The 237,418-nt window shown below is 45.4% G+C and overlaps 6 protein-coding genes and 3 long non-coding RNA genes across 17 annotated transcripts; 3 read left to right on the forward strand and 6 right to left on the reverse strand.

Annotated features, from left to right (window-relative positions):
• Positions 1-5,081: 5,081 nt before the first annotated feature.
• On the reverse strand, positions 5,082-7,679 carry LOC120407438 (myogenesis-regulating glycosidase-like). The gene has a single exon (XM_039543075.1). The coding sequence runs from the start codon at positions 7,329-7,331 to the stop codon at positions 5,235-5,237; it is 2,097 nt and encodes a 698-aa protein (XP_039399009.1). The 5' UTR covers positions 7,332-7,679; the 3' UTR covers positions 5,082-5,234.
• Positions 7,680-28,555: 20,876 nt separating this feature from the next.
• LOC120408479 lies at positions 28,556-49,489 on the forward strand. 4 transcript variants are annotated; one of them, XM_039545481.1, is made up of 7 exons: positions 28,556-29,093; positions 39,972-40,439; positions 45,878-46,018; positions 46,367-46,432; positions 47,069-47,159; positions 48,052-48,130; positions 48,894-49,489. In XM_039545481.1, the coding sequence occupies exons 1-7, from the start codon at positions 28,943-28,945 to the stop codon at positions 48,900-48,902; spliced, it is 1,005 nt and encodes a 334-aa protein (XP_039401415.1). In that variant the 5' UTR covers positions 28,556-28,942; the 3' UTR covers positions 48,903-49,489. The 4 variants fall into 4 exon arrangements, with proteins under 4 accessions (XP_039401415.1, XP_039401413.1, XP_039401414.1 ...); XM_039545479.1 differs by having other exon boundaries at positions 48,052-49,489; XM_039545480.1 differs by lacking the exon at positions 46,367-46,432 and having other exon boundaries at positions 48,052-49,489.
• A 90-nt stretch (positions 49,490-49,579) lies between these two features.
• On the reverse strand, positions 49,580-60,828 carry NUDT2 (nudix hydrolase 2). Of its 2 annotated transcripts, none has more exons than XM_039545485.1 (3): positions 60,787-60,828; positions 56,507-56,656; positions 49,580-51,193 (listed from the first exon to the last, which is right to left on the reverse strand). In XM_039545485.1, exons 2-3 carry the CDS (start codon positions 56,640-56,642, stop codon positions 50,880-50,882), a joined length of 450 nt encoding a protein of 149 aa, XP_039401419.1. In that variant the 5' UTR covers positions 56,643-56,656; positions 60,787-60,828; the 3' UTR covers positions 49,580-50,879. The 2 variants fall into 2 exon arrangements, with proteins under 2 accessions (XP_039401419.1, XP_039401420.1); XM_039545486.1 differs by lacking the exon at positions 60,787-60,828 and adding an exon at positions 59,490-60,354.
• Positions 60,829-61,019: 191 nt separating this feature from the next.
• KIF24 (kinesin family member 24) lies at positions 61,020-107,809 on the forward strand. 3 transcript variants are annotated; one of them, XM_039545712.1, is made up of 13 exons: positions 61,021-61,171; positions 68,938-69,577; positions 76,015-76,204; positions 77,985-78,082; positions 79,555-79,770; positions 82,162-82,249; positions 84,800-84,921; positions 88,183-88,288; positions 90,903-90,974; positions 91,617-91,726; positions 92,571-95,054; positions 98,205-98,298; positions 104,320-107,809. In XM_039545712.1, the coding sequence occupies exons 2-13, from the start codon at positions 68,952-68,954 to the stop codon at positions 104,458-104,460; spliced, it is 4,347 nt and encodes a 1,448-aa protein (XP_039401646.1). In that variant the 5' UTR covers positions 61,021-61,171; positions 68,938-68,951; the 3' UTR covers positions 104,461-107,809. The 3 variants fall into 3 exon arrangements, with proteins under 3 accessions (XP_039401648.1, XP_039401646.1, XP_039401647.1); XM_039545713.1 differs by lacking the exon at positions 61,021-61,171 and adding an exon at positions 61,343-61,466; XM_039545714.1 differs by lacking the exon at positions 98,205-98,298 and having other exon boundaries at positions 61,020-61,171.
• Positions 63,278-84,895, reverse strand: LOC120408599. Its single transcript, XR_005600814.1, has 3 exons — positions 84,773-84,895; positions 82,951-83,059; positions 63,278-63,325 (listed from the first exon to the last, which is right to left on the reverse strand). It is a non-coding gene; the product is annotated as an uncharacterized LOC120408599 (long non-coding RNA).
• Positions 107,810-112,279: 4,470 nt separating the features above from the next.
• On the reverse strand, positions 112,280-172,803 carry UBAP1 (ubiquitin associated protein 1). The gene is made up of 8 exons (XM_039545186.1): positions 172,637-172,803; positions 139,374-139,414; positions 130,334-130,458; positions 124,721-125,623; positions 119,418-119,453; positions 118,644-118,844; positions 115,537-115,638; positions 112,280-113,543 (listed from the first exon to the last, which is right to left on the reverse strand). Exons 2-8 carry the CDS (start codon positions 139,405-139,407, stop codon positions 113,403-113,405), a joined length of 1,542 nt encoding a protein of 513 aa, XP_039401120.1. The 5' UTR covers positions 139,408-139,414; positions 172,637-172,803; the 3' UTR covers positions 112,280-113,402.
• A 2,684-nt stretch (positions 172,804-175,487) lies between these two features.
• On the reverse strand, positions 175,488-183,773 carry LOC120407720. Its single transcript, XR_005600207.1, has 5 exons — positions 183,234-183,773; positions 181,531-181,643; positions 177,869-178,023; positions 176,407-176,745; positions 175,488-175,597 (listed from the first exon to the last, which is right to left on the reverse strand). It is a non-coding gene; the product is annotated as an uncharacterized LOC120407720 (long non-coding RNA).
• Positions 183,774-184,477: 704 nt separating this feature from the next.
• On the forward strand, positions 184,478-217,681 carry DCAF12 (DDB1 and CUL4 associated factor 12). 2 transcript variants are annotated; one of them, XM_039543634.1, is made up of 9 exons: positions 184,478-184,742; positions 186,408-186,662; positions 198,011-198,217; positions 200,150-200,210; positions 206,143-206,336; positions 207,347-207,412; positions 208,483-208,645; positions 210,950-211,134; positions 212,530-217,681. In XM_039543634.1, the coding sequence occupies exons 1-9, from the start codon at positions 184,662-184,664 to the stop codon at positions 212,686-212,688; spliced, it is 1,371 nt and encodes a 456-aa protein (XP_039399568.1). In that variant the 5' UTR covers positions 184,478-184,661; the 3' UTR covers positions 212,689-217,681. The 2 variants fall into 2 exon arrangements, with proteins under 2 accessions (XP_039399568.1, XP_039399570.1); XM_039543636.1 differs by lacking the exon at positions 184,478-184,742 and adding an exon at positions 185,778-185,920.
• On the reverse strand, positions 186,447-236,731 carry LOC120407719. 2 transcript variants are annotated; one of them, XR_005600205.1, is made up of 6 exons: positions 236,464-236,731; positions 208,342-208,707; positions 203,480-203,649; positions 201,004-201,542; positions 188,861-188,956; positions 186,447-186,563 (listed from the first exon to the last, which is right to left on the reverse strand). It is a non-coding gene; the product is annotated as an uncharacterized LOC120407719 (long non-coding RNA). The 2 variants fall into 2 exon arrangements; XR_005600206.1 differs by lacking the exon at positions 236,464-236,731 and adding an exon at positions 210,886-211,008.
• Positions 236,732-237,418: the final 687 nt, after the last annotated feature.

The raw sequence follows: 237,418 nt of genomic DNA on the forward strand, positions 1-237,418 counted from the left end.
GGTTATGAAGACCGCTTGTGCTGTTTTCTCAGATTAATGCTAAGTTACTTTTATTAAAGAAACTCTTTCGACCTGCGACTCTGTGCTTGCGAGAGGGGAAGTATTGCCTCTCAGAGGTGCCCAGGGGGTAGAGTGAAATTTTCCCAGGCGGGGGCCTAAGCCGGTTTGGGTTATGTTGTTGAAAAGGAACCCCCTGAGATACTGAACCTGGCCCTTCTGCTGGCAGACGGGTTACACAGGTTTGCACATAAACCACTTTCATGTGACTGAAACAACCCCCTAGTCCTGCCCCCCAACCCCCCACCCCTTTAGCACGGCCGAGCACAGCTGATACACCTGGTGTTCCCTGCACTTCAACAGCCTGTCCTGAGAAACACCACTGCTGGGAAAGCCTCTGCTCCCAGACGCAGCTGCCTGCAACCAAGGGGTTAAGAGGAGTCTCTCTCCTCATTCCCCGATCAGGCAGTGCTGGTTGGAGCCGCTTCTTTGTCCAGTAGGTATCAAAAGCACAGGAACTGTATTTAGCCCTGAGCCTCGCTCTGTGATGTAGAATTGCTTTTCTTTCATGGTCTCAGATAAAAGGCCTCGCTCGGTATTTTTCCCCCCTGCTGCGTGTGCAATTGGCTCAGGGTTGTTTTTAATCGCTGCCCAGAAAAAAATGTTTTGCCCTTGGCTCTCTGCTGCCCTTTCCAACCCTGACACTCAACCCGGCGGTGTTTGTACAAAGCCAGCCAGTGGGGGCTGGTCCACGGCTCCTAGACAAAAAGAACAGGAGGACTTGTGGCACCTTAGAGACTAACAAATTTATTTCAGCATGAGCTTTCGCGGGCTACAGCTCACTTCATCGGACGCATAGACTGGAACACACAGACAGGAGATATTTATACATACCGAGAACATGAAAAGGTGGAAGTAGCCATACCAACAGGAAGAGTCTAATCAATTGAGGTGAGCTATCATCAGGACAGGCCCAACAAAGAAAATAACAGAACGCCACTTTCCATCACCTACAGCCCTCAACTAAACCTCTCCAGCACATCATGAAAGATCTACAACCTATCCTTAAAGATGATCCCTCACTCTCACAGATCATGGGAGACAGGCCAGTCCTCGCTTATAGACAGCCTCCCAACCTGAAGCAAATACTCACCAGCAACCACACACCATACAACATAAACACTAACCCAAGAACCTATCCTTGCAACAAAGCCTGATGCCAGCTCTGTCCAGATATCTATTCAAGTGACACCATCATAGGACCTAATCACATCAGCCACACCATCAGGGGCTCGTTCACCTGCACATCTACCAACGTGATATATGCCATCATGTGCCAGCAATGCCCCTCTGCCATGTACATTGGCCAAACCGGACAGTCTCTACGCAAAAGAATAAATGGACACAAATCTGACATGAGGAATCACAACATTCAAAAACCAGTGGGAGAACACTTCATCCTCTCTAACCACTCAGTGACAGACTTGAAGGTGGCAATTTTGCAACAAAAAAACTTCAAAAACAGACTCCAAAGAGAGACTACTGAACTCGAATTAATATGCAAATTAGATACAATTAACGTAGGTTTAAACAGAGACTGGGAATGGTTGGGTCATTACACTAATTGAATCTATTTCCCTATGTTAAGTTCTCTTCACACCTTCTTATGGGTCATCTCGATTATCACTTCAAAAGTTTTTTTTTCTCCTGCTGATGATAGCTCATCTCAATTGATTAGACTCTTCCTGTTGGTATGGCTACTTCCACCTTTTCATGTTCTCTGTGTGTATAAATATCTCCTGTCTGTGTGTTCCATTCTATGCATCCGAAGACGTGAGCTGTAGCCCACGAAAGCTTATGCTGAAATAAATTTGTTAGTCTCAAATAAGGTGCCACAAGTCCTCCTGTTCTTTTTGCGGATACAAAATGCAGCTGTTGCTTATTATTGTCTGTAACAAAAGTATAAATGCTTGTTGTAATTGTTTACCTATTGAGAGACCTGTCTAGGAAGGGGAGACCCTATGTCCTAGTGCACTCTCTCCCTGTTGCAGCTGCTAAACAGAATAAAGTATCTGACTCTGCTGCACCCAAACAAAAAGCGAGAACTGAGTTTTTCTCCGACAAGACTAACGCGGCTGCTACTCTGGCTCCTAGACACTACCGCATCCACATCCTCATCCCTAGCTGGCCCTTTCACCAATGATTGGGGTTCCAGGACTGCTTCCCCGCTGGCTGTGGCAGAGCAATGAATGCAAAGCTTGAGTAAGGACAGGCAGAAGCACCTTAAAAGTGGGGGGCGGCTCAGGTGCCCAAACTGTGGCTCCGCCTCCCCATGCTGTCCCTCTGGCCCCTTCCCTGCCCATTCCCCCTGCGGCCCTGCCCTCGCACCGCCCTTCCCCCCAAACTGCAGTAGCAGTGGCCGGGAGCCCCTGGCCCTTTAAATCACTGCTACTCCAGAGCTTCAGCAGCGGGGCTCGGGCAGCAGTTTAAAGGGCCCAGGACTCAGGCCGCTGCGAGGAGCCTCCCGCCCTTTAAATCGCCAGCCTGGGGAAGCCGCTCTGGTCGGGCACGGCACCCCAGCTCTTGCCGGTACGCCAGACAGGTCCGGCTTACTTTCACCTCTGGCTGTGCGGTTCATCTTTTGTGTTACGAGAGGAAGGCTGGTTCAGTGGTTAGAGTGCTAGCCTGGGCTGTGGGACACCCAGCTTAGATAGTCTGGAATTAATCCATCTGCAGGATTTATATGGCCACCATCACCTTGCAACCTGTAATGCATTTATTCACACACAGCCCCCTGCCCCATGAGGAAGGGCTGTGCTACTATCTCCATTTTAGGGGGGGAAACTGAGGCACAAAGTGATTAAGGGACTTGCCCAAGGTCACGCAGGGGCGGCTCTGTGACGGATCAGGGAATCAAACCAAGATCTTCCAAGCCCCTAGCTAATGCCCCATCCACCAAGCCCATCCTTCCTCTCCTTGTGTGACTGATAATAGCCCTGCCCTGTCTCACAGTCTGGGGGACGTGTGAGGCTGAAGACACTAGAGACTGTGAGGTGCTCAGACACTGTGGTGAGAGGGCCAGATACCTACCCTAGATAGACCCTGCTGTTTGTTTACCTTGTGCGTTCAAAAACCTGCATCACTTTTGTAGCAAGAAATTCTACTTACTATTTTTTCAGGAATAACAAAACTGAAGCATAAAACAGAGAAGGGGCATTGCCCTGTGAGTTTATCTCACGAAAGCTCATGCTAAAATAAATTTGTTAGTCTTTAAGGTGCCACAAGTACTCCTGTTTTTTTATAGTCTATGTGTAAACCTTACAGGCAGAAGCTCCAAAGGAGAAAGAGCTCTCTACTCCCTCTGGTGGTGAAAAGGGAAAAGTGCTGCCCTACAAAGGCTACCTACCTCCAATTCCTCAAGTGACACTTATTTGGGAGCTCACCAGAACTACACGTAAACTTGGATTTTGGGGGGTAGACACCTCCCAGAGAGGCTGGGAGAGTGGCTAGAGTTTTTAGCCTTGTGGTAAGGAATAGATTTCTAAGCAAGCAGGGCTTTGCTGATGGGTTCTAAGGTTCTTGACTCTCCTCCCATGGCGGCTTAGGTGAGAGATGTTGTAGATCAGGGGTCGGCAATCTCTGGCATGCGGCTCGCCAGGATAAGCACCCTGGTGGGCTGGGTCAGTTTGTTTACCTGCTGCGTCGGCAGGTTCAGCCGATCACGGCTCCCGCTGGCCGCGGTTCGCCGTCCCAGGCCAATGGGGGCTGTGGGAAGCGGTGCGGGCCAAGGGATATGCTGGCTGCGGCTTCCTGCCACCCCCATTGACCTGGGACAGCGAACCGCGGCCAGTGGGAGCTGCAGTCGGCCGGACCTGCCGACGCAGCAGGTAAACAAACTGGCCCGGCCCGCCAGGGTGCTTATCCTGGCGAGCCGCATGCCAGAGATTGCCGACCCATGTTGTCGATGGAAGACTTTGCTGCATGAACCAGCTATTGCAAAAGGCAGTAGCAGAACTAAATGGACTCCAGGGAGGTCCTGCTTACACAGCACCTTAATAAAACTGACTCACTAAACTGGATTAAGTGCGGGGAGGACAGGTGAGAAGCTCCGTAGCTGCTGGAGACAGATCTTCTAAGAGATGCTTGGCCTACTGCTACTCGCTGAGCCAAACCATGGGGCTTGGTAGATGGGGGATGTGGTCTGGTTGTTTCCTGTAGGCTATTCTCAGTGGTGAATGGAAAGGTAGTTAAATGAGTATTGCCAAAGTTATTGGAAAGGGGGGTGGTACTTTTTAATAACAATAATTCCTGGCTCTTAGGAGTTCTGATCATTATCCCCCTTTTACAGATGGAGAACCTGAGGCAAAAGGAAGAGAAGTGACTTGTCAGGGTCACCCAGCAGGACAATGGCTCGCCCAGGAATAGAATCTCGGTCTCCTGAGTTCCAATCCAGTGCGCTATCCCATAATAGTAAAAGCTCTTATTCCACAAAGTACTTAAGCAAGGTTTAGGGATTTAATCTTTGAAGTCAATGGGATTTAAGCATGTGCTTAAGTGCTTTGCTGATTTGGGGCCAAAGGTATGCTAGCTTAGTTTTACTATCTATAACAGTCACTAATATTTCCCAGTGGAGGGAAATTATTGCCACAATGTTACTGAGCGCCAGCATTAATTTTTGCTTGTTCTGATAAATCAGTCTGCAGCCAATTGTTACCACCCTTTGCTGCTGCATCCAACACCATCGCATGTGGTGGTGGCAAGAACTTGAAGGCTCTGCAGGAGTGTCACCGGTTCACTTTTAAAGGACTACGCTGCTCTGAGGAATCCCTCAGCCAATGACAAAGCGATTTTTAAATACAATAAAGATATGGGATCAACAGAGTCAGTGTGGAATAAAGGAAGCCATCTAATGTACCCTTTAAAAAAAGAGCGTCAATGTCATATAGGCCTGGGGAAAAAACCCTAGTAGACTCTGTGTTTCTTTACATGTTATATCGATAAATAATACCACAGCCAAGACATTAAGCTTTGGAACTGGACCTTTTAAAGGATGAAATATATACAAAGCTATTTTAATTGTCCTGTTTATTAACACACAAAAATGGTTCTGTGCAATTGGAATCATGATCATTATTTAGAACGTCACAGAGAGGCATGTTTATCTCAGGAACTCAGAGCTACCTAGTTTTTTCAATCCATCACCTGTTCACAAAGCTTAAAACTGATGGCTACATTTATTATGATACCCAAAGGAAATAAGCAACTTCGTCCAAGTCAACGGGATAGTCTGTTAACAGGACTGGGGTCTTCTCAAACAGCTCCCCTTTGTAACTGCGCCATTTGCCGGCCGGGAGATACACATCTCGCTCTTGCTTGCCCAGCTCCAGGACAGGGGCCACCATGAGGGTGTCCCCAATGAGGAACTGGGAGTCGATCTTGTGAGCGAATTCATCACGGGGAGAAATCCACCAGATGGGCCGTATGATGGGGTCTCCCGTGTCGGTGACCTCTCCAGCCAGCTCCAACAGGAGAGGGGCAACCAGGGACTCATGAAGCTCTGTGAACTTCTGTGCAATCTCAATCACTTCCTTGTCATAGAGCCAGGGGGGTATGGAGAACTGCATGGAGGGCATGAAGGCCGAAAGCTCCAGCCACCGGATGTACAGCTCCTGGTCCGGGATTTCAACAGCACCTTCTGTCTTGTTTGGCAGAAAGTTTCCTCCAATCATGTCAGGTAGTATGAAAGGGTATCCCAGCATGCTAATGGTGAGCACGGTAGGGATCAGGGACTTGAGGCCAAGCTCATATCCCCAAACCGAGTCGCGGTCAATGATGCGGAAGAAGCATGAGATGTTTTGGGACTGGTAGCCGACCCTGACTTCGGCGAGCTCGTAGAACGGAATGGCCATTTCCGTGTACCGTCTGGACCAGATGCTGGGATCCGACAAGGGCCTGAAGGTGCTGAACTGCTTTGGAAGGTAGCTCACCTCACCAGCATCAAATTTAAAGGACGCTATGCCGTACTTCGACCGCAGTTGTTTCAGGTGGCTCTGAAACCACTCCCTGGTTGTGGGATTGGTAAAATCCAATATGGCGCCAATGCCATTCCACCACTTCACCATCGCGGGGAGTTTCCCTGTCGGCTCCTTGATAAAGAGCTGCCGCTCTATCCCCACTCCAAAATTGGAGGAATTGTAGTTTATAAAGGGATGAGTCCACAGGGTAACTTTAAATCCCTCGTTTTTCAGCGTTTTGAACATTTCTGTCACATTAGGGAACTTTACCGGATCAAAGTCGAAATCGCCATAAGTCTGTGTGTAGGTGTCGTCGATTTCAATATGGCTGCAATTAAACCGGTACTTTTTAATCTTTTCTGCAAAACGCAACAGCTTATCCTGGTCAATATCGTTTTTGTACAGAGCCCATGTAGACCAGATGGGGTACCGGAAGGCGTTTTCTGCTGGAATCTTAGAAGGCTTGTTAAAGTACCTGCGCACCATGTATTTGTGAATGGAGGTCACATCCGAGCCGACGCAGACATGGTAGCTCAGCTCCGGGAAAGGCTGCTGCCCAAGGGGAGGTTTGTAGGGAGAATCCTTATACCTGGCTTGAAAGAAGAGCGACCGTTCACTGGCGTTAAACCCCAGGTGGAAGGGCACCGAGTTGTTGATCTTTATAGCCGCCGCTTTTGAGGACAGCCAGTACCTTTCCAAGATGCCTCCAAAGCTGCCCCTGAAGGAATACACGTCACTTGTCACAAAGGGCATGGGCTCCTGGTACCCTGGGAGTCTGATTGGCCAGTGCTGGACGCTCATTTCACAGCCCCCGTACCAGTGAGCGTCCTCCCAAAACATGGTGTGCTCGACCACCGTGTCCACCACAAACTCCTCCCAGCGGACGCAGTAGCACATCACCGTGTCCTTGGGCTTGACTGTCTGAATGAAGAAATTCAGCTTCCCTCTGTCCGACCTGGTGCAGGTTAAAATTTCCCCTTCTTTCGAGCAGGACTCCAGGTCGAGGGTGCCCGACTGGAAGGCCAGTCTGAAGACCACCTCCCCATTGTGGTTTTTGATGATGAACCCATCCTTCCTCAGGTCCATCAATTCCGTCTTTAGCCGCTCCGCCTTCCTGAGAGACGCCGTGTAGTAGCACCACGCCACCACCGCCGCAATGAACAAGATGAGCCCGACGACTACTGCACCGATCATTGGCTTCAGCTCCTTGGACGGCTTCGGCTTCCCCGGGGTGAAGCTGTCAGGAAGGTGTGTTCCCATGGCATTCCCCTTTTCAGAGCTCCTGTTCTTTCTTAAACGATGAAAGGACTGATTTTCCATGAGCCCCTGAAGCCAAACCTTGTGGCCAGGAGCTTTGTTTCTTACTGTGTTGTTCTTCTCTGGCTCGTCAAGGAGAAATATGAACAGGAGAATCAGTCAGTCGTAGTATCTCCTCCAAACCCATTCAGTCCTGCGGCACTGATCCCTGACACAGCACGGGGGTGAAACGTTACAATCATCAACTAAATGAATCCAGCTAATGGACCAAATCATCCCTGTTGTAGCTTCGGTGAAGACTCCCTGTCTGTGCTGCTTTCACTTGCAGCTTTTCTCCAGTCTGGTACATTCTGTTCCCTGGCAGCTGAGCGAGGGTTATTATAATACCACTCTCTCAGCCGTGGGTATGCCAAGGTTCCCGTGAGCTCTTGGCTGCAATGTGGCTCAGCTCACCCAAGCTGGGAGGAGGGGAGGAGACAAAGCTAGAGGGCCGGGGAGAAGCAGACAGGGCTCTATGGAGAAACACGGGTAGGTAGCAGAGACTGCAGGCTGGCAGCTCCACAATGATCTCGGGCTTCTTGTCTTTTGGTCAAGTAGATTCCTGGGTGTATTTTCCCCACCCTGCTGTAGTAAATGTGAGCATGCTGGCAGCTGGGCATCCACTTCCCTGGACCAGTTACAAAGAAGTGATGCATCATTTCTGAGGGGACCTAGTAATCACAGCCATCTAATGGCAAGGAGATTAATTGTCTGTCTGCACATTGCTCCCTGAATGCCATTAAGCTGCTAAAATAGGAAGGAGCAAGCTCCCGCAAGAGAGCTATTTATAGCCTCACCGTGTAGGCCCTGATTCAGCAAAGCACTTAAGCAGGTTGGTTGTAGGACACAAACAGGTCCGGTCCATCCGTCTGAGGGTTCGCCGAGGGCAGATTCACGTTGCTGATTGGCTGAATCACAGGCGGCGCCAGAACATTCATCCACGTATGGCACTGAGTGGCGTATGGCTCTATCGGCGCCAGCGGGCGTCTCCTTCTCCGTCCGCGCTGGAGGCAGGGCTCCACTCGTCCACACTAGCACAGCTCCACTAGCTGCAGGGGAGTGGCTCCCGCTTTACCTCAGGGTAAGTGAGAGAAGGTGCAGGCTCACTGGGGTAGAGGGGAGTGTGCGTCCCATTGTCAGTGGAAAGAGGGTTTAACAGAAACCTCGAAGGAGAGCAGTGTGGGAGGGAAGATTTCTGGGGAAAGCGTACTTGGGAATTTAACTGGGATTGCCGTAATAGAGGGAACGTGTTCATCATACAAAATGTCGGGCTGGAAGGGCCCTTGAGAGGTCATCTAGGCCTGCCCCCTGCACTGAGACAGGACCAAGTAAACCTAAACCAGCGGTTCTCGAACTTTTTGGGCTAAGGACCCATTTGTAAATGTTTATGGCCTTTCGCAATCCAGTAACTCGTCTGGCGGTGGAGGCTCTTGGGTGGTTTGGGTCGGATCCTGTCTCCTGCAGGGGTTGGAGCCTGCACGGCACTCACCCCACAGTGAGTGGCGGCTCCGGCAGCTTCTGTGCTGGGGGGCTGGCTGGGCTTGGCTCTCCGCTCCAGACATTGCAACCTCCGGGGCTGCAGCGCCCCTCAGGTTTGGCTACACATGCCCTGACTGGACCACATTTTGTGAGAGGACTTGTGACCTGGCTCACGGGGAGGCAGGGCCAGTCACTCAAATTTGGCCTACCCAGACTCCCGTCGTCATGACACCTGGGCTAAACCTGAGTAGCGCTGGGACCCCAGAGGTTGCAGTGCCTGGAGCAGGGAGGTGAGCCCAGCCACTCCCATGAGACAGGAGCCACGGGAGCTGCCATGTAACCCTTTGAACCATTCTGGATACCCAATTTTGGGTCCCGATCCACGGGTTGAGAAACCCTGGCCTAGACCAACCCTGACAGGGGTTTGTCCAACCAGTTCTTAAAAACCTCCAATGCTGGAGATTCCACAACCTCCCTTGGAAGCCTGATCCAGAGTTTAGCTACCCTTAGAGTTGGAAAGATTTCCTAATATCTGTCCTACATCTCCCTTGCTGCAGATTAAGCCCTTTCCTTCTTGTCCTGCCTTCAGTGGACACGGAGAACAACTGGTCTCTTTATAACAGCCCTCAACATATTTGAAGACTGTGAGGTCTCCTCTCACTGTTCTTTCTCAAGACTAAACGTGATACCCAAGCTCAGACGTCTACACCATAATTAAACAGACCCTTAGCTCAAGCCTGCAAGCCCAAGTCAACTGGGGCGGGCCAGCAGCGGAGGTCTAATTGCAGTGTGGACATACTCAATGAGGCACAGAGAAGGGAAGGGACTTAGCAAAGGACACCCAGCTGGTCACTGCGGTGCAGGTCAGCTAGGAATAGACCCCCGGTTTCCTAAATCCCAGTCCAATGCTCTGACCACCAACCCACACCCTTACTTTGATCTGCTGGAATTCTCTCAGTCAGGTGAGAGGATCTGAGAAATCAGTGGGGGTTAGGAACCTAAACACCTTTGAGGATCTGAACCTGAGTGGTTAACTTTCACTGATCTGTGTAAAAACAAATGAGTTTTAGAAATCAGGTCTATCTATCGGTTTTTAAATGTTTTGTCAAATTTCTCAATAAAGGAACAAAACAAAACAAGACCTATCAGCACAGTTTGCGAAGGTCTGGTTAAGAAGAAAGTCCTCAGAAACATCTTGTGGGTGATGGTGGGAAAAGACAATAAGCTTGACCATCTTAGCTACGCAACAAGTGTCTCAAAGTGTTTTTCCGTCGTTCTTAATGACATCAGCAGCTCAACTGAGTAATACTAAGCTGCTTGAAGGTCCATTAAAAATGCCATAAATCAGTCATTTCAATATCCATCAGAACGGCTTCGAAGCGACCTAAATGATCTGCTGTGGTTTTAATAAGATCTCAGAAAATAAAAGATATTTTGGCTGGTCTTTGTACAGCCTTGGCTTTGCTGCCCCGAGGCCTGAAATGGAAAAAAGATCAGCACTGAGAAAAAAATAATTTCTTCTGTCTAACTGACGTGGCCCTGGAGGTAGCTGGAAATGATGAGCGAGTGAGTTGTATTCCAGTAGCATCCGAGAGCTCTAGCCATAGTCCAGCACCCCCATTGTTCTCGGTGCTTAGGGTGACCAGAGGTCCCAATTTTATAGGGACAGTCCCGATTTTTGGGTCTTTTTTCTTGTATGGGCTCCTATTACCCCCCACGCCCTGTCCTGATTTTTCACATTTGCTGTCTGGTCACCCTATCGGTGCTGCACAAATACAAGGACCAAAAGAGGCCCTGCTCCAAAGAGTTTACAAGCGATGCATTTTCTATACGTTGAAAGTAATAAACAAGAGAAAATGGGGAGTAAGAAATAAACCCACAGGCTCAGGAGTTTTAGCACCAATCAGAGCAAGTGGGGGGACAGTGTGCCTGGGCCTGGCCAATAGGAAAGACGAAAAACCCATCAACATTCCTCCCCTTCCAACTTCCTTGAGCCTAGTGCTTCTGTTTTGCTGTTGAAAAATTCCAAAACTGGAAATTTTTATGAAAATGTTTTGGATTTTTTTTCCCCAGAAAAGTTTCTATTTTTTCCCCCACTGAAACAGGAAAACGAAACAAAAAATAGTCTTTTCTTTACTTTATTTTTTCAGTTCATCTTTTTGTAAAAAAAAGCACTTTCCCCCCCGTTTTTGGTGGCAAAGTGGAAAAGGGGTGAGAAATGGGCGGCAGAAAGGAAAAGGGGGAAAAAGAAGAATTTTTTAAACTAGTTTTCAATAAAACTTTGAGTGAAAACTTGTCCCCCTTTCAAAACCTGCGGAACAAACAAATGTTTCACAATTTTCAATTATATTTTTTCCCTTCTGCTTTTCAATCATCTCTTCTCACCCCCCCCCCCCCAGCCTTACGGTGCCCTCCCTCCTGGTGGGGGCAGGGGGCAAGGCACAGGCTCCTTGGGGCAGCAGGCCCCATTCTCCCTGGGGCACAATGTCACAGAAGCGCCTGCTGCATAGGGCTCCACACTGCCCCCTGCAGTTCTCAGTAGCACAATTTAGTCATCAAGGCGATGGTGGGAGCTGTAGCGGGAGAGGTTCTCGAACCAGCAGCAGGATCTCTTGGAAAAGGAGGAAGGTGGAAGGCAAGAGGGAGAAGCGGGCAGGGGAGTAGAGAGAAAGAGACAATGTGCCTGATTTGCCAGGTGCAACTTCACTGATGTGAACGGAGTCACTGGTTCTCCTGATTTTGCATGAGAAATGTCTGTACTGCGAGTCTGCCTAGCGCCATCCTCCACCCTCAAACCTGAGTTCTCCCGATGGGCCTTTGTTCTTCAGGGCTGGCATTGGAAAGAGCAGCCTCAGCCCTGGGAGTTTGCCCTATTTCTGTGTCCTTGAAACCTTCTGAAAGGCTTTCTATGCCAGCAGGGAAAGGGGCGGGGCGGGGGGCAGCTGCTGGAGAGCTCTGCTGGGGACAGAAAATGGGCCCATCCTTCTTCCACCCTGACAGCACCAACTATGGCATGTGACAGCCCTGACAATCTCCCCGCAGCAGCTGTGCCCATCCGTCAGCGGGGATCCAGACGCCAGCGCTCTCCGAGCTGCTGCTGTCCTGGTGTCATGGGTGGGACATCTCGGCTGGCTGGCAGATTTTTGCAGCAGCTGCCGGAATCCATCATCCAGTTCCAGGGCAGTAGAGGCAGGAGGGTGGAGGGGAGAAGGAGAGATGCTGAAGCTGGCGAGTTGGTCTCATCCATGCTGAAGGGGCGAGTGCTTCAGGTGCTCTGCAGAAAGGTGATGGGGGTTGGGGCGATGAGGCGCAGAGCACAGACATAGCACCTTTCAAACCAACAGTCTTGGACAGCAGCAGCATAAATACCAACTATGCATGCACCCTTCCATTCAGAATCCCAAAGGCCCTTGCAAACCTTAACCAGTTAAAGAATGGTGATGGTGAGAGGCCACTGGTTCCAATCCGACCCCGGCTAGCCATGACCAAACAGGCAGTTGCTCTGATGGCTACTTGGCGCAAGTGAAATATGTTTGGTGGGTTGTAGTCTGCCTTCCAGTCGAGAGGTGTCCAAAGCAACAAACCCGTCCTTCTGGGCTCACAGGCCGGCCTGGATCTTTCAGGCTTCTTCATAACCAGATTAGATACCGAGTGCTGACTGGATAGATGGAAACATTCCACTAGGAGGTGCTATAGATGGCTGTAAGAAAACTATTGGAGTGTTGGACTCTATAACAATTAATTTACCAGTTATTACAACAGCTAGTAATCATTTATTAGCCATTTATCAACTAGTGCTAGATGGAACCTTAATATAAAGTATGGCTGAAAGCATATATACTTTTCCACAGCGGGCTGGCATATCAGGTAGCTATGGCTGGCACGTTACGAGATTTATTATTGAAGGGATTTGAAAGCATGTTTCTTCACCAGTCTCTTTCCTGTGTGTATAGCTGACAGGATAAAATAGGTATCGGCGATCACCATGGATAGGGGGAAAAGCCAAGTTTATCACAAGGGATGCTGCCAGGCTACAAAGACCACGCACTTCACCTGAGCAAGAGATATATCATAGGGTGGATACAGATGGTGCAGTGACATTCTCAAGGACTCTCTATGAACTATACGGATGGAGAATAAGGACGCCTGCTTCTCTGTCGATAACAATACGTAGCACTTATGGAGAGCTCTGCCGTTTCAAAGCAGTGTGTGAGCATTAACTAACCATTCCCCGCTGTGTCCCCAGGCAGCTACTAAGTAGCAGGGTTGTCTTTAAAGGAGCTGGTCCTTTCCTACCAGAACGCTGTGAGATCTCTTGTTCCTCTCAGACCTCTCTAAGAAAACTCAGTGCCGGAGACATGTGCCTGATCAACAGCACTAGAGATTCATACCTGTGTCTGTCCGGAACAGGGATAACATGGGCAGTGGCTGTGCAAGCGTCCACTACCTCCGTATCAATGTGCTTCACTGCTGTCTTACAGTGATTGCTGCTATACCCAGAGGGGAAATGGGAATTCAGGCTCCCTGGACCATGCCGTCCTTGGTCTCTCTGCCCGGACTCTCAGCCAGGTGCAAATGGCCATTTGTGATGTGGATACTTAGACTGAAACCATTATTTGCTGTAATGAGCCGTAAAACCAGTGTCCCTGTTGAGTCTGTGGTTTTTAGTGTCCAGCAGAGTTATGAATTGAAATTCCCGGGCTCATCTTTTGAAGGTGTTGTGCAGATTTCCTTTGGGGATGAATAAAAGCAGCAAAGAGTCCTGTGGCACCTTATAGACGTATTGGAGCATGAGCTTTCATGGGTGAATACCCACTTCGTTGGATGCATGCTGCTTTTACAGATCCAGACTAACACGGCTACCCCTCTGATATTTGAGGATGAGGACTCAGATGTCAGCTATGGAGTGATCGCTTTGTGGAAAGCGTTCACCCATGGATGATGTGTGGTTGTTTTTTATCATTTTATTGAGTGAATTCATTTGAGAGCTTAGCAATTGTCTGGTTTCACACATGAGGTACACCACATGTTGTGACAGGCCTGTGTGGGACCCCTGGATCTTGAAAGGCATGTGGTGGTGATAGTGATCATTGTAGCAGCAGAGATGTGTCTCTGGGGTTTGCATCTGTTGTTCCAGCAGGATCTGCTGCTGCTTTGAGTTGGTGTGTCCTGCAAACAAAGTCAGCAAATACAGAGAAAATCCCAGAACCTAGGACTCTTGTGGCAGCGCTGACAAACATCCATCCATAAGGCTAGGGTGACCAGACAGCAAATGTGAAAAATCAGGACGGGGGTGGAGGGTAATAGGCAGGGGCCGCTCTAGCCATTTCGCCGCCCCAAGCACGGCAGCACGCCGCGGGGGGCGCTCTGCCGGTCGCCGGTCCCGCGGCTCCGGTGGACCTCCCGCAGACGTGCCTGCGGAGGGTCCGCTGGTCCCACGGCTTCGGTGGAGCATCCACAGGCACGTCTGCGGGAGGTCCACCGGTGCCGCGGGACCAGCGGACCCTCTGCAGGCATGTCTGCGGGAGATCCACCGGAGCCGCCTGCCGCCCTCCCGGCGACCGGCAGAGCGCCCCCCATGGCATGCCGCCCCAAGCACGCGCTTGGCCTGCTGGGGCCTGGAGCCGCCCCTGGTAATAGGAGCCTATATAAGAAAAAGACCCCAAAATCGGGAGTGTCCTGATAAAATCGGGACATCTGGTCACCAGTGATGAGCTGCCAAAATATTAACAACCAGTTCCCTCCTCCTCACCCGATGAGGGGGTCGTGCTGCCCCCCAGGACCCCTGCCCCATCCACCCCCCGTCCCTGTCCCCTAACTGCCCCCTGCTGCCCCATCCAACCCCTCCTCTTATTCCTGATGGCCCCCCGGGACCCCTGCCCCATCCAACCACCCCTTCTCTCTGTCCCAACTGCCCCTGGAACCCCTGCCCCTGACTGCCTCATCCAACCCCTGGTCCTTCCTGACTGCCCCCCCAGGACTCTTGCCCCCATTCAATTCCCCTGTTCCCTGCTCTCTGACCGCCCCGAGTCCCGACCCTAATCCACCCCCCCGCCCTCTATCCAACACCCCTCCCTGCTCCCTGCCCCCTTACTGTGCTGCCTGGCGATGGGGGCCGTGCCCCCCAGAGTCAGGGCCGGGCGCCGCGGGCGCTGGGCCGGAGTTGGGGGCTGGGCCAGAGCCGCTGCCAGCCCAGATCCATCGGGGCCGGCCCGGTTGGGGCCGGCCTGGAGCCACTGGCCAGGCCAGAGGCCAGGCTGGAGTCGGGGACCGGGGGCTGGCCCGGAGCCGTGCTGCCCGGCCGGCCGGAGTCAGGGCCGGGGCCGCCAGGAGACGCGCGGCGCCTAGAGCCCTCCTTGTGCCTCCCGCCCCAGCTCTCCTGCAGGAAGTTGCTGCTTCCTTCTCAGCCCTCCCAGGCTTCCCGCGCTAACAGCTGATTCGGGAGCCTTCAGGGGAGGAAGCAGAGGCAGAGCTGGAGCCAGGTGAGCTTGGGCCGGGGGCAGGGCAGGGAGCTGCTGGAGCTTTTGTTAAATTTAAAAGCCCTTTACAACCGGTTCTAAAAGGGCTTCTAAATTTAACAACCGGTTCCCGCGAACTGGTGGGAACCGGCTCCAGCTCACCACTGCTGGTCACCCTGCATAAGGCCATAGCCTGCTCTGGACATCAGTGAGCATCTCACAACAGTAGGCAGCTTCACCTTGGATCGAGGGCACAACAATTAATGATTCTGCGCTGAAGCCGTCGAGGTTCCATTGTTGCCGTCTCTCTAACATCCCGTAGATGGCAGCACGAGGCAAGCATTTCCACTCTGAAGTGATTTGATTTCATACTCTCTTATGGCCTGGGAGATATTGCCTGGGGCGGTAGAGGCCAATGGATAGTTTTGTGTAAGGGGCTACAGACAATGACTGGCTGAACAGACATGAAGGGAAATCTGGGGGGGAAATTCCAGGCACCGTCTCACTTTGAATTGTGAATGTGGCTTGATGTAGATAGAAGGATCCCACGGCGTGATCTGATTGCAGGATCGGGGCCTGGGTTTGGCAATAATTAAATGGCGGGGAGAGGGGAAATCAAGCAGTGCCAGTTCTCTAGAGATATCACATAAAAGAAACCAAACGTCTCACTCCTAAAAGAATTGTTACCTGCCCACATGTGTAGCCAGCCCCACGCTGGCACCTGGGCAGTCTGGTTACCTCTTCAGCCATGCAAGCCAGTAATCAGCATTGAGGGAAACCAGACTGCACAGAATGGCTTATTCGAAGAACAATGTTCATCAGCGTGTGTGTCAGGACCCTGAAATCAGACCGGGAGATGGAGCAGGGGGAACACTGGGACTGGCTGGACCAGGAGACGGGGACAATGAGCTAGTGGGGAATAGGTGTAGCGGGGAGGCGAGACAGAGCTGACCAAGATCCAGGGTATGGGGGAGAACTGGGAATGGCTGGGCAGGATCTGGACAAGGAGCCAGGGATGGCGAGTAGGAGACTGAGATTGTACGAGGAGCCTGGGAAGAGAGACTGGGACTGGGCGCCGGTGGGGAGAGTAGGAGAGAGACAGATCAACCGAGGATCTGGGAGGGGGAACTGGGACTGGCTGGGCAAGAAACCTGGGATTGGGTGTGGGAAGGGGGAGAGGCTGCGACTCAGCGATCTGGGAGGGGGAGACTAGGACTCCTCACCCTATATACAGTGGTTATTGTTGGGCTTCCAAATGAGAGTGAACACATATGAGGAAAATAAGAAAAATAGCAGTTGTGTATTGAAAGCTAAATTCAACTGCACAAGCTGAGTCCCGCACGCCCAGCACAACACCCCTCCGGGGTGCTGAAACCAACAGTCACAGGAGTGCGGATACCTATGTTCCATCCTCAGCCCTGCCACTCATTCTCTGTGTTACCTTGGGCAAACCACTTAACCCCTCAGAGCCTCAGTATTCCCAGCTATAAAAGGGGTTTTAAAATAACTGTTTCCTTTACAGGGGCGTTGCAAGGTACAATGAATAAAAAATGCTTTGAGAGCCTTGGCTGAAAGGTAGTACATCATCACAGACTCATAGAACATTAGCATTGGAAGAGACCTCAGGAGGTATCTAGTCCAATCCCCTGCTCAAACCAGGACCAACACCAACTAAATCATCCCAGCCAGGGCTTTGTCAAGCTAGGCCTTAAAAACCTCTAAGAATGGAGATTCCACTGCCTCCCTAGGTAACCCATTCCAGTGCTTCACCACCCTCCTAGTGAAATAGATTTTCCTAATATCCGACCTACCCCTCCCTCACTACAACTTGAGAGCATTGTTCCTTGTTCTGTCATCTGCCACCACTGAGAACAGCCAAGCTCCATCCTCTTTGGAAACCCCCTTCATGTAGTTGAAGGCTGCTATCAAATCCCCACCCCCCCCCCTTCTCTTCTGCAGACTAAATAACCCCAGTTCCCTCAGTCTCTCCTTGTAAGTCATGTGCCCCAGCCCCCTGATCATTTTCATTGCCCTCCACTGGACTCTCTCCAATTTGTCCACATCCCTTCTGTACTGGGGGAACCAAAATTGCACTCAATACTCCAGATGTGGCCTCACCAGTGCCGAATAGAGGGGAATAATCACTTCCCTCGATCTGCTGGCAATGCTCCTACTAATTCAGTCCAATATGCTGTTAGCCTTCTTAGCAACAAGGGCGCACTGCTGACTCATATCCAGCTTCTCGTCCACTGTAATCCCCAGGTCCTTTTCTGCAGAACTGCAGCTTAGCCAGTCGGTCCCCAGGCTGTAGCAGTGCATGGGATTCTTCCATCCTAAGTGCAGGGCTCTGCACTTGTCCTTGTTGTACCTCATCAGCAGGGCCAGCTCCAGACCCCAGCGTGCCAAGCGCGTGCTTGGGGCGGCATGCTGCGGGGGGCGCTCTGCCTGTCGCCGGGAGGGCGGCAGGCGGCTCCGGTGGACCTCCTGCAGACATGCCTGTCTGCAGGAGGTCCACCGGAGCCGTGGGACTGACGACCGCCAGAGTGCCCCCCCGCAGCATGCCGCCATGCTTGGGGCGGCGAAATTTCTAGAGCCACCCCTGCTCATCAGATTTCTTTTGGCCCAATCGTCTAATTTGTCTAGGTCATTCTGGACCCGATCCCTACCCTCCAGTGTATCTACCTCTGCCCCTAGCTTAGGCTCTCTGATACTGCACGTTTAGTGGACCTCTATTATGTTCTGGCCTGTGATGTGTCTGTAATAAATACATAATGGGCCAACTTCATCCTTCATGCAACTCCATTGACTTCATAGATTGTTGTCATCGGTGCTGTAACTCCAGTGAAGTCAATGGAGACTGAGATTTAGCCCTAGGTTTTCTGCTTTCCAAGAGAGTTCAGTGCACTTGATCTTGTATAGCAGCTGAGAATAAGACCCGCAAAGGAATGTTAAAAGACTGGGTTTGTGCCCTTCCTTATGGTGGGTTAAAAAGTGTAGCTGGCCCTTTAAAGGAGCATGTAGGCCAGTCACAGCCAGGTCCTTGTACCTAGGACAGGGGCATTCTGGGAAATGTAGTTTAGCGGGACTGATGGGCGGGGCAGACCGTGGAATTGAACATAAGAACATAAGATTGCTTCTATTGTCCCTTCAGTTTGGTGGTGGAATTTTAACAAGACATTTCTCTGTGATCCCATTCCGCCGGCACTTGACTGGGAGGAATTAGTCCAGTCTGGTGATACTAACCCCCAGGATCCCATGGGTAAGCAGGATTGCCAAGAACCTTTGTCCTTGGTCACTGGGTCACATTTGATTCCTAGGTCAGGCACACAGGAAAAATTGCATAGCATGCAGTAGCAACCTGCATGGAACTTGAAGGGAGGAGAGGCGTGAGTCAGACACTGTTGCCAGGATTAATGCCCCAAACATTGGAACAGCAGATAAAGGAGTGTGATCAGTACTGTGGCTCCAGACAAAATGAGCCCATAGAGAAATACTTTGGGTTTTTTTACCTAAACCCAAGAAGCAGGACAGGGAGTAGATACTCATGTTACAGAGCTGAGAACTCTGGCATCCACGTATAACTTTGGCGCTACTAAAGATTCCCTAATTAAAAACAAGATCATTTGTGAGACGCGTGATTCCAGCTGACAGCAAAGAGCTGTTTTTCTCAACCGTCTAACCCCTAGACTAGAGAAATGTCTCCAGATAGCAAGGGCAGCTGAACTGTCCAGGGAATAGGGTGACCAGATGTCCTGATTTTATAGGAACTGTCCCGATTTGTGGGTCTTTTTCTTATATAGGCTCCTATCACCCCCACCCCCATCCCGATTTTTCACACTTGCTGTCTGGTCACCCTACCAGGGAAAGGATGAAAACAATCAGAGTAGCTAGTGCAGAACAGGTAGACAGGCCCAAAGTAAAGGAACCCAGGAGCAGAGCAGGGAGTGGAGAACCCCAGGTGCAAAACCCGTCAGCCAGTTCATACAGAGGGCACTCTCTCCTAGGGCTCAGTCTAAGGGTATGTCTACACTACGAAATTAAGTCAATTTTATAAAAGTCGATTTTTAGAAATCGATTTTATACAGTCGCTTGTGTATGTCCCCACTAAGCGCATTAAGTCGGCGGAGTGCGTCCTCACTACCGAGGCTAGCATCGACTTACGGAGCGGTGCACTGTGGGTAGCTGTCCCACAGTTCCCACAGTCTCCGCCGCCCATTGGAATTCTGGGTTAAGCTCTCATTGCCTGATGGGGCAAAAACATTGTTGCGGGTGGTTTTGCGTACATGTCATCAGTCGCCCCTCCCTCCGTGAAAGCAACATCTGTCAATCGTTTTGCACCTTTTTTCCTGGGTTACCCATGCAGATGCCATACCATGGCAAGCATGGAGCCCGCTCAGCTCACCGTCACGCACTTTAAAAGCTCACTGGCGCTGTTTGCTGACTAGGTCAGACCTCAGCACAACCAACATTCCCATTGTTATTGCTGCTTGCTGTGTGCTCCATAATATCTGAGAGAGTAAGGGGGAGACATTTATGGTGGGGTGGGAGGTTGAGGCAAATCGCTTGGCAGCCAATTTCGAACAGCCAGACACCAGGGCGATTAGAAGAGCACAGGTAGGTGTGCTGTGCATCAGAGAGGCTTTGAAAACCAGTTTCATAGACTCATAGACTTTAAGTTCAGAAGTGACCATTAATGACTCCCCGGCTACGGTGTGACAGTTGTGTGTGTTTCTCCTTGATACAAACCCGCCCCCTTTGTTGATTTTAATTCCCTGTAAGCCAACCACCCTCCCCCTTTGAAATAAAGTAACTATTGTTTTGAAACCATGCATTCTTTCTTTATTAATTTAAAAAAAAAATTGATTACGGACAAGGCAGCCCGGGTGAGGTGGGGGAGGAGGGAAGGACACAGCCACATTGCTTATTGTAGCCACACTAAAAATCAAACTGTTTGAATGACAGCCTTCTGTTGCTTGGGCCATCCTCTGGAATGGAGTGACTGGGTGCCCAGAGCCTCCCCACCCCTGCGTTCTTGGGCGTCTGGATGAGGAGGCTATGGAACATGAGGAGGAGGGTAGGCGGTTATACAGTGGATGCAGTGGGGGTCTGTGCTCTTGCTGGCTTTCCTCAGCATCGCGTCCTGCCTCCGCTCTTCGTGCTCACTTAATTCTTTCCTGGCCTTTGCCACTGAAGGCCTCCATGCATTAAGCTGTGCCCTATCAGTGTGGGAGGACTGCATGAGCTCGGAAAACGTGTCATCGTGAGTGCGTTTTTTTTTGCCTTCTAATCTGCGATAACCTCAGGGACGGAGATGATAGGGGGAGCGTAGAAACATTCTACGCTCTTATGATTCTGGGGGGACTGCATGGTCATCCGTGCTGCTGAGTTTGCCACGCTGACTAAACAGGAAATTAAATTCAAAAGTTCCCAGAGCTTTTCCTGTGTACCTGGCTAGTGCATCGGAGTTCAAAGTGCTGTCCAGAGCGGTCACATTGGAGCACTCTGGGATAGCTCCCGGAGGCCAGTACTGTCGATTTGCGTCCACACTACCCCAAATTTGACCCAGCAAGGTCGATTTTAGCACTAATCCCCTGGTCGGGGAGGGGGGAGTACAGAAGTCAATTTTAAGAGCCCTTTAAGTCAACGGAACGCGATGTGTTGTGTGGACGCATTCATTTTAAAAGCGACCTAACGTGGCTAAATTCGACCTAACCCCGTAGTGTAGATCAGGCCCAAGAGTGGGAGAATTGTGGATTCCACCACAAGAGAGGTAAAGGCACAAGGCCTGTCACCTGAGAGCATGCACGCAGAGATGAGACATAGGTGCAGACAGCCCTATGGCCTGAGGGTACGTCTACACTACGAAATTAGGTTGATTTAATAGAAGTCGATTTTTTAGACATGGATTTGATACAGTCGATTGTGTGTGTCCCCACTTAAGACCATTAAGTCGGCGGAGTGTGTCCACAGTACTGAGACTAGCGTCAACTTTCGGAGCATTGCACTGTGGGTATCTATCCCACAATTCCCGCAGTCTCCGCCGCCCATTGGAATTCTGGGTTGAGTTCCCAATGCCTGATGGGCATAGGCGTGCGCAGCACATTTCATTAGGGTGTGCACCCAGGGAATTTTATTTATTCTTTTTTAAAGGTGAACCATCATAAAGGTTGGGGTGCAGGAAGGAGTGCAGGGTGAGTGGGGGGGTGCAGTGTGCAGGAAGGGGCTCAGGGCAAGGCATTGTGGAAGAGAAGGGGTGCAGGGCATATGAGGGGGCTCAGGGAAGGGGGTTGAGGGTGCAGGAGGGGTCTGGGGTGCAGGCAGGGGGCTTAGGGCAGGGAGTTGGGGTGCAGGAGGGGTACGGGATGCCGGCAGGGGGCTCAGGCCAGGGGGTTGGGGTGCAGGAGGGGTGCGAGGTGCAGGTAGGTGTCTCAGGGCAGGGAGTTGGGGGGCGGGGTGCAGGAGGGATTCGGGCTCCAGCCCAGAACCGCTTACCTGCAGTGGCGCGCTCCCTGCCTGCCTGCCTTGGCCCCAAGCTGCCCTGCTCACCACGTCCCTGTGCCACCCCTGGGTCGTGGGTCGTGGTGCCGCATGCTGGCCGCTTCTGAGACTGGCGCTGGGCCTATGCTGATGGGGCAAAAACATTGTCATGGGTGGTTCTGGGTACATGTGATCAGGCCCCTGTCCCTCCCTCCGTGAAAGCAATGGCAAAAAATCGTTTCTCACCTTTTTTCCTGGGTTACCACGGCAAGCATGGAGCATGCTCAGCTCACTGTCACCGTACGTCTTCTAGGTGCTGCTGGCAGACGCGGTACTGCAGTGCTACACAGCAGCATCCCCTTGCCTTTGCAAGTTAGCAAAGACGGTTAGCAGCCGTATTGTGCCGTCTGCTGCTGTCTCCTGGTTCCTCCTGGCCAGCCTCGGTGAGGTCGGTCGGGGGCTCCTGGGCAGACATGAGTGCTCCTGGCCAGCCTCGGTGAGGTCAGTCCGGGGCGCCTGGACATAAATGGGAGTGACTCCAGGTCATTCCCTTCTTTAAGTTTCGTCTAATGGAGATTCAGTCCTGCCTGGAATATCAGGCAAGCCCACCAAAGAACCAGAGAGGCAAACAGCAGCTCCGGGTCAGAGCCCCAGACATGCCGCATCTATGATGAGCTGCTTGCCATTTTAGGGGGTGCCCCTACAACTACCCCACCCCTGTGCTTCCATCCCCCCATTTGTGTGATGAATTAATAAAGAATGCATGAATTTGAAACAACAATGACTTGATTGCCTCTGCAAGCGGAGCTCCACGGGGGAGGGGAGGGCGGTTGGCTTACAGGGAAGTAGAGTGAACCAAGGGGGCAGGTTTTCATCAAGGAGAAACAAACAGAACTTTCACACTGTAGCCTGGCCAGTCATGAAACTGGTTTTCAAAGCTTCTCTGATGCACAGCGCACTCTTCCACTGCCCTGGTGTCTGGCTGCGCTTAATCATTTAGCCTTTTAGAACAGAGTTTGGCTAGCACGGATTCGTCTCCCCGTACAGTGATCAGATCCAGTATCCAGGGGCGGCTCTAGAGCCCAGCGGGGCAAGCACCCGCCTGGGGCGGCCATTTCCCAGGGGGGCGGCAGGCTCGGCCGGTGGACCTGCCGCAGTCATGCCTGCGGGAGGTCCACCGGAGCCCCGGGACGACCGGACCTGCCGCAGGCATGACTGCGGACGGTTCGCTGGTCCCGCGGCTCGGCTGGACCTCCCGCAGGCATGACTGCGGCAGCTCAACCGGAGCCGCCGGACCAGCGAACCGCCCGCAGCTGCGGGAGGTCCAGCTGAGCCGCGCGACCAGCGGACCCTCCGCAGTCATGCCCGCTGCAGGTCCGCTGCTCCCGCGGCTCGGGGGCGCCTCCCGGGCATGATTGCTTGGGGCGGCCAAATTTGTAGAGCCGCCCCTGCCAGTATCTCCCGTTTGGTCCATGCTGGAGCTCTTTTGCGATTCTGGGACCCTGTGGTCACCTGTGCTGATCAGCTCACCACGCTGGACAAACAGGAAATGAAATTCAAACGTTTGTGGTGCTTTTCCTGTCTACCTTGCCAGTGCATCTGAGTTGAGAGCGCTGTCCAGAGCGGTCACAATGGAACACTCTGGGGTAGCTCCCGGAGGCCAATACCGTCGAATTGCGTCTACACTACCCGAAATTCAACCAAGCAGGGTCGATTTCAGCGCTAATCCCCTTGTTGGGGAGGAGTACGGAAATCGATTTTAAGAGCCCTTTAAGTCGACAAAAATGGCTTCGTCGTGTGGACGGGTGCAGGGTTAAATTGATCTAACACTGCTAAATTCTACCTAAACTCATAGTGTAGACCAGGGCTGAGACTAGGCACTTGGTGGACCCCTGATGTAAAGCAGTATTATGGCCTTTGCCGTGTGTATTGTCCCATAGTCCCAGCTGAGAATGGCCCCAGCAGTGGCGGGGAAGGGGCAGATATACCTGTATATCCCTGTGAAAGGCTGGGGCATCTGTCTAGCTCAGTGGCTTTCAACCTCTTTTCATTTGCGTTTGCATTTTGCTAAAAAAAAATTGAATGGAGATGTGGGACCCCTTTGGAAATCGTAGATCTCATCTGCAGACACCCAGGTCAAAAGCCACTGTTCTATGGTAACAACAACCTTTCACGCACCCCTTAGACACAGTCAGATCCCGCAGACCACAGGTTGGAAACCACTGGTCTAGCTAAAGTACTTATATCCCACCCGCTCCCGTTACCATCGCATCTGAACACCTCACAGTCTTTAATGCATTTATCCTCGCAGCCCCAACTCTTTGAGGCAGGGAAGTGCTGCTACCTGCTTTTACAGATGGGAAACTGAGGCACCAAAAAAGTGACTTCCCCAAGGTGACCCAAAACAGCTGTGGCAGAGAAAGATTTTAACTCAGATCTCTGGCTAGTCCCCTAATCACTGGACCAGACTTCCCCTGAATGAGCCTGTAGTAAGATGAGGCCCTGAAACATAAATCCTTGGTATCAGAGGCCCAGTATGAGGCCTGAGGCCTGAACCAAAGTAACGGTCAGGACTTTGCTAACATAAAGCAACGTTAAGCTGTGAGCCAGAGGCAGGCCCTGCTCACAAAAATTGGCAAGAAGGCGGCTGCTAATTGGACATATGCACATATCTAAAGGGTATCGAGCACTAATAGGCTAAACATGGACCAGGATGGCACCAGAACAGGCCGGTACAAACACATTCCACAGAGATAATGCGGAACAGGCTGACCCATCCTAAAAGACAGGCTCAAAAGGATACTATGACGGATAGACTTGTTTGTCCAAACCAACGTGTACCAGGAGCGAGGCAGCACTCCAACACGCAGAGGGGTTGTACCTTGCTACGCAGAGGGGTTGCACCGCAATACGTCAGGAGTGATGTGTAATTTGTTTGTACCTGTGTATAAGAATGCACACCCGAGGAGTTGTCTTTGTCCAGCCTAGGGGGCAGTGGAGTGTCCTGCCACTGACTGAGCTGTGTCCATTGTCAGGGAGCACATCTGTACTAGCAGAACTGTAGACATCTGATCTGGGGAGCTAGAGACTGTGTTTCGTTTGGCAATAAACCTGGCCGGGTGTCTTCGTACCTTATTGGAGTCTGTGGTCATTGGGGGTTCTCTCGGGGTCTGCTGTGTCAGTGATCTGCGCAGAGCCGGGGCAGCACCCAGAGGGAGCACACGCACCCAGCCAACTTTTATCAACATTGGATAGAGCAGAGCACCACACCGGTGGCGTCTGACAACATTGATGACCCCGACGGCTGATCTGGTGGGTAAGTGAGCTGTCGACTGTAGGAATCGCAATCTAACATGACAGAAAACCACAAGCTAGGGAACCCCCTTATCCCCTCCCTGCAAATCCCCACAGAGTTTAAAAAATATAGTGGGGAAGAAACATGTAATGTAATTTGTAAGGCTAGGGCAGAGACTGTAGCTTTAAAATGTAAAATATTGCAAACTATAACCATGGCTGTTAAATGGTTAAAATGGCATGCCACAAAATTGGCAGGGCAAGTAACAGTAACAAAGAAAGTGTTAAAAGAATCAAAAGAAGCTACACAGCCCTGGAATGTAGGGTGGCAAGCAGCCCAGAGACAATCAATCAGCACAGGAACAGAATAAAACATTGGAAACAGCTGCAAGGAACCTACAAAAAATACGTGTGAAAATACATCCTTTTTCGTAGGGCCTGTCCAGTTTGGCCGATGTACATAGCAGAGGGGCACTGCTGGCACATGATGGCATATAGCACATTGGTGGATGTGCAGGTGAATGAACCAGTGATGTTGTGGCTGATCTGGTTAGGTCCTGTGATGGTGTCGCTGGTGTAGATATGTGGGCAGGGTTGGCATCGAGGTTTGTTGCATGTAACTCTAACTCAGGAACCAATCCATGCAACAAACCGCGATGCAAACTCACAGAAGCTGGCAAGAAGAGGGCTGCTAGAAATATGTATTAATCACTAATAAAATGAACACGGGCCAAGAGGGCACCAGAACAGCTGGGTACAAACACATCCTGCACATCCCACACAGATAAAGAACAGGTAGCCCTAGCCTAAAGACAGTATAAAAGGACAGTATGATGGATGGACAATATGAAAGAACAATACGATGGATAAACAGTATGTTGGATGGATAGTTTGTTCAAACCAACCTGTGTCAAGAGAAAGGCAACCCCCTAATAGAGGGGCTGTACCTCAGTATGTTCAATGATGCGTAACCTGTTTATACCTGTGTATAAAAATACATCCCTAAGTGGACGTCTTTGTCCGGCCTAGAGGGCAGTGGAAAGTCCCGCCACTGACTGAGCTGTGTCCATTGCCGGGGGCACAAACTCGTAGTATGTCCGGAGAGTCTATAGGAAACTATTACTGTGCTTCGTTTGCCAATCAACCCGGGTGCCTTCGTACCTTATCAGAGTCTGTGGTCCTTGGGGGTTCTCTCGGGGTCTGCTGTGTCAGCGATCTGTGCAGAGCCAGGGCAGCACCCAGAGGGAACACGCACGCAGCCGACTGATATCAACATTGAACAGAGCAGAGCACCACACCAGTAGCGTCTGACGACAACATATATACCCATATACGCTACAAATATATACACCATATCCATATTATTCATATATATTAATTATTTGAGAGTGCCTCTAAGGTTCAATCATAATACTACATTCCTCAGTCATGGTCCTGGACCTAACATTCCCCGGCCCACTATAAGGGACTACAATCAATTAGAAAATAAAATCTGTCCGTCAGTCATATGAGAAGGGACTAAAGACAGATGGGGCATGAGTGTATGGATGGTAAAATAAAGTAACCACATAACAGTCTTTAGGCCACTGGGTTATCTTTAGTCCATGCATTATGCTTTTCCAGGACGATGATTAAACATCCTCCCCATAAAAAGACAAAAAGTGGGGGAATGTAGTAAGATGAGGCCCTGAAACATAAACCCTTGGAATCAGAGGCCCGGTATGAGGCCTGAGGCCTGGACCAAAGTAATGGTCAAGACTTTGCTAACATAAAGCAAAGTTAAGCTGTGAGCCAGAGGCAGGCCCTGCTCACAAAAATTGGCAAGAAGGCTGCTAATTGGACGTATGCACATACCTAAAGGGTATCGAGCACTAATAGGATAAACATGGACCAGGATGGCACCAGAACAGGCCGGTACAAACACATTCCACAGAGATAATGCGGGACAGGCTGACCCATCCTAAAAGACAGGCTCAAAAGGATACTATGATGGATAGACTTGTTTGTCCAAACCAACGTGTACTAGGAGCGAGGAGCACTCCAACACGCAGAGGGGTTGTACCTTGCTACGCAGAGGGGTTGCACCTCAGGGCCGGCTTTAGGAAGTGCGAGGCCCAATTCGAACAGTTTCGACGGGCCCCGGCAGGGATGACTAAAAAAAAAAAACCATGTAAAAAACCATGTGGGGCTTGTACTCACTGGGTGGTGCTTCAAGTCTTCGGCGGCACTTCGGCAGCGGGTCCTTCACTCGCTCCAGGTCTTCGGCGCCAGGTCCTTCAGCAGGGCCGCCCAGAGAGGGGGGCAAGTGGGGCAATTTGCCCCAGGCCCCACAGGGGCCCCCACGAGAATACAGTATTCTAGAGTATTGCAACTTTTTCTTATGGAAGGGGCCCCCAAAATTGCTTTGCCCCAGGCCCCCGGAATCCTCTGGGTGGCCTGTCCTTCAGTGCCACCGAAGTGCCGCCGAAGACTCGGACTGCCACCATGTGAGTAAAAATTAAAAAGGCGCCTCTAGCCAGGGAAGGGATTCTCACTGGGCGCGAGGCCCTCTTAGGCGCGGGGCCCGATTCAAGGGAATTGGTGGAATAGGCCTAAAGCCGGCCCTATGCACCTCAATAGGTCAGGAGTGATGTGTAATTTGTTTGTACCTGTGTATAAGAATGCACACCCGAGGAGTTGTCTTTGTGCAACCTAGGGGGCAGTGGAGTGTCCCGCCCTGACTGAGCTGTGTCCATTGTCAGGGAGCACATCTGTACTAGCAGAACTGTAGACATCTGATCCAGGGAGCTGGAGACTGTGCTTCGTTTGACAATCAACCTGGCCCGGGTGCCTTCGTATCTTATTAGATTCTGTGGTCACTGGGGGTTCTCTCGGGGTCTGCTGTGTCAGCGATCTGCACGGAGCCAGGGCAGCACCCAGAGGGAACACGCACGCAGCCGACTGTTATCAACATTGGATAGAGCAGAGCACCACACCGGTGGCGTCTGACAACGGAGCCCTGCTACCTCCACCATCTTTCTGTTGATCTCTGGCCAAACTTATGGGAAATCTGCTGTGGTTCCATTTGCCAACAACCACTTTTGTAAAATGCTGTAACTTGGCACTTACAAAGGTCACCTGCGATCGATCATCCCAGGCTCTGCAGAAACATCTCTCTTTAGAGCAGGGGTAGGCAACCTATGGCATGCATGCCGAAGGCGGCACGCGAGCTGATTTTCACTGGCACTCGCACTGCCTGGGTCCTGGCCACCGGTCCGGGGGGCTCTGCATTTTAATTTAATTTTAAATGAAACATCTTAAACATTTTAAAAGCCTTATTTACTTTACATACAACAATAGTTTAGTTATATATTATAGACTTATAGAAAGAGACCTTCTAAAAACGTTAAAATGTATGACTGGCACGTGAAACCTTAAATGAGAGTGAATTTATGAAGATTCGGCACAGCACTTCTGAAAGGTTGCCAACCCCTGCTTTAGAGACAGCAAACTCAAGCAGCCAGTGCCAGAGCCACAGTAACCTCAGTGTGCAGCGTTCAGTAACTGCCCTGAGTACGTTCCCGGCTGCTCCTTTCCCTTTCCACTCCTAAACCTCTCTCTGGCTCCTTGGCCAGCCCAGCCTCTTTAGTATTCTCGCCTTGTTGCCCACTAAGCAACTGCAGCTGCTAAGGTGCTGAACTTTAGGGCCTCTGACTGCTTTGCTGGTGTGTTTCCCCTGGCCTGGATTGTTATACAAACTTCCCATAAGGGATCTGCCATTCCAGCTGGGTGTGGGAGCAGGAGTCCCTGACTGGAGCAGCAGGATTCTCTGGAAAGCAGGAGCGGAGCAGAGCGTGTCTGGAAACTGGTTCTTTGCCAGTCCTACAGTGCTAAAACAGAAAGTGGGGACTTTTTTCTTTCTTTCTTTCCCTTTTGCGTTGATTTTGAATGAAAGCAAGAGTGAGAAAAACAAACCAGCTCCCACTCTCCAGTCCTGGTCATTCTTTTCGGGGGCTCCTCTTCCCCCTTTGTTGCTGGGAAACAATGGAGCTTTTCAAGTGGAGCCTGAGATGGATGTGCCTCCTTCCTTTGCTACAGGGTAAGTTTTTCTCCTTGGTGATTGGCAAACAAGAACCCCTTTGCCCCGTAGACCTGAGTCCAGTTTGCTGCTACTGTAGAGTCTGTATTTGTTTTATTGTAAAGCTCTAAATCCAGTAGCAGTGAAATGTGTGATTCTGCAGGTGCACCTCCCCATAGCATTTAACAACAGCTGGGTTTAAATACATAGAGTGACCAATTTCTAGCTGTAAGCAGACATGCATCGCATGAGGCCAGAGAGCATTTACGATGGCGTCCCAGCTGCACTGGGCGTTGAGAGGCATTGCTGGCTAGTGGTTTGCAGTCAGAACTCCTCGGTTGTAATTCTGCTTCTGACCTTGGGTAACTCACTTAACTGTCCTGTGCCTTAGTTTCCCCATCTGAAAAAGTTTGTCAGAATGCAATGAATTAGTACAAGTGTTCAGGGTGTGCTAGGGAAGAGGCTTAGCTGCTAGAGCCTGAAGGACTACACTCTCATTGCTCATGAGGGATGCTTTCATTTAATTCATTTATTTTTGAAACTGCAGACAGAAATCACAACTGTTTTCAGAGACGAACCAGACCCATTCACCCCAGAGCTTAGAGGAACTCAGGCATAACGAGACTCCAACCCAAGCCAGCCTGACTTTTGGTCTGCAGGACCACACTGTCAAAGTTAGACTCAGGACTCACAGTTTGTCAGACCACTCTGTTTTATTAGCACAGCGCTCTGCTAATAACACCCAGATGATGTGAGCCCCCATGCACGACCCAAACAGTCTTATTTATACAGATAAAAGGGCACGAACTAAACAAAGGGACAAAGAGAGCAAAATTGTAAAATTTACCTGGGGCACAGCATGCATATCCTACTTCCTTACTGACTCTTATCGATCTAAGGCTAATACTTCACCAATCGCCCTTAAGTGGAGCAATTGTTCTACCTTATATCATTCATTTCACTTTCACAACAGCCTGCCTAACAAGGAAAGCTATCTGCATAGCATGCTCAGGGCTGGAATTTGTCACAGTACTTTTGAGAGCCTTCCCAGCTGTCACTCAGAACAGCAGCGATGAGCTCCAAAGGGTGCCCTGTCCGCAGGTCAGCGAGGACCACCACTGTGATGTAGGATGTGTGATGTTGGGCAGCAGTAAAGAGTTAAAATTGGGGGGAACCTTAAGCATCATGTCCCCACTCAAAATCAGCCACTAGAAAAATGAGCAGGGACAGATACTGCTATAGATCAACTGAGGGACTCTGGGTGATGGTGGATGAACCTCTCCAGCGGTTTGCGTAGTGCACATAGCTGTCAAACTCTGATGCCTTTTGTCCTGCATAACCCCAACCTGGATTTCCCCTTCCATCTGGGACAGGCCAAAATCCAAGACGGCTGATTTACAGCTCATGCTTTAATAGCATGGGATGTGAATTGCGCTTTGCTTGGTGATGACTGAGAGCTCTGAAATGATAGTAACATGAATCATTCGGAGATAAAGGACATTTTCCCATTTATCCCAGCCCGGGCTGGGTAGCCTCAGAGTGACCCCCTCCTGCTTTCACCACTTCCTATTTTCATCATAATAACAGGAAAACTCTATCCACTTTTACCCTAACACCAGCCATAAACACACATGCCCCAGTTCCAGACACATTCTCTCTAGGCCCCTGTTGTGGGACAAAAGTGAAGAATCACCGAGAGTATTGCTTTCTTCTAACACTGACCAAGGAACTTTATTGGAATAAAGAAAAACAACATGATTCCTAATGCTTCTCTCTCTCTCTCTCTCTCTCTCTCTCTCACTGTCTGGGTATTTCACTATAGAACGGGGTTCTCAACATTTTTCTTTTTAAGGCTATAAAAACACCACGGCCCACCTGTACCACAACAATTGTTTTTCTCCATATAAAATGGCTGGCGTTAAGGGGTAGGAAGCAGGGCAATTGCCTGGGGGCCCACACCACAGGGGGCATCACAAAACTAAGTTGCTCAAGCTTCAGCTTCAGCCCCAGCTGCTGGAGCTCAGGGCCCCGGGCTGCAGCCCTGCATGGTGGGGCTTCAGCTTTCTGCCCTGGGCTCTAGTGCGTCTAACGCCAGCCATGCTTGGTGGACCCCCTGAAACCAGCTTATGGCCCCCCAGGGGGCCCCAGACACCTGGTTGAGAACCACTGCTATAGAGATTTTCCCTAACCCCCAATTCCTTCCAGCTGTAGCTTTTTAAAGAAACAGTACACACCCTTATGCCTCCCTAGGAGCTATCCTGACTCCTAGCTGACAGGAGAGCAATTTGGGAAGTAAGTCATCACTTAAAAAGCAAAGCCCTGAAGAGCTTTGCAGTGGGCATCAGATTTGCTTGAACGGGCCCTGGTTTTAGGTACCCGAAACCAACACGGGAGAGAACAAAAGTAAAGTTTCTGCGGGAGAGCACAGCGCATACAGCAACGTTGTCCTAGGCTGTAGCCACTGGCTGCTGATTCTATGAGCTCTGAGCACAGCGAGTCCTTAAGAATGTAGGGCAGAGAAATCAAAAGGCATCACGGTCGTAGCGACCGGGGTACAGGTTCAGTTTGAATGAGCAAAAGTTCAAACCGTCACGCTATTTCGAATACCAGAGCATTACAACTGGTCTAAACCAGAGAAATTACCCAGATTAAAGCCTCTCAAATATTTGTAAACACTCTGCAGACACACACCCAAATGGTCTAATGAGCTTGAACAGATGATCTTTCATCAGGTTTAATAACCAGCTAAAGCTTAACAGGTTCATTCTGAACCAGTTCAGCACCAGTGTGGACACAGACAAGCTGAAACAGATCAGTTAGTTCTAAGGTTACTGCTTTTGAAATGCACACACACACACAAAAGAAAAATTGCCACTTCCCCCATCTTCAAAACAAGCCCACTTCAACCCCAACCACAAGGCAACTCTGCATCCTCCCGCTCCCTTCAACAGCCACTTACAGTGTCTCAGACCCTCTCTCACTGCTGGAGGCCAACAGCTGCTGTACTTTCAACAGTGTTGATCTACCACTTAAACTGCGGAAATGGGAACAGTGCAGCATCTTTTCTGGACACAAACTTTGAACATTAGATACCCCACTGTATTGAGATAATAATGCAATCTTTAAACACACGTAAAAAAAAAACCCAGCAGATTAATTTTTTTCTTCTGGCAACTGGCAAATCCATAATAAAACGGGCAGGCTGGTCAGATATTGGCCAGATGGTAACCCTAGTTAATTCTCTCAGGGCTGACAATGCCAAAATATCTCCCAGAATGCACTGTGTCTGGGAGAGAGTCAAGAATTATGGGATAGGTACCCAGAAGGTGGTGCAACCGAAAACAATCTAGGAGAATGCCTAAACCCATTCAATACAAGTGGGTCAGTTCTGTAGTGTAAACAGGCTGTAAGACCGCAGACATTCTCCTATCTGCAGCCTATTTCTCCCCCACCCCTAACACAGTCCTGTCCTGCTGGCATCTTAAAATCCCACCCCACCCCCTGCCGCCGCTGCCGCCTGCAGCAAAAGAAGTGTCTTTTGTTTACCAGAACTCAGTGTGTTCAAATTCTCTGCTGGGGTGTAATCAATGGAATTATGCCAGCAGAGAATTTTGGGTCAATGTTTTTCACTGGAAATCCCCTGCAGGACAGCTGGCGATTTGAGCCTCCTGGTCTGCGTGCAGAATTTTTCTTAAAATGAGCAAACCTGTGTTTGTAATTGTGTGGATAACCCACTGCTGTTAACCAGGTTCACACTTGCCACGGGAGATCCCCCCTTCCCTGTGGCATGAAGGAATCTATAGTGGAGTTTTCAAAAGGGCTCTGCAGTGTCCTAACTCTGCTCCTATTGAAATGAGTAGTACAGTTCCCATTGCACTTACTGTATTGACTAGCTGAAATAGTGCTCTTGAAATAACCTGTCACCGAGCTAGGCTGTTCCTTAGGGTAGGTCGCCACTGCAGTCGAAGGTATGACTGCCGCCCAGGGCAGCATGCCTGAGCTAGCTTTCATCTAAACATGCGTGTGAAGATACAGTGGTGTGGCTTCGTGCACTACCTGCACAAGCCTGCCTGGAACCCTGGGTAGAGAATCATAAAATAACAAGGTTAGAAGGTCACCTAGTCCAACCCCCTGCTCAAAGCAAGGCCAATCCCCAGACAGATTTTTACCCCAGTTCCCTAAATGGCCCCCTCAAGCATTGAGCTCACAACCCAGCATTTAGCAGCCAATGCTCAAACCACTGAGCTATCCTTCCCCTCACAAGCATTGGGGTCCATGCATGGGTATGGCGAGTGCTCAGCCCTTTTGAAACTCACGCCACTTATTTATCTATCAATTTATTGCCTCAGGCTCCTAATTTTTGTCCCCTACCTCTGGCCTCAATCTCTCTGTGCCTCACTTACCTCTCTCTCCAATGGGTAAAGACTCTTCTTACCTACCTACCTCACTGGGGTGTCGGGCGGCCTCGCTGCCATATGCAAGCTTCAGCGATATATTTGGATGTGGGGCAGCAGCTTAGATCTATGGAAATCAGAGATGGAGCAATACGCACCTCGCTTGAGCCTCCTGTTCGGCGCGTTGGAAGATGCCCTCCTTAGGGTTTGTCTACACAGCGCGGCGATGCACTTCTCTAGAACTCACACTTCCCGTGTGCGGGTTGCTGTGCTGTGTAAACCAGCCTTAAGAGGGGACCTAGTCAGGGCTGGCTCTACTGGTTTTGTCGCCCCAAGCAGCGCGCCGAATTGCCGATGCTGACGGCGGGGGCAGTCCGCGTGCCGTTAGGGTGGCATGTGCGTTTCTGCGGCAGCGGCAATTCGGCGGCAGCTTCTGTCTTCAGCCGGAAGACAGAAGCTGCGCTGCCGCAGACAGCTGAACATAGAAGCTGCCGCGGAAATACGTGAGATGCCCTAACGGCACACAGACTGCCCCCGCCATCTGCGTCAGCACTTCGGCGCGCTGCTTGGGGCCAAAAACACACAGACTGCTGCCCCAAGCACCTGCTTGGAATGCTGGTGCCGGCCCTGGACCTAATGCAGGGACGTCAGACTCATTCTGTCCCAAGGCCTGAATTACCCTTTTGGTCAGAGGTCACAGCAGAAGGTGACTGACAGTCAGCTGGCGAGGTGGCCGGAGAAGAGGGATGAGCGGCTGGCGGGGCGGTCAGCCAGCACAAGTGCTCAGATTGCAGAGTGAGCAAGGTGCCTTCTTCCCCAGGTGGGAGGTGAACTCACACAGCTGCACCTTTGAACCCTGGGGCCTCACTGACCCAGGACAACCACTATGAGTGGGGTATGGCGAGGGGAGCAGAGGAGGGCACAGAACAAGGACCTTTTGGTTGTAGAACTCAAGAACATGAGGCAGTGCCCCACGCACTCTGGGGGGGGGGGGTGTCCTGCTCACAGTTTTAGGTTTATGAATCTTGCTTGTAGCATTTTCCCTAATTAACGCCGAGTTACTTCACTCCTTTCATTAAAAGGTGCTTTTCTACACTCAGACTCTGTGCTTGCGAGAGGGGAAGTTTTGCCTCTCAGAGGTGCCCAGGGGTGGCGTGTAATTTTCCCGTTACTGGGTGGGGGCTCGAGCCGGTTCTGTGTTGTATTGTCGAAAAGGAACCCCTAGGTATCGAACCCGGCCCCGGTTGCTGCTGGTGCCCGCTGGAAGAAGGGTTACAGGTGATAGGCTGTTTGAGCCTCCACATGAGGGATGAAATTGACCTCGGTGCAGGGGACCGGTACAGGGCTTATCCACTACTTAACATCCTCAGAAGAGGACTTAATCCCCACATAAACCTTGTGCTGGGCTTTGCACAGGGGCAAGTTTCACTGTAGAGGAGCTGTAAGAAAAATGGCCACAGACCCACCTGTCATAAGGAGCTGTCAACGGGGAATGGCAGCTCTGCCCTTGCAGCATTTTCCAGAGATGGTATTAACCACAAAAGCCTTTGACGCGTATGAGTATTTAACCAGCTGCCTGCTGGGTTTTTCTTTAGAAATACTCGGTGACTGTGTTTCTCTCTCTTGGCTTGAAAGCAGTGGTGTTTACAGCCCAGCTTCCGGAAAAGGAAACCATACCCACTCCTTTAATTCTGGCAGGGCTTGTTAAGGGTGTGCTCATATTTTAGTTCTTGACACTAGGATCCTTCCTCTCCTTTCTTACATGTTTTGACAAGCAGTGAAATAGGCACGCTGACCATTAAAGTCTCACCACTGCATCTGCATCCAGTGAAATGGACGGAGTAGTTCACACTTCACAGCTATTGTTTCAGGCTCTCTGCAAACTCAGATGAGTTCACTTGGGTCACATTTTGAAGCTTTTCTCTGCAACCATAATAGTTAGAGACTAACTTTTTCTTTTAAACAAAAGCTGAGATTCTGGAGAACAGCTGAAAGGTTTGAAATCTGGCTCCACATTTCTGTGCTCCCCAATTGCTAATATTTAACTCTATATTATTAACCTTCAGGCTTTGAGCTTTAGGAATCTGTGTTTGCTTTTACAACCATTTGCAACAGGGCTTTCCCCTGCTGCCTTCCAAATGGAGGCACTTTGAAAGCAAACAAAACCCTCCTCGCTTGGCAAACTGTCCTTTGACTTCGCTGTGAGTTTTCTCTGTGTCACAACGGCTGGGGAAGGCCCAAAGGGCAGCTACCAGAAGAGCCATCCTGTAGTACTGCCACCTTCTCACCCCTCGGCTCTTCTTGCTTTGAGTCCTTACTGATCTCGTTGCTGATTGCCAGGGGCTTGGTCCTCCGCTGATGTAACCTGGCATGACTCCCATGGAGCAGTGCTGCTTTAAACCAACCGCGGCTCTGGCCCAGTAATTGCTTGCTATCTTGGGTACCCCTACTAGCGCCAGGAGAGAGAGCTGGATTCATTCCGCCTCATGCATCAGCCATAAAATTGCCACGGCATTTCAGCTGCAATGTCTATTACTGGGTATGATGGAAGAGGCAGAAAGACACAGGGGTAGATTCACGTCTGAGCACTGAGACGGGGAGATGCTGTTTGTACGCCCCTATTCAGCAGCTACAGGGGGCCCAGGGCAGGCTGAGGCAACTCCAAGGGCTGCCCTAGGAGGTGCCTTTGCTTCATTGGCCTCTTTGGGGCTTTGCAAGGGTGCAGGTCCATTGCAGCCATGCCCCCCCCTTCCTCCTCTAGTCCACCTCTGCCTTGGAACGCCCCTGTGATGAATATTGCAATCCCATGCAGCATGTTTGGGGACTGCATTGTGTTAAGTGTATGGATCACTGTGGCCCAGGGATCGTGTGCAACTGCAGGGGGAGGGTTACCCCAGCTCTTCCAGGAACCAGAAGCAGCAGGGGGTGATTTAGGTAAACACCTGCAAGAGAGGCACTTCCACCCTCCACCCCCCAGGAGGCTCATACAGACTGGCTCAAACTGGATTTTCAAAAGCCCAGCAGACAAAGAGAGGGCTTTGGCTAGAAAAAGGCTGCGATTAACCTGACTCAGGGCCTTCTTTCTGAGCCAGCAAACGGACAGGACCTTCTGTCTAAGGGGGCCCCCAGTCTTGCGGAAGGACTGGGGAAACATTGGCCTACTAGGGCCCCATAAGACTGCGGGGTGATTCCTGTTATGCTTAGTGTGTGTTTACATCTCTTTGCTTTTGATGTTTTCTCTGCAATGCTTTTACCTTTGAAGGGCAGAATTGGGGGTTCAGGGAAGATTTCTTTCAGAAGAGGATCCCCGTCAAGTATGGGTTGTAGTTGTTGATGATACCCCGTATCGATTCCAGTGTGGGGTGGCAGATCTGCAACCTTGAACACTTTGGGGGTAGCGATGCGAATTTTTCCTCCAACAGCCAATAATTACATACAAAATAAGGCCTACCCCCAGACCAGACCCTCCTTTGACCCTACTTTGTTTTTTTCAGAATTCTTCTTTCAATATTGATGTGAAATAATTCTTCTGGGTGCTGTGCTGGTGAGTAGTGCCCACATGCTGCTCAGGGGATTAACTCATTGGGGTCAGGGGAAAAGGAAGGGAAGCAGAGAGGAGCAGAGGATTGGGAGGTTTTTCTCTCTTTTCTCCTGGGGCTGCGGTCGGGTGCTGGACTTGCTGGAGGAGGGTCCTTGAGGTCTTTAAACCACGATTTGAGGACTCCACTCACCAGGGCATTCAGACAGGGGTCAGGGGGGATGGGGGTGGTGGAGTGGGTGTGGCCTGCATTGTGCAGGGTCAGAGGAGTCAGACGAGTGGTCGGTCCGTCTCATAGTCTTATGAATAAAGGTGCTGGCTTAGAAAGAGCTGGGTGGTGACTTGTAACTGCTGGCAATACTCTGGTCATAGTCCTCGGAGAGACAGCACCGCACCAGTGCTGTCCTTTAGGCAGACTGACTCGCTGGGGTTATGAAGTGTAAGGCAGGGAGCTGTGAAGCCTTAAATCTCCCATCAGGAGGGGGAGAGACACGGGTCTCCACCCAAGAGAAGTGACAGCTCAGAACTGGGAACCTTAGCGGGTGCCCTCAAGGGACCATGAAGGTGCAATACAGGTGCAGGTACCCTTGACATTATGACAATACCCAGATTTGCTGCAAGGGCGGTGGAGGGCCAGTGAAGGGCCTGGGAGGGATAGAAACTTTCCGCCTTTGGGGGTATTCCCCAGATTGAACTATGCCTGCCTGATGCCACCTTTGCACCAACCTTACTGTCAGCCCAAGACACGGCTTTATAGAAAGGGGTTCCCCTGAACTCTGCTAGATCTCAGACACCTGAGATAAGTTTCTCAAGGTGGGACACTGGCTTGGTCATGAGGTTACTGGGGCCATTTGTACAAGCCTGATACTATCACAGCCAAACTGGGATTGCTGGTCACCGGGTCTTTGCTGCTGCCAATACTTTAGCAAGGGGCTGCTGCAATCATTTCCCTCCCTGCTTTACAAAAAGGTCCATGTCCCGGGGGCACATGTACCACTGAGAGGAGAGGTAAGTGACTGGGGAAACCTATTCATTCGTTTTCCTTTCTCATAACCAGGGAGGAAGGCTGCATCTTTGAGAAAACAAACTGATATCAAGTGCCGTTCACTGGATACGTTTACACTGTTCCCGAAAAAAAAATTGTGGATTGCGGATCAGATGTGAATACAAATTTTGTATCCGCGCAAGGCTGTAGAGATACTCACTTTGCTGTGGACCATACTGTAACCTGCCTATGGATAAACGGAGCATTTCACTGTCTAGGCCTCTCTCCTTGTTCACCAGCATTAAGCATTTAATGTATTAATAGTTCAATTAAATAACATTTTAGAAGCTGAAAAGCAAACTGTGCCCATTCTCGTCCCAGTAGGTTCAGAAACAGCCTGAAAGTCCCTTAGTACTTTTTCCAGAATTAACAAACAATATTAGACACGTAGTCTAGCAGGAGACTGGAGTTTCCTACAAGCAAACCTAACAGGTCTTTAATCTATTGTTTCCTTCGCACCCTGCTGTGCTCTAAGTTTTGTTTGCCTTGCGAATGGCCCAGGATAGAAGACTATGGAGATCTGTTGTTGGCGGCCCATACCCCGGTTGGGGTGACGGGCATGAATGATGATGATGATGAATGATGTCACTCAGTCCCTTCACATGCTGAGCTAGTGACTTGATGCCAATGAAAGGTATTGTCCTTTGTGCCAAGAGGGGAAATTCTGCAGAGGAAGATGTTAAGATCATTATTAGGATTCCATTCTAAAGTGATCATTCAGTCCCCTTGTTCTTCACATTTCAGACTTTTTCCTTCAGGCTTTGCAGGTTTTAACTCTCGGGGTGAATGTGAGAATTTTTCACCACTGGGGGAATAAATGATCAAATTCTTAAAGTTACAAAGATTTTTTTAATGACCTAGGGGAAATGTGGTGAGAATCTGAAACATTTGTTTCCATACCTCTTTCTTCAAAACCAAATTATCATTCAAGATTTGGAAGGGACATAACATGTTTTGTGCAGCAGAAGAGACGCATCTATTAGAGATGTACGGTAGAGTGTTTAAAGGGTATTTCAGGATGCTCGTGGGTCAGATTTATGGTTGATTTTGGAATGAATACAGATGCAATCTTTTCGGTTGACTGGCTGGGATCTACCCCTTAAAGGCCCCGGAACCTTTGTTGCTCATTGCAAAAAATGATCAATACAGAAGTTCAAAAGCTAACAGTACTGTGACTCGGGCTGTCTTCCTACAGTTATGAGAGAATTATAGGGCAGATGTATGAACCATCACTAGGTCGGTAACTCAGTTGCCTGGGCCTTCTCGGATCTGGAACCCTGACATCTGGGCAGTGATACTGGACGCAATAATTGTATTGTCGATTGAAAAGTTGTGAGTCACCTTATCTAATCATTTCCAGTGTTTTTAAGGCTCATCGTTTTATTTCCATTGTTGCCATAGGAAGTAGCCACAGAGCCCATCATAGTGATCCACAGTGAAGTACTAAGTGAGATTAACTGAGCTTGTCAATATTTTTTGAATTTCAATGAATTTTTTCATGGGAAAAACTTAATTCTGCTAGGAAAAAAGCATCAGATTTGGGGAGGTTTCTCATTGGCTCTATAGCTGACTGAATTTTTCCATTTTTAAAAAAATTTCATAGAAATTCAAAAAAATGGCTGTGAAATTTGTAACATTTTTTTCTAGTGGCTCTACACCTTAATGACAATATTATTACTTCTTTCCAACCTTGCTCCTTGGTACCAATGCACCATGCCTTCCTCTAAGAAATGCAACCGTAGGAAATTAAAACTTAGAGGGTGGCTATTTTTTTCTTTTATATCTAGAATATGAAAATGCAGCAACAAGTGGTAGGCTAAGAGTCTCTCTTTTCCTAGGCATTAGCTAACGACTGATGCTCTGCAGAAGTGTGTTTGTCTTGTGCATGTAAGGTTCTAAACTGTGCTTTGATTGTACTGTAGTATCAGAGGGGCAAAGCTTCCTCATAAAGAACATCCGGCTGGAAAAGTGCCTGCAGGTCGCCCACCAGGACAGCGACCAGATCAGCCTGGCTGATTGCAAGCTGCGTGCCCAGCAGCAGCAATGGAGGTGGGACCTCAGAACAAAATCCATCGTCAGCCTTAAAACCAAACGGTGCCTGACCATCCAGAAGCCGCAGGAGTTCGCATCAGCCTACCTGGAGCCATGTGGGGACAGGGAGCGCCAGACGTGGGCTTGCAGCAAGAAGGGACACTTGACCTTGCACGGCCTGGGCTTGCATCTCAACACGAAGCCAGGCCACAGGGTCTTTGTGTCCCGGGAGAAAGACAAGTTCAGCAAGTGGAAGACCCTGTCAGATGAAACCGTCTGTGCTGTCAGCCCCACAGTGGCTACCAGGCTTGGTGACCCGATGCAGGAAGCTGTAGCTGCGTTGGTGGGGGTTCACAAAAGTAAGAAGAGGTGGATTTAACCATTAGCAACCCAGTTACTCTTTGGGATCCATCACCTAGAATCCATCTAACACCTGACTTAACAGGCTGGTAGTTCCTGTAAAATCATTCTCATGCATGATTGCTCTGGCCCTGGTCCTGTGAGATACTGAGAAGCTTTAGGGACATCCCAAACACCCTCAGCTACCATTGATTCCAGGGGCAAATGACAGGTGCTCAGCACTTCACAGGTTTGGGTCCCTATATATCAACATATCAAACTAGTGATGGGCAAACCTCAAAAGGTTTCCCGACAACCCTGCTTGTCAACTCTGCCTTGCTACATAGTTTAAAACCTATTTGGGGGATGAGCACGTTATAGTTTGTAATATTCTCTGAATCGCCTGAAACTTTGGGGTTTGCTAAAAGTGGGGTGGCCGGTTCATTAAAGTCAGGCTTTCGTTCATGGGATTTGTGATACTTCCTACTACTGGATGGGCCCTAAGCTCCCAGACTAACTACCTCCTCTTTCATCACACTCCTACTCTGGATTGTTCAGAAAAAGTCTTTTTTTTTTTAAGTTACCTGCATTGTTGAGAGGCTGTTTAAAAAAAAGAAAAGGAAAAGAAAGCTTGCTTCAATTTCCAGAGCAGTAGATTGCAGAGAATTCTTTCTCTGCTCAGTTCCAACCAGCTCACTCATCCCTGATGAAATCGCCCATCTTTCCTCACCCTTGTGATCTGCTGACCACAATCATCTAATCTGATCTTCTTATAGTGCAAACCACCGTACCCTAACCCCAGCAAGGAAGGGGAAGAAGTAGAAGTTGGTATTGCTCATTGTGAAGTTCTTGGGAGTACTCAGGGTTCTGAGGCACCTCACCACTACCTGCCCTTAGCGTGAAGCAGTTCTGCCTCATGCCTGCTGTGGCACAGTTCCCTGAAACCAACAGCCTCTGGCCACCAACAAGCCCTGCTTTCCAGGTCTCTGCAGGTCTCTCTGTGCAGGCTAGCGACAGACGCACACCAGCCCCTTCTATCGGCATCTCCCTCTGTAGCATCCAGCCCATCACTGGACACTCACTGGACTTACCAGGAGAACATAAGAACGGCCATACTGGGTCAGACCAAAGTCCATCAAGCCCAGTATCCTGTCCTCTGACAGTGGCCAATGGCAGGTGCCTCAAAGGGAATGAACAGACTGGTTATCGTCAAGTGATCCATCCCGTCGCCCATTCCCAGCTTCTGGCAAACAGAGGCTAGGGACACCATCCCTGCCCATCCTGGCTAATAGCCATTGATGGACCTGTCCTACATGAATCTATCTAGCTCCCTTTTGAGCCCCGACATAGTATTGGCCTTCACAACACCCTCTGGCAAGGAGTTCCAGAGGTTGATAGTGTGTTGCGTGAAAAAAATACTTTCTTGTGTTTTAAACTTGCTACCTATTAATTTCATTTGGTGGCCCCTTGTTCTTGTATTATGAGGAGTAAATAACACTTTCTTATTTACTTTCTCTACACCACTCATGATTTTATCATATCCCTCCTTAGTCGCCCTCTTTTCCAAGCTGAAAAGTCCCAGTCTTATTAATCTCTCCTCATACGGAAGCCGTTCTATACCCCTAATCATTTTTGTTGCCCTTTTCTGAACCTTTTCCAATTCCAATCTAACTTTTTTGAGATGGGGCGACCACATCTGCACACAGTATTCAAGGTGTGTGTGTACCATGGAGGCAATATGATATTTTCTATCTTATTTTCTATCCCTTTCTTGCTGATTCCCAACATTCTGTTCGCTTTTTTGACTGCTGCTGCACATTGAGTGGATGATTTCAGAGAACTATCCACAGTGACTCCAAGCTCTCTTTCTTGAGTGGCAACAGCTAATTTAGACCCCATCATTGTATATGTATAGTTTGGATTATGTTTTCCAATTCTGCATTACTTTGCATTTATCAACTTTACATTTCATCTGCCATTTTGTTGCCCAGTCACTCAGTTTTGTGAGATCCTTTTGTAACTCTTCACAGTCTGCCTGGGACTTAACTATCTTAAGTAGTTTTGTATCATCTGCAAATTTTGCCATCTCACTGTTTACCCCTTTTTCCAGATCATTTATGAATATGTTGAACAGGACTGGTCCCAGTACCGACCCCTGGGGGACACCACTATTTACCCCTCTCCATTCTGAAAACTGACCATTTATTCCTACTCTTTGTTTCCTATCTTTTAACCAGTTACCAATCCATGAGAGAACCTTCCCTCTTACCCCATGACTACTTATTTTGCTTAAGAGCCTTTGGTGAGGGACGTTCTCAAAGGTTTTCTGAAAATCTAAATACACTCTATCCACTGGATCTCCTTTGTCCACATGCTTGTTGACCCCCTCAAAGAATTCTAGTAGATTGGTGAGGCATGATTGATGAGAGACGGAGTACACACAGTTTGACTGGAACAACTCAGGATCAGGCCCTTTATAACCACCCAGCACTTGTAATCTATTTCTAGTGAGAACAAATATGTTTATTAACAAAGGTTCCGATTTTAAGAGATGGTAAGAACAACTGGCCATATGTGACACAAAAGGTATAATATGCTTCTTAGAGTCTAAACCTGATTTTTAACAAGCTAAAATCCCTGTCTAAGCTGTTTCTCACATAAAGCTTCCTTCCAGCGTCACCAACCCACAAGGTGGGGATCCACCATTCATGGATACAAAAGCACTGTCCTTTTTGTTCCTTCAGTGGTGGATAAAAGAGGGGTCCTTCTAGTCTTCTTCCTATGCCCCAAAGCTAATTGGCTTTGCACCCCAGTGACGGGACAAATGCCTGCAGTTCTGTCTCCAGTGTCTTCCCATGCTGACATCACATTCTTATGTTAACTGGGAATGCAAATGTAGCTCCCATTGTGTTTGGCTTACAATGCTTAATTTTACTTTGGAGACAGGGAGAAGTGAACATGCTTTGTCTGGCAGAAAAACCTGTTTGTCAACTGTGCCTTGTTCCATAGTTTAAAACATATTTTTAGTAGGCCCATAGAACTCCTTATATAGTGTCAGTACATACATTCAAAAGCAATAGTAATGACTGGTGTGTCATCAGCTTTAATTTGATACCTTACAGGACACTTTTTGGATAAATACTATGGAAGTAGTGTGTTAGGTGTAGTGAATTTGTCAGGCCTGACAAGAGTTGCTGATACAGAGTAGTTGGCATTGAGGGGCTTTTAGAGTCACACGTGATTCCAGAATTGGGAAGTAACCAATTAAAAGTCACTTATGTTCGAAAATGAGAATAGTGGGGGGAGGTTGGTTGTTTCAATATTGCCAACCCCAGATGTTCAAACCTCATGCTGGGCCCTCCAAAATAATGAGATCATCTTTGAAATCATATTTCAAACTGATCATTTTGGGGTTCTCCTTATTTGCCTTCCGGTTTTGGGGCCTTTAGGTCACGTTTTCAAGCCTTCTTCAATCATGAGAAACGTACTGAGGCTGAGATTACATGATTCCACATAATGGAACTTTAAGACAAACACCAGAAATCAAGAGACTTGTGATGAAATTGCAAGAGCTGGCAATGGTATCGGGAGAGTTTTCTTTTTGATTTCAAATGAAGTGTAATCTACTGGCTATGAGTTCATAGCTCTGTCCCTGGTCCTACCTCAGGGAGCTGGGCAGTGCAGCTCATGTGGTAGTCACAGTTAATTTCTAAGAAGGAGAAACTAGTCTAGAATACAGAGCCAGCCTGCCAAGGAGCTAGAAAAATCTTTTTGGGTCCTTTGGCATCACCATTCTTACTAGAGACTGGAGACGATATGGTCTGCTGGCCTGAGCGCAGGTCTGAGAGCCAGGAACACCTGGGTTCTAAATCTGACTCTGCTCTGGTACCTTTGGGCAAGTCAGCTTCCCTGTGCTTCAATTTCCTCATCTGTAAAATGGGAGCAACACTTTTAAGTGACTGTTGCCGTCTTAGTAATAAAAGTTAGAACAGGTTAGACAAACACCTATCAGGGTGGTCGAGCTAATACTTAGTCCTGCCTCGGTGCTGGGGACTGGACTAAATGACCTGCCTAGGTCCCTTCCAATCCTACATTTCTATGATTCGGTGCTTTCACTAGTTATAGTGTCTAAACTCTAGGATAGCTCCCAGCAATAGATATCGGATGGTGGTAGCGTTTCCAGGACCTTTAGTTAATTAGCCAGCTCACCATCCAATCAGATTCCTCCTTCCTTTCAGCCCATTTGGGTTATAAACTGGGAGATGGGTTCATGACAAGAACATTTCCCTTACAAAGTTGTCTACAGACTTAAACACCTGGAGATCACATCTGTTCCCTACTCTTCAGCTCCAGGGACCACAAAAGGATTGGGAGATGCAGTGAATGCTCCAGTGCTTTCTGTAAGCGACCCATGTAATGGGGTTTCCCCCCATTCCCTTGGGGACACTATTTCACTGTCACAAGGTTTTTCCTGATATTAAAGCTTCACTCTTCTCTGGGGTTGTTTGAGTTGCTTGGTAAATTAGTCCCTTGCTCCCCACAATCCCTTTACTGTCTCCAAGACTAAGACCAGCTGGACCCCACAGCTCTTCATTCAGACAATGAAGCTGTTGCCCCTGGAGTGCAGGTCTCCTTTTATTCCATACACTGTTTGGCGTAATAGCATCACTCCTGGTTATACACACTGTGAATTCTCCAGAGAGGCTGGCATGACACCTCCACTCCCACAGCAGCGTCTAATGGAGCGATTGTATCCCAGAGGCAGGGGACCTCCTCTCCTTCTGCTACCCAATCTAGACTGATGATCAAGGACAGGGGAAGGGGGCTGATTTGCCGCTCTCATAAAGGGTCCACCCTTGCAGTGCCAAGGTCAGTATGCTAGTCATGTACCCCCAGACCATCCGAAATAACTCCCCTCGTCTTTGGTGCTTAGAGCTTTCAGATACTTAACCAGCATTTGATAACTGAAAAGCTTGTGCCTACTTCATTTGTCAGTAATGCTCATAACAACATATCCTATCATTTAATATCCATTTGGCCATGTCCAGTCATTTAACATGTCAGGAAGGCATGTGGGTGTATCTCAGCTCTGACTCTGCCTGCCCCCTCCGTCGTGCTTCAGCTTTTAACTGTTTCTTTGGATCGTGCCCATCCTCCTTAGACTGGATGGTCCTCAGAACAGGGACCTCATCTAACCCCACGGGCCACATTCTGCCCTGACCACTGGTCTGATCTTGCAAGCTGCTGAGAGCTCTCAGTTTGAAATGCATGGCAATTGAGGGCCCCACTGAATCGGACCCTTGCAAATCATGCAGTCCAGACTACCTCAGGGAGGCTGCAGGAGAAATAAGCCAGGGCAGGCTTTGTCCCAGTGTGGTTTGCTGAGGGACACGCAAGCCCATGGTGCTGTATAGTGAGCAAACAATAACTGTCTGCATCTTTGTTTTCTCTTTCTAAGCTAAAACCATCAGTTCCTCTGCAAAGATCCACACCAGCTCCAGGGGCTCTCTGCTGGAGTTGCCTGCCTCCACGTTGGCTGAGTTTAACAGCACAGTTCCTCCACCACGGAGCGACCAGATGCTTCTAGCAATGAAGGAGGGTGGGTGCTTTGCTCTCCTGAATGCACGTGTCCAAAGCGCAGCAGCGGCTGTAGTTTGGTCCCTGTCACGTCACACCGCTGTGACGCTTGCTTGGCAGTGGGAAGCAGTGTACTGATGTGGGACTCTGGCTCCCCCAGATGTGCTACAGTCAGAACGAGAGTGGCGCACGGTCATTCGTAGCACCCTAGTGCTACAGCCGGGCTCCCAAGCTCTCCACCCTGATAGCAAGGGGTCCTGCAAGTAACGTGTAGCCATAAAGAGAAAGGATAATGCAGTGCAATGCTCGCCCCCGTTCAGCAGTACAGCCCACTAATGTGTGCGTCTCTGCTCCTTCCCCACCCCCACAGAAGTGCCTGGCCAATTTAAAAATCAATCTGGACACCGAGGGAAAGGTGCTGGGGCCAGGCCTACAGGTATGTTGAAATAACCAATGAGAAAAGGGAAAAGACAGGGTGGAGTGTGGGTACCAACGTCCCTTCCTCTCCCTGCAAATTGGAAACTGATCCTGTGGGATATGCCCCCCACCCCACTTGGTGCTATCTGATGCTGCTCAGTGCTCCAGAAAGAACTAAAGCACCCCACTTCATCCAACTGCCTGCGGTATGCCCTGGAGGGAGACATTCCTCCTGGGGATCAGCTGCACCCCCAGCAAGGGAGTAAGAGTTACCGTGATTGAGCGCTGAATCCCACTCCACCCTGAGCTTACTGTTGATATCCAACAGTTGTTGTCCCTTGCTCCTGCTTCCCTTTGCATCCCAGAACTCTGGATTGCAGGGCAGAGAATTCTGAATATTCATTACCCGCTGAGAAAGCGGGGGAACCTGCCAGGGACAGGCTGTAAAAATGCAGCCCTGAGCATATAGCAAAGCTGGCCCATGACCCCATGAACAAGGAGACCACCCACAAGTCATATCCCCCACCCACATCCTCTGCTACTCTTGATGGGGCTCTAACGATCCATTTTAGTCTGGAGCAATATGACAGAACAACACAGCAAAGGGGTTAAGTGAGGAAAATGTGTGTAACTGTGCAATTTGATTCCATTTCAGCCACCAAGTGGAAGACAGCCATGCTAGTCCTCAGCCCCTTCGCATTTATACTGGGCCTGATTATACTGACACTCAATGTTCGTTACAACAAGTAAGTGGGATGAAGTTTCTCCCTTAGCTGCTTTCCTGTTGTCACAGCTGTGCAATTAAAGGCCTGAAAGCCACACGTGTACTAGCATGTAACCTCCAGGCCACATGCAGGCTCTCACGAGTCCTGTTACTATGTCCCCACCCCTTCCCATCGCCGTCTCTGAAAGTTTTGTCCACGTTCTAGTCATCTCTCCCCTTTGACTATAGTAGAACCTCGGTGTTACAAACACCTCAGGAATGGAGGTTGTTCATAACTCTGAACAAAATGTTATGGGTGTCCTTTGAAAAATTTACAACTGAACAATTGACTTAATACAGCGTCGAAACTTTACTACGCAGAAGAAAAATGCTGCTTTTAACCATCTTAAATTAAATGAAACAAGCACAAGAACAGTTTCCTTCCCTTGGCAAATCTTTTTTTAAAGGGAAAGTTTAACACAGTGCTGTATTGCATTTGCTTTTTTGTCGTCTCTGCTGCTGCCTGATTGCGTACTTCTGATTCCAAATGACGTGTGTGGTTGACTGGTCAGTTCGTAACTCTGAGGTTCTACAGTATAATCGTCTCCTCTCTGGCCTCCTGCTGCTTCATCCCTTCTTCTCTCCAACATGCAGCTGATAAAGTCTTCTCCCTCTCCCCTTTCAATCACATTATGCCCAGAGAGGGGCCGGTCTGTGTGGGAAGCTTGCTGCTGCCGCCCACAGCATACCTGTTCTGGGGATAAAGGATTCAGGTCCCAGGGCTGCTGATTCAGCTCTAAATTCACATGGGAAAACAAGTGGCAGGCAGATGCAATTACTAAATCTGTTGAGAAGGGCACTGCCCACCTTGGATATAAATGAAATTTTAGATGAAATAACTGATTTGTTGGTCCCATTTTTTTCTGTCCCCTTAGGAAGAAGAAGCTCTCTGCTCTGAAGAGCTACCCAGAGAGCTGCAGCAGAGCTGCCTCACAGGAGCAGTCTCCATTAACGGTGACGGCAGGCAGCTGGCAAAGCAGCACTCCAGCCTCTCATTCCCCTTCCTTGCAGCACGGGGAAATACTGATTGAGTGGAAGGATGGCACCGTCACTCCCCTTTTTGATAACGCTAACTTTTAGATGGGCTACCTCACAACTAACTGAGCCCGTTGCCTCTATACAATAGTGCCCTCTGATAAAATACTCCCACTGGGAACAATCTGTCCTTAGTGAATTTTCTTCAGTAGCCTAATGGTTTTGATAGAAACCAGCAAACACCGTTTACCACTTGAGAACAATCGCATGATGCAGCACAAAGTTATAGCAAACAGGGCAGATTGTGTTCTGTTTGTTGAGGTGCACACAGGGCCGGCTCTAACTTTTTGCCACCCCAAGCAAAAAAAAAAGAGCACCGCCCCGCCGTAACACCCCCCGCTAGCACTGCTGAACCCCCCCCGAGCACCACGCCGCCCAAGCACCCCGTCCCCCCGAGCGCCGCGCCACCCAAGTCCCCGCCCCCCCGAAACAAAAACAAACAAAAAAAACCCTCCAGCGCCACCAGGCCAAACCAAAAAAACAACAACACCCGAGTGCCACCCCGCCCTGCCCCGCCCCAAGCACGTGCTTGGTCGGCTGGTGTCTGGAGCCAGCCCTGGGTGCACAGTGCTTAAACTTTCTCAAGGGTTCTGATTTATTCTGTATGGAGACCCATATGTAACCACAGAGTGCCTGGCTGGTTCCTAATGTTCTTTGCCTTTTGCTTTCCTTTGGATTCTAGCACCACTGATCACACAAGAAATGTTTATTCCTCCAAGTCAAATGGAAAGGTGAATACACAAATCCTGGTAGGGTTTGATTTGACTTCAAAGTGGAAAACGGGATCCCCGAGCCAGTACACACTCAAAAAACCGCTCAGTGACTTTGTCCATAAGAGAATTTGTGACTTATCAGCTCTGCCTTCAGCAGCCAAAAACAAAATGACCATCCCTGACATTCTCCAGCCATTTGCTGAAGTTTCCCCCCCTAAAATATTAAGGAAGAACAGTTTCTTTTCTCTAAATAAACGACACTGCACGCCAACTTTCCCTCCTGACCCACTGCGAACCAGCTGATGGCAGAGCAGCTGACTCATCAAGAGTTTTATATTCCTGGTATACAACACTAATTTACAATTCTACAGCACTTTTCATCCCTACAAACCACAAAGCACTTAATGAATGCTACATACGGAGTGCCATTAAAATGCAGCTACCAACCATGGCTTCAACTAATACAGCACTTTTTGTTTTGCCAATGGCTGTTCACGACTGTTGACTGGGTAGAATGGGTTACTTGAAAATGGCTCTGTATTCTTGTTTAATTTATATTCCTGCACTTAAACAAAACAATGCCATTGTTTACATGGCGTTGGTTAAGTAGAAGCTGAAAAATAACCATGAAAATATGACTATGAAACAGCACACATTATTAGTCATTTCTCTTGCTTTACTGATTTTCTTAAAAAACAAAACAAACAACTTTGCTCTTTTATTGTTCTGCCCGTTACTAACACAACACCCTCCCCCCCATGCTATTCATCACTCCCTGACATTTGGTTTGAAACGGTGTTCATAATAAAGTTGAGTTTAAAAAAATATCAGGAGAGTTGAAATCATTTCTCTTGCTAAGGCACAATACCCTGCTGTATCTGTGCAAATCATTCTGTAGAGCTAAAATGGTCCCAATCCTACAAGGAGCTGAGTGCTCTCAATTCCTACTGATGTTAGCGGGAGCTAAAGGTGTTCAGTGGCTTAGCACCTTGGGAGATAAGGCCCACAGACAAGAATGAATTATAGCTCTCACCTCTAACGTTCTAGCTCGTGTGTGCGTAGCACTGCTAGCTATTGCATGGAATGCCAGATGTGCTCAACAGCAAGTGACTGCATTGCCCACTAGGGACTGCAACCCATAGGGAATATTAATACAGCTACTGGAGATTCGGCATTAGCTTAGATTTCTAGAGCAGAAGGTCCTCAGCTCGAAGTAGGCATAGACTCATTAGGCCACCAAGACCGAGTGTATAATATACCGCTGACCTTCAACGTGTGAGAGACAGACCAAAATAAGAGACAACAAAAATAGCAGAGGGGGTTGGAAATTATCAGTTAAATTTTGTTCATCTCTAACAACTTCCATCCCAGGCTCTCAAAGCACTTTGCAAACATTAAACGTACAAGGTAAGGAAATACAACTCATGTTACAGTTGGCAAAGATGACACAACTTGCCCAGTTACCAGAAGGAGTCAGTGAAGCTGGGAATAGAGCCCAGCAGTTCTGGCTATTGCTATTCTGCTCGAAATTCAGAATCTAATTTTTGTAATTGTATTTTATTATTAAAATTCTCCGTATGCTCCCTTTCTCCATACCATCCTTCTGGTGTCAGGAGAGGTCAAGGATTCGATTTTCAATAGGACCTGCGGCTGCTCAACACTTCTAACATTCAGGGCATAAGTGACCTGATAAAAGCAACAAGGGGAGGGATAATCAGTGCAGGGATTTGATCTCCGAGCTCTCTGGTTCATGCTTAGATCAGACCATGCTTCTTTATGTGAGCTAGGGTAACCTAGGGGAGTAAAAGCACAAGCTCCATAGAAGCTCAGAGTATCTTAACCCCATACAGCAGGTTGGTATAAAAGTTACATTTCTGCACAACCCTCGTTTTATTCTTGTTAAAAGAGCAGCCCAGGTTTCTTTTAAAAATCCCCATTTTCCCCCATGAAAGTATTCATGCTTTGGAACAGAGAAACTGATGCACAGCTCTGAGTGCTGACTGCATCTCCTTATACTCAGCGCATTTGCAGGCCTCTTCCAGCTTCAGCCAACGAAAAGCCTGATGCTCATCTGAGAGCTTGATCTCCGTGTTACAGTCGTTCATTTCTGCCAGCCAGTAGATGACGGTTTTGGGTTTGCTTCTGACAGTGTATTGCAGTTCCTTCTTAAACCCTTCAATGAGGGTGAATTGACTGGAATTGAGTCCAGCCTCTTCCTGTGTCTCCCGCAGGGCTGTCTGCAGGTCATCTTCACCCGGATCCACATGCCCTGCCCAGGGAGGGGAGAAAAATAAGTCTCTGAGAAGAAAACTGGCTGTTCGGATTGTGTTCATTCAATTGGCAATAGGGAAAACACATATGCAGTATCTGATTTGCCGTGAAGAACAGCTCATGTGTCCTGTTGTTTAGACCCATTTGCATTCAAGATTGCAGAACACACATTGCATTTCAAACCCATTTATGTTCATCTCAAGGGTTTTAGGATTAGGGTTCATCCCATGTATGCTGACACTGCCAATCAGCATCCAGTGCCCTATACGTGCCAGAAATCTGGTCCCAGTTATTCTCCTCCTTTCCGGTTCTGTGTTCCTAATGGAGCCGTGCACACCTGCAAAGCCCCAGATGAAGAGACCATATTTCTGGCTAAGAAGAACAGGATTCATTAACGCTGTGCCTTAAGTGGCTTAGGCCCTGATTCTGCATCTTTTAATCAAGCAAGCAAGCCCATCAAAGTCAGTGGGATGTCCCACATGAATACAAACTACTCAACAAAAGGGATGCATAAGCAGGCCCCCAGGAACCAGAATGAGGAAGTCAACAAGCCTGATGCTCATGAAGGGCAGCACCAACCACTTGATCTTCAGTTTTCATCATTGTTTTATATCCAAACATGAAAACTGCTGAGTAGTGAATCATAGAATATCAAGGTTGGAAGGGACCTCAAGAGGTATCTAGTCCAACCCCCTGCTCAAAGCAGGACCAACCCCCAGCTAAATCATCCCAGCCAGGGCTTTGTCAAGCCTGACCTTAAAAACCTCTAAGGAAGGAGATTCCACCACTTCTCTAGGTAACCCATTCCAGTGCTTCACCACCTTCCTAGTGAAAGAGGTTTTCCTAATATCCAACCTAAACCTCCCCACTGCAACTTGAGACCATTACTCCTTGTTCTGTCATCAGGTACCACTGAGAACAGCCTAGACTAATCCTCTTTGAAACCCTCCTTCAGGTAGTTGAAAGCAGCTATCAAATCCCCCCCTCACTCTTCTCTTCTGCAGACTAAATAAATAAAACTAGGCTTCCCTTCCTGCCCAGGGCATCTAAGCAGTCAGACACCAAGACTGCGTCAGAGACTGGCAAAAAAGGGACTGATGAAGGAAGAAGGCTGCTATATTATCTTATGAGATGTCACAAGCCACGCTGATCTGGACAAGGTCAATACTTGGGTGAAAGACCTCTAAGGAACACTGGTTTCATGGGTCAGTAGGACATGCGCTTTCCTCTGAATCAGTAGTGAACCATTGGCCTGCTAGGGCACTGTGCGCAGGAAGTGCCATCTTTCATCCGAAATATAAAAGGGAGGTTCCTGATCATTAACAACCCCCTGGCATTTTTAATAAGAGAAAGGTGCTAGTTCGTGTCCTGGATCCAACACTGGTAGATTATGCCTACCTACATTTCCCCAGGCAGTTTGAATCAGATTTGGCATTCTTCTTCACTTCTTGTCCCAACATTTTTTGTATGTTGATACAAAATTATTATTATTTTATGGGAGGTTTAGGTTGGATATTAGGAAAAACTTTTTCACTAGGAGGGTGGTGAAGCACTGGAATGGGTCACCTACGGAGGTGGCGGAATCTCCCTCTGTTGTGTATTTGGTTGTTGTGGTAATAGAATCTTGTGTTGCTAAAACTGTTGCCCCCAGGGATATAACACCCTCCTTAGAGGTTTTTAAGGTCAGGCTTGACAAAGCCCTGGCTGGGATGATTTGGTTGGGGATTGGTCCTGCTTTGAGCAGGGGGTTGGACTAGATACCTCCTGAGGTCCCTTCCAACCCTGATAATCTATGGTTCTATGATTATTAGTGTAGCTCTGCATTGTTAAGGAGGAGTTGTGGTTCACCTCCCCTACATGTGGCTGCATTTCAATGGTGAATCAAGAGATTATGAAAACTATCCATACACATACACACACACACACTTAGTAATGTTTCTAAAGTGGTTTGTATGGAAGCTGCTGGGTAGCTGTATGACTGATATCAAATTAAAGAGATCAATATCGCTGCAATGGGATGACAGTACTGTGGCATGCAGCCGCTTGGAGTAAGGTTATTTCTCTTTCCCTCTCCAAGCCGTCCCTCTAGCCAGCCATGTTACTATTCTAGTTCTCTCCACTGACTCTGGATTCCTCAGGATCACAATCACCATTTCAAGCAGGGATAAATATATCATTCCCAAGTTGTTTTTACTTTCCCTGAGAAAAGCCAGATTTCGTTTTCTCATGAAAATTCCAGACAGGGATATAAATACACCAAACCAGGCAAGGGCTCAGAAAAGCACATGCAACTGTGAGTCAAAGTAACTTTCAGAAGGAAAACAATATAAAGGGCTCCTCAGTTCATTCCTGGTGTAACTCGACTGGTTTCAATAGAGGGCTGTAATGGGATGTGCAGCCTCCCAGCCACCTACAGAGGGAAAGACTTATTTCATACCACTATTTATAACTACAAGTCTAGGATCAGCAAGGGGCCAAACGGGCTCCTAACGTGCTAATCTGATGGCAGACATCCTCCAGAAAGACAGAGGTTGACGTACCAGCTTCTCTAATCATTTCCCTCTCCCTATCAGCACAACCTCAATTTTATTTAAGTTGAAACAATGCCTTATATAAATTTGTTGAAGCCCAGATACCATGCTGATGGGCGTGTCAGTAAGCCAGATGCTCTTCATCCACCTTTCTTAAGTACCAGGGGCATATCGGCAATGACACCAACCACCCCAGCTAAGGCAACAGAGGAAGGTTATGGTGAAAGTAATGGTAAGACCCCTGTGGCATTACCAGGAGTGAACATGCCTTTCGATCTGCTATAGAGACAGCTATAGGTTTTTTTGGCCCATACCTGATGGGAAAAGACAACGACCCAGATCCTTAAAGGATCTAATAGCTTTGAGAATCTGGGCAAAAGTGCCTGTTTTGATCCCCCACCCCCCATCTGCAGCCTTCAGTGTGACTGATCACAGGGTGTTGAGCACAACACCTGCAGAGCCCAGAACTGCCCTCAAGTGGCTCTGCTCTTTTTCCCCTGAGAGCACCAGAGACACGAGTGGGATAATTCTGCCTACGTCCCAAGATCTCTGCCATATGTACTACAAGGTTCAGCACTCCTACCCCTCCCGTTAGGTATGCATGCAAGGCGGCTATGGGGGATGTGGTATGGAAAGCATCACCTCCATGCAGTCCTGCTGTAGCATGAGGGTGAGCTTGCTGGAGGTGATGCAGCAACATGCAGTAGCCTGAGCGAGAAAAGCCAATGAGAGTACATGACACCGGGGCTCCCTGCTCTCCAATGACTCCTCATCCGAGACCTGATCCATTTCAAGGGTTAGGCTGTCATGCCATTAGGCTGTGGGAGGTCAGTTAGCTCTACGTCTCTCTTTTCATCAGGTTCAGGCGACAGTGTCAGCTTTCTAAGTATTTAGCTGAATTTGGGACTCACATCAAAGGAGAGGTAGTTGATGCTGCATGCTGGTAGGCTAAGGGAAGCATCCGGAGACTATGAAGCAGAGCTCTGCCTGCCTTTTGGTATTTGGAAGTACAAAGTGATACTATGGGGCTTGGGGCTGAATAAGTTACTTTTAAAAGATCAAAAAACAGCTGTGGCTCAAAGTGGCTTTTCCACCCATGTGCTCTTGGCAAGATGGTTATGACTTTTTCTTTCAAATCTGGACCTTGCCACGTTTATCCATGGCTTCATCACCTCCAGATTTTATCAATACCAATGTGCTCTACCTATGCCTGAAGCCCACTCAGCAACTGCAGATACCGCAGAACGCAATGGCTCCTTCACTTAGTATTCCAGGATCTGCAATGGGTACCAGTTTGTTTCCAGATAAAATCAAAGGTTGCCATAATGGTATGGACCTAAAAAGTCCTAAATGGTGTGGCTCCTGGCTATCTGAGGTGCCTCTATATCCCTTTGGGATACCATGGCAGCTAGGATCAGCTGGAACACTTGTGACTAGCGTCAGGACTTTCTTGATGAGGAACGCTCAGTCAGGGAACTCTCTTTACGCAGTGGATGGTGACAGTCCAGATTTGTTGGCTTTCCGGCACACTGCAAATTCTACTTACCCATGTTTTTGGCTCAGAGGATACGGGGAGAGCTTTGCCTACCTTTTTCTTTGTATGGGGCACAGTTGCACTGAGCTTATGCTACGAGATTGTTTTGGTTAGTGCACTGTACAAAATAAATATTTATCTAGGTGTGATCAGCGTGTGCGACATTGTGTCTGGGATATCCAGGAACTATCAAGACGAGTTGAGGAAGTGGGGGAAGAGAGACTAAATCTGAAAGTTAAAAGTGATTTCTGCGTTGAATGCTCCCCACCGCCAGAGTCTGAGGGAGGTTCAACTAAATGCCTTCTCTGCCATTCGCCGTGAGTGATGAGTAAGGCTGCGATTTAGTCACAGAGGTCAGGGCACTCATGGATTCCGTGACCTCTGTGATTTCTTTGGCTTCAACTGTCAGCAGCTGAAGCCAGGCTGGAGGCGGGACTATGTACCCCTGCCCTGCAGCTGGATCTGAGGTCGTGAGCTCCTGCCCCCAGCTTGCAGCTGGGGCTAGAGTCAGGGCTGTGTGCCCCTGCGCTGTGGCTTGCAGCAGGGGCTGCGCCCCCATGCACCATGGCCGGGGCTGCAGTGAGGGTCGTGTGCCCCCTTCCTCCCCCGCCCCGGCTGGGGCTGTGCACCTGTGGCTGGGGTTGAAGCTGAGACTGTATTTCTCTGCCCTGCAACTGTGGCCAGCTCCGGAGTGGGGGCTGTGCGCTCTCGCTGTGACTGCTGGAGCACGGGCTGTGTCCCTGCTATGGCGGGGGAGCTCAGCAGTTTTCCCCCACAGGACTCCAGCTGTCATTCCTCCTCCTGACTTAGCCCTGCCCCCCAGCTATTTTTCGTGACAGCACAGACGGGTTACGGGCTCCGGTGAATTTTTGTTTATTGCCCGTGACCTGTCCATGGCAAAAATCTTCACCTTAGTGATGAGCCTCTGTACTACACCTCAGGGCACTGCCGGTGCCTGCCTCCCATTTAGTTATGCACATTCTACTTGCCATAGAACCTGGGCTAATGCAAACCCAAGTCTGGCCATTGCCCAGGCTTCAATGCAGGATCAGGTGCATGCAGCTGAATAAACGGTGGGGGACACAGCTCTGGTGCTAATACAGTTAATTGTCCCACTTTCCACAAAAGACTGGAAGCCATTAGACTATTTGCCCTTAGAGGTCTTTACATTCTACAATGTCTCTGGTTCTTGGATACAAGGAACATTAGTGCTGATCTCTGTTAGCGTTATTGGAACAAACATCACCTTTTGGCGGGGTCCAGTGATGCGTGCCATAGGATGTCTGCAGGAGAAGGTATTCGACGTTGTCACCGACTTTAGAAGAAGGGGATCCTGCCTGTAGCCTCCTGTAGATTATCAAGCCACATGCTCTTAGAGCCATGGCCCTCCTACTACCTGCAATGAGAGCAAATATGACCGCAGAGGATTAATCGTTACAAACAGGAATAACAGCACCGTAATGCAGCATCTGCGGAGGCAATTGCACTAGAAGTGAAGTATGAGATGGGTAAAGCCCTTACTGAACCAGAAGTGAGGGGGAGACAGCTGATTTGCTAGACAAACTGTCAATCACCCAGGCAGACGGCGGGAGACTTCGTTTCTCTGCAGGATTCTGGATAAAGAAGCCCTCTGTAAAACTCCTGTCTCCATCTCAGCTACAGTCATAATTTTAGAACTGGTCATCTACAGGAAGCTAGGCCTGTTATAAGAAATTGGGAGTACTCTGGATGGGTAAATGCACTGATATTATAGTATAGAAAGGTGTGTTTTGCTTGTTGGGTTTTTTTTCTGATTTAAAATATATTTTTGTTATTACTTTTTGTTAAACTCCTCTGAACTGGCCCCTGGTGATTTGTTTGGACAACCTTGCTATGGCGCTCTGCTAGAGTTCAGATGGACACCTCAAACTTCTCCATGATATTTATCTCCAGCATGCATGAAGACATGCACATAACAATGTCAGTAGTTATAGTTACACCTCTGCTTATCAGGGTGAAAGCATATTCTCTTTCCTTTACCTTGAAACCACCACATCACGAACTACACAAAACCTGACACAAAAATCAAACAAGCTCAACTGATTCCATCTGTTTGAGCATGAAATCTTAGCAGTTGTTAACTACAAACCACAAAGAATATTGGAAGAGAAGAGAATAAAACAAAGGGAAATCAATGATAAATATTTCATTTCTAAGGCTTCTATCCTCAGAGACTGCTTACACCTTAAAACTCACGGGAAGTAGCACAGTATTGGCCAGCAAGTCAGTGGTAGAAGTGAGAAGGGGAAGCCCAGTGGCCCAGGACCCCTGTTTCCATGGCTCTAGCCACTAGGTTGTAATGTAAAAAGGTATAGAAGTAGTTTAAGCCCTAATATGATGTTTAAATAATACATTTAAACATAACATGTTTCATGTTTGGATTGTCTAGTTGTATAAAGAGGTGATACTGTTACCTCCATTTTACAGATGGGAAAATTAAGGCACAGAGAGGGGAAGTGACTTGTCCAGGAAGCTGTGGCAGTCCCAGGTTAGTATCAAGCTGTCCTGACTAACCAGTAGCAAGGCTGCTCCCCTACTGTTTAGTTGCTGTCAATATGCTGCAAGCTATGCCAGTATTTCCACCCATTGGTAAGGCACCTGTGGCACGAGGGTAAGCAGCAAAGCTCTGAGATTTGTATGTATCCATTCTGGAGGAGCTGAAATCATTAGGAGTGATTCTACCTGCTTTTCAGGTCTGTAGCAATGCAAACTAATTATGTAAGATATTAGCACTATCTCCTGTACATGCCTGGAAAATCCATGCTATCCAAGAGTATAGAAGCTACACACGGGAATAACCTCCAATCTGAAGCCTGTCAACAATTCTCAGTTGCAAAGCACATCTGTGTCCAAGCAAACACTTCCAGCTGTGAGTTGTGCCTAGATAGCAGACACCAGCCCTGCTGGAAACAAGTGAAACCAGGACTAACCCAGGTGTGTATTAACCTGCAAACATGTCCCCCACCGCCAGCTGGTTCATTCTAAACATCTACCCCGGATCTTAGCTCTTTGCACCCTATGTACATATTCATAGCTTTTAAAGCCAGAAGGAACCATTATATCATCTAGTGAGTCTGACTTCCTGTATAACACAGGCCAGAAAATCTCACCCAGCCATTTCTCCATCAAGCGCACGTGGTTCTCAAGTCCCCTCTCCAAACTTTTCAATGACAATTTAACACTATGTCTCTTCAACCTCCCTCTCATTCCTGTATTTCTCACAGAGCCAAGAAAAAGCAGTCAGCGCATGAAGCAAATAATACTTGGCATTTCAAGAGTTCATTACCTACAGATATTAACTGATTCATCTTCCAACCCTCCATGAGTAGGGCCCTACCAAATTCACTGTCATGAAAAATGCGTCATGGACCATGAAATCTGGTCTTTTGTGTGCTTTTACCTTATACTACACAGATTCATGGGGGACCAGCATTTCTCAAATTGGGGGTCCTGACCAAAAGGGAATTGTGGGGGGTTACAAAGTTATTTGGGGGAGGAGGGGGGGGTCACACTGCCTTCAGAGCTGGGCGGCCGAAGATCAGTGGCTGTTGGTGGAACACCCAGCTCTGAACACAGAGCCCCGCCAGCAGCAGCATAGAACTAAGGGTGGCAATTCTATACCATGCCACTCTTACTTCTGCACTGCTGCCTTCAGTGCTGGACGGCAAGAGAGTGGCGACTGCTGACCAAGGGCCCAGCTCTGAAAGTAGCAGTGCAGAAGTAAGGATGGAAATACCATACTATCCTTACTTCTGTGCTGCTGCTGCTGGTGGCAGCTCTGCCTTCAGAGCTGGGCCCCTGGCCAGCAGCCGCCACTCTCTGGCTGCCCAGCTCTGAATGCAGCAGCAGTGCACAAGTAAGGGTAGCAGTACTGCAACCCTCCCTACAATAACCTTTCGACCTCCCCCCCAACTCCTTTTTAGTTCAGGACTCCTACAATTACAGCACGGTGAAATTTCAGATTTAAATATCTGAAATCATGAAATTTACAATTTTTAAAATCCTATGACTGTGAAATTGACCAAACTGGACCATGAATTTGGTGGGGCCCCATCCCTGAGGGAGGTAAGTGCTGTGATTCCCGTTTAACAAAGCACAGTAGAGACATATCACTCTCTCTGGTGGAGCCGGCTGTATCATTTGTGGGTCCCCAAAAACACACAGGAGAATTAGGCAGGGAGCAGCCTCACCTTCTGCTACCACCAACTGCCAGCTGGCTCCTAGTATGCTGTGTTCTAACTTGAACCAAGGAGGTAATGGTGCTTGTTGGAGACACAGAGTTCAAGGCCACTTGGGTTGAGGCAGGGTATGAAACAGTGAGACATTTAGGTAGAGGTGGAGCAGCACACACTGAGAAGTGGCTTGGGCCACTTGGCCAGGCCGCTCCATTCAGGGAGGAATAGCATACATGGGGAAGAGAAGAAGGAGCTGGCCTGCTGGAGGTTGAGTAGCAGATGCAGAAGTAAGAGGAGAACCAGGTTGCGCAGATCAAAGCAGAGTAATAATATCTACCCCTTCTATAGTGCTTTAACTAGCACCAGGGTCAGCCAGGTCAGTGGCAGAGCTGGGAAGAGAACTCAGCCAACGTGATCTTATTGTAATTCTTGTACTGTGTGTCGTGTTTTTTAAAGCCACGTGGAAACATGAGATCCTCCATTTTCATTTAAAACTAAAAAATAAGTGTGTAATCCTGACTGTGGTGCAAAGCTTGAAAACGTGACCCCTAGAGGCACAAACCCCAGAAGGCAAGTAAAAAGAACCCCAGACGCGTTGTGTTGTTAGAAATCTTGTTATGATTTTCAAACCAATCCCATAATTTTCTGGGGCCTGACTCATGATTTTTGAAAACGTGGAGTTGCAATGCTAGTAATGCATGGGAGTAGTACGATGGGCTGGGGTCTGGAACTCTTCGGTCAGGGCAACGCAGCACGTGCTGGGAAGAGGAGGGGTCTGGGTGCTCTGGGTCGAGAGAGCAGCGCATGCACACTAGGAAACAAGGGGTGGGTGTGCCCTTCAGACTGAACCAGGGCAGCGCACTGTGCAAAGCATGTGCCGGAGAATCTGCCCTGGAGGTGGGACAGTAAACTGGGAATCGAGGGGCTGGGTCCGCCCACTCCTACAACAGTGTTAGCTCCCCCCCCATCAACCCCAGGGCCCCCCCTCTCCCCCAATCAACCCCAAGGTCCCCCCTCTTCCCCCCAATCAACCCCAGGGCCCCCCTCTGTCCCCGCACTGCCCCAATCAACCCCAGGACCCCCTCTTCCCCCAATCAACCCCAGGGTCCCAACTCTGTCCCCCAATCAACCCCAGGGTCCCCCCTCTCTCCCAATCAACCCCAAGGTCCCCAATCAATCCCAGGGCTCCCCCAATCAACTCCAGGACCCCCTCTTCCCCCCAATCAACCCCAGGGCTCCTCCTCTCCCCCCCAATCAACCCCAGGGCCCCCTCTCCCCTAGCCGAGCCTGCCCCGCCCCACCCCTGTCTCACCTGGCTGACAGCTCCTGCTCTTCCGGGACAAAAGGGGCGGGGCTAAGACACACTGACACCAGCCTCGGCCAATCACACATGCAGAGAACAGCCAATGGGAGGCTCGCTTTGGGACGCTCTGGATGGGATTTGGCAGCTCGCGCGGTCCGTCACACCCCCTCTAGCTTTCGATTGGTCAGCGGGGAAAACTCCGCCCCTTCCTTTGCGTCCCATTCGCTTGTTCCGGGCCCGGGCGGCGCCAGTCTGGGCGCGGGCGTTCGAACCGGGCAGGCGGCGTTGCTATGGGGACGCGGCCTAGTCGCGGCTGCCAGAGCCTGTGCGGGGCGGGAGTCACGAGGCTGCCGGGCTCTAGCCCCGGGGAGGGCGGGCGCGGTGCTGCTCGCACGTAAGTAGCACGGGTGTTCATGGGGGTCAGAGGGCGAGGGCACCCCAGGCGGGGGGGAGATTAGGGTGCAGATGCCAGAGAGACGATGGGCCCAGTGGGCCCTGACCTGTCTTGTTCCTGGGCGTTGCCATGGAGACAGCGGGGCCCCGGGGGCCGCTGCCCATCCTCGATACCAGCATCACGCAAACAAGCAGGTCAAATGGGGCCGCTTCTCTGGATAGCCCTGGCCATGGTGGGTCCGGATGCCTGTCTCCATCCCAGCATTAGCAGGCATGTTATGGGTCCCACTGAGCAGGTGAATGTCACCAGCGGGTCCCACACTGCCCCAGAGACCAGGAGGCCCGGATCTGCCCCTGCCCTTTCCCAGAATGGATGATGCCATGGAGACTAGGAGGTGCTGCCCCATCTCAGAGAGACACAGAGTCCAAGGCCAGCAGCAGCAGCAACCACCAGATCAGCTTGTCTGACCCCTGCTTAGCACAGGCCACCCAGCTCCCGGCACTTGAAATGAGACCAAAGTATTATAGCATACAGAAAGCCAGAGTATAGGAGGGACTGAGGCACAATAGCAGGGAAATGATGAAGTGAGATACACCCAGGTAATCCCGGCAAGTGCCTGCACCTACATGCTGCAGAGGAAGATGGGGGAGGAAAAAATCCAAGGTCACTGCCAGTCAGACCTGGAGGAAAATTGCGTCCCAACATATGGTGATCAGTTAGCACTGATCTGAGCACTGCCAAAAAGGCGACGAGTCCCAGCAGGCATTGCCTCATTCTCATGTGAACATTGGTGCCTTATTTCACTGTGGATATTGCCTTGTGGAGACAGGATCTGAGCAGGTGCTGCCCCATCTTGATCTGAGCCTCACCACAGAGATGATGGGTACCAGTGGGCACTGCCCCATCTCAGTCTGAGCTTTGCCAGGGAGGTGATAAGTCCTAGTGGATGTTCCCCATTGTGTGATTCAGTTTGAGTGTCACGAAGGATGTGACTACTGGACCCAGCTTGGAATGCTCTGCCTTGATCCTCTTGGTTACCCTGACATTGTATTGCAATCTTCGGTGGGCTGCCGCCTCCCCATATCTATTAAGAAAACCAGATTAGCTGCAATTTGCTCTACTTTATGCAAATGAGGTCAGGCCCATGGATTCCTTCCTTCCTAGCATGGTCATTTGCCTGCTATGATTTATATTCAGATCATTATGATGGAATGTTTATTTAGATTATAAGCAATTTGGGGTAGGGACTGTCTCTTTCTCTTTCTTCTGTTTATACAGTGTCTGGCACAATGGAGTCCTGGGCCATGACAGGCTGTGAGGAGCCACAATAATATAAATTATTAATAATAATAGTAGAGCTAAGTCTTTTTGTCTCAAAGCATCCGGCACATGGATATGCTGATACACACCCAGGAATCACTGAAATGCAGCCTGCTGAGGGGAAAGGCCTAATAGATGTTTGAAATAGATGCTGTTCAGTTAGACAGCATATTTATAACAGTTATGCTTCTTCTCACATACTCTGAAGGAGTTCACTGACATACCCAATCTATCTACTTTTATGGCCCCCACCACATCTGAGTGCCTGGCACTTTCTCTTTGTGTGCACTAGCTATAGTGACCGGATCATGTTCACCTACCTCTCTGAAAACCATATGCCCTCTTACCCATTCACTCTTTAAGAGCACTGTGCAATGAGATGAACTGCTCATAATTGTCCGACTGAGAGCGTCTCCATGACAGAACCTAAATTGATTTTGATTTTTTCTTCTCCACTGAACTGGAAAATCTAAGCAATTGGTGAAATGTGGGGGCTTTTGAATTGGGGAAACTATAAATACAGAGGAAGTTGGTTGCTATGAAACTGATTCAGTAAACACATACACAGAGTGAAAGGATAACTGCAAACATACAGCAACTTGCCTTTATGTAGTTACAAAATGAAACAAACATTCTAAACCATTTGGAAGCATTGCCTACAGGAGGAGCCTAGGCACAATTTTCAAATAATCAGCATCCTAATATAACCCACAGATTATTTTTCATTAGCATGTGGTTGAATATTAGACATTTCCCATCTCCATTCAGCTGTTGTTTTAAGCAGTTGTTGAGTATCAGCTGTGGAATGGAGTCTCTTCTGCTGAGGTCATCAGCCTATAATTAATAAGAGAGAATGATTATAATTAGCAGGCTTTTTTAAATTAAAAACCCCCTAATTTATTTCAAAAGAACAAAATTAGTGTTTGGTTGTGGCTTTTTAATCAGTTTCAGATCACACTTAAATTTAGTGGTAGTCCAATTACCAGATTGGGGCATGATCATTAATGTATCAGTAACATAGGAATTAGGAAACTTGGTATATGGGGAGGATAGAAATAGTTTTTCATTGTCCAGATGTAAAATGTTTATTGAATAACATGGAAGATATATGGTCCTCTTCCAAATGCTTTTCTCATACTAGAATCTGTAAACAGTTGTCCTTTTCCAGTGTTCAGCTTTCTTCCCTGTTTCTTCAAAATGGGCTTGTCTAATTCTTGTTCCAGCAACAGACAGAAGTATACAATATCAATGTGCATAAGTACATAGTGAGTAGCATGGTATAATATTGTGGCCTTACAAATGTGCCCTCTGCTCTGATAATATTTTATATCCACAAATCATATAACTAATTTATGCAAAATTTGCTCGTATTACTGCTACCCCATTCCTTCTCATACTTCTGCACCTGTTTGGTTCCCACCTCCACCGTTGCATTTTGTATTCACTACAATTGTGAGCTCTTTGTTGGAGGGACTGTCTTTTACTATACGTCTTGTACAGTGCTTAGCACGATGGAGCCTTGCCGTGGCTGGCACCTCTAGCCACTGATGTAATACAGATCATAATAATGGATAAAATGATAGGGAGCTACAAATGGTCAGAGAAGTGTAAAATACCTTGCAGAGTGTAATGGGATAGCGCACGTGTCCAGCAGTGCGCAAACTTTTCCAGTCACGCTCCCCCTTACCATTAATGGAATCTCTGCACGCCTGAGCCTCCCTTCCATTACTGGGGACGTATCTGGGGTGAAGGCGGAGCTGGGCCTGGAAGTGGAGCAGGACTGGGGGCTGAACAGGGCAGAGGCGGAGATGGTCTGGCGGCGGAGTGAGGCTGGAAGCATGGCGCTCACTCCTCACCCTTGTGGGGGCTGGGCCGGGCAGTGCCGCATGCCCTCTTCAACATTCCTTTGTGCCCCCCTAGGCATACCCCACAGTTTGGGGACCACTGCACTAGCCTTTCACTTCTAGAGTCCTGAGTTCAGATTCAGCCTTGGGCTACAGCTGAAAATCAGTTTGGAGTTCAAAGAAGGTGGAGATGGAGTGAGATCTATGAGGTCATGTAGTTTCGCTCTACCCTTGAACCCAAGGCCAATGCAGAATTGTCTGGCTAGACTGATCTCATTCTTGTCCCCGTTTTATATACTTCATAAAACCACCAAGCACTTTGGCATGCTTGGCAGTCTGTGCTCAAGAGAAGTTCAGGGCTGGAGTAGTATCGTTGCAGATGACAAGTGAGATGTGTTGGTAGAACTGTGAGCTGGAGAGGTAGTATGCATAGGACTTGCCTATTCTGTCTCCCAGTTCCTCACTTTCATTAACTTGTTTTTTAAAAGTAGTTTAAAAAGCCGGGGATACTGCAGTGATAGGCACCATGCAAATACATAGGTAAAGAAGGTACTCATGTGTTGAAGGACATAGATCACCAACTATTAATTAACCTGTCTGACATCAGCTAAAATCACCATGAGTCAAACATTAACAATTAAACTGTCATTAAGATTTAGAGAGACAAGGTGGGTAACGTAATATCTTTTATTTGACCAATAGCTATTGGTGAGAGAGACAAGCTTTCAAGCTTACCTCACCCACCTTGTCTTTCTAATATTCTGGGACCAACATGGCTAGAACAACACTGCATACATTAAGCTTTAGAGTTAACACCCCACTGACTTGAAGGCAGATATTTCAGGCCTCCCTTACACCTGTCGATTTGAAAGGCATCATTGCATTTGTTGACATTTTTAAGGTTGTCATCACTTTGTGCTTCATTTCCCCGTGTCTGAAATGGGAATAAGGATACTCTGGTTTGTGAAGTACTTTGAGAGCTGTGGATGAGAAGGTCTATAAGAGCTAATTTATTATTATGGTTATTTTTAGAAACATTTTTTAACGATGGCTCTAATCCTAGAGCACAATTTTGTGGCAAGAGGCGGATTGTTTAGAGGCAAATTCCCTGGCTTCTGAAAAAGGTTTCCATTGGCGTCCACTCCCTGTTGCCCAGCTTTTCTCTATCTGTCTTTTTTTAGAAAAGCAAAAATCTAATACCACGCACTGGAATTCTTTTCTGATGACAAACCATTCGTGGTGTGATTCTATGATTATGATGCCACCATGATATAAAACTAAAGTACTGCATTACATCTCTATTTTTCTGTTGTTTTGCTTATATGTATATTAGCCATCTGTTCCAGCAAGTATAACAGGCACAGGATTGTCAGAAGATTAGTTCATAGTATAAGAAAACATGTAGCACTTTAAGTTTTGGATATAGGTTATGATGATATTGTTTTATATTCTCATAATGCTTTTCAACTTACATATATTGGTACTGAAATGGAGCCAAATGGTTATTTGACACACAGCACTCCACTGTGTGTGTGTAACACTTCGGCTGAGGACATTCCAGCAAGCCTCTCTTATACCAAAATACCATGGCATTTTTAATATCCATGCACAGCAGACAGGCTCTCACTTTTTAAGACCTTGTCTGAAAGACCTCAAAATATATAAAGCAAATTGTATGGAACTCAGCTTACCTTTCATGTAAGGATAAAGGGCTGAATTGTCCCTAAATCAGAGATCCTTGGTGTTTCAAATCTGAGACTTAGATGAGTCAATAACTATCCCTCTGTCAGGTTGCATGTATATTAATAACTAGGGTACTGTAGGTAACAGACTCAATATATTTCATTTTTGATATGACAGGCCTGCTTCAGTATCTTCTGTCAAAGCAACTGTGTCACTTTGCATGAGAAGAATGTGAGCATTGCAAAATGAAGCTGAATCTTTGTGCCATCCAAAGATGTGAATGGCAACCACTGAATTGCAAAGAGTTGCAAAGCGCCCTATGTTTCTGTGAAGAACAGAAATCTAAAACAAATTGAGTGACAAATTGCTCCCTACACCTGATGTGGCTTGACCTTATAAATATGTTTTGATAGGAAACTCTACTTGCACAGAAACAGCTCCCCTTTTTCCAAATGTATTTCATAATCAAGTATTTTAACAGATCCTAGCTTTGGGGCTCGATCCTGTTCCCAGTGAAACCTGTGGAAGTTGTGCCATTGACTTCAGTGGGAGCAAGACCAGGCTTTGATATGAAAATATTGTAATGAAGTATGTGGTTTTAGATTTTTGCTTGAGAGAATATCATTGCCTGATGTGTACAAAATAAATGTACTTGCATCCTGATGAAAACTCAGAAGACTGATGGTTATTCATGATAGGAAAATCTGGGAAGTCTCCTTCACCAGCAGATGGCACTGGAGTTAACAATATGTGTTTCTAGAAAACATGTAAATAACTGGCCTAGCCTCTCTCAAGAAATGAAACAAGAAAGCAATTTTCTTGAAGAATTGAATTTTTGTTTGAAAATCAAAATTTGTACTCTTCTTGATGCCTAAAAAAATTACATAAATTAAATTATCCTTTTTTGGGGAAGAATTCATTCAACTCTTTGTACACTTCATCATGAAATATATATAAAAAACTTAATTTCTTATAGAATCTTGGAACTTTAAAAAAAAATCTCATCATTTCTGTACCCAGGCAAGTCTGCCTATTTTCCCTTCTTCTTTCACTCTCCACAAAGCTGAACTGAATTCAGTTATAATGGAGTAAATAGTGTAACTGGCTTTTGTGCTGCTGTTAATGTGTTTTGTGTTTAATATTATATATAATATAAACATGGTAAATATAATCTAGGGCATAATCCTGCGTTGGCCAACAAGAAATGGACAACATGGAATCTAACAGATCTTTTCCATCTTGAACATCTATGATTCTTGGTATCTGAAATTAGTTTGCCAGCCTTGCGTTCCATTTACTCTTTCCACCACACAGACAAGGTCATCTGTACCAGTGAGTGGGATCCTAACTAGAGTTACTGTTTGAACATATAGGCTGGGATAATGATGGCTTAACTTTTCTCCCATTAACTTCCAAAATAGTAGAGTTAGCAGAATGCTGAGTGCTTTTAAACATTCCACCCATACTGTATGTGGTGGCTAGACTACTGGAGCTATTGGATTTCTCACACCTTTCTCTTTTAATTCTCTGTTCTTTTTTTCCCTGAGGAATTAATAATCTCAGGTGCAGCTCTATCTTTACTTGGAATTTCCCACCAAAACATTGATTAGTACTCCCCATTTAACAGTGGTTTTGCCTTCAAACTTGTTAAGTTTTATTGTTCAACCACTGGTAATTTTATTCTGGTTGATCCTTCTTTATAAATCAGACCCCTGCTCCTAAGTCTAATGCAGCTTTTAAATTTCTGTACTATCCTATTCAGTCAGCATATTATTAGACAGAAGGTATATTTTCACTAGACAGACTTAGTTTGCCATAGATTTTAATGATAGCAGGTGAAGATTTGGGTTTTTTTTCCAGCAAGTTTATTTTCTTAAACAATACATTGCTGTGGAAATGAATATAACCAGCATTACTGGGGGGGACGGCTTTTAGTAACACACAATTTCTTATTTGTTAACAGTCAGGAGTGAAGCCCCATTGGTTTTAGGTTCTGTACAAACATCTAGAAATATATTTTCATATATTTGGTAGGCAAAGGATATAGGTAGTGTTAGGATTTGTTTGTCTTATACAATAAGTATTTCCAGCACGATTAACATCTGCAAAAATTCTTAAACATTTGCAAAATACATCATAGTAGGAAGACAAAGGTTTCAGAATTGAAAGTAATTTTCACATTTAATTACAATGCTGGATATTTTTTAAATATTTCCAGAAAACCTGAGTATGGAGTTCCAATAACTTTATACAGATTTGGAGAGGCTACAATACATTTCAGTTTATGGATAATATGTTCCTGTCAAATACGGCTGAGAAAATTCACTTGGTCTGCAGTGTACACAGGAAATCTCAACTTAAAAAAGAAAACATGTAACTATGCCTATGCTGTAGTGTGTGTATTCTAGATATAATACATATAATAATCCTTTGTCTTTAAGGCTTGATCTTTGAATCTGTCCTTATCAATTTCTTATACTTTTGTTAATTAATCATGGATATCAGTAGGACCACATGCCTGGACATTAAGTTGAGCATCTAAAATTAGGCATGTAGCTGGTGGACTAGGTTTCAGTAGCCTGTGGCATTCATTGAATAGACATCATAAGTGCAGGGAGTCTGCAGCAGTAAGTGACTGTAGATATGTGTATATCTCTGTATGTTTTATTGTATAGTTTTGTATGTATAGAAATAATTTGCTTTCCCTTTATTTGGTATATTTTTTCCAGTTACTACATTTCATAATGTTAGACAGTTCAATCTATGGCAGCCTGGATTTTAACTTGTGCCTAGCCTAGTTGTAGATAATAACATCTATAGATAGCTGGGGAAATGCTATGTTTTTTCTTTGTTACCTTTGTCAGCTATGACTGACTGTTTTGTATGGATCTAATGTTTCTTTTGTTTGATTTCTAACAGAGCTTAAATTGAAGATGGCATCGTGTCTGTACGAATGCCTTTGTGAGGCAGAACTTGAAAAATATTATCCTCAGTTTGTTGCCCTTGGCCTTCAGAAGATAGATGAACTAGCCAAGATTGCCATGAAAGATTATGCCAAACTAGGGGTCCATAACATGAGTGATCGCAAGCGCCTCTTTCAACTCATTAGAATCATCAAAATTATGCAGGAAGAAGAGGAAGGAGCAGGCACAACCAAGCAAGATTTTCAACCATGTGACCTCTACATCCAACCTCAGGTGACCAGGTCAGGTCCTCGTAGACAACTACATTTTGAGTCCCTCTTTGAGAAAAAGGATGGAACAGTTAAAGACTGTGAACTTGAATTGCAGAGTTTCTCTGATTTCTGTACTAACAAAGAGAAGGAAAGTTTGGTGGAAATGTTAGGACATGTTCTACCAGGGGACTCAGAGGACAATGAAATAACCAGAAGAGACATCCTGAATGTTCCTGGAACATGCTCGCAAAATGAACTGGACTGTCCTACAATATATTCATCAACTAATATTGCCCATCTGTTGGGGGATTCTGAAGCTCCCATCATACAGAGAGTGACTCATATTTCTGGGTATAATTATGGACTACCTCATTCTTGTATCAGGTAATAACTTTTATTTCACTATGTTTGGAGTTAACTGGCATAGTTAATCACTCCTTTAGGAGCTTAAAAAGGAAGATCTTCATAGACTCTAAATTAACATTATGTATAACTAGAATCAAACAATGCATAACTTCTACAAGGGTGATGGAAAATCCTGTGGGGAGGGAAACATTAATTAGCACTTGGGACTTTCCAACACTGATAAAAAAGATTCAGTTGAATTCACCAACTGCTATTTACCAGAATTGGCTAAGAATAAGCTTTAGTATCTTGCAGTGCTTATGCTTTCCTTTTGCCTTTGTTCTGGTCAGTTTCTCATATTTTTCAGTATAGCCATCTTGCATAATTAAAACTGTTTTTTCAGAAAATATTGCACTCCAAGCTGAATGCAAACTGTCACAAGTTTTCCCCAGTAAAAGTGATACACATTACAGTGGATATAGTTTTTTAACGGAACTCCCAAGGTATCACTTTTAAAAAGAATCTGGATAAATTTAATGTTTATGAAAATTAAGAACTAAGAGTATTGGCTTAGACTGGGCAGCGTGAAGGCAAGTACTGTATAAACATCACCTGCATGGAGACCAGCTGATGAACTTCCTTGCTGAGCTGCAGCACTCCCAAGTTAATCCAGTCATGGAACTCCCATGTTGCTCTGCCAATACACCTCCGCACTGAGTTACTGACCACCTCCATGCTGTTCCAATATAGGGCATTTCTTAAGTCTTGGGTATTTTATGATGTGCATAGATGAGACTAGAGGAAACCAACAAAGTCATTTTCATTTGTGAACTAAATCAGAATTTGAACCAGAGTCTCTAGAGGTAAAAATTTAGTGTGTATAATGCCCCTGTGTTTCTCAAAGAGCATTACACTTTACTGGAAATACATCTGAAAACCTGTTAGCATTTTCTCTTATTTTGCTTGGAATATTTCCATGCACACAAATCCAAATCAAAACCAAAAGCACCACATTATACAGAAGGTTTCTGAAAATACCTTTATGGGCTTGGCAGAGTCTACAACGACATGATGTTTATAAACTGCCCAAGACTGAGTCGCTGTCAAAAGCTAGTTTTACAGCTGTACTGCTGGAAAATGATGTGAAACATACTTTGGCATGGAGAATTTTTAATCCACATCATATTTAAATCTATTTTTCCTACTTATAAATGGATTTATGATAAAATTAAGTAATATTTATTAATATTGCCGTTTGTATTACTGTAATATTTAGAAGCCCTAGTCAGGGATCAGGACCACATTGTACTAGGTGTTATACAAACACAGAACAAAAAGACAGTCCCTGCCCCAAAGAGTTTATAGTCTAAGACAAGAGACAACAGATGGCTATAGATAGAGGAGTCCAAGGAAACAATGAGACAGTCTAGGTCAGCATGTTAGAGAGTTTTAAGGAGGGAGTGAAGGTAGATAATGAGGTGGCTTTGTGAATATTTACGGGGAGCTCCTCCAAAAGGTGAGGGGCATCACTGGAGAAAACAAAGGTACTTGTTTGAAAATCTAATAATGGGTAATGGAGGCTGCTGGCATCTTGGGCCAATCAGAAGTGGGAGTTTACATTTCAGCAGTGAATGAGAGAGAATAGGTTGAATGGGGCAAGGTACCAAAAGGCAAATATTACTACATTCTCAGCTATCAGGAACACTGTAGAATGATGTCATAAAACTAAGCATACAGAAACATAAATAGCTCTTGTTAATGTTTTTAAATGTTTTTCTCTTGCTCATAGCAAATGATTTGATGTTAATGTTAGCAGACAGGGTCACTTGTAAGTTTCTTCTGCCCCTATTGCCTCTGCCAGGCTCCCAATTGCCTTTCTTCTTTTGAAAATAATATAAAATATATTTCTATGCCTCCTGAGAACAGAATCATAATTGTTTAGATTTCCTATAAATCTGTCTTCAATGCCAAGTGCAGTACATGGAATTAAAACAGATACTTTCATCCAGTATAAAGTATATGTAATAAAATGTCTCTCAACAAGACAGAACTTCTGAAAATCCCATCTCTAACATCAATAAGGTCTCCATTAAGGCTTTGAGCATTCCTTTTCATCAATCCCTCACTAATTCTCCCTGCTTCCTCAACACCCAGAAAAAGCCTGGGAGAAGAGGTGATTCATTCATTGTGTCCTGAAAGTCACCAAATCCAGGCTCTGGTGAACTGAGCTGGGAAGTAAGTTCCAGAACCGGTGACCTTTCACTGAGAACATCTGGCCCCTAGCATCATCCTGGTTATACAGGGGGTTCCTGGTATACGTCTCCCCCTTATCCGTCATTTCGCGTATCTGTCGCTCATCAATAGGTGAATGTGTTCCGATTCACATCGGTTCCGATCCGCATATCCGTCACTTCACCTTTTGTGTGGCTTTTCTTTCGGTGTTTCCCCTGGCATTCAGGAGGCATTGGGAGGGACGAGGAGGAGCGGGGACGGGGTGCGTTCAAAGAAGGGGGCAGAACTGCACGGGAAGAAGCGGGGCGGGCCATTATTTTTTATGGGGAAAAATTCCCCGGTATCCGTTGTTTCAGTAACCATCGCTCTTTTCAGGAATGCCACCCGAATGTATACCAGGGACCCCCTGTATCAGGAGGGCACTTTTATCTCAAGCATGTCAGATGATCTCAACTGTAATGTTCTCTCAAGGGTGAAGAGATTTCCATTCAAATATAGAGACTGTAATCCTTATTCATGTGAGAAGTTCTACTGAGGAAAATTGATGGGAATACACGTTTGACTAAGAGCTATAGGATCAAGCCCTGTATTTGAATGGAAACCCCTTTTCCCCTTGAGAGAACAGCTCTTAACATTTATTTCTGAGCACTGTACTTTTAGATTAATCAAAACTGGCAATACAGTAGCATTGAAATCACAAGCCTATAGTCCAAATAAAAGTGGAAGAGCTGGTACAAATACCCTTGTTATATTGTTGTTTTTAATATAATGGAAGTCTAGTGCATGTTTGCTTTAAAGTTGTGCATTATAAGATTTTGAAAGAGCTTTTGGACATCAGGACAGAAATTTTACTTTCAGGTAAGGCACAGGTTCGATTAAAATGATAGTTACTGAGTCTAATTCACATTCAGAGCCAGGTGGAAAATCATTTTTCATTCGGCTGAAGAGTGCTTGAAAAATGGAAAATTGGAAATGACACACTTTATTTTAATGACAGCATCTTCCATACATCATATGTCAAGGTGCTTTACATAGTGAGTTAATCAGCTAGAGAAGAAATTACTTAGGGCTGATCTACACTGGGGGCGGGGGGTCGATCTAAGTTATGCAACTTCAGCTACGTGAATAACGTAGCTGAAGTCGACGTACTTAGATCAACTTACCGTGGTGTCTTCACCGCGGTGAGTTGACCGCTGTTGCTCCCCCGTCGACTCTGCCTGCGCCTCTTGCCGAGCTAGAGTACAGGAGTCAATGGGAGAGCGCTCGGAGGTCGACCCTCGCTGGATCGGTTGCTGCCCACCAATCTGGCGGGTAGCATAGCTATACCCTTAATGTCTCTTAGGGTGGTGGAAAGAGAGTTGAAGTAGACTTGGCAGGCAACACAACTGCCCTGATTATAGATTGTACCCCTCTCCTTCTTAGCTCTTCTTAGACTGAGCATTTCAGGTTACAGACAATGTCTCATGATTGGGTTATACAGCACCTTGCACATTGTGGGTGCTACTGTCCTACTACAACTAATTATTATGTGATAAGAATGTAAGGGTCAAAGAGAGATGAGTTCTAGCAACAACATAGGGATGGTAATGGGCAGATTTACAGCCAAGGGAAATGTGAGAGGAAAAGATAATTCAGAATCAAGTTTGACTGAGATTTATGGCCTTGGAAAAGAGCTGAGTCACCACCACATTCAGACAGTTTGTGCTAGAACAAACTGTCTGAATGTGGCGGTGGCTCAGCGTATGTGAACAAAGCCTCATCATGGATTTATCGGTTTTGAGGAACTGGATTGAAAGAAGGGGAATTATTGAAGTTAGATGTGATGCCTACAAACATTATCCATCAGAATCATCCTTTTTTTTTTTTTTTAGTTTAGAATTTGAGCAACTCTTGGTGTTTCTTCCCTCCCCTCCAATTATAAAAGACCATCTTTGTCTCTTGAAGCGAAAGCTTTCGCCATTGAAAAGTGAATTTCCAGAAGAGCAGCAGAGACCTATTTTGAACCTCTGCTCCACCATGGCTTTGCCAGTGTCACCCACCTTTGGGGTCACTAAGGTGGTGGAAGTGAAATGTACGCTTTAGCCATGCTTAAGCTTGGCAATGCGCCATTTAACAAGTTGCTTGGCTGGTCTCAGGCTTCACTGATTTTTGGTACTGGGAAAGCTATGATGGAGAAATTGGAGAGGGTCCAGAGAAGAGCAACAAGAATGATTAAAGGTCTAGAGAACATGACCTATGAAGGAAGGCTGAAAGAACTGGGTTTGTTTAGTTTGGAATAGAGAAGACAGAGGGGACATGATAGCAGTTTTCAGGTATCTAAAAGGGTGTCATAAGGAGGAGGGAGAAAACTTGTTCACCTTAGCCTCTAAGGATAGAACAAGAAGCAATGGGCTGAATCTGCAGCAAGGGAGGTTTAGGCTGGACATTAGGAAAAAGTTCCTAACTGTCAGGGTGGTTAAACACTGGAATAAATTGCCTAGGGAGGTTGTGGAATCTCCATCTCTGGAGATATTTAAGAGTAGCTTAGATAAATGTCTGTCAGGGATGGTCTAGACAGTATTTGGTCCTGCCATGAGGGCAGGGGACTGGACTCGATGACCTCTCGAGGTCCCTTCCAGTCCTTGAATCTAGGTTATATCTGAATTATGGGAGTGTGACAGATATTAGAGATGTGGGAGAAGGAGCTTCTTACCAACTAATCAGACTTCAATCTCTGAAGCACTGAGTAATAGAAAGTTATGGTGTAGCCACAAGCTGACAAAGTAGAGACGCAGGCCAATGGAAAAGAGAAGGATTAGCGGGTATGTTGAAAGATATATAACGTTGGATGCCAACCACACAAAAGTTGTGTTCTCAGCTGAAACCAGCAGTGAGACAAGAAAGAGTGCTAAAGGAAGAAGCTTGTGGTATTCCACAGAGAAGGGGGTAGTGGGAAGGTGTAAGCCTCTACCCAAAATGAAAAGGAATGATTAGAAGAAGAGGATTCAGGCCAGGAGAAGAGACTGCAAGAGCCACAGGTTTCTTAATGAAAGTATTCAAGAAGGACAAAGAGAGACCAATATTCATGAAAGCTGTGTGGAGATCTATTAAGAGAGCTGGGTCCATTATATGAGGCAAAGAATATGTCATCACCTGGGGCAGGGCAATCTTATTATGAAAAAGTCCAAAGAAATTCCTGGTCAGAACAATCTCCAGAAAATGGGATCTTACGTTATTTTGGATCATCGGTGTGTGGACACCCGAAGTTATGCTGGGTCAGCAATAGGCTCAGAATTACAAGGGAAATAGATATAAAAAAAAAATCAGTGCTGTCACTTTAACAAAAGTACCCACAAGAATTGCATCCCCGCTTTTAAGAGAAACAATAGACGCTTTCACATATATCAGTGGTCCCCAATGTGGTGCCTGCAGGCGCCAGGGCGCCCACCGGGGCATTTATGTGCACTCGCCTAGTGCCCAGCAGGGGAGAGAAGCTGCAGCCCCGTGCCTGCCAGGGACAGAGAACTCCGGGGCTGCAGGCTGTGGGCGCTGGTGTTCTCGGTCCCTGGCAGGCACGGGGCCGCGGCTTAAGCCGGAGAGAAGCTGTGGCCTCGCACCTGCCAGGGACAGAGAACTCCGGGGCTGCGGGCGCCGGTGTTCTCGGTCCCTGGGAGGCGAGGGGCTGCGGCTTCTCTCCGGCTTCTCCGGGGCTGCAGGCTGCAGGTGCCGGTGTTCTCTGTCCCCGGCAGGTGCAGGGCCCGTCTAGTGCCCAGCAAGGGAGAGAAGCCGGGGCCCCGCGCCTGCTGGGGACAGATTACTCCGAGGCTGCAGGCTGCGGGCACCATGTTCTCTGTCCTCCCAGCTTCTCTCCAGCTTCTCTCCGCACTGCCCAGAACTGGCACCAAACAAAAACACAAAAAAAAACCGCTCCGACTCTGCAGAATGGACAGAATGCCACCCCGGAGCACGTGCTGCCCCAGGCACGTGCTTGTTCCGCTGGTGCCTGGAGCCGGCCCTGTATGTGAGTAATTGTTGGCGCCCGCCACACTCTTCTGAAAACATGAATGTGCTACTGGCCACAGAAAGATTGGGGACCACTGACATATATAATATCCAATTCTTGGAGATCTTTCAAAATGAGAGGAACAGGGCTAGCTTCACTAAACAGTAACCGCTAAAAGTTGAGTTTATGGCCAAGGCCATGGATACTTTGAATTGTCTAGCATCCTCTTTTTTAAGCACAGATTTGTGATCCTGTGTTCTAGATCTAGTACCTCTGAGAAGGAGATGCCGTGGACAGAGACTGACAAAATCCGAGTGTGTGTCAGAAAACGCCCGCTGGGCCTGAGAGAGGAGCGGCGGGGAGAAGTTAATATCATCAGAGTGGAAGATAAAGAAACTCTTCTTCTCCATGAGAAGAAGGAGGCAGTCGATCTTACCCAGTACATTCTGCAGGTAATGTGAGCGTGTTTTGCTCTTAAAACCCCTTTCCGTTTATAATACGTAGGAGTACTGTGCTAGCTGCCTGAGTGGTGGAGCGACAGTGTAATGCATTAACAGTCAAGTGAGAGATGAAAACAGGCTTGGGATTTCAATAATAAAAATAAAAAAAGACCTTTCTTTCTTTTTCACATTGAACACAGAAGTCTGGGTTCTTCTCTCACTTACCCCGTGTAAATCCATTGGAATTACTCTTGATTTACACCCATGTGTGAGAGGAGGAGCGAGCCCAGAATTGTAATCCCCAATAAACACCTTTTTTCCCTAAAAACTATCATTTGCTCCCTGTCTGCCTTGCTCCTCAAAAAATGAACATGCTTTTTCTGCTCCCTGGGTGCCAAAAGAGGACCCTCTGCCAAAAGCAGGGTTAGAATGCAGTTGCCTGCTGAGTTCCCTATTGCCCCTTTCCACAGGACTTCCGTGCAGTAGTTCTATTGTAATGAGTCTCACACGTCTTCTGCTTCTTTCCTAGTTTTCCCTCACGCCAGAGTCAAATGCTTTTCCAAGTGCAGTTCTCATTTGGTCTTTGTTTCTAAATCCTGGGTACCTTCTGCTGCCATAGTTCAAATTCTCATTCTGACTGACAGCACCAGGAACAGAACTGATTTCTAGAGAGCAGCAAGCTATCCTGACCGAGTGTGTGTTATTTTTATAATCCGAGGACTGGCAACAACTGGACAGGGTAGTAAAATTAAATTTGCCAACTCTCTCAGGCATCGTTCATATAACACCTTTTACAGTCCGATACATGCTGTAATTCCACTCCCTCAGTCGCCACGTAGCTAGCTATCTTAGGTGCTATATAAATGCCTATCACCTTGGCATCTAAATGCTGAAATAAATCTCCCCAACTAAATTATATTCTGGCAATACTGTCAAAACAAATCTTGCTATAAAGCATTGTAGTGCAAGCAGAAATATGCCACGGCCTTACTGAAACTGATTTCGATTTGCATATATGTTAGTGTGGATCATTTATGCATAATTCATGTAGTCATCAGTTCTGCAACTCTTCTGTTCGAGATTGCCCAGTGCTGTTTTGTTTGCACTGTACTGAAGTATAATGTTATAGACGCTGTCCTACTGGGGCCCTCACTGAAATGAGATGTGTATCTTCTAAAGCTACCCCAATACACAAAATTTAAAATCTGTAAGGGGCTGATCCAAAGTCCACTTAAATCAACAAATATCTTTTCATGGACTTCAGTGGGCTTTGGATCCGGCTCTAAGTGCAGGAGTTCTGCTTCTCAGCTAGTAAAATCCAGCTTTGCATGTGAATGGTTTGATCCTCTCCAGCACAAAGCATTTTAAGTGTGTGGAATAGATCACAATGGATCGATGACCTGATTTTGATCCTCTCTACTATATAACCATACTGTGTTGCTGTGGGTTGGTTCATTTCAGGAATAGATTCATTTTCTTTTTAAGTTACTGTCGTGCTTTTGTTTCTTGGCTGCTGTACATTCTGCTTGAAGATGATGGGGCAGAGAGACACAGAATCTTAATTTTCTACTCGCGTATTCTATTTCTTGGTGGGTTGTGGCTGCATGCGGCTGAAAAGTGAGCTTTACTTGGTCACTTAGGACCAGCTCCAAAGCCTCCTGAAGTCAATGGAAAGACTTCGGTTGACTTTAGTTAGCTTTGGATCAGGCCCATAGCATGTGCTACACATTATGGGGTAAAGGAGAACTGAGAGAAATTTCTTTTCGTGTAAAAAATCACATTTTTTTTTCAGCATGTTTTTTATTTTGATGAAGTCTTTGGGGAGGCATGTACCAATCAGGATGTGTATATGAAGACTGCTCACCCCCTCATTCAGCACATTTTTAACGGGTAGGGAGCCATTGCTTGCATTTATTCCTTTTAGTTTTCATTTTTCATGTAAGACTTTGGTGTAACTTTTAAGTTTTCTCTAAAAACCATTAATTTCACCTTTTCAGCTTACCCTGTTTTTTTTTTGTGTGTGTGTGTGTGTGTGTGTGTACGCACACACAAAATATAGAAAAATGTCTGTGTATACAATTTTGACAAACTAAGGGCCTGGCCCTGCAGTCCTTGTTCAGGCAAAACTCCCCTTGTGGTCAGTGGAAGATTTGTCTGCAGAAGGAGTGCACAATCTGACACCACGGATTACTGGGGAGGCAGTTTGGTCTAGCTAGAACAAGAGATTCAGTGTCAGGATTCCAGGATCCTAATTCTCTGCTCTAACAGACTTTCTTGTGATTTAGAACTCAGTTGCTCAGTTTACCCATCTGTAAAAGAGAAATAAAACACCTTTGTGAGAATGTTTGTAAAGCACTTTGAGATATATGTATACAGTTCACAGTAGTATAAAGGAATTATACACTTTATCAATAAAACTGTGGTTTATCTTTATTTTATTTACTTATTTCTATTTAGAGAGAATTATAATATACCTTCTGGTTAATGGAAAAATCAGGGTGGTTTTACATGTATAATTGTATTTGAGTACAGAGAACAGCAAGCCTGAATAAGTCATAATTTCATTTTGATCTCTTGATGGAAAGGAATTACATGTCTAGACTGGAAAATGAACAAGATGAAGCTTTCTGTTATCAAGAAGCTCCAAGTGTCATCACCTGGGCCAGAAATTTTATCACCAGTGTTCTCATTGTTGGGTTTACAGGAATCAGGCCCTTGGGGAAAGGGAAGGGAAATCTAAGATGGGAGGATAACTTGCTCTGTAGTCACTGAGAATTAGTTTGCATTTTCTGGACTTTGTTCATGTAAGGTTAAAGTGATACACCCATAGACAAAAATATAGCAACTGAGAGTAAACTGAGGTAAGCAAACTTCAACATGCAAAGTGTAGTGCTGGGGTTGTTACGCTTTTTTCACTGAGTGGACCATATGTTAATATGCAAGTGGCTTCATGGACACCCTACTCCTTGCTTTCATAATCATGCAGACTTGCTCTCCTTCAATTCACAGTCAGTCCTTTCCCCCACTCATGATCACATAACATCCCTGTGGTAGCTACAGTTTTTTACGTGGAAAAGTAATACCGCAAAAGTAGTTAATGCATTTTTAGCTTCTTTTAATGTGGTTTTAGCACCTGGAACCAAGGACTAGAGTCAGCACTGTGTCTCTACCCCGCTATCCACAGAACACAATTTGAGGATCTCTGATATAACAATGTATTTTTCAGGATCTCAGATGGCTATGAAGGATAAAATCCCATCGCTGAGGGTCAGCAGTGTGTGTAGATATTAATATTGCAGAATCTCTTTTAATAGACCTCAATGGATCAGATGTAGTACTAAAAATAAACATTGTCTTTACAGCGGCAACGCCACTTGCTTTGCATATGGACAGACTGGTGCTGGCAAGACTTACACTATGATAGGGAGTCACCAGAACCCAGGACTCTATGCACTGGCTGCTAAAGACATCTTTAGACAACTAGAGGCATCCCAGTCAAGGAGAGAGCTCTGTGTATGGATCAGTTTTTATGAGATCTACTGTGGACAGCTTTACGACCTGCTAAATGGAAGGAGAAGGTATTTAAGTAAGAGACACATTGCTGTGAAAAAAGGATGATACATCAGTTGTTATTTTTCTAATAAGTGAAATTGATTTAAATGGAGCTATTTATGGAGTAAGGTATTGCTCAATGTGAGTAAACATAGTAGAATCTGGCTCTAAATTTTGTAGCATCTATAGACACTCCCCCTTTGTGTTATTTCTACAGGAATAAAATAAAGCAAAGACACAAATCTGAGGGATGAGCTCTGTATTAGATACGCTCTGCCAGGCTTCACCCCTTGTGATGAAGTTCTTCACGCAGCGCACAGTCAACTTGTGGAACTCCTTACCTGAGGAGGTTGTGAAGGCCAGGACTATAACAATGTTTAAAAGGGGACTGGATAAATTCATGGTGGCTAAGTCCATAAATGGCTATTAGCCAGAATGGGTAAGAATGGTGTCCCTAGCCTCTGTTCGTCAGAGGATGGAGATGGATGGCAGGAGAGAGATCACTTGATCATTGCCTGTTAGGTTCACTCCCTCTGGGGCACCTGGCATTGGCCACTGTCGGTAGACAGATACTGGGCTAGATGGACCTTTGGTCTGACCTGGTACGGCCTTTCTTATGTTCTTATGAATAGTGACAAGACAGGATCATGTGGCACAGTCACATTAGCTTTTCACCTTTCTTTAGCAAGGTAACCTGAGATTGAATTGGAATTTTACACACTCTAGGAACAGTTGAGTAGCACAGAGCAGTTGAAAAGAAGCAGAATGAATTATTGATAGGAGTCCCATAGGAAGGAAAAAATGCAACCTTCTCTCAACCCTGGCAGTGCAGTGGGGCCCCTGACTCCCCTAAGATGGCTGTTTACTAATCTCTTTTCTGAAGAGGGTGTGACTTGGAGTGCAGACATTAATAATTCTGTAGCAAATGTATCTAGGTCAGTACAGTGGCACTAAACCCAAGGAAAATCAAAAGAACTCAAGATGTTCCTCAGATTAAAAAACTTACCCGACCAAAAATATCTAAACCCAACAAAGCAAGATAACATTCAGTCTAAATCCTGCTGAACAATAAAACCATCCTGCCAGGCTTTTAACTTTCATCTGGAACCAGTGGGGCTCTGGAGGGGAGCGCACTTTGAGAGCATGTTGCAATGCTTAGCAAAAAGGCTTTCTTGTGCTTAGGAGAGTCCGTGCCTTATCATGAGGCAAGCACGTTTCTCTGTGTTGTCTCTCCTGCAGCCCTTTTTAAAGGCCTTCTTGATGTTGAGCTATAGTCCATAGGGCTGTGGAAGTTCTTTTTCCTTGGACGTAAGCCAACCAGTTAGTATTGCCAACTATACCATAACATTCACTTCTCTGTAATTTGTAGCAGAGAGTCACTCATGTACTCTGATTCTGCAGCTGTCGGATCTGCTGCAGAATCCAGCTATTGCCTCAGAACTATGTTCCAGAACCTAAGCTGTCATTAAATGGATATTTGAGCCTTCGTGGTTGTGAAGATAACTTTGAAAACATGAATTGAGTGTAAGTGATGCAATGTGATCTTCCTGAGCCTGGAGACAGCCTGAAATAAAAGCTCTCAGAGAGGTGTGAACTCTGAAATCTAAAGATGACAATTTAAATGCCATCATTAACTATTTGAGTGCTGATCATCTTAGCAGGAACATCCAGCTAATAAACACTTCCAGTGTCCCTTTAACAGTGAAATTTGAAAAGTATATATTATACATGCCAAGTGGTAGATTAATGACAACCTGATTTGTAGCCTTGCTAGTCACTCCTTGCAGTACTTCTCTGTAGCAGTAGTTCTCAAACTGTGGGGCACGCCCCCCGGAGGAACATTCAGGGAGGCACGTGGCAGGGCCGGGGCCAGCCCCCATGGGGGGCGGAGAGGGAGTGCCACACTTCCAGGTGCGTGGCAGGGCCGGGGGCAGGGAGGGAGTGCCACGCTTTCAGACCTGCTGCACCCCCAGTCCAGCACTGCCTCCAATCCTGTTCAACCCCCAGTCCTTCTCCGCCTCCAGACCCAGCTCTGCCCTCACTTCCTGTCTGCTCCCAGCCCAGCTCCAGCCACAGGTCCATTCCACCCCCTGCTCCGGCCCCAGCCCAGCTCTGCCCCCATTTCCTCTCTGACACCAGCCGCAGCACCTCTCCCATTCCCACTTCTGTGTCCCACCTCTGCCTTCAGCCCAAGCTTCACTGCTGAGAAAGCCTTGGCTGTGTAGTCATGGGGGGGGGGGGAGGGGCACAGACAAATTCTATTACTAGTAAAGAGGGGGCGCGACTGAAAAAGTTTGAGCACCACTACTCTATACACTCTATACCACTACACTGAGATGTAGAGAGAATCATTACTACTGTATAAGACTTTCTTCAGAATGACCCTTTTCTACTAAGCCCTGTTGTTTCCTCTGCAGACTTTTTGCAAGAGAAGATAGTAAGCATGTTGTACAAATAGTTGGCCTGCGTGAGGTTCAAGTGGATACCGTAGACCTACTATTAGAGGTAATTTGATTGTCAATGCTTATTTCATCTTCTAAAGCCCCCGTTGCACTAACTCATCACACAGGTTACAGTGGAGTGGAGAAGGTCATTTCCGGCATACGCAGGTGTTCCTGCTCCAGGTTGTATAATGTACACATGTGCATTCCGTTATGTGGCTCCAAAAGAGCATCAGAACAACTTTGAACAGCTTGGTGGCCACAGCAGAGCATGAAGGAACACTTTCAAAACTGCCTTTAATGAATGAGCTCATGTGCTGCTCAGACAAGTTACGGTGACGCACATCAAAAGCTGACTTGGAGCTGTCACTGCTACAGCCACACCTCTGGTGGGAGATCTTTGCCAAGAGGTTGAATGAACCACCCAAGAAATGACAACATCTCAGCAAAACGAACCCTGAAATATCTTAAAATATAAAAAAAAGGCTATGTCCATATTTGCAGAAGAGAGGTATGAAATATTTTTGCAATAACCTTACATCACTAAAAAGAGTTCCAAAAGAAAAATGTAAGTAAACTTTACAAACGGGCATGCACTGCATTTGACAAACAAGTCAAGACATGGATGGCTGATCTGAAAAGTTTATAGTCTAAGTTGGACACGGCACAACAAGTGAAGGCAACAAAATGTCAGAAATAGCGAGGAGTGAGGGACAGGATTACATCAATAAGATCACGTGGTTGCTTAGTTTATTTTTCACTTACCTTCATGGTTCCAGGTTTTTCTCCAAAGAGGCCTTCTCTGGCTCCTACAGTTCTTTCGTTTTATCTCTTCCTTCTGTCTTCTGGGTAGTTTGATGGTTTTTGTGTAAATCTGAAAGTTAAATAAAGTTGAATTAGAAATTATAAAATATGATGGAAAAACCACGTGGAGTAACAAACTGTGCTGGCTGGCAGCTGCTTTTTAAAGCTAACTTTTTTCTTTCGATAAACTGCTGATACTCAGCACAAGCAGCACTTCAGTCTTCTTACTCCCTTACTCAGCTGAGTAAGACATGGACACAGTCTAGTTCGCTACTGTGTCCTGTACTGAGCAAGCTGGTCCTGAGTCCAACTGCCATCAGACTTGGATTTTGTGTAGTTTAATTTTTGCTCAGTAAGGAATTGAAAACTATTACCTGATAGTGTAGTTGACTTATTGTTTAAGACTTGGGACAATATTGTTCATTTATATACCACTCGACGGACACTGTCTTCTGGAGTTTTGTTTTTCCATTAACTCTAAACACAGGATATGCTGGAGACATTTCTGCAAATTTGAGTGCAGATCTGATATACAGTAGATTAATACATTCCTCTAGATTATCACATCCTGCCCACAGAAGAGTTATTACATGGTTTGTAAAAAGCAACAAAGAGTCCTGTGGCACCTTAAAGACTAACAGATGTATTGGAGCATAAGCTTTCGTGGGTGACTCTCTGTTGCTTTTTACAGATCCAGACTAACACAGCTACCCCTCTGATACATTACATGGTTTTGTTCTCACAGATATCTTGGCAAAACAGCTCATATCATATTGTTCATGGGCTCTTTTGAATACAGAAAGAGCCTTTGGACTGATTTGATGCTCTTGAATAGCATGCTACCAAATGTATTAGAAGAGTCTTCAATGCATGCCTCATGATTATTCATCATTTACTGATGCATTGGCCTCTCTTCACAAACTCTCCCTGAATTTAGCTCTGGTTTAACAAATATTCAGGAGCTATAGCAGCCAGCTAGATTGCTGATCAAGAGTGGACATCCAGTAGAAGGCATGAATACTGTATATTTGTATCTAGAGTGTCTTGATTTTACTAGGTTAACATTTTATTGTATTCTTATTGTTCCAAAAACTATAATATAGACTCTGTTTTGTTTCCTTGTGATGCCCATGGTTGGTGGGCTCGCTGAAGCAATCTTTAAAAGCAGCAAAGAGTCCTGTGGCACCTTATAGACTAACAGACATATAGGAGCATAAAGGCTTTGAAAACCAGTTTCATGAAGCAATCTTGTGACTCTTCAGAGATTTGGGACAGAGACTTGACCAGAGTTATAGGCCTGAAGGTCCCTTAACCCATCTTCCACCTCACGCCTTGTTCTGTTCTTGGTAGTTAAGTCTGAGTGTAATTGATCACGTCAGCCTTGCTGCTTGCTTTGGCACTGTTTCATTTGCTCCTGGGTACAGAGATGGATGAATGGATTGGCACTTGGTGTCACACTACATTACATGCATCTTAGATTTCTGGCTGACTAAACCTTTTGATGAGATTAGAACATGCATGTTTAAAAAAATCATCCTGCTCATGAGTTCTCAACGGTAACCTCTGAAGCCTCATTTTGTTCTTTTCATTTCCACCAGACATTTATTCCACGTGATTTTGTATTGTAGTAATTTAACAGTAGGAATGGAAGTTCAATACACTGACATTCTTATGGATGGTCTCACTTTATAAACCCTTTGTCAGCTGCACTGAATACCAGTACGTGGGGCTCTGAATCAATGTGCGATATGAATAGTGTGCATGTTTTATATGTACAATTTACCTTTGTTTTGTCCTGTTTGTTTTCCAGGTAATTTTGAAGGGTGGGAAGGAGCGTAGCACTGGGGCGACTGGAGTCAACTCAGATTCCTCCCGTTCTCATGCTATCATCCAGATTCAGATTAAAGACTCTGCAAACAGAACGTTTGGGAGGTGAGGTTAGAAGCTGACTTATTGAATTTGATAGAGATATTTCAATTTCATCCTGTTGGCTTTAAATGAGACCATGCACATCTGCAATGGCAGAACAGCCATAGATGGTTAGTGAGTGGTAGTGAAGAAGTCAAGTGCAAGGACAGTCAGGATGCAAGCTGTGATTTGAAGGTGCGTTTGCTGAGCTCCTGGGCTGTGTAGAACGGTGACCCAGTACCAGAGGCCCTTACTGAATGGCCATTGGTTGCAGCAGTAAGTGGGTATCCTTCCCACCTAGTCAGAGAAAAGATGCTCAGCTGCTTATTATTATTTTTACATGTCTAAAAATGTGGTAGGCACCTTCCAAACAAGTAAGATAAAATCTTTATCCCAAAGAGCTTATTCTAAATGTAAGACACGAGAGCAAGTCTGAGCAACAACTAATTGGGAGGGTGGGGGAAGAAGGAGGGAGGAAGAGTCCATAAGATTACAAAAAGAAGGATATGTGGTTATGTAGGTGTGCCAGGTTTTTAGTTACTGAAGGACTGATGAAGCTGGGAGGGATGCAGGTGATCGGAGAGGATGGGGATATTGTGGAAGAAGAGGGGGAGAGGGAGAAATTACAGATCGGTAGAATAGCTAACAGCCAAAGAGGAAAGTTAGGGAAGACTATGAGAACAAATGGAGATCTTGAGGGAAGAAAGAGCAGCAGGAACGTGGCTCTGAAACCATCTGACAATTCAGTGCATCAGTTACTAACCTTTAATTCGCTTTATAAACTGCACTGCATTTCTATTTGATTAGGACAGACAACACTGGAATGAAACATCTGTCTTAGCTGGAAGGAGACCCAAAAAGTTATTCTTTTTTAAGTAATCTGTGTTCTCTCTCAAATTACTGCCATTGTGATCATCTAGAGATGGGAATGTGTTACACTTGAAATAGCTGTTCCATTAAACCGTGGAGCACTCTCATCACAAGTAATTAGACTTCCTGTTATGACTGTCTGTTACAGTGCCAGAATGCTCTGACTCTGTTCCAGTAGCTGCTGGCATTTCATTACTGTGAGAACATAAGAACATAAGAACATAAAAGAAGCAGTGAGAGATAAAAAGACTTCCTTTAAAAAGTGGAAGTCAAATCCCAGTGAGGCAAAAAAAGGAGGCACAAACACTGCCAACTTAAGTGTAAGAGTAGAAAAGCCAAGAAAGAGCAGTTGAAAAAAAAGCTTATAAACTCAAAAAAAAGGTAATAAAATTTTTTTTTTTTCAGAAGCCAGGAGCCTGCTAGCAAACAGTGGGCCCCCCTTGGCTTGAAAATACAAAGGAAAAAAAAAGATGATAAAGTCATTGATGAAGAACTAAATGGATTTTCTATTTTTTCTTTCTTTTCTTCAGAGAGGATGAGAGATTCCTGAGAGGAGATTGGCTTTTTGTAGCTGACAAATGAGGACTGACTGAGATTGAAGTGTCAAAAGAGGGAGGTGGAGGAGGATGATGGACTCATTCACAACACAAGTCCGGGAACATTACCAAGTCACAAAGAGAGAGTTGAGAGAACAAAATGTGAAAAAACGGAACTATTAAGGTTTGTAACCTGTAACCAAAGGTTTTTAAACCCATTCGTACCAGTTATGAAATAAAATGATGTATAAATAAAAAAAAAATTTAAAAAGGTGATGCAGGGGCCACTAGTGACTAAAGAGTCTAAAGTCCGTAAAGTTACAAAATAAATTAGTTGATACAATAAAAAAATATAAAAGAATAAATAAATAAAAAATATAAAAAAACATAAACTCTTGATGGTTTCTGTAAGTAAAGAGAAATGGTCTCTTATACTAATCTTTGAGAGTTCTAACAACAATCAACAAACATGTGGACAAGGGGACATACTTGACATTAGTGTACTTAGATTTCCTTTGTCCCTTCCAAAGGCTCAGGCTCTTACGTTGCTGTGGATAAAAAGGGAAAAGGAAGTCCTTTCAATGGGATAGAACTGGTTAAGAAACAAGGAACAAAGGAAAAATAAATTTTAATTAAATTCTCAGAATGGAGTAGGGTATGGTGGGGGTCAGTCCTAGTCCAATCCTATTCATCCAGTTCATAAATGATCTGGAGAAAGGGAAAAAGGAGTGAGGCAGGTAAACAGTGAGATGACAAAAGACACAGAGATATAGTTAAGAGAAGAGAAGAAGAAGACCAAAAAAAAGAAGAGAGAAACTAAAAGATTGTGCAAAAACAAAAAAAACAAAAAAAAAATGAAAAAAAATAAAATAAAAAGTAAAATAAAAATAAAAAAAAAAAATAAATACACACAACATACATGAATTACTGGGGGCTATTAAGCTAAGTCAGCTAAAAAAGATCTTGGCGTTATCTTGGGATAGTTCTCTGAAGATGCCTGTGGACGTCCAAAAGAAGCAAAAAAAAAGCAAAAAGGATGTTGGGAATCATTAAAGAATAATAGAGAATAGATATTATATATATTATTATATAATATATATATATATATAACGCCCCACATCTCGACTACTGTGTACAGATGTAAAAACTCCAAAAAAAAAGAAAATCTTCAGAAAGAAAGACAGAAAAGAGAGGGAGAAATGATTAGGGGTTAGAGAGAAAGATTAAAGAGGCTAGAGATCTTAAGGGGGAGAAAAAGAAGAAAGAGGAGAAATAGGGGGGGGGTATAAAGAGGTATATAAAAAAATCATGAGTGGAGAAGGAGGAGTGGGAGAGTTATTTACTTATTCCCATAATACAAGAAAATGAAATCATTCAAATGAAATTAATAGGCAGCAGGTTTAAAAAAAAAAAAAAAAAAGAACTTCTCTTCTTCTTGGAACTCTTTTGGAACTCCTTACGTGGGAGGTTTGGGAAGGCTAAGACTATAACAATGTTAAAAATGACTGGAAAATGACTGGCTAAATCCATAAATGGCTAGCTAGCCAATGGGAGGTAGTTGAGATCCCAGAGAATGTGGTGTGGATGGAGATGGATGATGAGATAGGAGAGATGAGATGGATCCAGGAGAGATTGATCATCACTCACTTGGGGCAGGCATTCTCAGGGCACTGGAGGCTGCAGATACTGGGCTAGATGAGATTTGGTCTGACCTGACCTTTCTTTCTTATGTTCTTATGATGCCTCTGAGACACTTGCAGTGGGTATTTCACCCTGTTTTATGGTAGTAATGTTTCATCTTTCTGCTGATGGCATCGTGCGTTGCTGCTATCAGCTTTAAAAAAGAAGCTAAAGTAAAAGCATCTTTTGTTTTTTCTAGGATCTCTTTCATTGACTTGGCTGGCAGCGAGAGGGCAGCTGATGCCAGAGACTCAGACAAACAAACAAAAATGGAAGGAGCAGAAATAAACCAAAGCCTTTTAGCTGTAGGTTACTCACATTTGTAGGGAAGATTTTTGTAATTATTGTTCTTTAGGTTGGTTCTTAGACTGACAGTAAAAAAGGAAGTAACATGTGGATGGATCCCAATAGAAAATACACAATGCTAAATGCTGACAATTAAATTGCTCTCTAGTCATGAATCAGATTAGAAGAAAAAGACTTTGTGAGGAAAAACAACTTTTTAAATATATTCCTACAGCCAGATAAACAGAGCACTGAAAAGTCAGATATTTTATTGTAAGTCCATGCCATCTTTTCTATAGTAAATTCAGGCTCTCTTTTTCTGTGAGGCTTAATGCAAGTTTGTGAAAACACTAAGATCCACTACTGAAAGGCCCTCTAGAATTGGAGAGTATTTATTATTATTATGGTGATAATCTCAACTCTAATTTTGTGCATATAAACACATTCTAATACCCCAGAACAAATGGTTGGAACCATTGTTGTCCATTAGTGTACCACAAAAAACTGTTACAGGACACAGAAGTCAGGCAATTTAGATCCAAGGTTCCTACAACAACCTTATCTCCATCCACTTAAGTCATATATGCAGGTAAATATTTTAAATTTCACACTGCTGTGTGATTTTTATGTGGTGGAACCTATTGTAATATTTGTGTACAACACCTTTTATTTTATCGGAATGCAAAATTATGCCTCTGAAAAGTGGGAAGAAAACCATTCCCCTGATTGCCTCTGTTCTCATACAGTAGAACCTCAGAGTTACGAACTGACCAGTCAACTATGTACCTCATTTGGAACCGGAAGCACACAATCAGGCAGCAGCAGAGACGAAAGAAAAAAAGCAAATACAGTACAGTACTGTGTTAAACAAAAAAAAAAAAGGGAAAGCAGCATTTTTCTTCTCCATAATAAAGTTTCAAAGCTGTGTTAAGTCAATGTTCAGTTGTAAACTTTTGAAAGATCAACCATAATGTTTTGTACAGAGTTATGAACAATCTCCATTCCCGAGGTGTTCGTAACTCTTAGGTTCTACTGTAATTCCAAAAAATCTGGATGAATTTTTAATCATACTTTCCAGAAAATTTTCCTTCAGGCCAGGGAAAAAGCGTGAGACTTTTCATGATGAAAGGAAATATTATGAAGACATTTATAAGCTCATTGAAACAAGTGTTTAAAGAGAGTCAACTTGATATTAGCGAGTTTGAGAGTTTAAAGTATTTTCCCGTTAAAAGGAGTAAAGCCCACCCATGAGTCTCTCTACCAACTTTTGTTGTTTTAGAGTTGGAATTTTTTTTTCACTTCTTGCTGTGTGAATAACCCACACAAATTAGAGGAAATCGACTATGCAAGACAGTGAAACTGACTAAATGTGCATTACAAAGCACTTTGTGAATAAATTGAAAAGAGAAACTTTTTCTTCTCTAATCTCCCCTCAAGGTGCAATCACAGGGGTCTACCATTGAACCCTACCCCAAGCAGAGTTTTTACCCCAAAAAGGAAGAAATACCATAGAATTTTAAGAGTAATTCACCATTGGAACAACATTGGAATCTGCTGTGGCAGATTCTCCATCACTTGAACTCTTTAAATCAAGGCTGGATATCTTTTCAAAAGATCTGCTATAGCTCAAACAGAAGTTTATGGGCTCAGTGCAAAAATTATTGGATGCTGTTCTCTGGACTATGTTGTTAGTAGCTCAGACTAGACAATCATAATGGTCTCTTTGGGCTTTAAAATCTATGACATTCACTAGAGACTTTGTTGCTATTGATTTCATGTGGAAGGTGCTCAGATACTTGTTATGATCAACAGTATAAAACCCTAAAATGGAGAGAGAATCTCTTTCAGAGTCCTCTTAGGTGTAATTTCTAACAATAATTAAAATACATTCAGAAAAAAATGTGATTTGAAGTGGATGGTGTCTCATTAAGACTGCAATGTCTGTCTCAAGCTAGAGTTACTACAGTATTGTAATCTATCTCAAGATATTTTCTCCTCTCACTGCTAGTACTCTCACTAGTAATGGCTTGCCTCAATGGGCCCACAGTCCATTTCCTCCATTGTAGAAAGCATCAGAGTCTGGTATGGATTGTGACACACTTCTACTTGTGCTGGTGAAGACGCATGGTAAAAAGAGAGGGACACTGGAAAATGTCAGTCTTTTAATAGGCAACGAATAAATCAAGAGACGGATGTGTCTCCAAGATTACGTGCTGTTCTTGCTGATAATTATTAACAAGAAAATAGATCATGGGTATCTTTTTCAGGAAGGCTCACTTGAATTTAACTGCTCAAGTCCCATTAATTTTAATGGGAGTTCTATAGCTAAATCCCACTCTCTGTGTTGAAAGTGAAGCCCTAATGTTTTGTGTGTGTCCATTATTCATCTGTCAAAGAGACTCTTTTGTTATGAGATGGTGAAATAGTCAGGCTTTAAGACTGCAAGTGTTATTGTGCACATGTTTAACTGTGGGTCTCCGGAAGCTGGCAGCCTTCCCCACTCCTTGTAAGGAAGCATAGTCTAAGGATATAAGGGTGATAGGGGAAATAGTGACCTCTCATAGTTTTGGGTGCAGGTGTCTCTCCTTTTTGTTGTGTGACTGATACATTTTTTTCTCTCGCTCTCCTTTTTAGTTAAAGGAATGTATTCGGGCTCTGGATCAGGAACATGCTCATACTCCTTTCCGGCAAAGCAAATTAACTCAGGTAAAACCAAAAACCAAGCCAGTGACTGCCACTGCACTGAACAGAGTTGAAATGATAGTAATAAAATGAAATAAGCCATGATTTGGTGACTGTATATTGTTAACCCTTTGAAGACTGGACACTTGCATAGCTTCCCAAGCATGCATTCTGATCATAGAGGAAACATCAGCATTCATAGGTTAATACCAGCTGACAGCAAAAGCTACAAACAGTTACTCCCCGGAGAACGGTGTGGTGGAGAGTTTACTAAACTCCAGGATAAAGTTATTTTACTCCTATGTGAAGTTCTATATGGAGAATCTTGTAGACCAATTGTTCTGAGATATTCATACGGTGGACAACCACTTAAAGAGAGAGTCTAGTGATTACATTATTTGTGGTACTATCATGTAAGCTTTAATCAGTATTAGGTTACTCTAATTGTAACATATGCTTTACTCTCCCAAACACACCAGCACTTTTGGGGTGCCCAGTAAGAAAATGGGCTTGTTTAAAGGACATTTTACATGAAAAATCGCAACAGAGATAAGTTGTTTAGGTGGGAGAAGAGAGGGACACTTGGTTCTAAACTGTTTAACTGGATTGTTTAAAAGAAATACATTAGTTGCTAAGAATGTTAAGCTATATTTTTCCTCCTCCAAGGTACTAAAAGATTCTTTCATTGGAAATTCTAAGACGTGTATGATAGCTAATGTGTCACCTAGCCACATAGCTACAGAACACACCCTGAACACGTTAAGATATGCTGACAGGTAGGTGACTTAAATTTTCCATGTTGAGAGTCAAAAAGGAGTAATAGTTTGGGATGAAAATATTTAGATTGCATCAACTGGTGAGTTCACAGGGCAAAGAGCAAAAAATGCAACTTACAGCGCACAAACAATCTTCATCTGCTGCACTATTATATTGAGGCACTTAATGCTCTGGGTCTTTTAAATTCTTCTTTCAGATGATACGTAATTTAGGTCCTAACAGCTTGCAGTGATTCAGAATCTCATGGTACTCCTCGTAACAGTAAGGTTGATAACCCCAACATCCTTGACAAACTCTAGTGTTGTTTGTATTATGGTACTTCCCAGAATATGTTAGATGCTGTCCATACCCAGAGGAAGATGGATTGTGAACTCTTCGGGGCAAGGACTCAGAACACAAGCAACACAGAATAGGGTGGAGGAGAAAGATAAGAGACAATCAAAAATGTTCTTGATATCAGCTATCACCAAAAGCCGTGTTGTTAGTTCGTTAATTTCCTATAGACATCAAGATGGACCTGGGTCTTCAGGAGGGATTTGGAGGAGAGGAGAAGTAGATACAATTTCCTTCAGTTTAAATTGGTCAGAGGTATTCTTCACTTCCTAGTTTAAACTGTTATGTATTGTTATTGTTCCCCATTGAAACAGCTGCTGCAAACCTCCATAGAAGTAACTGTATCTCTGTAGCAGATGATCTGATGCCTCCATGGATTAGCCAACGATTAAAATCCAAATTGTGACATTGAAGTCAATATTTAATGTACCAAAGTATTAGTTTGCTCTAATGAGACTGTAAATTATTTGAAAGCATTTAATTTTTCTAATGCACAATCCTTATTTACAGGGTAAAAGAACTGAAGAAAGGGATTAAATGTTGTACCCCTGTCACAAACCGACGTCGGATAGCTGGAAATGTATCTCCAAAACGGATCCAAAACTCTCCTTCCACGCACGTGGGAGATAAGAGCTCTCCAAAGAAAGTAAAACTAGGACTTCATCCTCCTTTAAGTTCTTTGAGAATAAAGGCATCCCCGTCAGTGTTCCATCCAACCAATGTCCCTTTTGCCTCTACCCCAAAAGGAGCCAAAGGTCATGCCCACAAAGGAAATCTGAGCTCACCATGGCTCAATCACACCAGTCCCATTAAAGGAATGCTAAAGATAGGGCATCCCATGAAGAAAAAGACTGATGATCTGACACTGCTGTCTGAGAAGCATCATACTGCAAAAGATTTTGTTGTCGCTACAGCTGCAGTCCCAGAGACAAAAGAGAGTGGGCAAGGAGATAATTGTATTCAAGATAAACAACCTGTCAGATGCCTGAAAGTACAGACCGTGCAACCTGTACAAAAGCAGCTCATTTCCAGAAACGGCTTTTCCTTTGGAGATGGAAATCACCCATTAGACAGCAGTCAGCGCTCCGCAAATGTTTTGACCAAACAGTGCATTGAAACCTGGGCAAATCTCCCTCCACATCAGAAAGAAAGGGAACAACATTTGCGCCTTTACCACCAGCAGTTTCAGCAGCCACCTCTTCTACAGCAGAAGTTGAACTATCAACCACTTGAGAGGTTTTTAGCCCAATACAAGCCCCAGGAAACTGGAGTTAAACAAGACCGGACCCTTCCTCCCACGGACTCACAATGCAAAGAGGGGATGCTGCTGGAAGACCTGGACGACAGTGATTTTAGTGAAGACTCTTTCTCACCTATATCCAACCAAAGGAAAGTTAAAAGAAACACCAGTGAGAGCAGCCAACTTTCATTTTTCCTTCATCGGAGAGAACAAGAAAGTGAGGAGGAGAAAGGCCGAGAGAGACAGGGTTTATTTTTTGAACATGCAACACATACACAAGAGCATGAACTTACTGGCAGCTGGGACTATGGGAAGGGCTTTGCATTTCCAGAACCCAGGGAGCCCATTAGAGATGGAGAAAGCAGCAAGACTCAGTCTGACTGGAGCACAGAGGATGACTTCACTATTGATTCTTCTGTGAACAATAATACTGCAGAAAAACCTTATTGCTTGCGGGAAGAACTTGTCAGTAACTGGAAAAACAGCAAGGATTTACCAGCTGCTCATAAACAATACAAATCCGAATACAGACCTCTAGTTTATCCTGGTGAAAGCGCCTCATTCCCAGAAAAGGGGACACAAAGTCCACATGTTCCCCACGCGTTGGATTCAGGGACTACAAAATGCAACAAGATCAGCCTTCCACATGCACAAAGGGAAGAATCCATCAAAGACGGACAAGCTCCAGTTGCAGGAAACTTAGAAGGGAAGAAACTAAAAAATGGAAGTAGCCCCTGTGGAGCTTTTAATACTTCATCAGAATTCACTTCTGAGCTGATGGCCCCTCTGACAATGTCTCTCCTTGACAGTGAGGAGGCAGCTGATCCAGAGAACATCCTTTCTGATCAGGAAAAGGCTCTCCAAGTGAAACAGATGTTGGAAAGAAAAACCACTAGCCCCAGCAAAAGGTTAGAGGGAGAGGCCAGGCAGTTTCTTAGAAATAAAGCCTCACCAACAGGCAGCATACCAGAGCTGGGTGAACAAATGGACCACAGTGAAAGGAAGTCCACTCTGCAGCACTCCCCACAAACTGAGAACAAGTGGCTCTCACAGTCCTGTCGTGATGCAAAGCCTTCTTGTAGCCCTGGAGGTTCATCTCCCTGGAACACACGTCCGAGTTCTATTAATGGTTTATTTGTCCAAGATGAAGACTTGACAGAAGCATCAGCATCTGTCAGAGTCAAAAGCCCTTGTGGAGAGAATGAAGATGAATTGTTTCTTCATAACTTAAAGTGCAGAGAATACCTGGATAACAGCAGGCAGTATGATGCTGATACTGAGAATACCACTGGTAGCCTGCTGAGCGGCCCAGAAAAATCTAGCCTGGGTAACGGATCCAATGTGGGGCCCACGTCTCAGACTGTACATGCTGATTTGCCTGAAAAGGGTTATTTTTCATGTGCACCATCCATTCTGAGTGCAGGAAGAGTGGAGGGTACAACTTCATCGCCCTCTAGAGAAAGCAGCCCACTGCAGCCCAGGTCAGAATTCAGGAGCAAGGACTTGAACCATTCTGAAGATACTTTCAAGTTGTCATTCAGTGGTGAGGAAATAGGGCTGCTTAAGAATAAACTGATGCAAAGTATTTTTACACAAGACTGTTTTGATGCTGCACAACAGGATTCAAGATCCGTTACCAAAGAGATCAGATCATTAGCAAGTCAAAACACTCGCCCAAATCCATCCATCATTAGCGCCCAGATTGATACGTCAGAAACATCAAACCGGCACAGAGAAGCCCTGGGAAAGGCACAGTAAGTTTGTATCTACTACACTATCTTCTGTTGTGTGAACTAGAAACACTGAACAAATACATTGTACGTTTGCTTAAATGTTTTATATAGTGCTATATGTACTATACAAACACACACAAGCACACTTTTTTGGAGTCAGATATATAGAGAAGTTGTTAGATAACTACTGCATCCATTCAGAAACAAATATGAAACAGCCAGTCCAGCTAACCAGATAGTGAAATCAGACCCCCACATTCAAGATAGATAATGGGAGGGCAATGTCTAGCTTTTACTAACAGACATGGATCCAGCTGACCTGGCTGTGACTCAACCCATTTCAGACAGAAGCAGTGCTTGCTGGCAGAGAGAAGCACCTAGAGGAATTAATAGAGGTGTCTGCACTGTGTATTGACGGTCGTGTGCCTGACTTTCACCTACATGGTTCACAGTCTCAAGGTCCTACTGGGCAGCATTTTTGCTCCTGGATTCCAGCTGGTAAGAGGCATTATGGGCCACTATACCATCACTGACTAGCCAAAAGCTGTGGGCCACTCCCCACTTAGGCCTGGTCTACACTAAGCGTTTAAACCGGTTTTAGGAGCGTAAAACCGATTTAACGCCACACCCGTCCACACTGAGAGGCCCTTTATATCGATATAAAGGGCTCTTTAAACCGGTTTCTGTACTCCTCCCTAACGAGAGGAGTAGCGCTAGTATCGGTATTACCATATCGGATTAGGGTTAGTGTGGCCGCAAATCGACAGTATTGGCCTCCGGGCGGTATCCCACAGTGCACCACTGACCGCTCTGGACAGCAATCTGAACTCAGATGCAGTGGCCAGGTAGACAGGAAAAGCCCTGTGAACTTTTGAATATTTCCTGTTTGCCCAGCGTGGAGCTCCGATCAGCACGGGTGGCGATGCAGTTAAAAATCAAAATAAAGAAAGAGCTCCCACATGGACCATGCAGATGTGATCGCAGTAAGGGCAGGCAAATCTGTTCTATCAGCGCTCCGTTACAGAAGACGAAATTCAAAATCATTTTTAAAAAATCTCCAGACAGACGCCATAGCAGGGACTCAGCGCACTGCTGCGTGACAAGCGTAACGGAAAGCCAAAGAATCAAATTGACGCTCATGGACTGGAGGACTCAAGCTATCCCACAGTTCCTGCAGTATCCGAAAAGCATTTGCATTCTTGGCTGAGCTCCAAATGCTTCTAGGGTCAAAAACAGTGTCCGCGGTGGGTCAGTGGGACAGGCTCGGCAATTTATGCACCCCCCCACCCACCCCCAGAAGTGAAAGGGAAAACAATCCTCTCTTGACTCTTTTACATGTCACCCTATCTTTACTGAATGCTGCAGATAGATGCGATGCTGCAGCACTCAACACCAACATCCTTGCTCCCCCCCCCCGCCATGGGTGGCTGATGGTGCAATATGACTGGTATCCGTCCTCCTCATCAGCCTATTGGCACATGGGGCAGTGCAAAAGGACTGGTAACCATGCCGACTAGCATCCGTGAGGTCGATCAAGGGTGCCTGGCCCTAATTTTTCCTGGTAGATGGTGCAGTATGGCTGGTAACCGTCCTCATCATAGCAACAGGGGGCTGAGCTCCATCAGCCCCCACCCTTCATGTGTAAAGAAAAGATTCAATTGCCCCTGGACTAGCAGTGGGATGCTGGGCTCCTCTCCTCCACACTGCTTAATGTCCTGTCTGGACTATCATAGCAGCTGGAGGCTGCCTTCCACTCATTTCTCACTAACAAGTCAGTGTGTCTTATTCCTGCATTCTTTATTACTTCATCACACAAGTGGGGGGACAATGCTACGGTAGCCCAGGAAGGCTGGGGGAAGAATGGAATCAACAGGTGGGGTTGTTGCAGGAGCACCCCCTGTGAATAGCATACAGCTCATAATTTCTGCTGGATCTGACACAGAGCAGCTGTGCTCTCTGGTTCTATGATACAGTGGTTCTCTAGTACACTTGCCCATATTCTAGGCAGGACTGATTCTATTTTTAGATACCAAAAAGGAGGGATTGACTCGGAGTCATTCCCAATTTTGGCTTTTGCGCCCCTGGCTGATCTCAGCCAGGGGCACTTATGACAGCAGCAAATGGTGCAGTGCAAAAGGACTGGTAACCATAATCATCTTATTACCGATTTATGGTATGGTAGATGGTACAGTATGGCTGGTAACCATCTCTGCTGCCATGCAAAAGCAAAAGCATGCTGCTGTGTAGCGCTGCTGAATCGCCTCTGTGAGCGGCATCTAGTACACATACGGTGACAGTCACAAAAGGCAAAACAGGCTCCATGATTGCCATGCATCTGCCAGGGCAATCCAGGGAAAAAAGGTGCGAAATGCTTGTCTGCCGTTGCTTTCCCAGAGGAAGGAGTGACTGATGACATTTACCCAGAACCACCCGCGACAATGATTTTTGCCCCATCAGGCACTGGGATCTCAACCCGGAAATTCCAAGGGGCGGGGGAGGCTGCGGGAACTATGGGATAGCTACGGAATAGCTACCCACAGTGCAACGCTCCAGAAATCGACGCTAGCCTCGGACCGTGGACTCACACCACCGATTTAATGTGTTTAGTGTGGCCGCGCGCACTCGATTTTATACAATCTGTTTTGCTAAACCGGTTTATGTAAATTCGGTGTAGACGTACCCTTAGTCATCCATGGCTAGACCACTGTCCTTGGGGCTCAGACGGTAGCTGGGATGCAGAAGGTAGCTGCTCAACCTTCTGTGTGGTGTGGTCCAGCATAAATACATAGCTTCTGTGCTAAGGTCTCTGCACTGGCTTCGTGTTTACTTCTAGACTCAGTTCAAGGTGTTGAAGACTCTTCTTTGCTGTGATGATGGGGTACAAGAAAAGAGCAGCTGAGAAGTGCTTGCAGCTGAAGCCTGTTTAAATACCCCAGGCCAGCTCTTCAGTTGATGTAAATTGGCATAGGCCTCTTAAGTCAGTCGAGCGACATCAGTGTACACGACATGAAGCTCTTGCCTGGAATATGTTCAGTGGCAGGGCCTCCCCACCTGAAGCCCTCCATCTGTGGAATTTCCTCTCCTTAGAAGTTTGTCAGAGCCCACTGATAATCCTTACAGGTGGAACGGAGGGCTACATAACCATCATTATTTTTTTGTTATGTTAATTAGGCAGGTTGTGATTCAAGCCCATCGAGAGCAGCTGGATGAAATGGCATCCCTGTGTTTTAAGGAAGAGACCTTGATAAATCAGATGTCGGCAGCAGTAAGTGTTTCAGATGATGACTTCAGTGCTCACTGAACTTCTGTAAGAATCCTAAAGAGCATTAATGTGAATTAGTGACATCCTACCATCAATTCCTGTTCTCAGTCTCACCCCTTTTTTGGAGCCTACCTTTATCTAAGCCCCGAGTCAGATTAATAGGAGACTGCTCAGTTCCAAGACTTCTTGTGCTTTGGCTGATCTCCACTCTGCCAGTTACTTGACTAGAGATTGAGAATGACATGCTGACTACAAACAGTTTAATTTAAAACATCTTTTTCTTATCTCACACCAGTCTCCAGGGATATCACAGCAGTCACGTCCCGCATGAAGCTTTTGTCACTGCAGTGTGGGTTAAATGACAGTCAGTAGTACAGACACATGATGTCTCCCTGTACATAGCCGTTAGTAAAATGTCCTCACCCATCAATCTCTCACCTGGGATTCCCTTACCTGTCCCACCACAGATCTGCTGATCCCTAGTCAGCAAGGCCTCGCTCTCCCAGTTCTTTCTACTGTGCCCTGCTCCATCACCGCAGCTCTGGCTTGCTTCCCTCAGTCGCACTACGGATTTCCTAGGACAGTGGCTCTCAGCCAGAGGCAAATGTGGCCCTGGGGGTACGCAGAGGCCTTCCAGGGGGCAACTCATCTAGAGATTTGCCTGGTTTTACAACAGGCTACATAAAAAGCATTAGTGAATCATAGAATCATAGAATTCAAGATCAGAAGGGACCATTATGATCATCTAGTCTGACCTCCTGCAAGATGCAGGCCACATAAACCTCCAGGGCCATTGCCAATCTTCCCTGGAGGAAAATTCCTTCCCGACCCCAAATATGGCGGTCAGCTGAACCCCGAGCATGCGGGCAAGACTCTCCAGCCAAACCCTCTGGAAAAGGTTATATCATACCATTGACCCATTGTACTATTTACTATTGACCTATTGACTATTGACTAAACCCGTTATCCTATCATACCATCTCCTCCATAAACTTATCTAGCTTAATCTTAAAGTCATGGAGGTCCTTCTGTTTCCTCGGTAGGCTGTTCCAGTATTGCACTCCTGATGGTTAGAAACCTTCAAGCCTGAATTTCCTGACTGACAGTTTATATCCGTTCGTCCTCGTGTCCACATTAGCACTGAGCTGAAATAATTCCTCTCCTTCCCTGGTATTTATCCCTCTGATATATTTAAAGAGTGTAATCATATCTCCTCTCATCCTTTCCTTTGGTTAAGGAAAACAAACCGAGCTCCTCAAGTCTCCTTTCATAAGGCCTTCCATTCCTCGGATCATTCTAGTGGCCCTTCTTTGTACCTGTTCTAGTTTGAATTCATCCTTCTTAAACATGGGAGACCAAAACTGCACACAATACTCCAAATGAGGTCTCAGACTAGCACCTCCTTATCCCTACTAGAAATACCTCGCCTAATGCAACCCAAGACCGCATTAGCTTTTTTTAACCACATCACATTGCCTACTCATAGTCATCCTCGATCAACCAGGACTCCTAGGTCCTTCTCCTCCTCCGTTACCTCCAACTGGTGCGTCCCAGCTTATAACTAAAGTTCTTGTTAGTCATCCCTAAATGCATAACCTTACACTTCTCACTATTGAATCTCATCCTGTTACTAATACTCCAGTTTACGAGGTCATCTAAATCTCCTGGAGAATATCCCGATCCTCTTCCCAACTTGGTGTCATCCGCAAACTTTATCAGCCCACTCCTACTCTTGGTTCCCAGGTCAGCAATAAATAGATTGAATAAAATTGGACCCAAAACCGAGCCTTGAGGAACTCCACTGGTAACTTCAATACTACCCTCTGCAGTCTCCCTTTTAACCAGCTCCTTATCCACCTCTGGATTTTCATTTCGATCCCCATCTTTTCCAATTTAACCAGTAATTCTTCATACTGAAATCCAGATATATTAGATCCGCATTTCCCTTGTCTAAAAATCTGTTACTTTCTCAAAGAAGGAGATCAGGTTGGTTTAATCCATGCTGTAATCTATCCCAGTTGCCATACCACTCTCTCTTTTAAGATTTTTTCCATGACTTTGCATACTACAGATGTTAGACTAACAGGCCTATAGTTCCCTGGGTCACTTTTTTTCCCCTTCTTGAATATAGGAGCTACATTAGCTAATCTCCAGTCAGTGGATTTATTAAAGATTATTAATATTCTAGGATGAAGATTATCCAAGTTTGGCTTCTACCTCAGATACCGTAATGTCTACCCCCATATCTTCATTCCCATCGGTCCTCTATCACTATTCCTTAGCCCTTCATTAGCCTCATTAAAGACCGAGGCAAAGTATTCGTTCAGATATTGTGCCATGCCAAGATTATCCCTAATCTCCAAGTTTTAAGCGGTCCCACTTCTTCTTTCTTGGTTTTCTTCCTATTTATATGGCTAAAAACCGTTTGCTATTGGTTTTAATGTCCATCTCCACTGCCTTTCTCACAGCTTCCCTGCACCCTCTGACCTCAATAAGATAGGTGTCCTTGCTGATCCCTCCCATTTTCCACTCCTGGTACGCTTTCTGTTTTTCTTAATGACCCTCTTAGACACTTGCTCATCCAGCTCGGTCTAAAACTGCGATACATGCCTCTGACAAATCCTGCAACTTCAACCTGAAGTAACCCCAGGCGTCATCTGCCCCTAGATCCCTAAATATGTTAGCCCAGTCCACTTCCCTAACTAGTCGCCTTAATTTAGTAAAGTTAGCCCTTTTGAAATCCTAGTCTCAGATGCACTATTGATTATCCTCCCATTTATTTATTAGCTCATGATCACTCAACAATTTCCTCAACAAGGTCCTCGTTACTCACCAAAATCAAATCTAAAATGGCATCCCCCCTCGTCGGTTCAGCAACCACTTGATGAAGGAATTCATTAGCTATCACGTCTAGGAAAAGCTGAGCCCTATTATTATTACTAGCATTTGTTTCCCAATCTATATCCGGAAAGTTAAAGTCCCCCATGATCAAGCCAGTACCAACTAATATTTTGTACAGACAATGATTTGTTTATAAAAGGTAATAATTGGAGATATACCAATCTCCTAGAACTGGAAGGGACCTTGAAAGGTCATTGAGTCCAGCCCCCTGCCTTCACTAGCAGGACCAATTTTTGCCCCAGATCCCTAAGTGGCTTCCTTAAGGCTTGAACTCACAACCCTGGGTTTAGCAGGCCAATGCTCAAACCACTGAGCTATCCCTCCCCCATATACTGCACTATAGACTGAAATGTAAGTACAATATTTATATTCTAACTGATTTATAATTATGTGGTAAAAATGAGAAAGTCAGCGATTTTTCCAGTAATATTGTGCTGTGACACTTGGGTATGTTTGTCTGATTGTGTAAGCAGGTAGCTTTTAAGTGAGGTGAAACTTGGAGGTGCGCAAGACAGATCAGACTCCTGAAAGGGGGACAGTAGTCTGGAAAGGCTGAGAGCCACTGCCTTAGAATATCCTTGTCACAGTTCAGGGCAACTGCCCCTGTATCCCCCTTTAGGGTCCAGGCAGGGTTCCCACTCCGAGCTCCTCTCCTGTCCCCTCTCTGGGGTGGAGACCCATGTGTCTCTTCCTCCAGACCAGGGTATTTCCAGGCAGCACAGGTCCCAGACTATGGTGTGATATCCCCAGCAGAAGACAGACTCCCAAAGCAGGCCTGCTTCACTTCTCTCCTCAGAGAGAGTAAACAGTGTAATCGACCACAGGTAAGTTACCACCCAGCTCATTCTACAAAAACACATTGATCCTTAGGGTAAAAGCATCACAGTGAAAAGATATTAAAACAATGAAAGAACCTGCGTGTATGCTAATAAGCTTACCAGAGATCACCCCTGCTGCAACCAGGACTCAAGGTGGTGATCAGTCCTCCAAGCTCCACCCAGGGGGTTTTCTGTGGTCACACGTTCATAACAGCTTTCGCTCAGAACAAGCACACTCATTAGTTATACAGTTTGTCGTTGAACTTCCCTAATGTAACAGGTGAGCAGCAGCAACCCCCACCCCCTCCATCCCTGCGAAGCTTCAGAGGTTGAGTCCATAGGGGGAAGTCTGCAATCCCCTCCTCCTAAGTAGTTCCTAGGAATTCCACTTCTCAAAGATTGTCCCAAAAGATCAATCATGGCTGCTGCATTGTTCAGCATAGTCTTTTGAAGCTCACAACACTTCCCAGAGATTGCGTGAATCTTGTCTTCCTCCTAAAGAAGTTCCATACAGTCCCACAATAATCCATACTCCTTTGCATTTGTAATACAATGAACTCCGACAATACTTAGACTTAATTCCGTCAGTTTTGTCCAGGGTATCACAGGGAATTGGATAACTGTCACAATCCGCACCTTGGGTTTTAGTCCCATTACCTGGTGCACATGGGGCTGTGCAGATGCCTGCACCATTACCAGCCAGTGCTCTCGGGGTATCCTCTTCTATTGCTTGGAAAAGCACACCGTTCTCAGCTGGTTTTGTAACAAGGTCTCTGCTCCTCTCAACCCAGAATTGTTTTACTTTACATTTCCCAGATCGAAGTCTTGCTGCCTTTTCAGCTCTGTGTCTGTATCACTGAAGCTAAGCTCCCCTTCTGCATCATCTCTGGTCAAAGGCATTTTCATCCCAAACAGCTTCAAACTTCGTGTGTGGCTGCAGGGACTCTTGCCTCAGAGAATTCAGAAGGGGAGCCACCATGTGGCAAGTCTGCCAAGCTTTCCAGCTGGCAGCACTGGTGCTTCTTTACTGAATAACGTACAAGGGATGTTCAGTAAGGGCTCGACAAGCGCCATCCGAATACTCCATTTGTTTAGCCAGAGGCAGCTCTCCTTTTTCTAATAGTTCAGTTTTTCCTCCTGAATTTCTATCATTCACTGGAAGGGACTTGGAAAATATATTCACCTGCTCCCTATGGGCAAGAAAGAGTCTTTCCGTGGCATTGGTATGTTACCCTGAAAAACAGGTTTTGGGGTGCTCCTAGAATAGCCCACCTATTGCCCCCTTAATCTCTCTTCCCTTGGGCCTGGGTCCTGAAGGTAGCTTAGGAAGTACATGGGAGACACAGCTACAGCCTTCCAATACAATGATTGACACAGGCAGTATTCTGTCCATACTAAAACACCAACTAATAATCCCTAATACAATAATAATCTAGAACCACAAATCCCCTTATAACAAGTTGTAGAGCATCCAAACTGCATAACACAAAGGTCAACTGATTCTAAGTGACTGTGCTCTGTAACCAATCGCCGACGGCAATTCTTACATTGAAATGTACGTTGGGATTGACTCAGCGCTTCCTTACCAAAACCACAAATTCCTACATGTGAGCTAATGGACTCCGTTCAGTTCTTAGTATGCAGGTATCAATAGCACCAGCCCATCCCCACCACCTTCTCTGCCCCCCAAAAAATCACATGGACCGGCCCAAGTGAGGGGGGCCTAGCACTTGCATGGGCTGTGGAAGCTGTCCCAGTGCGGATTCCCGCCAGCTCAGGCCTGAGGTGCATGGACAGGAAGGGGCCTGCACTGCAGCCTTCCTGTAGATTGGAGCGAAGAGGGTGGGACAGCTGAACTGGAGAATGGCAAGAGCCCATTTCAAACGTGCTTTTCTTACTGCTGTATCTGGCACCCAATAAATACCAGACTTATGTAGGACTGTTACCATCCCGATGTATGGTCCAGCCCCTTTGCCAGCACTAACTTCACTGGAAGACAAGAGTACAGGGGGATCAGTAGGGAGGCAGACTGCAAATAAGCCAGTTAGCCCCAGTAGCCGGGGCCCCGAGACTCTTGCAGAAAGAGCTGTGCTGAGCTGTGCTGTTTTTCAAGGTCAGGCCTTTAACCAGAGAACATTTGAGTGCTTTGATGACAGTGGAAGTAAAATGCAAAACCTACTTGTATTTACTGCTTCAGAAGAGCAGCTCTTTTCCTCACGCCTCACCCTGTGCGTGCTAGTTATTCCCCCTCCGCCCCATCCTCCACCCTCCAGCATTACTTTTATTGATTTGTTTTCCACTCTAGGATTTTGAAAATTATGTGACCAAACTGGATGAAATCCTGATGCTGAAATCGAAGTGTATCCAAAGCATGCGAGCCCAGCTGCAGCTCTATTTAGCCTGTCCCGAGACTGACGCTACCCTGCAACGAACTACACCACCTTAGTCCGCTTCAGCGTGCATTCATCCCACACGGCCTAGTTACGGCAACAGATGGTCACTATTTCCCCACCTTTGGGGGTTAGGTTCCCCTGCAGCAAGGGAGGTGGTTAGTGTAAAGTTTGGTGTTTATGATTAACATATATTTTAGATAATGGCTGAGAGAAATTTAAGTAAATGCAAAATCTTTATAGATCTGGTTTGAAGCCAGGGGCGCTGTATTCCCAGGTCCACCCTTCTAATAGGAAACCGTATGCTTTGAAGCAATAATTCTGTAGCCTTAAAATGCACCCTGCAGCAGCGGGAGTCCCCGGCTGTGGTTTTCGTACTCGCTCCTCTCGTTAAAGGCACTTGTGTGCTGCTGAGAAACTGACGCAGCCAGGAAAACACTCTGAGACCAGAAACGTCTGTGAAAAGAAATATTCCAGACTTACAAGAACTGTTTTAAGAAGCGAGTGAGGAAATGGAGGGGAACAGCTGTTTGCTGGAATAAAATAACCAGGCAGGTGTTTAATGAAAATCTAGTTAGAGCCAGACTGGTTTATACTTTCAGAAGAACCAAGGAGGTAGCTACAGTCATTCTGTGCCTGATACTAACATTGCAGACCTAGTGTAGAATGCTTTAAGTGATGGACAATAAATGACTTATTAGAAGGCTCATGTGCAAGAGAACTTGCACTGAAAATTCACAAGCTGCTGCCTGTATTGATTTTACATTGGTGCCAGTTAGTCAGAGGCTCTTGGCCTAGTGGCAGGTGGGATGGCTGTGGGTCTGTCCACTGCTGCAGCGTATGCAGTAGTACGGTTCTCCCAGTCCGATCAAACTGCAGAACTGATTTCCCCGCTCAGAGCCAGCTGCAAAATATCACCAGCTTGTTGTGTTTGGGTTTAGACACTCATTAGCCTCACTAGTTCCTGAAGTTGGCTGCTGAATCCCACACCTCAGAGCCATCAACTGGATCCCTCCACAGATGCAACGGACAGGTCTCTTACGTCCCACGTTGGTCCACAAAGGAGTATACCAGCTTAAGCCATAAGTGACCTTGAAGAATGTGCAGCTCAGATCACGTACTCCAGAAACTGAACACATTCTAAAATCTGTTCTCAGAGGAATCTTTTATAAAGAACTTAGACATAGGCAAAAGGGGATCAAAATATTGGAGTTAATCATAAATGTCAAGGGTGAAATAACAATGTATCCTCTGAGAATCTGAATTTCCAGTCTGCAACCATAACTGCACTGGAGCCTGGGCTTGTGACAGGCAGCAGTACAGTAACCTTTCAGCTAGACAAACCTACAGTGTTAGCCAGTGGCTTGGGGCTTTGCAAAGGTAACATCCCTGTGCAAATGCTCCTAGAAACTTTACATATAAAACAAATGCTCAGGAACAGATTTCTAAGGCAAGAAATATGCAAAGCAACCTTACATTCAGAAGTGATCTTTCAAAGTTCTCTGAGTTCCCTTGCTGTCAGGGCTGCCTCTCGCAACCGGCTGGCTTATCTCTGGGAAACAGAGAGGATTTATTCCAAGATGTGAGGAGTTAAGGTTTTTCATGTATTCAGATTACAAGCCAGCATCAAGTCACAGTTGAAACCAGCAGCTCCAGGAAGCCAGCCAGGTTGCCTTTGCCTCTTAGAAAGCAACTTTCACTCCTCAGGGAAATGAGGCATTCTGACATGGAGAGAGAAAGTACCTGTCATATATCCTTTAAGCATGATACCTTGGCATGTACCAAGGCAGACATGTTTGATAGTCAGTAGTCAAGAAAAAAAACATGGAGGAACATGGATTTCGTTACACTAGTCCCTAGGTGGGTGGGTGGTTCTAATTACTGAGTGGTGAGAGGAGATGTGACACTGAGTTTCTTTGGGAATTTTCCTTTCAAATACATGATTGTTGGAAAGCCCCTTCCCCTCCCCTCCATACCTTGTGGGTCAGGAGTGCTCAGAGAGGGGCCAAGATACAGCAGCCAGTCAATCATTGAATGTTCCAGGGCTGCAAGCAGGTAGATACTGACATTTTACAATAGTGTCCTTAGCAATTTCTTAGCATGTTTGCAGAAGACAAAGCTTGGTGGTGGAGTGCTGTGGGTAGCAGGTAGGTTAGGCAGGAGCTGAGGAAAGGAGGTGGGAGGGGAGTGTGCGCAGCGGTCACAGGAAGAGGAGAGGGTTCCTCTGGGCAGATGCTTATATACAGAGCAGGAAGTGAGCGCCTGCCAAGGCGAAGACTAGAAGCAAGTGGCAGGACTCAGTGGCTTTAAATTTGGGAAGCAGAGAGGCCCCCAAAGGCACGCAGGCAGGCACAGTTGAGTAATAAAACCTCCACATACCAGGGAGAAGAATTTTAAAGAAAGGTTCAGCAAAGCAAAAGCCTGAAAGTTCACCAGGAGAAGGGTTAGACACGTTCCTATGGGGTTATTTAAAATGGCCATTTCTAAGCGGGTGGCTGGAGAAGGCCCATTTATGACACCAGCTGCATGACAAACCCATTGATCTTACCTCACCTGTTTTCCAGGCTGTATCAATGACAATATGGGTGAGCGACCCAGCCATCCGTCCAGGAGGTGGGAGCCAGTTTGGATACAGGGTTGTTACACCTCAGCTGAACCACCATGGAAGCCTTAAATGCTCTGTCTCAGTGCTCGGTCCTCAGTGCTGTATGAGGGGGATTAGAACTGGCACAGTTCAGCCTAGCAAACCCATTTCACAAGGAGAGTTCACTGAGCCGAGCGTGAGTCTCCTTGGACATTTTAGGTTAACGGGCACCCAAAAACTTGAAATCTAGGCACTTTTAAAAAAGGAGTTAACTCCTCTCAGGTACTACATGTGTCCTTGGGGTGTGGTGGCACAGTCTAATTTTTCTACTTAATGGTTTTCTCGCCTGTTACTGTGTAAGAGACTCATAAACAGGAGACGAAACGAAGGCACCAAGCCTGGAAACACTTGCACACATTAACATTAAGCACAGCAGTCGTGTATTACAGGCCCACTTGTTTGGAGAATTGGATTCTGAGTATAGAGAGGAAACAGTAATATTGACTACAGAAGCTGCTGTCGAATGCACCAACAATATTTCTCCCCTCCAGTCTTTGTTAGTTCTGTTACGTTAATTCGTGTGCAAGTTGGCGTCCCTTTACAGGTATGCGCTTGCTGTGTATTACAGTGAAGGCTGATCGAGATGGTTTTCATTTCAGGTTGATGAATGGGGTGTGTACTGTTCATAAACCAACCTGGTTGTATGAAGAGCCTGACCATGTAAAATCACGTAAACTAAGAACCAACATGAATTCACTTTTGAATTTGAGTGCAGTGAGTGGATGCTAGTGTGCCTGGACGACTTTTATGTTGTGCTTAAATTTACTGTATTTAAATTAAAATTCTGTTGACTACACAAGGCTCTTGTACACTTTGTCCACAATTAAATGCATTGTTGAGCTCTAATCCAAGTTCGAGTGTAGAAAATACCACTCAACGGGGCAGAAGTATAAACACCACATCCCCACACACAAGCCCAGCACTTCCACTGACATCTCGGTCCGGAAGCACCATGCCAGTAACTTGGCCATGACTGATCATTTTAATTTTTTTTTAAATAATTTGCAGCCTGCAGCACCTCCCATCAGAGGGTCTTGCACTGTTACAATGAGCACAGTGACAGGGAGAGATGACTGACCACACCAGAAACCTGTGGCAGAACAAAGAATAGAAACAGGTTTTGAAGTTTAAAAATGGACCCTGGTGTAACAAGCGCCATGATAGGCTGCCACTGGCAGCCTGGTGCCTGTGTGCTCCGAGGACAAACAGAGGATGCTGAGGCAGAGTGAGAGTCAGTTACAGCAGTGAGAGAATTGTGGCCTGGTCCCTAAAAGGTTCAGGGGCAGGCGTGCGTGTGAGCCACGGTGCTGTAAACTCACAGAAGCAATGGGCACAGAGCCACAGCTGCCACCACCGCTCCCAGAGCCGTGGAATATGGGCTTTCTTCAAGGCCTTCACCATTCAAACTGGTGGCAGCCATAAGGTTTTCTCTCAGCCAACAGGCAGGATACGAGTAGGGTTTTGCAGCCCTGTCATTTTAACCCTTAACCATTTGCAAGGCAGACAGATTCAGAGATTCTAAGGCCAGGAGGGACCAATGGGATCATCTAGACCAACCCCTAGAGCAGATTTTAGGAAAACATCCAACATTGATTTGAAAATGGCCAATGATGGAGAATCCACCACAGCCCCGGGTAGACTGTTCCAATGGTTAATTACTCTATTAAAAATGTTCACCTTATTTCCAGTCCGCATTTGTCTAGCTTCAACTTCCAGCCATTGGTTGGTGTTAGACTTTTCTCTGCCAGACTGAAGAGCTCGTTATTAAATATTTGTTCCCCAGGCGGATACTTCTAGACTATAAACAAGTTACCCTTTAACCTTCTCTTTGTTAAGCTAAACTGATAGACCCAAAGATCTCAATCACTGTAAGGCAGGTTTTCTAATCCTATAATCATTCTCATGGCTCTTCTCTGAACCCTCTCCAATTTATCAACATCCTTCTTGAATTGTGGGCACCAGAACCAATCCCTGTGGAACCCCACTGGAAACAGATCCGCTAGAGAATTCCCCATTTACAGCTGCACTTGGAGAGCTATCATTAATATGTGCCCTGTTCATTTTATATCATTTTTTGTTTTTAATCAAAATATCTTGGAGCAATATGTCAAATGCCCTACAGAAGTCTAAGTATATTACATCAACATGATCTTTTTGTCAATCAAATGTATAAGCTCAACAAAAAAAGATAGATAGTTGGACAGGCTCCGTCTTCCATAAACCCATGTTGATTTGTATGAATTACAATATCCTCCTTTAGTTCATTATTAAATCCCGGATCAGCCACTCCATTATCTTGCCAGGGATCCATGACAGACTTATAATTCCTGCAATTTTCCCTTTTTAAAAATTGGCACAACGTTAGTTTTCTTCTAGTCTTCCAGTGCTCCAAGACTTACTGAAAAATCAACATTAACAGTTCAGCAAGCTCCTCAGCCAGCTCTTTTAACACTCTTGGGTGCAAATTATCTGGCCCTGCTGATTGAAAAATATCTACCTTTAATAGCTTCTGTTTAACATCCTGTAGAGATACTAGTGGAATGGAAACAGTTATCGCCATATGAGACTGAATCGTCTTTTTCCCCAAATACAGAACAGAAATATTTATTGAACATCTCTGCCTTATTATTGATAATTCTACCATTTCCATCTAGTAATGGACTAAATACCATTGTCAGTATTTTTTGTTCCTAATATATTTTTAAAACTCATTGTTCTTACCGCTGCTGGCCATACATTTCTCCTTGTGTCCCTTAGCTTCCCTTTATCAATTTTCTACAGTTCTTAACTTCTGATTTATATTCATTACTCTCTACTTCTCCTTTCTACCATTTGTTTTATATAATATAATTTAACCACTACTGCCTTTTCCCTAGATTATGTCTTTTGGGGCATCTCATAAGACAGCCATAAATGATTCCCAATGATCATTTGCATTTTTCTGATTAAATTATTCCTCCCAGCTGATTTGGCTCATAATTGTTTTCATCTTTGTGAAATTAGCCTGATTAAAGCACCAAGTATATATATAATTACTAGTCTGGACTTTATTCTGCTCGAACATTATAAATGTGATCAAATCATGATTACTTGTACCTAAGCTACCATTAACCTTTACTTCTGAGATTATGCCTCCGTTTAGACAAGCTCTAATCTACAACTCCCCTGCGTTGCCTGCAACACTTTTTGAGTTAGGAAACTGATATAAGGTTTAGAAATTCCAAGGCTGTTTTAGGCCTGGCAGTATGAGAACTCCTGCATGTCACTCTGAAGCCCCTCAGGATCTCACAGGTGTTTTCCCCTACACGTTGGCTAAGGAAGAAGCCATCTTATTCCCTAGGGTGAGTTGTAGTCTGTAGGAAACAACTGCTACCCCAGCTTGTGCTTTAGCTGTTAGCACATGGATCCATAGACATTCAAGATCATTTTCTTGAGTTATCAGGGACTCGGAAACAGGTACATCCCTTTTGGACAGAGTGATTTTCCCCCTTCCCTTTTGTCCATTTGGTCCTTCCTAAATAGGTTAACCACTGACTAATATTCCAGTTGTGTAAATCATCCCAGTAGTTTTATGTCAATCTCATTTATGCTCATAAACAAGCACTTCCTATGCCTGTTACCCAGGCTCCTAGCTTTAGTGTGCAGGCAATTCAGGAATTTCTTCTCTTCAGGGCCTTTGGTTCCTTGACTAATTTTGTTCACAACATCTCCATTTTGTGCTAAATGAGGGCTCAGATCTTCCCTCTTTTTACCCTCCTCTTCAGTTATTAGTTTAACCCCCTCCTGAGTAACTCTAGCCAACCTATTCCCAAGGAGATTGGTCCCTACTACACAGAGAACAGGCAACAGACCCCTCTTAGGGCCAAACTGCGGCTTTGAACTGTGTCCTACACTCTGAAACAGATCTGCTTTCGGAGGATATTCACCTGGACACGACAATGGGCAAATATTCCTCGGGGACCATTCATACCAATATTAGTTGAGAAAAATACAACCCAAGGAAAAGGTGTGTAGATGTAAGTGTGCCATGTGGTTCACCTACCATTGGTTTCCCATTCTCTACCAGCAGGGGGAGACAGCCAGGGCCCTGTGAATTTCTGGACTGTGGAATCTGTTTCTTGCCTCAGAGTTGGGCTTCAGAACCTGAGGGGTTTTTGTTTCTTAAAGTTACTGTTTCTAGCCCTCGCAGTTGGGTTGCTTCCACGTTTTCATTGTTCTCTGCCTCAGACAATATCTCTGGAGGCTGCAAACTGCCCCATTAATTTAACTGGTTAACTCGGAAATCTAAAGATGTCAATTGAAGTGTGTCACATTGATCATTTTGCTGCTGATTGTTTTAGAAAAAACATCCCCCAGATGTGCTTATGCCAGTCCCAAACTTCCTGAGGTGAGGAATAAGTACTGGCCTATTGCACTGACTGTATTCACTTGTATAAATACAGTCCACCCTTTCCTTAAGGTAAAAATGAAGGTGCCAGAGAGTTTCCACCCTGCTGCACCAGGTACTACAGAATTCAGAGACCCTGCTACGTAATTTAGGACCAGCTGGCTGGGGAAGACATTGGTTGGGGTCTTCCATGACAATTTTTTAACAGCCTGAAGCAGGCTGGCTCTGTATATGCCCACTGGTAAGTGTCTCAATAGCTTCTCTCACCAGCTGGAAAGTGATATTGAAACTGCTGTGCGAGTGAGCATGAAGCAGCTAACAGCTCCAGGGTACATCCGAGCCACAGCAGGTTAGTTTGTGCTTGGATACTCGAACAAGTGCTGACATATTTGCCCTCCAACAAGACTTAAAAAAAAAAAATGTGCTGACACAGAACCACAAGGAGGTGAATCTGTATAAAAGGAGGTTTGGTTGAAGTAGGCTCTGCTTCTCTGGCAATGCATTTCATGCCCTTTCTGAGGGGGGTTCCTTCCTAGACAGAGATTTTTCATGGGGAAAAATTCAACTTTCAGAAGTAAGGAGCAAACAACACAGACAAGTGAGAGTCTCTGTAACAGTGACATTTAAAAAACTGTTCTGATAGTTCCTTGTGAGTTGTGTCCAGCTCTGTCATATAGACATAATACAAGCATGGAGCATTTGGGCGTGGCAGGAACTGCCTGGGTTTGGAGGACCTACTAGATGGGCCTGATTATGATTACATCCCTCCTCCCAATTGTAACAACAGGGGTTCACCTCCTCTACTGAAACCAGAGCGTAAGAGAGAGAAACGGGACACTGGGAATTCCATTTTAGGGTTTTATTAGTAGTTTTCTACAGAATCAAAATATTTAGCAAATTAAAGATTCATCAAGAAACTGCTTATATTTTATGTATTTAGATCTTTAACAATGTACAACATAATACACTTTGAACTATCAAAACCCAACAAAAAACTGATGTCCATTACTAGATGTTATTGAATATGTAACTAAAGCAGTGTGGGGGGCAATGGAACTAATGCAGTGAGTATATTGTTTGTATTTAAAGAAAGTGCTTGAAAGAGAACCCCCCCGCTTCACACTGAATATCATTTAAAACAGACCATCAACTCATTTCCTAGGAGGGCATTTGTTTAAATAACCTATAAACCTGGAGGGGAGAGATTGCAGAGGCCCAGCTCTGACCGCTTCGGTTCAAGGACGAGCCACTGGCTGTGAGTCCAGCTAGAGTTCAGAGCTTACCTGTTGTGAAAAGACTCTGTTTACACACCACTCAAGCACTGGACACCTGTGTGTGGCAGAAGGGCCAAAAACAAGAGGGAAAGGAACGGCTTCTCTCTTTATGCATAGCGACAGGTTAGAAACCAGTGTTCCACTAAGTTACAGACTAATTCTCAACCCAATAAAAATTAAAATCCATTGCACTAAACGTCAACTTCAGTTACTCTGAACTGTGATACAGCCAGTGTTTCAGTAGAAGCTGACACCATGAAAGCAGCTTCAACGGACCAGAGCATTCTTGTTTCAAAACCAACTTTGCATTCCTCTGTCCAAGTCCAGTGCAACAGTGAGGAAAAAAAAAAAAAAAAAATACTTCCAGCTTTGTCTATGTACAATTCCAGTAGAGGTCGGGCAGCCTAAATTCTTCGTGGCCAAACCAGAAAAGGGAACCTAGGAAAGGGCACTTTCAAAATTTAATTTAAGAAAGGAAGTTTAACTCCTCTCAATGGGAAGAGCGCGCTGGAGTGACGCACGCAGATGGGCTCGGTCAGTCGCCTTCTCCAATGTACACGAAACGCAGGGCTTCTTCCCAAAGAGAGAGCACGTCACACTCTTCGGCTGTGAAGATGGCAGAGGTCTGGTCACACGGGCAGGCTGCCTTCCCCTGGAGGCGCTCTCCGTTATACTCCAAGAACCCCTGCGTCTTCAGCTGGCTCCAGCACGGGCCATTAGATCTTCCAAAGCATTGTCCTGGTCATTGTTATGTAATAATAAGACCTCCTTAATGTCTTTCAGTTCAAAGCCCATTTCTTTAAATTTACTCATGAGCTGGAGAAGTTCTGTTGTCTAGAAGAGAGAGACACATTCAGGGTTTGAGAAGGGGAAGGTTCAGCTTTGATTCAGGGGATGCTGACAGAGGGCTGGGAAGGCAATGCAGGGCTGGTCTCCTGCCACTGGCCAGAATGGGGGCTGCTCAGTTAATGGCCAAAACTCCCAGATGCCCGAGACAAACCAGTTCAACCGCATTTGTTTAAAGGACGCACACTTAGCGGCATGGCCGCCATTTGGCTGTGCTCATTATCCACCTTCAAAACCCTCCTTTGCCTTTGTAATCCCTACAAGAAGCTGCACCATGGTTAGACGGCTGGTGTCAGAGACCACTGCCCGCATGTTGACCTACGCTGCTCATCGCTTCCTTGTACTCCCGCGTCAGTCTCGACTCACACTCAGACTGCTAGCTCTTTCAGCCAGGCCTGTGTTCATACAACATCTAGCACAAGGGGGGCCGATCTAGGATGAGGGCTCCTAGGCACTGTGGTGGTCCTATTACTACTAAGGAAACCAGCAGGCAATGAAGCTTGGGCTGCAGTGCGTCTGTTCTGCACCATTAGCTTCTGTTGCGTGAATTAACCATTCTAGGCTAAAGACCATCACTGGGGCCTACACAGTCTCCATCGAGAGTTAGGGATCAGTCCCCAACATGCTCTTCACTGAGGCCACCCAGAGCCTGCTGGTTTCCTGGGCCTTTCCCAAGGATGGGACAGAACCAGTCTGAACCCTGCCCTGGCCATGCAGGCCAAAGCCTCCCCTTTCAGTTTCTGCTGCATCCGAAAGTTGTATCAATTTGAAGTCGTGACCATGCTTCTTAGAAGCTAAAGGCTCCTGGGGCTGAGTCTGGGAACTGTACAAGTGCCCTTGCTATCACATGGCTCTTGGTGGGATCAACCCAGTTTCCAGCAGACAGGTGTCCACCAACAGCACCACCAGAACTGGGAGCCCTGAGTCTCAGCAGACACCCCCAGGGCTGACAGAAGGAGGAGACATCGGAATTGTGAATTCACAGAAAGCGGTTTCATTTGCAACTCACGTCCCTAACAAGTCCCCTGGCTTCCCCCTCTCCCACTAAACTTGTGTAGCTTTTCCCAAAGTGGGTGTCACCTAAGGACTGGCTATTTCCTGGGTTCGGGTGAGGCTGGTTTGGTTGCCAGGTTTACAGGAGGGGCTGGGTGCAGATTCCTTCCTGCAGCCAAGTCCACGCCACTCCACCTCTGCCATGCCAGGAGCTGCCCCTTGTGCCTGCCTGATCCTCCTTCTGCCAAGTCCCATTCCCATCCTGAGTTCAGGAAAGAGCAGGGGAGTTGGCATGTACCAGCAGCACAAGCTAAAGCTGAAGGAGCAGCGACTATGTGGAACAGATGGGTGGGGTGAGGCTGGCTGTCTAGTCTTGCTGTCAAAGACGTAAGTCAGGAGACGGCTCATTGTAAAGAGGGAATGGTGGAGTAATGGGGGCACAGGGCACAAGCTGAGGGCACAGCCTCACCCTTGAAGTGCTCAGGACACGAGCCCCAAGACCTCAGTGCAGTGTTTGGACAGTGAATGCAATGATCCTTAGCGTCCGGGAGATTAAACACCAACCCTTCTTACAGTCACCTTCCCAGCCTCTCAGGAGCCAAGGCTCTGGCATTAAAACAAAATCAGAGTTTAAAGTAATTTACTGCTGCTGAAATCAGTCCTTTGTGACATCAGCTGCAGCAAGCAGTTGGTGGCACAAACGGATGCAGGACTTCAAGCAAGGCAGCTGGAGCAGATGAGACCTCAAAGCTGGTCTCCAGTTTTCATGCAAATGTTGCAGTAGCAAAACTACTGAAAGTGGCTGACATTTGGAAGTGGAGGAAACAATTCTATAATCGGAACAGAACCGCTCCCAAGTAAGTGGTTTCTCAATGGCCGAACAGGCATTCGCTCGACTTCCACCGCGAGAGATGCTCTCTGAAAGTCAGTGAAATAACCACAACACAGCAAAGCACCTCCCCTTGGCATGTAACCAGGACAGCCTCACCTTCTTCTCTGAACACTGGTACATTTCGAGAGCTGCTTCGACAAGGAGAGGATCGAAGCCCTTCTCACAAAGCTGGCTGTGTGCAAACAGATAATCAAGAACCTGTGGGGGGAAAATTAGATAGGAGAGTAACTCATCACTCGACTACTCACCCCACTTGCCCCACAGCCCATTGACAGGGCTTCACTAACTGCTTAGAGAATGTCCTTGTCGCGACTAACAGGTTCTCAGCACGGGAACTCGTTCAGAGAAGCTGAACTAAACTCTTTTGGCCTTTCATTCTCTCCCTCCGTAAGCTTTGGTTTTCACTCCTTCAGCCAGAAGCAGTCTATAAATTAAAGGCTGGCCATTCTTTTGCCTTTCAATGCTCATGAAATCTCTGCCATCAAGGCATTTTTTTCAGAAGTGGCTAGTACTCCTACACAGCAACCATTTTTAACGCCCTGCTGAGAGTTCAATGATCAAGATGAAAACTCTTTTGAACCCTGGTTTCCCCACAGACTTCAGGGAGCTGATCCAATCTGAAAGCTGTCGCACCTTTTGAGATCAGTTCAGCTTACTGGATGCTCTCCTGAGATAAAGAGCCAAATTCACGGTCCATTTTGGTCAATTTCACAGGCATAGGATTTTAAGAATAGTAAATTTCATGATTTCAGCTATTTAAATCTGAAATGTCAGGATATTGTAACTGTAGGGGTCCTGACCCAATAGGGAGTTGTGGGGGAGGTTATTGTAGAGAGGAGGGGATCATGGTACTGCTACCCTTACTTCTATGCTGCTGCTAGTGGTGGCGCTGCCTTCAGAGCTGGGCAGCCAGAGGGCAGCGGCTGCTGGCCAGGAGCCCAGCTCTGAAGGCAGAGCCACTGCCAGCAGCAGCACAGAAGTAAGGATGGCCTGGGATGGTATCACTTGATGATAACCTGTCTGTTCATTCCCTTTGGGGCACCTGCCATTGGCCACTGTCAGAGGACAGGATACTGGGCTGGATGGACCTTTGGTCTGACCCAGTACGGCCGTTCTTATGGTATTGCCACCCTTACTTCTGTGCTGCTGCCTGCAGAGCTGGGCCCTCGGCCAGCAGCCGCCACTCTCCAGCCACCCAACGCTGAAGTTGGACTTTTCATAACTTGGCACCTTATGCAGAGTCTCCAGAAGTCACATACGCCAAGACTGCCAGCTCTTTGTTGCTCCTCTCAACATTTCCAGACTCCTGCACCCGATTCAGGAGTCTGCTCTGTGCTGCGCACCCCCAAGTTTCACCTCACTTAAAAACCACTTGCATACAAAAAATCAGCCATAAAAATACAGAAGTGTCACAGCACGTTATTACTGGGAAATGGCCGACTGTCTCATTTTTACCATATAATTGTAAAATAAATCAATTGGAATATAAATGCTGTACTTCTATACTTCAGCATATAGAGCAGTAGAAACCAGGCATTGTATGAAATTTTAATTGGTACTGACTTCACTGGTGCTTTTTATGCAGCCTGTTGTAAAACTAGGCAAATACCTGCACGAGTTGCTGCACCCCCTGGAAAACTCGTGCATACCCCTAGGGGGAACGCCTGCCCCTGGTTGAGAATCACTGCTCTAGAGTACAAAGAGGCTTTACGTTTGCTAGTGGCTGGAAAGATGATGAATCACTCAAGCAGCCAATACAAAGTATCCTTTCTACAAACTGATGGGGCACTAAACCCACCCCCCTCTGTGCTCCTGGTGGCCAGGGAGACGCTCTGAAGAGGGCACAGAGCAACAGGAAGAATAAGGAAAATTTGGCAACATTCTTCCCCATTTTTTTTGGGCAGAAACATTTTCTGGGTCTGAAACTGATCCAACAGATTCGTAACTGCCACTTCACTGTGCAATAAAGTGAGCTCTGTGACCTGACCTTGCTGAGGCCGTCTGCACCATATGCTGCAATGCCTGAAGAACGCCACACTCTCAAAAGAGCCAGCTGCTGCATTGCTGCTAAAGCCAGCATGTGTCATTTGTACCCCATCAAACCCTTTGGGGCCAAGGCTAAGTTCCCTCTAAGCTGCGCGGCCACACGGCCGCACAGCAGCCTATTAAGCGCTGTGCAGGTGCTCAGGGCTGCAGCAGGGAGATTTGCCTCTCCCCGCCAGCTCCAGGCCAGACCCGGACCTGCTGCGGCCGGGAGAAGGTGCACCTATAATGCGGCCACAGCCCAGCCCTGGCCCTGCCGCGCCTACCCCGCGGCCCCACCCCAGCCCGGACCTGCCACAGCTGGGGGAGAGGTGCTTAGCCCGTGGCCCCAGCCCCAGAGCGCCTGGGGTGGGGAGAGGCACCTACCCCCCACATCCCAGGTGCTGCTGCGGTGGGGGAGGGGGGGGGAGAAGTACTCTCTCCCCACCATAGCCCCAGGGCAGCCTGCACCCCAAACCCCTCATCCCCAGCCCCACCCCTGAGCCCGCACGCCCCTGCACCCCAACCCTCTGCCCCAGCCCTGCCACATGAATGTTATGTGCACCAATATGGAGATGGTGCGTCACACAGGGTCGTACACACAGGGTGTCACACACCTCCATTTTGGGGCGCACAAAATTCATTCCGCACACGCGTGGGGAAAATTAGAGGGAATATTGGGCCAAGATCTCCCAAATAGTGAGCCTGCAGAAAAGCCTTCAGGCACCTGTAACTGCAGTTGGCCCAGTTGTGTGGCTTTCACCGCCGTTGTATCTGAGCAAGGCGAAGGTCCATGCTGAAGTCCCTCACCTGAAGTCTAGATCTCCAAGCCCAGCGTCTCTCCCCCGAAAAGAGGAAAGGCCACGTGTGGCTGAGGTTCTCCAATCTCGTAACAGTGGGCAGGAAGCATTTCTAGGCTGGGGCTGACCTAAGGAACGTCTCACATCTGAAGCTGCCACTGGCCGCAGCCAACGGACGCACTTTCCTTGTAGCCAGTTCACCTGGTACTAGTGACACCCCCACTTCACCTCCAAAATTCATTCCCCATTAATCTGCAAATTACAGAAAACTCCAGACCTCCCTTAGGTCCTAAGTGTTTTGGTTTTTGTAAGGCCACGGGGTTCACGCTGACAGAGATGGCTGCACCTTTGGAGCTCCCACTCCTTTGCCAGAGCTTTTACCTGTTCTATATTCTGTCCTTTCTTCTTCATGGCTGTCATGACGTCTTCGTAAGAGTATCCCATGTTGACGACTGTCTCCACACACTGCCTCTCACTGGCCGACAGGGCCTGCAGCACGTCTGAGTACGTGGGGCCACTCGGCCATTTAGTGCAGCTGGTGTGACTGGGCACTTTAGACGCTGTGAAGTTTTGGTGCGTTACCTAGGAATGGGAAGCCAAGCAGAAATGAGTGGGGATACAGCTCTATCCCAGCACCAGGCCTTTCCCCTCCCTGGCCAGTGTGGGACTCCTCCTTACAGGACTCTGAAGGAGTTATCTGATCTCGTTGGAAATTAATAAAGCAGGACTTCCCACACTTCCTTTGGGAGACCAATCACTGTTGGGATGAAACTGAGCAGTGGCACACAAAAACATTCCCTCCACTCCCAGTGATCTCTTCTAGGATCACCCTCGGCAGTTCCTCACCTGATAGCCGCTTCTACTTTGAAAGGTACTAGAACTACGTTCGCTAATTTAGCCGAGCTCTGTCATCATGAGATGACAGCCAGCTAGAGAGATTAGGTAACAAAAAGAGCATTTATGGAATAAGCAGAAGCAACTCCTGGCCCTCAGAAGGTACAGATGACCACACCCAGGTGCTGACCACTTTAACTGTCAGTACACTCAGAGGAGCCATTCATTGCTGCCTTCACACAAAAGAACATCACCAATGTATGGGTAATTTAAGAATGGACTATGCAACATACTAATTTATGTAGGTATTTGGGGACTTACCATAGGGAACTCTGATTCCTTGTAGTCTGGCTGTACCTGTAAAAACAACAGATTAATGAGAAGATTGAAGCGATGTCTACTATACTGGCAAACAAAGTTCCTAGTGAGAGAGGGGGCCTGGAAGGACAGAGTCAGGAAAGATGGGTAGAGGAACAACAATTGCCATACTGGGTCGGACCATTGGTCCGACCAGTACACACCTGTCACTGACAACAAAAAGTAAGACATCCTGTAGTAGAGAATTACAGAACAGCCTGCCTATAAAAGAGGTTTCTTCCCAACCTGTCAGTCAGCAGATGGCCCAAAGAGGAAGGATTTATAGCCCTTCTCGGAATAATTCTAAAACATTTTAATCTAATGTAATTGTGGATGCTAATTATCCATATAAATGTCCAATAGATTGCTGAAGCCTACTAAACTCTTGACCTGAGTGATGGCTTGCAGCAGAGTTCCACAAGCTGATTAAAGTATTTCCCTTTATCAGTTTAAGGCTGTTGCCGACAGATTTCATTGAATGTCCCTCTGAGTTTGTATTATGAAAGTAAAAGGGACACCCAGCAATTTGCCTCCTCTTACCCATTCAGCACTGTGTGTCTCTTTCATCCCCCCTTACTGGTCTTCTCAAACTAAACAAGCCCATTATTTCTACTCTCTAGGCCTCTAGCTACTTCTGGGGCCCATTTCATTATCCCTTTGACTATATTCTTTTCTGAGGTGCCTACAACTGACTGCAGTATTCTAGGTGAGAGCATAACACTGATATTTACATGACAGAATTTTCTACCTATCCCATTCTTGATGCAGCCAAACAAGGCCTGCTTTTTTCACTACCCTTTCACCGATCGAAACACACTTTGTCTAGAAGCTGGGGGGTGGGAAGGGCTCACTGTTAATCTTTTGCCATGTTGAAAATTGGCCACTTATTCCTACTCTGTTTGGTCTCTGATCCAGTTTCTAACCCTCCCATCCCAGGCTCCAGAAAGCAGCTTTGGGTTCTCCCGTGACTGTTTAAAATGCCCAATGGATCTTGGGTTTGCCTGTTATCTAGATTAAAATTCTAAGTTCAGGAGCATTCGTGTATCAAATACTGGAAGCTGATCAGCTGCGTGTCTCTAGCCCAGTTAAAGATTTGCTCCCCTTTCACATGCGCAGCAGAAAGGTATTGCTTACACACTACTAAATCAGCACAGGCCACCATCCAGCTAACTGGAATTCGGGCCCACTCAGACTTATTCCAGGCTGGACCAACTGCACCCAACCATGGAAACTTGCCAGGAGCCTGAGGGCCCCATCTATTTGAACAGAAAGGTGCAGGCTGCACCTATCCATGGAGAGAAGCCTTCAGACTACACATCCCAACATGCAATGCTTCATCGCAATACAATAGCTCTAAAGTTGGTTGCCAGAACTTTACAGGCTTGAAGTATGACGTGAGCACGCTCTCAAAACTCACCAGCACCATTTTCAATCTTACAAAAACGTAAGTTGCCTATTTATTGTGGGTGTGACAGCAGGACCTGGATTATAACTGGAGCTCAGAGGAAGTCATCATCTGAGTTCCCTCTTCAGAAAGCTTTCTCCCCACAGCTTCCTCTGACCAGATGGCTAAAAGCCATTTGGAGAAATGTAAGTACAGAGATTTCAAGCAGAGATTTGCTTGGCTAGGAAAAGTGTTGTATACTAGCATGCCACATTCTCCACAGCCCTTACTATTGTGCTGAAACCACTGATGATCCTGGACTGCATCTGGTCCACACGCCAGCCAGATCTGGCTTACCTAAAAGCATTTAAATAAGAAAGCCAATGAGCAGCATCCAACTCATAGAGGTAGTTCTGTCTCATTTCACTTCACTTGTTCCCAATCAGCTATTCCAGCCTCACCCCAAGAGAATGTGACTTTACAGTTATTCATAGTTGATATCACTTCGGTGCTGGCGGGACAGTAAGTGGATTCTCTTCTGGGAGCAGACACTTGTTAGAGAAGGCTCATGTATTCAGATTCTGATTTGTCCCAGGATGTCTGATTTCTGTGGGGCAACAGTAGGTCAAGTTAATTAATGGTACATCCCAGAGCTGCTTAATCTTCGGGGGAGGCAGGAGACATGAGAAGAGGCCAGTTGCTCCTCATTGTCCGCCTCCCCAAAAATATTCCCAACCAAAGGAGGAAATTAAAACTCCAGAGGAAACTGGTGAGAAAGGAACAAGTGAAAACCATTCAACACGCTCACCAACCTGCACTTCTATAAACCACAAGCCTATGTTGAATGTACCTACAGGATTGTGGCTCAGCACCTGCCCTGTGCATGCTTTGGCAATACTGTTGCCTTATACTGGACAGGCCAGAAACCACAACAAAGATCAGATAGGAAGTCCACTGAAAGCGTCGAGTGACATCAAAAATTCAGTATATAATTATACCAATAGCCCAACTGTCAATACCCTCATCCTAAGCAGCACCGGGTAGAAACAGCACGCATCACAAAATGAAGCCTGCACTTCATTTGTCAACGCTACACCCAGATCCATTTAAATTTCAATCCAATAGTCCTCACAGGTAGTTTTTCTATTTGTCTTCTTGCCTACTTTGTGTAAACTGAATTGTGAAGATCACCAATTGCCAGACACTGTGTATGACATACAGCAGGGCAGAGGCCAAGAAGTTCAGCATCTAAAGATCTAAACTCAGAAGAGGAAGAGGAAGCCACTTTTACAACAAAAGACAACTTGTGTAGTTTCAGGTAAGTCCCAGTTTAAAATGACCAGTATTCTTACGCAACCACCATAAAAATCTAGTCTCTATCGGCAGTTATTCAAACATTAACAAGTAACTCAAATCCAAACCACCAAAGCCTATCTCAGCTACAGGAAACGAAGTTGTGATGGGACACCAAGACACACGTGGATGATCCTGGTGCTTCCCAAATGGGGCAGACAGCCCGTCTGAGGACGGACAGGAAGAGGCTCTGTATGGACGTTTTACCCCAGATGTCAAGATCTGCTCTTAATAGACGAAACCTTCAAAATTACCTCAGACGATCCCGGCTTTCATCCGTACAACCATGATCTTCTGAACAAGAGTATATTTCCCAAGTCCTTAAGACTATAACATGGGAATCCAAAAAACCCTCCAGCTTATTGTTAAGACTCCTAGAAATTCGAGACAGGAGAGCCCAGTTATGTCAGCGTACCTATTTCTTAGCTCTAAAATATTGTTCCAACAGCATTTTTCCCTACAACGTTGTCCAGTCTAGCGTTAAGTGTCTCAACTGAGGAGACGTCCATCCCCTTCCTTGGGAAACACATCTCAAGTGTGGGAAGCTTCTCTTGCAATTCAATCTAATTATTGAGCAATTTCCTTCATGTCTGTGCACAAGTCCTTATCCTCCCTGAAGCATCCTAAAGAGTGCCTGCCTCCTTGGGCTTGCAAGAGTTTCTCTAGTGTAGATGGGCCCAGCGACGGTCACATCTCACTAACTCTAGCTGCTCAGCAGTGCTATTTAGATTTTCATCTCTCTCTTCTCAAGCTCTTAGAGCCACAAGATATTCTGCCTAAGACATGTGTGAAGATAAAGCTATCACAGCCACCCGGTTTGACGAATGATGCTCTCTAATAAGAAACAATATTCAGAGCAATGACTGCTCACTGATGGGTTGGACAGATTTTCTTTTCCTGCTGCATTCTGGATTAACAGTGTTTGCCTCTGCACAATGCTATTTTTATTGCTAAAGGTAAAACTCATCACTTTTGCTCTGCTCCAACGACTAGTTATTTTCCAAAATGCTGGGTTTCCGTATTAGCGCTACACGTGCCTACACCTGCCAACTTATTGATGGACTTTGGTTTCAAGGCTGTATCTAGTGACTGTGGTAGAACGATCACCAAAAGGCAAGTATTCCTCAAGGGCTCTCTACCCCTTTGTTTGGGCGTGTGCTAGGTCATTCGCTTCTGAACTCCAGTGTCACGTAGCAATCTACAATGCCTTTGAGTGGAGAATGTATTCCAGTGTTACCACAGCACCAAGATGTAATGTTTTATATGGAACACGAGGGGTCTCCCTGCAGCCTACCTTCAAACCCTTCCCTGCAATAGCTAGGGTTGAGATTTTCAGAGCCAAGTATGGGGTCTGAATGTCCAATTTCCATTCGTTTTAATGGGAACTGGATGTTCAAATCCCTTCGGTTCTTTGAGAAAGTTCAGCCTATGTTTTGAAGGGAAAAGGAACAGATGGAGCAAGCAAAGTTTGCTTCTTCCCTTCAAGTTATGCTGGACTGAAATGGTCTCTGATCTCTAGGCCAGAGCCAAATGTTTAGAAGCATTTACTAGTCATAACAAAGTAGATCTAGAACTCAGAGCACAGAAAACATCTAACTTATTCCAAGCACTTTTTCAGACCATTTTTATTACTGTACAGCAGCCGATTTTACAGTCCTGGTGGTTTGAGACTGATCTGTAGAACTGTCAAAAGGACCTCAGAGCAGCAAGGCACTTTCGGCCCAGGTTCAGGCCTGAGAAAAGCAGGTACCAGATTTCAGACAAGGGTCATTTTCACTCAAATAAAAGCCCCCTTATGCGTTTGGAGGGGATGCTGGAGGGAAGAGAATTAAAAGGAGTGGCTGCCAGTGCACAGTTTATTGTACAGGTCAGAACTGAAGCACACAGTTCTACAAGGGAAGTGGGGATATTTGCACTACCACGGTCTGCATCAGTCTCTTGAGTTATAAGCCGTATCACTTTTTGCAGCTTAATAAAGTCATCTCAAAGTGTCCTGCGTGGAGATGCTATGTCTCTCTACTGACCATCCTCGGACATTCCTAACACAAGCATTTCAACGGAATGTTTGCATAAAGCATTTGATTAAATCCATTGTGGTAGTTTAGAAATGAATGTCTCAGTTTGGGGTGAACAGCCAGAATGTATGAGAATATAGCAGCAAAAAAAAAAAAATCTTACCAGAGCCTGAAACCCAACATGTCCAAGATCTCTTACCACAAATACCTTTAGCAACTTGCCAGGAGCTAGAGAACACCTCATGGCCTAAAGTGAATTAGACTACAGCTGTCTACATCCAACCCAGCGACATGTGATCCTCTGAGACTAACTCCCAGCATCCAATGTTTCATCTTTAGCTGATCAGTTTTCCATTTAGATCAAGATGGAGCAATGCATGAGGGGATACGTATTGTCAGCAGCCCACATCCGAGTAGTAAATCAAAGAAAGCTACAGGATACATTTTAGAAATATGAGTCACATTCACCTTCCCCTTGAACACCCCAAACTTATTTTAACCTGTTGAATCCTTACCTTGGTTGCTGTGTTTTGAGATGACTGTTCTTCTGTACAAGGTGTTGACACAGATAGGGAAGGCAGCCTGGATGAAGAGGATAATGTCGACGTCTCCATTCCACTGTCCACATGTAAAGCAGAAAGTCCAACAACATGGTGTCCGTTGAGTTCGCTAGCCTTACTCGGAGAGCAGGCCTGTGAAGAGCTGAGGAAAGTGCCGTTGTGGAGACAGGTAGCGCTATGAAAAGTGCTTGTGAGCTTTGACATTTTCTGATCGCTCTCATCCGAGTCAAGTTTGGGAAAGGAGAGAGATTTGATATTGCTCACTGACGTGATGGGGGAGAGGGACACTTTGGAAGACAGGGACATCTTTTCACAGTTTTCCAACTGTGGTAAAATGATAAAGCCATTGGGTTTGTGAAGGGGCTTGAAGTCCAAGGTAGCCCCTTCTACGGATGCCAGAACTTCCTGATCTTGTAACACAGACTCCAGCCCTACTTTGGGCAAGTTATTCTCCAACAGTTGGGTGACAATTGGCCCAGTTGTACCAAGAATATTTTTCAATTCTTCTTTTTCATCAATAGTTTTTAACTCCAGATTGTCAAATGGGTCTTCTTCACATTCAAAATCTGCTGGGTTGAAGTCTGCCTTTGGGTAAGGTGGACTAAGGACCTTTTGCTTTATGGCACTGCTGTTGGCAGGGGTGGGAGTAAGAATGTTATTGTGCTGTAGACTAGCGAGAATAGGGTTAATGGGAAGTGGCACAGCCTCCGAGAAGCCCATTTTGCTGTTGTCGTCTGAAGCAGCCCTGGAATTAGCTATTGCTTGTGCAGCCTTTCGCTCTGCTTCTCTCTGAGCTGCTTGGATTTTTTTGATGTCTTCCGCCCACTCGATAGTTCTCTTTTCCAGGGAGAAGTCATACTGTAAGAAGAAATGAGATTCAAGGGTAAGGAGCATAGTCCACTACTTTATGACGGCAACATCATCCTATACGTAGCAAGGAACGTGCAGTAACAACTTAGGTATATTGCCCACGGGGTGGGGATGATTTCTCTTAACTAATATCTCTGTTGCTCACCTACAGACAAGAAGATGATGTTCTTTGTGCCTCTAGAAATGACTCCTTTCTGACAACAAAAATTACTACATGACCCCAGGAAGGGGGACCAGAGCCTGAGCCCACCCTGGGAAGGGGGGCCAGCGCCAAAGCCCAGACCCCACGACGCCAGGTGGGTGGGCCAAAGCCTTAGCCCGAGGGCTTCAGACCCAAGTGGGGGGTCTGTAACCCTGAGCCCCACCACAAGGGCTGAAGTCCTCAGGCTTAGGCTTCGGCCCTGGGCAGTGGGGCTTTGGCCCTGGCAAGTCTAACACCAGCTGTCATAAATAAACAGATCAGGGTTAAGGTCTCTTTTACCTGTAAAGGGTTAACAAGCTCAGTAACCTGATGAACACCTGACCAGAGGACCAATCAAGGGACAGGATAATTTCAAATCTCTGTGGAGGGAAGTCTTTGTCTGTGTCCTTTGTTTTGGATTGAGTCTCTTTTTGGATTTAAGAGAGGCCAGTCATATCCTTCAAGTTCTCCAAGTTTCCTGAAATAGCCTCTTCTATTCAATATAGTGAGTATTAGTTAAAAAGGCGGATTAGTCTTTTGAGTTACTTTCTGTATTTGCAATTGTGTGTTTGCTGGAAAAATTCTTTATTTCTGTTTGCTGTTAATGATTATTCTGAGGAGGTGGGAGGGGGGGGTCTCTCTCCAGGTTTATAAGTTAGACCCTGTATTTTTGCATCCTGGTAATACAGAGATAGTGTACTTTTTTTCTCTCTTTAATAAAATCTTTTCTTTTTTAGAACTTGATTGATTTCTTCCCTTGTTTGGATTTTCAAAAGTGAATCCCTCTTTGTTTTATTCAAGGAGTTTGAATCAAGGTATTTTTCCCAAGGACTAGGGGAAAGGGAGGGGGAGGGATAGGGAATCCCTCTTTGTTTGATTCAAGGAGTTTGAATCAAGGTATCTCTCCCAAGGACAAGGGGGAGGGGGAAGAAGGGGAGGGGGAAAAGTGAATCCCTCTTTGTTTGATTCAAGGAATTTAAATCCAGGTATCTCTCCTAAGTGCTAGGAGAGGGCAGGAGGGAAATGGTTTGTTTCCCTTTGTGTTGAGATTCAAGTTTGAATCTGGGTTCCCCAGGGAGAGTTTTGGGGGAACAGGGAGTGGGTCAGACACTTAAAAACTGACTGGTGGCAGTGAGAACCAGATCTAAACTAGGATTTTAGTTTAGAGGAGTCCATGCAGGTCCCCATCTTGTGAACGCTAAAGTTCAAAGTGGGGAATAACCCTATGACACCAGCCCTGGCGACCCCATTAAAAAGGGGTCTTGATCCACTTTGGGGTTCCCATCCACGGTTTGAGAACCGCTGCTCTAGAAGCGAACCTTGGCTATATGCCAATGGATCTATTGTATTCCTCCTTTCCACATGATTTTGCTTAAAAAACTGTTATGAAGATTAACAGCATACCACAGTATCCATCTCCCACAGAAGAGAGCATGCGTAGAGTAGAAATTAAGCACACTACTCAATGGTAGACCTCTACTATGAGCTAGCTTCAGGATTTGCTGCTAGGCTGCAATTTTCCCTATTGATGAACTGGCCACAAGCCACACAAGAATAGAGTAGATTCTGGATTACTGCAGCACTGGAAAGATCATGGAATTTGTTACCTCTCTTCAGAAGAGGTTAAAGCCCAATCAGAGTTTAGTACCCAACAGAAAGAAGAGGTACTAATCTAAGTACTGCCCATGCAAGAACCTAGCAAAGGAGTCATAAAACTGAGATATTAGCCTCTAGCTTAGAAGCAGATCTGTGTCGCTATTACCAGCATGACAGGGGCCCCTGAGCTTTTTCACATTTTAATATGAGCTCTTCCAAGGAAGTGCAAGCACAAGGATCAACTCTTACATAAGCCACTGTGGCCGAATGTCCCTCCCCATATTCACACACCACATACCACTGTAATCATTTTTCTGCAAGGCATAACTTGTGAGGTATCATTTGAAAACTAATAAGCTTGCTGGTCAATGTCATGCTGAAATGTACGTAGCAACGTGATCTGTAAAGTTATGAACACAAGCTGAAATGATGACTGAGATGTGTTTACCAGGCAAGTCTGAGGAGGGGGCAAACCTGTTTCTCAAAGACAAAAGACAAGCTGGCACCTCTAGCCAGGTGTCAAAGTTGACTGGCAATCACCGGTCAAGCGGCCATTCTTTGGCGGTGAAGGGGGGCTGGAACAGATTGAGACTCTGTGCCTCCAACCTCATACCTGAAAGGAACTTTAACTGGGATAACCCTCAGGAAAATGCATTTCAAAGGGTGGCTGGACTATAAATTGAGGGACAAAAAACACCCCAAACTCTCTCTCCTCTCCTTGCTCCATTCCACCCAGGAAGATAAAGGAACCAGCCTTTGGACTTCGTGTGAGATCTTGACTTGAAAATTTGATCAGTAATATTGCTGTGAACCTGTGGTAAGGATTTTACCTTGAACCAAGTCTAGTTTGTTAAGTTTACTTACTAAAAAGCATTTTTCTCTGCTTCTCGTGTAGCCATTTCTGACTTTAATGCCTTATAATTGTACTCACTTAAAATCTCTCTTTGTAACTAAATAAACTTGTTTTACTCAATCAAAACCAATCCAGTGTTGTGTTTCAACGGAACTGTTTGGTAACTCCAATTAAAGTCGCAAACTGTTGTACACTGACCCCCTGCAGTGTCAATGGATCTCTAATATCCCAGCTCTCCAGGAGAGTGCTGGGCAGTGCAGAACACGCCTTTCTGGGGAAAATCCAGGACTGCGAGTGTATTGGGGTCACCCTGAAGGTCGTAACCAAGGCTGCTGGAAGCCAGAGCGGGGCTGGTGTGTACCTGACAGGCTGCTGGGGTCAGAGTTGGTGGACCAGGGCTGTGACTATATGCAGACACTCAGCATGTGACCTACATGCTGTTTGTCAGAGGCCCAGGTTGGGAGTTACAGCAGCACCCAAGGCTGCAGGATGGGTTGTGACAAAACCCCTCCCTGGTCTGGACTGCACCCCAGAATACAAGACCTGCCCATAGCTAGTTTGCAGGACAAGAGAATTTACCGCTGCACAACTGACAGAACAGTCCACAGCCAAAATTACTTAACGTGCTAATGCTTTATAAGAGCAGACAGTGGTATGTTCTGAGAACGCAGGCAAAGGGCAGACACTTCACAAAGTGGCCTTGGCCCTTACACTGCGCCACAACACTTGACATGCTGAAAGCAGACAAGCCTGGCACCAGCAAGCTGGATTGTCTTCTGCTGCAGATGTCAAAGGAAGCAGTGTGCCATGATACATGACTTCACTTGACTTCACTGTGTGTGTCACTGGCTTGGAGGGGAAGGAAAAGGAGCGTTAGCGCTACGTCTCAGGCTAGCCATTTAGTGTTAAAATAGACCTCGAACACGTCAGATCAATTCCTTATAGAAAGTAAACTATGAAATCAAAAGACTTAACTATTGATTTGATTGGCTCTGTGGCCATGACCCAAAATCCGTATTCCAGGGAACTCTGTGGAAACATCACATGGCATAAAGAACACCAAGCCACTTTATTGAGACCTGCCATTCTCTCTGCATAAGGATTGGCAGTAAACAGGACCTTGGACCCTAATTTAAACTTCTATTAAATTAGCGTGGTTGGATTCCTAGTACCAATTTTCAAATGATAAGCATGTAAATTAAAATTTAGTCTGTTTAATCCGTCGATTTCAAACTAATCAAAAAATTAAGGCAACTTAAGACCACGTGCCTGGAAAAGAGTGGAGAGATTTACTTGCCAAGTTACATAACCTGGCCACATGGCTGGGTAAATAAATTGTCACTGAGAAGTACAAAGGAAAACAAGAGCTAGAAGTGTAACTCTCCACCCAATAAAAAGCAGGACAGGGGAAGTCAGAAGCCATATAACATCATAAATATGCACCAAAGATTTTGTGCTACTTTTTACACAATTATAAAAAAAATTAAATGCATTTGGCAGCAAAAAAAAAAAAAATCCACTAAGTCCAGACAACAAGGATTTTGTTAGAGTGCTATAGCGCCTATATTTGAATTTTCCACTCTTGTTAAAACAAAAAAATCCAGACTTGTAAGTGAAAACTGCCAAAGCGTAGGATAGTCAGGGATAGAAGGAGCAGAGTTAAGGTTGTGATTGGAATCTGGACTCTGGATTTCCCAACTTCCCCACTAAAAAGTTCTATTTAAGTATATGTTTACAACTTGAACTGTATCAAAGCTCTGCTTCAGAATTTCCTGGGCTTTTATTCCTTTTTGATAAAGGACGACATGTAAAGCATTCGTGATCAGCACTGTAAAACTTGCAATTCTAGCAGGAACATAAAAATTGCCATATGTGTCTAGTATCCTGTGTAAAACAGTGACTGGAACCAGAACTTTCAGAACAAGGTGCAGGAAACCCCATAAATGGGCAACTGTAGAACAACCAGGATAGCTCTAGCAAACATTTATATAATACCTAAATCTGGATATTTTAAATGTATGACAAAAATTAACAACAAAGAGAACAAACAAACAAACCACCCACTCACCTGGACTTCTCTGACAAGCTGGGGAGAGTCAGGCAAGCAGAAACCAATGGGTAAGCCAACCTTGGCTGGTGTTTTGAATTTGTCTCCGATCTTAAATGGGACATCATCAAGGTAACTGAAAGGCCCTAAGATCAAAAGGAGAAGTTACATCAGAGACTCGACTGTATTATGCATTCCTGTTAGATTCACATTTCCAGATTTGAAAGCTATTTGATCTTTGCTAACCTGCCTGCACAAAAATGAAAATAGCCAGAAAAAGCGTATGCACACACGCACACACACAGCATGCTTGAGTTTGCTGCCCCACGTTTATCCAAAATATTTTGTTCAACCTTTTAGCCATTTGAAAATTGTGTAGATTTGGTATCAGATTTCTGGACAGATCATCAAGTAGGTTTCCCTGCACTAGTTTCTTTTGCCTTTGGCCATGTGTACATATAGTGGGGTGATCACCCGCTCCTGCCCGGAAGAGCTTAAAACAGCCCTGAGGCAGGGGGAAAACTGGGCAGATTAGCAGAGCAGCCGCAGCTGGGGCCACGCCCCAAACGGAGCACAGCTAGGGGCTGAAGGAGTCTCACTGCAGGCTGGGAGAGAGCAGGGCCTGGCTGCCTGCAGAAAGGGGACGGGGAGTGGAGCGGGGCTGGGGGGAGCCAGGGGAGCTCCAGACTGGCAACTCCCCAGGCTGCAGGGCCTGGTCCAAGGCCCACAGAGGTACTGGGAGGCAGAGGAAGGCAGCAGGTCTGAACTCCCTTGCCTATGATGAGTGGCTTTTACACTGCAGTCTGCCCCAGGGAGCAGGGGCTTGGTGATGACTGGCAGTAGCCCAGACTGAGGCAAGGTGGGGATTAGAGGGTTGGGGGTTTACCAGAGAGGGGAGACTCAGAGACTGGTGGGGGTATTGCCAGGGGGCAGCTCCAGGGTAAAGGGGCACTGGGGTCCAGGAGGGACACAGGGGCCAGCTACAAGCAGGACACCGGCCTGCAGAGGGCACCCAGGCTGGAAAAGAGCTAATTCCCTGCGACGACCAGCAGGAGGCGCCGCAGGGGTGAGTCTCGCATGTTTACAGTACATGTAAAAGATATGTTGATGTAGTTATGTCAGCCCTGACCAATACAGCTATACCAACAAAACCCCAGTGTAGATACGGCTATGTTGACACAGCTAACATTTGTGCAAGGGGTGTTCCTATACTAACAGAAAAACTTCTGTTGGTGTTAGTTGTGTCTATACTCAGGGACGATGCTGGCATAGCCTCTGCAGGGTAGACATACCTTTAAAGATGTGTCTACACACAGATCCTTATTTCCAGTTGAACATGTGTGATATTTTGATAAAATAAAAACCTTAACTGCAAGTCGTTATTCAAGAAAGATTTAAAAAACAGCCTCAGGGTGAGGGTGGTTGTAGTTAAATAAAACTCAATTTGTGGCTGAAGGAAGGGGCAGGAGCAAATCTTGTCTAAAAACATGTCCAGAGTTAGGTCTGCAGTGTGATGCTCTTAAAACAAAAAGTACAATAGCCCAGAAGAACCACACTGAACCTCTTACACACAAGTCACTTCTCCCTAGTGAGAGTCTACAGTGACTCAACTTTAGTTTAGGGATCCCAGCTTCTGTACCAATCTAATTTCACTTCCTGGGTCAATCAGCTGGTATACTGTGACCTCTGCTTATCACGCACATCTCCCTGTTACCGTGTCCCCCTCGTCCCCCCACAATCTGTCTGTTTTATCCATCTGTCATCTAGTCTTATCCTTGGATTCTAGACTGTTTGGGGCAGGGACCATCTATGTGTTCTGCGTCTGTACAGTGCTCGGCGCAGCTGGGCTACCAGAATACAAGTAATAAACACCAACAACCATCTGCAGTTTTCTGACAGCACCCCCAGCTGGGAGAATGAAAGGAGGGCCAAAAGCCGATCTAAATGGCATTTGGTTTGGACGTGATATTAACCCCACTCCTATACCAGTGTTCAATGATCAGTTCATCTGTACGTTCACTGTTGGGGTTGGAATATTATAGAAAATGCAGCTACAGAGTATGGCCACCACCTTACAGGAGAGGCCGAGTTCAGTAACTGACCTCTTTTCACAGCGTGAGCAATCCCAAAGATCACTAATATATCATCTCCCTCTGACCAAATTTCAAATTTAAAATGGCCATTCACAAATACCTCCTGCACTCCTCTATTACTGAATCATCTACAAGAATGCAGCCAGGCGCTTTAATGAAGGACAGGTTTTCAAAAACAGGAAACACCCTATCACCTGGGGGCTGGACTTTCCGCCAGCCCAAGCGAGACAGCAGTGCAGTAGGTGGCACATCAGCCTGCTCTCAGACTCGTGCTAGAGAGAGTGTCCCCTTTCAGTTTTGAATCCCTGGCACTGACTATTCTAGAGCCGATCTTGTTTCTCACCATGACTGTGAACTGAAGAAGTCTCTCAGAGAATTTAACAGTATTTTTATTCGTTGAGCCCCCGGCAGAGATAGCAACATATCCCGTGACTGCTGAACAGCACTGCAATTCCAGTGTTTGGAGGGGACCATGTCCATTACTGCAACAAGACATCTAGCTTAAGGATTTGTGTATTTGAACTGGGAAACTAACAACTCCGAAGTGTTACATTTATGCAGAGATAGTGACCATAGAGTGCCCACCAATGGGAATGGGAATCACAATGCATCTGAACTAGACTAGACTCCCTTTGATTGTATGGGAGAGACATAGTGGGTGAGGTGGTATCTTTTATTGGACCAACTTCTGTTGGAGAGAGAAAAGCTTTCGCAGAGCCCTTCATGGCGTCTGGGAAACCTAAGCCTGGTCTACACTGACGTAAGGCAGCTTACAGCGACCTAAGTGTCTACACTACAGCTCCCACTGATTTAAGTCATCCACTACACCGATAATCGCTACGCCTCTCGTGGAAGTGGAGTGCTTAGGCTGATGTACTTAGGTCAACGCAGTGTCAGTGTAGTCACTGCGTTGCTGACATCGACTGCTCCCAGGGGCAGCTCTAGGAATCCCGCCGCCCCAAGCAGGGCGGCACGCCGTGGGGCGCGCTCTGGCGGTCGCCGGTCCCGCGGCTCCGGGGGACCTCTTGCAGACGTGCCTGCGGAGGTTCCGCTGGTCCCGCGGCTCCGGTGGACCTCCCGCAGGCATGACTGCGGAAGGTCCGCCGGAGCTGCCTGCCGGCAAAATGCTGCCCCAAGCGCACGCTTGGCGCGCTGGGGTCTGGAGCCGGCCCTGACTGCTCCTGCCTTTCAGAAACCATCCCACAACGACCCTCACTGACAGTGCAGTTGGTGCAAGCGCTCCTGGTGAGGACGTGCACTGTCAACACAAGGAGCATAGTGTGGACAATTTAATTACTGTGCTGGTTGTATGTCGATGAAACTTAGGTCAACTTAATTTTGTAGCGTAGACTTGCCTGTACTCAGCGTCACAGCTAAATACAAGGTGGAACAGATTGTTTAGCATAAGTAGTTAACACAAATTTCAAGGGACCATTCAAGGTGAAGTGGCCTCCACTCACAGGGGGGAAAAGGGAAGGGGAGGAGAGGCAGCGGGTGGGGGTGGGAATGGGATGAGAGAGGGAGGATCACTCTATACCTGATCTCGTTGTGAAAAGTGGGTCACCCACAGGCAACCAGCTGCTTTTGTCTTATCATTTTCCTGTGAGAACTCATTCGAGAGCAGAGCAATTGTCTGGTTTCACCCACATAGTTGCAATTGGAGCATTTAGTGCACTGCCTGTGCCACAGGCACTGACTCTGTGGGTGCTCCAGGGCACGAGCACCCACGGAAAAAAATTAGCGGGTGTTTAGCATCCACTGACAGCCAGGTCCCCCCTCTCCCCCAGCATTTCCTGTCCGCCAGCGGCCCTGCCAATCAACTCCTCCTCCTCCTCCCTCCCAGCACCTCCTGTCCGCCATGGATCAGCTGTTCCACAGAGTGCAGGAGCTTCTCGGGGGAGGGGGAAAGAGCAGGGGCGGGGTGCGCTTGAGGGAGGGGACAAAGCGGGGATGGGCAGAGGCGGGATGCAGTGGAGTGGGGGTGGGGCCAGGGTGGAGTGGGGGCAGGAATAGACAGGATGAGGTGCGGGCTTGGCGGAAGAGGTGGAGTGGGGGCGGGGCCTGAGCACCCCCAGGCAAAGGAAAAAGCCAATGGCTATCGCCTGTGCTACAGCACATGTTGTGACAGGCATGAGCAGGAGTGTGATTAGTCCTCTCTGCCTTGTCTTATCTCAACACCAGGTAGGGAGAGATTAAGAGTTACATGGCATTAAAAATAATCCTGAGCTAAAGACATCACACACAGCACTAAGGCAAAGGGACGCTACAGTCAAAGACTGGCTGTTCAACTCAGGAACTTGCTCATTGCTAGTTTCACCTTACCCGTCAGCGTGTGATGCATTACAAATATTACTGGGAAATGATTTTTAGTTTCTTCCCAGTACCGATTTTCTGACTCTGTGACGACCACTGTAACCTTGTATTTACCAAAAGTCTGCCATAAACATGGGAAATGTCCTGGAAAGGACACCCCGAGAGAGAGAGAATACATTTCATGATGGGTTTATAGATTTCCTTTTGTGAGAGAGAAAGGAGAGAAAAACCCCAAAGGTATATTTCATTTGTTTTACCTGGGTCAGGGATTTTCCTTTGTATCAGAATATGGTTAGAGTCCTGCCCAGAATATGATTTAAGCCAATGGCTTTTTTGCAGAGGGCTGAACACGCCCATTCCCCGGAAACGATTTTAAAAAGCAGATTCTTCAAAGCAAGGAGCAAAAAGAAATTGGATTTTGATACAGACGTAGACGTGGCTGTTGCTCAGTGTTCATCCAGCACGCACACGAGTTTGTCACAACTCACACTAAGTAACAGGATGAGATTTAATACGTGGCTACTTGGAATTTGGACTCTCTTTAAGCAATTATTATAGTAGACCCAGGAAGTGCAGAAAAACATGCACCCACCTGCTTTATTCAAACCATCCTTTCTGCCTCGGCCAAGACCAACGAAAGAGCCACTATCACTGTGTATTGCTGTTTATGATCTGACCTGACCCCCATATGCCTCAGGTGCATCGCCAGGAGACACTGGCCTCCACAGTCTGGCAGCTTGATTAGTGAAGGTGCAAAGAGGTCATCCCTGATGTCGGGAATCGGTTCAAAACAGTAAGGAAGGTGACTATAGCGGTCACACTGGGTGGAGGGGGTAAAATGGGGTCTGGCCAGGACAACCCCTCGCCCAGCACTCCCTGGAACCAGAACTGTGCAGTGAAGACCCTCCCCCCCACACACACTCGCTCTCTCTCTCCCTCCCTCTCTGGGCACTAGGATCCAGGTGGTGTCTCCTCTCCCCATCATGTAGCCTTGGGGGAAAACGTGCAGAGAACAGCCAGCCAGAGACTCCATCTGGTAGGAACCAGCAGGGACCTATGGACAGTCTAGTCAAAACTGCAGAATGTTCTCTGACTGTCTCTGGCCGATTGACTGTTTTCTCCAACCCTCCCTCTCATCACAGTGTCTTCACCCCAGCTTCACTCTTGCCTGTCCCCTTCACCCCCTTCCCTTTTCTTAGCTGATCCCCTCCCTGCTGCCATCACATCGTTCACCCTGCTTGCATGTTATACCCTTTCCTGGATCATGTGTCGGTCTTGTCTATTTAGATTGTTAGGTGTTCCGAGAAGGGACTGCCTGGTACTCTACACAGCGCCTGGCATGATGGGGCCCCATTCTTGGTTGGCCCTTCGCACTACCCTTATAAACACGAGGAATAATTGGAGCAGTTTTCAGACAGGAAGTGGCAGCAGCAACTTTCAACCTGGTGGTAACGATTAGCACTGTGTTAGCAGAACGTCACACACTGCCCTTGGGAGACTTCACTTCACCCTTTCAACACACCTGCAGAAAGCTACATTTCCAGCACTGCCATCCACTCAGCTTGCAAGTCTCTAGCTTCTAGCTCTTCAACCATCACAGTGCACCGAGTTATGTGCTCAGAGAAACCTGCTGGAGCATTCTCTTTCTGAAGGATGAATTCAGAAGGCGGCTTCCTCCAAGCTCCAGTTATAACCCAGGCCCCACTCCCATACACCTTTCGTCATAGCCTCATGTAAATTCCCAGAAACAGTCAGCATGGGGAGTGTGTTCATTTGAAGTGTCAACTCTGTACAGTTCCAGAAGCCTGCTGTACATGCTAAGCTGCCACTACTTGCTGGGGAGATGTTTTGTAGTAAGCTGCAATTATAGGGCCAGTGTCACCTATTTGTTCTTTTGGATGCTGGGAGGTGACTGAAAAGAATGTTCCCCACTAATTCCCCAAGAGATGTGTCAAACAGTTAGTTAAGGGTTAAGGTCTCTTTTACCTGTAAAGGGTTAACAAGCAGTACCTGATGAACACCTGGCCCAGAGGACATCATCAAACAAGAAGATTCAAAATTTCAAATCTCTGTGGTTTTTTTTTTTTTTTGTTTTTTGTGTTTTTCTGAGAGTCTCTCTTTTTTTGGAGTAGTCCAGACCTTTTCAAGTCCTCCAGCAAGATTTCTGCTATCTTCATTCATAGTATATTCAGGTAAGTAAGTGTTAACTAGTATATTATTTTTATTCTTTTTTTTGTGTTTTTGTTGTTGAAGGAATATTTTTTTTTTTGTTCTGTTGCTTTTACTTTACTTTAGAAAGAAAGGAAAGGGGAATCTCTCTCTTTAGGTTATCTCTTTAGGTGTTGTGTGTTGTTCCATCCTGTTTTTGAGATAGTGTTGATTCTTTTTTGTCTTTTTTTTTTTTTTTTTTTTTTTTTTCTTTTTTCTTTTTCTCTTTTGCTTCTTTTTTTGGAGGGGGGAGGAGGGGAGGGGGAGAGGGGTTGAGTTGTGTTGAGTCAAGGATTTGTGTCTACTCTCTCCAGCTCCCGGAGAGGGGGAGAGAGGGGGGAAGGGGTCTGGCTCTCTGCTCTCTCTCTCTGGTTCTGTTCAAGTGGTTGAATCTTAGGGAAGTTTGGGGGTTTTTTAGTGGCAGTGTTTAAGAACTAACTAACTGCAAGAGAAGATTAGAGGAGATAGAGGAGGAGGAGTGGAGTAGAGTAGAGAGCCCCAACCCAAATGGAATCTTGGAACTCAAAGTGGACCTAGGGGAAGATGACAAAACAAAAGTTGTGCCCATCCCTCCCCAGGGAGTTTAAGTCGACACAGCAATAAACTTAGTGTTAGAATGGCCAATATCAGCAGAAACACAGAGGGCCTCAGAACAGGGTATTTCAGTTAACTACTGATGTTGCAGAGCCATTTCTTTTGTTCTTGTTATTTTGAATACATGGGGTGTCCCCCCAGACTGTAACAATTAGAGCCCAGAACTGTAAGACCTATGACTCCAAATGCAATATTAATTCTGCACTGCACAAATACTTAGATAATTTTTTCACATCTTAGCTTGCATTCAACAGTAACAGCAATTAAACAGAACATGGTCCAGCTAACTTTGCTCCTGGAACTCTGAAAAGACATATTAAAAATTAAATACCATTTCTTACCTATTTTCACACTTCTGATTAAAGACAATTTTACAGTCTAAAAGAACAGGAGTCCTTGTGGCACCTTAGAGACTAACAAATTTATTTGAGCATAAGCTTTTCTATGCATCCAAAGAAGTGGGCTGTAGCCCACGAAAGCTTATGCTCAAATAAATGTTAGTCTCTAAGGTGCAACAAGTCCTCCTGTGCTTTTTGCGAATACAGACCAACACAGCTTCTACTCTGAAACCTGTCATTTTACAGTCTAGTTTCAGTATTTATTATGTTTTCATTTTTCAGTTCCTAGGCTAGTCAGTCTGATTTTATAGTCCTTTCCCTGCTAATGTCACTTTCTGGTTCCTTTATACTAGGACAATGAGAAAACATAAAGGTCAAATTAATGGTGCAGATGTTTCCAAGCCTTCATCTCCCGCATGGTGGAGTGCTCTAGTGTCATCTTGCTCACCTGAAGCACTATCTGGAAAGAGAAGGGACTCTGCACTCTATGGAAAGGAAGAAGTCTGCATGGACAATCGCTTTAGCTCAGGCTGCTACTGGTAATTCTTGATTACACATATAATTGCAATATTTGAGTTTCCCACCCTCCTGTTCCACAACTTTAGGCCCAACTCCAGCAAACATACACTTAGCTTTACACAAATGGACTTCAGTGAGATTACTCGTGTGTAAAATTAAGCACATACTTAAATGTGTGCAGGATCAGGACCTTACAGAAAATGTGTTTCTTCTCCTCCTCCACTTACCTGAATGTAAGTTACTTAAATGGATTTAGTTCAAACTTTATTTGAAATAAATTGATCACAGGGCAGACACCAAGCATGAGCAGTTTCAGTCATAAGGAAACTTTATGAAGTTATAAATGAGGAAAAACAGTTTAAAATTAAAGTGAAGTTGCAACCTTCACTATACAGAGTTTGCTTCTGCAAACGCTATTCCACTGGCCTACTATTGGTTTAATTTCACACGGACATGCATACACCAAGCTAGGGATTTTCTCCTTTCACGTTTGAAGTGTTCTTAATGCCATGAGTGAAAGATACCAGACTGAAGTCCTCTGTTTAGAGAGAGAACAGGCATAGGCATAAGCAAGAGCAGTGTAAGTTTCCTCATCACTGCCCCACCAACGCTCTGTCCAGGCCTGACATGGAAGGACCAGCTCTAGCAGAGACAAAACAGACTAATCTCCATGGAGCACTCAAGCCACGGCCTCTGTGCTGACTGCCAGTTAATGCCAACAGTGGAGGTTTCTGAAGTGCACACGTCCACTGAAAACCTGGATTGAGACCAAGCTCACTTCACACAGGTCAATCAACAGCCAACAGAAAATGGCTACTTCTGGTCAGTAGCAGGATGGTGAAAGGCTCTAGAGTCTCCTATTAATCCCAAGAGCCTCCCAAATCCCATTCTATTATTAGATGAAATAAAAATCTATATTAGAGGCAACACAATGTTTTACGAGGAGTTTCCTCATATTAATATCTTCCCAATACAAAAATACTGCACTTCACTTACCATGAAAGTCGGATCCCGACTTCTTAGAAGCCATTTAGAATCTGAAAAACAGTTTAGAAGCATTAATAAATCTTTCACATATGTTAAATAGTATAATACTATGAGCTTCTATTTTGCCTCCCGCGCAAGGATCTCAGGACGCTTTGCAAACATTTGTTCAAATTTAGCCTAATGCCCCTGAGACGTGAGTAAGCAAACCCATTTTACAGTCTGGGAAACAGATCCGGATTGTTAAGTATTTATTTAGCGTGTGCACAGTCATCTAGCCAAGCGATGGCATCTTCAGTGGTGTGATGCAGTTCTTCTAGGCCATCGCTGAACCTAGTCGGCAGGCATTCAGCGACAACGTGCGTCATCTGTGCTGTGCTGCAGCTGCACGAAGGGCTGTCACGAAGGCCCCAGCAATACTGGCTGGCTGCACAGAGACCTTACCCGGAACATGTTCAACAGGGACCATTGGCGATGGGGCAGGACAAAACCAGGCTGGCAAACTTAAGTAAAACTTGCCCAAAGTCACACAATCGGGACACAATCAGGAAGAACCTAGGTACCCTGACTCTGTGTTTGAAGCACAAGAGCATCCTTCCTCTCCAGCTGGTATTAAGATACTAAACATGTTTACCCTACATGTGGGGGGGAGGGGGGCACCAAAGCAGATTTAGCTCATTTGTGTCCAAAACCCAATTTTCACTGATACACTTAGAAAGTAAGAGCCCCTTTCAGGAACCGAGTCAGGAGATGCAGAGAATTAGGCAGAAGCCAGCAGTGAAACTGACATTTGTCCATGTGTACTTCCCACTACCTAGAGAGCAGAAAACTACATAGTGTAGATTCCATAAACATCATGTATTATCTGGTAACTTAGAACATTTTAACAGACAAACTCTCTTTAGCAAATGTTAAGAAAACCTCTGCAGAAGTTGGGACACAGATCAAAGTGAATACAACGTGCCTAAGATATGCACAGATCTACTAGCAGTCCCTGGACTATACCACAGGTGGACAAGCACAACAGAGTCTGTAACTGACTAAACAAGCACAACATGCCTCTGTTTTCTCAAATTATTAAGTTTACAGTGTCAAGGTTATTAGACCTAGAGGCCTTTGGCCGTGGTTTAATCAGGAAGGTCTTTATTTTGATGATTAGAGAGGGAACGGAAGGAGTCTGCTCTGGTGACTGGAGGAAGAGGATGGATTCAGAATTCTCAGATTTTATTAGCTTTGCCAATGACTTGCTCTCTGACTAGATTTGTATCTTAACGCTGGTGGCCAAGAAAGGCCACCTTCAGCACAGCAGCAGGCAGCTCAGCACCACCCATCCTAATTAAAGCTTTGTTTCTCAAATGCAGCTCGCAGTTTACCTAGAACACTTCCAGCCCTGATAACTCAGAGCATTAAAAAGCCTGAATGAGTGCCCAGCTAGCCCGGTCTAGGAAAAGTAGATGATGGTTTCAAACAATATAATCGCGCTCATATTTTAATTAATATGATTTTAAACCGCACTTAACACCTAATGTAGACAGGATTTAGACCCTAGAGTTTCAGATTATGCATGAATCAAGGTCAGCATGCATTCTTCTTAAACATAGTCTGGCCCCACCTACACTAATAGCAAAGAAATCTCACCCTGACTAGGGCAGACCTATTGTTGACACCCGCTTCGCACAGGCCATCTTCCTAGAGGAGAATGAGCCTAACCGACTGCATCATTGGGAAGTTCCCCCCTAAAAATGTTCCTTTTCTTAATTTAATCCTACTATTCCTGGTCAGACCACATTTATGGCACCCAAGGATTCTTCTCCTTCCTTAATGCCTACACCCTTCATATCTACGCACAGTAACATTCTCCCACTGCCTCCCCCACCCCCAATCACCCCAAAATGGCACTGATTGACCAAGCTCACTCTTATTCGGTCTTTCTTCAAACCAATCTCCTTGGATTCCCTCCAATATGTCTACCTCCTATCAATGAGAGGACCACATTTGAACAGAGCATTTTAGGTGTAACATCACCTGAACCAGAGAAAGGAAAAGAACCACCTACCCTGATCCACAAGTAACGCACATGAAAACAACTACAGGTTTCTGGTGGGGTTTTGGGGGTTGAGGGAGGGGAACAGAAAGCATTGCCTACTAGTCCATGGAGTAAGTCTCCTAGCTTGCACCCTCCCCCCAAAAAAGCTATATTTGCGCTGCAGTGTTCCTTGCCATTGAAAGTAAGACAGCTGTGCATTGTTTAGTGCGAATTCAATATAGTGAATGTTCAAAGTGTAACTTTAGTGCCTCTCTTCCTGCTATTACACTTTCCCTCCAAACTTTACTCCACTTTCTCTTGCTTTTCATTCCTCTACTAAGTCCTGGTGCAGCTCTTCCTGCATTTCCTTCTCCTTCCCCTCCTCCCATACCATCCCCTCACACCCAGGACACAGGACTAAACCTAGTAGCCAAAGGGATGAAATATAGGTACCACCCCCATCCCACTCCTGGCACTGTCCAGGGGACGTACCCAGGTAAGAAACCAATATCCCAACCTACTGCCCTTGGATCAGGTTCAGGATTACCAACTTTCATAGCCACATCCAGCTTAGATGAGTTTGATTGCCCACAAACTCCTCTCTTTGTTGAACGGAAGAAAGAACATGCCAGTCCCTCTGCACCCCAGCCTACAGACACTTCAACTGCCCACAAGCAAGTTAGGAGTTTCTACAACTTTACCTTCCACCGGCTGCCTGGCTGATACTCTTCCCCTCCTCCCCCCCCACCCCCAATCTCCTTTTTGGGTCTTCCTCCTCAGTGAATAGCTCCAGGGGTGTCCTCTGCTGCTACTGCTACTACTACTACTACGAGCTTTGACAGTCAGCAGCTGAACTACAGTCTATTTCATTGCAAGCCAGAGGGCTCTGAGCAGCAGTTTGGAGCATGCTCCGGCCTGCAAAGTACTGCGTTTGAGCCATCTGCAGACTCAGGAAGATAGCAGTGCCTCAGTTTACATTCAATTCTCATTTGGAATGTTTCCTTTGCAGTTATAAGGGCTAGAAATGTAATGCACACCCTGGGAAAGTTTCCTACTCACCATAGGCAGAGGATTCTTCAAGATCTGTCTTTAATACTGCTCTACAGTCCTCCATCCCCCATTCCTTCATGATTCCATATGCAAGAGCTTTTGTGAAGGAGCAGTGCCCTTTATGACTCTCTGGGATCTGTCCAAGGGGAAAGGACTGGGGTGATTTAAGCACCCTAGTAGCCTCACCTGCCAGGTCTTGTATGCAGGTCACCAGTATACAATCACTGACAAAGATAAAGGCAGAGAGATCCAGTCGTGACTGCATGAATGTGAGACTTTATTCTGTGCTCTTAAGGTCCCCCATCACCACCCCCAGATCTGTCTGTGCGCCATGTCCCAACATGAAACTGTAGCAGTAGGATTTTATGTTTGTATTCTGTATGATTTAGAATGAAGAATAAAGAATAATAATGTAGCATGTATTAAATGTACCGGTGTATGATTTGACCATATCTTGCCAGCTACCCTTTTTGAATAGCAGAAAGGAATGGCCTAATGGGCCATTTGGTAAAGATGCATCAGCCGGAATCTGTGTCTGGGCTGATTTCAAGGCCATAACAGACGTTTTAAGATCATTACTTTGTTGTAGGTTTAGCATTTTAAAATAGGTAAAAGAATGCCATGATTGTTTTCTTGTGCACTGCAATTTGATGTTTCTGTTTAAAATGTTCTGTGTAAGTTAATTCTGTTGTGTGCGTGAATGAGGAATGTGTGTGTAAAGAGAACTGTGAAGTACATTTGGCTCAGCAATGGCCAAGGGAGGAACTGGAGACAGACACAAGGGCGCCAGGAGACTGCAACACGCCCCTATTGAAATGTAAAAGGAGGGCAGATTGACAACTCTAAAGATGAGACAGGCACCTATCAATGGGGACAATCTTGTAATAAAGCTGTAATAAAGAATGAGAAGGACAATTTAAGAAAACAAGCACTTGGTCAAACAACAATTGATTACAGCATGACGGGTGCAAAACTCATTGGTCCCAATGAAGGAAAAAATCACTATATAAACAGGGTGCCTTGTCATGAAACTTTGGGTTCGTCCTGCCAAGACTTCTCCGGAGCATTGTGTCACAACCGACGGAACCCGGCTCCTCCCTACTGGTGATCAATCTAGCTGGCCACTAGATTGATCCGGACTGGTAATTCTAACATCAACTGGCAGGATGGGTGTGGGTGTGTGCGCATGCGCATATGCTAATTGTTGTATCTTCAATAAACGCAGTGTATTGCCTTTTCCGCTTGCTACAGAAACGCCAAAAAAATAGAGTTAGAGACTTTTTTTTAAAAAAAAAGAAGGTCATTGTCCAAGCAGGCACAGAGAGCACTGATTGGTTGGGAGGCACATGGTCCAGGATCATCACAGCATCCCCCTCAAGAAAAAAAGAAGATTAAGATTGATGTTGCTCAGTGCTGCCACGCCCAAACAAATGAGACAGTGAAGAGGACAAAGACTACTACTACAACAGAAGAAAGAAAAAAAGACTCTCTCACCCAGACAGATTACCATCCTTATTCAGTACTACAGGATCAGTCAAACACCAGCAGAAAGAGTGGATCACAGCAGAGTCCTTGACAAAGATAGAGACAGAAGAAGAAGAAGGACAGAGCAGTGAAGAGGAATATTAGGAAAGACAAGAGAGATTATGTGGGACTGGCATAAACCAACCAGAGATGAGATCAGAAAAGCCCATCACCATGATGAAGACAGGAATATCCCAGCAGAGGCCCTGAAAGCAGACCTGGATGCCTCAGTGGAAAATGTACACAGCTACGAGATGAACAGGCAGGTTTCCGGCAGACAGATCATGGCGAGGCAGACAAGGATGCTTGTTGTCACCACTTCTCTTCTTCTCTTCATCATGATTGGATTAAAAAAATCCACGTCATCACAGGTTGGCCTCAACATCCACAAGGACAAGACCAAAGATCTTAGGATCAATTCCATCAGCAACGACCCAGTCACACTGAATGGAAGCCCCTGAAAAGTGTGGTCCTTCACTCTAGCACTAGGCATCATAAATCAGTCTTACTGTATGGAGCTGAAACCTGGAGGACAACCAAAAAAACCACCAGGAAGATCCAGACCTTCATTCATAGCTGCCTCAGAAGGATCTCCAGATCCGCTGGCCAGACACCATCAGTAACATCCACCCTCTTGAGAGGACCATCAACTCCAGCAGTGGAAGAAAATTAGAAAAGAAGGGTGGGGCTACCAACATCACCAGACAGGCACTGCAGTGGAAATGGCCGCCTTTTCCCTGGAAAAAAAACAAAACCCACGTGCTTCTTATAAGCATAACAAAACAACTGTCCAGAGTCTAGCAAGCCTTCCCAGAGCACTATGGGCTGATTTTAGGCCGTGAGCAATGAGTCATGTGAGATAACTCAGAATCTATTTTTAACTCAACCAGGTGTCATTCTGCTGACGCTTTCTGTAATACACCTCTAGGCTTGTTTATTTCACAATTTCTCTTAATTTCTGTACAATTCCCAAAAACACTAAACCAAACACTACTGGCTTTGGAGATAGGGGATATCACTGAAGAGGGAACAAAGAAAGTACTTCAGCTTCTCAAGGGATGCAGAGAAAAGAGTACGCGATCGCAGGTACTAGGTCTGCAGCCCAAATAATGCAAAGAAAGGTGGTCAAGGACCAAGCAACCGATGGATTACCTGGCACAGTTGCACTGTTTACCTGCCAGCGTAAATGGGACTTAAACTGGACCCAATTCAACAAAGAAAGGAATTAGATAGTAGATCACACACTCTATTAAAGAGACTATCCCTTTTAGACACTAAGGGCTTGTCTATACTACCGGCCAGATCGACGGGCAGTAATCGATCCAATGGAGGTCAATTTATCGCGTTTAGTATAGACATGATAAATTGACCACTGATTGCCCTAGCGTTGACTCCAGTACTCAACCTCAATGAGAAGCACAAGGGGAATCGATGAGAGAGCATCTCCAGTCAACACACCGCAATGAAGACACCTTGGTAGGCAGATCTAAGTACGTCGACTTCAGCTACGTTTTTCATGTAGCTGAAGTTGTGTAACTTAGATCGATCACCCCCTGGAGTGTAGGCCAGCCCTCAATCATAGGGCTGGGCAATAACTGAAGATATAATTAACATGCAATGACTAAGCAAAGGAATATTTGGGGAAAGTCCACTTGATATTTATTACAAGAAAAAGCCAACATGAGTTCACATGTAGGTAGAAACCATATTTGATTCCATTGTCCTTACCCTTCATATGACACTAGCCTTGATTGTTAAGACCTCTGGGACAGACACTGTGTGTACCTCTAATTTCAGCACCTAGCCCAACGAGGTCCCACTCAAAACAAGGACCTTTGGACACTACCATGGGTTATTACAAATCCTACATTCCTTACTATGATCATGTCTCTATTTACCAGCTAACACTGGAGATCTGTCAGAAATAAAATTTTAAAAGATACCTTAAATGGGAGGAGAGAAAAACCATTTTCAAACTTCAGTGAGCAAAGGGGAGGGACTGCTCTGCGACTCCAACAGGAATTATCTAAAGTAAACTCACACCCTACACTATTGGCTGCATATCAGAGTACCAGAAGCAGCTTAATCTTTCCTGCTGCAGCAGAAAGACAGATTGCAAAGGTTTGGCTCTGAAACGGAAGAGATTGTAGATTATTATATCACTATAATCCTTATGAACCCGATCAGACTGTGCAAAGAACAGGCTATGCGTTAATGTTATACACAGGAATCTGCACTAGTTTAGCACTGCCAGTGAACAGGACACTGAACTCGGTCCAGGAACACCAAAGGCTAGTTGGAGATCTATATCTATATCTATATATCTATCTTACAAAATAAAGATGTGAAAGCCCAGCACCAAAAGACTTCAATGGTACTAACAGGTATCAACCAGGAATCGCAGTCATGCCAAAAGACTACAGTTTAGGCTGTCTTCACTGCCCAAAAAGGTATGTTTTTCCCATGGGATAATTAATGCATGTTACCCATCTCACTGTAAAATCCTAGTAGACATACGGCACACTGCAGTGTGCTGTGAGGGAGCTCAGGGAGGCTAATACTATACTCGTCTCTTCCCCTCCACCCCCCACCCAAGCTCCTCTAGCGATCTCACAGTAAATACTACAGTGCCTTATCTCCATTGGGATTTTACAGCAGTATAGTTACCCCACAGTAAACACACACTTGGTTTGCTTTTGGGGCTTGTCTACACTTGAAAGATCATTCAGATTAAGGTACGATGTGAATTTGAATTTGCAAGCCCTTAGCTGTGCATATAGCAAACACTGGAATAGCAAGAAAATACAGGACAGAGAACTTATTGCATAGGAGGGCTTGGCTGTTTGTGGATTAGCACGCACATTACAGGCTCCTTTTCGAAAGAGGTTTCATTTTGAAAACCTTCCTCTTCCACCATTCTGCAATCGGATTGTGGCAGAGGGCAATTTCCTACAAAGTCCTGGACAAACCTTATTGAATTACATTACACTATCAAATTAAATGTAGTATCTTTGGGTCCATTATATTCAAAATACAATTATATGTAACTTTTCTAAGAAACTGACTAACGTGAACCTTGGAGAAATGTTAGAAACTTCAAAGAACAGTTTGGGACAATACGTGTTTAGTGGGTTTCCTAGGAAGTACTTGGGAGGCCTTTTGAAGCTAAGCCCTGGGAAGAAAAAAACCTCATTACCTACTGACTACCTGCTCCTGAAAACTCAAGCTCAAAGACCCCTGAACTATATAAAAGGAGGGACTAAACTCTTCATGAGTGTGCTAGTTCTGAGCGGAGATTGTTGTGAACTTTTAACCATAGAAGAGACTCTTTTGTGGGGTCTGAAGGTCTGATCACCAGTCAGAGCCCTTGCTGGAGTTAGGGTGACCTCTTGCAAGTTTGTTAGCACGCGTGCAGGTTCTTTCACTGTGTTTTAATATGTTTTCTCTGTAATATTTTTACCCTAAAAATAAATAAACTTGCAGAGAAACAGCTGAGTGGTAGCTTACCTGTGGGCAGTTCCATTGTTAGTCTCTGAACAGAAAGCAAGCAAGTCTGTCTAGGCCAGTGGTTCCCAAACTTCAACAACCTGTGAACCCCTTTCACTAAAATATCAAGTCTCACGAATCCTGTCCTAAAAATTAGTATTTCCAGGGATTGTCTCCTTTACCAGAGGATAAATTATAAAAGCAGTGATCTTGGAAATATAAAATGTGTTTTTATGACATGCTTATTACACACTATTTATTATTAATCATTACAGTATTTTTATCACACTATGAAAATGGCAACACTCTTCCAAGATCTCACTTTCGTAGCTTGTATCACTTTGAATAAGCCTGTTATAAGACAAGGCTCCTATGTTTCATCAAGGAGTATCAGATGCGAAACAGCATTAAGGTATTGAAGAAGCCAACTCAAAGAGTTCCTCCTATGCAAGCATTCAGGTCTTGAGCAGGCAAACAACGCACGTTACAAAGCTTAAACTTGTTCTTCATAATTTTACTAGCTGCCTATTTAATTTTAAAAACAGCAAAAAATATCTACCTCTCTTTCCATTTCTTATAAGGAGTCTTGAAGTTTAAATCTCCTCACTGTGACAGATAACTCCACCAGAGAGGTCCTTTGGGGCCATCTGCCTGTCCCAAGTCAGGGTAAAGGAGGAGGGTTGGGCGTGGGGCTAGCAACTCCACCCTGTAAAAATCAGCTTGCTACAGAAACGCCAACAATAGAGTTAACAGAGACTTTTAGCCTAGAAAAAGAAGGGTCTTCAACTAGAAGATGCATGACGCTGGGTGGTGAAAGCCGCGAGGAAGCCACTAAGCCGATCACCCTTCTTACAACCAGGAGGATTACCATCGGCACATGGAATGTGAGGACACCAGACAGGCACTGCAGTGGAACCCCCAAGGCAAGCGGAAAAGAGGCCGCCCAAGAAATACCTGGCGACGCGACCTTCAGGTTGATAGCAAAAAAATGGGCTATACCTGGAACCAGCTAGAACGAATGGCCCAGGATAGAAGACTATGGAGATCTGTGGTTGGCGGCCCATACCCCGGTTGGGGTGACGGGCATGAATGAATGATGAATGACTGTGACAGATATGCTTGCTTTGATAAGTCCAAGGGCTCTGGACTACTGGCCCCATGCTACTGGTCCCTAGGGAGAGCTCTATCCGCCATTATGGAATTTTTTCCCCCCACCGAGAACCCCCTGTAACATTTCATGAACCCCAGTTTGGGAACCACTGGTCTAGGCAGTCGGTCTTTTGCGGTGGATAACACAGAGGGCAGAGAATTGCTCAGCCCGGAGATACCCCGGTCAGAAGTGAGGAGATGGCTAAAGGAGCCAGAAGTCTAGAGTGGGTGCCCTTGCTGGATCACAGAGTGGAAATATGGGTGCACTCGCCCTGAACTGTGATCCTCTCTGACAGTCTGTACACAGACTATTTCCATGCGTGATGGTTCTCCTCTACCAGGGTGGGCTTTGGGTGGCTGCAGCTAGTTTGTCACGCTTTTTTTTAAAGATTTGTTTGTTTTTTTAAGTTAGAGAAGCTCTCTCCATACTCTGCCATCTTTATAGCTGTTGACATTAACACTGTCCCCAACCCTGCAATGAGCTTCACAAAAGCAGACCCTGCAATCACAGGAGCAGTCTCAATAACTAATAAAAGTTAGTCCCTCATTAGTGTCCACCTGCCTGGAGCTCACTGCAGGAGCTGAGCCCTTATTAGCTTTTCCTCATTAGGTAAGTATGGTTCCTCTCTATCCTACTTTCAGCTTAGCTATCACTAGTAGCTCATTCACCAAGTTCTCTCTGCAAGCAAGTAAATATGCCAAGCCAAAGGCCTTCTGAAATAAGAACTAGGAAGTCTGCTTTCAAGCTGCTTCCTCCAGGGTCCGCCAAGGTTGAAAAGGAGAGCGCTGCACAGCCACAGAGGCAAAGACACTAGCAGCCCCTTCTGCTAACTTTAGGCTTCATTAGGCCCACTCCCTCTCAGACAGAGGGTCAGATGGCACAGAAGGGACCAGGCAGATGGGTGTGAAGGTGCGGCCAAAGGGACACTGTGGGACATTCTCACCAGTGGGTTAGAGGGGCGTTAGACAGACTACTGCTAAAGTTATGGGGGGAGTTTACTCTTCATTTGCATACATATTCTGTTACTGTATTTTCCCGAGTTTATGTTCCCTGTCCCCAAATAAAGGCTCCCTTATTTGTACACAGTCTGAGTGTCTGGGAGTGGGGGGAGTTCTACCCATTAACAGCACCAGAGAGGGAGTATTTACTGTTCTTGGGTATCAGAGTGGGCTTTAGCCAGTTTAGTTATATGTCAAGAGGGAGCCTAGATCTATTTTTGCTGCCATTCACCACCTGGCAGAAGGGTTACAGATGTCTAGACTCCAGACCACAGGAGCCCTTTGAAGCGACTCTCCCGCTAAGAAAATATTTCTTGCCTCATTTCTTCTGCTGCAATCAACAAACTTTCAGGCGTGATGGGCATCCACCACACCCAGTTCAGAGCCAGCTCCTCTTTGATTTCCAAACAATAAAAAGACTTTATTCTAAGTCCTTGATCCTGAAATTTACAGTGTGTGTTAGGCCTACCACACACACACACAGACGTACACGCGTGTGTGCAGGTCCCACTAAAGTCAACAGATTCAGCAGCCTTCCCAAACACTGGAAATTGCCAATCGAGGCCTCAATTATATAAGGGGTCATTTGTTTGTTATTTATATTGCATCAATTAACTACTTGGTCCTGCCTCAGCACAGGGGGCTGGATTTGATGACCTATCAAGGTCCCTCCAGTCCTGCACTTCTATGATTCTATAAGTGATTTGATTCAAATATGCAATTGCTACAGGAGGTATTTTAGTAGCAGCAGCAGCCAAAGACCATAATGGGCATCAGAGCTCTGCTGTGCTAGGCTATCAACACACACAGATATAGGTACAAACCCTGCCTTGAAGATCTTACAACCTACAAATTTTAGATTGAAATCTCTTACTTCTGGTAAGTGTTAAAGCTTTGTTACAGGATTCAAATATTAATTTGGAAGTCTAAAACACAGTAAAACCAAGGCTGGCCAGAGAAATAACCAATGTACAAAGCACAGACTCAATTACCAGTCTGTAGTCACTTCTGCTTCCATGCAGGTGACATTTCCCAAAAGTCTGCAGCAACGAATCCAGCCTTGTACTTCTAATATAACTCTGCAGACACCAACTGCATTCACATAACTGCTGTCGGTATTCCCCTTTCATGAAAGGAGGTTTTACTGAACTACCCTCAATAATGATTTTGATACCTAATGTCATTTGAAAACTGGATTTAGGTCAAGTTACAACCACATCCCCCTGAGCAGAAGCAGCTGCTCTTTCACCAAGCTTGGCAGAAAGAGAGGTCTGAAGCAGACCCATTCTAGTCACTGCAAGTGCCACTGCAAAGTTTGAAATCTGTAAGACAAAAGCCAAGACATTCCTTGTTTCAGGGCTGAGAAATATGCACTAGCTCCCATTTCAGCTCAACTAAACATATAGAGCAGGGGTAAGCAACCTATGGCACGCGTGCCAAAGGTGGCACACAAGCTGATTTTCAGTGGCACTCACGCTGCCTGGGTCCTGGCCACTGGTCCGGGGGGGGGCTCTGGATTAAAATTTAATTTTAAATGAAGCTTCTTAAGCATTTTAAAAACCTTATTTACTTTACATACAACAATAGTTTAGTTATATATTATAGACTTATAGAAAGAGACCTTCTAAAAACGTTAAAATGTATTACTGGCACGCAAAACCTTAAATTACAGTGAATAAATGAAGACACGGCACACCAGTCCTGAAAGGTTGCCGACCCGATATAGAGTTTGAAAGTCCCTCTGTGAAATTAAAACAGTATGGCCACTAGCTAAGGATTTAACAAGAAGCCCCACAATGTGATGCGACTCAACTAAGGGAGAACATTGTACTAACAGCAGAATCTGATGAAAGCCACACTGCCAGTGCAGAAAGTTTATACTGAAGGATCCATGTAACATATCATGTGACTGTCTAAACCACAGGATTTGAAAGACGTCTGGATGGAGAAACCGGAACCAGTTGTGTTAAAGGCAACAGTTTGCAGACCCAAAATTTATCTCATATCATTCTGCCTTTTTTTTTTTTTTTGTGGCAGGGATTGAAGGCTAGGGGGCTGGAACAAAGAGCTAAGAGCGTCCCTAAAATAAAACCAGAGAAGGAAAGGGGCGGAGGAGAGAGAAAGAAAGCAAATCCCAAAACAAAAACGTACCAAGGAAACAGTACTATATGTCTCCCAGGGGTTACTGGATGGTGTGAAAATATGGTTTAATGATCCCAATAATATTCACTAAAAGCTTCTCGTGCCAATATTACCGTACAGCATGTCACTAGCAGTGGCAAAGATTCAGCAACTGCACCATTTAGAGAGATCAATTTCTTTTCAACACTCCCCATCTTTTTATTCTAAAGAAAGTGTATGAAGCATGTTATTATATGGCCTCTTCGTGCCTCCTTCTAAACCAACATCACACATCAATGGGAGTTAAACCTGAAAGCGGGCCAAAGGAAAGTATACATACAAAGGCTTGTAAGAATAGTTATTACAGACACTGGATTTAAGAGCACATCTCATAAGTGGTGGTGGTTCTGGACTTTCAAGACCCTCCTTAGTGGGAAACAGGGCAGCCAAACAACAACTTACCTTTATAACCCCAGTACAACCAAGACACATTTGGCCTTTACATCCCAAATCAAAGTACACTACGTTTCCCATTAAATTAATCTACCTTGATGTAATGGAAACAAAATAAGGATTGATGAGGTAAGTGTACTGGTTTTTCCATTGTTGAACAATCCATCAACTATATGAGTCAGGGCAGTAATACTCAGACCTCAGTGGTTCACCCAAAAGAGCCACAGCAGTGTGAATCCGGGTGGATAAAAACCAATGCTTTCACACACACAAAAAAAAGAATTGGATTTTTTTTATTTAAAATCAGATTTTTTTGATAAAATGATTTTTGAGGAAAAAACTGTCTAAAGATAGTTTTAATTAAGATCCATTATAGCTCAAAGATATCTCATCATGGAATAGGGATTGTAAAGTCTAATTCTACAGTATAAAACAATATATTCATGTAATGTTTAAGAAAAGTTTTGTAAATGAGTTCCAATAGTTCATGGATTAGGGACCCAATCTTATGGAGTTCCAGGGGCTTCTGTATAGATTATTTCAGTTAATCTTTCTATCTATCCAATGGGACTCAGGGCTCAGTCTAGAAGATACCATCAGAGATGCTTAGTTTTGCAGTCCTCAAACTATGGATTTGTGGCTCCAGAAGTAAAATGTTTGTTAACAGCAAAAATATGTTATAAATAAATAAATACATACATAAAGAAAGGTGAGAAATAACAGACCTCAACTCTATTGCCCTTTGCAAATTTGCGTACACATCCCTTACCTCTCTCTAAAAGTGCAAAGCTTCAAAAAGTTCAATGAATAGAAGATTGTTGGGGGTGGAATAGATCTGGACAAGGAGAAAAAGTCTAGAGGTAAATGTGAGAAGCGAGGGACATATTCTTGTTTTGTTAAAATATTATGTTTGCTGTTGAAGAAAAAATCCAGAATACATAAACGTTGTTGTTTTAGTTAAATAAAACAATTTAAATGTCTGTCTGATGATGTTCTCCTCCTAATACAGCATGGCAAGAAAATCCTCCAAATATTAATAATTAACATGTTGAACTAGAGATTTCACCTCCCAATGACTTCATAAATATCTGTTTCAATTACCTTTGGTAAAAGAAATAACCAATCATTCATTTTCTGAGATAGCTGTAAAACTAATCTGAAAAGTTTTCAAAATAAATCACAATTTAAAAATGTATAATGTGTACCTTCTAAAAATGTAACCTACATCTCGCTCTGAGTTGTGAAGAATATGTATTAAGGTTATAACAACCAACAAGAATGCTCTTTTAGGTAGAAATCCATGATTAAATTGAGTCTTCCTGACTAGTGATTTAAATCAAATCCACCCTGGTGTGAATTTACTGTTTTCACACACACATACACTATTCTCATAGCAAGATGACAGACCAAGTATTATTTTATCAACTACAACTGGTTAACAACATAGTAACATATGGGTGAGAGCTGTGGCGGACGCAGGCCCATGCATACCTTCTCTTCAGCTTGAGACCATCTTTGGAGACGGCAGCGTAAATTGCATAAAGAACGAGACAGCAAAAACAGTGGGACAGTGAAGCAGCACACGAGCAGAAAAGCAGCCTGTTTAAAACGAGGCCATTACAACAAAAAATGGAATTCATAATGAGTATCAGTAGCACCAGAGATAACATCCTCCCGTAGGATATATGGAGTAGTAGAGCCATGCTAGACGTCCAAACAAATTAGGGAGGGCACAGTGCAGTGGTCAGAGCATAGGATTGAGAGAAGGTGCAAGTTCTATTACCGCTTCTGCCACAGACTCTATATTGCATAGGGCAAGTCATTTACAGTTAATCTAAAAAATGGGGGTGGGTGAAGAATGGGGTTATGCCTTTTCTGGCTTCTTTAGGGTGCATAAAGTGGGCTTTATGGCCACCACAGGAATGTTTCCCTGAATGTGTTTTACATGACAAATGCAAGCCTTATCTACTCTGTTCTTCCCGGAACACTCTATAGACAACCAGGGAGCTAGCCGATTTAAAGCATAATATATCAAGCAAGTGAAATCTGATTGAGAAGGGAAGTGATATGTATTCAGCCTGGTTACACTTTATTTGGCATCTATTTAATTCATACATTCTCTAAACAGCTGGAAGAGAAGATCCACCATCATTACCTCTTCAATTAAAGGCTGGGAAAAGCTCACAAGACCCCTCTGGGACCTCTAAGCCCTCTAGCAAAGCCAGGGAAGATAAGACCTGAAATTCCTGATATTTCTGAAGAGCTTTCCAGGCCTGCCTTGTTCTAGAAAAGGAAAGGGGAAAACATGCACTTTGGCCCCTTTTGCAAGTTATGTTTAACTTCTATTTTGGTTTGGCCATCTGTAAAATGCAGACAATATTGATTCCAAATAGCTCAGAGATCCTCAGATGAAGAGCTCTAAATGCCTATCATCAAATGATTTCATTTACTGTTTCAGCTGTAGTTTGTCTCATGACAGAACCATACCACTGAGGAAGAGAACCAGGAAGTTTTGAGAGTGTCTTCCTGAACCGAGCCTGGCTCTAGGCAGCATTATTAACGTCTCCCCTTAACACATTAAAATTTAATTTAAAAAAAAAAAAAGGAAAGCACTATCGAGCGCTCGCTGATCTATTTAACCATCACATATGGAAGAGCTGCTAACAATAAGATGAAGTGAAACAAATTACAACCTGATTTTATTCTATTCTTCTGGCCAAGTTGATTGAAAAATACTAGGTCATTCTGCACATGTGACAAAGATCTAGAAACCAAGTCAGCATGTGATTAGAATTCTGCTCTAGTTGTTGCATATTGGGAGAGATGCCCGATAGGCAGAAAGTTTACCTGGCTGTACACAGATATTAGGCACACAGGAGATCCTGCACAGTGTTTTCCCAAAGGCACCCCAGACACCATTTCTCTAAATCAGCTTTTGGGACTGCCCCATAATACTAATTTTGTGTCTCTAATCCATAAATTCTAGGTAAAAGTGAGTGAAAAATCCTATGCTAGTTAGGATTTCCTTATGCCTGTTGAGTTGAGGTTATCGGAAGGTTTGGCACAGGAATGATTTGGAATTAGTTAATACCTTTTATTCTGTTACCTAGAAGCAAATTCTGAGTTTCTGGATAACAAATCCCAGTCCCACTGCTTTTACTAGAGATAAGCTCTGAACTGCTATCTCAAACTATTTCATTTGACATTAAACCTTATGAAAAAAACAAAGATTATGATCTTTGGTTACATGCCGATGATCAGAGATTTAAATGACACTGTTAACTAACATCACAAGTTCAGTGGAGGTTTAACACACCATGATGTTATACAAACTCCCTCCATGCCATGGAAAGAAACCCATCTATAACAGTTGCATTTTTCTTTTTAATATCACTTCTTTAGGATCTTTTGTATTTATAGTAGCTGCTATAGTTTTTAACAAGTGTTTTTGTCAGTCTTATCAATTGTAAATGTTTATTGGATTCTGGTTTTGTTTAGTAAAATTGTCATTAAAAAATGCAGAAAAATTTGCAGAGAGATGCAGCAGATTTTAGCCTTTATGTTAAGCAGGTCAAATATCAGTCACTGTTTCATAACTGTGAAATCAGACTCTGCATACATGGGACATTAAACACTGGCCCTATTATTCTTGGGCAGCTTTATTTGAATTATAAATGTATCCATTTGTGTTTATACAAAGTCACATGCATTGCCCTTGTTATCACATGCTTAACCTTTTCCAATAGGGCAGAACTCCTTGTTTCAATCGGTTTCACAGAGATGTCAAATATAGGAACTTCTCCCTGCCCCATCTGCTTAGATTTTCAGACACACCAGCTTCCACTCTAGACCACCATGATTTCTCCAGCCATCCTGTACAGCCTCTGGCAACACCATATTTCCCCAAAGTGCTACTTTTACCCCAGACTCTAATACACTGAAGCCCCCACCATTTTCCTCTAAGACATCTCAGATCTATCAGCCAAGGCAACACAGCCCTGAAGCACTTTAAATATACAGATCAATTAACTGCAAAATTTCCACCAAATACCAACGCACCTGGGAGCTCATAACTGATACTGAAGTCAGTAATAAATCTCCATATTTAGTGTGCCATTGACATCTCTTGATGACAGCTACATTATCAGGGAAACTTTCCCAGTAGCCTACATTATTCTCTTCTGAACCATGCCTCATATTAACGTAAGAAACTGGAAGGTCCAAGGACATACTACTACTGTGAAAAACACCTGGGCTGAAGAATCATGGAATTCGTTGAATAAAATGTGATTTTTGATTGAGCAACACAAACATCTTGAATCTGACACTAAGTTTCCTAAAAAACTTTATCTTGTATTCTATTAAGCACCCCAATTTGCTAACAAATTTGTTATTCCAGTCAAGTTTGAAGTGGACAAGAAAGGCTTAGAACGCAAGCCTCAATTCAATCTTAGTACTATGGAGTTGTGACCAGCTCGTCCACAATACCATTTGATTTTAATTTAGTCAACCACCTGTTCCAACAATCAAAGACAAATGCTTTTTCGCTCAGTCTGAGTAAGTTTCAATGCTAGTTCACTCTTTTCTATTTAGTGTCAGGCACTGTACTCATCATGGGTATTCGAGCACCTAAAACACTGAAAATCTGTCCTGGTACAACCCCTGTGGTCAGGCTGAGAAGAGAGAATGGTAAGTCTGGGTCTTAGGAAAGAGTCTATGCAGAAATACCTGAAAGGTGAAGAGATTTTTACTTTCCTGTGGCACAGCTTCTAGTAAGTGTTCTCTCAATATAAATTCTGCCAAGGATTACAGCCTGGGGAAGTGACCATTGCTATGTTTTAAGGGAAACAATACTCACTTTAGGTACTATTTATAAGTCCAACGAGCTGTGTGTCAGCAGAAACATTTCTTCCCCGCATGTAATACTCAGCAAAGAAACTGTACAGCCAAAAGACAAGTTCTAAATTACGACCTAAAAAGGCAAGCCAAACTTATACCTATGGTCCTATGTACAACTGGGACTAAAACAGAATCAGGAACCTTGTTTAATCTCTGAACACAGTGTCAGCTAAATCTGTTTCTAAGGTTGTCCAGCCAGTCCAGACTGGGCTGAACAGGGGGTTATTTTAGCATTTTGTTTTGGTTTTTTCTTTAATTACAACTTACAGAAGAAGAAAGCTAGGTGTGGGTCAGTGCACAGTGGCTAGCCAAACTGTGTTCGACAGGTTTCACACGGACCCTGATTTTAAAAATTTAACCAAGGGTCAATGAGTACAAAGCAGCCACGTTCTCATCAGTTATCCTGTTATTACCCTTTAGGGGAAACTAAAACTGCATCCATTGGACTGAATCTACAGGAGTCTGGTTACTGTGGAACTAGACAAGCATAAGGAAATCCTACCAAGTGTAGCCCTTCCCTAAAGGTGCTTCAGTTAAATGTCTGAGGGCCTATCAGCTGCAAAGGGCCCGTAATTCTGTTTTAGCCACACAGGAAATGAGTCCTATAAAGAAAACCTATAGAGCAAGGGTGGCCAAACCATGGCTCTTTTAGAGTTAAAGTGTGGCTTGTGGATCTTCTCTCCCCCTACCTGCCCCATCCTATGCCTACCAGATCGGGAGGAGGGAAGGGAGCTCAGGGCTTCTGCCCTGCTCCAGGGTGGTGGGGTTTGGGGCTTCTGCCAGAGATGACTGGTGCCTGCTGTGAGTGGAGGAGGGTGTCACAATTGAAAGGTTCAGCCCCCACCCAACTCCCAACAACTTGAGGGGCTGGTGTGCATGACACCGGAAGCAGCTCTGGAATGCAGAGTTCAGTTGCCAGGGAGCTCCCCTGGGCTGCTCCTCCACTCCTGCCTGGCTGGGGAACCTTGAACTCCAAAGCGTGCTGCTTGCCTGGAGCTCGAATTCAGGATGTGACGGAGCGTCTGCCGAGACTGATCAAGCCCTTGGACTGCTACCCCTTCCTACTTCTCCACATGGACACCAATGATGCTGCCAAGAACAACCGTGAGCAGGTCACTGCAGACTACATGGCTCTGGGAAGAAGAATAAAGGAGTTTGAAGCGCAAGTCATGTTCTTGTCCATCTTCCCTGTTGAAGGAAAAGGCCCAGATGGGGACCATTGAATTGTGGAGGTAAATGCATGGTTACGCAGGCAGTGTTGGAGAGACGGCTTTGAATTCTTCAACCAAGGGATGTTGTTCCAGGAAAGGATTCCTAGGAAGACATGGGATCCACCTAACGAAGACAGGGAGGAGCATCTACGCAGGCAGGCTTGCTAACCTAGTGAGGAGGCTTTTAAACTACGTCCGCCGGGGGATGGAGACCTAAGCCTGGAGGTAAGTGGGGAAGTAGGATACCAAGAGGAAACACAAGAAGGAGGGTGCAACAGGGGAGGCCTCCTGATTCATACTGAGAAAGTAGGGCAATCACCTAGTTATCTTAGGTGCCTGCCTGTACGTGAACACAAGAAGCCTGGGAAACAAGTAGGAAGAATTGGAAGTCCTGGCACAGGCAAGGAACTATGATGTGATTGGAATAATAGAGACTTGGTGGGATAACTCACATGACAGGAGCACTGTCATGGATGGGTATAAACTGTTCAGGAAGGACAGGTGGGGGAGAAAAGGTGGAGGAGTTACACTCTATGTAAGAGAACAGGACGATTGCTCAGAGCTCCAGTATGAAACTAGAGAAAAGCCTGTTAAGAGTCTCTGGGTTAAGTTTAGAGGCAAGAGCAAAAAGGTTGATGTCGTGGTCAGCATCTGCTATAGACCATCAGACCAGGAGGAGGAGATAGTTGTCTGAAGAAAGCCTCATCTAACAGAAATTTCCAGAACGCAGGCCTTGGTTCTAATGGGAGACTTCAATCATCCTGACATCTGCTGGGAGAGTAATACAGCAGTGCAAAGACAATCCAGGAAGTTTCTGGAGAGTGTTGGGGAGGAGGAAGTGCTGGAGGAACCAACTAGGGGCCAGGCTCCTCTTGACCTGCTGCTCACAAACAGGGAAGAATTGGTAGTGAAAGTAGAAGTGGGTGGCAACCTGGGCAGCAGTGACCATGAGATGGTCAAGTTCAGGATCCTGACAAAAGGAAGAAAGGAGAGCAGCAGAATACGGACCCTGGACTTCAGAAAAGCAGACTGACTCCCTCAGGGAACTGATGGGCAGGATCCCCTGGGAGGCTAATATGAAGGGGAAAGGAGTCCAGGAGAGGTGGCTGTATTTCTGAGGGCACAGGAACAAACCATCCCGACATGCAGAAAGAATAGCAAACATGGCAGGTGACCAGGTTGGCTTACCAGAGAAATCTTCGGTGAGCTTAAACACAAAAAGGAAGCTTACAAGTGGAAACTTAGACAGATGACTAGGCAGGAGTATAAAAATATTGCTCAAGCATCAGTAAAGCCAAAGCACAACTGGAGTTGCAGCCAGCAAGGGATGTGAAGGGTAACAAAAAGGATTTCTACAGGTATGTTAGCAACAAGAAGGTGGTCAGGGAAAGTGTGGGACCCTTACTGAATGGGGGAGGCAACCTAGTGACAGATGATGCGGAAAAAGCTGAAGTACTCAATGCTTTTTTTGACCTCGGTCTTCACAGTTCACAGACAAGGTCAGCTTCCAGACTGCTGCAATGGGCAGCACAGGATGGGGAGGAGGTGAGCAGTCCTCAGTGGTGAAAGAGCAGGTTAAGGACTATTTAGAAAAGCTGGACATGTACAAATCCCTGGGGCCGACTGCAGTGCATCTGAGGTGCTGAGGGAGTTGGCTCATGTGATTGCAGAGCCATTGGCCATTATCTTTGAAAACTCATGGTGATCGGGGGAGGTCCCCCGATGATCGGAAAAAAGCAAATATGCCCATCTTTTAAAAAGGGAAGGAGGAGAATCCGGGGAACTATAGACTGGTCAGCCTCACCTCAGTCCCTGGAATGATCACGGAGCAGGTCCTCAAGAAATCCATTTTGAAGCACGTGGAGGAGAGGAAGGTGATCAGGAACAGTCAGCATGGATTCACCAAGGGCAAGTCATGCCTGACCAACCTGATTGCCTTCTATGATGAGATAACTGGCTCTGTGGATCTGGGGAAAGCGGTGGATGTGACATATCTTGACTTTAGCTAAGCTTTTGATATGGTCTCCCACAGTACTCTTGTAAGCAAGTTAAACTATTGATTGGATGAATGGACTACAAGGTGGATAGAAAGCTGGTTAGATCTGTGCGCTCAGTGGGTAGTGATCAATGGCTCGATGTCTAGTTGGCAGCCAGTATCAAGCAGAGAGCCCCAGGGGTCTGTCCTGGGGCCAGTTTTGTTCAATATTTTCATTATCTGGATGATGGGATGGATCGCACCCTCAGCAAGTTTGCGGATTACACTAACCTGGGGGAGAGGTAGATACGCTGGAGGGTAGGGATAGGATACAGAGGGACCTACACAAATTGGAGGATTGGGCTAAAATAAATCTGATGAGGTTCAACAAGGACAAGTGCAGAGTTCTCCACCTGGGATGGAAGAATCCCATGCACCGCTACAGGCTGGGGACTGACTGGCTAAGTGGCAGGTCTGCAGAAAAGGACCTGGGAATTACAGTGGACGAGAAACTGGATATGAGTCAGCAGTGTGCCCTTGTTGCCAAGGCTAGCAGCATTAGTAGGTGCATTTCCAGCAGATCGAGGGAAGTGATTATTCCCCTCTATTTGGCACTGGTGATGCCACATCTGGAGTACTGCGGCCAGTTTTGGGCCTCCCACTACAGAAGGGATGTAGACAAATTGGAGAGAGTCCAGCAGAATACAGAAAGGGATTTATTCTTCAGAATCCCTTTACTGTCATGTTCTGCAGCAGGATGCAGCCCTACCACAGACCACTCTACAAATAGAAGAAATACAGCTCATATAGCAAGTCCGATGACATCATCTTGAGGATCCCGAAAGAGGAAGATAAAGGCAACACCACCCTCATTCTGCAGTCAAACAATGAGGTTTATGTGAACTGCTGCACTTACACTAGCTAAGAAAAATTTATGAGTGTGATCAACTCCAGCTCTTCAGGGCATTAGCAAACCAACTGCCTACTGTTAGGAAGCAGTGTCCCTCCAAGGCAGGCAATTGCAAAACTGGCAATTATGGATTTTTGTTAAGTTTGTTTTTGTAACAGACAAGGCCCCACTCTTCTCCTGAAGTACCTGATATTAGCTACTGTCAAGAGACTGGATACCCGACTAGATGGATCCTGGTCTTGATCCTGTATGATAACGCCTATGTTCCAACAGTGGTACTCTGAGTGTAATTATTTCTATTATTTAAAGCACATACCAAGTTCTCTGTTTGTTCATTCAGAATCACATGAAAGAGAAATAGAAGAGACCTCTTGATGACCAGGTGTAGGATGTACATCAGCACTTCACCAAACTGACTCAGAATGGATCTGATTTAAATTCATGTACAGAAAAACACATGAAACTATGCAAGACTGAAGGTGACAGACACACACAGAATTACAAGCCTACCTGAGCCCAACCCCGCAATGTATGAATTAGCATTCCCTGGACAAATGGCAATTTCACACATGAGTGGGGGAGCAATAAGGGGAAGGAAAAGCACATCCAGAAAACAAGCTGCTTCTAAATAAACATTAGAAAAAAAACCCATCAGCTTCATATCCCATTGCAGAAGAAGGTGGTATTTCATGGTTGCATATACTTCCTTAACCATCCCCAGAGCAGAGAATTATCTTGCCACAGTTCCATAATAAATAAGAATAGCAGCACCTAGCTCTTATACTGCCCTTTTCTTCAATAGGCATCAAAATGCTTTACAAAGGAAGGAAGAATCATTATCCCCATTTTACAAATGAGGAAGCTGAAGCAGAGGTGCAATGACTTGCCCAAGGTCATCCAACAGGACAGTGGCAGAGCCGAGAACAGAATCCAGTTCTCCCAAGTTTCAGCCCAGCGTTTACACTGGGCATTTTATGAAAGTCTCCCAGGTTTAATCTCACACTGGTGCAGCTCAATTTGATCTTTCCCTTCCACCCCTTGCTTCCAACTGAACACACACAATTTTTCCCTCTTGTACATGTTAAGAAAGCATTCATTGCCAGTTTACTCTCCTAGCCTTTTGATATGGAACTAAATTTTGTTAAAGGAACAGCAATTCATCATTTGGTCCATTGTCTTCATACAGGCTGGCAATTCTGCACTTTTTGCTACATCACCTTCAGTTGCCCAGCAGTACACAGCGCATACTAACATTTCTCTCTGCACATTAACAATTACTGCTACAGTTTCAAGAAAGCAGCCACCACAGAAATGTTTAGGGCAGGCAATGCTATAACAAACCAAAGCTACTAGTTTTATAAATAAGAGAAGTCTCAAGAAATACAGTTGCCTCTTTCTTCTGACCCAATTGCACCAGCCCCAATCCAGTTACAAAATGAAACTAAGACTGGAGTTAAACTGCTGGTTGTAACAGCTGTGCCTGTAGATAGCTCCAATGGGAAAACCAACAGACAGCAACTTCACATGCCTGAGTGCAGTGTGCACAGCTGATTGTCATTACTGCAAGGGAGAAGTGAGGCAAACTAACCCTTGGAGAATATGACAAGTCCCTGAACACTAGATTCCCTCCCCCCATCACCTAGGAGCCATTCCAGTCTGCCTTCCTTCCCCAGCATGTCTGACCAAGCCAGCTTACTTTAGGAAATAAATCCGGTGCTACCTGGTGACAACAAAGTGTCACATTTGTGTGTCAATAGTCTGGGTAAAAGAAGAATAAGCACTACAGGGCTCCATGAAGGTATAAGAATGATCAACTGTCCTTGCTTCAAATTACAAGGGAAACTAGGAGACCGCCAGTTCCCTTCGCAATACTACCCTGAATACTGCCCCGTTCACCGCCCTCAGTATTAAAATCACAGGCCTTTTCATTAATGAAATGTTTCTCCAGAGTGCATTTCAAGTCTTCCTTTGGACTGATACCACAATACACCCAGCACCTCCCGAAAGGAAAGGAAATGTTCAGAAGCTGTACACTGTGATGCGGAAGCTCAGTGCAAAGGAAGGGAAGTTACAGCGCAAGGGTATGTCTATACTACAAAAAGAACCGGTGGCACCAAGTCTGAGCCCAGACTGACTTCGGCTCGTGCTACAGGGCTAAAAACAACAGTGTAGATGTTCCGCTCAGGCTGGAAGCTGGGCTCCAGCCCCACCACCAGGTTCAAACCATGGGCTTCAGCCTCAGTGGGAACAGCTATGCTGCTATCTTTAGCCCCCTAGCACAAGCCCAAGGCAGCTCTCCAGACTCGCTGCCAAAGGGTATTTTTTGGCAGCATAGGTACCCTGAGAGAAGGCAGATCATCTAAGTGGAGAAGCAGCGTCTCCATTGGGTAGAATGGGCATGAGCATTTCTCAATTCTTTATGCAGCTCTTGTCTCACTGTGTGACCATGGGCAACTCACAACTATCTAAATATTTACACCCCAATGAGTGTGGTATCTGAGCACTCACAGCTTCGCAATCTCGCACTACCTCGCGGGGGGGATAGCTCAGTGGTTTGAGCATTGGCCTGCTAAACCCAGGGTTCTGAGTTCAATCCTTGAGGGGGCCACTCAGAGGGATGTGGGGCAAAATCAGCACTTGGTCCTGCTAGTGAAGGCAAGGGGCTGGACTCAATGACCTTTCAGGGTCCCTTCCACTTCTATGAGATAGGGTAATAATGATAATAATATATGCCTGTCTTTAAAATGGAGATAATACGTCCCAGGGTCACAAGGCTACAGTCAGGACTATTTGTCAAGTTTGGGATCTTCAGATGGAAGATACTACAGAAACTGGAGGTCTGTGCCCACACTACACTTCTCGAGCTACCACTTTGCAATATCACTTAGCTATGACTTAAGCAAAAATTAAGAGCAGTATAGTTATAAATTAACAGAAACTTTGGACCTCTTCTCTTCCGAACATAAAAATCAGTTTAACTGCTCATAATCATCAGTGCCAGAGCACAGGATAAATGTTTGCAATAACAAGCAAGAGGGTATCAACATGATACAAGTGTCAACCCATCTCCTACTCCCAAGGAGAAAGCTTTGGGGTACAGGTTAGCTTAGTGAATTGGAGCCTCACCTGTCCTAGGACACCATTCAAATGTAGTGATTCAGTTGTTCCCATCTGATAGTTTAGTGACTCATGTGAGCAGATTGTTTCTGTCAGGTTATAAGTACTGGAAGACTAGGAGGTGGCAAGCCTCAAAATAAAGAGAGACTGAATACAGTGAGTTGCTCTTGTCAGCTATTTCTTGGCCCATGACTGTTTTACAAAGACCCATTCCAGACAAAGATAGTTCTGTGGCTACTTCCCTAGTCTCATGATTCCGCAATTAACTCAGGACAAAAAGCCTTTATAAAAATCTCTTTCCAGACACTCACCTGCTAAATCAGAAAAAAAAAGGGCTTCACTCAGAAGAGTATGAGAGTGAGCTATTTAAATATAGCAGTGTGGTTACTTGTAAAATGACTGCAGAACTGTAAATACAAAGAGCTTTCTATCTGTCAATTACGCTATATCCCTGTCAATAATGTTAATTAGTAACTCAAGTCCAGTCTTGTGAGGAGCTTACATCACAATGATATGCAAAAACCTGAACTATCATGGAGAGAAGCAAAACTTTAAGGACACAGTAACCACTGAGAAAGGAATACAAAAAAAGGGCGGTTCTATCACTTCCCCCCCCGCCGCCTTTTTTTGTTTTTAAACACTCCTTTTAACTGATGTTTCCATGAGGGATATATGGGGGATTTAATTTTTTCTATGTTTAATTATACAGTAAAACCTCAGAGTTACGAACAACAGAGTTACTAACTAACCAGTCAACCAGACACCTCATTTGGAACTGGAAGTACACAATCAGGCAGCAGCAGAGCCCAAAATAAACTAACAAACAAAGCAAATACAAGCAGCAAGGAGTCCTGTGGCACCTTATAGACTAACAGTGTATAAAGCAAATCCAGTGCAGTACTGTGTTAAACTTAAACTGCTAAAAAAATAAAGGGAAAACAGCATTTTTCTTCTGCATAGTAAAGTTTCAAAGCTGTATTAAGTCAATGTTCAGTTGTAAACTTTTGAAAGATCAGCTATAATGTTTTGTTCAGAGTTATAAACACCTCGGGAATGGAGGTTGTTTGTAACTGAGGTCCTACTGTATTTTTGTTTAGTAATAATGAATAATAGTAATGTCTATTTCTTATATAGCACTTTTTATCAGTAGATCTCAAAGCACTTCACAGTCTTAAATGTATTTATCCTTCCAACACCCCTGTGAGGTAGGGAAGCATTATTATGCCCATTTTACAGACTGGGAACTGAAGCACAAAGAGGCTAGATAATTTGCCCAGGGCACACAGGAAGTCCACAGCAGAGCAGGGAACAGGATGTGGGAGACCCAGGTTCAAAGTCAGTGCTCTAATGCTTAATTAGAAACTAAGATGTCAGATACTCTTTTCCTAGGTTACATAGAGCACAGCACAATTGGATCCATTTTCCACACAATCAACTCAATGTGTTCCATTAAAGGTAATTTTCTCATTCTCACAAATTCCCATCTCTACCAAATTGTATATACTATACTAATACTTCCATTTCAGCTTGTCTTTGTACAGAAATATAATGTACTGCATGACAACAAAAATTCATGATATCCAGGTAGCACCCAGTTGTTCTGCTAGAGTGAAAGGAAATTATATCCCAAGTCATATATAGGATTCTTTTACATGGTGCTTAACAAGAAGTCTAAGATTTTATTAAGATATTTTTATTTTAAGGAGTTTAGCGTCAGTGAAACATGCCAAACTTAAAGCCTAAGAATCCTGTGCTCTGTCCATACGCTGGAGAGCTAATTCCCCAGACGACCAGCAAGAGGCACCGCGGCAGTGAGTCTTCGCTCGCTACAGTGGGGCATTGTAGGATGGCTCCTGAAAGCCAGTAACAGTTGACTTAAGCAACGGAGTGTCTACACTGACACTGCATTGACCTAACTACATTGACCTGGATTCTCACTACTCGCGGAGGTAGGGTTATTAAGTAGGCATAGTGGGGCAGTTATGCCAGCATGAGCAAAATTTAAGCATAGACACTTCCATAGTTAGGTTGACGTAAGCTGCCTTGCAACGAACTAACTCTGTAGTGCAGACCAGACCCAAGTCTCCATAGCCATTTCAATCTGTGGCCTCTCGAGATTATCAGTAAGTGGGGCCAACTGTAGAAATGGTGTGTGTACATCTGTCCATTCAGACTGGACTTAACCAAACTGACGTCACACAGGCTACCAGACAGCCACTGTACAGGAAGACAAGGTGAGTGAGGTAATAGCTTTTATTGGACCTACTTCTGTTGGTGAGAGAGAAGTTTTTGAGCTACACAGAGCTCTTCTTCAGAGACTTTTCAGTTAAACCGTGCTCCTCTTCTTCAGAGACTTAAAGAAAAGCACGATTTAACTTAAAAGCTTGTGTCTGTCACCAACTGCAGTTGGTCCAATAAAAGATAGTACCTCACCCACCTTGTCTGTCTAATATCCTGGGACCAATATGGCTACAGCACTGCAAACATTGTATGGAATGAATTCAGGTACCTATAAACATAGGTTGGACTTTAACTAGCAGTTAAAAGCTCCTGATCCCATTACCAGCCTCTGAACTATCCAGTACTACCAGCCAAATAGCTTATTAAGTACAGTTCACGTTCAGCCTGTTTTCTAACAGCAGAAGCAATGATGACTTCAGGGGTGAGATTCATATCCTCCTAAGCTATTGATCTTCCCAGTTACACTATTACTTCTATGATGTCAGAGTTGCTGATAGGACAGCTAAAAATGTAAGGCATTAGTCACAAATTTCTGTTCTAACCCTAATCATAAAGCAGCTGATGAAACACAGCATTTCAAGACTCCTGTATTTTATAAGTTTACACAAGTTTAAGGATCTTGAATAAAGCCTGCAGCTTCTTTAAGGAAAACAGCAGACTCAACTCAAATTACAGAGTGTAAAGACAGTCCTTTTAAAAGGCACATAGCTCATGGAAAATAGGCTCTCTCAGATAATCTAGCATTTATGGAAATACCCAACAGAGGCAAAGGTTTAGAACAACTCAAATCTGATCTCTCCTACTTTAAAAAGGCAAAAAAAACCTTGACACTGGCTTTTCTGAACAGATCCTCTTGTGTCAAGAATGCCAGTCAGAGAACACTTCAGCCTCCCTGGTCACTCAATTACAGACCTAAAAGTCGCAATTATTCAACAAAAAAACTTCAAAAAGAGACTCCAATGAGAAACTGCAGAACTAGAATTAATTTGCAAACTGGACACCATTAAATTAGGCTTGAATAAAGACTGGAGTGGATGATTCATTACACAAATTAAAAACTATTTCCCCATGTTAATTTCCCCCCTACTGTTACTCACACCTTCTTGTCAACTGTTTGAAATGAGTCATCCTGATTATCACTACAAACGTTTTTTCCCCTGCTGATAATAGCCTACCTTAATCAATTAGTCTCATTAGAGTTGGTATGGCAACACCCATTTTTTCATGTTCTCTCTGTGTGTGTGTGTATGTATATATGTATAATCTTCCTACTGTGTTTTCCACTCCATGCATCTGATGAAGTGGGCTTTAGCCCACAAAAGCTTATGCTCAAATAAATTTGTTAGTCTCTAAGGTGCCAAAAGTACTCCTTGTTCTTTTTACTACAGCCTCAAACACTGCATACTCAGACCATATCAAAGGACCTTGGCACTAAGCAATGCAACAACATACCATAGAGGATTAGCCACCTCGGTGATTAACATGGAAGTACTGTGTGCTCAACTTTGTATCAATCAACTGCAATCCCAGAGGTAGATTACAGAGCATGCTCCGTAAAACCAATGGTTTTTCCTTTCTAGGGCATTAGGGATAGGTAAATATAAAGCAAAGGGACGAGAAACCAAACGGTTCTGTCATGACGCAGAGAAGCTCTTGTAAAGCAAAACAGCTCTTTTGTTCTCAAATATTGTTCTTTTATTCTCTTTTCCTACAAATCTCGTCTTAAATACATTTTTTCACAGAGCTTTTCTATTATGACCCCTCCAGAAATTCTCTAACACATCACACATACTGGGTTGAATTGTTCTGTCTGTGCCTTAACAAGACTAAAATCTTTAGGGCAGGGACCTTGTCAAACAGTATCAGATGGCCATGGCCATGGCAACTCATCTGAAGAGGTCACAAGACAGGGACTGTTTACCTAACAAACAATGAAAAAGGGAGGACACGATAAATGTATATAAAATGATGAATGGGCTAGAAAAGGAAATTTGCAAGGCTCTGTTCTCCTTGTCTCATAACTAGGCTTGGCAGAATTTGATTTTTATTATAATTGACAGATATTGATTCTTATTTTAAAAGCATTCTTTTCTATTTTTATCAATTTAAATCTTCGCAGTTGTAGGAAACTATAAGGGAAAAACAGAATGGAGGGGGTTGCACAAAAACGTTATGACAGTAGATGCTGAGATCCAAAAAGTTAAAGCTTTATAACTATTAAACCACTAAGGTCAATATCACATGTCGAAAAAATACAAACTCAGTACCCTTAAATCAAACGCTAAATTCTCAAGCACCATTTTTCTTACTTTATCTGTAAATTCTGATTGTCAATAAAAACATTTTTCATTAGTTTATGTGCAGACAAATTGATGTTTACCAATAATTACTAGTAAAAATCGAATCCTTCTGAGGCTACTCATTGCACAAAGGAGCAATCAATTAAATTAAAACGATGAGGAATTAAAACCTGATACGGAAATATTATTTTGCCAAACATGTCTTTTTCCCCTCACATGTGTAGTTTAAGTGACTCTGGAACTCACTGCCACAGGAAATTGTTGAGGCCAAGAGCTTAAGTTTCGAAAGAGGACTGGATATTATAGGACTATCAAGAGTTATAATTAATGATAAATTTTGTGAAAGATATTAACCTCACACTTCAGAATTTAAGTCATTCTCTAACCATTAGAGATCAGAATGAGACCTATTGTGGGGGCAGATTACTCCATCTGCCTACTGTCAGGTTCTTGCACCTGCCTCTAAATCATCTGGTGGACAGAATACTAGAGTAGAGGGACTTGGATCTGGTCCAGTATGGTAATTCCTATGTTCCCAGCTACAAACTCTACCTCTTGGATTAACAGCAAGTCCTTTAAACACCATATCTTGGAAGTTTATGACTAGAGCTGGGCCATCTCATGAAGATTTTGACATTTCTATTTTTTCCTGCTCCTCCTTGGAACAAAACAAATGCTTCTCCACAAAAAACAGAGACCCACCTCAGAACAGCCAACGGCCTGGCGGTTGGGGCACTTCTCTGGGATATAGGAGACCGAGGGTCAAGTCCCCACTCTGCCATTTTTCTACATATCCCAGATGAGTCTCAATCTCCTGTTGAAAATGTCCCACTTTGTATAAATAAATATGCCTAGGAGTAGGAGCTTGAACTCAGGTTTCCCACATCCCAGGTAAGTATACTAACCACTGGACTGTTATCTAGTCTTCATTCTTCTCACTCTTGGTTTGACCAGAAATTCCACTGTGGACCTAAGAAAATTTTCCCAAAAAAACTTTTGCTGAAACTAGTACATTCCCACAAAAAGTTCTGGTTTTGATGACTTGGCGGTGTTTTATGGAAAACTATTCCTGACATGCTCTAATTATGTCTTCTTCCAAAAGGTCTTTAAAGGTACAATCACAGTTTCTAAAAATCCCGAAGATTTTTCTGCCCCTCCAGCTACAAGATCACAGTTTTCTTTTGAGGAAAAAAGTTTGAGTACCTTAACAGTATGCAATTCAATTTTTTTTAATAGTTTTAATTTAAAGATCAAATCTAATTTAATGTCATATTAAAAGGAAAACTGACAAATTATTTCTTTATCTGTGTTAGTAATATTACCTGAAATTTCTGGAGGAAAAAACCCCTAATTTAATTTTCTCCTTTATGTTTATTTTTTGTGTTTCACTGGAGTTCAGATATTATTAAGTCTGGACACTTTCACTTTTGTTTCTAGTCACTTTCACTTTAGGACACATGAATCAGCACAATGCTGATTATAAATATCACCAAGGAATGTTTACATACAAACAAAATAATACCATTAGAATTTTAAAACCTTGCCAAATGTTTATATTAAATAGACATCTTTTAAACAAATCCTCAACTTTGGGATTCCTGACAGAGTTTTTACTTTTGGCAATATTCACTTGTTAGCTATGAAATACAGCACAAGAGACATGCCATTTAAACTTTGGGTACAACTTTTATACCCAATCCAGGACTGAGAGTCAGGAGAACTAGGTTTTGTTTGTCTTAACTTCTGTATCTGTTTACCCATCTGTACCAAAGAGGCATTACCTATCATGTGGGATGATTTTTGCAAGGTTTAGTTAGCAGACATAAATGCTCTGAGATCCTCACTTGGGAGACCTATAGAACTAAACGTATTTAGTTGTGTGTTTATTTGTCATTTGTGTGAGGTAACAATTTTTCATAAATAAGTGCACCACACGGTACTTTCAAAAGCAGTTTCCAGACATCTTAGAACTTAAAATTTAACATGGAAGACAATATTTAAATACAGATCACTCCACTCACACCGACACCTCCCATTCAACTCCTTCCAAATGGGAAAAATGCCCATCAAAATCCATATAGCTATCACCTTATCCTCCTTCCAATCCCTCCATAAGACTAATCTCTGCTATGATGCCTAGAGACCATTACCACCTGAAAACGGCTAAGCAGTGGACAAGCCAGGTATACTGCCTCTTTTGTAATACTCGCACCTCTTTTAATGTTGCTTGTTCTCTATCACCCAGTTTGTCTGTTCCATCCACCTGCTATGTCTTGTTACAAACCTAGACTGTGAGCTCACCAGAGCACAGATTGCCGTTTAGGAGCTTGGTCCGGGCTAGCTAACCCAATTGCTCTAATAACCATAAAGATTTTAAAGGTGGCAAACAGCACCTAGGTATCGTTGATCAATTCACAGCTGAACAACAGAGGGAGACAATACTGTTCTCGGCCTTACAGTGCAGCCTCCTTTAGCTGAAGTGCCTCAAGGACATTAAGAGCCTTCTGCTAGGCAGAATGAAGAAAAACCTGTGATTAGGGAAGCAACTCACACTGGGTGAAGCGACTGTGACTCAGGAAAGGGAAGTTTCACTTGACTACACTGTCAGCACTGGGAGAGTCCAGCAGGTAAACAAGGTGAGTCCCTGCCTGCAGACCACCCTGGAAGACCAGGGCAGAGAAAATGGCAGCAGGCTTGAAAACAAAGGAGTGAAAGTGGAGAAGAGTCCCCCGCAGCCATGCACAGTTGGAAAGTGTGAGAGCCAAAAGTGTGCCTTTGACACTTATAATAAATAAATAAATAAATCCTTCCGTTCCCCAGGACTGGAACATCAGGGCCCTCACTATCTGCCAAGAGGGGAAATCAGCCCCCAGCATTATGGGGGGAGAGAAATAGGAGTTTGTGTGTATAACTCATACTCCCTACTAAAGCCGTGAGGGAACTGCATCTGGTATAGCTAGGTATGTGTAGTAAGGAAAAATAAAAGAGGCTCCCCACAAAGTATAGGGGGCAGGGGAGAACCTGGGCTGTATGGGAGGGCTAACAAGACCCTGCTCAAGATAGGGAGAAGGAGTCAGGGTGCAGGGGAAGTAGGGGAGTAAGAGAAGCCTTGCACTCTAGATATAGAGGAGATGTGGGGTGCATGAGGAGAATGGGGGGAGGGGTGATAGAAGATCGGGGGGAGGGGTGATAGAAGATCGGGGGGAGGGAGGGAGATCTGATGGCACAGAGGCTCCCCGCTCAGGATCGGGGAGGGGGGGGGGACAGCTCAGGATTAGGGGGAGGGAAGGAAGGCGAGCTGGTGGGAACAGTGGCTCCCCGCGCAGGAGCGGGGGTAGGGAGGCGGGCGGGAGGAAAAGAGGCTCCCCTCTCAAGATCGGGGGGGAGAAGCCGGGCGAGGGAACCAGAGGCTCCTCGCTCAGGATCGGGGCGGGGAGGAATAGAGGCTCCCTGCTCAGGATAGGGGAGGTGGGGGAGGGGCACAGTAGCTCCTCGCTCAGGATCGGGGGGGGAGAGACGGGGGGCCCAGAGGCTCCCTGCTCCGGATAGGGGAGGCGGGGGAACAGAGGCTCCCGCCCAGGATCGGGGAGGGGGAGGAACAGGGCTCCCCGCCCAGGATCGGGGAGGGGGGGAGGAACAGGGGCTCCCCGCTCAGGATCGGGGAGGCGGGGGAGGAACAGGGGCTCCCCGCTCAGGATCGGGGAGGCGGGGGAGGAACAGGGGCTCCCCGCTCAGGATCGGGGAGGCGGGGGAAGAACAGGGGCTCCCCGCTCAGGATCGGGGGACACGGAACTTCCCAGGGCCCCGCACTCACCTGAGCAGCGCCCCCGGTTCCGCTGACGGCTCCGGTTGTAGCTCTCAGCCTCGCCCCTCCCCTAGGAAGCCCAAGCGGCGTCTCCACCTCCAGAGCCGCGACGGGGTGACGCCATCTTGTGTCTCTGACCTCGCAGCTCCCCTCCCATCCCCCACGGCGACGTGCTGCGTACCCGCGCCAGACGCCTCACCTCGCCGGCCAATCGGAGGAGGGGACGCGCGATGACATCTGCCCTCTCGAATAGGGGTGGGAAGATGGGACTTCGGGGGCGGGACTTGGATTTGGCTCCGCCCCCAGGGCGAGGGCCAAGGGCGGGGCCATTGGCGGCTGCCGGCCACTGCCAGGCGGTGGCGCCACGCCCCCCACCTTGAGCGGGAGCCGCTGTTGGCCCCTCCCATTAGCTCCAGCCCAACCCCCTCCTGAGGAGGGAGCCCCCCGTGTCCCCCGCATGTGGAGGGGGGTGTCAGCCCTCCTGCCCCACCAGCATGGGATCATGGGGGGCATTGCGGGCTAGTGCATGTTGCCTCCGCACCCTAGACTTCTGGTCCCAGCTCTGCCAGCAGCCTGCTCTGTGCCTCAGTTTCCCTTCTGTACATGAGGGCTGATGATACTGACCCCTCTGGAGCTGCATCGAGCTCCATAACGAAAAGGGTTAGGGCAGAGCTAGGGGTTAGTGCCCCACCCTGTGGCTGGAGAAAGGGGTGCCTCAGATGCCTCTTTCCGGGTCTAAGGTACAGCCCCCATTACCACAGTATGGGAGCACCTCCCAGTCTGTAATGTGTTTATCTTCCCTGGTCCCCTGGAAGGTAGATTCCACCTTGTACAGATGCGACACTGAGGCAGAGAAACTAAGCGATTTATACACAGTCCTCAGAGCAATATTTTGAACATTTTGTTGTTAATATTTCTGAAACAAAACTGTAGAATAGAAACTGGGAGACCTTTCGGGATACCGTATATTCAGGGACATGCACATTCATTTTGCCCCCTGAGGACAAGGGTTCTCAGTAGGCCCAAAACTCTCACTACCTAGACTAAAATGGGCTCTAAATTAATGTTGACCAGATTCTTACAAAAAGTCTGTGGAAGAGCAAGGAGTCAAATCCAGTCTCCGGCTAGCGCCTCAATCCTTCCTCTGCGCATGGCTGGCGGGCGGGGGGAGACTATAATTCTTCTCCTCCTACTCTTACGTGTTTCTGTCTGTCTATTTACAGTGGAAAATGGCTTCCTTGGCATTCGCTTCCTCCTGCACCCTTCTGCCCAAGTTTTCTCTTTTTATAAGACCAAAGAAAAAAAAAGACTATCTTTTAAATCAATAAAAGAATAAGTTATCTGACTTTACCTGACTCCAGGCAGCAGAAAATTTCAAGAGCAAAGGAACTGTCCTCTTTGCAGTCTGCTTGAACAAGACCCATCTCTGCCTTCTCTATTCTGTGCAATGTCACTTTCAAAGTTGCTGTACGGAAAGGCCTGAGATTCTGGAGACAGGTCTGACAGTGTAAGAAATCCCATGCAAGCCCAAGGCTTGGTGGAACACAGGTCTCACAAGCCTGGTTAGGTGGTCACCATCCATCCAAAAGAGACATTTAGACATTTGGATTTCTGCCATTTAATACTGTAATTTTCACCTTCATAAGTAACCTAGGGAAAAACATATAAGCTCATACATTTCAGGTATTAGTGTAATATAACCAATACAAAATATTCCACATATCCTTTCAATACCCTAGAACAAGAGGACTTGCCAATAAGATGGAGTTGGTCAAAACTATCACTAAGGCCCTGATCCTGCAATGAGATCCATAAATAGGACTCCTGATTTTAACAGGGCTCTGTCCTGGCACAGGTTCTATCCACATAAAATTTGGGCCAAAATATTGCAAGCTTGAGTGGGTGTGGATGTATGCAGTGTTATTGTAACCATGTCAGTCCCATTATATTAGAAATACAAGGTGGGTGAGGTTATCTTTTATTGGACTACCTTCTGTTGGTGAGACAAGCTTTTGAGCTTACACAGAGCTCTTCAAGTCTGGGAAACGTACAGAGAGTATAACAACTAACTACAAAACAGAACACATTGTTTAGCATGTGATAACACATATTGGACCTGGATTGTGAGTGAAGGAAGAAGTGGTGGGGTGTAATGTCTATGGACAGATTCTCCAACAAGAGATCAGTCAGATACTTTAAGCAGATGTTATGATGAACAGTAATGCTTCCATAGGCTAGCTAGCTATAAAGGGATATGTGTAGAATGAAGAATGTGTATCTGCCTCTGAAGGTAGATGATCTGCTAATATACCCCTCATGCCACATAGGCACAATGGTGTCAACTCACTTTCTCTAGCCTGGCCCTCAGGCCTGTGATGTAACAGACCTTCTGTCACTCTCCCTTACTGCAGTCATGGTGACTGCCAGAATAATGTCTGTCCCTGCCTTCCAGGCAGACCTGCAGCAAGTGTAAGTATTAAAAAAAAAAAAAAAAAAAAGACAGGAGGAAAGCAGCCAGGCTGCAGCCTCTCCTGCCTGAAATGGGCAAGGAGACAATATCTTACAAGGTGATTTATCGTATATAAAAGGAAAGCAGTGGGTTTAAGATTTGTATTATAAATTCAACAGAACCTCAGAAATGTGCGTGTCCCATATAATCTATACAGAAAATGCAAGTAGTATCTCCCCACTTCTCAGCAGAGATATAATAGCAAAGTGCCATAATGAGGTTTCATATCAGAATCAGAAGCCAGAGGTGGAAAAACAAGATTAAGCTAGGGTGATGGTTGCATTAGGATAGCTGACTTTATTTATAACAACAAAAATGCACATTTATATGAAATTATAAATATTTGACTGTGTCTCCCCTCACTTTTCATGTAACTTGTCTTCTTAGGTTCTGTGATGGGGAGTCCACCCCACCCAAGGCTTGGAGGGCTTAAGATGACCAGTTAACTGTCCAGGATGCACCTGCAGAAGTGGGGAAGGGGGGATTTAATTAGAAAAGTCTCAGCTGGGCAGGAACATGCAGGGCCTATATAAGTCAGGAATCTGACAACGGAAAGGATAGCCATTAGGAGGTAACACTAGCAGTGAGTGCACCTAATACAGGCCTGAAAAGATTTGTGTATATGCTAAGTTTTAAGCATGTGAATAGTCCCCTTGAAGCTAAGTGGTCTCACTGAATACACAAAGACAGAGAGTTAAGGTTTCTGTATTCTCCTCGTCTCTGCCACTGAGTGACCTTGGGGAAGTCACATTGCCTAAATGTACTGCAATTTCCCCATCTGTAAAACTGACCTGTCTCCAAAGGAGTACTAGCATGAATTTATTATTATTAGATAGGAGGTGACAGGATGAATAAAAAAACCCACTCAATTCATGTGCTCACATCTACCAAAATTTCACTCATGGAGTTACTTAGAATTTGGCAGTTCTGAGTATGTGCCCACAGATTATACACAATGGGCCAGATCCTTGGCTGGTGTACGTCAGCATTGATCCAACAGATTCTCATAGATTATATATGTATAGCAAAATATGCATCCTCCTGGGAAAGTTGCATGTATAATACATTGCTCCCTACATTTATAACTAAATAAAAGTGTAGTGTAATAAAGGACTGTTATCCACAGCTTCTGTTTTACTAACATTCCAAATCAGAGGCAAGTTAACTGCTTATTGCAGAACTAGGATCACTTAAAAAAACCTGCTATTTTTCACATATTGTGGCTGTGACAAAGCAGACATGTCTGGGGCCCATGGTGGGGGAAACTTACCCAACTAGTTACTGTTATTGGGAGCTGCAGAGTGACCTTTGCAGTCTACAGAGGCTGAGCTGTGATGACTTTGCAAACACCCTCCCTTCTCTGTTACCTCACTCTTTCCCAACGCAATCAGATAGCTGGATGAGATTGGCAGGAGATCTCCCCTGGGGGGACAGTGTCTGGAGCGACCAAATGTTCCTTTGGGAATGGGATCTGCATAAGGATGGGATGCAGCAGCCAGGCTATCCCAAGGGGTGCCACAAACAGGGTGCAGCATTCAGAAGGGTTGGGTGGGGTCCTCCCAGGCAGGGGGTGCAGCATTCAGAAGGATGAGCTGTCCCAGTGGGTCTCCTGAGGGCAGAGAGATCAGAGGATTCTCAGGGTGGGAGACAGCATGCAGAAGAGGTGAGATTCAGCATACAGAGGGATTGCAGGCCTGCGATTGGACACCTCCAGGGGGCACCGTCTTCCGAAGGCACTGGACTGTTTTGACTGTATCCACCCTCACATCATTAAACAGCTAATTGTGGTCCAGCGTTTGCATAAAGTTAAGGCTGGTGCAACCCCACTGCAAACCAACACCATAATACCATTGTAACCATTTACTAAACACACTCCAAAAGAAGGGGGGAAACAATAAGTTAAGTAAAAACTTAATTTTAACTGTTCCCCTTGTTTTGGTGCAAAGAGCACTTTAAAGTGAACATCCCTTGCTTGACAGTCCTTTAGATGACATCAAAGGTCCTTATTAGGGCAAAGAGGGTCAGTTTTAGATGGTAACACATTACTCTTGTTGAAGTCCCATCCTGTTTCTTTTTAAGATAAAGCAAGAAGAGCAGACACAAAAAGGGGAAAGAAAGAACAGCCAGAGAGAGTCATTCTAGTTGTATGAAACATAAGCGCCGACTTTCCCTCTTTCCCGTGGGTGCTTGACCCCCACTCTGCCCCCGGTCCCATCCCCACTCCACACCTTCCATGAGGCCCCACCCCCATTCCAACCCCTTCCCCAAAGTCCCTGCCCCAACTCTGACCCCTCTCTGCCCCTATTCCAACTCCTTCTCCAAATCCCCAGCCCCACCTCTTCCCTGCCTTCTCCCCTGAGTGCACTACATTCTTGCACTTCCCCCTCCCTCCCGGAATGTGCTAACATTGGCAGGCAGGAAGCGCTGGGAGGTAGGCAGAGGAGCGAAGACGGGGTATGCTCAGGGGAGGAGGAGGTGGGGCAGCGGGTGAGAGGAGCTTGGCTAATTTTTCAGCCCTGGAGCACCCACGGAGTCAGCGCCTATGGTCCAACAGAAAAAGCGCATGCATCTCCAAGTATAGAACTGTTTTGGGACTATAGAGATGAGGGATGGGATTATCAAAGGAACCAGGCAACAACTCTCCCTGAAAGTCAATGGAAGCTGGGTGCCTCATTCTGTTGTAAAAACACCAAATGAAATTGCTACATATGATGGGATTCTGTACAAAGTACCTTGTGTCCAAGGTGCATAGGATAATGTTGAAAATACTAGATGTAATCCTTAGTGTGCATGGGAGTATTGAGAAGTGTAAGAACAGAGCTTGAGATGTCTTTTTCACACCAGGCATGAATGCTGCTATGTGAGAAGAGGCATCTGAGTATGAAATCTGCAATAAACACAGGAAATAATGGAAAAGAACCCCTGAAATCACGAGATTTCTGAACTTTTGGTGCAAGGTGGGCACCAGTCTATTTAAAATAAACAAGAAAGATTACCTGTTATTGGTATACTATTATTCATATGTCACCATTGTACAACATAATGAGTAGCAATGTAAAAATACAGTATAAATTGCAATTTGCTTGCCATGGGCTTCTAAATGAGTTAATAACAGATAATGTCCTGCAATTCATGAGTATCACATTTCTGCAATTTCCTTTGATACATCAGCTCAAGCCCTTACTCCATCCAGTGTTTACTGTACACAGTTAAATGGATTAGCAGAAAAGTTTGTATGAACAGCAAAGATCTGGATTTTATAAAACCTTAGCGCAGGGGTCGGCAACCTTTCAGAAGTGCTGTGCCGAGTCTTCATTTATTCACGCTAATTTAAGGTTTCGCGTGCCAGCAATACATTTTAATGTTTGTAGAAGGTCTCTTTCTATAAGTCTATAATATATAACTAAACTATTGTTGTATGTAAAGTAAATAAGTTTTTTAAAATGTTTAAGAAGCTTCATTTAAAATTAAAGTAAAATGCAGAGCCCACTGGACTGGTGGCCAAGACTCAGGCAGTGTGAGTGCCACTGAAAATCAGCTTGCATGTCACCTTCAGCACTCGTGCCATAGGTTGCCTACCCCTGCAGTAGTGGATTCAAGTAACCCATTGTTAGAATATAGCAACACACCAGACAATGTTTAATTAGGATCACCAGTTCAGAGGCTTATGGGCAGAAAGGCAACAAACTTACTTCTAACATGCTCCTTGAGCAAAAGACAACCCTGAAATAGTTACAAAAGAGCTTAATACCATGAAAATTGAACAGAAGAAATGTGCTTTAACCCTGTCTTGGGCCATATATACACTAGGAAAATAGGTTTGTTTTTTACAGTTAGAGAGCTGACACTTGATAATCTAACACTTTATTAATGATGGGTCTGTGAACCCACCTATTATTAAGGTTGTCCAATACTTTCCATTATAGGATCTTGTCTTCCATTTCTTATAACATGCCAGACTTTAACCATTCAGGCTGAATTTTTCCATGCTGGGTGTGCACCTCAATCTGAACCTTTTTGGAAATGCCCAGCCATTTCTGAGAATGAGGCTAGAGAATAGTACATTGTCATGGCCATGTTCAAAAGTTCTAGTGCCCCCTTCCTTTGAACTAGAGACTTGAAATTTGTCAGGAGGTTGGCCTCTTGTGTCAGGGATGTAACCTTTGCCTGCCCAATGAAAAGCCACCCAAATTATAAGCCTCTGAAAAAATCACAGAGATTTATTTTAGCAACTAAAATCTCTGAAGATTTTGTCCTCAGTGATCATTCTTGAGCCTCTCACAGCTCCTGTGTGTGAACAGATACCATGTGCACCATCCCCACGAAGTGACATAGCATGGTAGCTGAGCATGCTGTCTCCAGCCCAGGATTACAAGGACAAAGCAGGACTCTCCCGCCAATGGCTGCTGCCAGCTGCTCCAGATGAGGGTTGGGCTGGCCACGGGAACTGGAAGCAGGGAGCCTGTCTCTCCTGTGCTGCCAGTGACCACTCTCTTGACACGGAGGCAGTATGGAGAAGGAAGACATGATTCAAATACACGGGGGGTACAAGCTGGACAGGGCAGAGGGAAAGGAGTAGATTGGGGCAAGGAGTCTTGTGAGACTGGGACTGGGGGGAAGATAAACTGTGACTGAGACTGGCTGGGCAAAGAGACTGGACTGGGAGGTCAGGGGAGGAGAGGCTGGGGCTAGGAGCCAGGGAGGAGGGAAGGTTGGGATGGGCAGGGCAAGGAGACTGGAAGGAGGAGCTGCGGTGGGGAGACTCGGACTGGGAACTTGTGTGGGGCAGAGGAGTCAGTAGGCTGTGGGGGAACACAGGTTGGTCAAGGAACTCGGGGGAAGGAGGGAGTCAGTGACTGACAGGTCAAGGATACTGGAACTAGGAATCAGTTGGGGGTGGGATGGATGGATGGATGGATGCAGGAGACTTGTCTAACAAGGAGCTAAGGTATGGGGGGAGAACTGGGACTGGCTGGGCAGACACTTGGATAATTCAGATTATAAGCTGTTTGAGGCAGTCTGAGCGGGTGAATTCTTGCCTCGCGGTTTCTGTCTGGGGCAGGAGCCCCACCTAGCAGTATGGGTAGAAGAACCTAGGCCTTCCCACTCCATGGAGTGCCAACCCAGGGGCCCTCTTGAACACCATAAGGAAGGTGTCCACTACCGGCAATCCAGCTAACACTTCCCAGGTTCTCTTTGTACCACTCTGTCCTTCCTCAGGGTGCATTATGGCTGGCGGCTGTCCTTGGAAACCCGGCCCAAGGTTCTCTGCAGGCTAGGGGTCCTGGCTTCATGCTGCAGTCCTCCTGCAGGAGATACCCTCCTGGCCTAGTCCCTCTGCAGCAGTGAATGCAGGTCTGTCTCTCTCTCTACCTGCCTCACTGCTGTGCTGAAGCAATGCCCTTTAAAATCCTTCTTCCAGCTGGAACATGCCAGCAGCCCTGCTGGGGCGGGGCTTCCCAGACCTAGAGATGTTCCTGAGCCCCTATTTCTCCAGTGTGGGGTTTATCCAAGCCATCATACACACACACATCCTTAAGACCAGTGTTCGAGTGTCTGAGTCCAGGCTTTGCTGTCTCCTGTGTTCCCTGGTCTGTGGGCCTTCTGGATGGCATAAGGTTTGCGTGGCCAAATACCATCTCATAATCCAGGGGTTGGTGTCTTTCCTGGTATTTAGCCAGTGAGGGGTGCGTGATCAGTTATAATGATCAGTACATAATAATATCACAACGCTTCTATCACTCACTTTACTGCCAAGTTTCAGAGTAGCAGCCGTGTTAGTCTGTATCCGCAAAAAGAACAGGAATACTTGTGGCACCTTAGAGACTAACACATTTATTTCAGCATGAGCTTTCGTGAGCTACAGCATCCGAAGAAGTGAGCTGTAGCTCACGAAAGCTCATGCTGAAATAAATTTGTTAGTCTCTAAGGTGCCACAAGTACTCCTGTTCTTTTTACTGCCAAGGTCTTTTTCTCTTTAGTCAAGTAGGCCCTCCCTCATAGAAATGGTTTTTGGTTGATATACGGTACTGGATGCTTTCCTCCCATCAAAGTCTTGGGACAACACTGCCCCTACTCCCACATCTGAAGCATCTGTGTGGAGTATGAACTGTCATGTGACATCAGGGTGGAAGAGGGCTGGTTCTTTGCTTAAAAAGTCTTTCAAGGTCCCAAAGGCTTTGTCAGAGACCTTGGACCAGGTGACCCTATTGAAGCTACAGTGCTACTCTCATGGGAAGCTGGATATGAATCATCTATAGTTGGAGTTGCAACCCTCCAGGATTGTCCTGGAGTCTCCAGTAATTAAAGATTAATCTTCAATTAAAGATTATGTCATGTGATGAAACCTCAAGGAATACGTCCAACCAAAATTGGCAACCCAAAAATCACCTACCTTGTTTCTTGGTTGGCAGAATAAGGTAATCATTCAAGACCTGGACCTTCCCAATCAGAGGTCTAAGTTTTCTGTTTCTGACAGTATATCCCAAGTACATTACCTCAGGAAACCTAGGGTGACCAGATAGAAAGTGTAAAAAATCAGGATGGAGGCGGGGGGTAATTGGGACATCTGGTCACCCTAAGGAAACCCCAAATGGCACTTGGCCAGGTTTGCAATAAGGCTTGCTTCCTCAACGGCCATAGAACTGTCAATATATGCTTGAAGTATTTTTCCCACTCACAACTGTAAACGACTATATTGTGTATGTAGGCTGCTGTATACTGACTGTGTGGTCACAGGACTGTGTCCATCAGCCATTGGAAAGGCTGAAGGGCATGGTCTTGAAAAGGTACAGGCCAAAAGGTGTTGCCAAGACCATTGTTTCTCCAGATCTCTTTGTTAAGGGATCTACCAAGTAGCCCTTGGTCAGATCTAAAGTTGAGATGTACTTTCCAGACCCTAATGACACCAACAATTTGTCAACCTTTGGCATGGGATATGTGTCAAACATGGTTATTGTTCTGTACTTCTGTACCATATATGGACCGGCCACAGAGCTTGTTTATACACACCAGATGTGTTTGTCATAATATCCTTAAATTTCCACCAGGTTTGGCTGAGGTTCATTTAAATAAGATATTTTGCATACAGTGCCACCTATTGGCTGGACATCTCCCCTTTTAAGTTCTATATTCCTACCATTTACAATATTTACAACTATCATACTGTCTTTGAAGTTCAGTACGTATCAGTCTGTTAAGTGTCTCTGAACTGTATTGGTTTTCAAGTTACACAACCCAAACATGTAACAACTTGGTCATCTGGCTGTCCATTAGTTGCAACAACTGGCTGTGTCGGTTTGGAATCCTTGATTATTATTATTCTTGTTGTCTATCTGCATTTGCAGAGTTTGCTCTGCTGATTGTTCTTTCTGAGGAAAAAAAACTATAGATGTCAGTGGTTTCTGTTGAACTCTCCACTGTCAATCCCGATCATGTATGACCTGGATGCTGAATTCTTTTTCTTTATGACAACTGGAGTTGTGGATCCTTTTTCTCCATCCAATTTAACACGAACACAGTCACCAGTTTCTAGACCTGGCAGTTCTCTGAGTGACCTCGGTTGTAAAAGTGTTCATAAGCTCTTTTAGCCTTTTTATCCCATTTGGCTACTGTCTGAGATAGACTCTGGAGATAGATTCTTTTCCAGAGCGGGAACAGTAGTTCGGAGTTGTTTTACCATCAGGAGTTGTGCTGGTCATGGACAGTGGGTGGAGCCCCCCTTTGGGGAGGCTACCCCCTGGTTCTACCCCTTGCACTGGCATGCCCCTCCCCCGCAGCCAGAGCCCTGAGACCCCTTGCTCCCCTCCGCATCCAGAGCCCCAAGACCTCCTCCTCCCCTCTGCAGCTAGAGTCCCAAGACCCCCTGCGCCCCTCCGTGGCCAAAGCCCTGAGACCCCCCTCCCCCAGAGGAACCCTGTGTCCGACCCCCCACCCCCATGGCCAGAGGAGCCCCGGGCCAGGCAGAGCCCTGAGCTCCTCCCTCCAACCTGCCCAGAGGAGCCCCGGGCTGGCTAGAGCCCCGGGCCAGCTGGAGCTGTCCATTTCTACCCATTTCAGTGCACAAATGTAGTCTCTCATAGCTACCCATACTCTGACCTGTGAGAATCCTTATTGGTTTATGTGAAGCTGTAGTTGTCCTGGTGGTCCCTCAGACTTGGAGGGAAGTGGTAGGAGAAAGAATGTGTCCCATGATGCCATGTAGTATGTTGGGAGGTGTAGGGAGCTGCTACTATGGAGTTCTCTAAGGATTGCAAAGAATGGGAAGTCTGGGCTGTTTGGACTTGTAGGTCAATCTAGGTCTGCAGCATTTGGGTTTGCCACCTGAGAAGACCCATTATGTCCTGGTGCATCTCCCTCTCCTTTTGATAGGACTCCAGGGTGAGATGGGAGAATCAGAGTGGAGCATAAATTGGGGTCAGATGGGAGGATCATGCTGGAGATAGATGGGAGGGTTGCACTGGGGAGTAAATGGAGGCAGATGGGGGAGTGATACTGAGGGACAGATAGAGCAAAAGAGGTCACACTGGGGGGACCGACGGGGAGGTCATGCTGAGTGCAGACAAGGGGATCACACCGAGAAGTAGATGGGGTAGAAGGGGGGATAACCCTGGGGAATGAGGACGGGGGGGGTGTCATGCTGAGAGGTAGGAAAAACTTTTTCACTAGTAGGGTGGTGAAGAACTGGAATGGGTTACCTAGGGAGGTAGTGGAATCTCCTTCCTTAGAGGTTTTTAAGGTCAGGCTTGACAAAGCCCTGGCTGGGATGATTTAGTTGGGTTTGGTCCTGCTTTGAGCAGGGGGCTGGACTAGATACCTCCTGAGGTCCCTTCCCACCCTGAGATTCTATGATTCTAGATGGGCAAAGGGGGGGGGATCATCTCGGGGGAGAGAGGAGGGGGTCACGCCAAGGGGCTGAAGTGGGGGAATCATCCTGGGAGGGATGACAGAGCATGACACTGAGGGGTAGATGGACAGAAGGGGGGTCACCCTGGGGGGGGAGACCAGAGGTCACACCCCGGGGCAGGTGGGCAGAGGAGACGTGGTTCTCGCTTTGGGACAGCAGAGCCAGATCCCGTAGAGGGGCAGAGAGGGCGAGGGCGGGGGGGGTCAGGCCGAGGGGCAGATCACGCCCCGCGATGCCTTCCCTGTGGTCCGCACGACAGGCCGCGCGGGGCCTTGCAGGCCAAACACCAGCCCTCTGAGGCAGGGCCGCGAGGGAGGGAAGGGTTGAGTCGTTCACGTCCGCCCCGTTCTCCTAGCAACCACGCAGGGCGGGGCGCTGCGCAGCGAGCGCCCATCTCCGCACTGCCCGTCCTCGGCGGTTGCTAGGAAACCGCGCGGCGGGAGCTCTGCCGTAAACTTGTCGTTGGGGCGTAAAATGCCGTGAAGCCCGGCCGGCTGGGCCTGCGGGCGGTGAGAGTGACCGGCCCCGGCTCCCCCGCACTTATATGCCCCGTCCCCTGGCGGCCGCCTCCCCCTCCTGCTCCATGTGGGGCCCGGGCCTCGGTGTCTCCCCCGCCTACTATGGCCAGGAAAACAGTTAGCAGGAAGCGGAAAGCGGCGGCTGCCACTGCGGCGGCGCCCGGAGGGCTCCGGGGGGAGCAGGTAACGGGGGAAGGGGCGCGGCCGGGGGGAGGCAGGTGACGGGGAGGGGGCAGGGACCGGGAGGAGGCAGGTGACGGGGAGGGGGCAGGGACCGGGGGAAGGGCCGCGGCCGGGGGGAGGCAGGGACCGGGGAGGGGGGAGCAGGGACCGGGGGAAGGGCCGCGGCCGGGGAACCCTGCAAGGGCTCAGCTCATGGAGGCGTGAAGCGGCTTTGCCTGCGGAGCAGGTAATCGAGGCCTCCCAGAAACCGGGGGACGCTGCGCGGGGAGAGCTGGGGCAGGTAACTCCGGGAGAGGGGGGAAGGTCCGAGGTCGGTGCTCGGGTAGGAGGGAAAGGGCAGGGCCTAGGTCACTGCCAGCGGGGGAAGGGCCGGGTCAGCCCCGGGGGGAGGGCTGCAGAGGGTGCAGGTAACGGGCGGGAGCCCGGGGTGGGTGTCGGCTCTGGGGAAAGGGGAGGGGGAGCTCGGGGACGGATCCGTGGCGGTGGGGCGGGCTGACGGGGCCGGGACGGACAGGAGTCTATTCCCCCCCGCCCCCGGGCCGGTGGAGGCTCGAGGGGAGACTAGGTAGGTAATGGGGGGAACAGATACCGGGGGCGGGCGCTAATCGACCCCGCGGCTCAGGTCTGGTAACGGGGGGAGTCGGGGTGGGGAGTAACCGAGGGGATGAGCCAGTTCCGTCCCGGCCGACCAGCCTCCTGCCGCTCGCTCGGCTGCCGCCCCCGGGGGCTTTGTCCGCCCAGGCCTGGGCCCTGGGTCACCTGGCACCTGCCATCCGCCCCCGGAGAGAGGCTGGCACCTGGCTAGCCTGCTGCGCGGGGTGCCAGAGGGGAGCCGTAGTGTCAGCTGGCTGGGCTGTCGGGGCGGGCCCCAGGGGAACAGGGGGCCGGGGGGCCCCATCCCCAGCTCCACCTCCCGGCTGCTCCCGAGCAGGGCTCCGGCTGCTGCCCGTGTTTTGGTTCGATCGTTCGAATCCTGTAACCGACTCGCACTCCGGGGTCTGGGAGGGAGGGGGGCGGGCGGGCGCTGCAGCTCCTGTGTAGGAAACTTACTAGTCTGGGTCCTGATAAACCCACCCGTCCCTCCTCTTCAGTCACTGGCAGGCCAGTAGTGCTAGATGCTCCGGAGTGATTGTAAACGGAGTGGGAGGAGGTGCTTTGGAGCTCAGGTTACTACCCAGGTCGGTATTGAACCAGGCAGTGCACTTTTAAAAACCTCTCCTCCTTTGTGTTTGAATAAGGAAGCTATTTGCTGGAACACTTCCCCCCACACCCAAGCTTTCTGGGTTTGATACGTTTCTGTCAAAACTGACATAATTAGACCTATCATTAAACTATCTTGACCTGGGATACTTTCAACTGTTTGAATGTGCTTTGGGATTTCCTGTTGCTCATAGGCATCTTTTAAATTTCATTGAAACAGCAGCACGCTGCAGTCAGAATTGGTGTACAACATCCCTGCGGTGATAGTTGCCTGACAAATATGTATTTTAAAAGTATTAATATGGCTGAAGTTTATGCTGGGATGGGTTTAACCCTCTTGTATAGTATTTTAGGGTAGGTTACAAGATTTCATTTGTTCATTGATAACTTCCTCTTTAATACAGAACCATACGTTATTTAAAATCTACTGTGACTACAGCATTGAATTTTGATTGTCATTCACAGTATGGCTGGGATCACTCAGCTCACAAAAGGAAAAGACTCCCCCCAGTAAAAAAGTCTCTGGTGTACTATCTGAAAGGCAGAGAGGTTCGGCTGCAGAATGAATCCAGCTACCACCGTTTGTTGCATGGATATGCAGCACAGCAACTTCCCAGTCTCCTGAAAGAGAGAGAATTTCATCTTGGAACCCTTAATAAAGTTTTTGCGTCTCAATGGTTGAACCACCGACAAGTGGTGTGTGGGACAAAATGCAACACAGTAAGTGTGACTTATTTGTTTTTTCCTCTGATAATTACAATTACTATTTTTATGCCTGGCCTATGTGTAGATCCAGCCTCTCTCCTTTCTATCAGAGAAGTTTACTACTTTTCTTGTTGGAAAGACGATGGCACAGTTGAGTCTTGGTTTTTGTCATGAGGATGGCAAGATTTGATCATTATTGGCTTTTATGGAAGGTAGCTGTCGAGGTGTAGACTGGTTTAGTAACTAAGGCTAATAATAAAATAAGGCTCCATTTCTCATTACTCATTCTTGTACATGTTGCTCTCTGTGTACCATATTCTGTATGTGCTTTTAAAAGGGTACTATGAAGATAAAAATCATACACCTAAATGCCAAATTTTCTCAATTTTATGGTCCTAAATTGCTAAACTCAATTTTAAATATCAATTTTTTACCATTTTGGTTCACTTTTGTTAATGTCATTTCATTTGGGCATTTGAACTAGATTAATTTGCTTCTGGGGAAGCTAAACATTTTCAGGTTTTTAGTGCAGCAGTATTTGGATTTCAAACACCTCGTAGAATATTAAAGTGAATGTTTTAAATAAATAAAAACATAAACATTTCTATTTCTGTTGGATGAAATCCTGGCTCCACTGAAGTCATTGCAAAAGTCCATTGACTAAAATGGGGCCAGGATTGCACATATCAAGCTACATGAAGCTTGATAGAGAAATAAATGTTGGCCTTACGCTAAGTTGAGGAGACTCACGAAAAGAGAGTATGTGCTGGAGCAAACTGATAAATGACACAGCACCAAGTCACCTAGACTACATGGTATATGAGAAGCTGATTTAACTCTTTTGGCTTAAAACATTTTGCAAAATGTGAGGAAATTGCATTTAGCTCTAATAAACTGGTAGAAATGGTATTTTCTCATTTAATTTTTTCTTTAAAAGTATAACTGTGCTGTTGTAGTGATGGCTACAACAGAAATGGCTGAATTTAGAAAACTTGGCATGTAATATCTCTTAATGAGAACTATTGCCTAGCTATATAAATTAAAATAGCTACATAATTAAAACAACTCTTGAGCAGAGTCTAACATCTTGTCCTCTCTCCACTTAAATTCTTCCTGCTCTGGGACTGCTGCTGGGACAGTTTACCATGAGGGAGACTTAGCGAAACACAATAAATGCTTAAAAAATATTTTTGTCCTTGCATGACAATTGTAGGCCTTATGGGGCTGCAGCGGTTTTTGCTTCATTCTGCTCTTTTTATCTGTACATTACAAAGGTACAAATGGGCTGCTACCTTGTTAAGAGAGTCTTGTGGAAAACTTGCTAAAGCTGAGGAGTAAAAGTGGGGAACTAACCTTGCTGTTATGCCCTCATCTCAGTGAGGTGTAAAAGCCAGAGACTAATGGGGGCTATTTAAATGTCGATATGAAGCACAGGCAATATCCTTTTATTAAAAGAGAAAAAGCAAAAGGTGGAAGGCAACATTGCTTCTTCATGACTGTGAAAGCTTAAGGAAATGCAAAAATGCAGGTTCTTATAGCCGTTCTAGCTTGTTCACTTTATGGTGCATATTTAATAGGGTTTTAAACCACACATTTAATTAGAAAATCAGGGCTAGAAAATCTTCCATGCACTATAGCCATGTGCACTAACAATAGGAAAGTTAACTGATTCCCACAAAGAGCTAAATTGTGCTATATTAGATGTAAATCTGGAATAATTCATTAGCTTCTGTTGAGTTGCATGTAGTCCACACTAATGTAAAGGATTTAGCTCATAGTATTTACTTTAATGAAAACTTTAACATCACATCAACAGTTTTTTGCATTTGTTATGTAAGCTGCCTTTGGCTAGATCATAACAAAATTAAAATTACTTTTCATCATAAAATTAAAATGTATTGACACAATGTTAGCTGTGGCTTTGTTTTTGATGAATCTGCCGTGCGTGTGGTTGGTCACTTCATAAGCCAATGTAAGGAAGATGGACAGCTATATCAGTTGCTACAGCTTCTATCAGATACAGAAGTAACTTTTTGTTTGAGTCTCTGGGTCCTTAATTTTTTCCTATAAATATCCCAGTACATATTCTTGCACAGAGGTGGGCAAACTGTGGCCTGCGGGACCGTCCTTCCTGGCCCTTGAGCTCCCGGACGGGGAGGCTAGCCCCCATCCCCTCCCTTGCTGTCCCCTCTCCCCCCGCAGCCTCAGCTCACCATGCTCTGAAGTGCCATGTTCATCTGATCATAGTGATGAATATCACACTCACCGCATACACATTAAAAGCTGTTAGCGGATACCTGTTTAAAGATCTGACGCACAAAATAGAAGAAAACAAAAATCTGTATCAGAATATGTTTCAGAACACAAGGAAGTATTAAAAAGTTAAAAAAAACAAAAAACAAAACACTCAACTTCATCCTTTTCTCCTATATGTGCTGCAAATGGTGTGACTCAGTTATTAAATATAAATATTTATAGGCTAATAGTTCTAAGTCTACAACAGTAAAACTGTTTGTTCAAATGAAAAGTTTTATTTGAAGAGTGGAGATGTATTGCTTTCTTAAACTCAGAGGTGCCATTGTGTTTTGCATTCTGTTTCAGTTCTGCAGCAAACCACATTGATTTCCATTAATCAAAGCATTAATCTACTGAATACTTATTTCCCCCTTCCTTCTGTCCACCAAAATAAACCCCAATATTTACCCAGAAAAATATTTTTTTCACTGATTTTTTTTTCACCTGTTTTTGTTGTTATGGTAATAAATGCAGATACGTTCTTGGGAAATAAATAAAACAGAAAATGAAGGGCCCTAACAATGCCGTGCTGAAGTATCTATTGGGTTTCCGGGAAACGGGGCGGGCAAAGCCCGCCCCATGCTAACGGATCCCCCCCAGCCTAAGGGGAGGTTCCACAGGGCCTCAGAAACCCACTAATTGCAGGGGACAACTAATAAAAGAACAGGGACAGGAGTGCGGTCAAAGGGTCATAAGAAGGGAGCCTGATGAAGTAGCTGCTACCTTGCCTGCTCACAAACAGCCTTCCAGTATGCAAGCCACACCATGTCTGTGTGTAACTGTAGCCTGCCAGCCACACTTGGGTTACACTCTAGCTCCAACCAGTCTTGATTAGACTGCAGGGTGATCCCAATATGCCCCATCTTAGATTTTCCCACAGAAATGTCTGTCCTGTACTGCCCAGCCCTCTCTTGGACAATACAAATTATATTAGGTCCACTATTTCTTTAAAAGAATAATATGTACACAACTTGTCACACCAAATGGAGTTACCCAGACACTTCAATTTAAACACAATGGATTAGATAAAACAAAGCAAGTTTATCAACTACAAAGATTTTAAGTGAGTACAAGTAATGAGGCATTAAAGTGTAAAAAAAAAAAAAAAATTACAAGAAAAATAAAGACGACATTTACTAATATTTAACTTAACAAACTATTTCAGATTCAAGCAAAGTTTCTTAACATATGCCTTCAGCAGTCTTACTGACCAAACCCTGTAGGTCAGAGCCCTTTCTCCCACAGTTGAACAGATGTTTCCTTTGTCACTTCAGGCGCAGTGAATGCAGCGGGCAGGGAGAGAGAGAAGGGTCCCTTGGGGTGTGTTCTCCTTTTTCTAGTTTCAGTCCACTTCTTGAAAAACATTTCCAACTGTGTACCAGGAGACAAAGTCTGTGGAAGGATGGTCACTGCTGCTTTTTTTTCTCACCTGTTTGAGCTTTCTTTGTTTCCCTTCCTACTTGATGACTCTGTTTACTGCTTGAATGCAAATGAAGTAGAGCACATACTCCTTTGTTTCAGACAGAATTGTTTGCCAGCTTCTGTTTGGGAAGGGCTGTGGGGTTTGATATGTGTTGTTAATGCCATACGGGGGTATCTTGTATCTTCAGTGTTGCCACTCATTTTTACCAGAACAGTGAGCAGCAAATAATGAGTTTTCAAATGATACCTCACAAGGCATACTTTGTACAAAAACTATTACAGTAGTGTGTAGGGTGTGAACAAAGGGCTGCATTCTGTCACAAGCCCTCTCCCTTGATTGGGGTCTCTAGTGCCACTGCAGTACACACAACCAAATAGAGCTAGCAACTGCTCCTCACCCCCAAACTGAGAGACCTTTACATGTCTGTCAAAGGATGTTTTAAGGCCCATATAACAGTATCTAAATACCAATGGTTGGTACCAGATATTTAGGCAGAGGAGCAGGGATGGATATCATTGCAAACAGACTAGAGAGAGAAACTTCAGTGCTGTGTGGGAGATGACTAGATTTGGTGCTTGGAAACAACATTGTGGCACCCTAAAGGGGGCTGGAATGTCTGAACTTCAGTGCGTTTGAGGGGCCTCGCTCTTTAATCTTCATAGCTCTGGGGAAAGGTCTTTTTACTAAACCGCAACCCCCAAAATGAGTTGATCACTCTGCAACTTCAGGTTCAAAACATCTACCAGAACATACAGTGTCCTTGTTTGTAGTAAAAGTTGAGGGGACCTCCTGTTGCTCAAACTGGAAAATATTAGAGCTATGATGTCACTCCACTTACCTAATGGACTTGCTTGTCAGTTGCTTCCTGTCTAGCAGAGGGAGGCAGCACTCCTTGCTCTTAGATTTCTTCTTTCGCCCTGTCAGGACTGATAGCTAAGTTTGGGCTCAGAACCTCAAGTTTTCCTTTTATTGGCTGTTGTTTCTGACATGGCTTTTCAAAGGGATGAGTGGTTTGCTTGCTAATGCCAATTAGACAGCCTTTCTCCCCCGCCATGTGATTATTGTGTTGTGTTCAGAGGCTCAGCAGTCCCGCTGCAAGTCACCAGCCTTGTTTGTGTTTGAATATTTATGGCCTAAGCAGGAGGCTGTATGTCAGCACCGGGCCCAGTCTCCTTTGCACTTAAGGAGATCAGCAGACTAGTCCCATGTGATCAGTCCTGGGTTTGTGCCAGAGCTGACCAGGTGGTGATCAAAGGTAAGAGCACTTTTTCTTCCTCTTAAATGACAAGACAATCATGAGGAACACAATGGCTCCTGACATTGCAGCACTTTGCTACTAGAGAGTGTCCATGGTAATTCTCCCTCTTGTCTGGATGCAGGCTCTGATAGCCCCTGAGAGAAAGCATGGCTTAATATTTCCTTTGCAAGCCAATGTACTTTCCACTCTACCTCTTAGGGTATGTCTGTGCTGTAATTAAACACCCATGGCTGGTCCATGTTGGCTGACTCGGGCTTGTAGGATTCGGGGGCTACAGGACTATTTCATTGTGGGGTATACATTTGGACTGAGACCTTCCGCCCCTCCCCCCTCTCCCCCGTAGGGTCCCGAACATCTACACTGCAGTTAAACATCTCCAGAGTCTGAGTCCTGCGAGCCTGAGTCATCTGACACAGACCGGCAGTGGGTGCTTAATTGCAGTGTAGACATACCCTGTGTGTCTGAAATGGAGGATATAGGAGTAGGGTGTTCTTCCCTGGTATCAGGGTTTCAGTCTCTTCTCTTGTAAGGCTACATTTAAAGTTTGTAACCCTGAAGGTGCAGCCTCCTGAACAGACTAAATCTGACTTGGTGCAAATGAGCTTCTAAAGGAGACCTGTTCTTTCAGTTGCATGTTGATAAATAGGTGACTATTTTTTTTGGTTCCCATAAGTAGTTGCTGTTCTGCCACCTGCTGCGTGATGGCATTCATGTGCGTTAATATTTTTCTTCAAATTCTGTTTTGGCATTTCTCGGGAGATATGTGCTGGGGTGTCAAAATTGATGCCCATTGGTAGGTTCAGTCTCTTCCCTCTGAATCCTTTGCAATCTGTTTAAAAATATTAACTGTCTTGACAGCCACTTGGAATTAAACACAATGGGAGAGGCACATGAGAAACTGACAAACTAGGCTTCAGCGAGCAGCAAATAGAACAATAACCCTCTTTTCTCATTGACAAGCATCACCCCAACCTGAAAACAGTTTGTAATTAAAATTGCTGAGTGTCTTAGGGAAACCATCTTGGTGTAATGTGACATTTGGTCTCTGGTACTAAGGGCTAGTGTTCAAGTTTGCAAGTAGGCTTATACTCTGCTGTCGTAATTTCTATCTTGGTTCTTATTGTGCTCATCACATGGCATAGAACCGATGGCCTCTTTCTGCCCACTTGTTAGCGTCTCAAACAAATGTTCCTGTTCTACACTGCCCCTTATGCATGAACTGATCCATAAGGCCACTACCCTCTCTTCACATCTATCCCTTAAGAAGCACCCGTACTGTGATACTGATAAGTGGGTTTTATGCTGGAGGTACTGAGATTTATGCTTATTCCAATCTCTTTTGTGAGGGAGTCCTACCAGTTTGAGAGCTTGAACTTTTCATGAAGAAATATTACTGTTTAAAGAGTGAAGGCTAATGCATAACCTACTGTAACCCACTTTCCATTCTGGTTTGACAAACTTGCTGTCAACTCTCAGTGACCTTAATTTTCAGCAAGACAGTCCTGGTCAACAATAAACTCAAATGCTGACATAAATAACCAAAATACAGTTTAGTTTATACAGAAGTAGCAATGTTACTTCCTGCAAGAGTTTGAAAGAATTGCTATGCAAAAGGAGTACAGTATAATGTGCTTATTTCTCACACAAGAAAAGTCAGCATGCAGGCACAAACCTGGTACCGTATAAATTTAAGTTTGTGCCCACTTATGGCGTTTATAGAAAGTACACTAACTAAGAACATAAGAACGTCCGTACCAGGTCAGACCAAAGGTCCATCTAGCCCAGTATCTGTCTACCGACAGTGGCCAATACCAGGTGCCCCAGAGGGAGGAACCCTAACACAGGCAATGAAATGATCATCTCTCTCCTCCATCCATCCATCCCTCCCTCTGACAGAGGAGGGCTAGGGACACCACCCATCATCCTGGCTAATGGCTTATGGACTTGGCGGGGTTTAATTTATTTTCCCCCTTTCTTTTTATACAGTAGTATAGTCCTCCCCTCCTTCACCTCCTCCTCAGGTAAGAGTTAAGGCGTGAAGAACTGAAAAAGAAAAAAAGAAGAATTTTTTTTTTTTTTGTTTTAAACCTGCTGCCTTTTTTTTTTTTCTGACCTTTCTTGTATTATGGGTATTAAAAAGTAAATTTCTTTTCTTTCATCCTTTCACTTTTTCTCATCATTTATATATATATACTATCCTTTCCTGTCTTCTCTTCTTCCTCTCTCTTCTCTTTCTCCTCTCTCTTCTCTCTCTAATCTCTCCTCCTCTTCTCCTCTCTAAACTTTTCTTTTTTTTTTTTCTGAACCTTTTCTAGAGGGTCACACATCTTATTGAGGATATAGTTCAGCCAGCATAAGCAATGAGAGCAGCATATTAAGATCTTGCCTGTGGTGCATACGCAGCTGCAGTATGCCAGAGAAATTTCTTCAGCAGTAAATGAGCTCTGCAGTTTGTAGTCAGTGGAAATCAGACTTCCCCATTTTTCTGTTTTCATCAAAATCAATAGTTTTGCCTATTGATGCATAGAGCATTCCCTGGAATTTTGGAATTTGTCAGATGGAGTATTCTAAATGTATCATGTTGCAGACAGAGAAATGCCATTGAGTTTGTAGGACTTTGTTTTGCCCAGCCAAACATTTTTCGGTTACAAAAGATAAAATGGGGCATGCAAGTCATGTGGCTGTGTGTACTGTACTGATGAGTTTGGCTTTCCTCCTTGCAGTAAAGAACCAAGATGGAACTGACAGAAGAACTTGTAAACTGATTAAAGTACTTTATTATGAGAGGAAGGATGGATTGTGTGGTAAAAGCACTGGCCTGTGTCTCTGGAGATTTTGGTTCAACTTCAGTCTCTGCCAAAGGCTTAACTGTGTGACCTTCAAGCAACTCACTTAATTGCTGTCTGCCTCAATTCTCCCACTGCAAAGTGGAGATAATTCTTTTGTATGGTCTAGTTTGATTGTAAGCTCTGTGAGGGAGGAACTGTCTCCCAAGTGCATGTATATCACCTAGTACAATGGGGCCCTGATTGCTGCTCGGGTTTGTAGGTGCTACTGTAATACAAATTCTAAAGAATACATAAGGTAGTAATCAAAGAAGGTACAATGAGAGGGGTCAAATGTAGCCGTAGCCATAGCTAGAGCACTGCAAATCTGCACATATCCACAGACCATGTTTGTGGATCACGGATCGAATGCGGATAGAAATTTTGTATCCGTGCAGGGCTTTAACCGTAGTATCCATAAGCTAAAAGGGTGTGGCTGTGGCAACTGCAAGTCCCAGCATTCTATGTTTACATTGACCCAGGCATTCTCTTCTTGATCCTTGAGCAGCGTAGACATCACAGCCTATACCTCTGATTCAGAATCATAGAAGCTAGAGATGGAAAAGGTCTGTTTGGTCATCCAGTTGGTTTCTGTGCTAGTACAAGATTGTTCCCCACTGGCCAGCTTGAGTCTGCTCCATTTGATACAAATTAGGTGTGATCCTTTGGTTCCTGGTTCTTGCCAAAGCATTCTTTTGTCCAGTTAAAGCTTAGATGCCATGTTAGTGCATACTGACAATTGATACAAATCACTCTTTGCTGCTAGTTAATACATTTATGAAAGAAGTTAAAGAATAAACAAATCTACATAACTAACCATTCAGATATAGGCAGCTATCCAGTGCTTAGCATGTGAGCATAAGCTTGCCCCATGAGTTGTGTGTTTTGAGCGCAGACCAGGATGAAAGTTCCACCCAAAGGTGAGTTATTGAGGGAGGAGTTCTCATTCTCACTTGAGATGGGGAGGTGAGAAAGGAAAACCCCTAGGGTTTTGTAGTGTAGTCATTCCAGAACTTTCGTAACCATCACAGAGACCAGACTGCTATAAACACCTGGAAGAGCATTTGCATCCATATTTCTGTTTTCAGTCACAGTGATGTCCTGGGTTTGTTTGGGACATTTAGCAAATGATGGGGAATAGGGTATTTCTGACTTAAGGTTTAGATGCCATAACTTGCTGGGTTTAAAAAAAACGATTGAATTTAAAGCAGCCAAATATTTCACACTTCTGAATGCATGAATTGATAACAGGATCATGGTTTCTGCCTTTCTGCTTCTTGCACTGTTGGACAGCATGGCAGCTGTCTTACTGGCTGTGTTAAAGCCAGTTCAATAGACATGTCAGTGGCTGCGTTTAGCCTCCTGTTAGTTCCTTCCAGTCCTACGCTTCTGTGATTCTTACTAGATCATGAGCAAATGTAGTGAAACCAGAAAGACCTGTAGGCAATCGATAGTGCAAATTGAAAATCGGCCACCGCTTCCCCTTTTTCACACCTGCTGCCCCATGATGGTCTCGGTTACCGTGCTAAACTCAAGCTATTCTGGTTATTTTATTCTTTGCCTTAATTATTTTTAGATCATTCAAAAATGTTAGGCACCTCACGGAAACAGTCCCTGCCTCTAAGAGCTTATAGTCTACATACAATTTAGGTCCAAATCCTTAACACAGCTAAATATCTGTTATAATTGCAGTGGAATTTAAGAAAACAGTGACATGCAGTAGAAGTAAGGGATTTCATCTGCAATCTGTTGGGGAGGGAGAAAGAGAACCGGAAACATAGAACAGGACTGACAAAACAGGCTGGCACAGAAGGAGGGTAGAGTACTGTCTCAGGCTCATAGCATGAGCAACAAATTGAAACTTAAAATGTGCTAGTTCGGTTGCTTGCTGTAGGTGAATGCTATTAAGCATGGAAGACCAAAAAAATTAAAGCAGAGGATTGGGTGTCAATGAACCTTGACATTGTTTGTCCGAGTCCCCTTTTATGTGGGTCTCCAGTTTCTCAACCCTCTTGTAGATATTTGGCGGAACCCTAATGGTTTTGCATTAGTGTCAGTTTTTTAGACTTTCACCTACAGTGTCAAATGCCTGCCCTGGGTGCCCGATGCAGCTTGTATGATGTATTGATGTGATACATCTGGCATATTCAGATTCTACAGAATCAAAGGTTTTATTTTTTAAAGACGTTTCGAACACACACAGTTGTGAAGAAAACCTTCGAAACATTAACCAGGTGTAACTAATGCAATGCTGTTTTCCTCAGTCTGCAGACATTGACTCAATTAATCTGAGTGGAGTGAACTGCCCTGTCTCTCATTAATCCCACTAGAATGCTAGCCTCCAAGCCTAGTGATGGCACTTGCACATGGTTGCACTACTTATTTAATTGCTGATGGGTGAAATAAAGAAGAGAAATAAAGAGGGTGGGAACTGGGAGTTCCTGCTGGAAGAAAGTAGGACACTAATGAGAGGGGGGAGACAATACTTTGGGGGAAGGGAAGAAATAGTCATAATCCTAAGGAGAGTGGTGCTGAATGTGACCATAAATACTGAACAAGATGCGATGTTCAGATACTCTGTAAAGGCTGTATTCTACTTTGATTTCTGTGCAAAGCTCCCATCGGTAACAGTGGGAACGCCGTTGTGTATTGAAAGTAGTATGCAGTCCTAGACTCTCATATCATAAATAAAAATGGACTTCATCCCACTCCACAGTGCAGATGGGACTTCTCTGGCTTACACAGATGTGTAGATGTGTGGGATAGCAACTGTAAGATCTACAATTATATTAAATGTTATGGGTTTAACTCAATGTTTATCATCTGATGCTTATTAGGGAATGGAAAATAATTATTAGTTTTCTGAGGCAACTGACAAAGAAATGATATGTAAATATAAACTGCATTCTAAGCACCAGAAACTCTTGTGCTGACCCCATTATAGAAGTATCTGGCAAAGTGAAAATTTCACAACATTTTCCCTGGTCTTTTCCTGTTTCATTAATTCAGCTTCTTAAAAGCCTTTGATACTAAGGGTATGTTAAGAGAAGTGCTACAAGTGTGATTAAAAGGGACAGTTAACTTGGGCTTGCAGGACTCCGGCTAAGGGGCTGTTGAATTGCAGTGTAGATGTTCAGGCAGGCTGCATCCCAAGAGCTGCAAGTCTACTCTGCAATTCAACAGCCTTTTAGCCTGAGCCAGTTGGCATATGGACCAGGTGCGAGTGTCTAATTGCAGTGTAGACCCTAAGTGTACTATCTTTGGATTTAAAGAAACAGTCAACTTACCACTTTTGTCTTGAGTGCTGGATTTCTGTTCTTACAGGTAACACTTAAGAAGTTACCTTAAAATCCCCTGCTAAAAATTTAACTCGTAGCATTTCTTTGAACATAATTTTTTGTGGCTTAGCTTTGAATTTAAGCACAATTATGAGAATTGACAATGCCATAACTCTGATAGAGAGTGGATCAAGTGACCTGCCATTTTGTTTCTCTTCAAACTTATGATGTGAATTTGGTTCAATGGCTCTGTCTCTACAACTTCATGTACATCTGTCTTTCAGCTGTTTGTGGTAGATGTCCAGACTGGTCAAATTACGAAGATTCCTATTCTGAAAGACCGAGAACCTGATATGGTAAACCAGCAGGGCTGTGGGATTCATGCAATTGAGCTAAACCCTTCGAGGACGCTTTTGGCTACAGGAGGAGACAATCCAAATAGCCTTGCGATTTATCGTCTGCCTACGCTTGATCCTGTCTGTGTGGGAGATGTAAGTTAACATATATTGGCAAGGTACAGAGTCATTCAGCAGGTCAGGGGTGGGCAAACTACGGGCCATGGGCTGGATCCAGCTCCTCAGGACCTTGGATCCGGCCTGCGGGATTGCCAGCCCCGTGGTGCTGTGCCGCTCCCAGAAGTAGCCAGCACCACGTCCTTGTGGCCCCTGGAGGATGCGGGGGGCAGAGGGCTCTGCATGCTGCTCTCACCTGTGGGTTCCACACCCAAAGCTCCCATTGGCTGTGGTTCCCCGTTCTGGGTAAGCAGTGCCGGGTCGCACCCCGAGCCCCCTGCTGCACCCCGAGCCCCCTGCTGCACCCCGAACTCCTGCCCTGAGCCCCCTTCCTGCACCCCGAACCCCTCCTGCACCCCAGCCTCCTGCCATGAGCCCCCTCCTGCACACCACCCTCCCTTCCGCACCTCAACCCCCTGCCCCAGCCCTACATTCATGGCCCTGCATGCAATTTCCCCACCCAGATGTGGCCCTCGGGCCAAAAAGCTTGCCCACCGCTGCAGTAGGTATTACAGTGAAGAATGCAGAATTGAAGTGTCAGGGTGAACGCACTGGAGATATGGACACACATCCCTGTTTAATGTGGTCTGTGCACATCTTTAAAAATATTCCTTTTAGTCTGGAAGAGTGAACAGGCAAACAGTACAAGGGATGAGTCAACTCTGCTGATCCTGGGGTTTTGATTCTGTCCTTAATGAGCAATGTAGAAAGAGCTTCTTTGTAAGCCACATCCCCCAACAGACCCAGTTTGGAGACAAGTGTTACCCTTCGGTTAGAAATTAGCAACATCCTAAGTTGCTAATGGAAAACTTACACACACAGTAAACTGAGGCATAAACCGGGATGTTTAGCATAAAAACTATATTGTGAGATGATACTGTGTGGGGTCAATGCATCGTTCTATAAGCCAATGTGACTTGCGCATGGATTCTGAGGACAGAATTGGGCTCTGAGGGTTAGTTCGAGCTCTGTAGCTCTTGCCTGCATATGATGTAAACTGTACCAGGCTCCATTTAAAATAAAAAAAATCTTATGACCTTTTAAAAAAAGTTTCTTAAAGTTAAAGGGAGTGTTTTCTTGGAAGCTTTGTTCTTGGGCAGGACCTTCACATGAGCATCAATGAGTCACAGCAGCTGAGGTCATAATGTCTGTGGTAGCTGTTTTAGGGTGATAACCAACTGCAGAGTAGCCTGACTTCTAAGGTTTATAGGACATCACTTCCTAGTCAATTACATAGTACTGTGACTCAACCTCTCTTACGCAGAATTACTCTCACTGAAATGAAAAGAGCGTCAGGCCCACAGTTCTCTGTGAACAGACTACAGTGGCATCCCTTGAATTATCTAGCTTTACTATATGAGTAACTATTGTGTATGGGACACCCATATTTCCAGCCTGACCTATTTTTCCAGAGCTGCAGTGTCATGGAATGTAAATACATAACTATTTTTAATAGCTTCTTAATATAAAATTTAGAACATGATTGATTACATCAATAGTAGTGGTGTGTATGAGAAAATACACAGGAAATGTGATTGTTTTTCAAAAGTAAAGGCTGCACCTCTCTAAGTGCAACAGATGATTCTTCAAACTTAAATTTTGGGACTGAATGAAGTTTAATCTTCATGAGGCTTCTTTACTCACCACTGATGTTAAAGAGCCACTGTCTATTTGAAATCTATTTCAAAAAGTAAGTTAAAAGTAGTTTCAGGTAATAAACTAAAATGTACAAGTTTTGTGGTGTTGCCATCACAATTGTCTATTTTAATAGGCTTTCCTTTTGTTGCTGTACCTTGAACAGGGAGCTTTTTTTGTAAACTGTACAGCTAGTTTCGCATTTGCTAGCAGTTGGTATGTAAAATATACGCACTGATAAATCTGACAGGCTGATTTGTCCTTTTTTCTCTTCAGGATGGACACAAAGACTGGATATTTTCTATTGCCTGGATCAGTGATACTATGGCTGTTTCTGGTAAGTTTATCTTCACATAAGCCTTTTAGAGAGTGATTGTTTGGAGTCTTTCCTTCAGTCACAGACATTAAAGTGCTACTGGGTAAGTACATGATGTCTGACGTGGTGATCAGAGTACCAGGAAGATGTATTTGATGGAGGAACAATGGAGGACAATTTTTTTTCATGATGCTTTCAATTTGAAACCTGTGAAACAGGCACAATCTACACTTGAAATATAATCATGGTAGCACTAAGCTGTCTGATATAGCTAGGAGCATCCTTTTTCTAATGCATTTTGTTTGTAGTGTGGATGGTCCAACATGGCTGTAGAACTGCTAAACTGGCCACACTACAAACAAAAAGCCTTATTAGAACATGGGCACCTCTAACCATGAGAGCAACAAAGAGTCCTGTGGCACCTTAAAGACTAACAGATATATTAGAGCATAAGCTTTCATGGGTGAATACCCGCTTCATCAGACGCAATCTCCAATACATCTGTGAGTCTTTAAGGTGCCACGGGACTCTTTGTTGCTTTTTACAGATCCAGACTAACACGGTTACCCCTCTGATACTTCTAACGATGAGAGATAGCCCTGGATTGACATGATTCAACCTGAAGTGTAGTTGGAGCCTAACTGTTGTGTGTGTAATTAAATGTGGATGGTGTCTCAACCAGGTCTGTATCTAAACTCTTTTTAGAGACAGCAAAAGTCTTTACATGCAATGAAATAATTAAATCATGTTTTAAAAAGAACCTCAAAATTCCACACCCATGTAGTTATACTGAGTGCCTTTAAATCCCACTAACCTAGTTCTTAGGTGCATCAGGAAGAGACTGTATCCCACTAGGGAAAGTTTCTGCATATCCGTGCTTATTGTAGAAGTTGTCACTGGAAAACTGAATAAAATAAAACAAATCTTGATTGTGGAGGTGGGAAGTCTCCAGGAACATGCTCTCTTCAACATTGAACAATGAGGCGCAGTACTTGATGTTGCTCCTTTAGTAGGTAAGGTTTAATACCAGTTAGTAAATGTCTTTGTAGTCATTAGATATTGGATACCATTCATCTGTATGTAAAGAGGGAGATTTGGGCTCGACTGTGGGTGCAGCTCCATCCAAAACCACCTGCAGCCTCAGTGGTGCTTTTAAAAGCTGCTTATTTTCAATCTTGAGTCAACTCTGAACAGCGTTGGTCTTGCAGGGAGACGAGTCCTGCTTTCGCATTTCTTTCTAGCTGATTATAGCTTTCCTTTACTATTGGTCTCAGCCTTCAGTGAGCCTAGATTTGGGGTAGTGGAGAGGAGAGTGTCCACAAAATGGGAAGCAAGCGTCTCAAGAAAAGCAAGCTAGTAAAGTTGGAGAAAAGAACATATATTACTGAGAACGTTTGGTGGAGAGAGAGAAGGGAACAGCAGAGCAACAAGAAACCTAGTACATGATTGTTTTACCCTGTGAACACTCAGGGGAGGCCTTTTTGTATCCTGCTCCAGAGAGTGCAGAGAGGGCTGGAGGGTTGACTTTCTGTGTCACTTTATCTAAACACCAGCAATAACGACCCAAGAGTCAACCTCCACCCAAATGTGTGGAGTGTTTTATTCAAGGAGTTCATAGACAAAACTAAATCTCTTTTGACCTAAAGCAGTTTTGAAGGAAGAAGAAGTCTCCCATTATAGGCAAACAATAGGCTCTTCCTTGGTAAGAGCTTCTGATAGGATGAATAATTCTCTAGATACTTATAAGCCTAGGGTGACAAATGGAATTCTCCCCTTGGCTTCAGGGCTTACCAGTTTAACAAGATACAGTGATGCATTTCTCTGTTACACTTTAAAAAGAAGCTGTTCTTTTTATTGCTATCAGGGTGTTTAGAAATTAATGGGGGTGCTATTGAATTTTAAATCTCCATAACAAACAAGATTATGCTCCATTTAAAAGCCATGACCGTATACATTGAGTGGTAGAACACTTGTATAATAAAATGTTATTGGGAAGCCCTTCATTGTGATTGTTGGTAATGAGCATTAGTTGGAGCTGGTGGAATTTATTTGATGGTAAAAGACAAAATATGTTGAGGCAATGATGTCATGCTGGGATACTGCCATGTCTGGATGACTCAGAGTCCAGTTTATACTTTAAAAATATGAAAGAGTGTGTACCAAAAGGCTATAATTTCGAGGGGTATTGATTCTTACTTGCTCTTTTCAGCTTCAAAGGGACACTTGCATGAACAGAGCCTTTTGTAAATCACACATTCACAGAGGGCACAGAAATCATGCAAATACACCCCATCCCCACACTGTGATCTTTGACATTTTTTTAAAAAAGGAAAACGTCTGCAAGTTTATAATACAAAAAGTTACTTAGTCAATTTTAAGGACGGAAGGGATTTTATTAAATTTACTTGTAAACTTCATTCCATGCAAACTGTGAAATTTCATACTTTGCCATTAATGCTCTTATGAATTTTCATAAACATTTACACTGCCCTACATGTGAACACCGTGCAGGAGTTGTTATCCATAATTGTAGAGGCAAGAAAGGAGAGGTACAGGTGGCAGAACTGAAGCATAGATGGAAGTGAGTTGTCCAAGGGCCAGAGTGACTGGGTCTCAGGGCTGGGATTAAGAACTCAGTTCCTTGCTCCCAGGCCTGTACTCACTGTGCTCCTCTAGTGTCAGCATGGACTAATTTAAATCAAGGTGACTTTAAATCATTGTTTAAATGAATATGTAAATTATCAAGTGGAAAGCCTCTATTTAAATCATCAGTTTTAATCAATTTTTCCATTTGTGCTTGTTTTCTAAAGAGAGGTGCATTCTCATTGGTTGGCATGACCATTAAAATATGTGGATTTCCAAGTCAATAGAGCCTTTATGCTAATTTGGTACATCTTTTTGCTACTTAGGAGGGTGCACTGTAATGTAATACATTTAGTTAAGCAATTGTATAGCTTAATATTAATTGTACATTTTTAGTAGGTACATTACTCCACCCATCAAGACTTAATTAATTAATTAATTTTTCCTGTCAAGGTTTGTTGCACACAGTTAAATTTCCTTGTCCTACACGGTGTCCAGCAATGTCTGCTCTGCTGGGGTGGGGCTGGTCATAATAATTGAACCATGTGAATGAATTGTGTGTTCTCCTCTTTTTTTCTTGTCGAGAAGTTATTGCATAAATAACTGAGCAACTTTTTCACCTGTGGAGTTTGGCTGGTCCTGATCACAAACTCATCCATAAGTTTTACTGGATGATGAAGAAAGTCTTTTTGATATAGGTAACTTACTGTGTGATGTAGTTGAATTGCAGCACTGCTGGTAACACCAGCAGTTGACTCTGAAGTTGCAGACATTGCAGATGATGGACATCCATAACCTTTTTACCATTTTGTTTTAGGGCCCAGCTTAGACGTTAAACACAAGTTACACTCTCAATGAGTGTTACTCAGTGCACTGCCTTAAAAAAAATTAGAAGGGTTATAAATGAAAGATTCCTCCTGCTGCAGCTGTTTGTACCACTGTTGAAATTATATAATTTATTCTAAACCCAGTTTTGTAGGGAAAATAATTAAATTGTAAGGATTATCTAAATCTATTTAAACACTTATCTCTAGCAATATACCAACCAGCTTGAAAAAACTTTTTTTAAACCTTAAAATTCATACATGCCTAATCACCTGGATCGATCGGTCTTCAGCTGTTGTTAAGACTGTGCCGATGTCAACACATGCGCCATTATTCTCGCATTCCTGCCTTCCTTCTCCACATTCATCCGGAACATTTAACGTCATCTTCTTGGAGGCCCACCAGGTGGTCTTTTCTGTTCTCTGGAGTACCACTCAGTAATGATTGCGGTGCACCTATTGTCCATGAACCATGCTACGTGGCCCGCCCATCGTATCTTTTATATCTGCTTTCCACGACAATATCTTTCACATCGCTGTGTTCTCTAATCATTTCATTTGGGATACAATCCAGAAGGGAAATTCCCAACATAGCTCGTTCCATTGTCCTTTCAGCTACCGACAGCCGCTGTTCTTCTCGCTTCGTTAGTGCTCACGTTTCACTGCCATGCAGCATGGCTGGCAGCACTGTTGAAGATATTTGTATGTGTGGTCTTGCTTTTTTGGTTTTTTGTTTTTTTTTCCCCTTTTGAGAATGTCCTTGATGGAATTAAATGCACTCCATCCTGTCCGAATCCTTTGGGAGAGTTCTCCGTTCATGTCTTGGCGCATATTAACTACTTGGCCCAAATATACATACTGTTCCACTTCAATTTCTTCTCCTTTACCACTATTCGGGCTTTTCGTAAGACATCTGCTCGCATGCGTTTCATTTTGCAATGGTTCATTTTCAGACTGACCTGACGGCTTTTCTTGTCGAGTCTTCATAGCATGCTCTGCAGTTGGTTGGTGCTTTCAGCAATTAGTACGATGTCATCCGCGAATCTGAGATGAGATAATCGTTCTCCATTTATATTAACACCACTCCTCCAGTTGATCTTGTTCATAACCATTTCAAGGCAGGCGGTAAATAGTTTCAGTGAAATTGTATCTCCTTGCTTTACACCTTTCTCGACTGGGATGCTGAGGGGAGTTTCAAGGCCTAGTAAAACTTTAAAAAAGGAAATATTCCTATATGGCTGTTCTACAATCTGCAGCCATGGCAGTTTTTCTCCAGTTCCCAGAGTGCTACAGGCTGCACTCTGAAGAATGTTGTCCCTTCTTCCCACAGTGTTTTGCTTTGACACTGTTGTTGCTCCTTTCTGCTTGTGTACTCTGGTCCTTCTCCCTTGTTACATAACTCCCTTCCCCTCACTTTCCCCCCACATTGCCCTCAGAAATATAAAGTAACAGCAAATTAAGATTTCTGTTTGTGTAACCCACATGCCTTTTGCACTGCAGTATTTTATTTGTATAGAAGCTGAGGGAGGCAGTTGAGAAATTTAATGGATTTCTGTTTGCTTGTAGTGCAAGGAGATAGGGCAAGGTGACCATTTACTTGATGTGCCAAGAAGGTACAGGCTTGATAGGTAGTGGGCAGATCTGTGTTTTTCCAGGAGCTGGAGAGAGAGTGTCCATGGTGGGTGGAGTCATAAATATTCCTAATTTGATAACTCGGCCAATCTGATCTCAGGTAGGGAGAAGCTGTAAAATACGAATATGGCACCACCCTGATGGGTTCAGGCAATGATCATGATGAGCTATGATGGTGTCTCCTGGAGTCCTAGGTTGGGTCTCAACTCCTGTGATGACTTTGCCAGTCTCTTGTGCCCAGTGGCACAGCCCCTAGGCCCCACACAGGATCACTCTTAATACAGTATATGACCTATTCTGTCCCCTATTTGGGGGGAGGGATAGCTCAGTGGTTTGAGCATTGGCCTGCTAAACTCAGGGTTGTAAATTCAATCCTTGAGGGGGCCACTTAGGGATCTGGGGCAAAAATCTGTCTGGGGATTAGTCCTGCTTTGAGCAGGGGGTTGGACTAGATACCTCCTGAGGTCCCTTCCAACCCTATCTATGAAACTCATTTGAAAATGCACCTTTAGTTAAACCAGTGCAACTATGTAGACTAGACCTTGCTGTTCCAGCCACCTCTAAGCTGCTGCTAGTTGTGTGTTCTCTGACGATGATAGCTCCAGTTTGATGCTCCTGTTTGCTGCTTGTAGATCTCAGAATAGCTTGATTGATTTAGCTGCTTTAAAATGTATGTAGCCATTGGCAAGTTTTAATGAGCCCAATTATCTTTCTAAATTTGACTGCTTTCAAATATCATACTTTTATTAGTCTTTATTAATACTTAAAGACTAACAATGTGTTCAGTTAGTTTAAACTAACAGCACTTGATTCTTCCCTTGTCAGGGTCATGTCTTACTTGCTTGACTGAAATTCCGTCTTCAATAGGGACATTTTGTGTGCCTAACCCATGCTGTTATGTCCTTTCTATTCAGGTTCCCGGGATGGCTCGATGGGTCTCTGGGAGGTGACGGAGGATGTGTTGACTAAAAGCGATGCCAGGCACAACCTCTCCCGAGTCCCTGTCTATGCTCACATAACACACAGGGCACTGAAGGATATCCCCAAGGAGAACACCAATCCAGACAACTGTAAAGTCCGAGCACTGGCATTCAACAATAAGAACAAGGTCAGTAAGACGGAAACAGGGAACCCGAGAGGAGTGAAAAATGGTAACCTTCCCGTTTGTAAAATTGGATACAAAATTAGACTGGAATCACTTCAGTAAATTAACAGCAAACCTGCCTCTGCGTTATATTTTGCTTGCAGATTCTTTTGTCTTCCCCTTCTCTGATACTGTTCTTTGTCTGCTGCTTTTGCCTCTGTCATTAACAAACAGATAGGGACTGGAGCAAACATAAAATATACTTCTGGAAGGAAGAGTTTTCCTGTGGGTTTCCTGGTTTTAAAGCTCTTTGGCCTATGGAATGTGTCTATACAATAGGCAAAACACTAGATAAGTTTGGATCATTCTTGGTGTGGTAACTCTTTCCCCACTCTTAACTGGTGTACAAACGGTTATTACTGATCAGTGCATGTCTGCCAGTGGCCAGCTAATGCACATTCAACTGATTTGACTCCTAAGACATAACATTAGACAACTCAACATTTTTTGTTGGCTGAGCTTGTTTTTGGTATTTGTAAAAATGTATCTTGCAAACTAATTAATACCAATTGTAAGGGAGGAGGATATGGCGTCTAAAAGACTGCCTCTATTGTGATGCAAGACTTAAGTTTTTGTTGAAATGTATACATACAATCTTACTTAATATTTATTGCCCGTGTTGCTTTAGGTGCTGGTGCTGAGAATTGCCAATGCTAACTCGTAGTGCATTTTCTAAGGGTTGCTCACTTGATCGAACAAGGTTCTTGTATTGGCTAAGCTACTGTTTGGTTGTAGGCTTTCCATTTCACTTCTGGTCTTTCCTCACTGTACCTTTCGTGCTCTTGTGTTCTACTGAAATCACTGTGCAATTAAGACTTATCTTGTACAGATTCATCAACAGTTTCAGGTAGCAATCATCTATAAATTCAACTCAAGTCATTAAAGTAGCCTTTAAACAGCTGCTTTACATTGAAATTTATTTGTACAATATACATCATATGGAAGCTAACTGTTTTGGGGTTTTTTCCTTCTAGGAGCTAGGAGCTGTGTCCCTGGATGGGTACTTTCATCTTTGGAAAGCAGAGCACACGCTATCAAAGGTTGCCATTCTCGTGTATTTATGCTACATTTCAATAGTTAACCTATCAGTTAAGGCTGCTTCTCACTCTACGTCAGTTTCCTTAGAAAGCGTCTCAATAGACTCCAGCAGTGTCTGTAAGACACTTGCCCAAACCCTTGATTTGAAGGTTGAAAAGTTTCCTAGCAAACGTAATGTTTATGAAGTCAGAGCACTGGACATGTGAGTACTTATTTCCCGTTTGAGAGAGGGAAGCTCCTAATTTCTTACTAATCTTGGACGAATTAGGAGCTTTCACTTGTCTTGTTCTAGTGCTAGTTATATTCAGGGAAGTTGCCCTGGTTTAACTTTGGCCTGATCTACATTTAAAATTTATACCAGCATAGCTGTGTTGGCTAGGAGTGTGGAAAAATCCTAGCCAACAAAGCTGTGCAGCAAAACCCTCATGTAAATGCAACTATGCTGACAAAGTGCTGCTTCTGACATATAGCTAATGTTCAGAGAGGTGGTATTACTGTGCTGGCTGAACTCTTCTGCCGGTGTACCCTGCATCTACGATAAGGGGCTATGCCAAAATAGATCCTGTAGTGTAGAAGTGGTGGTAAGATGTACTTTCAAACTGGTTTAGACTGGTGCAAACTGCTGTTGCTGCTTGGTTTGGTTTAAACTAGGCTGGCTTCAATTTAGGTTAAGTTAATAAGGAACAGATTTAAACAAAGTTGAAACAAGAGTGTCTACACAGGGAATTGTACCAGTTTAACTAAGCCTGTTTAAAAACAGTCATTAGCTAAACCAGTACCATTTCTACACGTGGGCATGGTCTAAATGCCTATTTCTCTCCCTTCTCCGCTCTCCAAGAGCTGCAATTTCCAGCTTTTGTCCACCCAGTGGCATTACCTTCTCTCCTTGCCTCTCTCCTTCAAGTCTTTGCCCTATAGATCAAATAGTTACCTTCTTCCAGAAGAGTTTCCAAATCCATGTTACTGCTTGAGTATAGTTTCCTCAAATATGATTTCAGGGATGTTTAGATTTTGTTCAGTCACTCCTCCCCCACATATTTTTCAGTTGACTTGTTTCTCCGTTTATTTCCAGCTACTGTCCACCAAGTTGCCGTATTGCAGGGAGAATGTGTGTCTGGCCTATGGTCAGGAGTGGTCAGTGTATGCAGTAGGATCTCAGGCACATGTCTCCTTTCTGGATCCAAGGCAACCTTCCCACAATGTTAAATCCGTCTGTTCCAGAGAACGAGGCAGTGGTAAGAAAACTTTGAAGTGAAGTTTCAAATTGTTGATCTTTCCAAAAAGGTAACAGTCAGGGCTGCAATAAAATACAGTAGGCTAGTAAATATCAAGGCTTTTCCTGTGAACTTCCCAGATCAGTAGTAATATATGTAAACTTAAACTTTGCACTAATATTTCCCACACAAAACAGATGAAAACAATGTCTCTGAAGCTAAGGGAGAAAGGCAATCACCTCGCTCTTTAATCAGGTCAAATTAAAATTTCTCTGTTTAGACTTTGTCACGCTTAAAGGGATGCTATTGCTTCAGAGTATATGTTGTAAACTTGTTAATAATAATAATGCAGTAGATTACAGATATATTGGATTTTCAGTAACTATTGGTACTCTGTTTACTTCTTGCATTTGTGTGTGCTGCGAATGAATAACTGTTTAGTCACCTTCATGCCCTGTACTACATTACTGAGTTTTAACTCTGCAACAGAATGTTGTTGTTGTTTTTTTTAGAATTTTAAAGCCACGAAGGAAACATTTCTAGGGTTTAAATTGTATAAAATCTTGTTCTTACAAAATTTAAGTTGAGCCAAATGTAAATAGTCTAACTGTAAACTTCTGAACTGTTTTGGGTTATACACAGTGAAGAAAACTTTAGGTACCCAGGTTTGAAAGTTAATGCCTAAATCCATATTCAGGCACTCGGATAAGCAGCTTTATTTTCAAAGATGTTAAACATCTGTAGCACCAATTAATTTCAGTGGGATTTGTGGGCACCTAACACCTTTGAAAATAGGCCATTTTAATTGAGTTGAATCCTACACTAACTATGGGTTTAATTTTAGGCACCCAGGCTTGAAAATATTGGCCAACAGCTCTTTGCTGCTGAATGTTCCCCTTATGAACCAATTTGAAGTGCCATTTTCCAAAGTGTGCTCTAAAACAGTCTCCTGATAAACTGGGAGAATCAGTGCAGTACTAATTATCTTGTGATTAGAGAATGATAAAAGCTATAAAATGCAGGAATTGGTTTGGAGACCATATGTCCTCTGTATGCATTCATCATCACCTACTCCCCTTGTGTGAGCACCCGGATGGATTGCTCTTCAAGCGCAGCTTCAGAGTAACAGAAATAAAAGGGCACCCCTCTGTGCTATTTTTCTAGTCCAAATGATTGATCTCTTACTGACTATGCTAGCCTCTGCTGCCTTATACAGAGTCCGAACCCACTTGCACACTGAATTACCAAACCCAAATCTTTGTAACCTGTAAAACAGATGCCTACAACTTGCTCTGACATATTGTCATAGTCTCCTTAGCTAACTATAGACTCTTCTTTCGTATATGTAATTTCTAGCGCCTTTCTCCCATTACTGCACATATTCCTGTTTTTAATTCCACTTGGTTAGGATGAATTCAATTAGACTGCAGTTTGGCATAGCTGGATGGGAGCAGGCATATTATTTACACTCAACTTTCACTTCCATTTTGACTGTTTAATTTTCTTATTTTAAACAAACTGTAGCATGCTTCATAAGCTTCTTGTATCGTACTAAGAAGGTGGCTGAAACTGTTTTTGGATCCTCACTGATTTATTGTGTTTCTTTTTGTGGATCTACAAAACAAATTCTTTATACAGCAAATAGCAAAGTGATGACTGGACCTTAATAACAAAGTAATGCTGCATACTTTTGTTTGGGTAAATTCTCTCCCCAAAGCAGATCAGTTTAAACGACCCTTTTAGTTCAGGGCACAAACCTAGATTTTTTTTTTAAGTGATGTTTGGAACACAGGGAGATGAGTCTTAAAGAACAGTCTCCTTCCTAGTGATTAGTGCATGTGCATATGATAGCCCTCAAAGTCATCATGGGACTGCTCTTGCTGCCACTGAAATGAAGGAAGTCTTTCCATATTGTTTCCTTGTGCTCCCCCTGTCTGTACCCGCCTCTCTGGTTCAGGTCTTACACTTAGATTATAAGCCCTTGGGGGCAGGGCCCATCTTTTGGTTCTGTTTGTTGTCTGGCACAAGGGTGCCCTGCTCTGTGAGTGGGGCTCCTTGGTGCGCTAGTCCGATTATAAATAAATAACGGGAGCTGGATTGGATCCTTTGTGGGGAGAGAGAAAGATATTTGCAATAGCAGCTGTGATTTCTGTAACATAAATAGAACTGACTTGTGCTGTCTTACAGTTAAAGGGAAACAAAGTAATCTGCTTCCTATTACATTCTTGTAACAGGGGAAAAAACCCTAAAGCAGCACCCACCACTGCATAGCCAGAGCATGCATCTCCTCTTGAATGTGATTGTAACATTCCTTCTCTTTGACAGGAATTCGGTCAGTGAGCTTTTATGAGCACATTATAACAGTGGGAACAGGGCAGGGTTCCTTGTTGTTTTATGACATCCGAGCCCAAAGGTTCCTGGATGAGAAGCCCAATCACACCTGCCGTGGACAAAAACAGAAACTCGGAGGAAGTGAAATTTTAAAGCTGACGACCGGGAAAGGCTGGCTTGTGAGTAGCTTGCAGCTGTTGAAGCTCTTCTATATAGGGATGCTACAGGGCTTGAAGATGAGTTAATGCTATGATTTTGGGATCTATACATGTCAAATGAGTGTCACTAAAACCCTCACTCAGTGACTGAAATCTCTTTAGCCTTTTCTCAGAAATAACAACCTGTTAGGAACATTTCTCCAACACGGTGCAGTTATTAGCAAATGGCACTTTATATTTTCAATGTATTGTGTTGCACTGTAAATCTAAGATACATTCTGTACCCTGAAGAACTTACAATCTTAGACCAGGCAGAGGGAAAGGATGGTGCAAAGAAATACAGCACATACTAGTAAGAATTAACATTTGATTTCAGCCTGACTCCTATTCTTCAGTTGCTCATAACTGTCCCTCACTTACAAGTACTCTTTTTATGAAAGCGCAAGCAAAATATGGTGAGCCAGTTTTGAATTACTCAATCTTGACAAAACATTCTCCTAGCAAAACTTTTGCATAACTGCTACTGAATGGACAAACTTCATACTCTATTTTGTAGTTCTCATTGAAATCTCAGAAATAGACCTCGATGTTGAGCATTGGTACAGCAATGTTAGTTACACACACTTAAAGTACATTTTATGTGGTCATAGTAGACTTAAGCTATTTGTTTGTGATCTAGAAAACTTAGTCCCGGAGGCCTAGGTTAGATATCTGCTTTCAGGAGGGATCAAGAGAAGAACTGAAATCAAAAAAGTGAAACAAGTAGAGAGACAAACAACATTTTTTCCAAAGCCGTAATCTCTATTTTATACTTGTCAAATAATATATTATACTCTAACTGCATTATACCCTTACATACGGTGTGTGCGCTGCGCACACCAGGCTGTGCTGTTGCTTAATAAAACGTGCATCTAACCTGATGAGTTAGGAGACCAGAAATCCACAGTATTGGTGGAATCGTATAGGTTTTTCAGACTTGCTCCTGTTTGATTAGTACATCTATCCTTTTCAAACTGAAGGGCAGGGACCATAATCCGTATGGGGAGGGGTGAACCCTGATCCTTGCTTGAGGTTCCTGGGTGCTACCATAATATAAATTATTCAGTACAAAGTAATAGACTCTCTCTCAGTTCTAGTTATTAAATAATTAAGTCTGAGTGATTATAAATGAGATTTCCAACCTTATTCTCCTCTCCTCTCCTCCCTTCAGTGTTCTTTCTGAGGAAATTTGGGCCATCAAACAGACTGCAGGATGTCCCTGGTGTCTCCCAGTTCTAGCCTATCTGCATAAACCCCAGGGATCATTAATGCAAAAAGCCCCTTTTCAGGCTATGGAGACTAAATTTTGCTTTTGTGAAACAAGCTCTCCTCTTTTGCTCATTTGCAGCGATACTGATCTGAACTTTCCTTTAACAGAATCATGATGAAACCTGGAGGAATTACTTTTCTGACATTAACTTCTTCGCAAATGCTGTTTACACCCACTGCTACGACTCGTCTGGAACGAAACTCTTTGTGGCAGGAGGTCCCCTTCCATCAGGACTCCACGGGAATTACGCTGGTCTCTGGAGCTAATGAGAACTCTTCCCAAATGCGCATCTTGACGCTGATTTCCACCTTGTCTTTCCTTTTTTAACAAAGAAATTGTGTGATGACATTGTTTTCTGGTTTAAATGCAAGTTATTTTTGGCAGAGTTTTCTGTTGGTCGTCAACAGTTTTGTACATCTTTTTTTTTTTTTTTGAACCAGATTTTGCTTTAACTTCCTTGATCCTTTATATGAAGGGTTTTTTAAAAATCCCTTTTTATTGTATTTACTCCAAGTGACTCTTCCCTGTATAGGCTAACTCAGCCATATGCCCCCTACTTTGCTGTGAGGTAGGATTCCTTTCTTATAGAGTGGTTGCTGCCAGGCTTTCTGTGAAAGTCCAGGGGCTGTGTGTATGCAGGTACTTTGTGTCGGTTACGTTACTTGGAGTGAGGACTACTTGTAATTAAAACTATTAAAAATATTTATGAGATAAGCTACTACTTTATCTGCAGAGCCTGGCTCAGGCCTGGCTTGGTTTTTTTTTTAAAGTACAAGTCTAATGACACTGTATGCATAAAGGAAAATGTATCAAAACCATACTCATTGGAACCCAGGAACAGAGCACCACCAGGAACATCTTATCTAGCCCAGAGTGTAGCAAGGACCCCCAAGCCTGGCATCCCAAGAGTGCCTGAGTACAATGACTGTCTCTTGTTACCCCTTCTCTCTCTCTCCTGAGTGTCAGTTGGCAAGGTTGTTGGAGCTTCAGAGTAGGCTGCCTATACTGCAGTGGGGGTATTGTGTGACATGACAGCTGTTAGGATGGTGGACTGCAGCCGATTGAGGCACTAAGGGAAATGGCATCCCAGGAGGAGACGGATTTGCATGGTGGCTAACCTAATTCAATCTGATTAACTTCCAGACTAGCTGGGGGCCCTCTGGGTGGCTGGGGCTGGATGGCAGGGAGGAGCCAGGACTCGGATACCTGGAGTCTGCCTAAAGACACACACCTCTTCCAGGCTGGAGACTTTTTTCCCCCCCCTCTTGTAGCATTTCCCCTCTTGCAGTTCTCCCACCAGCAGTGAGTAATGTTGGCAGGAATGGTTTTTGCTAGCCAGTCATTGCTATTAAAGTTGATGGGCAGGGAGATGTTATGCTAATATGTTCATATTTTTTCCCCTCCTGACCTTTGGAAGGAGAGTGGTATATGCAGTTGTTTGATGCTATTAGCAAATACAGTTGTCTTCCGCTTTAATGACTGTAGGCTTCATTTTCTAATGCAGGTTTGAAACTTACCAGCTAGCTAGACTTTGTGTTCAACTCATCATGTTAAGAAAAGCACAGGCTGTCACTTGGATTTTATAGGAGAGACTCTTCCCGCCACCCCCCCCTCAAGCACCTAGCTTATTGTTCAGTCCTTCTTTGGACTTCACCAGGAGCTGTGGGTGCAGGATGACAGTTTGGATACGCTTCGCGAACAAAATACAGGCTCAGTCATGGAGGGATTGTGCATTTCTGGTGAGAAGAGATGGTCTTGTGGCTAAAGCACAGGGTTAAGCATTGGATTCCTTGTTTCTCTTCCTGGCTGTAGCTGCTGTTGCCCTGTCACTTCATGTCTCTGTGCCTCACTGTGCAGATCTGTAATACGAGGTTAATAGCACACATGGCACCTGAGGTTTAATTTCTAACTTGAGATTATCAGACAAGACATGGTAGAAGTGCAGGCTTTCCCCCCACATTCTGATTGCATGTCAGGGTTAAGGAAAGGGTCGTCCCATATGCACACTGGGATTTGAAGTATAGGCCTGACTTGATCACTTTGCAAACCAAGAAATTTTACTACTGCATTCCAAACTTCTGCTAGTGGGTTGGTTGCTTAAAATCTGCATCAAAGCAAAAATTTAAAAATAAATATGGTTTTATTACACTGTTTCCAAGTAGTAGCTGTTAAATTATAGGGCTGTAAATGAAGTAGTTCTCTCAGAACTTCCGTTGTTAAACGAATGTAAAGATTCTAAGTATTTTTTTATACTGTCACCAGTCACAGTTCCATGATGGGAACATATTGCTTTTGGGATTTCTTTTATGAATGTTTGGCAGGGCAGAGATGTAGCATTTCACTCTGCTCAGAAATATGCAAAGGAAAATATTTATTTAATCTACATGAAATATGGTGACACTTCATCTCTGTGAAGGAGTAGTCTTAAATCCTGTCTAAGATCATTCTCTCTTCTACTGATATGTTCTGCATTCTGTTGGGGTGTGTTTTATTCCCAGGCAGGTCCTGTTGTTTGGGGTCAGATTTGCAAAGGCACTGAGCACTCGGCTCCAGCTGACATCTCTGAGAGCAGAGCTCAGCTGTGTTAAAGTTGAGTCCACAATGTTTAGTAACATTTTAAATACATTTTTTTTTTTAATGCTGAAGGAAGCCTTTTGGTCTTGAAATCTAACTCCCTTTATAGTTAATCTTGTTAATTTAAAACTCATTTGTTTGTAGCTTTGAGTCTTTGGGGAAATTGTTCTCTCCAGGTGATTTTAAGCATTGTCCAATGTAGATGTGTTGGTGTTAAGGGAACATCAATTTAAAATTAGTCAGTTTCGTTGTGAGGGGAGGGGGACGTGGAGATGATGTAGTTTCAAGTACTGCATTTGCTCCTGAGCCTTCTGCCAGTGTGTTGTAGTCCTATTGGTGACTGTTTCCTGTTTTGGGGGGGGACTTTTTCCCTTGCATGGAAAGCCCACACAAACAAGGTAAATGGAATATACATCTAGTGCTGTCCAATGCAAAAAGAAAACTGGGAAATACTTTTCTTAGTAATTGTGTGTTGCTTTTAACAGTAATAGATTAAAACACTGGTCTGAAACTTTATAAGTAGCTGTCCCTTGAAGATGGGATGCCTTACTGTGATGTGATCCTGAGTATCCAAAGTCAAATATTTCTTTTGATCCATTGAGCAGTTATGGAAACAGAGACTGGGAGGGGAAGTGACTTGCCAAATGTCTCACGGTAAATCAGAAGTAGAAACAGGAAAAGAACCTAGGTTTCCTGATTTCTAGTCTGTGCCTGTTCCATTGCACTATGCTGCCTCGGCCACACAGTTTTAGATTTAAAATTGAAATACCAGAACATGGCGGGGGGGATAGTAGCACGTAGGGATCCAAATATGGGTCACTGGTTTGCTGGTACAGCAGTGGGGAGGCTGAGAGCCCAGCCATAGAAGTGGGTGTGAAGGCAAAGCTCCCATCTCTCAAGCAACAATAGAGAAACCCTATTGGGGGTGAATCTGGCCTGACTAGATTTCGATAGCTTTAAAATAGGGTACGGAAACCCAGTGGTGGTCTCACTTTGTTTGTAGACTAGCAATTTTTCCAAGTGCTCAAAGTCAGATATCTTAGCGACCTTTTTTTTTTTCTTCCTCCCTCAGAGTTGCTTTGAGGGAAAATAAGGTTCTTAAGGATCATTCAAACAGACCAGCATTTTTCTGATATTTGACATTATATTAACATGGTATCCTATTTGCATTGTAATGTCTCAAGCAGTTTATTTGATCATCCAGCACTTTTTGTAAGGCTGCTATACAAAGCATGGCATCCTTGAAGCATCATATGCATTTGTTCTAATGTGGCAGATTTAATAATTTAACAGTGATGGACCCAATAGCAGCCAACTCATGAGTACTGAGTGGCAACTCTACAGCAACTAGCCAGTGTGCTCATGATAAGAGAGAACCCATTTCTATTTCTTTTTCCTAAACTGTCCAACTTTTTCCACCATCAAGTTCAGCGTTATTCCCCAGGCCATTTTTCTATTAATCCCTCCAACCTTAGTCCATCATCTCAGTCTGTCCTGCCAGCCAAGGAAGCTTGACACAGCTCTCTGCAGCGTTGCTCTGAGGGAGCTAGAGGCCACGTTAGACCAAGCAGCCTCCTGTTAGAGGCTGAGTGTGTTACCACCCCAGCTCAGGAGAGCCACAGGCCAAGCACAAGTTTCACTGAGATTCATAGTTTGTGTTAATCCTGGGCGAGTTCCAGTGGTCCCAAAGATAGTATATTTCTAAGCTATTTAAAAAACCCACTTAAGACTGGTCTAATTCAACACTCATTGAGGTCAATGAAAAAATACATTATTCTAATAATCCTTGACTGGCAGTTTTCATACCTTCAGGAGTGAGTCACTTCCATCTAAACCTTGCTCCCTGAAGTGCTGCTCTTGTGAGAAGTTTGTAGCTGCAAAGTCCCAGAGAAGACGTGTATTTTTCGGACACCCATCTTTGCAGTGGTATCAAAGAAGCTCTGAGAGTGACTCATCTCAAATTAGCAAAGAGTCCTGTGGCACCTTATAGACTAACAGACGACGAAGTGGGTATTCACCCACGAAAGCTCATGCTCCAAAACGTCTTAGTCTATAAGGTGCCACAGGATTCTTTGCTGCTTTTACAGATCCAGACTAACACGGCTACCCCTCTGATACTTCATCTCAAATTGAATCTCCATCTGACAATGTTGCATCTGTTGGCAAAAGTAACTGCAGGGCTTCCTAAAACAAAGGATCAATTTTTTTTTTCAGATTGTCGTGGATTTTACAGCAGTTCGTGAAGTGTTGGTTTCACTGTGGCATTGGTGATCAGTTGCATCACTCCCATGCTCTAATCTTAGGGCAGAGTGGGGGAGAGGGGAAAGTATTCACACTCTGCTCTAGGGGCAGTTTGTGCATGCTGTTCTCCTTGGTCTGCAAGTAGCAGCATCAGCAGCATAGGGGCAGGCAGGAGTGTGCACAGAAAGGAGGGCAGGTTTGGTGTTCCCCTCAGAACCACCCAGAACTTCTATTTAAAGGAGAAACTTGCTTTTTAGTTTAAATAAAAAAAAACAACCTTAGGTTGATATTGGCCCTTTATGTGGAATCTATTCTGGCTGTTTTCCATGTGCTTGAATTTATTGCTTGGGAATTAGGTAATCCTTGTAGCTTCATCTGTGCTGGGTCTCCTCATCAAAATTGGATACTTAAAAATCCTGTATTAGGTACTTCAAAAAAAAAAAATGTTTTTTCAAGAGTTGTCTGAGTGGAACCTGGTCTGTTTTGTCCCTAGACTCCAGAGGCCTTCAGAAGCCATTTTTCAACCACCTCTCTTCTAGCTGCATGCTGGGACCTGTAGTTCCTGCAGGCCATTCATAGGTAAAACAAAAGTGCTGTGGCTGGCTGAGTTGTAGGCTGCATCTGACCATCTGGGTAAACGGTATTGACCGTATACAAATTGCCACAGTAATGGACTGAAATAAAATATGGGGCTATGTAAAACACTTGGAGACATGTACAGTATCCTGTCTGTACCCCTTGAAACACTGATTCTCTGGTCTCAAAACTAATATCTTGGAGATAGCGCATGATTTTTAGAATCCGCTTTTCTATAGATTTCCTTAATTAGAAGGGAAATTTCAGGTGCTGAATCTTAAATCTCATTAAACTTGTACTTTTTGTTTACCTGCTCACCTGGTTTCCTCTCCTATTATGGCCTCCTGCAGTCTCAGGGTATATAAATCACTATGATTCATCCAAATAATGAAAAGGACCAATCAGAGGTTAACGTGCCTTTCTCTTATGGTACCTTGATCTTTGCAAAGTTATCTGGCGGAAACTCATCATTGTCTTTTTCTAAGATGTTAACAGTGAAGTTGCAACAAGTTTGTATTGTTAGTTGTGACTTTTTTTTTCATTTGACATTCAAGAATATGGGATAGACACAAATCAAATGCACTGATTTTTGTCTTAGGATGAGTCCTTGTACAGACATCAGTGCTTACATGTTTGGTAATAAGTACATAAGATGCTGGATCTTCCCCACTTGCCTATGATGTATGTGTCAATATATATGATGCACAAACTACACAGGATGTTTAAAATATGTGGGGATCACAACTTGTGACTTGGGGTTAGGATGTCTTAAAGTGAATTGTAGTTCTTTTAAAATGTTTTTCCACGTAGACTACACTTCATAGACTTAAACATCCAGTGCATTGAAAATATCATGACTTCTGTCACTTGCCTGCATCCGTTTTAAATTCAGGACCCAATGTTTCTTTGGCATATGTTGCTATTGTGTGCATGCATGCACAGAAAATTTTTCGGTATAGTTTATAGTGTCAACTATTTTGATACAGTGCAGAATCTTGAACTTGCGCATAAGCAGTTAAGCAAAGGGAGTAGAGGTTTTTCAAATGTTCTGTAGTTCATGTGTTTAACTTAAGGGCTAAATGTTTAAAACTGTCCATGCAATTTGCAAATTAAACAATGGAAACTTGCAGACTGCATGCAGAAACAAACTGATTTGTATATGCAGCTCAGTGTCTAGAAAGTTATCCCATAAACAGCTGTTCTTCTCTGAAAAGTGACTTCAAAAAGAAAAAGGCTTTGTGGGGTTGTTTCTGTTTCTCAGTGACTTCCAATGTGCTGAATTTGAATACAAAAATTACTTTTCTAACTGCCCTGCAAATTCAATATGATCTGAAGTTCAAGCTGGGTTTCTTCTCGAGTATCACCAATCCCACTGCCTTCAGTGAGCTTGTAAATGTGCTAAAGTTCCAATCAGTGACTCAATATTCCTCTGGCTCAGTAGAATTTGATTCAGTCACTCCCTCTTTTCTGTTAGCCCTACAAAGCCAACACAACTGTGTCAATGTATGGTCATTAGTCTCTGGATATAATGTGCACATACCTAAAACAGAGTAACCTAGAGATCTTATTTAATGTAGCATTTGGCCCTACTTACCCTCATTAGATCCTACTGAGCAGACCTAATCTGACTTGTTTGTAATCTTTAATGGTTTAACTTTTTTCTCCATTCTTTCCAGTTCACCTTTAAGAATAAACTCCAAGTTTTTGTCTGGTCTGAAAAAATTCAAATAGTTTGTACTGAAAGTTGTACAAAAATACTGGTGGCCCCTGGGTAGAAAGACCACTCTGTGCTCTGTCGTAAACCTGTTGCTACCTACCTGCATATGAAATGACAATTCCTGCTTTTTTGGTAACCTCTACAGAAGCTGAAATTCTAACATCCAGATTTCATAACGCAGTGGTCAGTAAGGTGGGAAGTGATGGCCCACTGCCTGCAATCTGAGCAGCAGGGGAACAGCTAACAATATTGTCATTCCACTTCAGAGTTAACACCCCATTGGAGTACTGGGGGGCTACATCACACTTCCAGGCTGATTACTGGTTCCTTCTGGTTACAGCACAGGGCTTTCTTCACAACTGTAATGGCTAGAATTACTTTATATATTTAAAAAAGGCAGTTTCCTGCAGTAATTAATGGGGGGAGACGCTGCTGGACCGTATGGTTAAGTGGCAGACATGTATTGCACAGTTTGTCCAAGGGGAATTCCACAGGCCTGTTACTTTAGAAGACAAGCAGCTATTTTAATACACTTGAACAATGGAGGCCTAGGGGTTCGGCTGCAGATCTTCATCATCCCTTATCTGACAGTCGATTACAACGCCTGGAGCTTCCCTGTGGAAACAGCTGGTCTTCTATCTTCAGAGATGCTGTGTGAAGATAGTGCAGGGAAGCACCCGTTTCTTCATTGATTGTCATCAACCTGCCACCCACCCCTTCCTCCCCAGGCTCCTACTGCACTCGAGCTTTCCAGGATTTTTCCTGACTTAGGAAATGGCTTCATTTCTGGGGTGCTGAGGGGCAGCACTCTTTCCGCTGCTGGCAGGCCATAGTGAAGAGGGCCCTTGTTTGTGGCTTCCCCCACTTGGATCTACCTATTGATCCCGCATTACCTGTGGGTGCAGGGGATGTAGAATTCCAGTTGGGACTTGCTGCTTCCCCAGGTTTCACAGAAAGCAGCAGGCACTGATCCCCTTGCTCCATTTTCCTGCTCACAAAACAGCCTGCAGCAGGCTCTGTCCTTCTACAAGCATTGTCTCCATCATTCAGCCTTTTGTCCCAGTCACTCTTCTGTGGACTCCAGCGTGTTCTATCCTGGCTTGCTAACTTGGGCTCCTGTTCAGCAAATCACCGGGGCATGTGCTTACGTCCTGCTGAAGCTGATGAGACCTAAGCACCTACTTCAAGCCCTTATGTACTTTGCTGGATCACAACTTCTACAGTTTGATTCCCTCCTTTCTCTTCCTCTCTCTTACCCAGCCCTGGATATTTCCCTAAATTGGTCTCCTCTGATCTGGAGGGCTGTGCTCCCCACTCATTCCTGCTCTGTAAACCAATTCATTCCTGCACTGCTGGCTATCGAAATCTGGTTGTTTTTACTTTCCACCTTCTTGTTCTGGGGATCACTGCACATGTACAATCTCTACTGATTCCCACCCTCAGCTCTCCTGACATGCTTTTGGGACCTACCCTGTGAGGCATTGAGGTTACTTGTTTCCATTGTGTGCAGAAGAAAACAAGCTGTGGGGGAGGCAGGCTTTGTATGCAGAGAACTGGAAAGGTACCTCTAGTTCAAGTAGATGAGGGAGCAGTTTAAAATCATCTTAATGGAATAAGAACAGAGTTCCTGACTTTTGGTTTTTAAATCACTTCCACTGGAGGTTCATGTCTCAGATTCCAAATTCATTGAATGTTGCAATGTACATCAAGGTTATTTTTGATCAATGCAAAATGTGCCTCTTGGATTTCCTTAAGTATAATGTAAAGGTCAGCCTGTTTCACTTTGTGTCTTCAATGCAAGGAGTTTAACTGAAGACTGATTTTAATATGTGATTCCTGCTATTCAATGCTAACATCCATAGAGCAATCCTCGCTGGTCTTTCTTGAGCAGCATGCAGTGCTCTCCCTCTGTTTGAATGCAAAAAAGGGGGTATCAATAACAAATGGAATCTGCTGGGCTTTCCTTGTGTTAAGGAGATGGTTTAAGTTAAGGTTCCATGTGTTTTTATTAATTTTAAACCCACTGCAGTTACTCTACAGATCCAGCACCACTTTCTTTCTCTACTTTAATGTGGGATCGCAAAAATGAGTTCAGCAACATGTGATCCCAGCTGGCTTGCTTGCTTTTTTTTTTTTTTTGCAGGATGAGGTGTTTTTTTCTTGTGTGGAAGAATTCAAACTGGCTGCAAAGATTTGGTGACTGTCCCATGTCAGCTTCCTAAATGCAGTTGAGTGTTTTGGACTTCTCTTCAGAATGGAAGAGAGGAGAGCCGGTGAAGTTGGGCTGTTAACTGTGACTGCTTTAGGTCATCAGTGTGTTGCCTGATCATATGGACAGCATAATGAAGTTTGGTTTGCAAGTTGACTTCCTTGTATGGATCAAGGAACAAAACTCTTAATTCCTGGTTTGGGGAGATTTGTTAGTTGATTCATTTCCAAATCAAATCGAGATGTTAATTTTCAATCTCACATTAACCGGGTTACTGTGTCCACATGCCAGAAAGATGTTGCTCTTGGAAAAAGCATGTTAGTGTATGTGGCAATGCACTTTTTAATACATAGATCTGTACGTTCTCATCTGAGTGTTAACCATTCTGTAGTCTGACAAATGGATCTTTTACTACTGCCCTGTTATATAGAATAATTGTAACTAACTGCAGTTTGTTTTTTCCACTACTTGAAGTTGTGTGAACTGAAATTGGTGAACAAAAGTATTTGTGCATCTTAATATGGATATCTCTAAATAAAATGTATTTGTATAGTGTTGGTTAGCAGTGTCCTTTACTATTTAACCCCACCATTGTACATAAACCCAGGGGCAACCATGCTTAGCTGTATTAACAACCTGCTAGGAGCCGGAAGTAGTGCTTAATTGCTGTATATAGCCTAGTATAAATGCCTAATAGCTATTAGTGCCATACTGGGAATCTAACTTCAGACCTACTGTCTTGGTCATGCCCCTTTTAAACAGTCAAGAGGCCTCCTTGCTGGCCTGGCTTGTTCAAGGGGAAATAAATCTGAACTGCTTGTGGCGTTTTAATGACTGTATAGTGAAGAACATAATCTCAAGGACACTACGGAGTAGTCCTCTTGTCCCTTCCTCACAGCCAGAATCTGTCCCAGGCCCTGTTTGGCCCCAGCAGCAGAGTAGTCTGTTTCACAAGGGAATTGTCCTAAAGGCAGTAATACTGTAGGTATACTTTAGACTTCCATGCTGTCTTATTGGAGGGTCTCAAAGCCCTTCATAAACATGACGTAGTTATGCTCCTGCTGTCCCACCCTCTTGAGGCAGGCATAATCTTCATTTAACTGCTGTTCTGGCTTCACTACCTCTAGAGATGTCTTCAGGGTGATGGTGAGAATGTAAGAGAGGGCAGGTCTGGCTTGCCTGTGCCAGTAGATACTATTTAGCACACAGCTCATTATTTCTGTGCACAGGAGACAGTTTGCATCTACACACCCATGGCACTCGTTTTCTCATTCAGTTTCCTTTCTCACAGTCAAGTGTTTTGTTTTTAACCACTCTACAGGCACGTTTGCCTTCTCTCTGTTTCCCTACCTATCCCAAAAGATTTGAGACCACTCCCCGCTGAGGAGGGTGGGATGCTGTTTCTTGCAGAGCCTATCAATCCCTACCAACTCTGGGGAAGGAGTTTCCCAGGTGACTTAGGAGACATTTCTTCTGCACAAGATTTAATATACAGGAACCAAAAGCCCTGTACCTTGAAGCTCCTAGCTAGTTCAGAAAACAGCTGCTTGCGGACTCTGCAACACGGGTGCCCAGGAATCGCTTTCCCTGAGACACTGCCCTCTGCATTAGCTCCCCCTTGAACAGACTCCAGTTCAAAGTCATGACCTTTACTTTATTTTTCTTTTTGTCCAAAGTGCTGTATGGACTGGACCCCAGTTTCTAGAGACCCTCTCTCTGAACATTGCAACTGTGCTGGGCTGGGACAATAAAACCAATGGGGGAGGCTTGTGAGCACAGATAAAACTCTGCAGGAGATAGTCATGGCAGTGATCTCTATAGTATAGGCCTGCTTTCCTGCAGTGGTAACACTTCTGTTCCATAAACCCCCACGTCTCTCTGAACCGTTGCTCCCAGGGAAGGCAGAGGGAGAGCGTTGTCACTTTCACCTGTGGGAGCTCTGACACCACAGCGATGAGGGCCAAGAACCTAGTACAGCGCTTTGAAGGGACAAACCCAGTGTCAGTGCCCATAGTTACTCTGCTTCCTCCCAGTGCTGAGTCCTTTGCCTCCCTAGGCCAGGTATGGCAGGGCTGCCTCTAAAGTCAGTGACTTGTGGCACAAAGAAACACAAATTTTTTTTTTAGCATTGAGCTTTTAGCTCACTGTACTTCTTGATGGATAGAATACAGATGGAATATAGATACACAGAAAGATACAGAGAACAGAGATGATGAAAGGTGGAAGTATGCATGCCACAGTGAGAGTCTGAGCTGAGATGAGAGAGAGAAAAGAGGAGAAAAAATTTTGAAGGATGTGAATGAGAGGCCCATATAAGGTGTAGGAGACAGAACAAAATATGAAATAACCATTCCAATAGTAATTAACCATTCAATTGCCAATTGTTTGGGACAGTTTTTGTTTCTAGTTTCTTAATCTCTGGGTTTTTGCATGTTAACACCTCTCACACACTCTCTATGGTATCTCTAAAGTATCACTCTCCAATTTTTTTTAATTGCTAAAGATAGCTCAAATCTCTTGATTAGACACTCTGCATATCTCTGCCTACTGTTCTCTTTTGTTGTTCTTCTTCATGTATATGTATATCTGTCTGTCTTGTTCTCTTCTGCATCCATGCATATTCATTTTCTTCACATGAGCTCAGCTTTAAAATTTTTTGATACTCTCTAAGTTTACAAGCACACTTTCTCTTTTTTTTTTTTGACACTGGTTGCTACTCTGAAATCTAAAGTACGAGTGTTGCTTGTGTTTTGCATTTTCCAGCTTATTTTTGAGTGTAATGTGGTGTCTTGTCTCTGCCAGTTGGTGGTGCTGTTACAAAGCAAAGAATCTCAGTGGAACAGTACCCAGGCCCCTTGAATAGGAAAAAGCCACTGACCACTCCAAGATGCTAGCTGATCAGACACAGTTTAGTTTGCTCTGCTTGGGCACAGCTCCACATTTCCTGAGTGGTTGTGTGCATCTCCCAGCTGAGCTTGGTGTAACTGTATTAGGGTGACCAGACAGCAAGTGTGAAAAATCAGGACAGGGGGTGGGGTGTAATAGGAGCCTATATAAGAAAAAGACCCAGAAATTGGGACTGCCCCATCTGGTCACCCTAAATTGTATGGAGCCTGCTTGCTGCATTTTGGGGGCTCCCAGGCAGTGGTCCACTCCACCCTCTGCTGGGAAGGGGGAGCAGTTACATCTTGAAATTTTAAATACAGCCTAGAGTAAAATATGGACTGGGATAATGGGGCTGCTTCCCCCTGAGAAGAGAGGAGTCTCTTCTCAGCCAGCCTTCCAACTCAGTGACATAGGCACTGACTCTGTGGGTGCTCCCCCTGGAGCACCCATGGAAAAAAGTGGGTGCTGCTTAGCACCCACTGACAGACCCCCCCCCCCCGATCAGCTCTTCCTCCTCCCTTCCAGCGCCTCGCACCTGCTCCAATCTGCTGTTCAGTGGTGAGCAGCAGGGATAGACTGTGCTTGGGGGAGGGGGCAGATCTGGGTGGGAAGAGGTGGGGTGGCGGCTTGGGGCAGAGTGGGGGTTGAGCAACCCCAGGGCAAGGAGGAAGCCAGTGCCTGTGCTCAGTACCTCACCCTTGGGAGAGGAGCTGGTCAGACAAGACCAATCCCTAAACTTGGGTCGTCTCTGAGTGCCCTCTGCAATTGATAAAGAATTAAATGATAGGAATATGCCAGTCAACAGAGTTATATGGAAAACAGATCTTGACAAAACTGATTCAATTATTTTAGGAGATTGTAGGTTTTCCTGCTAGTAGTAATGGCACAGATATTGTACACTTAGACCTTTCTAGGGCATTTGACTTAGTGCAACATGACATTCTGATTTAAAACTTAGCACTTGACGTGCCAATTGACCACACATTAAACAAATTAAGAACTGGTAAGGGACAGATCTCAAACTCTAGTTTTCAATGGGGAATCCTCATTGAATGGGTGTGTTTCTAGTGGGACTCCAGAAGGACTGGTCCTAGGCCTAACACTATTCAACATTTTTCATCAATGAGCTGAAAGTAAATATAAAATCACTGCTGTTAAAAGTGGCACAAAGGTTGGCGGAGCAGTAAATGATGAGGATGGAGAGGTCATACAGAGCGATCTGAAGCAGTTAGTAAGGTGGGCCCATTCAAAGCCAAATGCAAGGTCACTGCATCTATGCACAAGGCCTGCAGGCACTAACTGACAGAAGGGATGGACCATGTATCCTGGAAAGCAGAGAGTCTGGAAAAGCTTTAGAAATCATCATGGAAAAGGAACTGACCATGAGCTGCCAGTACGACAATGTGGCAAAAAGGGCCTATGTGATCCTTGGATGTGTTGTTTGTATTATCGTAGCACCTACAAGCCCTGGTCAGAGCAGGGTGATGTATAGATGGGAGTAGTGAGTAGGAGCAGAGAGGTGATTTTACTTCTGTATAAGGCGCTGGTCAGACTGGTGCCCAAGTATTAAAAGGATGTCAGTGTTGCAGAGGGTGCAGCAAAGAGACACGTGATTTGGGGGTCTGGAGAAAATGCCTTACAGGGAGATACTTAAAGAGATGTATCTCTTTAGTTTATCAAAAAGAAGACTGAGATGGGACTTGATTGCAGTATGAAAGTGTCTTCACAGAGAGATAATATTGGCTACTGAAGGGCTCAAAGACAGAACAAGACTGATGGCTGGAAGCTGAAGACAAATGTAGATTGGAAGTAAGACATTTTTAGCAATGGAAGTGATTAACCATTGGAACAAACTACCAAGGGCAGTGGGGGATTCTCTTGTCTCTTGATGTCTTCAGACCGGAACTGGCCACCTTTTTGGAAGATACTTTAGCCAAACACAAGTTATTGGACTCAATGGAGGGGTAAGTGAGTGAAATGTAACGGCCTGTGATTTACAGGAGGTCAGACTAGATGATCTAATGGTCCCTTCTGGCCTTAAACTCTATTAATCACCTCTACCCTAGGCGTGTTTGCCAGTACAGCTATATTAGCAAACCTTTTAAGTGTAGACAAGTCTGGGCTCCACCCCAAGATTTTAGCTTCAGCAGTTTAGCACTTGTTAAAGACAGTGGCCCAGATCCACAATGCTATTTAGGCTCCCAATTTCTATTGATTGCAATGGGAGTTTGGCCGGATCCACAAAGGTATTTAGGTGCCTATGTGCCTTATTTCCACCTATGACTTTTAGAACATTTCAACTAACCTCACACCTAGTCTATCCTAAAGGCCTAGTCTAAACTTGAACTGTTTCTAGGGGGAGTTTCAGCCTGAGTTCCTGCATCAGTGACCCCATTCACGTGCATGAAGGTATCATCTGTTGGCATAACCCCCTTATATCACTGATGTCTAAACTTTGATTTGTGCCTCCAACTGCACCTAAGTTACCCAAAGCTCTTACAAACAGCATGGAATCTGAAAGGCAGTCATGTTTTGTTGATCACGCATCATCATTACAGCATCTGTGGATGGAACTGTTCTGCGTTGGCTATGCAGCACTAACAGAAGTGAAATACAGGGAAAAGGTATTATCCCTGAAGCCAGCTGGTCAGAGTGTGATGTACACGTCCATTATTTACATTATCGCTTTGCTGATCCTACCTTTGAATCTAGTTTGGAATGATAAAGCACTGTGGAAGATACATGAAGGAACAGTCCTGAGCCAAGGGAGGATAAGCTAGACAATCCAGTAGGTCAGAACACAGGAATTGCCAGAATGGGTCAAAGCACTGGGTTCATTTAGTCTGGGATGCTCTCTCCTGTAACATGTACCTGATGCTTCAGAGTGAAACGCAAGAATCCCCAGCATGAGCAATAATAGAGGTCTTTGCTATAATTTTAAATATCTCTTTTGAGAGGCTTTGCAATGAAGTATTTGCTGTTTCCTCCTTTGTATTTATTACATGTGCAGCTTTAAAAAAACCCACCAAGCTTTCTGGCTTGGTCTCCTTTTTTTCGCTCTCGCTCCCCAGGCTCATAGTCTGACCTCTTGTATGAAAACCTAAGTCAGTCTGTGTATCGTTACAGGAATGGGGGCTGCACCCTTGGACTGTAGCACCCTCTAAAACTTCGGTCTTTGTTGCTGTGCACTGCATGGCAAATAGCCATCTTCGTTAGCATGGGATTGCCAAAGACGATTTAAGAATGCTAATAATACTCATTAATTGTGCACAGATTAGGGAGCGCAGAGAAGTGTGTCATGGAGCTTGTGAAACTCTTTAGAGCTATAATTATTTCCCCTCCTCTGTAATAACAAAACAAAATATCAGTGGCTGGCTTGAGAAAAGCAACTTTACCTGCTCACGGTTTCATTTCCATTTAGCTAGCAGAAAGGCCCTTTTAGACAGGGAGCTTTCACTGTTCCTGACTAGTGTGAATGGTCCAGGCACCTGCCCAGCAGAAGGTATGTGAATGCTGCATTAAAAAGCTGTGTTCTCAACTTGGGTTAAAACAGCAGTGAAGACACGGCAACTGGGCTTTTAACTCCGGGTAGCAGCTCAGTTTAAAGCCTACAGGGCAGCCTGCAGTTGAACTCAAGCTGCTAACCCAAATTACAAACCAAGCTGCCCGCTCTTTACTGCGATTGTAGCCGAGTTAGCCAGCATGGGTTAGCTAACCTGAGTTAAGACTGCACCTTTTTATTTGCAGTGATATAAATCAGGATCAATCCAGATTTAGTGAGGTGGTGGAATCTCCTTCCTTAGAGGTTTTTAAGGTCAGGCTTGACAAAGCCCTGGCTGGGATGATTTAGTTGGGAATTAATCCTGCTTTGAGCAGGGGGTTGGACTAGATACCTCCTGAGGTCCCTTCCAACCCTGATAGTCTATGATTCAGACCTCCAGTGGTTAAAATGTCTTTCTTGTTGCGTGTGACAGAATGATTTTTTTTCATATTTTGGATTAATATTTTGTGTGCCTCGGTTTCCCCTCTGTGCTGCATGGTTAAATGGGGGTGGGGAAAGTTGTTTCCTCTTTGCAGAGATCCAGGTGTCACTGATGCCTGGCTGTCTGGGGCCTGGGCCCATGCCCATGAAGAGTCTGAAGAAGACAATGGCCGCTTCATTTGGCACTAGCAATTAACGACCATGGATGGCCCATCCTCTGCAGGAAGCCAGCCAGTTGTGATCAGCTGGAGAACAAAGGGATAAGGAGGATGGCCAGGCAACCATGTTTTTCGTGAACAAGAACAAAGGAATAAGGAGGGGCCCTTTGGGGTTGTTAAGCGTTGGCTGTTCAAGGAGAAGTTTCGGGACTGGGACTACAGAGGGGTCAGAGAGGGCTCTGGACTGACACAGGTGGACTATGCTATGACTTTGTTCTCTATCTTAACTAAGGAGTTTCTATTCTGTGTTCCAGACATCTAATAAACCCATCGGTTTTTACACCACTGGCTGAGTCATTCCAGTTTAAGTACATTGGGGGTGCACTGTTCCCTTTGGGTGTGTCAGTGTCCGCTTCAGGTGGACTCGCTGAGAGGAGCTCACAGCGTAAAGCAGGGGTGTTGAAGGTGCCAACGTTCAGTCCCAGAAGATGGTGAAGCCAAGGGGCTTACCCAAGTGATAGTGTAACACTGAGGGGGCTGACACACTGAAAGGGTCCTCCCAGGGACTGTTCCAGAGCCGTTCAAGAGCATCAGTCCTGTGGATCCATGTCACTAAGTAAGGATGTTATAGGGTGGTGTATCCTCAAATGCTGGCCATGTAAGTGCATATCAGAGGCCCTCTGCTCATCTGGTGAATGTAGGAAAGGAGGAGGTGGAGGCAAGGGAGGTGGGACCACAGAAAGGGGCAGAGAATGGCGGGGACAGACAGCAACCATTCCTAGACCAGTATGGGGTTTTGTCATCATCTACCCTGTAAGCCTGGGAGTGTCTACACTGTGCAGCTTTGGTTGAGAGCCTGACACCAGCCCAGTTCCTCCTTGCAGAGCGACACCACCAGCACCCTCCCAGTCCCGTATTCTTCCCCAAAACGTCTTTCTCTGCACTACTCAGTCCCACTTACTGAAACCCTCACAAAACCTTATCAATCGAAGCACCGCATTGGTTTATGGTAAAAGTAAAAAGTTTATGAAGAAAGGGACAGGGGTTGAAGTGACACCAAGCACAAGGAATAAGGGTAGAAATGGTTATAAACTAATACAAGTAAAAATACACTTTTAAAACTAAAACTCAACAAACTAGACTTTTGTTCAAAGAGGTTTTTCTCACCATAGTAATTCTTCCAGCCTGGCAGCGCTGTTCTTTAACCAGGCCCCAACACATGCTGCTCAAGGTGCTTGGTTTCTTTAACTCCTCAGGTGAAGGACAACTTTAGGGGTTCTCTTCCCCTTGCTTTATAGTTCCAGTAAACCTTTGAAATGTATTCTGAAGTATATCCCATGATAAAGTTCCTTTTCCCTGCTGGGCTTGGATGCCATGCTGGCTTCTCCCCCACTTGTAATTTTGACAATGCAAATGATCTTCCTTCAGTCTCTGCTACAAATGAATAGCCCCCTGTCCTTGGCCACATCTGGCTTGAAGTGGCTGGAAAAAAATGTTTAACAACTTCCCCTGATGTGCCTGGTTTAACAACATTTTAGTCACATATTTCCAGGACATCTGTATGAGTCTTTGTAGGTTAACTGTACGTACCTCACACAAGACTATTCAGTGAGTTGTTAGTTTTCCACTGATACCTTACATGGCACCCTGTAGATACAGATTGAGTATGTCAGGGCTGACAAGAGTTGCTGACACAAAATAGCGAACCACCACTGGGCCTCTGAGGCCCTCTGCTCGTGGTGAATGGAGGGAAAGGAGGAGGTGACGGCAAGGGAGGTGGGATCACAGAAAGGGGCAGAAAAAGGAGGGGAGCGATAGCAGACATTGCACTGGCTGAGTTGCCCATGGCTGAGCAAATGTTCTGAAGGCTCATCAAGCCACAGGAGATGGATTGGCAGGAGCTGCACAGCAAAGAGTGGGAGAAGGAAACTAGAGCTGGGCTGTGGGAAGGGGTGTGCCAGTCCTCAAGGTGAAATGAGGGGACTGAATGGCCGGAAGGAAGGGAGGAGAGGGGTAGAGATTTTCAACCTGTCTTTCCTCATGTTAGAAGTCTCTCCTCTGTCACTGTGACTGTGCCTCCTATTCCACAGTCAGGCCAACTCCCTCCCTGAATTCTTCAGCTCTGCCCCGCTCCTTGCTGCCAGGCAGGAGCACAAGTAGGAGAATTCTACAACCTGCCTTCAGCTTTCTACATAGTAATCCAAGACCTATGCACCCCATGTGTAGCTGAGTCAGGCCAATCTCTGAGCATGGCTTATGTGTGAGGAGAACTAGAAAGAGGAGCCTTATCGTATATTGCCTTAGGACAGTTTGGCCTAGCAGTAGTCTGCTCTGCTCTAGGCAGTTAAGATGTAAATGCTGAGGCCTCTAGGAGAAGGAGAAGTAGAGAGGGAAGTGGAGGACTGAAGCCCAGAACTGCAGCCTGTGGAGATAAAGGATCATCTGCAATTACTGGATGTGGGGGACACATGAAACCTTATGTTCAGAACGCACACTATATATGTACATCTGTCAGTTTGGACGAGCCCCCTGCTGGAAGAAAATATCAACCTTAAAACAAGAAATAATCCTCCTGAACGGGAACACTTGGCCCAAACTGCTGCTGTGGCTAGCCTTGCAGGAAACGAGCTGTGGTTTTTTGAAACTCTATACTTCTCCCAGCGTTCCACTGTGCCGTCAGATCCTAGGCTGTGTAGGGGGGTTGGGTCTCTGGCTCCTAGCACCATTCTCAGCCTGTCAAAGATGGCTGAACTGCTGAACTGGGCTCCTTCGTTAATAGTTTGAGCCGGAGAAGTGCTTTCCACCTGCAACTCCCCTTGACTTCAACTGAAGTTGTGGGTGCTCCACACCACTCAGGATCAGGCCGTAAAGCATTACACACTGACCCTCTTGGAGTGGATGTAACTATTAACTCAATATTATAGGTGGGCAGGAACTTTGATGCATGATTTTCAGGCCTCTTCCCCTCCCCAAACTGTAAAGGAGGGGGGAAGACTCGTCTTTACATATGTCTGCACTCTTATTCCTTCACAGCATGCCTACACTGAGACCACCTGTTTCTCTCTGGGAAGGGTCAGCGAACACGATGATATAGTTGGATCCAAATTTCACCTCTACTTTCTATAAATTTCTAGCTATGCTTCATTGTTCTGTACTGTAGTACACAGTGTGACTATTTCAGGTCCATATCCTGTAACATATCGGGCACATGGATACAGTTAAAACTCAAAGCCCACTACTTTGGTCAAAATGAATAAATCTCTGGTTCTTTTGCCCTGAGGATCCCTATAGTAGCAGACTCCTAAGAGGCTGGGAAAGAATCCCTGTTATGCTAGATGTTCCAAAAGTTGGCTGTAGGCCAGGCGGTATGCAATCCCTTCTCTAGGCACCGGGTATGTGATGAATGCCCTAAAGGGTTCAAAGCCTACGTGGAACTCAACCAGAGCTGCATCTTGTCACCACTACTTGTTACTTCATCGAAATACTGATTTTGGCTAAGAGCTGAGAGATCTTGGAAATGGCACTGGTCACATCTGACATGAAGGAGATATGGAGCTGTGTCTCATAGACATACCACAAGCTGCTCAGCAGCTCTCCAAACAACTTCACAAAGCAGTACACATTGAGTAATGTGGTGGAAAGAAGTGAGCCTTATGAGACTCCAAAGGGGAGGCATTTAGAAGTGGAGAAAGTTGCTCGCAATGAACCTCTGGATTTAGTCTAAGAGGAAGGAATTGAACTGTTTCAGGACATGCAGATTGCTGGTGCGTGGACAGATATTTTGGTGATCAAAGGTATCAAACGCTGCGGCAATGTCCAGTAGGATGAATATGGACATACTTCCCTTGTCTTTGCACATTTTACAAAGGTGAAGTATTATACAGTTGGCCTAATTACAGAAATGTAAAACAATTTGTAAAAGAGGCAGTGTGCCCCAGAGTGTAAAAGGTTTCTACCACCTGAAATCAGTTCCCTGCTCTGTCACAATATCCCTCTATAACCTTTGGCAAGTCACTTTAACGCTGATTCTTACTTCATCTGAAAAATGAATGTGTACACCTTCCTCCTAGGCCAAAGGGGTATTTTCAGAGCGATGCAGAAGATGGAGTAGTCACCAGATGCTGATATTTCCTTTTTCTTCTGAAACCTAGTCCTGGCTGGTTTAGAGCCTGAGAAGGAAATTCTCCATTGCCGTGTTTGTTTTTCTCTATTGACGGAGGATTATGTCTAGTTTTCAAACAAAAGCATTTTCTTAAATATTTTCCTCTCCACTATTGACCTTGAAAATTGTCTCTTACCCAAGACAGTGTCAAAATTTACCTATAGTTTGAACTTTGTGACGTAACGTGACTGCATTTGATAGCATGAACAACACCAAGAAATATCAGGCTCCACAAATATTTCCAAAAGGAAAGTCTTTTAACCTTCAAACAAAGCATGTAATTTAATGCAAATATTCAGAGAAGGTTCCAGTTGTCAATGAGACCCAATTCTGAACATCTTAAACCATGAGAATTCATTTTTGAAGTTACAAGTGTTGGCACACCCCCTCCCCCCAAAAAACAACAACAACAACAACAAAAACAGCTTTCTAATGGAACTGCACTGCACCATTAACTGTCTCTCCCTAAATAAAAAAAGCACTTGCAGGACCAAGACTGGAATTTGGCCGTTCACCACCATAAACACAAGTTTCCACTACTTGTGCTGAAGAGAGCTCTATTACTATCAGGTATGGAAGAAAATCTTATATTCTTTCTAAGGGCTTGTCTGTTCACAGCAAAGTTAACTACTGTTATAACTCAAGTGTCGCCCCTAACTCAAGTCCTGTCCACACACAAAAACCATTAGCTTGAATGCGATGGTGCTTTTTCACTCAAACTGGATGGCCCATCAGGCTGAAACTTGAGTTAGTGTGACTCTTCCACTGATAACACGACTACTCTGCACAGGGCTGCCAGGTGTCTGGTTTTCAACCGGAACACCTGATCAAAAAAGGACCCTCCCCAGCCCAGTGAAAATGAGCGTGAGTGAGTTTGGGGGACAGCAAGCGATGGAGGGAGGGGGGATGGAGTGAGCAGGGTGGGCCTTTGGAAAAGGGGTGGGGCAAGTGTGTTCAGTTTTGTGTGATTAGAAAGTTGGTTCTCTGTGGGATGGGAGCAGGCTAGCTCCACTGGAGTGCCGCTAGTCCCCAAAACCGTCCCACAATTCCCCCCAAGTGCCCAGAAAGGACAGACAAGTTCTCCCATAATTCATTGGGAAGGAATTAATAGAGTGGCGTTGCTTACTGCAGTGCAAAGAACCATGGGATGTACCCTCCAGAAGTCTCAGTGCTACAAACCACAGTGAGTGCAGTGCCAGTATGGACACACAATTTGTGTGTTATTTCACAGCAGGGGTCTCCAACCTTTTTATGCACAAGATCACTTTTTGAATTTAAGTGCAACCTAGGCTCTACCTCGCCCCACTCACTCCATCTCCCCCCTCCATCAGGCCTAGGGATGCAGGCTCTGGGGTGGGGCTGGGGATGAGGGCTTTGGGGTGCAGGAGGGGGCTCCAGTTTGGGGGGTACTCAGGGCTGGGGTAGGGGTGTGGGAGGGGATCAGGCCTGGGGATGCAGGCTCTGGGATGGGGCTGGGGTTTGAGGTGCAGGAAGGGGTTCTGGGTTTGAGGGGTGGGGGCTCGAGCATGGGATTGGGCCATGGGTTTCCCTCAGGTGGCTCCCAGACAGCTGGGGTGTTAAGACAGGCTTCCTGCTTGTCCTGGCACCACGGACTGTGCTGCACCCCGGAAGCGGCCAGCATCAGGTCCAGTCTGCAGGCACCCCCACCTTCATTGGCCAGTTCCTGGCCAATGGGAGTACAGAGCCAGTGCTTGGGGCGGGGTTACAGTTGTTTAAATGTAAGTAGACAAGGACTTAAAGGGTAACAAAGAACAAATGTCAATTTTGAAAACAGGTGAACTTTTCAAATGACCTATAGCTCAAAAATATTTAATGGATCGTCTCCAAACGGTGAAGAAGTTTCAGAATAAGTGTGACAATTTTCACATCAAACCAACTTTCCGAACCAGTTTAGAGGGTGCTGATGGAAGTGCCTCCTCCCTTCCAGCCCCTCCCCCTACCCCAGGGTGCTGACCTCCCATCTCCCCTGCCCCAGAATTTCTTCTCTCTTCCAGCCCCCCTCACCGGGATGCTGACCTCTCTCTACCATATAGCCCCTCTGCCATCCTAGAGCTCCCCCTCCTTTCCATCCACCCCACCCCATAGAATCATAGAAAATCAGGGTTGGAAGAGATCTCAGGAGGTCATCTAGTCCAACTCCCTGCTCAAAGCAGGACCAATTCCCAACTAAATCATCCCAGCCAGGGCTTTGTCAAGCCAGGCCTTAAAAACCTCTAAGGAAGAAGATTCTACCACCTCCCTAAGTAACCCATTCCAGTGCTTCACCACCCTCCTAGTGAAAAAGTTTTTCCTAATATCCAACCTAAACCTCCCCCGCTGCAACTTGAGACCATTACTCCTTGTTCTGTAATCTGGTACCACTGAGAACAGTCTAGATCCATCCTCTTTGGAACCCCCTTTCAGGTAGTTGAAAGCAGTTATCAAATCCCCCTTCATTCTTCTCGTCTGTAGACTAAATAATCCCTGTTCCCTCATCCTCTCCTCATAAATCATGTGCTCCAGCCCCCTAATCATTTTTGCTGCCCTCCACTGGACTCTTTCCAATTTTTCCACATCCTTCTTGTAGTGTGGGGCCCAAAACTGGGCACAGTACTCCAGATGAGGCCTCACCAATGTCGAATAGAGGGGAATGATCACATCCCCCAATCTGCTGGCAATGCTCCTACTTCATTCATTCATCATTCATGCCCGTCACCCCAACCGGGGTATGGGCCGCCAACCACAGATCTCCATAGTCTTCTATCCTGGGCCATTCGCTCTAGCTGGTTCCAGGTATAGCCCATTTTTTTGCTATCAACCTGAAGGTCGCGTCGCCAGGTATTTCTTGGGCGGCCTCTTTTCCTCTTGAATCCTCCTGGCTGCAAGAAGGGTGATCGGCTTAGTGGCTTCCTCGCGGCTTTCACCACCCAGCGTCATGCATCTTCGAGTTGAAGACCCTTCTTTTCCTAGGCTAAAAGTCTCTGTTAACTCTATTGTTGGCGTTTCTGTAGCAAGCTGATTTTTACAGGGTGAAGTTGCTAGCCCCACGCCCAACCCTCCTCCTTTACCCTGACTTGGGACAGGCAGATGGCCCCAAAGGACCTCTCTGGTGGAGTTAATGCTCCTACTTATCCCCCCCCTCCCCTACAGCCCTTACCCCATCCCAGGGGGCTGACCGCCCCCCATACAGCCCTTACCCCACCCCAGGGGGCTGACCCCCCCCGACAGCCCTTACCCCACCCCCGGGGGCGGGCCCCCCCCCCACCCCCCCTACCCCCCCCCAGGGGGCTGACCCCCCCCTACAGCCCGTACCCCATCCCCGGGGGCTGACCCCCTACAGCCCTTACCCCACCCCAGGGGCTGACCTCCCTACAGCCCTTACCCCACCCCAGGGGGCTGACCCTACAGCCCTTACCCCACCCCGGGGGGCTGACCCCCCCCCTACAGCCCTTACCCCACCCCGGGGGGCTGACCTCCCCTCCAGTCTCCCCAGTCCGGAGCTTGAGCGCCCCCTGCCTTAGAGCCGGTGCCGGTACCTGTTCCGCCTGGAACGCGAAGCCCCGCCCCCGGAGGAGCTAAGCACCTCCCCTTCTGTGGGCAGGGCCAACTCCCCTTCCCGCTCCCCGCCTCGCTGGGAAACCTTGGTCACGTGCCGAGGGAGCGTCTTTGTCTCCCTCCGTCACGTGGAGGGAGAGCGGGTGGAAGGGCGCGCCGGGTCGCGTGGAACGGCGCTCGGCGGCGCGCGCGCTCCGTGGGTCACGTGGCGGGGGAGAGGCCGCGCGGCGTTGCGCTGCACCGGGGGAGGGGGGGTGTCACGTGACAGTGGTGGGCGCCGCTGCTGCTGCTGCTTTGTGAGCACATTGGGCAGGTAACGAGCGGGCCGGGGGAGGGAGCGGGTCGTGGGGGACTGACCCCCCCCCGGGGCCGGCCGTGGGGCGGGGAGACCAAAGCCCCCAGGGAGACGGTACCGAGGGGGCGGGGGAGGCCGCACCGTCCCCGAGGGAAGACCCGCAGATAGTCTCTCCCTCAGCGCCGGGGGCACGGCTGGGGGCGGGGAGCAGAGCCCCCCCGGAGGGGTGAGCCCTCCCCATCCGCCCCTCCCCTCCCGCTGGGAGCCCCCCATCCGCCCCGCTCCCTCCCCCCCACCGGAGAGAGCAGAGCGCCCCGGTCCGCTGGGGCGAGCGGCCCCCTCACGATTATCTTCTCCCCTGGAGACAGCCAGAGCCCCCTGCCCGGAGAGAGCAGAGCGCCCCATTCCTCTGGGAGAGCGGCCCCCTCACGATTATCTTCTCCCCTGGAGACAGCCAGCCCCCGCCCGGAGAGAGCAGAGCGCCCCGTTCCTCTGGGGAGAGCGGCCCCCTCACGATTATCTTCTCCCCTGGAGAGCAGAGCCCCCGCCTGGAGAGAGCAGAGCGCCCCATTCCTCTGGGGAGAGCGGCCCCCCCGCACGATTATCTTCTCCCCTGGAGACAGCCGAGCCCCCGCCCGGAG

The sequence above is a fragment of the Mauremys reevesii genome, linkage group 6 (assembly GCF_016161935.1).
Source record: "Mauremys reevesii isolate NIE-2019 linkage group 6, ASM1616193v1, whole genome shotgun sequence".
Taxonomy (NCBI): Eukaryota; Metazoa; Chordata; order Testudines; family Geoemydidae; genus Mauremys; species Mauremys reevesii.

Bases quoted from the DNA above. Each gene is read 5' to 3' on its own strand.
- DCAF12 (XM_039543634.1), top strand. From the start codon at position 184,662: ATGGCCAGGAAAACAGTTAGCAGGAAGCGGAAAGCGGCGGCTGCCACT. The intron at 184,743-186,407 runs GTAACGGGGGAA...TGTCATTCACAG, and splicing joins GAGGGCTCCGGGGGGAGCAG to TATGGCTGGGATCACTCAGC. The intron at 206,337-207,346 runs GTCAGTAAGACG...TTTTCCTTCTAG, and splicing joins CATTCAACAATAAGAACAAG to GAGCTAGGAGCTGTGTCCCT.
- LOC120408479 (XM_039545479.1), top strand. From the start codon at position 28,943: ATGAAAGCAAGAGTGAGAAAAACAAACCAGCTCCCACTCTCCAGTCCT. The intron at 29,094-39,971 runs GTAAGTTTTTCT...ATTGTACTGTAG, and splicing joins CCTCCTTCCTTTGCTACAGG to TATCAGAGGGGCAAAGCTTC. The intron at 46,019-46,366 runs GTGGGTGCTTTG...CCACCCCCACAG, and splicing joins GCTTCTAGCAATGAAGGAGG to AAGTGCCTGGCCAATTTAAA.
- UBAP1 (XM_039545186.1), bottom strand. From the start codon at position 139,407: ATGGCTTCTAAGAAGTCGGGATCCGACTTTCATG. The intron at 125,624-130,333 runs GTGAGTGGGTGG...TTCTTCTTACAG, and splicing joins AGCTTGTCAGAGAAGTCCAG to TATGACTTCTCCCTGGAAAA. The intron at 119,454-124,720 runs GTAAGGATTCAA...TTGTTTTTACAG, and splicing joins CTCAAAACACAGCAACCAAG to GTACAGCCAGACTACAAGGA.
- NUDT2 (XM_039545485.1), bottom strand. From the start codon at position 56,642: ATGGCTCTAAGAGCATGTGGCTTGATAATCTACAGGAGGCTACAGGCA. The intron at 51,194-56,506 runs GTGATGTTTGTT...CTCCCTGGGCAG, and splicing joins TCACTGGACCCCGCCAAAAG to GGCATGTGGATCCGGGTGAA.
- KIF24 (XM_039545712.1), top strand. From the start codon at position 68,952: ATGGCATCGTGTCTGTACGAATGCCTTTGTGAGGCAGAACTTGAAAAA. The intron at 69,578-76,014 runs GTAATAACTTTT...CCTGTGTTCTAG, and splicing joins CTACCTCATTCTTGTATCAG to ATCTAGTACCTCTGAGAAGG. The intron at 78,083-79,554 runs GTAGGGAGCCAT...TTGTCTTTACAG, and splicing joins ATTCAGCACATTTTTAACGG to CGGCAACGCCACTTGCTTTG.
- LOC120407438 (XM_039543075.1), bottom strand. From the start codon at position 7,331: ATGGAAAATCAGTCCTTTCATCGTTTAAGAAAGAACAGGAGCTCTGAA.